The sequence below is a fragment of the Lissotriton helveticus genome, chromosome 10 (genome assembly GCF_964261635.1).
Source record: "Lissotriton helveticus chromosome 10, aLisHel1.1, whole genome shotgun sequence".
NCBI classification, from domain to species: Eukaryota; Metazoa; Chordata; class Amphibia; order Caudata; family Salamandridae; genus Lissotriton; species Lissotriton helveticus.
Window position 1 is genome coordinate 228368825 of NC_136071.1, and position 288358 is coordinate 228657182.

A 288358-nucleotide genomic window follows, 5' to 3' on the forward strand; every position below is an offset into this window, starting at 1 on the left:
TAAAGCTATGCGGTTGTTATTTTCCTTCTTTTTCTTATTTATGCTATTGTATATGCTTCTATGTACCTTATGTATAAGGTGTCCTTTTTGTTTTCTTCTCTGTATTCTGCTCGGTATATAACTGATTGCTGAAATAAAATTAATTAAAAAATATATTAAAAAAAAGAGATTAGGTATTTTGTGTTTTTTAGCTTCCTTAGCTATGCCACTCAGAACAAGCATTGGCAAAGCCAATAGGTCTCTCCTTACATATGTGACTGATGATATGATTGTAAAGCAGTGGAATGTGTGTTATGAATGCTGTAATTTTTTTTATTGGTCTGTGTAAATTTATTTGTTTACATGTTTTTTTTTAACCAAAATTGCTTTTATTCAATTTGTTTATTGCCTTATTAAAGTACCCGTGCACCTAGTATCTGTGTGAATTGAGCCACTTTACAAAAGTAAATATATGGAGTACACAGTAGTAATGCTATGAACTGGTTGGTGGTTTATAGTGGCTTCCATGGATTACATTGTAACAGATTAATATGAAAGTGCTTTAAGTGATTTTTTATTCTCCTAGTAAAGTGAGCCGTACAAGGGGGATTTGTTTTTTTAACCCCTTCCATGCTCATGACGGAACGGTTCCGTCATCAGCGTCGGTGCTCCGGTGCTGATGACGGAACATTTCCGTCATGAGTCAATGTGATTTATGACCCTTCAGCACTGCAGCGAAATTCCCGCAGCACTGAAGGGGTTAAAGTGGACAGCGCACACCTAGTAGCCACATGATCGGGCCCTCGTTAGTTAAGGAAAGATACTGTGTACGCAGTATTATTGCTATCATCTGGATGCTGCTGTAAAGGCTTTCCATGGATTACATTGTAACTGAGACAGAGCACATTTGAAAGCACTTTAGGATGAACAGCAATTGAATATTGTTTACTACAGGAGGATTGTTATGCATACGGTGCTGGACAGCGTATTTGAATACACTTTGTGTAAAGAAATAAATACAGTGCACATGATCAGCATATTGTATTATATTAATAAGTGTCAGAAGTAAAGGGAGATTAATAGGTTTTCTCTAAACTGGAAGACAATGACACCGCCCTGGACCTCAACCCGGTTGTATATCAGTAAACTCGTTAGTAGCTTTAAATAAAAAGAAAACATTGGCAACACCAATAGAGCTCGCCCATGCAAGAGCTAATGACTTTGCCAATATGTTTTAGCCTTGTTGTACATCAGCGTGGCTGCTGTTCAGCATGGCTAAAGGTTAGTGGGGTAAAGGAGAGTGCAGAGGAGTCAAAGGACATACAGTAGGGTGTTAGGAAGTGGTATGAAGCGTCATGGAGTGGCGTAGAATATTGTGGCGTGGAGTGAAAGGGAGTGGTGTGTCGCAGATTGAAAGAGCATAGAGTGCCGGAGTAGAGTCTCGTAGAGTGGGATAGCATAGTGTCATGGAGTGGTGTATAGTGGAGTGGTGTACAAGGTGTTGAATAGAGTAGATTATCATAGAGTGGAGTAGTGTAGGAGAGTGAAATGACATAGAATGGAGTATAGTGTTGTAGAGTTGTGTGGCATAGAGCAGAGGAGTGGAGTAGTGTGTTGTAGAATAGAGTGGAGTAAAGTGGCATGGAGTGCCATAGAGAAAGTTGCATAGCGCATCATAGAGTGGAGTAGTGTTGTAGAGTGGAGTAGTGTTGTAGAGTGGCGTAGAGTGTTGTAGAGTGGAAATGTCGTACAGTTTCCTAAAGTGGCATAAAGTACTGTGGTGCAGTGTAGATTGGAATAGAGTGCGTTGGTTTTGAGTAAAGTGGTGTAGAGTACATTGACGTAGAGTGCAGTGACAGAGTACAGTGCTGCAGAGTGGCGTGTAGTGGTATACTGAGCAGTGCCACAGAGTAGAATATAGGCCTAGAGTTCAGTGACAGAGTACAATGGTGCAGAAAGCAGTGGCATGTAGTATAGTGAGCAGTAGAATACAGAGGCATAGAATGCAGTGACATAGTACAATGACGTAGAGTGCAGCGACATGTAGTGTAGTGAGCAGTGGTACAGGGTAGAATAGAGAGGTGTAAAGTGCAGTGACATAGTACAATGATGCAGAGAGCAGTGGCACAGAGCAAAATAAAGAGGCGTAGAGTGCAGTGACAGAGTACAATGATGTATAGTGCAGTGGCATGTAGAGATCAGTGGCACAGAATAGAGAGGCATAAAGTGCAGTGACATAGTACAATGGCATAGAGTGCCGTGGCATAAAGTGTTATGTAGTATAGTGGCGTAAAGTGCAGTGGTGTGGAGTAGATTGTTTCAAAGTAGAGTGGTGCATGGTAGAGCACAGTGGAGTGTTACATAGAAGAGTACATTAGCATACAGTGCAGTGGTGCAAAGTAGTGTGGGGCAGAATGCATTGTCATAGAGTAGGGTGGTGTAGAGTAGAGAGACATGGAATGGCGTAGAGTTGAGTGGCGCAGAGTAGAGTGCAGTGACAGTGTGGAGTGGCATAGTGTGGAGTGGAGTGGGGTAAAGTGGAGTATGCATGGCGCGGTTGTGTACTGCCATTACAGACAACAAATCTTCAATTGAAATGACCATTACATCTGCACAGACATACAGTTTTACTGATAAAAGTATACATTCCACAAACGATAAAGTGTGGAAATTGGCATCAACTAGTGTATTGATTTGTTTTGATTGTATTGCAATTGGTTTCCCAAAAATGTGCTTCATTTGTGCTTTTCAAAATCTTATATTTTCTGAAATATCTGTACGGTTAATTTACAGACATTTACATTTTGCTGTGTGTTAGAAAGAAAATAACATTTTACAGCCTTCCTCAAGCACAACCTCTGTAGCCAGCATGATTGTCACTTTAAATCCTCTCACTTTGAAGTCAGTGAAAGAAAAGTAAACACCAAGCTCCATGGAAGACAAAGCCTGACATTTGACCTCTGTCTTTTAATGCACAGCAAATGTGACTAGATAAGAACACGATTTAAAGGCCTGTTTACAGAAATCCAGTCCTGGTGGACAAATTCAGTAAATAAGGGTTAAGCTACAGAAGAGACAAACTCAAGCTGGACAGCCTAAAACAAATAGAGCCAGCAAATAGAAAGCAAGCAAATGTGAGATACAAACCACAAGGCCAATGTTAAGCAATGGGAAGAATGCATTCTCAAGGAAGCTTTCAGAATGTTCCCAAGATGTCGTTAGCAAACCAGACAGCTGCGCTGCTTGGTAGGCATCGACCTAAAAAGGTAGCAAAAGCAGCCTACAAACAGATGCAGTTAGATGGACTGCTTTAATAGTAATGTGAGCAGCCACTACATAGCTGAAAGAAACTCAACAGATCACCTACGATGGGTAATTCCGGAGACTTTAGACACTGCGCAAGAGAATGCGGAATGCATCCTTTTCGAGAAAGAACAGATGTGGGTGTACAGCTTGGGAACTTATAACCAAGGATTAAACGACACTATCCTGTGGTTATCAGTTCAGTAATGAACGTAAGCCATGAATCACCAAGGGCACGTAAGAACGAAAATCACCTGCTGAATAAAGAACAATATGTGTGATTAAGTACATAAATTAACTTTTCTCTGAACAAATCGGGAACCTTTTTGAATGCAATATGGCATCATATCCTCCATGGTCCTGAGAAATATAGTACCTCATTACCAGTTCACATCCAAACTACATTACCCATAAGGCAGCATTATTAGACATATCCTCCCCCTAAGTGGCTCTAAAATCAGCTACCAAAAATATCTGCACTTTAACACTTCCTATATTAAGATTATGAGCTCTCTTGGCCCTTGCGCAGACAAAAAGAATGTTTGTTGCTGAGCACTATCAGCCATAGGAAATTGCGACCAATTAGACAACACGCGGGAGGGCAAACAACAAAGTCCCGCCCTCTGAATATACTTTCTTTTCCAGGGCAAATAAGACAGCGACAGCACGTTTTAGGAATCCCACACAGCAGGATTACTAGCCGAAATGCTGACCTCATGGAATTGAAACACCTGCATAGTTTCCAGGTAAAACTAATCAAATCTATTTTTCCTAAATTTCTCTCACTTTCACTTTTATCCTCATAGAGGCGCACAAATGCACCTTTGGTAATTTACCAGGAATATGCTATATGTCAGCTTTTCTGCACTTTTTCTCTTCTTTTAAAAACCTGGTAGTTCACTCTGGCTTGTGATACTTTACATCTACCGACAACAGGAAGCCAGCACTGCAAAACGTATTACATCTAAATCACATTAAGCAAGAAATAGAACTTTTTAACATTTGTTTCTATAACATGTAAGCCTATGTATATTTTTGTCTTTGCGTAATAAGTAAGCCTTTCACTCCTTCCTTATTTTCTCTTTGTCATCCACAGCAATAGACCAAATTAAGGCCTATTATCACATGTCCATAACGGGCATTGAATACACCTGTTGCTCTAATAGGGTGAGTGAGTCCCCTAACCTTACTTAGAACATACACAGCCTCTCAACTTTTGAGATGGCTGGATCCTTTGGTCCTGAAGAAAGCCATCCGACCCTTTTTGGCGACACAGGCTGAAACATGTCGACTAACCACTCACCATGTGCTTTGGACCTATAATTATCCAATTAAGCACCGCCCACTGTTTTCTTTTTAACCTTATGGCTCCCGCATGAAAATAAAAACCAACTACACAGGAAATAAGATATTTTTTATAATTTTATATTATTCCAACACTTTTCCCACTCACGACTGTTGCACACCAGACAGTTTCCCTCCTGGTGGAGGATGATGAACACCGGGGGAACGGGACACTCAGGTGCTAAGACACTATGATGATTCATCCCACTTAATCAAATAAGTGGAGAACCAAGATATACCTCTGCCATGACAGTGTGGATGAGGGTTCTCATCAGAAAATTTCAAAGAGACTCTGGAAAACGACCCAGTAAAAAAAAAGTTCTTAGACGCAGTCACACAGTCTGGTTTATTATATGTGCTATTGAAAGAAAGTGACGTACAACCAGGTGAAATGTGTAAACATTAAAAATGCCTAAAATGCCAATGCAATGCCGATCCAGAAAGTAAAAAAGGGTTTGCAAAAAAAAGTCTCAGAAGCACCATACCAGTAGCGGAAGAACACAAATCAAACAAAATTAATTAGCCCTTCGTCCATTGTCCCGCAAAAAATAAAAGGAATTTATGTCAGATGTATGTGTGGTGGCTAATGAGGAGGCAGCTATGAAGACTGACAATCAAGCCTGCAAATGGTGAGTTATGACAGGGCTCCAAGCCCTTTACTGCATACAATACCCGTCGCAGCAATAGCGAATGCGGGCTGTTAGGCGAGAACTAAAAATAGCTTTGCCCATTATGCACTCACCATTGATATTCATTGTGATGTGCAAACGTGGAAGGCGTATTACAAGCGAATGTCTCCCAATATCCTAATCTCAATTGTGATTAGTTATTGTACTGTGTGGGTATGTGGTGTAGCAACAAGAGCTGCGGGTGTTAGAACTGGGTACATAGGTCCGAATCACAGCTTCGGCACAATATTTTGTGATTCACTGCAAATCTCTTAATTATTTCATGCTTAAAACGAGTTGTGTAAGGGGAGCTGATGTCCTTGTGAAGCTCTATACTGCCCTCGGGCTAGGTCTGCGCTGTAGAAATATGCACAAAAAAAAGCACCGGCAGAAGATACGGGTTATGGGCAAAAGCAACACAGGACGTTGGAGGGCTAAAACAAATAGCACCACATTCAAAGTGTGAGCAGTGGAGGGACACTAATGAAATACATTTCTCTGTGCTCCGTCCGTAAACCACAAAAAGATAAGGACATAACCCAGGGCAAGCGGTGCCCAATTAGAAGGCAGTAAAGAGTGGCAATGATGCCAACCAATGGTATGCAATGGGCGGGTTGCAAGCCCATTAATGAATACAAAAGTCTTGCAAACGAGAGAGCATGCACAAGCGCATGGTTACATAGGCTCGACCTAAAAACAACAGCCGAGTCAGCAATTATTAAAGGGTCTTGTCAACTTGGTTTCTCCTAAAAATCTACTTTGACTAGCTGAAAATATGGTTCTACAGAATGTATCTGCATTTACTCAAAAGATGCCACTCAATTGGTTAATTGAAGGTACACAACATTGAAACACTTTTGTGGATAAGTTGATGAACTCATCCAGCGATTATGATACATAAAAAAATGTAGTCCATGAAGATTGGGATATGCATAAGGCTAATATGCTACCTAAATTGATCTACATAAAATTTTACTTTTCGCCAACTATGGGATTTTTTTGAAAGAACATGAAATACAAGCATATTGTAACAGCTGGTTATTGGCAAGACATGATAACTATAATCCAAAGGTCGATTGTAATTTCATACTATGAAGACAAACGTTTCCGGGGAGGAGCAATCCTATTTTTCTGAAAAGCTGTACAGGAGATTCTCAATACATGGATACAATTTAAAATTGCCAACATATTAATCACAATTTGAGAGCACATGCTGAAAGCTTTCTTGAATCCATTAGGTGCAGGTTTGTAATGCACAAAACATTACTTCACTATAACAGTAGTTTTCAGTTTGAAGTTACCTTCAATGAGAAAAGACACCACATAGCTGGTGTGTATTATATTTGACAAAAAACACACATAACAACTTACAGCCTCCGATGTTCCTGGTCTGGAGTCTGCTTTACAGCCCCTAGAAAATATCGACAAAATCGCCTTCAAACTTGCGGTCCATTGGTAGACATATCCAATGGACATTCTTTCATTTCCAGAGGCGGTAAGTGGGATGAAATATGAATCTGCAACAATATCAACAAACAAAATTATTGTGTAGGGAAGTCGTTTTTTTGCCGTATGAATCCATTACAGATTCAAGTACTGTCCCTAGACCTTCAAATAGTGTCCCTTGTGGAGGATCAGTCTAGGAAACCAGTTCAGAACAGGTTTATTAAAATAAAAAAATCTGTGCCTCCCCACTTGCACATTTATTCTGGCATTCAAATCAAGATCGAGATGGCACAAGAAAGTGTGCACAAAACCCAATAAGACCTCTGACATCTGTCTTGTGGGACTAAGAGACTTATATAGGCACCGGACAATCCTTACCGTGGAGGGAACGGGCCCTCACCATTCATGCCATTGTTGACCCTGAATGTTGATAGCATTTCTTTGAGCATTCTACAACCTATTCAGCTAAATTCAACTGAAATAAGACATTATCCTAAGGAGGTCTAGTGGCTACAAACTAGCGTTCTTGTAGTCCTGGGTGTCAAAGCTATAGGTAATTTCTTAGCTCCTTGTAAAATATATTTTTGTAAGTGTGCTGGGTCTTTGGAAATAAACTGATAGTTGCATGGTCTGATTAAATTGAAATTCTCATTGCCACTAACAGTAGAATACACAAAGTTTGCAATTTTAGCTCAATCTTTAGTTCGGTGGAATTTGGTATATGGCTGATCTACTAAAAGGATGTGTATTATTGTGGATTTGGCATGGCAGCGTGTTGGCACATAAAAATAAACATTTTCAGTACATCAATTTTAGGTTGCATTCGACATTGGCTTCTTGAGCATCATAATCCATATAACAAGTTTGGTTGGCAAAGTTAGATGACTGTATGATTAAATGTGTATCCCCCTTGAAGTACTTTCATATTGAAAAAGAGTATCAAATTCATGTTGGAAAAGTTTCTTTTAAGCCCTTCCCGTAAGATCATGGAGAGTGATGAAACACGTAAACAAAAGCCTATGATCAGCTTATCTTAACTTCTTAATTACACTGCAACCACCCGAGCGAAATTCCTGCAGGCTCAAGTGTTCATTTTATCGTGAAAATGAGTACATTGAATTGCTACAGGGTTGTGTTGGTAGCTTAGTAACAGTACTTTGAGTATATGGAGATTCGAAATTCCCTATCTTTTAATTTGATTTTGATGAATTCTTAATTAACAGCAAGGTCTTCTACGGGCTGGTTTTTTTGGTGCCAGAGTGGGAAAATCTCCACGTTCTTGGACAGTGTGACCAACACCACTTACTTGAGTGTTGGGAATTTTAGATTGATGCTTTTCTGGTCTGTTTGTTCTAGTTCATGCCGAACTGGGAACAGTAGCTGGTGGTGACTGCATCTCTTGCCCATGTTTTTGTCGCTGAGATCAGAAAGGGCACATGCTTCTCCTTAATTAAGATCAGTAAATAATTGGGGTATGTCGGATGTTTATTATACCCACCTCCTCATCCGCCTTGTCTGCCACAGAAGGTTCCTCATTGGGAGTTTCTACTGTAGAGTAGCCAGAGGTGGGTCTGATGACATATATTCTGAACGAGTGAGTAAACAAATACAGGTTTCCACGAAATCATATCCTGCAGAATACTACTGGTCTGTTATAAGCTGCTTCTGGTCATTATCCACTCGAGTCACAAACAGGGTGTTGGCAAGGTAAAGGGCATGTGCTTGCACCTTGGGCCTTAAACCTAAAACTGGCAACCTAGAGTGGTCTTTTAGTGTGCAATGTGCAACAATTTGTTGGGTGACATAATTTCTTGCACTCAATTTTTTTCCACTCTTTAGTATACCTTTTACTTTCTTGTTGGACATTCCACGAGCTTTTACATTTACCCCATTGCCCTTTATTAGAAAACGAGGGCATTTACAAGCACAATCATTTCTTTTAACAGCTTTACTTTTGCATTTGTTCCCACCTAAAGGAAAAAAAAAACTAGGAAAGCAACTTGGTACATTTACAATCATGCAGCAGACAAAAAAAAAAGAAGTTTAGGGTCTAAACGCATTCAGACAATCCTCTCTTTAAGTTCACTTCCCGCACGCCTTTAACAAGCAATGGAAGGCTCCAGAAACACAGAGAATTCCTCCTCGTATTTTTGTTCTCATTCCTCTTCCCAGTTCCTCCCCTGGAATACACTCTATTGTACCTTCCTGTTGGAGGAGCCAAAGAAGCTTTCCGAACAAAACCACTGTCGGGGGGAGGGGAGAACAGGATCACTCCTGGAAGGATAACATATCCATTTTCTAAGATGTCTAGGACCCAGAGGTCTGTAGTGACAGACATTTAGTGAGGCAGAAAATAGGTCACCCATCCTCCCACAGGGCAAGCATGCTCTACGATGGTGCAGCTAGAGTTGCTTTCCTGTGAAAATGACTGGGGGACGCTGGTTGATGGGCAGAACCACGCTGACAACCTCTGCTCCTTCCCCTGTAGCTCTTATGAAGGAGATCTGAGCCATGCTGTGACTGCTGCAAACTTCTTCCTCGAAACAACAGTGTAGAAAGCTGGCTCTGTATATACTATACAAAAACTAATAATAATAATAAATAAAGGTAAGGTATAGTATGCAGAGTCCACGGAGTCCCCAGAGGTATAGCAGAGGTTAAATAAGTACTATCAGCTCTCTTTGTGGTAGTGTGGGCGAGCAGTTAGGCTTATCCAGACCGTGTGTTAAGCATTTATTGTATTCACTCAATCAAGACTGAAGGCACACACTCCGAGACGGAATCCAGACCACTTGGCAAAGTATTCAAATAAAATAAATTGTATACTTATGTTTTTTTTTTTAGAAGCAAGCAGGACTCCGCACAGGTAAGTAAAATATACTCTCAAATGCAGGACTTCACAAGGAGATGCAGTTGTGGTTGAATTCGCAATAGTTACAGGTAGGTTTTGGTTCAAAAAGCAGTTTAAGTTACACAATAATTACTTGTACTTTTAGATTACTTTGAGAACTGGGGGTGGTATGCCTAGATACCCAAGGATCTCACAATACAGGGTAAGTAAGACTTTTCTCAGCTTGAGTTAAAGTTACTGTTTTCCTATACAAAACAACAGTTCAACACTTAGAACATTGTAGGCCCAAAATCTCACATGGGTTTCTATGGGGAAAAGTGGTTATCCGTTTCACAAGTAAATAAATGTCTTACAAGTGGGAGATTTGGGGGTTAGGACCAAGGTTCCCCAAGGTCTAGGTTGGCACTCGAGTCGCACCACCAGCAGCACTGGGGCGACGGATGCAGAGTGCTGGGGGCCAATGTTAACCAATGGGGCTAAGGGGGCCTTTGGTTAGGGTCTGTTTACGAGCAGGCCACTCGGGTGTGGGAGCAAAGCTCCTGGAGTTAAGGTCAGCACAGGAGCTGCACCACCAACTGCACTAGGGCGGCCAGGTGCAGGGTGCCAAGGAGACGTTGGGCCCTGTGCTTTTCAATGGAGTCCTTGGTTCGGCAAAGGTGCTGCAGGCTCAGGCAGGGAGGCTTCCTGAAGGCGACCACCGGCTGGAGAGGGAAGTTGAATTCTTGGGGGAGCCCTGGACACTGTTGGTTGAGCCACCCAAGGCCACGGGCGTCAGGTGCAGGGGTGTCTTTTGGCGTTGGGTTCTCTTACCAGCTCGTCACAGTCCGGGGAACCCATAAGGTTGAGGCTGCAGACCGTCGACTTGAGGCAGGTTGGTGATCACCAGATCCCAGGTCAGGATCTCTGGGGAGACCTCCTTGTGGTGCTGGGCCATTCGAACTCGGGGGTGGTCGTTGGGTGCAGAATCGCTAGAAACTGCATTCTGGTTTTGGTGTCTTTGTTGAGCAAGTCTGGTGCTCATGGGAGAGTCTGTAAGGTGAGTTCAGGACAGGTCCTTCGGGCTCTGGGGGGCTACTGGGCATGCCAGGCTCTTCGCTGTAGGATGGTCGCGCAGACAGGCCGGGGGGGGGGGGGCCAAAGCAGTATGTGTCCTCTTTTTCCTGGGTCAGCACCGCTCTTCAATCCTTCTTCCTCGAATCTGAGGTGGCACGATTCAGGGTGGCACCTAAATAATACATTTACGGACATTAAAAGGGGTGTGCTAGTTGGGATCAATCGTTATCTTCCTTGGGGTGGGTACACCCCCTATTATGCCACCCTCCAGTGGGAGGGGGACATGAGCCTTTTCCTGATTGGTTGGGTCCCCTCATCTTCCAGATGGAGGGGACTGAGATGTGTGCTTGACCTCACCTCCCCCCACCTGATGGGTTGGGATGGCACAGGTGGGAACACCTCTCCACCTAGTTTGGTTTTCCCACCAATTCTCCCTCGCAAAATGGGGGGGGGGCAGAACTGGTGGAGCCAATTGCTGGGGGAGCAAAAGGCAGGGACAGCTCACAAAGGCAGCAGGCCTTTGAAGCTTCCCCTTAGTGGACCCCGCCCTTCCTGTGGGAGGAGACATGACATCTCGGCCCAAGATGGGCTTTTTTTTTCTGGACCCAGAGACTGGAGGCTCTCTGCCCAGGGGTCCAGAAACCTGTCTGGTGGTGGCGGCAAATGGCAGGCAGTCATTCAGGAACCACACCAGGGCTGGTCGTTTTTCAGGGGGCATCTCTACGATGCCCTCTGAGTGCATTTTACATTAAATCTCACATTGGCATCAGTGAGGGATTAATGTGCTGAGAAGTTTGCTACTAAGGTTTTAGTAAAGCCATCATTGTATTGTATTGGCATATAGCGCTTGCTACCTTTGATGGGGTGTTGAAGCACCTTTGAGTAGCACGCTATTTTGGAGCCCATAAACGATTAGTGGTGAATCAGTGTAGTGAAAATATGAAAGTAATTTGAATGGTGGATATGTTGGTCAATTATTTGGATTGAGAAGGATAGTGGAGGGATAGAGAAGGGAAGGTTTGCATTTATATAGTGCTTGCTACCCCTGATGGTGTGTTGAAGTGCTTTTTTGGCAAGTACCACACTACTCTGGAACCCATACAGTGTTAGTGGTGAATTAGTATAGTGAAATAAGAAAGTAATTTGAGTGGTGGATATGTTAGTCAGTTATTTGGATTCAGAAGGATAGCGAAGGGGTCCATGTTATGTTATGTTATGTTAAATTAAATTTATTAAGCGCACGTACGCCCATAGGCTTCATGGCGCTGTGGAAAACTGGCACAACATAACATGTAACAGAAAAAAGAAAACGGGATTAACTAAGGGTAAGCTTGCTTGAAGAGCCAAGTTTTAAAAGCCTGTCTGAAGGCTAACAGATCTTCATGGAGCCTTAATGGCAAAGAGTTCCACAGGGAGGGGGCCAAAAAATGGAAAGATCCACCTCCTTGGCGTTGTTTCCTGATTCGCGGCACCACTAACAGGTTCTTTTGACCTGAGCGGAGAGCGCGAGAGGGAGTGTAACTAACAAGCAGGCTGCTAATAAATCCGGGACCCTTACCTTGTAGAGCCCTGAAGATAATGCATCCTGCTTTAAAAGCTGCTCTCTGCGCTACTGGCAACCAGTGGAGACTGGCCAGTCCTGATCTAATGGACTGCCACTTAGGGATCTTGCAGATCAACCTGGCCGCTTGGTTTTGGACCAGTTGAAGTCTCTTGAGCTGCCCCGCTGGAAGACCCAAGTACAGACTGTTGGAATAGTCCAGACGGGACAACACAAGAGCGATAATGACCTGAATCAGAGCAGGGTGGGTTAAAAGGTGGGCGATCTTCTTAATCTTGCGAAGTTGAAAGAAACTTGCAGATACCACAGTCCCTACCTGATTTTTGAGCGATAGATCTTCATTAAAAGAAATTCCAAGGCTCTTAACTGTTTGGGACTTAGCCGGGGGGTCACCCATTTCTGGAGGCCAGAAATGTGGTCCCCAGTACAGTGCACTCTTCCCAGGCAAAATCAATTCAGTTTTGCCTGGGTTGAGTTTTAAGTGATTTAGGCCCATCCATCTCTGAATGTGAACCATGGTCTCCCGAAATTCGGTGACCGCGCCAGGTGTGTCTAAACAGAAGATCAATTGCAGATCATCTGCGTAGTTAAAAATTAAGGCTCTGAACTTTTTTAATGAGAATAGCAAGGGTCGTAAATACAAATTAAATAAAAGTGGGGACAGAGACGAGCCCTGAGGGACTCCACATTCATTTTTGATTTTAGGGGCTGTAAAGGTTCCTAATCTCACTGCCTGGGTGCGTTCCGAGATAAATGACTTCAGCCATCTAAGTGCCGAGCCTCTCAGGCCAGCCTGTTCGACACGGTCGACCAAGATAGTATGGTCGACCGTGTCGAATGCGGCCGACAGGTCAAGAAGTACCAGTGCTTGGGGAATGTCCTTGTCTGCATTGCATCTAAGTACATTCTGGACCGCCAGTGTCACCATCTCGGTTGAGTGCCCCGGTCGAAACCCAGCTTGATTAAGCTCCAGGTATCCAGTAGATTCAATGAAGTGAGAGAGACAACTAGCAACATGTGCCTCCAGGATTTTGGAAAGGAATGGCAACAAGGATATCGGACGATAGTTAGAAGGATCAAGAGGATCAAGACCGGGTTTTTTGATCAGGGGAATCAATAGAGCATGTTTGAACCCTGCGGGGACCTTTCCCTGGTCAAGAGAGTCGTTGAGCAAAGGGAGGATCCCATGAGGAATAGAGTGCCCAATCTCTGCGAAAATGTGGGGTGGGCAAATGTCATCGGGTGAACCAGACTTGACCCGTGCCAAGAGAGTGGAAAAGATTTTAGGGTCTATGGCAGGAAGGGTATCTAATGTAATAGGGTTATTAAAAATATCATCCAAAGGGGACGATTTAGGAGAGCTAGCAATGTTGCGTTTTATAGTTACAATCTTTTCTCTGAAAAATTCATTCAGAGAGTTACACAACTTCTGGGTAGGAACTATTGAGAGAGCTGTCCTGTCATCGTCACAGAGCTCATTGACTATATTAAAAACAACTTTAGTTTTGTTTGAAGAAGTTAAAATTTTTTGGGAGAAGTAGTTGGATTTATGTTGGAGCAAGATTTTTTGGTACTCCTTTCTTGCGGTACAGTACACTATCCTGGCTTGAGAGGAGTAACCTTGTCTCCATTTCCGTTCCTTCTGTCGGACCCCCAGTTTAAGTTCTTTCAGTTCTTGGGAGAACCATTTGTGAGCTTCATTCCCTCTGATATTAGGGACCAGTACCAGGGGGGCTGAGAGGTCAGCTGCGTTGAGTAGCCAGTTAGACAGCGCTCTCTCACTGGTGCCCAGGTCATCGTACGGTGGTGGTACGGTTTTACTTAAAACGTCAATAAATCCTGGAAGGTCCATGGTTTTCCACTTGCGGAATTCTTTGCTCTTGCATGGCTTGGATCTGACATTTCCACGTGTTTCTAGTGTAAAATAGATAGTAAAATGGTCCGACCATATACAAGGGCTGATAACTGGGTCGGATAAAGATAAATTATGCGTCCAAATCTGGTCCAAGCTGTGGCCTTTCTGGTGAGTAGGTACATTAATTTGCTGATTTAGATTGAGATCTGTAAGCAGGTCTTTCAGTTCAGCAGCTTGAGTGTCTATGTCTGTGCTGTCGAACCAGTAATTTAGGTCCCCAATGAGGATGATTTTAGAGTGGCTGACTACGTATGAAGCCAGCTGCTCCGCCAGGAGAGATGGATAATTGGCCATATATTGGGGAGGCCGGTAAATAAGAACCAAAATAAGGGACCCACTTTCAGTGTCAAGGTTAATCACTAGGTTCTCGGTATCCGGAAGAGTCAAGGAAGGTAATTCCCTGACATGGAGAGATTTCAGAATTATAGCTGCTACTCCACCTCCCGCCCTCCCAGGTGTACGGTTGGCTGTCAAGATATAATATTCTGCGGGCAGTGCAACAAGTACATCGGGGAGGGAGTGAAGGGTTAGCCAGGTTTCAGCTAATAAGAAAATGTCGGGTTTTACCTCCTCCAAGAAAAGAAAAATGTCTATTTGGTTTTTAACCAGGGACCGAGTATTGAGGTAGTAACAGCGTAAACTGTGCTTTGCCATGAAAGGTATATAGATGCATATGCAGATTAAAGACACATTAAATAAACTCTGGCTTTCAAGTGTTGTACATTAATTATGGAGCTGTGGATAGTTATGGAGCTGCGGAGTTCGTAATGACCACCTCTCAGACCATATACTGTTTATGGCTTTACTATAATTACAATGTCTAAGAATGGACTTAGACACTGTAGGGGTACAGGGCACATGCCACTGTACCCTCACCGGAGGGCTAGTGCAGCCTGCTAGAGGTCTGGCTTACCTAGGCCTCAGGCAGTGGGGTTTAGGCAGGGCACACAGGGCTGTGTGCCATGCACACTCTTCAGTTTTCTCTGCACCAAAACAGGCAGCCTGCAATAGCAGGGTGGGGGTGTCCAGGTACAGCGCCTCTAAGGGTGGCTCAATAGGTGCTGCAGACCTTAGATGCCTTCCCTGGTCCGGGAGAGGGAAGGCAGAATCCAGAAGGTGATTCCTACACGTCTGGAGCTGCGGAGCGGTGTGACTTGGGGGAAGCGTTCAATAGCTGGGATGCAGTCAATTGTGGAAGGTCCAACGTCAAAGGGTAACAGTGTGCGGAAAGCTGGGCAGCACTCGGAGGAATTATTCAAATGGCAGCCCAAAGGTGCACCAGATGAGGCACAGCCCTTGCAAAAATGGTGAACAATGTATTCAAAAGGTTGGAAGGATCCAAACCTGGAGTCAGGAAAGTCCGATATCCTGGATCGAGGGCACTGCCGCCATATGAGGACCACCGAATCAAGCTGCTGTACTGGCTGCCCTATCTCTGTCTTCAGCCTTGGAGGAGTCATCATTGGCTTCTGAGCCGGGGATGAAGCTGTAGACATCCTCGGGGATGGAATTGGTGACAAATCTTCTCTATGTGCCAGAGGTTCTGGATCTGGAGATACCGACCTCGGAAAACCATCATTCAAAGAAAGACATTGATACCAATGGTGCTGCTTCTTCTTATGCTTCCTTTTAAAAGGCCTCAAAGTGTGGGGTGAACGCAACTCCTTATGAGGTCGAGACTTCCAATGACCTCTCTTCTGCTGCTTAGTCTTTGGCATGAATGGCTTTGCTTCTCTTTCTTTCAAGGCCTTCAGGTTCATTAGGCGACACGACAAGCAAGCTTTGAAGTCATGGTCCGATGAAAAACACCATAGACAGTTTACACGGGGTCAGTGATGGACATCTGACTAACGCATTCCCTACACGGTTTAAAACCAGACTTCCTCTGTGGAGACCTCTACAACAGCAACAAATTTGCAACAACAGAATAGAAGAAATAGTGTGGGAAAAGCCACTACGCGACAACTGTGCTAAAAAAAAAGGGAACCATCGTAAGCATCTGGACAAGGTCTTCTTACCCTCCTCACCTCTGAATCCAAGCAATAGTGCTTCGCAAAAGCGTGGAGAGAGGTCCAAGTTGCCGCCTTGCAGAGGGCCACCACCAGCTAAAGCTGAAGAAGACTTAGCTCTGGTAGAGTGAGCGCAGATACCTTCAGGAGGCTCCTTCTTGGCCAAGGCGTAGGAGATCTTGATACAGAGGATGATCCACTGGACAGCGTTCTTTTGTGGACAGCCTTGCCCTTCATTTTGCCCACATAACCAATGAAGAGTTGATCGTCCAAACTGAAGTCCTTGGTTCTGTCCAAGTAATAAAATATCTCCTCTCAAGAAGGGCGAGGGGGAGGCTAGTAAGTGGGTAAAGTGATGGACTGTTCTAAGTGGAAAGGTGTGACCATCTTAGGCAAAAAAGCAACTCTGGCCCTAAGAACAATTTTATTCACAGGGAATAATGTAAAAGGAGGCTTGGATATAAAAACCTGCAACTCACTCACCCTCCTAGCGTAAGTGATTGCAACCAAAAATATAGTTTAAAACAATAGGAACCTTAAGGGACAACTATGTAATGGTTTTAAGGGTGAAACCATCAAGAAAGTGAGAACTAATTTCAAATTCCACTGAGGCATGATACAAAGAATGGGAGGATACCTATTTGTGAGACCCTTAATGAATCCCATAACTATGGGATATTTAAACAACGAGGGTTGATCTGGTAAAAAGAGAAAGGCAGACAAGTAGCCCTTACAGTAGCTACTGCCCAACCCTGTTGTGCACGGGAAAGAGAGAAACACAGAACATCAGATAATGGGCCTGCAAAGGATCAATTGATCTCTCTCCACACAATTTAACAAACTTGACCAACCTACCAGAATAGGTGGAATGTCTTCTGGCCAATAATACAACGTCCACCACATCCGGTGGGAGAGAGAAAGAGCTCAGGTTGCCCCGTTAAATCTCAAGGCATGAAGGTGCAGGTTCTGGAGGTGGGAGTGTAGAACCTTCCCCTGCAAGACAAGGTCTGTCCTCATAGGGAGACAGAGCGTAGGGTGCAATTAGAGGTAAAGAAGGTCTGTGTACCACACCCTTTGCGGATAATCCAGGGCCATTAATATGACTTTGGCCCGGTCTTGACGAATCTTCCTCAGAACTTGAGGAATCAAGGGTATGGGAGGAAATGCGTAATGCAGCTGGTAGCCCCAATCTATCGGAAATGCACCCCCCAACGATCCCCGCAATGGATACTTGAGACTGCAGAATGCCGGGCAGAGCGCATTCTCATGAGTGACAAACCGGTCCAACTGAGGAAAAACCCACATCCCAAAAATGTGAAGGACCACTTCCGATGGAGACCCAACTTGTGATCGGCCAACTGCTGCTGATTGAGACTGTGCACACTTACATTCAGTTCTCCTGCCAGATGATTGGCGATCACGCAAATCTGATGGTCCCGAGCCCAGGACTAGAGCCGCAGAGTCTCTATGAAAAGACAATATGACCCTACTCCTCCCTGTTGGCTGATGTACCACATCATGGTAGTGTTGTCCATTAGGACCTAAACCGACTGACAGCGAGGGAAGGCCTTGAGAGCCAAACATATCAACCACAATTCCAGATTTGTGTGACACAATTTTTCCTCTGGAATCAAAGACCTTTGACCTCCAGATGGGCTCCCCACCCTAGAGTGGAGGCATTCGTTATCACTGTGGCCACTGGAGGAGGAGATTAAAACTGCTTCTCCTGAGACAGGTTTCCTGGAACACTCCACCATAACAACTCCGCTGCAGTGTCTCCGGAGATTCTAATCACTTCTTCGAATGTCCGTTGTGTTGAAACCACCGTCTGCGGAGGCACAACTAGCATGCATGATTAACCAACAGCATGCAGGAAGCAAACCGACTGAGCAGACACAAGAACTTCCGGACTGGAACAGCTGCTCCACTCTGAAAAAGTGGAATCATAGCCTGATGTCCTGAATCCTCTGTAGAGGTAGGAAGGCACAACTTACAGTAGTGTCCAGTACTGGCCCTATGAACAGGTTACGCTTAGAAAGCACCAGGGGAGATTTGGGTACATTTATCGAAAACCCCAAGTTGAACAGTTGTGTTGTACTTGCAAATGATGCAACACCATCTCTGGCCACTTTGCTTTGAGCAGCCAGTCGTCCAGAAAGGGGAAAACAGGAATAGACGCTCTGAGATGTGCTGCCACCGCCATCACCTTTGTGAAGACCTGAGGTAGGGAAGTAAGGCAGAACGATAGGACCGCAGACTGGTAGTGTTGAGACCCTACAGTAAAACAGAGATACTTCTGATGCAACTTCAGGATGGGAATGTGAAAATACACATCCTGTAAATCGATTGACACCATGGAGTCTTCCTTTTGCAGCGAAAACATTTTGAATTACTTCTGTTTGAGGTAAAAATTCAAAACTCTGAGGTCAAGGATTGGCCTCAAACGGATGTCCTTTTTGGGAAACAGGAAGTACTGGGAGTAGCATCCTTGACCCCTTTCCTGCTCCGGAACCACATCAATCACACCTTTTAGCAGCAATGACAGAACCACCTGCTGGAGAAGCAGAAGGGGCTGTTCCGAGCACAAGCCTTGACGGGGAGCGAAAGACGAGGGGGGGGGGGGGGGGGACTCCCGGAAGGGTAGGACATACCCATTCTCTATTATGTTCAACACCCAGAGAGATGTAGTACCAGACCTCTAATGTTGTAGAAAATGGGACACCCATCCTCCTACGGGACAAGTATGCTCAAGGATGGTAGAGCTAGAGCTGCTTCCCTGCTGCACCAGTTGGATCAGCCGGAGAGGAGGAGACCTGTTGTCGAGCAGCACCTCACAGACAACCTTTGCCCTTTCCCCTATAGGATCTGTACGAGGGATTTGCCTGCTGTTGCTGCTGCAACTTTTGCCTGGCACGAAAGGACACATTTCTCCCAAAGCCTCAAAACTTGCAGAACTGTCCAGAGCTCCTGGGCTGAGACTGAAGTCCCAAAGACCTTGCTGTGGCTTTACTGACTCCAAAGTGTTGCAGCGCCGAATCAGCTTTAGCCCCAAACAGGCGAGATCCATCGAATGGCTGATCCTGTAAAGTAGCTTGGACATCAGGAGAGAACCCTGAAGCACGCAACCTGCTAGTGGCCACAGACGATCCCTTCGCCTCAACTACCAAATCGGCTGTGTCCAGACCAGACTGTACCACCTGGAGGGCAGCAGCTTGGGCAGCTGGCCTCTGAGAAATACCCTTCCCCCTCCCTGACTGAATCCACGAGGGCGTGGACGTAGTGACCCAAAAGGCATGTGGCATTCATTGACATGAGGGCCATACTCCCCAACTAGAACACCTTCTTTGCAGATTGCTTCATGTGCTTGGACTCCCCATCTGCAGGCGTAAATGGGACGGAACCTACAGACTGTCTTGAGGAGCATGAAGCCTAGACGACCAAGTTTCTGGAAAAGGATATGGAACAGAAAATTAGATTCCTCTTTGCCACGGACCTGGAAACCGCTGGAGCAAACAGACTTCTGCCAGACATTGAGAATGAGCTCTGTCAAAACCTCTTTAAAGGGAAGTAAAGGCCCAGAAATAGAGGAAGGAGAATGGAACACCTCCGTCAGGATATTAGACTTTAACTCAACTGTAAGAAGAGGCAATTCCAAGAGACACGCAGCCTTCCTGATCACAGCGTAAGTAGTAGTTACCTCCTGCGTTGGCAGACACTCTGGAGATGAAAGCTCCCATTCTGGAGAGGTATCCAGGCCGCTAGTCTCCTGTAAACCCTCAAAATCCAGGTCAGGATCCACATTCTCTCCTTTCTCAGACTATCCATGCTCCTCTTGGTACTCTTCTTACTCCAATAGTCTTTGTGCCTCTCTCCGAGATTTCAATCTTGTAGTAGGCGTTGGCGGCACCAGACGCGGCGCCAGTGACTTCGGGATCAGCACCAGTTTGGAACCAGGCGGCGCCAGTGATGAACCATCCAGCAGTACTCATCCCTTCAAAGATTGCAACAACGTCAAAAATCTTGGCGTTGGAAGAGGTCAACTCCCTGGAAACAGGCATGAAAGGTATGACAGGTGCCTGTGGGAAGTGAGGTGGCAAACCTCCCAGGGAATATGCCAACAGACCCATGGGGCCAATAGGAGCACCAGTAGGGTTTTCTGCTCTGGCGAACAAGCCTACCATCACATTGAAAAGAATGTGACGGATCCAAACCCAGAGTTGGGAAAGCAGTATACATCAGATCCGGTACTACAGGTTCTGAAGCCACTCAGGGAGTCGCCAAATTCAGCTCCGGCTGCAGCACCGGAGACCTCTGAGCCAGAGATGGAGCAGTTGACTTCAGCAATGATGGAGGCATTACATCTCTCAGGGCTGGTGGAGTCACTGCTCTTGGGAGTCGGAGACAGAGTCCCCTCCGGTGAAAGAACAGAGAGATCTCATCCCTTCAATAACGTCTGGGACATGGAGACACCAACTTCGGAGTCGCATCCTTCGATGAGAGATGCAGAGACACATGAAGCTGATTTTCCTTATGTTTCTTCGACGACTTTGAAGTATGTGGAGCCGTTGACTTCGACCGGTTCACTGACCTCCTGCGACCCATTTCCTGCTTCTTGGTCTTGCCATGAATAAGTTGGAATCCCGCGCCTTCTAGCACTTTAGGATTCATGTGCTTGCACAAAGTGCATGTCCAGACGTCGTGGTCTGACAAACACCACCATAAACAGTCTTCATGGGTGTCAGTGATGGACATCTGGCCCCCACATTCTCTGCAAGGCTTGAAACAGGATTTTCTTGGAGTAGTCATCCTTGATAGGTACAAAGTGATGACAATCCGCAACAAAGAAACTCAAAAGAAATGGAGACACTGGGGAAAAAACGTTATGCTTCGATGGCGCAGAAAAAAGGGAACGGACGTAAGCACGTCAACGAGGTCTTATTATGGCTCCAATGACATCACGCGGAGTTGCATGCGGAGCCCTTCCATTGCAACGTCCTCGTCGACGTGGGAGACCTGAGGAGAAAAGTTTCAGTGGAATGCTGCACATTGGGATAATTCAAAAGCTGAGGAATCCACAGGCAGTTGTATCCATCAGGAATATGCATTAACAGCCTTTTGAATTAGGGGAGGGTTGAAAACAACCAAATGATTTGTAAAGATGCCAACTGCTACATAGCCTCTTCCTCATAGATATTGTCTCCTGATAGCATCTCATATTGTGCAGGAGTCATATGATTGGCCATCAATGAGCATAACATACTTGCATATCATTCTCTTAACTTGAATACACTCTGGAGTTCTCACTAATGTCCTTCACTTTAAAGGCTTGAGATTGTTTTGAGTTGTCAGCCGAGATCCCTTGCAATTCCTCACATTTAAATTTCATCCTTTGGTTGTCGCATAAAATTTAACAAACGTGAGGGTAAACCTTAGGGTTAAAATAAGTGTTCCCTAATTAAATGAAAAGTAATTATTTTTGCTGGTAAGATACGTACTGCTCAATTAAACTGAATTTACTATAATGTAATTCAATGCATATTTAGTGTAGGTTAGTGTTAGTATTAGGATTCAGGTAGAGGTTCGGTACTGAAATTAATACTTTAAAACATTGCATTTTCTTTATTTGTAAGAGACAGCGTAATTCATATAGACTAGGATGTTGTGATGTCGGTATCAAAGAAACAGTACCAAGATAATGGTAAATGTAATGTTAACTGTATGCTGACGAAGCAATAGAAGTCGAGGTAAAAGTGATGATGTAATGATAGAAGTGGTCATGGCATGCGCGCTAGTGGTTTGTACTCACGATTGTTAGAAAAAGCTATATAACCTCTGACCACATACGTTCCACATCGGGTCCATTGTCTGCAAAGTGTCCGTGCTGAAGCGCGTTAGAAAACGATGTCACCTGCTTCGGCAGCAGCAAGGAAATATTTTGCACCTGTACCCTACTTGAATATTTTAAGGCCAAAGTTTTTGCCAACAGCAGAGCTAATCTAGCTGAAAAGCAGAGACTGGTAACAGCGCATACAAGGTTTTGAGGCAGTTGGTTTCATGTCTCAGGTGGATTTATAAACTCTATGAGAGCACAGTACAATGCTGTGTCACATAATGAACAGCAATGGAACACGCTTGAAGTAGATCTCTGCCCCAGGGAGACCAGTGACATTTTGGATTCTCAAACCCTGGTACTATAAAGCTAACGTTTTTGAATAATCATATCACTGTCTGAGACTAGGTGAGATAGCACACAAAGAAATCTGAAGACAGCTCAAAAGATGGTCATGGGGGAGGTATCCAATGCCGTGGAGAGTTTGCCTCCCACTGATCCTCAAAATCAGTTCCCCCCTAGAGTATGTTTTATAGTTCTCAACAAGCTTTCGAGATCAAACTCTAGAATCCAGCATTGTGTAATAATGTCCCTCCCAATATCCAAGAAGCCATACCCTTAAAAAACGTACCATGAAAATCATAACCATGAATTGGGTGAGTGAGATGGAGTGGCAGAGAACTGACCATCATGTATGTGGTTGGTAAACAACTTTGTGCGCAGCAGGTGAACATGTTACAGATTCGAAAAGATAATGCACACTATTAATGCAATCAGTCTGCAGAGTATTACAAATAAAACTAAAAATAATATTTCTACAAAATGAAATTTAAGGATACTAGGCTGCCCGTGTAAAACAGTGGAAGTCAATGACATGCTATAGACAAATATCAGTAGCATGCATGGAAGCAGCATTTTCACAGTCCAGTTTATGAATTACATTTCATATTCTTTTCAAATGCATATTATGTTTTATTTTATATAAAATATTTTATGCTGGGACCATAGTGCTAAAAGCAAGAAATACAAGGATGGTTCATGAAAACAATCCAAAAATGTGAAGGGGTTATATCGCAAACAATGAAGGCCATTTCCCTAGCACCAAACATTGACCAGTAATTAGAAATTACCTGCAAGTTAAATGGACTTCTGGGCTGAGATAGATGACTACCTTGGGGACACTTAACAGTTCTGGACGAAAAGGAAGTTTGTCTTATGATATAAGTTTACCCTCAGGTAGTGCCAAAAGTAAATTGGTTCACACAAATCCTCCCTAGAATCTCACCTTTTTTTGTAGGGGTGTGGAATGGGCGAAGCAGGACATATTGTTTGTGCCCATGAACAAATCCAAATGTTTATTTTGTCTACAGGACAAGGAGTGTCAGCTGCTAAGGCCAGTTATACATCCAAATGTTTAAGATGTTTAAGATGGTATGTATACAAGTTTCAATCATGCAACACCTTTAATGTTAGGGTGAGAGCTGTAAGAAATACACCAAGTTGTAAGCTCAGCTTGCATTAATGACAGTGGTTCCAATATGTGTTAGCAAATTTTAATATTTATAATACTACCAGTATGACCCTTTATTAAATGTCAATGCATGCAGAAGAACGTAAGCAAAACCGCATTAAGAATGAAGAGGATTAATCGAATGTGTAAATTATTAGCTTTCATAATAAAATGTACCAAAAACATTTTACCTAAAAAAAAAAAATGGTTAGAGAAAAAGTGTTACTAAACTACAGTGTGCTTTTGTTTTTTAGAACATTGTTAAATATCACTCCTCTAAAGCAATATTTAATTAAATGGGTTTGGTGCAAGGGAATATTAAAAATAAAATAACGGCGAATCAGTGAAAAACGAATATGGGCACCAATCTTTAATAACTTCATTCTTAAATCTGCACCAAAGCAAGGTCTAGACCTCGCATTGGAGCAGAGATAGGTCTGTCGAACAAGTTACTTACCTTCGGTAACGCTTTTTCTGGTAGATACAGTATCTGCCTGTGGATTCCTCACCTTGTGAATATCCCCCTTACGTCAGCAACATTCAGAAATTCTTTTTGTAGCTTCGCGCCGACGTGGACAACGTCATAGAGGCACAGCATCGCGCGCGACTCCGCTGACGTCACCGACACCATAATAGGCCAACGCCGGCGTGATGACATCAGTTCGGCCCTTTTTTCCGTGCCTTCGAGGCACACAGACGGACCAATGACAGTAGATATATACACAGTACATAAATGTCAAGATAACACACACAGTGTGAAGCAAATGCAGGAAAGCAATTGAAACAAAACATTTCCGTGACAATAAAATATATATACATTACATTACAGTAACTCAGGTATAGATGAGTGAACAACGGGGAGGCGGGTGGGTCAGTGAGGAATCCACAGGCAGATACTGTATCTACCAGAAAAAGCGTTACCGAAGGTAAGTAACTTGTTCTTCTGATAGATACATCTGCCAGTGGATTCCTCACCTTGTGAATAGTGTCCCACAGCAGTCCCCACTCCCGGAGGAGGGTGTCCACTCGTCTATACCAGAAAATCTTGAAGGACAGAGGGTGCAAAATGGCCATCCCTCCTCACCTCACTATCCAAGCAGTAATGCTTTGCAAAAGTGTGGAGGGAGGCCCATGACGCGGCTCTATAAATGTCCCATACAGGAACCCCTCTAGACAAAGCAGATGTTAAAGACTTTGCTCTAGTAGAATGAGCACTTCTACCCACTGGAGGTTCCTTACCAGCCAGGGCGTAGCAGATCTTGATGCAAAGAATAATCCATCTTGAAAGAGTGCGCTTGTGGACCGCTCTTCCTTTCTTGCTGCCAGCAAATCCAACAAACAGCTGGTCATCAACACAATAGTCCTTAGTCCTATCAAGATAAAAGCTCACCGCCCTCTTAGGGTCCAGACGGTGTAGTCTCTCCTCCTCCTCCGAAGGGTGAGGGGGAGAATAAAAGGTAGGAAGGGTAATAGACTGTCCCAGATGGAAGGGAGTTACCACCTTAGGAAGAAAAGCAGCCCTGGTCCTAAGAACCATTCGTTCAGTATGAATGGTCAAGAATGGGGGCTTTGAACTAAGAGCTTGAAGCTCACTTACCCTCCTTGCCGAGGTAATTGCGACCAGGAATACCGTCTTAAAATACAAACGTCTCATGGGACACTTGTGCAAGGGTTCAAAGGGAGAACTCATCAAGTAGGTTAAGACAAGATTTAAGTCCCATTGAGGCACAATAAAGGGAGTAGGAGGGAATTTATTAGTGAGACCCTTAAGAAACCTTAAAACTACAGGAGATTTGAATAGAGACGGCTGATCCAGCAAACAGAGAAATGCCGACAATGCCGAAAGATAACCCTTGACTGTAGCCACAGCAAAACCTTGCTGCGCCAAAGAAAGTGCAAACTGTAGTATATCAGACAAATGAGCCTTCAAAGGGTCAACGGATTTCTCTCCACACCAAGAGACAAATTTAGACCATCTGTACGAATAGATAGATTTAGTGGAGTCACACCTGGCCGAAAGAATGACATCCACCACATCGTGTGGGAGAGAAAAGGAATTCAGGTTGCCCCGTTCAATCTCCAGGCATGAAGGTCTGGAGATGGGGGTGTAGAACCTGCCCCTCCATCTGAGAGAGGAGATCTGCCCTGATAGGGAGACGGAGTGGCGGGCACGAGGAGAGGTGGAGAAGATCTGTGTACCACACCCTTCTTGGCCAATCCGGGGCGATCAATATAACTAGGGCCTGGTCTTGGCGAATCTTCCTCAGAACCCGAGGAATCAAGGGTATGGGGGAAACGCGTAAAGGAGCCGTGAGTCCCAACTCAACTGAAACGCGTCCCCCAAGGCTCCCTGCATCGGATACTGGAGGCTGCAGAATGACAGGCAGTGAGCATTCACACGAATGGCGAACAGGTCCACCTGAGGAGTCCCCCACATCCGAAAGACGTGACGAACCACTTCTGGATGAAGCCTCCACTCGTGGTCGGACGCGAACTGCCGACAGACTGTCTGCACACACGTTCAGAACCCCGGCGAGATGATTTGCCATCAGACAAATCTGATGGTCCTGAACCCAGGACCAGAGACGCAGAGCCTCTCTGCAGAGACACTGCAACCCTACTCCTCCCTGCTTGTTGACATACCACATCGCTGTGGTGTTGTCCGTCAGGACTTGAACAGAGCGACCACGAAGGGAAGGGAGGAAGGCCTTGAGTGCCAAACGTATCGCCCGCAATTCCAGAAGGTTGATGTGAAGCAACCTTTCCTCTGGAGACCAAAGACCCTTGACCTCCAGATCCCCCAGATGAGCACCCCACCCTAGAGTGGATGCATCAGTTATCACTGTGGCCACCGATAGAGGCAGTTGAAAAGGCTTTCCTTGAGACAGGTTGCCTTCCACTCCCCACCAAGCCAGATCCGCTGCAGTTTCTCTGGAGAACCTCACAGACTCCCTGAGATCTCCGTTGTGCTGATACCACTGCCTGCGGAGGCACCACTGGAGCGTCCTCATGTGCCAGCATGCATGGTTGACCAACAGAATGCAGGAAGCCATCAGACCGAGCAGGCGAACGACCTTCAGAACTGGAACGACCGCTCCATTGTGAAATAAAGGAATCAACTCCTGTATGTCGCGAATCCTTTGAGGTGGAGGGAATGAACGACACACAGTTGTGCCCAGTACCGCACCTATGAACAGGTTGCGCTGGGAGGGCACCAGGTGAGATTTGGGTACATTTATCGAAAAACCCAACCTGTGTAACAACTGAGTTGTTTCTTGCAAATGATGGAGCACTATCTCTGGGGATTCGGCTTTGATCAGCCAATCGTCCAGATACGGGAATACCGGTATCCCCGATCTTCTGAGATGTGCCGCCACCACAGCCATCACCTTGGTGAAAACTCGAGGCGCAGTAGTAAGACCAAACGGTAGGACCACAAACTGGTAGTGCTGTGAACCCATCGTAAAACGGAGATACTTCCTGTGCGACTGCAGGATAGGGATGTGAAAATATGCATCCTGCAAGTCTATTGACACCATCCAGTCTTCTTCCATCAGCGCCTGAAGAACCTGTGCAAGGGTGAGCATCTTGAACTTCTCCTGTTTCAGGTAAAGGTTCAAGATCCTGAGATCCAGGATTGGACGAAGCCTGCCATTCTTCTTGGGTATCAGGAAATACCGGGAGTAGCATCCCTGACCCCTTTCCTGCTCTGGAACCAACTCTATCGCACCCTTTCTTAACAGTGTCTGGACTTCCTGCTGCAGGAGTAACAGGTGTTCCTCCGTGCAAAAACCTTGGCAAGGAGGGTAATTTGGAGGGAATTCCCGAAAGGGAAGAGCATACCCATTTTCTACGAGATTGAGAACCCAAAGATCTGATGTAACCGATTCCCAATCCCATAGAAAATAGGTAAGCCGACCCCCTACAGGACCCGCATGATCCTGAATGGCGGATCTAGGGCTGCTTTTCTGTGGCTGGGGGGTTGGAAGAGGAGGAGGCCTGACGTCCTCGAGGACGAGCTATTTGTTTACCCCTGTAAGACCTGTACAGGGGGTTTTGCTGCTGCTGCTGTTGACCTTGCCGGTAGGGGCGAAAGGAAGAACGTCCAAAACCTCTATACCTTTTGGTAGATGAACTCCTGGTCTGCAGCCCCAAAGATTTGGCAGTAGCCCTACTCTCCTTAAATCTCTCTAAGGCTGCATCAGCTTTTTTTCCCCAAAAAGTCCAACACCGTCAAAAGGCAGATCCAATAATGCCGCCTGAACGTCCGCCGAAAAGTCGGATGACTTCAGCCAGGCAGATCTCCTAGAGGCAACATCGGTTCCAATGATGCGAGCAACCGAATCAGCAGTGTCCAGACCAGTCTGGATCACCTGGCGTGCAGCAGCCTGTGCATCAGTCAGCACTTCCTCAAAATCCTTCCTGTTGTCATCAAGAATTTTAGGAGCCAACAGACGCAGCGAATCCATAAGGGAATGAATGTATCTCCCCACAAGGCAAGTGGCATTAGTTGACTTTAAAGCCATACTTGCTGAAGAAAAGGACATCTTAGCAGTCTGGTCCGGTTTCTTGGCATCCTTATCTCCAGGCACTTGAGGAAATGAGCCCACAGTCTTTTTAGAACAGGCTGCCTGAATAACAAGACTTTCAGGCGAAGGATGCGACGTTAAAAATTCAGGGTCCCCGGGTGCAACTCTATACCTCCTTGCAACACTTTTAGACACTGCAGGAGCTGTTAGAGGTTTGTTCCAAACCTCCAAAATAGGCTCAGTTAAAGCCTCATTAAAAGGGAGCAACGGCTCAGTTACAGAACTTGGGGAAAGGAGAACCTCAGTCAGAAGATTAGATTTAAATTCGACCGTAGGCAAAGTTAAATTCAAAAGTTCTGCAGCCTTCTCATGACCATGTGGTATGGCTTAACATCCTTTGAAGGAGCATCAGATACAGATGGCAGCTCCCATTCAGGAGAAAGCTCCAGACAGACCACTAGCCTCCGCTAGATCTTCAAAACAATCATCTTGAAGCTCACCTTCTTCCATCTCAGCCTCAGCCTCCCTATACCTTTATTCTTCCAAGAGGCGCTGAGCATCCCTCCTAGATCTCTACTTCAACAGCCGCGCCGTCGGATCCGTGAACGACTCAGACGGAGCTGGGATCGACTCCGAAGGCCCAGGGCGCTGTTCACGAGGTAGACTCTGAGCAGGCGACGTCGGTATTGGCGTCAACGACCTCGGCGGAGCCGAGTACTGCCAAGGCGGCATCGGAGCCGGCATGAAAGGCATAAAGGGAGCTGGAGCATAGGAGTGGAGAACTCCTAAATTAAAAGCCAGAGGACCCATAGGACCCGAAGGTGCACCAGAGGGGTACCATGCTCTGGAAAAGACACCATACATAGCATTTAAAAATGCCAAATGGCTGGGAGAGGAGGGTGAGAACCCTCAGACTGACCTTTTATAGGCTCTGGATTCGCCTCTTCTTCCACAGGTCCTGAACCCTCATCCAAAGGGACCTCTTCATCCTCTCGAGCCGGGGACGGCCCCGGAGACGGATTCACAACCGGAGTCGGCGATTGAACCTGCGACTCCGAAGGCGAAACCTCTGAATCCAAGACTTCCGGCGATGGAGACACAAAATCATTCCCATGCTTCTTCTTAGGCGACTTCGGTCTCGAGTCCGAATCCTTACCGGAGTGATGTCGAGACCCATGCCTTCGTTTCTTATGTTTTTTCTTCGACTTCGAAGCATGATCAGATGAAGACCTCGAAGGCGACACCGTACGGGATCTTGACCACGACTTCGACCGCGCTCTTCTCGAACGTGATCTCGAAGTCTTCTTTTCTCTACTACCTCTCAACTTCACCATCAGAAGCTTGGTCTCCCTCTCACGATGCGCCTTCGGGTTCATTCTTCTACACGAAGAGCAGCCGTCGACATCATGGTCCAAACTCAGGCACCAGATACAATCCTCGTGCGGGTCCGTGATAGACATCATCTTGCCGCACTCCCTACAAGGCTTGAACCCAGTCTTCTTAGTCGACATCGCTAGAGACCCAAAGAAGCAGGAAAATAGAGAAAACAGTAACAAAGTTACCAACAGCAACAGAGATTCCCCGAAACCATTAGCGTCGACGACGCGGAAAAAAGGGAACTGATGTCATCACGCCGGCGTGGGCCTATTATGGTGTCGGTGACGTCAGCGGAGTCGCGCGCGATGCCGTGCCTCTATGACGTCGTCCACGTCCACGTCGGCGCGAAGCTACAAAAAGAATTTCCGAATGTTGCTGACGCAAGGGGGATATTCACAAGGTGAGGAATCCACTGGCAAATGTATCTATGAGAAAGAAATGTACTTTAGTTAGCAGAAGCAGGCCAGGAAACCTGAGACAGTTGCTGATTTACAGGCATCGTACTGGCAACTTTTGTGAATTCCATTTTCACGTAACTACATATGCTGAATACCCATAAACAAGTAGGTCTGAGAGTGTGCACAAGCTCGCAGGGCATCCCAATATTGGAACAACCACTTGTCACCTACTTCCAGATACTGCGAGTCAATTTGTTCACGCAAAAACTTTAATGCCAGTAAATCTTTTTTTTTTAGTAAGAGTGAAAAAACAACTGTGCGTGTAAACCAACCTTACATGTGCACCTAGCCCATAACATTTTGAGAAGACTTTCCATTGTTTATATAGCTTTAAAATATAAATACCCATTCACTGATGCAGCATTTAGTATGTGGTCACAATTATGCAAAAAAGGGATCTGTGGCACAGTGAGGAGTATTCGGTCTAAGAATTTTGCAATTTAATGACGTGCAGAATGTCAGACTGGGGGCAAGCTCTTTTTCTTTAATGTAACATTTTGTGATTTTGTGCGAATGCTTAAACAGTAAATGTGCCAGAGAAATTCACAGGACACTTCCTCAGAAACGAACATAAACAGAACAGTGATATATTATGTCCTCTGCTATACTTAGAACTCAGCAAGTTAAGAAATTGTGATTTCTAAAACAATTATCAAAGCAACCTATTAAGCAAGCCAAATATACCACAGGTCCCTAGTGGTTTTTTTCATTCACCTGGTATGTTTAGAAGTACCATAATTAGAATTCCGGCATACTTCGTGATTAGAAAGTTAGCATACAGAGGGCCCATTTCAATATTCAACAAGCATTTACAATGCAATAAGTCTCGCATTATTCAAGTTTGAGCTATTGGCATTGTAAATGACAATGCCTTTTATATTCATTTGTTTTTAAAACCTGCAATAAGTGCATAAACACACACTTTGTATGTATAGTCCTTGCTTACGATGAGCAAGGCTGGCAGTAAAAGAGACTGCCAGCCTTGCTTCTCATAAGCATGGACTACAAGTACAAGTGCTTGTTTACGCACCGATGCAAATGAATAAAAGGCATTGTCATTTACAATGCCAATAGCTCAAACTTTAATAATGCGAGACCTATTGCATTGTAAATGCTTGTTTTATTCTTGTTTTACTCCCACCTCACCACCCCAGATGAGTGCTGGCCGTTCCTGGTGCATTTGTAGTAAGGTGTTGGAAATTCAATCCGTAGCGACTTGCTTTGAGAAATCTGTGCGCTCTGCAAAGACCCTGGGAACATCACCCTGAGTGAAGAAGGCCTGGGGCTTCTGTGTTCAGTTATAGGTGCACGAGGTCCGCGAGACACTGCATCTGTTTCAGAGAGATTTGTTGTGTCTTCGTGCATGTGGAGGGAGATGACGTGTGTTTACTGCAGGGACCTTTTAGTGTTTGCATCCATTTTCAGGGGGCGTAGTCAGCTGTAGCACAGCTCAGTGAGGGGCATTTACTGTCACAACAGCTCATTGATATCAGGGTTTATTCCTACCTCTCCCTGCAGCATCTGTACACCTGATCACTGATCTCTGGCACAACCCTGCACACAGCACGGTTCCAAACCTCGAGCACATCTTTATTGTATCACAAATCTACAGATCAACCATCCAGAAGTTAATGTAAATGCCCACGTGTGCCTAATATGGCATCAAAGATGTCCTCAAAATTAACAGCTACCTAAACCAAGGGATGAACTAACATGCATCACCTCACATCAGAGTCCTTCAAGAGACACGCACACACTCTGGCATCTCTTTCAGACCATAAGTCTATGGTGGCATCTCTTTGAGAATGCACTCTTTGACACCCCCAGGCTTTGGTGGCATCTCTTTGGGACTCCACTCTCTCCCAGGCCAATTCACCATGTAATGGATGCAACAGCTCTAAACAGCTCACCTGGAACCTGGAGTGCCTTGTCGTGGGACTACTGTAGTCTCTGCTGGGTGGCGCCAATTACGGAGGTGCCAAGGGGCTGACTGCTGCACTGTCTGCTGGATGGCACCAATTCCAGTCTCCTTAAATGCAGCAGGTTCTGTTGGCATGGGTACTGGGTGCAAGAAGTGACCAAAGCCCACATCTTGGCCCGCAGCACGCAGTAAAGGGGGCACGCAATAGGCTCTAGTCGTGATGTCACTAGTGATGTCATCAATGATTTAATGCGTGATGTCATCTGTGACAGCACGTGCAAAGTTCTGAGGACCCTATTCGATTATTTTTTATCTAAAGGTGACCCAATCGTGACTGCGGGTGCGTGAAGGACGGGCCTGCGTACTTCTAGCGCCTCGGCAGTCGTGAAGTGGCCGACAGATGCTTGAAGTAAAGCTCTAGTGTGTGCTCCTCGGGGGCCCTGGTGGCAGGCTTGCCGGCGCCAGTCGATAAATAATGCATCCACCCCCCCCCCACCCGCTGTATTTTCCGGCAGTGTGACGTCCACACTGCTAGCGCCAGGCATGCTCTGCCAGCGCTAGCGCCGGGCGCGCTTTGGCAGCAGAGGGTGTGTGTGTGTGTGTGTGTGAGAGAGAGAGTGTTTGTGTGTGCGCGTGCGCGCTTAAGCAAAATGTGTGCTTGCACGAGGGGCAGTTGTAAACCTGAAAGTCACGTATATAATCGCTGCCCGTGTCCGGAGACAATATTACACATTTCTGCGTGGCTTGGAGTATTTTAAATAGCGCATTTGCGTGTCTATCCTGTAGTTCGCCGGTGAACGCGGCGCTTTTCGGTGACTTTTTTCTGTGTTGTATTGAGATGTTTTGCCTGACATGTATGACAATTAAGTTGACGCGATTCTGGAGCCTCTGAGGACTGCTCTGCAAGCCGGTATTGAGAGCACAAACAAAACCGCGAGTGGTGCGCGCGCATTTCTGCCATATGCTTTCAATTATCGCGCCTGTGCCTGGGCACGATAATTCAAAGTATATTGCAGAAATGCACGTAATAGACACCAATAGGCCAGGGGCGGAGCTATTGGTGTCTACTTTAGAAAACAGCAAGCAGTGAAAGGCCAATAGCAGGCCGCAAATGGAAAATCACACGCACAACCGTGTGGAATTTCCAAGTCCATTTGCAAAACCCAGACAAAAGGACTCTTGCTGCGCAGTGCAATGCAGGGCGCGAGCCGTAATGATGTAGAGCCATGATATGTTCTGAGTCCAGTATAATCCAAAAGGTGTATGATGAGAGTAAAATCTGACCTCAAAAGAGAGATAAGACTCCCTCCCAGTAAGCTAGGAATTGGGCTGGCTCATACAGGAAATGAAACTACCCTCCCCTGCTCTAAAAGGAACAACAACAAAAGAGGACTACCGGCTCGATATCCCCTATTTGGTTCCCATCTTGGTCTAGTCTCTCCCTCGCTCTGGCGGCCATCATGGACTAGTCTTTCCCACCAGTTGAACATATCCTAAGAACTGGCCATTCATACCAATCCCACCCACCACAGACTGTACAGAGCGCTGCATCTAATTATCATGTGACTTAGTGTCTACCTTTATTGCAGTATTATATATTTAATGGTATTTTATACATTTTGTGTAACCTGCTCTCATAACTTTTCTTCGGTTGAGCACTAGAGTCATATATTTGTCTATTGTAGCCTACGTTTGCACCTATATTGGTTCCGGTATATCTTTGTATTTATTCTAGTATGTATGTACTATTCTATCCTTATTTGCACATTGTATATTTTTTTTGTAAACTGATCCCACCTCACTTTTATCCCTATTATGCACTGATTGTCACCTCATATACTTTATTAACCTGTAAGCTGCACCCATTCACTTTCTATTACTAGATTACACCGATGCTACCTCTAACATTTTTGTTACTTTGGGCCACTCACTAGTGTCACTGTGGTTCCATTTATCTGATTGCTACCTCATATATCCAGTTCATTTCTGTAAGTTGCCTCTACTCACTGTTTATTCCTGGACGGCACCGAGTACTACCTCCCATGGCGGATACTGGGCCACTCACTAGTGTATCATTCATGCTATGTAACCTACGGTTGACAGTTGTTGTTTGCACATGTGTATTCCTATTGTGCCTTCTCGAACTCATTAATTCATTAGTAGTTTAGCCCTATCATTATACTGTATATGCGGTAAGCTGCACCTATCTCACCTTTATCCCTATCATGCAATGTTTGCTACCTCATTTATTTGTTAGTTCTTAGATGTAAGCTACTTCACGATGCTGTATTGATTATTAATACCTCATTCACTTCGTTTAGGCATGTAAGCTGCACCCAGCCACTGTCTACATCTAGACTTCACTGCTGTTACCTAGTACACTTTGATGTGTATAGTTGATTACACCTAACCGGTTCTACCCCTCATATTTTGTACATGGTGTAAGCTGACTGCTACCTCGAATATAGGATACATTAGGAAGGCTGCACCTACGCACTATTGGTTCTTGGACTGCACTGATTTCTACCTCTTATACTTCTGGTCACTCACTAGTGTCACTCCTTTGCCCTGTAGCTAGCGGCTGACAGCTTTTATTGTCCTCCTATCTCCTACACCCAACAGCTCCACTAAAATGGAGCTCAACGGCAAGCACACTTTTAGAATTAACTACCCTCCCACTCTCACCAAAAAAGCCACTAAACGTTTTAAACATAACTTCTTGAGGTCGCACCCTGAAACACCCTTTGCCGACACCTACTTCTCACCGGGCAACGGAGCCCTGATTACCGATATCCTCTTCCACACCTCACGCAGAGCCCAATGGAGAAAAGTGTTCCTAACCCTACTCACCGTCTCCTCCACCAGGAAAACTACTCATGGCCTAACTCTCTCTATCACACCTTCCCACCTCTTCCCTGGCAGGACTACCATTACTATCTATAATAACGGGATTGTCCTAATTCAATCCACGGACAAGAACCTGGAACTACTAGACAACCTGTTCCCCAAGTTCAAAGAGCACCTCTCCAAGCTGCGGACCCCCACCCAGATCTCCACCAACACTATCACCCCTGACGTCGCAGCCCCCACCTACAACACCTCTACCCCCAGCACCCCAGTAAATGGCCCACCTGCTGTCAACGCCCCACTCTCCCCAAGGACAGACACAAATGTCGCCACCTCTTATACTAACCGCCCCTCTAACATGTTCCCTTTTACCCCCACTCATATCCCCCCTATCCCTCTCCTCCCTGACATAACACCCACCCGCAACACGCCACCTGAATACACCACCGCTCGGAGTTTATCCACCCCCCCCACGACAGACGCCTCTCCCTCCCCAGCTCCCTCCCCACTCTCACACACGACACCCTCACACCTGACAGAACAACTCTCACCCACAACACGCCACCATCTGATAACATCACCATTCGGAGTTTATCCACCCCCCCCTCCCAAACACCCCACGGCGGACACCTCTCCCCCCCCCAGCTCCCTCCCCACTCCCGCCCAAGACACTCACACCCTCCCAACAAAACACACAAAACATACTACCTCCCCTACCTTAGCATCCCCTTCTCTCCCACCCCCTATTCTCAGCCCTCACTACCCTCCGGTCTCCCCCACTGTCTTCAGCCTTCACTCACTCTTCCACTCACTGGCACCGTCTCCCACTGGCGGCACCACCTATGCCTCCCACCCACCGCCTTCACCGCCTACTTCACCCACACCCCCCGCCCACAAACACGCCCACTCTCTGAATGCCATCCCACCCACTTACACCGCAGAACATTCCAACAACGCTAGTATATCCCCCCCTTCGATACCCTGCCCGCTTTCCAGCTCACTACACAACCATTCACCAATGGCTCTCACCACCTACGCCATCCCCAATACACCTACTGACCTGACTTCACCCACCCTCCAACAAGTCAAAGAGGATATTCAACAAATCAAAAAAGATGTCCACGCAATCAAAGACCTTCTCTCAGCACAGCCCAGTCTACCTCACATCATCCCTCTACCCTACAAAGGACGCACCCGCCCTTCATACCCTCGCCTCCAACGACACCCGCGCTGGCCGACTATCCCCGTTCGCAACAATTCCCACCGCCCCCGCCGTGTCCTCAACCCATTGTCGGACCGCGACCTATGCTCTCTCCTACGCTCTTATGCCCCAGGTCCGGTAAAACAAATATCCAGCACACACATCCCCATACCCACAATTCTTACAAACCCTCTGAGGCTCCCAACACTCAACAACAGAGGTTCCGTCCCTAACAACCTCAGAAAAGTTCCCCTCACTCTAGAAAGCTCGACCACCCTTCTCTCTCCCAAACTCAAATGCATCCTCCTCAACTGTAGATCGGCCCAGAAACACTCCTCCGACATCGCTGATCTCGTCTCAGCTAGGGATCTGGACCTAGCCATTCTAACAGAAACTTTGCTCACTGAAGCCTCTACCCCGATAATGGACATTCTAGTCCCCCCCAACTATCACATCATTAAGCTAGACAGGTCTTCAGACAAGACGGGCGGGGGAATTGCATGCATTTTTAGGAGCAACCTCTCCGTTACTAAGGTCACCTCCCCCTCCCTCTCCTCCTGTGAACTCCTCTGCCTCGACATCACCAGCGAGGGCAAACAAGTTTGTGCTTTACATCTCATTTATCACCCGCCTGGTGACAATCTCATATTCACCCAACAACTCATGGACATGATCACTTCCAATGCCGGTCGGCAGACCACCCAAATCTACCTGGGTGACTTCAATCTCCACTGGAACGATCAGAAAGACACAGTGGTGAATAGTCTCAAAACCTTCCTTAATGCGCTTGACCTTACCCAAATATGCGATAGACCAACACACGACAAAGGCGCGATACTCGATCTCATCATTGCCAAAGAGAACACCACACAACTGGAGGCGATCCAACCCTGCGACTGGTCAGATCACCACATTATCACCTTCTTTATCAATGAAAAAGTTAAACCTAACCCGGCTCAACCAATCAAAACCAAAACATGGAAAAGGGACATGAAGAATCTCAACCCCTCCACTCTGCCTCCCCACATCGGCAATCTCCTCCTTCCCCCTTCAGGTGCCTCGGATGTCCAATCACTAACTGACCACTACCTTGAATCTATGAATACATTAGTCAATGAAGTCGCCCCACTGCAACTGAAGAGAGTCTCCACCAAAACTTCTAACCCCTGGTATGACGACAGACTCAATGACAGGCGTTCGATGCGAATGGCAGAGCGCACCTGGAGATCGGACCCTTCAGCACTGCACCTCAAAAGGCTTAAAAACAAGAGAAATGCCTACTGCAGGAAAATAAAGCGCACAAAGTTAGACTTCTTCAGCCGCCAGCTGGACCAAGCAAAAAACAGGCCAAGAAAACTATTCGAACTAATCAAGACCCAAACAAAGGCACAACCCTTACAATCAAATAGCACAACAAGCGACACCCCACACTGCGAGGACTTCTCTGCTTTCTTTAAGCTAAAGACTGACAACATAAGAAATGACCTCATCTTGGATGTAAGCCGATTCCCCAACCACACCAGAATGGCTAACACTCAACCTAAAAACATGGCATCTTGGCTGTACTTCGATACCTACTCGGAAGAAACAATACACAAACTGCTATGCACCTTGAAGCCCTCTAATCACCTCACACACCCACTACCTGCGAATGCTGTAAAAGACTTCATCCCCTTGCTCCTCCCTCTCTGGACCAAAATCATCAACAGCTCCCTGCAACAAGGTCTCATTCCAGACTCCCTCAAGGTGGGACAAGTCACGCCTATACTCAAGAAACCTACAGCTGATCCGTCTGACCTAAACAATTACCGGCCCATCACCAATATCCCCACCCTGGCCAAACTGCTGGAGAAATGTGTCCAACTCCAACTAACCAGACACATTGACCAATTTGACCTCCTCAACTCTCATCAATCAGGCTTCCGAGCGAAACATAGCACGGAAACAGCTATGACACACATAATTGATGACGCCCTCCAAATTCTTGATTGCAATGAGTCCTGCCTCCTCATCCTTCTTGACCTCTCGTCAGCATTTGACACGGTCAAACATGAGAATTTGCTGGAGCTGCTAAGCACTAGAATGGGTCTATCAGGAACTGTTCTCAAATGGTTTTCGTCCTTCCTTCACAACCGGTCCCAGAAGTTCAAGATCGACAATGTGCTATCTTCACCTGTGCCTGCAGATCTAGGTGTTCCACAAGGATCCTCCCTCTCCCCCACATTGTTCAACCTCGTCATGGAACCGCTCGCCACCTTGCTCCAAGCTTCCAATGTCCAATTCCATATGTACGCCGACGACACACAACTGTACCTAAAGCTTCAATCTCCGGATGATATCAAACATCTGAACTCCACGCTTATCAACACTCAATCTTGGCTAGCCGATAATCACCTCAAACTAAATGCTCTGAAAACTGAGTTCCTTCTCATCTCACCCCCGGCGAAAATCTCCACCACCCAAACATGGCTCAACAACCTAACAGCATTCAATGTCCAACCCACCATCGTGGACTCAGCGAAATCCCTAGGCATCACACTGGACGCCAAGCTCAACATGCAGCAGCACGTCAGCAAAGCCACAAAAGCAGCTAATTTCCAAATCAACACACTGAGGAAAATTAAACCCTTCCTCCCTGCTGAAGACTTCCAAACAGCTGTACAAGCGTTAGTCATCCCTCAAATAGACTACGGAATTGTGGCCCTCAGCGGCCTCCCGCTATCCACAACAGCACCCTTAAGAGCCTCTCTGAACGCTGCCGCAAGACTCATTACTGGCTCAAGAAAACACTTGCATATGTCCCCAGACTTAAAGTCCCTAAAATGGCTGCCTTTTGAAGCCAGAATACAACTAAAAATTGCAGTTATGACACACGCGGCCGTGCACCACAATGCACCCAACTACCTCGCTCAAAAGTTGTCTATATCAGGAGGTTCGAGATCCAATAGAAGCTCAAAAAATCTACTCCTGAAACCCCACAGATTCCGGAAAGAGAAAACTTACAAGCGCTCCTTCTCAGGAATGGCACCCAGGATCTGGAATGCGCTCCCTCCTGAAACCAGGCGTATCTCCTCCACTGCACTCTTCAAGAAAGAGGTGAAAACCATCCTTCTGGCCAAGATCTCCTGAACTTCATAGGTGCTGGATCAGAGACTCTGCATTGCCTTGTGTCAATGCTCACCTTGTCCTTTGGCACTATACCTCTAGTTGATGGACACTACTGCGCTACTTTCTTACTACCGACCAATATATGATACACGCTGGGTCACTGATTCACCCTCCCGATGCCCCCACTCAGTGCTCTCTCTATACTAAAACACTGGTATAAGCCTTCCATTCACCCAAGGTGTATCTGAACACCTCTGTAGTGGGATCAATGACTTGTGCCGTCTTATATTACTTGTTTACCGTACTGTATATTGATATGTTTTATGTATGTTATTATTTTCCTTTCATGTTAGTGACTTCTACATTGCTCCCATTACCTCTGTTCATTCCTACTGCCCCTACCCTGTCATTGTGAAGCGGTCTGATATCTGTAAGGATCTTGTTCGCGCTATATAAAACTTTGAATAAATAAATAAATAAATAAATAAGAGCACAGGTACAATCAGACTATTGTTATAGCTCTGATGCAATAGAATGCTGCCATGGTTCTTTACTTCATTATATAGCAAAAAATGAAACGTTTTTTTTACAGGACGAGTATATTTTGGAAGCATTTGTGGGCATGTAGATTCTATACAAATCCACACCTGCACTTGAGTTGGGTCAACAATTAGAATTCAGATTCCAGAGTTGGTACTTCAAGAGTTTGTGATGTGACGTAAGTACTGTAGTTTCCATGAAAGCAGAATATTAAGACTTGCAGTTCACCTGCCAATAAAGCTGAACAATTGGTTTACTATAAATCAAAATGAATATGCGCTATTGGCACAGAATTTTCTGCGAAAGAAGCACATTTAAGTTGAAAACAGCAATGCTTTTCGGTTTTATTCAATTAAATGCAGCATTCTATACAAGAAAAAATTCATGAACGTCAACAGCTCTGACAGTGAAGAAACCAATCTTACAATTCAGAAACTGAAAATTTAAAATATCCCACCCTCCCGCCTTACTGTACATAAAATAGAGCCCTCCATTTACATCTATTCGTACAATACATCTTTATTTTAAACTTCAGAACTGTACAACTTTGTTACAAACAAGGCTTTTTCCTATGACAAAAAAGTCTTAATCGCGGGAAAAAAATATTGCCACTTTGTTTAAAACAGGAGAGAGTCCTTAAGATGCAAAACCCACGAAAAAAATGGCAGCAAATTTGCTCAAAATGTGCAATCAAACGTAACCTTCCTTCTGCAAAACAAAGATTTCCGGACAAAACGTTTTAAGAGTTTTGGCCTGACAAAGGTGGATAACAGGACTGGACCCTATATCTCCAGCCAGGAGAAAGAATTGCTGCTGCATATGAGGAAGGTTATTACCAATCAACTTTGGCAAAGGAGCAGAGCTCACTCACCTTTTCGACATTTCCGAACTACAATTCCAAGAAATCCTTGGTGTGCATATATGATAGTCTGAAAAAGGTATAACGAGGCATCTTTTTCATTTTCCCACAATGCTAAGCAAGCTGTTTCCCTTCTAATTTTTGTTTTATACTTGATTATGAGAAGGGCATCTGGTACTTACAACCCAGCACTGAAATATGTTCACTAGGTGGCTGCAACTACCTTACAGCTCATTCAGTGTCTATAGGAATAGTAGGTTTTAAAATGCCTACTATACAGACTGGCAGATTTGCTGACTGGAAAGAACACACAAACCAATGAATTACCCATATTTTTGACATTTCAGGCTGGGAAAGGGAAGAACAGTAAATCAGGTATACACACCATATTTGTTCGGCATGCTTATGAGCGACGTTCAATTTTACGGTATATCTGTGATGAAATCATTCGAGGATACATATTAGTGGCACTGCACACAAGAGTGGAAAAGTGAGGCAGTTACCACCAACATTCCTACATATTAAACCATTGATAACACTCAAATGTTCTTGTGTTTGCTTAAAGATTGAGTCCTCACATGTGCCAATTAGACAAATGCCGAACAAGAATAGCTCAGATTCCCGCTGAAAGTTACAAAAAGGTTAGTTAATGTTAAACGATTAAACATGATGTTTTGTCACCTTGTTAGACCATAAAGTAAGATAATGCCATGGAACCAAGAAGCTGTGCAATCAACGTTCATTCACACAAAAAGACTATGTGAAAATTCTACAATGGGATTTTTAAACCACCAAGAAAGCTATATACAAACTAGTCAAAGCAGCTCAGAGCACAGATGCTTATAGGCAAAGCAAGCTGAGTAGACCCTGGAAAATAAATGACAGTAAGACCGGTTTGCTCCACACAGATTCAACAACTGAAAGTATAAAGTGCTTGGCGCCATGGAGACTACAGAACACACAATTCCTTTGCCTTCCAGATGCCATTGTCAGAAAGTATCTCTCAGTGTTCAAAAGCTTGCAAGCAACAGACTGTATGTTACCTAGATAACACAACAAAGAGACAACTTCAAGAACTTGAAATGTAGCGAGACATCAACCGAAAATGAAAAATAAGAAACATTTAAAGAGTCTGTGGGTTTACCCTACAAGCAGCAGCCTAACAAACTTCAACTGTGGATGTCTACTACCAGACAGGTTGTCACTGTGTGTAGTTATGACTTGCTATGAGTTAATACAACCATAATGCTTTGTTTTGAGGTCAACGGCTAATAGACGCTGTTCTCTGGTCAAGAAATGCAAATACCTTCAGGTGGGAGGTCAGAAAAAGCAGCTATAAACTGAATGCCACACGGTAGTGGTGGGTGACTGGTCTAATTAGCATCTTTGCTGGAAAGCGGTGTGCCCATTCTCTGTTCCACAGTATGTTTTTTCTCACAGTAGTTCGTTCCTGCTGTCGAGGAATGTTATGCAGGGTTTCTCACAGGACACAATGAAGCATTGCTCTGTTGCCCAACCTTAGAAATGAACAGCTCTAGTGTCACTCAAGGTCATTATGTACTGCTGTTACCGGCCAATGTTCTGAGGACACAGAATATTTGCATGTTACCATGATAAGGCAGTTAATATTGAACAACCACATACCACTTGTTTGGGTGTTCAAGACACCAAATGTGGTACAATGTCTGTAGCAATGGGAGCCTCAATGGCAATCCAGGAACAAATCTGAAGCTGATGATGGAAACATTTTAAGAATGAAACAAAACGGAAGGGCAGGTGAGAAGAATACAAAAAAATCCGCAGTAAAACTGTATTAAAATTGAAAGGTGAGACTTGGTAGTACTTCAATTGGAAGTAGTTAGGGTGAGATTAGCCCCGTGAACCTTAATTATTTTGTTTTGCGGTCCTTGGTACGTTGGGGTCTGATTAATTCAGAACGCATCACTGAACTGCTCGCGAGGCTAAAATGGCTTGCAATCTAACTTAACAAACAGAAGTGTTTACCCACGTATTTAAGATGATCTTCCGCTAACCAAAGAAAAATGGCAAAAAGTATTCTTGCATTCCCCAAATTTTATTATTTAAAAAATACGGAACCCATTCATACTTGAACAGTAATCGTTCAAGTTTGACGGGGACACTCCAAGTCACCACTATAACCCTCAACAGCCAAGTAATACTTTTATTTGACCGCCTTGTACTCCCTGTTGCTCGTTCCAGCCACACCCACTCAATCTTTCAGAGGTGGTAGGAAAATCACACGGATCTTCAGTAAGAAAAGAAAGCAACACCTTGGCTTTCAGCACTGGTGAAATGAAAATCATTTTCAAAAGAGCATTGGACAAGCTTCTAGCTCAAATGTGCTAATTTGAAAAAAAGACTGGCTGCATTAATCATCTCAGATCACCCCTCAACAAAAACTTCACTCCAAAGGCAAGAGTGAAGAGAAATCCGCTACGATGAACTGTAGGTGGTGAGAGTTAAATTGCTCTAACAAGACAGAAATCAAATGATGAAGATTTAACTTGCGTTTCATTTAGGGTGAGAGGTGTGTGGCTTAAAGGCAACAGTCAAACATCTTTGAATCGCAAATAAAATGGTCTACAAATAACATGACAATCTATTGCCCGGCTATCATTGTTAGCACAGGATGTCATGAAAACACAGGCACTGGACTTTGTAAGTGAATGGCTGCTGTATGGAATACTAGTCTTGCTTTACACAAAAAATATAGTAAAAATAAATAAGCAAAACATTTATTAAACCCAAAAAAATGACTTTGGGTAATATACAAGTTTGCTTGAACATGGAAAAGGTCCACAATGTTCCCTTTTCTCAGTTGCTATAGCAAGAAAGTACAAACGTACCACTCCTTCCTAGCTCTAAAACATTTATACAGAGTAATATCAGACTGTTCAAAGAAGAGCACACAAAAACAGAAATGACCACTATCTTTTGCAGACACAGAGTTGCCATTCTACACCCTGAAACAGCAATGAAGTTTATATTTTCTAGTTTTTTTAAAAATGGAAGTTACCCAACACTCAACAACAAGAAAAAAAATCTGATGCGGTTAGCACCACTAAAATGTCCCAGACAGGCCAGCAGAATAAATTAAATCAACCAGTCCTGGCTTTGTTGACCGTTAGTGATTAGCAGATTTCCGATCAAATTATTTTGGGACTGATTTTGTATGGTTGCAGCTGAGCACCTGCAATTGTGGGGCAATCCTAAATATAGAGCACTTTAGGATTATGTTCTGTGCTACAACAGCAGAGCAACAATTCCTTCCAATCTTTAGCTGACCACTCATGATTTCAGCCTATTTTCTTTCTTTCTCTGGTGCGTTTAGGCTCCCCCCCCCCCTTTCAATCCCTGAACTAGCTGTTGTGCATGAGGTTGGCGCTGGAAAGTAGGCACATATCAACTGTGGCCACATTCACCATTGAACAAGATTTCAAATTTAATTCCCCTGTTTTACAGATTCAAATCAGAAATGGATTAGGAGTTAAAGGACCTAAACATCTGTGTTGAAAGACTTGTATATCAAACATTACAGATCTGTTCTCATCAGCAACCTCTAAAAGTAGAAATCCTCTGCAAACCAAACAACAAATATTTTCTAAACAGCAGAACACGGATTTCAAGTGAGGCATCCAAGACTAGGGCTCTAGCATTAAGATCTAAGAAATCCATATGCATTGGCAGTTCACCATACAGTAGTCATAAGTGAAATTTTAAAAACCCATCATAGTATGGTCAGAGGGGGAAACAGATCTGGTACCCAAGGATTAGCGCGATGTCTGAAACCTCAAACCACTCCTAGCACACCATCAGCCAGAACATAGTAACATTCACCAAAGATCTTGATGTAGTAAAATGAGAAGAATTTTAGCATGTGTATACAAAAGTATACCTTTTTGGAACCGGAGATGTCAGTAAAGACTTGAACAAGTTTTATTTTAACTGACTTTGATGCCAACCATAGCAAAAAATCAAAGTTGACTAAGTGGCTTTAAGTTGCACATCCTGATCTTCTAGACATGGAGAGGTCACCCGGCTTTGAAAAGAGAACCAAAAAAGTCAGTAGTATGAGCTGTTCTATTCTCACAAGAGTTGCACACCTTTTAAAGCTCAAGTTCCCACTCCAAATTAGAGACAAAGAGATTAACTGATTTCCTTAAGGGGAATGATTCGGCAGTTGGTGCTACAGGTGGTCATAACCCTGCAAGCAGATGGAAATAGTGCAGACTATAGTGGCTTAGTAAAGCTAAGAGCGAAAAATAACCCCTACGTGCACTATTATCAAACATTAGTGAATCTTGCACGGTCTCAAATCTTCACGATAAGGTGTCTGGGAAGTCAGCCTGCAGTGGAGTTCACCTACCTTTGTAACCCCTTTGATGTTCATGACGGAACCCAGCCGTCATGAGCCACGGGTGGCCTGTGTGCATGACGGCTGGGTTCCGTCACGACCCCGCCCGCGATTGGAATGTTCAGCACCGGGCTGGAATTCCTGCCGCAGGCAACGTGTTAAGGACAATACTCGTATACTCACTACATGCTCCAAAGTAACAACCAGTACCAAAGAAGTGTGGGAGCACACACGAAGTTGCGGACAGAATTTTCATATACAGTAGTCCACACGGCATCGTGACATTTCAAACAAGCTGAAGCTATGAGACGGCAAATGTGCATGGATTTCAAACTTTTGAAGCTTAAAACCAGTTCACCTCATGCAGCAGTTGCAACAAACGTTATCACAAAGCAGAACATTTTAGAACTGATCAGGCCAACCACGGAACCTAAAGATTATTCTTGAATTAATCATGTGCCATCGCACAGGATTCCACATTACAGTCTATTTGAAATCAACAAGGAGGTAGCAAGCTTGTTGAAATAGAACATGTGGACATCCTGCCTACATAGAAATGGACAACCTCAATATGTACCACTGCCACAAAAGTAGGTCACCTGCGGTCAGGACCAGAAGAGACTGCAGCTGGTCACAATTATAACAACTTGATGTCTCTTGTCCACAAGCAGCATCCAGCAAGTAAGCCTTCTCCATGAAAAGAAAGCTACAACTCCAAAGAAAAGAGACAACTATTTTGTCCGAGACTTTGGTTGACTTTAACCAATATGCTATTTAATGCGAGCAACTGGAAAACAATAGACCAAGAAACTACAGAAGACAATCCAGTGTTGTTAATAACAACGAGAACACAGCCAGTCGGAGGTATTATAAATAGCAGTAACTGGTCAGTTCTGGAACAATTAAAAAAATGTGCGAACTTTTCATACGTTCTAATGGGACACAGTATTCTTGTCCAAAAATAATCAAGAAAAAATAAAGGCAGGTCCGCCCAACTGAAACAGTTACATAGGAAGTGTAGTATGTTTGAGTGAAGGAGAACAAAAAGTACACGTTGCGGGGTTTAAAAACGTGGTGCTCAACACCTGCCACCAGAGACGAAAACTGTGTACCGTTGTTGGCCGCCAAGGAATAATGTACAGGATGAAAAGCACTTCTCAAACCAGATGATCATTCACATCCCTTAGAAAATGCTAGGGGCCCATGGTATAGAAGGAAATAGTGTACAGAGGATGTGTGTTTTTTTGTGGTGGGGCTACAGGGAGGGTATGGGGTGCTGGAGGACATTGCCAGGGAAAACGGGTAAAATAGTGTCTTCTTAGAAACAGCATTAAAAAAATACATTTAAAAAAACTGAAATATTTTTTTATATTAAGTTGGGTGTAGACTCTGACCATTCGCCGATGAGGTATTTACTACAACAAAGATAATCCACCCTGAATGTCATGCTTTAAGTAGCATTCCGTATACGGATCCTTGTTGCCCTAACCTGGCCCCAAGAAAGCCATTTTCTTTTAGATCCCTGCAGGCAGTATATAACGATAACGACACTGCGGTAGACTTCAGAAAACGCACACATGCTGCAAGGCAATCTGGACCTTCCAAAGGCTAACATTTGTAAATGTACAATGTTAGGACAGCATTATGCAGTGCGCATTACAAACTGGCCCATCAACCACTGCGGGTACTAATCAAACATTATGGAGAAAGAGCGGTCGTATTTCAGGACATTACAGTTATGCTTAATTTTTTGGCACTCATTGTGTTACCAGTCAACGCTCGTTGCTCTAGCTCTCTAGTGGAAACAGCATCAGAATATGATGAACAAGGCAACTTGCTTAGGATCCCTGCTAAAATATTGATTCGCTTTTTTTTCCTGTTTGTTTGTAGAAAAATGACTCCAAGGAAAGTGCTCGCATGGGATGTAACCTGAAGTCATCAGCTCATCCTCCAGGCTTCATTTCATTGACGTCCCCTTGCACTACAGCAGGACCTACCTAGGTTTGTTTAAATCCCCCTGATTCACATTACAACAGTTAAGAATACCCACCAACACCAGAAGCAGTGCTGAGCATCTCAATGAAGAAAATTCCCCTTTCTAACAAGGGCACTTCCTGAAAATATCCCCCACACCAGTTGGATTAAGGCTACTTTCCATCCCATGGAAGTCCAAGTGGCTTACCATAGCCCAATGTCTCTTGAAGCAGCCTTTTTATCCTGGATTTGCATTCTGAAAGAAAACATCAAAACAGATATCCCATCCAGTACAAATCAAAAAACGCTGTGGGTGTCTGTTGCAACATCTGTAAACCATAAAGATGGAACATTTCTCCGCCATTTCAAATGTTGTCTTCGTGAATCTTGTGCTCTGCCCCCTTACCTACTATTAAATAAGACAGACACAAGGAGGGACACAAGTGTCAGAATAATTGTGAACTGCACCACTGGAGCACTGAAGAGGCATTTCTTTCAGGGCAAAAACCGAACAAACCATAAAGAATAACACTGCTACAAACATTTTCACTGAGTGATGACAAAATCTAGCTAATTTATCATCAACTAGCTTGCACTTAGCGGCAAAACATTCCTCTAACCCTTAAACGACGATGTGGCTTGCAAATCCTATATTTAAATGAAGAAACAGAATGATCCCAATAACATGCAAGTGATCTGCCTCGCTGGCAGTGTGACTTTAGGCTTGAAAGTGTGGCATACTTACAGTTCACGCTTCTCGGGGGCAAAATAAGTGCACAGAACGGGTTATGATGCGGCAATACTTTATCAAACTTCGCATAACTTAGGAAAAAGTGATTTACAGACAAACGTAACTAATTCTTTTTCTTGCTTAAATAAAAAAAAGGCTCTATGTTGCTGCCCCACCCAAATAATCATGTCAGGCGCTCCCAAAATATTGCGTTTACAACTGGTTGTGTTCCCGGACTGAATTGCACAGGATCTGGGCAGCAGCAGATTCCCACTTGAGTCAGTTGAAGAGTACTAAAGAAGGGCAAGTCTCAGGACTGGCAGAGGACATAGGATTTGCATAATCAACACAATCTGCACAAAATCTGCATTGTGTAGGTGCACAAAGCTCCAATTCGAGTTACATTTCACACACTTCAAGGGCATCTCATTCCTCACAGGAAAAAAGGCAACATTCAGATATTTCCCGTTTTAAATTGTCAACTGGGGGAAGTGGGAGGGGAAGAAAAAGGACAAGAGCAACGTGAAAAGTGTCATTGACAAGAGACAGACTACGGGAACTGCATGAAGTTCCAAAGCTAGTTCTCAGTGTCTCCTCATTTTGACTTTGCGCGCTGGGCTGTCATCTTCGATCACTTCTTCATGACCCTCGTCCTCGTAGTCGTCCGTGTACTCATAAGACCTTCTCCAATAGTTCTCTGAGCTAAAGTTGCTTCTTCGGCTTTGTTTTGGGAGCAGAACAGAGCGCCTGTTCTCTTCTTTATCCATTTCTAAAATTCTGGGCCTAAAGGTGGAAAACCAACATGTAAAACAAAATTAAAACACGTCGCTCCAATCACAAGCAACTCAACAATTTGAATTTGCAAAGTCAATAGGCCTGGCATACATTGGTGCGCGAACTTAACATTAAAACCCGTCTGCTACAGTGAAAAATAAATTTGAGATACATTTTATATACCTTTGTGGGGTAAAATAATGCCTCCTGCATTGTAATGCAAGCACTCAATAGGAGACAAAATAACAAACTAAACAGTCAATACCATGAGGTGAGAAAGAAATATTCTTGCGAGGAGACGAAGTCCAATCTATGTATATAATAATATAAAGTATAGATAGGTCTTGCAAACAACAGCTTGATCAAGCTAGACCTAATGACAAGTCAATGACAAAATACCAATTCACATTGCCTCTCTCAATACTCTTGCAGCCACTGAAGTTATACTCAAATTACAGTGTTCTTTTCACTTTTGTCACTCAATGAAACAAGAGTAGTCAGTGAGAAGTTCAAGATAAGATGGAGAGGACTTTAAGTCTCTACTACCAACAGTTTCAGCAATCTGTCTTTGACAGACCTGCCATATTCAATATTGTTTAAAAAAATACTTAGGAGATTTTAGATACGAAAAAAGGTATTTTAAACTTTTGTGATATGACACTGAAGTCTAAGGTCGGCATTAATTTGAATGCCTCGATTCCAAACTTGTGTGGCCGCCACAAGAGGAGTACTTAATACACTGGGACTGTTCAGATTACGTATCCGAGTTTTTGGAGAAGTTAGAAGTACTGCCGTTTTGTTGGTATTTAACTTCAAGAAATTGGTGGATATCAACAACTGAATTACCAAAAAGAAGATCAGCTGAGTGTGGTCAGTGTACATATAAAATGTAAAACTCATCTGATGTAACAAAAATGTAAATTGTCTAATATAAAGGATGAGAAGCAGTGGTGATTATACGGCCCCCTTGAGGCACACTACAATAAGCAGATCTACACTGTAAAGAAAAAGGTTGACTTTTACCCATTTGCTCTTTATTGGTTAAATAGATAGGACCACACAAACTTCAGGGGAGTCAGATATCGCTTTGAGTGGTGGTAGTGGTTTGAAGCTCTCTAAGAGATAAGAGTTCCTTAGCTAAGATGGGAGATGTGTGTAAACCTAAAGGAGTATATTTTCTTAGTACATTTTACTTTAAGGTAGTACTCCTTGACTTTGAGAACATTTATAAGCGTAAGAGTCAGGGTCTCAATTTGTGCATCATTTACGTTCCAATCGACATAACTCAAGCTTTAGCTTCACAAGCTCAGACGAAAACCAGCGACTATCTCTCCTTCCAGTTGAATAATCCTGCATTTGTAAGGTAGAAACTTCTCTAGCATATTAATCAGACATTTGTAAAAAAATAAATTTAAAAAAAAGAGTTGAAAAGAACCAATAGATCTAAAACCAAATCAGTGATCATGTTTGAAGTGACCATTTCCTCTCCTGCAGAAATTCAAGATGTTGACTGGGCTCTAGAGCTGGCAGCAATACAGGTAAACAAGTGGATGTGCTTAGTAGACCTTCAGAAAGGCTACTTTCATGCGGCCATCCTGAATATGGACCAGCGTTTCAGGTGCACAAGGGAATATCAACACTACGAGTACAAGTCCATTCAGGCTTAAGGCTGAAAATGCTGCACAAGCAAAAAAACATCCAGTAGCACACAATGACTGGAAGGCCAGAAATGTTCGAGGTAAGTAAAATTCCATAGCCTCGTCCTATTCTGCAACATCTCCACTGTAAGAGATGTTTAAGTAAGCTCAATTAACCTGCCTTTGCTGAAAATTAGGAGGAAAAAGAAAGAGTACTTACCTTTTAATGAGCGCTATTCCAGTATGAAGCAAAATTGAGGATGTTCACCCTTACTTATCCATGTCATGAGGTTCCACTCATTAGACACTCCCAAACCACTCAAAGTCGAGCTGGCCCTCATCTAAACCTGGTACTACCAAAGTTAATACTGGTTGAGAGTTTTTAGAGCTGTTGCACACACTTACACCTTTAAGAAATGTATGGAGATGATACTTTTTTTTATTGCTCTGGTCTGTTGAAGCCAACTGCCCTCAGCCTTGATCTGCTATGGAATTTTGAGGGACAATCCAGGAGCCAGAATAACCACTGGACACAACAGTATCATACCTTTCTCAAGATAACTCGGCACCTATCTGGGCATCTTGCCTCCAAGTGCTTTTTCTAAGCATCTAGCGAAATGTCTTGACCGGCTTCATCTACAGAAAATAATATATACATGTGCTGTTTTTTTTTCTCCAATAAGCCACCACAACATTTAGGATGACATTAGGAATACCACTCTCTCACCAACACTTTTTGGAGTTGGGAGGGCGGGTTTTCTTAGACACACTGTTGACTCCTCGGAACAGTGTAGGAGTCAACACAAAGTATTACTTGCAGAATAAAGAAGCAAGTAAAATATAGGACTTGTTAGAAAAGGTACGGCAAGGTTGAGACTTGCCATGAGTCAACAAGATTTGGGGGCATTCAACGGCAGAAGATAGCATGGAGAACAGAGTTAGTGAATGTGATTCCGGGATCTAGATGACTGATGCACCTGCAAAGAATCCGCATTCTCTTCAGAACCACTGTTGGATCTTTAGAATTTTATGAGGAGAGGTTCTTAGGGATGGGGCATATGCGAGAAGGGTAGAGATACTGATCCTCAATCATAATTGGGAAGATTTAATTTTAGCCCTCAAACGTGAAGAAACATTCCAGAGGTGTTGAGATATCTGGGAGAATACTCTGAAAGGAATGATTAGGAATATATTGCAAGCTTAATGTAGGCTTCTGGTAAGAAAACATTCATAGTTCACATGCTAGACCATAAAGAAAGTAAACGCATCAAACACGTTTGTTAAGAGGGCATTTATTTTGAACCAACAGTTAAGAGGAGAACATTTATATTTAGTTCTATGACCCAGTTTGAAGGAAATGATGATTATAGATGAAACACAGAAGATTTGAATGCTGAGAAATCAACAGGGTGTACATTACTGGAAATCTTTGAAAGAGCAGGAGCTTATCATGGTGTCCCTTACACACTAAGGAATACAATACACTAACAATATCTGGTGTGGGCACTGTGTGCACAGCATATAAAACTGAAGACAGATTTCCACATTCCTGTACTGGATTTTGTCATACCTGTGTGCTGCATCAGGGTCAGCTTTGCGATGGGATCGCTTTGGTTTCAAGATATGCTGCCTGTTTCCGGACAGCCGATCAGGAAAGTTGTCTGGAGAAACTGAGCTGGTCAGTGAATGCATGTCCAACCTTGGTGCTTCAGTTCTTGTTCTGGAAAATAGGACGAATTTTACCTTCATATTAAATTTATGAAAGAATAGTTATCACATTTATCAGCAGTGCAAACGGAAATGATATCCACAGAAGCCACTTCCCAAAAGGACAACTTACACCTGCTTCTGCTCACACCAGCTGCATCATAATAGCGATAGAGTGACGAGCATTTAATTTGTTCCGGAATGTGTCCCCATCTTACAGGGCTATCTGGGAGACAAGTGTATGTTAAGTGCAGCAAAATACTGTCTCAACTGGCCAGTGTTAACAGTAAGACAATCTTTGTGTCTGCCAGGAAGAAAATCACAACAGCTCTTGGGAGTCTCGATTGGGTTGATTTAGCAGACCCTGATAAGTGGTGAACCAGAGAAGCTCGACCAATGTGAACATTAATTTACATGTCAGAATTTCATGGAATGTGCAGACGTAGGGCGATACCTACTGCAGCAGACTTAGGGCGATACCTACTGCAGCAGACTTGCATAATATACAAGCAACAGAGGAACACTGGAAATAATATCAACAATGTGGATCGCCAGAAATCTATTCGCTATGGGGAGTCAGATTTTATCAGGGCGAGCTTTATTTAAAGGCCTACTGGCCCCAACCGGCGAAAGTGGATGAGCAATAATGATTCCTTTGAATCTTGTTTTATCTTGAGACATTTGCTGTGCAAAAACAGGTCAAATGACCGCTTATGTCTTATTACAAATTGAGGCTCATTTTATCTCTTTCTCATTGCTAAGTTAGAAGATTTTACAAAGTGAAATGTCTGACAATCGGGTTTGTAAATGAACTGTACACATTTTTCAAAATACATTTCAATAGTAAGGAAAGCAGTGTATAGGTAATTCTGAAGTGCGGTGGAAACACAGATTTTAAAGGGATCAAAACAAAGGAGAATGCTTTACTTGGTGATATGCGAAAGACAACCGGGTTCCCATACCATTTGTACACTATATAGTTTCTCAGTAAAACTGAATGTCAGTCTCAAAGTCTGGGCCAGTTCAATGGAAAATGTCTGGGAATGACAGTGCGCCATCCCACTATTTTGGTAATATATCTAAAGAGGAGAGGTTAATATGAACTGAGAAACATTCCTGCCTTGATGACAATGCTATTGGGGAACTAAGATGCAATTCAGGGGTCATCGGCTACCCAACATGTGGGCTAAAATGTTATTATACATGGAGCAAAAGTTACATTTATTAAATCAAACAGAATAGTTATTTGTTCAGCACACATGCTGAATTCATATTTGAAGGTGTCCTTTTAGGTGATAATGAAAACAAAAGTGACTGTGAAATAAAATATTTGCCAAGGATCACAAAATTTGAGATGCAAGAGCATTACAGATGGTCGAGTAGATTATTCAAGTCACTGGACCTGCAGCACTGGTAATATTTTTCTCATTGTTCGAGTCGTGCAAGGTCAAGTATTTACAGCGCTTACTCAATTATCTGGTCAAACAAAAAGGAAATGTTAAAAATTACAACTCGTTTTAACCAAAGTAACAACGGACAGCAACTTCCATTCATTATTTTTGCTCTAAATATTCACATCTATGTATGAAGTTAATTCCCATACAAAACACCTTTTGTTAGGCAAGTTATACCATTTTTAATAGGAATACTTTGGCATATTGCTTTGCTGCGTAATGTTGTAAGATTGAAAAGCATGTATGTGCCCCACATATACTGTATTACCTGCTTACTAGGCTACATCAGCCTACAAAATACTTTCAACAAATCAACATTTGGACTTGGTTGTGTCTGGGGAATATTAGACACCTACACACAAGCTGGCTGTGGTGTGATAGGAGCTCTGTTATATGGGACAGTCTTTTGTACGTTGATGGATGCGAGACATTTGTGCTTGCCAGTAACCCGTGTATGACTTATGTGAATAATAATAGGTATTATTAAGCCAAGTGGGAAAAGGTTGGGTGAAGTGTACCTTTCTGAGATGGAGGGTGAGATAGAAAGACAGCAAAGAGAGGAAGTTACAGCAAATGCTGCTAGGTTTAAGTTAATATTTTTCTTATCGCGTCTAAGAATTGTAGGTAGAAATGAAGATACAGCTGCGTTAACCTACATAGATCTAAATATATCCTCAAAACATTACATGAGAGATATTGAAGTGGTATTTAAAGGCATTTATAAGCTAGGTCAGGAGTGTTGCTGTATTTTAAAATGATATACCTTTATGTTTGAGGAGCTGTTCTAATTTCCAGTAACCACCGAACGTCCTGTCTACACCCCTATCGCTTCCACAGAATACCCCCCATGGTCCAGCCTGGAGTACAACGCTCCTCACCCAAAATATGTTTAACAGTAGAGTCACAAACAACATGTCTTCTTGTTAACCGTGGAAACAAAGGCTAAATAGTCAACATTAAAAAGGCATCGAGCTATATATAACATTGGTCTGCACTAGGTAGTGTTTAAGAACCAATTGAAAAGGTGAGCTAGTTTCAAAGCCCCAAATGCTTTTCTGACTGGGTTATCCAAGGGTCCACGTGGCTGCGCTCTATTTAGGAATCACACAGGAATGGATTATTTGATCCTCCTATACAGTTTTGTATAGGAAAGGATGACTATTTACAAATGTATTTCCGGTGTGAATGCAAGTTTTGATTGGTTGTCCATTCTCGATCAATTTACCAAAGGTGTGCGTGAGGAGAACAAAACACCTACACAGTATTGTAATGCCATCAAACTGTCAGAGAGGAGCACACATTGTTCAGAAAGGGACAAACGTTGAATAATCTACAAATATGACTTGGAATGCCAAAAGTTGTCACGCACTCCACCAGAGTCAGGGGGAGTGCATGAAAATCCACACTGTACCAGTAAAATAAACAGTGTAGGCAGGTTTATTTATCTATTAAGACAGTGCTTAATGCTATGTTTATCCTTCCAGTTACTTTAGAACAGAAAAGGGTGTGGAGAAATGAACAGCAGGGAGTGAAGAGGCCTTACAGTGCATGAAATTATTCGCTGATGCACCTTGTTAGTGTAGAGTTCAATTAAAAGGCAATTCTGAAGAGCTGGCTTTTCTGCCTCTTGAATAGCCTTACAGCCCGCTGCAGAGGTCTATGCTGGTTGCTAACGGCTCTGACCCCGAGTTATAGCGGCGCGGGCCTTTATTAACTGGTATATTCTGAGGCAGGAGGGATACAAGAAAATTCCACCCATTAAGGGTAGAATGTTCTAAATTAAAAAGGGAGAAACATGAAGACGAATATTGGAATGTTGGGAGCTTCTGGCTTATACCAGCCATCATAAGTCCAGAGCCACTCCATTGTCTCCAATGGAGCTCTCAAAATTCCAATATTCTAACAGCCGTATAGCCCAGATATGGTGGACTATAAGGCAATAAGAACATTCTGCCCCATCCTAGCAGAATGCACGAATTAGTAAAAACAAAGGCCTCACGGACCTGAGGTGGTTGAAATGACGATTCTTATAGGTTTATTGAATTAAAAAAAATCAAGATTTTATTAAAGACAAGGAGGCTAGCATTATGCATAATCTTTTATTAACTCCTTCTGAGCAGCAAACAAGCTCCCAGAATGGAACTTAAAAACATCACAATCCAAAAAGAATGGCCAGTCCAAATATAATCTGTGTCCTCCATCTTCTTCCTCTTTTGTTTAAACTTCTTTCTGAACATCCTGGTAATCAATCCACATATCAACTCTATCCTTTTCTAATTATCTGTAGAATGAAACAAAACCAAAAAATGAACCCAATCCTTAGGATTCCACAAAAAAAAAAAAAGCAAAAACCAATTTTTTTTTCTCCATTTACAATATTCATATTTTTCTCTTTTTTTAAAACGAAAACTTTACCACTCCTTACTCTCAACCCAAAGCGGGAAGCGTGGGTGGGATAATACTAGCCACTTGTTTTAATAAAATCTCAATTCTTTATTCAATAAACCTACAAGAATCGTCATTTTATGTCAAGACAAGAAGCTAGCATTATGCATATTCAAAGCTTTTCAAAACACATTTTGAAACATGATGTACTGCCTTAAAATACAATTTCCTAAACGTATCAGCAGAGGACCAATCCGGTGCCTTCAGAATGTCCTCAATTCAACCCCTCATCATACACACTTTACTTGCTGTCGCACCTGTGGCTGAATGAGCCATAAACTTAGACATATTCACACCAGCTTCCTTCATAACCGCTTTCAGCATCTTGCAAATTTTTGCATTACAAACCGCTTTGAAATGTGTGTCCTGTATGAAATTAATAACTGATCCACTCCATCACTACTCTTATCCAACAGTCGTGTCTCATACTCTTTTATACAACGTACCACTCAAGATTTTGGTGCATTATCAAATCTTGGGTAGAATATAGAACTAGACAATCTTTTGTCGTTTACAAACTTCAAATACCACACCATAGGAAAAACTGTCTAGACACGTCCAAAGCTTTAACACCAGAAACCCTTCGAAAAGAAATAAGGCACAAAAAAGTAGCCAGCTTCCACGATAACTCTCTCACCTCCAAATACTTATTACTTGGCCAGTTTTGAAATAACTGTAAAACCAAACCTATATCACACTAAGTTTTACACTTTGCAATAGGAGGCCTCTTTAAACGAACACCCTTCATTACTCTGTGAACTAAAGGACCATTTCCCACTGAAAGACCTTGAACCAAAGAATGCCCAGCCGCCACTGCCGATCTATAACAATTTACCGTTCTAGAAGACATTCCTCTCTCAAACAAGTGTGCCCAAAAAATTAACACCTCTACATCAGCCTCCACAGGATCCAAATCTTTTTCCAGGCACCAACGCAGCCATATCTTCCATGCATCTCTGTACCTTCTCCTAGGGCCCATGATTTATCGAGTAAGCTAGAAGATGATTCCGAAAGTCTTGATTCCTGCTGAACTAATAGGTTGAGATTCCACTAGAGGATGTTCCACTCCTACACCCAACAAAAGACCTTTGACAGCCCATATCTAATATGGCTCCTCAACTGCTAACTCCATTGTCGCTGGTAATCAAGGTTGAGACCTCCAAAAAGGACTCACCAAGACCAGTAGATATCTCTGCATCCTTATTTGGACCAGCACTGTCTGGATCATCGATAAAGGAGGAAAAGCATAACCTCTTATTCCCTTCCAATCCTGTAAGAAAGCATCGGTCGCTATTGCTCCCAGATCTGGCCTCCAACTCACATATTCTGCCAATTGAAAAGTCAGTCTGGAGGCAAATAAATCCACATCCAAAGGGCCAAAAGCTTTTTATCATCTTCTCGAAAAAATTCTCCTTCAACTTCCAATTGCTGTTATCTATCACATTCCTGGAATACCAATCTGCTACTAGATTCATTTTCCCAAGAAAATATTGGGCTTTTAAATCTATCTTATGTTCCACACAAAAGGCCCACATCTCCTTTACTAAATCCGATAACCTTTTTGATTAGCTTCCTCCCAACTTGTTTATATAAGTTACTGCTGTTACATTGTTCATTCCCCCTCGGGTCTTTTTTGAAACTCTGTAGAGCTAATAAACCTGCCTGCATCTCTAAACAATTTATATGTTCCTCCCTCTCTGTTATAGACCAAACATCACCGGTCTTTCTCCTTAGCCATGTAGCTCCCCAACCAAAATTGCTTGCATCGCTCTCCAAAATAAAATCTGGTCTAGTCCCAAAAATAGCTTTCTCCTTCCAAGCCTTTATACTTTCCTTCTAGCAAATCAACTCTTCTTTTGCTTCCTTGATCAAGCAAATCATATCCCCGTACCAAAAACCTTCTGTTAATCTCGGAGCCTTCAACCGTTGAAGGGATCTGTAATGAAGCGGGCCTGCAAAAACCACCTGAATCGAAGAAGATAGAAGGCCTATCACTCAATCCAACTCCCTTAACTTTACGGATTCTTTTTTTGACATAGAATACATTTCTTGCTTGATCTTAAGGCAAACGTAAACAGCTCTTTCGTGTCAATCACAAACACTAGAAATTCCAAGTTCTAAGGCGGCAACATTACAGACTTGTCCACATTCATCACAAAACCAAGGCTTTGCAACAAATCTATCATCACTTTAAACTCTTTCAGCAACTAAGCCATATCTTGATTCATTAATAATCTATTGTTCAAATATATCACGAATCTCATCCTTCTTGCATCACCTTCCTGAAACACCAAGGTTCTGCTGATAGCCTGAACGCAAGGCACTGACATTGATACAACGGATTCTTCCATCAGAACTGTAAATATTTCTGACTCTCCTCGGCCATATAAATCGTGATATAAGCATCCTTTAGATCTATTTTCATCATCCAATCGAGATCTTAAAGTGAGTCTCTCAACAAATGAACCCCTTTCATTTTAAAATGACGATACTGTACATACTGATAAAAATTCCGGAGGTTTATTACTGGTCTCCACCCTTTGTCCTTCATCTCTACCGGAAATAAAGCACTTGCAAACCCTTTCTCTTCTTCCTTCACCTGTAGAATTGCAATCTTCTCCAACATCTGCCTCACCTCCTCCTGAACTAGCTCCTCTAATTCCGTATGGAACACCAATTCGTTTGCCTCTACCAACTGAACTGGATTTGTGTCAAACTCTACCAGATAACCACTTATGGTCTGTAAAACTGATGCATCGGATGTTCTAGTCTCCCACTGCTTTCTCAAAAACTTTAACTTTCCTACCACATTTGATGGGATAGAACCAAAAACAACCCTCGTACTCACCTTGCCCTTGCCCCCAACTAGAGCTATATACTCTTTCTTAGACTCCATGTTTTCCCTGGTTTCTTACCCTAGGAGAATAGAATTGGTGACTGCCAGGGTTTCCTCTGTATGCACCGTATCCTTGATACTTTGAGTTCTGGTACTGGGCTCTGAAACCTGCCAGGCCAGTAGGTTGCTCTCTCCTACCAACCCTTCCATAAAAACATATTTTCGCAAAAACTCTGCACATAGAAAATTGCGCCTTATCAAGAATTGTAAATGTTTTCATGTACTTAGTTAAGGATTTGGCCAATCCATCACCAAACAATAAACCTTTTGCATCATCAGAAGATTTTCTCATCACCATCTCATTTCATTGTCTATCTTCATCAGTAAGGACCTACCCTTGTCTGCCAACAGTTGGCATTGCCCATAAAACAAATTGCCCACACGCACCAAACTCTCAGGAGTAGCAAATCCACCTTCGTGCCTCTCAAAAAAGCATCTTCAACAGAATCAAAAATTCTTGCCTAAGGGCCCAATGATATCTGGCAGCTTAACCTGGCAATTCTTAAGAGACGTCTCCAATCCCTTCCTTGGATCTTTCCCTCATCTTAAACACGTAATAAGATCGGGATCTAAATTAGGTGTTTGAGTTACCTTCTCCTCAATTACAGGTCTGGAACATTTATTCCACATTATATTTTGTTCATTCTTTTCGAAAGCTTTTCGCAACCTAGTTTTAATGTACTGAGAGACATGCTCCATAGGCCACCAATATTTTCCCCTTGCAAGTCTTATCTCTCTTGGGTCAAATAACTTTTCACCAAAAGGAACCACAACTGCAGATATATCCTTTCGTCTAGTCCAGACACCCACATCGCTTTCCTCATCGTCATAATAATCCTTCTATTCTAAATCCAGAACATAAAATACAGAATATATTCATCCAGATTCTCACTGAATCTATCTCTCTGCACTTAAACCTCATCAACGTGAGTATTCACCTGTTCCAGGTGAGGCGCAAGAGCCTCCTTTATTCTTTTCCTCCAAATTTCTCTTCTTTTTCAGGCACTGACTTTTCTTTAACTTAACCTACTGCCTAAGGATTGATTTTTGGAAGACTTCCAAATTATGGATGATTACACATTTGGAGACTGTTTGGCGCTCCTCTGATTTGCATTCATTGTTTCAGTTGTTTGTGGCCTTGAGGTGGTGGACCACGGGGAGTGAGCTCCAGTTTGTATCATAATAATATCCTATACCCATATGGTTGTATAATCAACTAGTGCGCCGAGGGGCTTGGCCCTAACCGCTCAAATTTCAAATTGACAGAGATAAACTCATCGATAATGGCAGCTTAGCAGAGTTGCAGGTTGGGCTGAACCGTAGATAGCACCATAGTAAATCTCTGTTAGGAAGCTGTCCAGAACAAGTTATTCAGTCACACCTAGCCCTTTTAACTGAATGCAGAAAATGCTTATGCTGTGTCATACAAACGTGTGGGGTGTCTTGGCATCACAACAAAGAAAGACTGTACAGAGATGTGAAGCTGAGGCAGGACGTGTGCCGGAGCAACTTCGACACTTACGGTCTGCCATATCATTGATATTGCAAGAGAAATTTGCCCGGAGTAACAGAGATCCTGCACATTTCATATGGCTTCTTTCCTAAAAATTAAAAAAAATTGAAAAGAAACTATTGAATGCTGCTTTAAGTATTTTTAGAACCAGTTCGATTTTTTCGCTGCAGTTTTTACTATAGTTCTGTAGAAATGTAAAGATTTCCCCACACATTTGGACTGCCTCTAATCAATACCTCTTCCATGGATGCTCTTTTATTTAAAAGGCTGGCTATCTTCTGATAGAGTTTTATCCACTTAATGGCCTCTACATTTAGAATTCTTTTCCACTTCTTCCTTCAGAGTGATATTTTGCCTCATCAACAAGCAAGTTAATCTTGCCAATTATTGGATCTTGAAGCATAGGAACACCCACTTGTGTCACTCGTCCATTCACCAACCAAAATATATATTGTAGTCATTAAACAAGAGTCGTGATTCTCCATTCCAATCTGTGCCTTTCCCCATGCTCCAGTAAGCCAGTCGATTCATTTTTATTTTCCCACATGCTGGACAGATTTATTAAAGTCTGTGCACCCTGTTTTCCATTCATTTCCCCAAATCATCATAACACTTGCTACTCTGCGGTGAGGCCAACACTTCGGTTTTCAAACTTTCTTCAGTCGGAATGCTTTGGGGATTAATTCGGTTTTCTGCACTCCCAGGAGCGCCAAGGGACACTCCACAGTGCGGGAAGGCCCAGTCTTAAATGCATTCAAGGACTCCCCCCTCTTCAATACAGCAACACTCATTAATAAACATTCAGACAAAGGCCAAATATCAGTGGTGAGAAAGAAATCATCAGTGGCGGTTGGCCATGTCCAGAGGGTGGAGAGGCAGGTGGCGCACCCCCCCCAAAAAAAGAAGCAATTAAATAAAACTCACTAACCTTCCTTCTACGACCGCGACATCATCAATCGCCTTCTCTCCTCGAGGTAAGCTCCCAAGCCAAGAAAATTATACCTGCCCTACTTAATAGAACAAGGCCCTAGGATAGGATCCTTACATTAATTCACTACCACCGGAGCAAATCAAGCGCAGAGATACACAGTCACCACATAATACTGTTTAACAGTTTCATTTATTTTTAAATAGACATTTCGTTATTTGGGGAATATAGAAAATTTTGTGGTATGGATAACATTCAAAATTTTTAATAAAACAACAGATCAAGTCCCACACTCAAACCACAATCACTCTTTCAGGCAATATACAGCATTCCTCATGATGACTCACACGTGCTCACATACTTTAATCAGTTAAAAAAGAATTTATTTTTGCACATACCAGCCACATAATCCTACCCTAGGGCCTTGTTCTATTAAATATAATTAATTAATTAATTAATAAAAATAATTCGAATATAATTTTCTCTGCTTTATGTGCCTTTGACTTCCCCTGTATACCTTGCCCCCATCCACTCAGGGGTCCCCCTTCTTATATGAAGCTCCCAAGCCAATCCTGGCCTGCTCTCCCGTTAGTATAATTTTAATGAAAAGGTAGCTCTAGCCTAGATAAAAACAAGAGTGGGCCCCTGTGAGGATGTTAATGTTCCTAAGGGGCAGTCTAAGTGTGTACGGTCATCCTTGTTTTTATCTAGACTAGAGCTACCTTTTCATTAAAATGTGACTGTAGAGGACTGCTCTATACCTATTATAATTACATTTCTCACTGTGCACTACCCCGCCCCCACACCCGCACGCACCCAACAGCTTCCTCTTCAAAAGATCCCCGACAAAGAGCCCCGGTTTTGGGAACCAGCCAGGCATTGCAGCGCCGGCCTGACGAGGGGCAACCGCCCTATGATTAAGCATGACACCTTTCGCGTGTGTTAGGGCAGCACGAAGACCTGTCTTTTCCCCTCCACTCCCTTTCCTCCCAACCCCCACCCTATCACATAGGAACTGCATACCTTCTTTAAATACTGCTCTCATGTTAACCAGCATGAGAGAAGTGCCCTGATCGGAGGGAGCGCCCTGTCTAGGTGCTCCACAGTACACTGGAGGCCTGCACTTACTCTCAAGCGAGCTGAAGTTTAAAGTGCGCAAGTCTGGCTGGCCGTCGCTAGATGGCCGGCCAAAGAGACACTATAAACAAGTGCAAAGACATCCCAAACTCGTCTCTGCTGCTGCCGCCGCCATTCAGCAGACCCCGCCCTGTCCTGACACTCCATTCGGGACAGGGTGACGAAAAATAAAACCGTAATGAATCAACTTCAATGCCATTTTATTTTTCCTCTCTGGGGGCCTTTCAGTGGGGTGACGCTCCCCCGCTGTAACGGAGGATCTGACCCTGGGCAAGCTGTCCTAAACCCCTGTCAACTAGGAATGCCCAGAACTGATGCAGTTTGCTCCAAAAGTCTATTTTCTTCCTGCTCGGACAGCCGAATAAGTGCCTCTTGGGGATCCTGGTGGTTGCGTGCCTGCTCTCCCTTCCCTACCTGTTGCTATTGTATTGTCACGGATCGTTAATGGTGTGTTCCACTTAATGCTTTTTTCAGCATCATTCCTCTCCTACGGTGGACGTTAGAATGGCTCCCTTTGATTTGACTGAGACCGCAGCTGCAGCCCTCCAGCAACCTGGGGGTGCAAAAGAGTGGGTTTTCTGTTGAAGAATGTACGCATGAGGCATATCGTTGCCTCAGCAGGCTTGAAGACTGGCCCAGGCTCTCCCTTCGGTCTGAAAATGACTTGTTGGTGGTTTATCATTCCTCCGTTTCCACTAGATTGCAGGTATGTTCCTGTTAAAAAGTCTACAGTGTAGGCTGGTTAAGGTCTAAAGGGAATGTGGGTTGCTTTCTCTGAAACTTGCTCCGAGCATCATGGTAGAAAAGCTCTTTGGTGAGGACCTATATGAGGAAGTCAATTAGGACTCCTACTCCATGATAACTCCCTCCAGGACGCCACCCACATATTGGTTAAGAAGGCAGTGTCAGATGCCCTTCTGTCGCTGGGCACACAATGGCAGGTTCTGGCACCTGCCCATACTGACCCTCTGCACCCTCTCCACTCAGAGGTGGGAAGAACTTCTCCAGGGTCCTAGGAACTGACAATTCCAGAGTGCTACCTTCTGAACTCTAGGAAGATGAAGGCTAAGTCTAAACCTTTCTGGAGGGTGTAGGGGGGTACTTAGTTCCTGGCTCTCGGTTTTTCTACAGAATTAATTGTATTTGAAGGAGCTCAGAAGATGGCATGCAGCAATAACAGGCTAGCAGGAGTTGTTACAGATAAGTGAGTACATGTTAAATCTTTAGAAAGTAATTAAAAGTGAGCGAGCATGACAGACAAGGCAGGTCATCCTTAAATACCTTTATTGTTTAATAGAGAGACTTGTGATCCATTTTCTTTGAGAATAATTGGAAGACCAAAACACTAATTAACTTCTTGGCCGGAGGTAAACCATTGAACTAATAGTCATTGTAAATTCAATCCCACACATGCATTTATGAGATATTAAAGACACCATGTTTTTCTTTTAGAGTATCCATGTGTTCGGAGTCCTGAGGAGAACCCTCAAGCCTTTCAGGGTTTGAAATGCATTGATAAGGGCACAACCCAGAGAGCATTGTAAAAAAGTGAAGCTGGGCTAATAGTGCTTTACTGTTGTGTTTTGCTGGTTCTGGTAGTGACAAACATCCTATTTCGTTTTTCACTACTGTGAGGCTTACCCCTCTTATAAGTTAGCATTTGGAATTGCCTTATACCTTTTTACGTGGTAATTCCTGATCAGAGAGGAGTTGCTTTTTGATGTTTCATATGTTTGAATGGTATGGCTAAATCCTACTTACTGGTGAGGTTGAATTTTATTTTACTATTTTTGAAATGCCGCTTTTAGAAAGTGTTTAATAAACAAAGCAGGAGTTGGGCCAGTGTCTGTCAGCAAGGCTAGGCCTCACAAATTGTATTTAAGAAGAAGTGCCTGTACTGACGATCATTTAACACTTTCAAAAACTTTAAATTTCATAGGCGTGCAAATCAATTGATGCGACCACCATTTACTACTTCTTATATTCTGAAAGAATTAACAGTTCTGTAGTAGGGGATCTCTGTGTATAGTCATAATCTAGTGAATAGTCCCGCCCAAGTGCGCGGACCCCGGAGCAATCGAAAATAATCTCTTAAGTTGTCCAAACATGCAGAACTGCACAGACACTTAAGAGAGAATTTAAAGACAGATAATGCAGCCTATATCCACAGGCTACACCGTCCAGTACTTCGACTAGAAATTCCACCAAAAGTCCACAAACAGCACAGCCTGTCCAGGGTTTTCTTACAGAGAAAACCTTGCCTGTAACAGCAAAACCCTCTGGAATGATAGAGAGGAAGACGTGGACAGACAAGCCCCATAGGCTGCCATTATGTGGCTCAAAACAGGATACTGTGCCTTTAAGAGAACTTTCCAGAAGCCTCACAGTATCCCAGAATGCACTGCAGGTCCCTTACACCTTCAGTTCTTTTTGAAGGCGTAACACGCCAGGCCTGTAGTATTTCTTACATGAATATCTCTCTCCACCGGGGAGGAGGGCGGGCGCTTATGACTATAACAGAGATACCCCTACTACAGAACTGGAGTTACAGGACAGAAACTACTCCTTCTGTAGTAGGGGATCTCTGTGTATAGTCATAATCTAGTGAATAGAATGGCAAGCCCATCCCCACACCAAAGCGGCGGTGGAGAAAAGAGAAATAACACCACTACTGTGCGAACAGATGTCGCAGCGAAGCCTGCCCAACCCAAGCATCTGCCCTGGCCTCAGCGTCCAGACAGTAATGCTTAACAAGGTATGGACCGACTTCCAAGTGGCCGCCTTGCAGATTTCTGCAATTGGAACACTATGGAGCAAAGCAGTCGTGGCAGCTTTGCCCCCGGTGGAATAAGCCTTAGGATTACCCCCTAAGGTCTTATCAGCCTTTTGGTAACACAATTGTATACAGGACACAATCCACCTCGAGATGGACTGTTTAGAGGTAGCAAGACCGGTCCTGACTGATCCATAATTGATAAACAATTGGTCTGACCTACGAATATCCTTGGTTTTATCCAGATAAAAATTTCAACACCCTCCTAACATCCAGGGAATGCAAAGACCTTTCCCGCTGGGGATGAAGGATTCTGAAAAATCGTAGGCAAAGTTATAGTCTGGTTAACATGGAAGCCAGATATAACCTTTGGAAGAACTTTAGGGCGAGTACGCATAACAACCTTAGCAGCATGAAATACTGTATAAGGTTCGTGGCAACACAATGCCTGAATTTTCCTCACCCTGCGACCGATGTAATGGCCACGAGGAACGCCGCCTTCCTGTACAGGTGCTGCAATGAAGCTTTATGAATAGGTTCAAAAAGCTCCTTCATCAAACTGGACAGCACCACGTTCAATTCCCATGAAGGCGAAGGAAACCGGACAGGAGGGAACACTTTCTTCGAGCCTTCCAAAAACCCTTAAATCACAGGGATCCGAAAGGAGGAAGTCTGTGAAGGCCATTTCCTGTAGGCAGTCAGCGCAACAAGAGGAACCTTAATGGAATGGACATTAAGGCCAGACTGCGCCAGGTGTAGAAGATACGGAAGGATGACCTCTTCCTTACACGTCGTTAGGTCATAGTCCCTGAACTTGCACCAGATGCAAAACCTCATCCACTTGTAAGCATAAGAAGGCCTAGTGGAAGGTCGCCCAACCTCCTTCAGCATGTCCATACAAACTTCTGGTACATTCAAATGGCCAAAATGCACTAACGCAGGAGCCATGCCGCCAAACTCAAAGACGAGAGGTTGGGGTGCAACATCTGCCCCCCCCCCCCCCCCCCCCCCGAACTTCGTGAGAAGGCCCGGCCTGCACGGAAGCCGTATGCGAGGAAGGAGAGACCGGTGAAGCAGGTCCGTGAACCACCACTCCCTGGGCCATTCCAGGGCAATCAGGATCATCCGTGCCCTGCACTGGGACAGCTTGATGAGTACCGCCGGAAGCAGGGGAACGGGTGGAAAAGCGTACAGAAAGCTGTTCGACCAGTTAATCCATAACGCATACCCCAGCGTCCCCTGCTGGTAGTACCTGGAGACAAAGCCTCAGCATTTGCTGTGTTCGGTGGTGGAGAACAGATCTACGTCTGGAGTCCCCCACCTTGCGAAGACTTCTCCTAGTACTTCGTCGTTTATGACCCATTCGTGGTTTTCCTGAATCAGGCTGCTCAGTGCGTCCGCCTGAACATTCTGCACACCTAGCAGATGGATAGGCGTGATCGTCAGTCCTCTGGCTAGAAGCCAGCGCCAGATCGCCTGCGCCTCCTGCGACAGAGTGCGCGATCTCGAACCCCCCTACTTGTTGAGGCAAGACATCGTGGTCGCATTGTCCGTCTGTACAAGCAGAGAGTTGGACTGGAAGGACGTAACAAACGCCTACAGTGCCAAGTGAACAGCTCTGAGTTCCAGAAAATAAAAGTGATACGTGGACTCCAACGGGGACCACGTTCCTTGTATCTGTCAGTCTCCGGAATGCGCTCCCCCTAACAGCCGTGGAGAGACACATCCGTCACGATAGTCCGTGAGGGAATGTCCTCGTGAAAGGGAACCCCTCCGAAGAGATTCCCCGCCGAACACCACTACTCCAGAGACTGAAGAGCATGCAGAGACAGTCGTATCTTGTTGTCCCAAGAACCATTCCTCTGATCCTCCACGCACTCCTGCAACGGTCTCCTGGGCAGCCGTGCGCGTGGCGTGAGGAAGATACAAGAGGCCATCGACCCCAATAGAGCAGACACCGTCCCACCGTTGTAGATGGAGGGATCATAAGAGCCTGAGCCTTCCGAAGGAGCGAAAATCGTCTCTCCTCCGAAGGAGACACGCTTGCTGACAGCGTATTGACGGAGGCTTCTCAAGTACTGTATGCACTGGACCGGAATCGGGACAGCCTCGGACATACTGATGCGCAACCCCAGCTCGTTCAAAAGAACGCACGTCTTCTGGAAGTGTGCTTGAGCTTCCGAGAAAGAGGAGGCCTTGATCAACCACACGTCCAGGTACGGGTAGACAAACACCTCATTTATCCTCAGGCGTGCAGCTACCACTGCCATGCACTTCGAGAATGTTTTGGGCGCAGACGTCAGTCCGACTGGCAGTACTGCGTACTGATAATGATCGGCGCCGACTTGGAATCGCAGGAACTTCCTGTGTATGTGTGCAAAGGGCACATGGAAGTACTCATCCTGTAGATCTATGGCACAGAGCCAAACTCCCTGTTGCAGCCGAGGAAAAAAACCTGATGCAACGATAGCATGCGAAATTTCCCTCTCTGCGAATCCACTAGTCTGCTTGTCGCAAATCCAGAATGGGCCTGAACTCGTTCTTGTCCTTCTTGCGAACCAGAAAGAACCGGGAGTACAGACCTCTTCCCCAATGAGACCGAGGTACGTCTCCTATCGCCCTTTTCCTTAACAGGGTATCAGCCTCCGCCTGGAGCTCGCGCAGCTGAAACCGCGCGCTGACCGGAGGAATTGCTGGAGAAGGACTGATAAACCGAAGACTGACTTAGACCCGGCCGTCATTTGTTCGCTGAGGAGCATCAAGCACTCCCGCGTACGCGCACAATATACTTGTGACTTATTTAAAGGCGGCCCGGGACCACAGAAAAAACCTGGGAGGAAAAACGCCGCCAGAAAGGGAAGGAGGCCTCAAGCCTTTCTCCACGCCGCAAACCTACAGCCTCCCAAAAGTCTCAGAGGTAGACTTATGCGGACCACACACTACCCTCATGGTAACCCAAAGGTTGCCCAAAGAACGGGAGAGCAGATGCACACTGCTGAGCCGTAGGCTGCAGAGACGCCCGACGAATACAAGTATGGCAACGTAGGACAAACCCACAATACCTGGGGGTCGGCAGGAGAGAAAAAACTCCGCTCCGACACCGATGCTTAGACCTGAAACTACCAGGTCCATAGACTATCTCTTGTAAGGCTTCCCTCCGGTCTCTCGGCAGAGGAACCAGTAATTCGTGAAGAAAACACCCCCACACAGGGATCTCACCACAACGGCCCAGCAACAGCGGGCCACCGCATGACGCCTACATGCCACCACCCCTGCGACCAAGTCAGGAGCACGTTCGAAGCCAGACCCCCTGGCAGGTGGTAGCGGACCAAAACTAAGTACCGCCAACCCGTAAAGAGTCGGAGAGAGACTCCCCGTACTCATGGAAGACGCATCCCTGGCAACAAGGCACGGGGAATAGCAGACTGAGGGGCCAAGGACCCCTGGGGTGGTGGAAGGGAGAGGGAACCGAGAAAAATCCGAAACATCCCCGGCGGTCTCACCAGTGGTGGCAGAGCAGGAGGCGACCTAGCCGATGAGTAGGTATGCGCAAACTCAAAACTAAGCAAGAGGACCAACGTCCCTCGCTTACACGTGGTGAGTAGCCACAGACTCCCCATCAGAAGGGTTCCTCGACGCTGTTCAACTGCCCGGCGTCGTGGGCGGACGGTGCCGGGAACACAAAGTCCCCTCCCACGCAGAGGGGGCTCACCACGGAGCGAGGCCTGGAACAAGACCCAGGCCGCAAGCGCCGGCAAGTATACTGCGGCTGTAACCCATGACTTTGACCGCACCACGACGTCACCGTCACTAAGACAGTGACTGTCTCTACGCCAACAATCCGACGTCAAAATGTCACTACGGTGTAAAACACCGAGACACCGAGCCATCCAAAAAGGTGACGTCTGCACCCAAAGGCAGACAGCGGAGCCCAAGCGACCATTGCCCCAAAAGGAGCATCACTGCTCCCTGACGTCGAGCATCACTGCTCCCTCGACGTCGAGCATCACTGCCCCATCGACGTCGAGCATCACTGCCCCATCGACGTCGAGGCACTCCACTATCGACGTCGAGGCACTCCACTATCGACGTCGAGGCACTCCACTATCGACGTCGAGGCACTCCACTATCGACGTCGAGGCACTCCACTATCGACGTCGAGGCACTCCACTATCGACGTCGAGGCACTCCACTATCGACGTCGAGGCACTCCACTATCGACGTCGAGGCACTCCACTATCGACGTCGAGGCACTCCACTATCGACGTCGAGGCACTCCACTATCGACGTCGAGGCACTCCACTATCGACGTCGAGGCACTCCACTATCGACGTCGAGGCACTCCACTATCGACGTCGAGGCACTCCACTATCGACGTCGAGGCACTCCACTATCGACGTCGAGGCACTCCACTATCGACGTCGAGGCACTCCACTATCGACGTCGAGGCACTCCACTATCGACGTCGAGGCACTCCACTATCGACGTCGAGGCACTCCACTATCGACGTCGAGGCACTCCACTATCGACGTCGAGGCACTCCACTATCGACGTCGAGGCACTCCACTATCGACGTCGAGGCACTCCACTATCGACGTCGAGGCACTCCACTATCGACGTCGAGGCACTCCACTATCGACGTCGAGGCACTCCACTATCGACGTCGAGGCACTCCACTATCGACGTCGAGGCACTCCACTATCGACGTCGAGGCACTCCACTATCGACGTCGAGGCACTCCACTATCGACGTCGAGGCACTCCACTATCGACGTCGAGGCACTCCACTATCGACGTCGAGGCACTCCACTATCGACGTCGAGGCACTCCACTATCGACGTCGAGGCACTCCACTATCGACGTCGAGGCACTCCACTATCGACGTCGAGGCACTCCACTATCGACGTCGAGGCACTCCACTATCGACGTCGAGGCACTCCACTATCGACGTCGAGGCACTCCACTATCGACGTCGAGGCACTCCACCGACGTCGAGGCACTCCACCGACGTCGAGGCACTCCACCGACGTCGAGGCACTCCACCGACGTCGAGGCACTCCACCGACGTCGAGGCACTCCACCGACGTCGAGGCACTCCACCGACGTCGAGGCACTCCACCGACGTCGAGGCACTCCACCGACGTCGAGGCACTCCACCGACGTCGAGGCACTCCACCGACGTCGAGGCACTCCACCGACGTCGAGGCACTCCACCGACGTCGAGGCACTCCACCGACGTCGAGGCACTCCACCGACGTCGAGGCACTCCACCGACGTCGAGGCACTCCACCGACGTCGAGGCACTCCACCGACGTCGAGGCACTCCACCGACGTCGAGGCACTCCACCGACGTCGAGGCACTCCACCGACGTCGAGGCACTCCACCGACGTCGAGGCACTCCACCGACGTCGAGGCACTCCACCGACGTCGAGGCACTCCACTGCCCCATCGACGTCGAGCATCACTGCCCCACCGACGTCGAGGCACTCCACCGACGTCGAGGCACTCCACCGACGTCGAGGCACTCCACCGACGTCGAGGCACTCCACCGACGTCGAGGCACTCCACCGACGTCGAGGCACTCCACCGACGTCGAGGCACTCCACCGACGTCGAGGCACTCCACCGACGTCGAGGCACTCCACCGACGTCGAGGCATCTCCACGATGCCGAGGCATCTCCATGACGCTCCACGTCCTCGAGCCGACCAGAACCGCGTCATAGCTCAGACGTGCCCTTACCGGGGAGAACCCCAGAGGTTACAGCATGGGACTCGGTAGAGGACCCACCCTCTCCTTACCCAGAGGCTGAAGATGCCTTCAAACTCCTCTGTTCTGAACCTGGGAGCCGAAGCTTCCCAGGAAAGAAGTCACAGAGAAGACAGGTGTCAAAAGACACAGGCAAACACAGAATACAAACCTGTGAGCTCCAGCTTTGGTCTTTAGTACAGCTGCAGACAAAGCACTTGTCAGACTAGAAGTAGTATAAGACAAGAATACTGCAGAAATTCTGCCAAAAAAACACAGCAGAATGTAGATAAAGGCGAAAGACGTCGAGTGAAGCTGTAAAACTTCCAAATTTATCACAAATAATATAGAAAAAGTTCAAAAAAGAAGAGCTAATGCTCCAGGGTCCTGCTAGCAGGAGCCGAAAAAAAAGAACTGAAGGTGGAAGGGACCTGCAGTGCATTCTGGGATACTGTGAGGCTTCTGGAAAGTTCTCTTAAAGGCACAGTATCCTGTTTTGAGCCACATAATGGCAGCCTATGGGGCTTGTCTGTCCACTTCTTCCTCTCTATCATTCCAGAGGGTTTTGCTGTTACAGGCAAGGTTTTCTCTGTAAGAAAACCCTGGACAGGCTGTGCTGTTTGTGGACTTTTGGTGGAATTTCTAGTCGAAGTACTGGACAGTGTAGCCTGTGGATATAGGCTGCATTATCTGTCTTTAAATTCTCTCTTAAGTGTCTGTGCAGTTCTGCATGTTTGGACAACTTAAGAGATTATTTTTGATTGCTCCGGGGTCCGCGCACATGGGCGGGACTATTCACTAGATTATGACTATACACAGAGTTCCCCTACTACAGAACTGTTAATTCTTTCAGAATATAAGAAGTAGTAAATGGTGGTCGCATCAATTGATTTGCACGCCTATGAAATTTAAAGTTTTTGAAAGTGTTAAATGACTGTCAGTACAGGCACTTCTTCTTGAATACAATTTGTGAGGCCTAGCCTTGCTGACAGACACTGGCCCAACTCCTGCTTTGTTTATTAAACACTTTCTAAAAGCGGCATTTCAAAAATAGTAAAATAAAATTCAACCTCACCAGTAAGTAGGATTAGCCATACCATTCAAACATATGAAACATCAAAAAGCTACTCCTCTCTGATCAGGAATTACCACGTAAAAAGGTATAAGGCAATTCCAAATGCTAACTTATAAGAGGGGTAAGCCTCACAGTAGTGAAAAACGAAATAGGATGTTTGTCACTACCAGAACCAGCAAAACACAACAGTAAATATCCTACCTTTTACTTACATAGCACCCTGCCCTTAGGACTACATAGGGGCCTACCATAGGGGTGAAGTGTAATAAAACATGAATTTAAGGCTTGGCAAGTAGTTTTAAATGCCAAGTCAAAATGACATTAAACAGCACACACATGCACTGTAGTGGCAGGCCTGAGACAGGTTTGAAAGGCTAATTCTGTGGGTGGCACAATCGTTGCCACAGCCCACTAGTAACATTTAACTTACAGACCCCGGGTATATGGTATACCACTTTACAAGGGACTTGCAAGTAAATTAAATATGCGAATCAGGTATACCCCAATTGCACAAGTCTAGGGAAGATGCACATTCACTTTAGCACGGATTAGCAGCGGTAAAGTATTTAGAGTTCTATGGTCAACAAAAAGTTACAGCAAAATGAGGAGGTTAAAAGCAAAAAGTTTGGGTGAAGACAACCCTAAGGATGCCAGGTCTAACAGGTGCCTCCCCGCCTCCCTCAGCTGAAAGTGGTGAGATCTACCCAGTCTCTAAGGAGTTCTCTTCACTAAGGTGGAAAAACCTAGACAGACCATCAGCATTGGAGTGGTCTACCCCTGGTCTGTGTTCCACCCTAAAATCTGTAGGGAAATGGAGCATCTCAACAGTTTAGTATTTTCACCCTTCATTTGCATGACTCACCTGAGGAGCCTGTGGTCATTCTGAGCTAGGAAGTGAGTGCAGAACAGGAATGGTCTCCGCTTCTTCAGTGCCCAAACCACAGCAAAAGCTTCTCTTTCAATAGCACTCCTCCTTTGTTCCCTGGGGGGTAACCTTCTGAAGATGAAGGCTACAGGTTGGTATATGCCCTCATCATTAAGTTCGGATAATACAGCACCAATGCCATGCTCAGAAGCATCTGTATGAACGATAAACTCCTTGGAGAAGTCAGGAGTCCTGAGCACAGGAGCTATGCACATGGCTTGCTTCAGGGAGTTAAATGCAGTTTGGCATTACTCTGTCCAAATCACATTCCTGCTTCTTGGAAATTAGCTCAGTCAATGGGGCAACAATGGTGCCATATCCCTTGAGGCCTAAGAATGCTCTGAACTCAGTCTGGATTTTGGGGAGCAGCCAAGGCATGATGGTTTCTATCTTGGCCTGAAGGCGTTGCACCTACCCTCTGCCCACCAGGTGCACTATGTACACCACAGCCCCCTGCCCTATCTGGCACTTACTTGCCTTGCCAGTCAGGCTTGCCTGTTGCAGAGCCTAAAGCACTTGCTGGAGGTGAAAAAGGTGGTCCTTTCAGCTGCTACTGAGGACAGCTATATCATCCAGATAAGCAGCAGAGAAGGCCTCCTTACCAACACAGACCTTGTTCATCAGCCTCAGGAAGGTGGCAGGGGCATTCTTTAATCCAAAGGGCATCACTCTGAACTGGTAGTGGCCCTTTGGAGAGGAGAAGGCTGACCTCTCCTCTGCTCCCTCTATTAGGGGGATCTGTCAATTCCCTGATGCAAGATCAAAGTTACTGAGATACTAGGCACCCCCTAAACGATCAATCAACTCATCAACCCTGGGAATGGGGTGAGCATCTTTGTCAAAGAATTCAGCTCTCTATAATCCACACAGAACCTCAGTTCAGGTGTGGTGCCCACTGGGGCAGCTTTGGGTATCAGAACCACGGACTGGACCAAGGGCTAAAGGAGGGTCTGATCACCCCCAATTACAGAATTTGAGACCCCTCAGCCTTAATGTTGGACTTCACCTTATCTGACAACCTGTAAGATTTATTCTTGACAGGGAGGTTGTTCACTGTATCCACATCATCGGTACACAGGTGGGTAGTCCCAGGGATAAGTGAGAACAGAGAGGAATACTGTTCCAATACTTGATGGCAGTCTCTGTTGTTCAGGAGTTGCAGTGAGGGGGAAAGTATTACTCCTTCCACAGACCAATCTTTCTCCTCGCAGGCTAAGAGATCATGGAGAGGTTCGCTCTACTCTTCCTCCCCACCATCTGTCACGCCTTCTTCTCAATCACATCACAGGGGCCAGTCCAGTGATCCTGGAGAGCGCTGGGCTCCACTGGCTCCATTACCCACACTTTCTGACCAGGCTGCCAATCCACAGTGGTACAATATTTGCCATACCACTCCTTCATGACATCCTGGCTGACTTCTTGGTTTCTGGCAGCATGCTTCCATGACCTAGCCATTCGGCTCCTGAAGACCAGCATGTAGGTCACTACATCCTGGGGAGATTAATCCCAGCCTTCCTAGATCAAACTCAGGGGTCTTCGAACAGGGTGCCCAAACAGATGCTTAAATGGACTAAAGCCACTGCCTTCTGTGGTACCTCCATATAGGCAAACAGGCATGGTAAGAGGGTACCACACCTTTTCCCTAGGGCCAGTGATCAAGCCCTTCGGGGTCTTGATGAACCTTTCAACAAGCACATTGGTTTGTGGATGGTAAGGGTTGAAGAACTTAAGTTACCCCACGCTCCTTTACAGAACTGTCTTTTTAGCTCCCCCTCCTTTTTAGGTCTCGCCTGTCGATGCGCATGCGCATCGAGCTTGCGAGCCTATTGCGGCTTAAACAAGCTTTAACTAAGAAGCAAGGAATCGTGGCGATTCCTTGCAGTGCCCGTGACTTTTAAGCTCAATGCGCATGTGCATTGAGCTTAAAAGCGCGTGCACATGCCCCCAGCCGCCTGGATGTCTTTTCCCTCAGCCGCACTCCTCCCACACCCCCGCTCCGCCCCCTCCCCTGTCTGCCGTGTCGCATTTCTTCAGGGCACTTTCTCCACGGCCGCCAGGCCACATCAAAGGCTTCCCCAGCACTGCCCCACCCATCAATCACCATCCCACTGCCACCCCCCTCCCTCTCCATATGGTGCGCTCTGCCTCAGGCCTCTCTAACTCGGCCCCCTCCTCTGCCCGTCGTGTCGCATTTCTCCTCCCCCCTCCCCTTCTCTTCCTTACCTCCGTCTTGTTTATTTTAAACATTTGCACGACTTCAGTGTTTGCCTTCCTCTCGTCGCAATTTGTTTTGAACAGTAATTGCCGATGAAGTGCCTCAAATCAAGTTTGCTTTTCTCTTGTTTTTTTTTTATCACGTCTTTCCGCATCTCAGCTTGCTGCCCCCTCCCCACTCTCTCTCCCAGCACACCCCCCCTCAAGCCCCCTCCCCTGCCCGCCGTGTCGCATTTCTTTTCTCCTCTTTGCCGCTCTCCCTGCTCCGCCCCCTGTACCCGCCCCCTCCCCACTCTCTCTCCCAGCACACCTCCCCCTCCAGCCCCCTCCCCTGCCCGCCGTGTCGCATTTCTTTTCTCCTCTCCTCATGTTTACAACATGGTATGTTTCCCCTATCAGTGCTGGGGGGGCTAGGGTGGCACCCCTGTGTCCCAAGTGTTCTCTGTCGAGAGCCTGCATGTTTCTCCCCACTCGGTGGCATGCACGGACTGCACGGATGCACCCAGCTCGCCTGCCTGCAGTGTGAGTGGAGGCCATTAATAATCCCGGGGCGTGCACCCATTGCACTCAGCGATGACTTCATTCCCAGGGCCACCCGGTCGATGGCAGATGCACGCACTGCATTTCAATGCGCACCACTGGAAGGCAGCCCTTGAGCATGAGCACACCCCGACCTGACCGCATGCAGACGCCAAACCCAACTACCCCCAAAGCAGAGAATGCACTCCCAATATCCACCGGCCACTTTTCCTTCTTACGTTATTATGCATACAACGGCGCATGTTCTGAATGTAGGTTTGCAGGATTGTTTCTGAGGCATGGTTAGCAGTGCATTATTTGTTGGAAATGTTGTGGCGGTTTCTGTCTGGTAACTTTGCATCCAACAACTTACTAATGCAATAGGTCTTGCATTTGCGAGAGTTAAACCTATTGGTATTGTAATTGACAATGCCTTTTATTTACGTTTTAAAAACCAACACAAATAAAAGGCAGTGCCATTTACAATGCCAATGGCTCAAACTCTAACAACTGCGAGACCTATTGGCTATGCCAATGCTTGTTCTGGTTGGAACCCTGCCAACCCCCCCATCCCCTTGCTTTCTTGGACACAGATGTCTGCCTCCTCAGCAAGCTTCTTTGGGTCTGAAAGCTTACTATCCACTAGGTACTGGTGCAGCTCTGTAAAACAAATATCAAGCATGTGCTCCTTCAGAAATAAATTATACAGCCCTTCATATTCATTTACTTTGCTGCCCCTCACCCAGCCCTTCAGTGCCTTACTAGCATAGTCTAAGCAATCAGTCCAGCTCTGTGTGGATAGTTTGTGACTGGCCCTGAAACACTGTCTGTACTTCTCAGGTGTCTGCCTAAACTTACAGTTCAAAATGGTATTCATTTTAATGCAGCATGTTTGGTCCCCTACCTCTAGTGGAAGAAGAGTGTTCCTCCCCACTGTGGGCATGTATCTCCATAAACGACCACCCCAGAACTCCTCTGGGACCGTGTGCACTTTTAAAGCCACCTCATAAGCTGCAAACCACTTGTCCATGTAACCCCTTAACACATAACTAGGCACTACATTTTTGGGTAGTCTATACTTTGACTCATGTGAAGAAGTCGGACAGATCAAGACGCCTCGGGCTGGGTTCGGAGTGGATTAGCTGTATTACCTTCGAACATGTTGCCTGGGCAATGCCGAGTGCAGCAACGAATACCCGCACGGATTGACAGCAGACCTCGGAGGTGCCAGCAGCTTCTGTGCTGCCACTGTCACAGCCTGCCTCAGTAGCGGGGTCATTTTGTTAAAACTTGTTGTTTGCACATGGTAGTGTAAACTGGTCAGCGATACAGTGACAGCTCGATCCAATGAAGAGTGTTCTTTCAGCACTCCAGTGCTTGATAATCTTGCACACACACACACACACACACACAGAGCCACAAACACACACACACACAGAGCCCCCCCACACACACAGAGCCCCCCCACACACCCAGCCCCCCACACACACAGAGCCCCCCCCACACACACAGAGCCCCCCCCACACACAGAGTCCCCCCCACACACACAGAGCCCCCCCACACACAGAGCCCCCCACACACACACAGAGCCCCCCCACACACAGAGCCCCCCCACACACACAGAGCCCCCCCCACCACACACAGAGCCCCCCCCACCACACACACAGAGCCCCCCCCACACACACACACAGAGCCCCCCCACACACACACACACAGAGCGCCCCCACACACACAGAGCGCCCCCACACACACAGAGCGCCCCCACACACAGAGCCCCCCACACACAGAGCCCCCCACACACACAGAGCCCCCCCCCCACACACAGAGCCCCCCCCCCCACACACAGAGCCCCCCCCACACACACAGAGCCCCCCCCCCACACACAGAGCCCCCCCACACACACAGAGCCCCCCCACACACACACAGAGCCCCCCCACACACAGAGTCCCCCACACACACAGAGCCCCCCCACCACACACAGAGCCCCCCACCACACACAGAGCCCCCCCACACACACAGAGCCCCCCCACACACAGAGCCCGCCCCACACACACAGAGCCCCCCACACACACAGAGCCCCCCCACACACAGAGCCCCCCACACACACAGAGCCCCCACACACACACAGAGCCCCCCCACCACACAGAGCCCCCCCACCACACAGAGCCCCCCCACACACACAGAGCCCCCCCACACACACAGAGCCCCCCCACACACACAGAGCCCCCCACACACACAGAGCCCCCCCACACACAGAGCCCCCCACACACACAGAGCCCCCACACACACACAGAGCCCCCCACACACACAGAGCCCCCCCACACACACAGAGCCCCCCCACACACACAGAGCCCCCCCACACACACACACAGAGTCCCCCCCCACACACAGAGTCCCCCCCCACACACAGAGTCCCCCACACACACAGAGCCCCCCACACACACACAGAGCCCCCACCACACACAGAGCCCCCACCACACGCAGAGCCCCCCCACCACACACAGAGCCCCCCCACACACACAGAGCCCCCCCCCCACACACACAGAGCCCCCCACACACACAGAGCCCCCCCACACACAGAGCCCCCCACACACACAGAGCCCCCACACACACACAGAGCCCCCCCACCACACAGAGCCCCCCCACCACACAGAGCCCCCCCACCACACAGAGCCCCCCCACACACACAGAGCCCCCCCACACACACAGAGCCCCCCCACACACACAGAGCCCCCCACACACACAGAGCCCCCCCACACACAGAGCCCCCCACACACACAGAGCCCCCACACACACACAGAGCCCCCCACACACACAGAGCCCCCCCACACACACAGAGCCCCCCCACACACACAGAGCCCCCCCACACACACACAGAGTCCCCCCCCACACACAGAGTCCCCCCCCACACACAGAGTCCCCCACACACACAGAGCCCCCCCACACACAGAGCCCCCCACACACACAGAGCCCCCACACACACACAGAGCCCCCCCACCACACAGAGCCCCCCCACCACACAGAGCCCCCCCACACACACAGAGCCCCCCCACACACACAGAGCCCCCCCACACACACAGAGCCCCCCACACACACAGAGCCCCCCCACACACAGAGCCCCCCACACACACAGAGCCCCCACACACACACAGAGCCCCCCACACACACAGAGCCCCCCCACACACACAGAGCCCCCCCACACACACAGAGCCCCCCCACACACACACAGAGTCCCCCCCCACACACAGAGTCCCCCCCCACACACAGAGTCCCCCACACACACAGAGCCCCCCACACACACACAGAGCCCCCACCACACACAGAGCCCCCACCACACGCAGAGCCCCCCCACCACACACAGAGCCCCCCCACACACACAGAGCCCCCCCCCCACACACACAGAGCCCCCCCCCCACACACACAGAGCCCCCCCCACCACACACAGAGCCCCCCCCCCACACACACAGAGCCCCCCCACACACAGAGCCCCCCCACCACACACAGAGCCCCCACCACACACAGAGCCCCCCCACACAGAGCCCCCCACACACACAGAGCCCCCCACACACACAGAGCCCCCCACACACACAGAGCCCCCCCACCACACACAGAGCCCCCCCACCACACACACAGAGCCCCCCCCACCACACACACAGAGCCCCCCACCACACACAGATCCCCCCCCACCACACACAGAGCCCCCCCACACACACAGAGCCCCCCCCACACACACACAGAGCCCCCCCCACACACACACAGAGCCCCCCCCACACACACAGAGCCCCCCCCCCACACACACACACACAGAGCCCCCCACACACACAGAGCCCCCCCACACACACAGAGCCCCCCACACACAGAGCCCCCCACACACAGAGCCCCCCACACACAGAGCCCCCCACACACACACAGAGCCCCCCACACACACACAGAGCCCCCCACACACACACAGAGCCCCCCACACACACACAGAACCCCCCACACACACACAGAGCCCCCCACACACACACAGAGCCCCCCACACACACAGAGCCCCCCACACACACACAGCCCCCCACACACACACAGCCCCCCACACACACACAGCCCCCCACACACACACAGCCCCCCACACACACACAGCCCCCCACACACACACAGCCCCCCACACACACACAGCCCCCCACACACACACAGCCCCCCACACACACACAGCCCCCCACACACACACAGCCCCCCACACACACACAGCCCCCCACACACACACAGCCCCCCCACACACACACAGCCCCCACACATACACAGAGCCCCCCCACATACACAGAGCCCCCCCACACATACACAGAGCCCCCCCACACATACACAGAGCCCCCCCACACACACACAGAGCCCCCCCACACACACACAGAGCCCCCCACACACACACAGAGCCCCCCCCACACACACAGAGCCCCCCACACACACACAGAGCCCCCCACACACACACAGAGCCCCCCACACACACACAGAGCCCCCCACACACACACAGAGCCCCCCACACACACACAGAGCCCCCCCACACACACAGCCCCCCCCACACACACAGCCCCCCCCACACACACAGCCCCCCCCACACAGCCCCACACACACACAGAGCCCCCCACACACACAGAGCCCCACACACACAGAGCCCCACACACACAGAGCCCCACACACACAGAGCCCCCCACACACACACACATAGCCCCCCACACACACACAGAGCCCCACACACACACAGAGCCCCACACACACACAGAGCCCCACACACACACACAGAGCCCCACACACACACAGAGCCCCACACACACACACACACAGAGCTTCACACACACACAGAGCCCCACACACACAGAGCCCCACACACACAGAGCCCCACACACACAGAGCCCCACACACACAGAGCCCCACACACACAGAGCCCCACACACACAGAGCCCCACACACACAGAGCCCCACACACACAGAGCCCCACACACACAGAGCCCCACACACACAGAGCCCCACACACACAGAGCCCCACACACACAGAGCCCCACACACACAGAGCCCCACACACACAGAGCCCCACACACACAGAGCCCCACACACACACAGAGCCCCACACACACACAGAGCCCCACACACACACAGAGCCCCACACACACACAGAGCCCCACACACACACAGAGCCCCACACACACACAGAGCCCCACACACACACACAGAGCCCCACACACACACAGAGCCACAAAGTTTATTACCATTATTAGGGAAGGGCACACACATTATGGGTCAAGGCTTGCCCCAGTGTGAGTCACGGTCCTTCCACACACTTAACAAGCATTTACAATGCAACGGTCTCACCTTTGCAAAAGTTAGAGCTATTGGCATTGTAAATGACAACATTTTTATTTAAGTGTTGGTTTTGAAAATAGATAACTAAATGGCATTGTCATTTAGAATGCCAATAGCTTAATATCTTGCAAATGCGACACCTATTGCATTTGCACCAACACATACAGAGAGCCACACACAGAGCCACACACACACAAAGGCGCACACACACAACTATATAGCGTAGCTCACAGTCAAAAACAAAAACGATGTCAAATGGATTCTGTCCGAGGTATAGGCTCAAGCCAAAGGCCAAGTCCTGAAATGAGTGAGAAGGCTTAAAGGACACGTATAGCCAGTGTCAGCAAGGTTACAAGAACACGCCACGCACTGTGAGCACAAGGTTTTACATTGAAAAGAGCAAGATTACTACAGCCCATGGCTTCTGCCTACAGTCAGTCATCCTCTCTCAAACCAAGGTTTCAAATAAGCTCCCAGCTTTTCAATGTGCTAATACAAATACATTTTTAGAGGGGTGAGAGGGGGGGGGGAGCAATAAAAAAAAAAAAAAACATTTACCGGGACATTGTTTTGGCTCTGGGAGGCTGACACTATTGGGTAATGTCTACAGTTAGCCAAGTCACACTTGGGGCTTCACGTTCATGCCTGTATAAGTAACATCAGCTGCCAATCAACCCCCCAAACATTCTGAGCAACTGTGAGGCCGGGCCAGTATCACTTCATGCTGCAGGGGTGGGGGTATATTTCCTGGGCCATGGCTTTGAGGTATGGAGTAAACCCCAAAAATGCCTGCATCAGATGATAACTCTTCCTGGTAGCTCAGTGGGCAATCAGCTGTGTCGTTTCGTGTATCTCATGTAAAATGTTAAGGCATCTCTCAGAGGTGTTTGGTTATGCATACAGCAGTGCGTGTTTCACACTAGACAGACGGTAGTCAAGCACACCGTTTTGCCAGAGTGATGCCTCGTCCTGTCATGGCATCCCTCTGCTGCAGATATGAGCACCGAGCGCCTCTACAGGACTGCATCAGATAATCTCAGATCCGCTTCCGGTATCCAACAGCATTTCGACCCGGCCCTGCGTATGGAGGTTCAGTCGTTATTCGATGGGTAATGTGGGTGCAGGGCGCTCCCTGCTGCTGGAGAGCAGAGAGACGAGCTGTTTACCAGCTGCCCCAGGCTCTGCTGTGCTGTGGGGCAAGAGTGGGCTATCCCCGCCGCACCCCCCCCCTCCATCCTCTCTGCACCATAAGCTTCCGACCCGAGCGGCCATACAAATGAAATAAACCACTCCCAGCCAGGTGCTCACGCGAGAGCCCATCACACAGAAGAGCGATTAGAGATGGGCTGAGGGAGGGGGGGCTACAGATTGGAAAGCGCTTAGTAGCAAAAGTGCCGGACTGCCTAGCTATTTGGAGAAATTTAAATTATTCACAATAGTAATCACAACCTAAAGATGGATGTGGAAACTAATAATGCAACCTGCACTATAAAAGAGAAGGAAGAAGGATAAGAACGGACAAGAGAGGAAAACGAAGGACACGGAAGTGAAAGGACAGGGGACAAGGAAAAGAACCAGCGATGGGGTGGTGTGACCGACGCTGGGAGCACCTCGTCTCCGAGCCTCTGGTGGTGAAGGAGTCGCTTCCGAAGCGAAGAGGTAGGAGTGTCCGGTCGCCTGTGGACGGCTCGGGGGGCCCGGTCCTGGCGCGGAGCGGCGAGGCCAGCACGGGGAAGGAGTGTTGGGTCGTCAGGGGTAGTCTCCAACGGTAAAAAACCTCAATAGTAGTCTGATGTTGGTGGAGTTAGGTTGTTTGTAAAATTAGGGGTGGATGGTCGGGTATGCAGCGAGATTATTACTGATTTTAGTAATCCCTGACCCGGGCCTACACAGACACCGGTCGGACCACGCCATAAACACCACCGTGTTTCTACGAGGTCAAGCACAAAAGAGACTGAGAAACGTCCCGTCATTTTCAGACTGGGGGGCATGTTTTTGTTTCTCCCCTCTTCTCCATTGGCTGAAATGTAAAACAACGGGCTTGTTTTTGATGTTGTTTACATTCCAGCCAATGGAAAGAGGAGAGAAAGAAACTAAAAAACACACCCCTCAATCCGAAAAAGACGGGACTTAAATGAAAAGAATGATGTCACTGAGACCTCTTCTCCAATGGCTGGCTACCGGTTAGGAGGCCAGCCAATGGAGAAGAGGGGCGGAGTTTACCCTCGCTACTCCTTAAATCTCGCCAGCGAGACTCCGCATGTGCGCAGCCTACGCTAGCCGAGACCTAAAAATGGTGATAAATAGATACACTCTGTGCATGTACACACGCATGTACTTGTGTATATGCATATATGAGAATGTGCACATGCCCGTGAAAATAAGGGCTGCTTGATAAAAAAAATGTAATTGAAAACTAGTGTGCTAGTGTGCATACGTATATTATTACTACGCAAATGTCAAATTCGCTCTGTAGGCAAACTAATGTACACGAATAATCACTGCTCGCTAGCTTACAATTTTATAGTACAACTATTTTAGAGAGGAAAGCTAGGGCAGCACAGCCGCAGCACAGGCTCTATGGGGGCCGTAGTGGAGCTGTGCAGCAGTCAGTCAGCCCTGGTTGTTCTCGGGGGGCCTGTGCACGTGCTGTTGTAGCGGCTCAGGCACTGGTGATGCTCACGCTGCGGTGATGCCTTAGCTACATGCTCTGCTGCTGTTTCGTGGGCTCTCCTGGGGGGTGGGGGCTCTGCTGACATGCACGGAGGAATGTGGCAGCTGCGGCTGCATACCAGTGTAGTGTTGTTAGAGTTTGGAAACAGCAGGCGCACACACACACACACACACACACACCATTAAACAATCAGACACATACGTAAGGGCGCACACAAAACCAACACAGGCACACGCAAACATAAAAAAAAACCACAATACAACTCTACCCAAATCATACATAATTTATTCAGATTTTACCCATTAAGATTTTTTTTTTTTCACAACAGATTTTATTGAATAATCAAGCAAGGCAATGAATGTGGTACCCCACAGTCAGGAGAAACCACCACGCAGATGAAGACATCACATAAAACAGGATTGGAATCCGAGTCAAACATATTGCAATCGCTTTTAAGCAACCCACTCCCACCCATTCCCATCCCCAACACCCAACCGCCCTCAACCAATCCCACCCCGCAATCCCTCCCTAACCCCATGCACATGCGAAGAAGAAACAGCTGTAAAGACGTATGGAGTGGTCGGTCCGGCACCAGACACAGGCCTACACTAAGGGGGAAGCTCAGAGTTCTTCCTCAGGGTCAACGGGGGGGTCAAGCGGCAAGTCTCTATACTCAGCCCATCTTTTCCAAATCCGAAAGTGTTTGCGGGGGCACCCACGCGCTTCAAAGATAGGGCGCTCCAGGCCCATGCAAAAGTCCAGACCCGCCCTCCAAACACACAGGGGGGGAGCCCGTTCATCCTTCCACGCCCGCGCTAGGTCTCTCTTGGCCAGTACCAACCCCAACAGCAGTAGGTGGCGCTTATAGCGATTCCCTCCCACCCCCTCGAGAATATGAAGCAAACCTAAGCGATGTGTTCGGGGCAAGTCCCATCCTAACACTTCAGACAAACAGCTCCACACACCTCTCCAAAAGCCAGCAAGCCTAGGACACAGCCACAGGGTATGGAGCAGCGAGCCAACCTCCGCACCACAACGCAAGCATTCCGGCGATGCAATCAGTCCAGCCTTCCAGAGGCGTTCACGCGTAAAGTAGGCCCTGTGGAGGACCTTAAATTGGATGAACCTGAGCCTCATCGCGATCGCCGTCCCACGCGGGGATTCCAGGGCCTCTCGCCAGTCATCTTCGTCCAGTGACCCGACATCAGCTTCCCATGCCGTCCGCAGGGGAAGAAGGTCGGAGGCGCAGTGGGTGACCATAGTCTGGTAAATGCGGGACACCTTTTTTTCCCCAAGCTCCCCCATGAACAGCTTCGCCTCAATGGGGCTAAAGTCGGGGAGCGACTCCAGGTCGGCAATGTACGGTGTGAGTGCATGCCGCAGCTGTAGGTAACGGAAGAACTGAGTCCGCGGCAAGTGGAACTCCTCACTTAGGACCTGGAACGACTTAAGAGCAGCACCAGACAGCACATCACCCAGCGACGATATCCCGATTGCATCCCAGCCACCAAAACCCGGCAAGGAGGCCAGGGCTGGCAACCTGCCATTACGCCACAGCGGCGTTTCCGCCGTCAGCCTACCCCACCAGCCCATGCGTCGCAATGCCTGACGCCAAACAAGGAAGACTGTCTTCGTAACACTAGGCAAGCCCCGACGCAGCCGGGCGGAGTAGAGAAGCATATGGAGGGTATTATCGCCCATAAGTGCACGCTCTAATGCATATGCCGGGTCGCCTCTATCACCATACCACCAGTCATTAAGGACGAGGAGATGAGCTGCCTGGTAGTAGGACAGAAGGTCCGAGGTGGCGAGTCCCCCACAGTATGTAGAGAGGAAGCACGTGCGTAACGCCACCCTGGCCGAACCCCCGGCCCACAGGAATTGCCCCAGGACCGAGTTCACTCGCCGAAACCAGGAAGCCGGCACCGAGTGGGGATAATTTTGCAATTGGTATAAAAGGCGTGGAAGCGCCACCATCTTAAAGATGGCAGACCGGCCAAAGATGTTAAGAGGCATCCGGGACCATGTTTTAACGTCGGTCTGCACCCGCTCCCATACCGGCAGCACCGAGCGTTCCCACGCGAGGGTCGCGGATTCAGACAGGAACACCCCTAGGTACTGCAGGCCTCCAGTGGCCACTTGCAGGTCCAGCGTCCAGGGGTCCGATACTGCACCACCACCCAGGACCCACAAGGTGGATTTGCTGAGGTTGAGGTATAAGCCGGATACGTCACCAAAAACCCGCATTATTTCCAAAACCCGCGGCCCAGAGCGACGCAGGTCGGTCAGGAAGAAAAGGACGTCATCCGCGTACAACGCGATCCTATCGGAGAGGCCCTGGGGCCACATAAATCCTCGGAGTTGCGCATCTATACGCACCCAGGCGGCCAACGGCTCCATAGCCAGGGCGAAAAGATAGGGGGAGAGAGGGCATCCCTGTCGGGTACCCCGGCCAATACGGAATGTCTCCGAGACAGCCCCTGCAACACGCACAGTGGCCGTGATGTCTGTGTACAGTAGTTTAATATAGGATAGAAAAACAGGGCCGAGGTTGAGACGGGGTAGGAGCGCAAACAGGTAAGTCCAGCTCACCGAGTCGAACGCCTTATTAACGTCTGCAAGCAACAGAGCAGCCTGCTCACCCATGGCTCCCATGGCCCCGATCGCAGCCCACGCTCGCCGAATATTATGGCGTGTAGCCCTGCCGGGCATGAAGCCCGCTTGGTCGGGGTGTACCAGGTCCACTATGTAAGGAAGCAACCGATTCGCCAGGGCTTTAGCCAGTATCTTGGCTTCTATATTGAGCAGCGAGATGGGGCGATACGAGTCGTGACTATCAGGGGGCTTACCTGGCTTCGGAAAAACCACGATTTCAGAATGGCGCCAATCAGGCGGTAGCCTGCCCCGAGTACGTGCCGCTTCCAGGGCACACCGAAAATGGGGTCCCAATTGCGTGTAGAATTTCTTATAAAATTCACAGGGATAACCGCTCGGCCCGGGGGCTTTACCCGCATTGAGCTGTCCCAGGGCCTCCCCAAGTTCCTCCGCCGTGAGAGGAGCATCCAGAGATTCCCTGACATCATCCGACACCATTTTAGGAGGTAGGTCATCGATGAACTTGGCAACATCCTCACCCGTCAACTTATCACATGGGGCATACTGTGCTCCGAAGTAGGCGGCAAAACTCGCCGCTAGGCGGACAGGGTCAGTAATGGCTGTGCCATCTTCCGCCAGAAGACCGGGCAGGGTGACAGGGTTGATGTTATATTGGCAGAGTCTATAAAGCATAGAACTCGACTTGTCACCCCACTGGCAAATCCTGCTCCGTGTGGCCAGCCACGCCTGTCTGGCCTCGTCCAGCAGGACTGACGCGTAGGATTGTTGCGCTTGGAGTAGCAGTCGCACCCCGGTATCGTCACCCCCCCCACGACTCCGCCGTTCCAAAGACTCCACTTGTGCCGCAGCTGCCACGATCGCCTCGCGACGATCCAGACGAGCCGCCGAGGCCCAAGCGATATCCACCCCTCTCATCGTGGGCTTCAAGGCCTCCCACACTACGACCGCGTCGATATCATCAACCAGGTTCTCCCGCCAGTAGTGATCAATAGCTTCCCGGAGGTGCTTAACATAGCCAGGTTGCTGTAGATGCCAAGAGGACATCCTCCATCGAAAGGGCTGTCGTGGCTTGAAAAGTTCTACGTCGAGCGAAACCGGGGAATGATCAGACAGCCCCCTAGGCAAAATCTCCACCGCACGCACTCTGCTCATGCACACTCGGGGAACAAACAAGTAATCTAGGCGAGAAAAGGAACCATGCACCGCTGACACAAACGTATATTCACGTGCAGTAGGGTGCATATGTCGCCAAGCATCCATCCAGCCCAGGGCATCACACATCGCTCGCAGCTTCGTAGAGGGAGGGGAGACGGGAAGAGGGGGGTCTAGCCCTCCCGGTCCTCGGCGCCCCCTGCGGTCAAATGCAAGCATCCATCACCTCGTTCCAGTCACCCCCAACCACCGCCAGGGACTCTTGGACATCCCCCCATACTTGGAAAATCCTCTCAGCCAGGGCCCATTGCAGGGGGGGGGGGCATACACACTCCCAAGAATTACGGGCTCTGTACCCACCGTGCCCCTTACAAACAAATAGCGACCCTGCGGGTCCGCCCACGTCTTCACATGTACGAAGTGCACCCTGCGGTGGATCAGCACAGCCACCCCTCTGGACCCCCGGGTAAAGCCGGCATGGTACACCTGGTGATAGCCCAATCGCTGCAAACTGAGTGCTTTCGACCCCATCATATGAGTCTCCTGAAGCAGAAGCACATCGGCAGAGGCCCTCTTCCCCCAGCGCAAGACCGCCCCCCGTTTCACCTTGTCTAACAACCCCCTGACATTCCACGTGACAACTCTTAGGGACTCCACAGGGAGTCTGTGCATAGTATCAACCATAGTCTGATGGAGTCCGCCAGGAGGGCCCCTCGTGTCCACACCACCCACCACTCAACAGCAGTCGCATATTCATAAAAAGCATGTGCATCCCCCCCTTGCCACCCAAACACCCAAAAACTGTAGGGGCTGCTAAAGCCAGTCCCCTTCCAACTCCCCACACCCCCAACCCCCCTCCCCTACACCTCACAGAACCATGAAGCATCTGTCGCGGCATGGGCGATCCCGAGCCCAAAACAGAGGGCACAGGACCTACCATGCCAATGGATCCCAACTCCCTCAGGCCCATCGTCACTACCCCCCCCCCCAAAAACAAACTCCTACAAGGTAGGAGTGGGACAGCCCCCAATCGGCTGTACCCGAGCCAGTACCCACCACCCCACTCAATCTCACGAACTTAGTAACAAGAAGACATCGAGGCATCAGGAAAGCGTCCAAGGCGCCGGGCCACTGCCCCCATTCCACTCAGTCACAGTAGCCACGCTACCCAGCCAGGAGCACAGAGTACCTGAAGGCAGCAGTGTCACTTCCCGGATACGTCAGAGTCCTCGGGTCTGTGGCCTCCCGGCGCACCAGCGGCAGAGGCCGAACGCTTCCGCGATCTAGATCTCCGGTTTCTCTTGCCCTTGGAAGGGTGATCTCTGCGTTCCGGTGAGGAACCCCTCGAGGACCCAGGATTCAATCCCGGCTGGTCATGCGGCCGCAGCGCCACAGTTTCATCCGTCCAACGAAACAACTCCTCCGGAGTATCAAAAAACAATGTCTTGGACTGGAAAATCACTCTCAGACGGGCCGGGTACAGCAGGGAGTATTGGAGACCCAGACCGCGGAGCTTCGCCTTGGCATTCATGAAGGATTGACGTTTCTGCTGTACGATTCTGGTATAGTCGGGGAACACCATGATCTTGTGATTTTCATAGAGGATGGCATCTTTGGACCTCGCCTCCCTCAGGATAGCGTCGCGATCGTGGTAGTTCAGTATCCGAGCGATCACCGCCCTGGGCCGCTCACCCTCCGGCGGCCGTTGGGTCAAGGCGCGATGGGCGCGCTCAATGATGAAGCACGAGGACAGGCCCTCCGGAGGCATCCAGCTCAGCAGCCACTGGGTAAGGAATTGCGCCATGTCCCTCTTCTCGCACCGTTCCGGAAAACCAACAAATCGGAGGTCGTTGCGGCGGGCGCGACCTTCAGCATCCTCAGCTCGCAGCGCCAGATTCTTCTGCACCGATTCCACCACCGCCAGCCGTTTCTTCAGGGACCCAACATCGTCCTCCACGACAGATATTCTGGACTCCGCCTCAGTAATCCGCAGGTCTTGGCGGATCAGGGTAACATCTGCGCCCACCGCGCCAATTTTAGCGTCCAGCGTGTCCCGGGATTGGGTGATGGCGGCCATGAGCGCGGTATTATCCGGGGGGGCGGCGGATGCTGACCCCCCCCCCCCGACAGGCCCGGTCCCCCAGTTGGCCCCGTGTATTTGTCGATGGTCGGTTGCTTAGATTGGCTGCCGCCCCCACCTCGGGTCATGATCGCCGCCTGTCCACGGGCCTCCAACAATCGACACAGCCGTGGCAATGGGGATCCCCACGCTCTTCTTCCACTCCAGTGGGGACTCCGTCCACCAGGCACGACCCTCCACCAGAAGCGGGCAGTCGGCGTCCCCCTTCACGTCTCAGTCCAGGCAAGGTATAGCAGGCACCGGGAAACACCCCCTCACCACTCGTGGCCCCAGGGCGATCGATGGGGCCCGTCCACTTGCTGCCCACCCGGGGCCAGTTGTCACTGCCAGCGTTGTCTGGGGGTCCAGGAGGGGGCGTCCACAACTCTCCGCCCGCCACAGGGTCCGCCGACCGACACCCCGCCGTGAAGTGAGCCTCCAACGCAGAGAGGCAGCAGCCAGGTGTCCTCCACGGTCAGGAGCTGCACCCAGCCAACCCCGGGCGGGAGCCGCGAAAATTGAGGCCCCGGCTCCGCCGGGTCCGCTAGGCCCCTCGTAGGCCGTGGGCGACCCTCGCCCCCTCAAGGCAGTGGCACCGCAGTCGGGTCACGGGGGGGGGAACGAACCCGCTCCCGCTCGTCCTGCAGGGGCGTTAGCAGCCCAGGACTGCGGCAAGGCCGCCGCGCCACTCAGGTGTCTCCCGGGCGGGGGGCGCCAAAATTGAGGACCCGGCTTCAGCGCCGCACCAGGCCGCTCTCCGTCTTCAAGCGCCCCGCAGCAGTCAAGGCGCCGACGTCTCCAGTGACCGCACCGGAGGATGACCAGAGCTCCCCGCAGCAATCGCCTCGCTTAGGGAGTGTGGCAGAGGCTCGGGGACAGGATAAATGGGCGGATAAGGCTCGGGCAAGCGGGAGCTCTAGGAAGCTGCGACCGCCATTGCCGCGCTCGTAGCCACGCCCCCCACCCATTAAGATTTTAACCTTTAAGAGCACATCTGAAAAGGAAGTCAACAGACTAAACTATTTAGAAACAAGAGTGGGAAATGCTAACTCTTTTTTCTCCTGCCCGGTCTAAAATGCAAAGTGTTTTAATGCCATTCTTACATCAAAATTACCTGCTATCAAAGACAAGTCTGTATTTTATCACTGCAGACTTGCCGCAATTCACTGAAAAACAACACTTAGTTAGGGTGACCAGAATCTCAAAACAACAAATACCGGCAGGATAAAATACCTGCTGGAAACTTTTCACTCTGTGTCTAATGTGTTCCAAGGACTGCTACGTAATGGTGCAGTTTCACAAACGAGTATGGTAAAAAGGCTTCATCAACCTCACTTGCAAAAGTTAGGTACTACAAAAGAGCTTATTGAAACAGTAACATTACACAATATTGTGAAGCCCTGTTTTAGTAATTACCTGTGCTGATTCAACAAAAACCGCCGCAAGATATACGCCGCCATGTCAGCATCAGTGAAGAAACCATGATAAGTTGTGGATGTGTATTTACGCATCGCCCATTTGATTTGTTTGTGACTAACATAGACAACAAACTCTAGCCTCAGAAGAACAAAAAGCAGATTAGAAGTGAAAGTGAAATGTTAAACTCGCTCATAAATCTGTAGATGCAAATCGAACAAAATTAAACACAGCCCAAGTATTTAAAAATGCCCAGTGTCTTGGCAGGAAGTGTGGCGTAACATCCTGAGCGGCCGACTTTGTAACTAGGAAACCGGGTTCCAGTATCAGTGTCGGCTCTCTCGTGGTGAAACATGAAAGCCGGCACGCCCATTCCAAAAGCACACATGCTACTTCCTCAGAAGAGGGGCGGGGCTTAACCTCGCTACTCCAAGTCATTAAATCTCACCAGCGAGACTGCGCATGTGCGCAGCCTACTCTAGCCGAGACCTAAAAACTGAAAAAGGGAGAAAACTTACCACAAAAATGTAAAAAAATTAAGAGACTGGCCCTGGCACTCAAGTGGACCATTTTCTTTACGAGTATGTGCACAAGCAAAATGCCTCTCATAGTAAAAAGAGCCAATAGGTGAAATGGGTGCTGAGGTGGACATAAAATGTGATGGGCACTTGAAAAGACTGATGGATGAAGAAGGGTGATCAAAAGCGACTGAATGTAGGTTATATATGTATGTTATGTTGTCAATTGTTTTGTAACGCGCTCTATTACTCACGAGTATCCTGGCGCGGAGCATGGAGTGAAGTGCAGTGAGCAGAAAGGGGGACTAATGGAAAAATTTAATCAGTAATAGTAAACAGATGAGTTTTTAAACCTTTCTTAAAACATGAGATGGTCTGGGCTGCCCGCAAGTGGAGAGGGAGTACATTCCAAGCTCTGGCAGCTATCACCGAGATGGAATGGCCTCCCAGCCTGGAGAGATAAATCTGGGCAAAGCCATCCTACACTGATTAGCTGATCGCAGACAGCGATTGGGGGCATAGAGAGAAAAGCGTTTTCTCAAGTAAAGTGGCCCAAGCTGGTGGACCGCTCGAAAGGAAAGGACCAAAGCTTTATAGGTAATACGCTGTGCAACCGGAAGCCAATGTAGGCTACGCAGGTGGAAGCGAGCGCTGGATCTCCTAGGCAGATTAAACAGGAGTCTTACAACCGCTTTCTGAATTACCTGGAGCCGTTTGATCAAATAGGCGGGCAGGCTACAGAACAGGGCATTGGCATAATCCAGCCTGGAGAGAAGAAGGGCACGCGCCACAGTCTCTTTGGCCTCTCTTGGCAGAAGAGGAAAAAATCTGCATAGAGCTTTAAGAGTTCCAAAGCAGGCCCCAGTAAGTCTTTTAATATGATCTTCAAATTTCAGATCATTTCCAAACCAAACCCCCAAATTCTTAGCTGGACCTCCCATAGATTTGGGGCAGGGAATGTCAAGAGGCCACAAAAGACTTTTAAAGTTGTCGGGGAAGGAACCATAGAAAAGGACCTCAGAATTAGCTTCATTGCACTTTAGTTGAGCAAGTGCTAACCACCGAAAGACAGATGAAAGGCAATGCTGAATAACCGATGTGTCCAAATTGTCCCTCGGCCAGGTGAACAATTTTTTGCCCCCAAATGTTCGGCCAAATAGATCAATGGAGTCAAATAAACATTAAAAAGAAGGGGACTAAGAGTAGACCCCTGCGGGACTCCAGTTGTGAGTTTTCTAGGGCAAGAGGCGTACGGCGGCAGCCACACTTGTTGCGTCCTGTCATCAAGAAGAGACGTCAGCCAATCCAAAGCAGTTCCGGTGATTCCAATAGCAGACAGCCTGGCAAAGAGAAGCCCGTGGGGCACCGTATCGAAGGCGGCAGAGCGGTCCAATAAAATCAGGACCGCTCTGCCGCCTCCATCAAGGCACACCCGGATCGCTTCTGAGATCTCCACCAGGGCAGTCTCAGTGCTATAGGCTGCCCGAAACCCTGATTGAGCAGGGTGCAGGGCGTGAGATGACTCAACAAAGTAATCCAGTTGGCGGAAAAACGTTTTTTCGCAGACTTTAGCCAGAGCCGGCAGCAGGGATATTGGCCGGTAACTTGAAGGGGCAGCAGGATCCATCCCGGCCTTTTTTAGGAGCTGCAATAGCTTAGCCTGCTTCCAGTCGGTCGGGACCGTCGCAGTGGAAAGGGAGAGGTTCACAATCTGGGTAACCTCAATGCACACAGTATCAGCCACCCCACCGAGCACCCTGGCTGGGCAGGGGTCGGTAGGTGACCCTGACTTCAGGGACTTAAGGATCGTCAGAATGTCTGATTCGACAGAGGGAGAAAAAGCCGTAAGCTGATTGGCAAGCCGAGGCTCAGGAAGAGAGGGAAACAATGGTGTGGCCCTGTGCGAATCACAAACAACTGCCAAGTCCTCCTGGATTTTGGCAATTTTCTCTATAAAAAAAAAAAGAGGATAGCTCTTCGCACCACTGTTTAGAAGCAGGCAGCAGAGGTTGCGCAGCGCCGGGGGATAGAAAACTCTGAACGATAGAGAAAATTTCTTTATTATTGTTATTTGCTTTTTCAATCCTTCCAGCGTAGTAGGCCGTCTTTGCTGTCCTAATCGCAGCATAGTAATCCTTCTGAGCAACTCGCAGGGCGGTTTTCGCCTCCTGCTGATACGCTTGCCTCCACCCCCGCTCAAGTTTCTTACAGCCTAATTTCAATTCCCTGAGAGCGTGTGTAAACCATGGTTTAGAGGGAGAAAAACTCTACGGATGCGTCCCTGGTTAACAGAGGCGGCTGCCCCCTGTTCCACCCATGTGTTGAAATTGCAGACAGCCTCACCCACCTTCGAAGCCATCTGAGGACGGTCACGAGATAGGGAGTCAGCCAGAGTGACTAGGTTGATCCTCTGAGGGTAAGCAGTTGAGAGGGAATCTCCTGCCCCCAGGGATTTTTCCAGACACCAGGAGAATCTTATCAACTCGTGGTCTGACCACGTCACTCTCTCAGGGTGCGATATCAGAATATCAAAATTGGAGCATACGAAGTCTAGTGCATGCCCTCCTACCCATTGTGTCAGTTGAGCCAAGTTCAGTGCTTCGTCCAGGCGTCTGGTCCCTAGGGCATCTAAAACATCTACATGGATGTTAAAATCCCCAAGGAGGAGGAACCTAGAAAATTTCAAAGCACGGGGCACAATAGGCTCCTCCAAAGAATCGATAAAGTGACCAGTATAACCTGGAGGCCGGTACACCAACGTGCCTCCTAAAGTGAAATGCGGGCTAAACCGTATAGAAAAAGGAAGCAGCTCCGTGTCCCCTGAATCTCCCCTGGGTTCATAGGAAAAGATCTATTTATCTCTGTAAATCACAGCGACCCCGCCCCCTCTACCGAGCGGGCGGTCTGCCCTCATTATCTTGAAGCCCCAAGGGACAGCCAGCTCTATAACTGGGGCACAAGTGTCATTGAGCCATGTCTCAGTGATGAGAGTATGTACTTATATTACGAATCTTTTGGATAACATGAGGCTGGCAAGACAGCTAAAGCAGACATGCGACATATGGGGTTATATAATTCATTCATTTCCAGCTCCTCCAAACCATATAACATTGAATTTGTCCATTGAAGTGCCAGATAACGTATTATCTTAACAACAACAAAACATCAAAAGACCACGTCGACATACTCTCTAAGGAGATTATCTCCTATTCCATCTGGGGAAGAACTGTAGGAATTTGTCTCTCCTGGCACATCAGGGATCTTGATCACTTCTTTCTTTTGTTTTAGTCTAACAAAGTAACTCATGTCGGAACTTAAGGCAAAACTGGTATGCTTTGACTTCAACCCTTTAGTAATGGACTTTCAAACAACGCCCCAGATTGGTTCACCCTAACACTAATCTCCACCTATTCTTATTCTCATTCCCATTAGAGTCCTGCCTTACGAGGATCACTTCAGACTGCATTTTGCATGAACTGCATCAGCCGATGCCTACAAGTTTGGAGTGAATTGTTACATATGAACTGGTCCCCAAAAAGCAGAAGGGTCTCATTACCATTCTTATTTGATCCTCAAATGTGTGATAATTAACGGTATCATTAGTGAATGCTGAGTCCAGTTTCAACATTTGAATTGATTTCCTTTTCTCAACTATCCTGGTTTATGGCACAAAATGCGACAATGGATTAGATTTACTAGGGCGTGTTATGCGGTAGTGGAGAATGTATGACTTTCACGATTAATACTCTGCAAAATTGGGGTCCTATAATATGTGGCTATGGGTACTATTCTGGAAAAAATGTTTTCAGTAATTGAGAAATAAAGAGCGATATTTCAGAAATAAGTCTGGACGCCAGCATTATTCAAAACCCTTATTTGATCCATGGCTAACTGAGGTGTCTATACTCATCTAACGTTTAGGTGGCGGCATTTTTTTCCTTTCTATTTTTGTGGCACTTCTAAGAATTTTGTAACCCCTAGGAATCTACTCTGTACAGCACAAAGTCTACTAAGACCCCAAGCGGACGTACTGGAACAGCAAACCCGGGGACATAGTCAAGTGAGCCCTATACTACAATACACCCTAGAGAAACAATCTAAAAAACACTTTCCACTCACCTAAGGTTGTCCAGCACATAGCACTCACCCCTTCTGGAGCACATTTGCAGGCGAGGCCCAATATCAAACACAAAACAACTCTCACTAAACTAAGCAAAGTATGCTCATGGACTGTTCCAAGGGTGACAAATGCAAAACTACAAATGCAGAATCACATGTCTGGCTGTAAAAGAGCCATGGGGACAAGTGATGCGCCCCACAAATAGCAGCATATACAACAAGCATTGGCAAAGCAAACAGTCTCACCTATGCAAGAGCTATTGGCTTTGCCCATGTGTTTTAGCCAAGCCATGTTGTACAACAGCATGGCTGATGTTCAGTTGGCATGCTGGGGAGGGGCATATAACACTGTTAAGTGGTGTGGGGTAGCACAGAATGCAGTAGAGTGGCATAGAGTGGAGTAGAGTGGCCTAAGGTTAAGGGGCATAGAGTGGCCTACGGTTAAGGGGCATAGAGTGGCCTACGGTTAAGGGGCATAGAGTGGCCTACGGTTAAGGGGCATAGAGTGGCCTACGGTTAAGGGGCATAGAGTGGCCTACGGTTAACAGGCATAGAGTGGCCTAAGGTTAACAGGCATAGAGTGGCCTAAGGTTAACAGGCATAGAGTGGTCTGGCCTAAGGTTAACAGGCATAGAGTGGCCTAAGGTTAACGGCCATACAGTGACCTAAGGTGAAGGAGCATAGAGTGGAGTAGAGCAGCCTAAGGTTAAGTGGCATAGAGAGGAGTGTCAAAGTGTCAGTCTGGAATGGAGAAGCGTAGAGAAGAGTATCATTTAGAGAGGAGTATCATTTAGAGCGAAGGGCGTAGAGAGGAGTAAGGGCCAGAACGGAGGGGCGTAGAGAGGAGTAAGGGCCAGAGCGGAGGGGCGTAGAGAGGAGTAAGGGCCAGAGCGAAGGGTCGTAGAGAGGAGTAAGGGCCAGAGCGGAGGGGCGTAGAGAGGAGTAAGAACCAGAGCGGAGGGGCGTAGAGAGGAGTAAGGACCAGAGCGGAGGGGCGTAGAGAGGAGTAAGGGCCAGAGCGGAGGGGCGTAGAGAGGAGTAAGGGCCAGAGCGGAGGAGCGTAGAGAGGAGTAAGAGCCAGAGCGGAGGGGTCACATTGGAGGAAGGGACTGACACATGGTATGGGACCAATGGCAGCACAGTAACCCTACCATGGAGCAGCAAGTCAGAGCCCAAGGAACCTGTCCTGCAGCAAAAGGAGAGCTGTAGTCTGCAGTTGCCACCTACACAAGCCGAGACTTCTCCCTACACATTGTTTTCAAAGGACCCTTGAGATGGTCGAGAACACCATTTTGTATGGGTGATGAGAAAGAGGTAGCCTGCCAGTGGAAAGTGATGTAAAGAATAAGAGCCTCAGGGGGATGCTCGACGTCAATCCTCAAAGAAAAGGAGGAGAGATTCCCCATAGAAGCTTTTTTACCAGACTACTTCTGAAAAAGTAATAGGCTTTTACGGATGATGGTTTAAGCACAACCTTGGCGTGGGAGAGTCACAGAGGCGGAATGGCAGGATATTTCTGGCCATAAGCTCAAGCATCCATTGCTACTTAATGCAATCTTTTTCAACCTCAATACAGGCTCTCATATGAAAAAGCAGGGACTGGAAAGACAGGGGCTAGGAGCTGCAATTGACAGAAAATGGCGAGGGTCAAGTCTAAAAAACATCTCAAAGTGTGGCTGCTGACACTTTGGGCAATACAGGACGGCACGGACCAGACAGTGTGACGCAGGAACAAATGGTAAATCAATTTACATAAGGCACAAATTGGAGTGCTACGTCAGAGGGCTTAAAATCCAAAACATTTTCAATTAATCTGCTGCAGGAAAGGGGGGGGGGTTGATTTGAGGAACACTTCTGGGAGGAGCGGATGTGGTAGAAAATGGAGAGGGGTGGGCTAATAAGTGACAAAAGAAGTTAAGCGGGATCAGTAGGAGAGTGGGGAACAGCTCACAGGGAAGAGAGCAAGAAAACACAAACTTTCATGGAGTGGAATGCAGAAGAATATGAGTCATTCAATCAGAAAGATGGTAAATAAGCTATGCTACAGGGGTGGGACAAAGAAGACGGGGAAAGAAAGCCATTGAATAAGAACCAAGCAAATGAGACTGTCAAGAAAGACAAAAAAAATGGGAAGCAACAGTCTGACCCAAAGCCCACTCCAAGCATTGGCATTGTACACAATAGCCGTTTACTGGCAGACAGTTCAATAGTTACCTTCTGACCATTTTTTGCCACAAATCGAACAGAAACTGTTTAGTAGCGATAAACTTACTTTCGTAGTATAATGACAGCTCTTCTTTCTTTGATATCCTGCGGTCGAATGCAGTGGGTGATTTCATCAGCTGCATATCCACTGGGAAACATAAAAAAGAAACGGCATTAATGAAAAGGGTCTTAAAAGCTACTAGCTCCCAAAATAACATACTTCGAAGATTCTAAATCTCTAATCTATGTTACAGTGATTTTTAACTCAATGTTGCTTACTCACTGCAAATCAAAAAAAAAAACATTTCACCTACAATGCTACAACTTTGCATCTTAAATCCAGCATAAGAATACATTCCTTGTGTTTTTATATAGAGCTCATGCCACTGAGGAGCCACATCAAAAAGCCACGGGTTGGTTTTAAACTTGGGGATACTTCTAGAAATGAGCCAGCAGTTCTTTTGCAGTGATATTTTGGGATAATACTGTTTTTATATACAGTTTGAACAAATGACAGTAGTTTTTATTCTGCAAAGGCAATTTAGTTGAATCACAATGGGATAGACGCGTGTTTTAATGACCAGACACCTTAAAAAAAAACCTCAAACTGCACAAATTAATTTCAAAACAATTTAAAATAAAGTTTTTAGAATGGAAGGAATCGGACAATAAACAGTATTTAATGAAGTATCAATGGATATTCAATTTAATTATGGATAGTGTTAGTTGTTAAAAGACAAATACCATGCTGGATTTTACTCAACCATACCACAGTAAAGAACTTATGGGAGCAGGGTAGGCCCATTTTACCTTATAGCTTTCACAGACTGGTAGAATAGAATATTTTAAACAGAACATGCCCAATGGGAATGCGCCTTTATAGTCACAATCAATCCTATTTATGTCAACAGTTCAAATGGTCAGTTTTCTTAGTAACATCTCAAGTTTATTTACTTGGGGTTTCAGCCAAGAGAAGCACACACTTCTAATTTCCCAATCTTTACCTTTCGGTTTTAAATTTGGTTCTGCCTATGTGACTAACGTGTCCAAGACGTAGATTAACCCCAAAAAGGGAATCATATCTAAAATAACAGTTTAAACTTTATGAGCTGTGTAGTTACTTCATAGAAGTCATGAACAGGATGTTCTCGTTTAATAGATTGCCTTAAATACTATTTCTGTACTGATGCATCCGTGGTCAGCTCTGAAAGAGAAGTTAGTCTAGAATAGCACTAGACAAGTCTAAACATCAGGCTAACAGATGGCACTAGTTCACTAGAAACGCTTACTCATGCTCCTCTCCAACTGAAATAAACTGCGGAGAATGCGAATTTGCCTTTACCATGTCAGGAATTACTTTTTTGGTCCGACGGGTTACATTTAAATGTGTACCCAGTTTTACACCTGTGACATATGTAAATACTTTACAGTTTTTTTTTAATGTTTCAAGATCTATGTTTTTCTCAATATGAAAGTCTGGCACTGAAATCAGAAGGTTCGTTTATACGAAGAATGGCAACATGATCAGATTACTCCAAGATCCTAGGTGACTTTACAACTTCCCAGTTCAACTATTAAAATATGAACTTATTTTTTGTCAGTAGTTGAATGGCTAAATTAGTGAAACTGTTGAATAAAAATTTGCTGCAATACAAGTGATGTAGCATCTATTCTCTCTGATATATTACAATTTGGAAGCTAGAACCTAGGTCATGCTAGCGAACAGCATTACAGAATTAGGCACAATTCACAACAGCATTATCATCCAAACAAAACATTTTGTATAATGAACAACTTAAGGATTTGCAACTGGAAAGTAACAAAAACATTCTACTTAATTCCCTCCAATTCACCAACAGCAAAGCTGAGGGTGCAAAAAAACCTAGTCCAAACTTCATGCCTGCTTAAAAAGTCACAAAACGATCACTTTCTCTGCTCTTATAAATCAAATTAGGATGCTGACCTTCAGTTTGTCTGTTCTGTAAGTTGTACCATTGGGCAACACACATTCTATTATTCCATTGCGCCTAACAGCCAATAGGCTAGCAACATTTTCTTTTATTGACTAACAGTGAATGGTGATCCAAATATAGCAATAGTAAAGTCATTAATTTAAGCATTTCCATCCACCATTTGTAGATAGTCTGCACCATTACAGGAGGGGACTTACCATATGAAAACCAGTACCTCCTCAATTCATCAGAAATTTCAAAATAGATCGTAAAGTATAAAGAAAGCCAAGGTGGGCCAAATAGGGCAGGAAGCTCCAGTACTGCCATAGAATAACATTTTTTTAAAATGATTTGTACCAGACAATTTTGAATGGGATGACAGACAGGGAAGTAAGTATTACAATACCCCAACCACTGAAATCAATTATATTTTATAATCGAGAGGAAGTGAAGGCGAGGACTCTGATATTACAAATGAAGCAATCTTTTAGGCATGTTGCCTTCCTTGAGCTGATCTTATGTGTGTGTGTGTGTGGGGGGGGGGGTGCTTGGAATATTGTATTTAAGTGTTTCATAGAACTTCTAGTATATTGGTTATGTGAATCTATACTTATTAATATGTTGGCAAAGGAAATTATCAGTGATATAGGATCCTGAATTGAAAACTGCAACTGAATCCTCTCAAATAGGACATAATTGTACTTATGCGAAAAGTTAACATCAATTTATAAAGGACAGCCAGATGATGACGATCATGAGGAATACGGCATCCTGGAATTAAAAAGGCAAGAGAATGGAAGGAGCCAGGACACAAACACCTCTGGAAATATCTTTTATCCACTAAATTAAGTGCCCCAAAATCACAATTTGACAAGCAATAGACAGTTGTCCAGAAGGGCCTCAATCTGACACCGTGGCAATTCATATGCAACTTCCATCTGAAGATGTTGCCATCTTACCTCACAGAAAGTTTTACTGGCTTACCATCCACAAAAAAAGGAGGACAAACCACACCTAAATACTTCCCAAGGCATCAGTATTTGCTAGAGACTGCCGAAAAAAATTGCCACTTGTGGGGCGTGGCCACGGAGGCGAGCGTGATGGCCGCTTCGGAGTGAAACTCCTCCGTGCGGGCGGCCTAAGGCGACCTTACCAATGTGATCCGCGGTCTCCTGACCCCACGCTGCTGTCGCTCCGAATGCGGATGCTGCCCTGACCAGCTGGGCAGACCCGGTGGCTGCGGGGAAGGATCGCCGCGGTGCTGCAGGCGGAGGGGAATCCGGGCCGTTCGGGCCTTGCCGCCATCTTCCCTAACTGCGCCGGAGAGACAGGTGGGAGCGGTCGGGACGCACACGCTTGCCGCTTATCCCTCGCAGGCTCGGGGGGGGGGGGGGGGGGGGGGGGGGGGGGGCGGTCTCTGGGGTGCGGTTGCGGCGGTTTGGCCTGGCCGCGCTCCGGAGCCTTGGCCTGGCCGCGCTCCGGAGCCTCGATTTCCGGGCCTGCCGTGGGACTGGGTGGGGAGCTGGGCGGTCTGCCCGGCTGGGGGTGGTGGCGGCTGGATCGCCGCGCTGCGCCTCCTCTCCTCAAAGGCAGCCCCGCCGAGCACACGTGCGTGGTAGCCCGCAGCACCCACCTGCCCTCCTACTCTGCCATCAGGAGGGGTGCACTTTCCTACAGTGCTGACCACAGTCACCATCCCAGCGCGGCGGAGCTTGAGGAAGAAGGATCCTGCTCTTTGCTGCGTCCGACGACCGGGGGGGGGGGGGGGACACTGATTCACCACGCTACCGCTTGAGTGCTGCACCCCCCCGGTTTAACGCCGCGCGCTGTGGTCTGGCTCTGCCCTGGCGCATCCTTCTGAGCCGTCTAAATCTCCCTGCACTCGTTTGGGCGCCAAAGCCGCACTTGCTGCCCTGAACATGGGGAAGAGGGACCCGAACCAGCATAAATTGAGCTTTGACAAGACATCTCTTCTCGCCACGGACCCTCCGCCCGGCTCAGCCACTGGGGCCTCTGGGTCTGCGGGCATGGTGACACCGCCGCCATGGTTGCTACCATGATGAACGAGATGCGCGCGGGCTTCAAGGCGCTAGACACCCGCTTTGACGGCCTTGAAAAGAAAATTGCGGACATGGGCACCACAGTGCAGGCCCATGACAGGAGACTTGACTTGGCGGAATCCAGGATTTCTGACGGGGAGGACAGTGCCGCTAAAATGCTTAAACGTCTGGAAAGGGTAGAAAAAATTCTCAAGGATGTGGCCATGAAGAACGAGGACTTGGAGGCACGTGGTCGACGAAATAACCTGCGAATTCTTGGTGTGGCGGAGACGACAGCGACGGGTCGTTTTGATACTTTTGTTGAGCACCTCCTCATAGAACTGTTCGGCAGGGACACCTTCACGACTGGCTTTGTGGTCGAGCGTGCTCATCGGTCTTTAGGCCCTAAACCTCGCTCTGGTCAGCCTCCGTGACCCATAATCGCCAGAATCATGAATTTCCGGGACCGGGACGCCGCACTTCGCGCTGCCCGTGAGGCTGGCGAGGTACGCTGGCAGGGTAGCGTCCTATCCTTCTTCCCGGATTTTACGCTTCTGGTCCAGGAGGCCCGCCGCCAGTATACCGGGGTCAAAGCAACTCTACACAATCCTGGCTTAAAATACGGCATGTTGTACCCGGCTCGCTTGAAGGTTGAGGTGAACGGGAGATTCCGCATCTTTGACACCCCCGCGGAGGCCCAGGAGTTCTGCCAAGGCTACAAGAGGCAGGGCTCACCATCGGCTTCTGGCTCCGCGACGCACTCCCCGGCCCGGACTGATTCGCAATCCAGTGCAGACCTCTATGCTGAGACTGGCAAGGGATGAACGATCTCTGCTGTTCGATCTTCACTGACCCATTGCTACACCCTGCCTGGTGTCCTATTGGACGGTCATGGTCTACTATCCTTTTGACTATTGTTCAATTGTGCTTCTGATTCTGGTCGCCTCGATTAGTGCGCCCGCATGGAGTGGTGTTGCCGCCCCCTATGGCGTATGCCTTAATGTTTTCCTTCTTTGGGGTTTTGGTCTATGTTCTACCTTATCGTTTGAGGTCATTGCTAATGACTGTTCAGTTTTGTATTTCGTATCAGAGCTTGTTTGGGATTTGCCTCTCTGGGGACAGTGGGAGGCTGGGTGGCGGGTGGGGATTGTGTTTTCTGCTCTTTTTTTTTTTTTTTTAAACGTGAGTATTGCTGGAACTACTGGAAGTAGACTGTTTACGACAAGATGGGCTGCCTTTTCTTCTGATGCAGCGTTATGGCTGGGGTAGGTTTGCAGTCTGGCCCGACTAGACTCACGCTTATGTCATGGAATGTCCGTGGCCTGAACAACACGCGCAAGAGCAAACAGGTATTGAACTACGCGGCACGCTACAAGGTGGATGTGCTTTTTTTGCAGGAAACACATTTAGCGAAGACAGACTCCTCCTCGATGGCTCAGGGTTGGGGCAACCATAGAATATTCTCGAATTACAGCAGTTATTCCAGAGGGGTTGCTATCTTTGTGCACAAGCGCGTTCCCTTTGTGTTTACTGGCAGTGCGACAGATGCAGAGGGTCGCTATGTGCTAGTTTCTGGTGTGCGGTTTGGGTACAAGCTTACACTGGTTGGGGTATATGGCCCCAACGTGTACTCCCCCGCCTTTTTCCATGACCTACAGCTGCTGCTGCTTCACTCGGACATAGACCTGTTAGTGATGGGGGGGCGATTTTAACTTGCTCATGACCCCGGACAGGGACAGCACCTCCCCTTCCCCAGACTGCAAGCCGCAGGCCAGATCAGTCCTCGCAGAGATTTGTACACACTTTTCCCTAATAGACATTGAAGCTAGACTGCACCCTGACATCCCTGAGTATACTCATCATTCTGGTTTCCACAACACTAGCACTAGGATTGACTACTGGCTCCTCTCCCCTGGTGTCGCTGGATGGGTGGAGGGCCTCTCCACTCTGCCGCGAACGCTGTCCGACCATTCTCCTGTTACTTTGGCTCTGCTGATTCCTCGACTGGGTGGCTATGAACGTCAGTGGCGGTTTCCGGGCAAGGCACTGCAGGACCCAGTCTTTATAGAGGAGATCCGCGGAGCCATTGACGAGTACTTTGACATCAACACGGGCACTGTGAGCTCCTGGGCTACACTCTGGGAGGGTTTCAAGGCCACCATTCGCGGGACATGCATTGCTAAACATGTAGGGGCTCTGCGGGAGATACGCTCTACACTGTCCCGCATTGAGGGTGAGCTTTCTACAATAGATAAGGACCTTATTGCTTCTCCATTGCACGCACAAGAGGCCAGACGACTGACTTTGCTGGAGTTTAGGGACGCTGCTGACAGGGAGCTGCACTTTTTGGGTAAACACTACACGGCGCGTCAGTATGGTGAGGGAGAGAGACCGGGCAGACTACTCGCGCAGATGCTTCGTCCGCCCCACCAGGCGGCCTACATCTCTGAGATAGTGGACGCGCATGGCACACAACACTACTCCACCCCTGCTATCTGCGACACTTTCTTGCACTACTACAAAACTCTCTACACTTCCTCATTAGCGGGCGATCAGCGCGACCCCGGCCCCTATATAAACGAGATCGCCATGGTGTATCTCGAAAAATACATGCAGGACTTTTTGGCCATGCCCATAACCCCTGACAGCATAGTTGAGGCCATTGATTCACTGCGGAGCTCGTCGGCCCCGGGTCTCGGCAGCTACTCGGCGGATTTTTATAAGGAATATAAGGAGGAGTTGGTGCCGAGACTAGTGGAGGTCTATGCTGAGGCCCTTGAATCTGGCGTTCTCCCTCCCACACTCAGGGAAGAGGTGATTGTTCTTCTTCCCAAGCCCGACCGCGATCCCTCCTTCTGCAGCGCCTATAGACCCTTATCCTTATTGAACTTAAGACTACAAGATTTTGGCTAAAGTCCTGGCGATCCGTCTGTCCCTATTGATGGGATCCATTATTTCCCCTGCCCAATCCGGTTTTGTTCCATACAGGTCCACCTCCCTAACATTACGCACACTGTTCTCGGTTCTGCACAGAATTGACCCGGCCACTCCAGCTGCAGCGGTGTTCTTAGACGCCGAAAAAGCGTTCGGCACATTAGAATGGCCCTTCTTCCTATCCGTCATGCGTCGCATGGGCATGCCAGAACTGTTTGTGGCGACGGTCGAGCTGCTATACACAGCGCCGACCGCCCGGATCCGTTTAAACAGCACCATCACCGCAACCTTCTCTCTTTCCCGGGGCACCCGTCAGGGATGCCCACTATCCCCCTTGCTGTTCATTCTGGCTATGGACCCTCTGGTGCGCCATTTTCAGGAGAAACACCTCCACCGAGGACTCCAGTTTCGCACTGGCCCTCTTCTTGTCTCCCTGTATGCGGATGACACGATATTATATGTCCGTAATCCTCACATGAATCTGGAGCCTTTACTGCTGGAAATTACCCGCTTTGGTGGATTTTCGGGTCTTCGTGTCAACTGGCACAAGTCTGCGATTTTTCCGCTTACCCCAGCCACCTCAAAGTGGTCGTGTACCTATCCTCTTGAGTGGAACACGGATTCTGTGAAATACCTGGGAATCCATGTCCATTTAGACACAGTGTCCATTGTTCGCTTGAACTACGGCCGTGCACTTGACTTCCTGGAGGACAATACGGAGCGTTGGCTCCGTCTTCCATTGTCAATGGCTGGTCGGATTGCCATTCTTAAAATGATTGTACTCCCCCGGTTTTTGTATTTATTCAACAATATCCCTATCACACTCACGAAGGTCTTTTTTACCCAACTTCGCTCTGCCTTACTGCGCTTGGTGTGGGGTGGTAGGAACCCCCGAGTAGCTTGGCGTACGCTGACGCTTCCTTATGAGCGCGGCGGATTCGGAGTACCTGATTTTTTTTCTTTATTATCTAGTTGCGCAATGCTCGTATGCCCATTCCTGGTTTCACCCGGACGCCAGAATTCTCCATCTGCGGCCAGAGGCCGATATGGCACTTCCAGTGGCCCTTCAGTCCCTGCTTCCCCGAGGGATTCCCAGGGATCCTCAGGATATACAAACTCTCTCCACCACATGCTGGGCCTGGGAGAAGCTGAGACGACTGATGCGCATTGATCAGCTGTATTCTCCTGCTCTTCCGTTACCTAACCCTCACTGGCTCCCCGTCACTGGCGACCCGGTGGTGCGCCGCACCCTATCCAAGTTCCAACTGTCCACGGTTGGGGATCTTTTCCCAGATGGCCACGCTTTCTCCATAACTGAGGATCAGAGGTTTCAAGACCGAACTTTCATGGACTCTTTTACTTTGACTAGGGTTAGGTCCATGCTGCGCGCTGAGTTTCACACATTCCCGCTTCCCCCTGAGGACGTTGCCGTGCTCACATACATAATCCAATCTCAGACGGGATCGCATGTGGTCTCGAAGCTCTACAGACTCTGCCTGGCCTTGCTTCCCATATCGGATGATGCGGTGAGAGCCGCGTGGGAGGGCGACCTCGGCACCCAGATTACTGATGACCAATGGGTGGCGTGTTGCACTGCCACCAGGGAAGTGTCCATAAATAGCAGGCACACGCTTATACACTTCAAGTTCCTGAGGCGGATGTACGACACTCCGGCTCTAGCTCACAAAATTGATGCGAATAGGCCAGACTCCTGCCCCAAATGCAATGCCCCACAGGCTGACTTTGCCCACCTTTCCTGGACTTGCCCCCTTTTACAAAACTATTGGCTTCAGGTCCATAAGATCCTGGGGGACATTCTGGGCCTCCCATTGGTGCCTACTCCGGAAATAGCGCTCCTTGGCTACGTGGTTAACTTTCGTAGCCCACTCCGTAGGTTGGCAGCCATTTGTTTCTTACTAGCCAAGCGGGAGATAGCGCTACACTGGTGTGCTAGGCGTCCCCCCACTGTACATGCTTGGCTCCGCAGCCTGGCTTATTGCAATGTTAACAGTGTTGAATACTCTGGACAACTTCCCTCTACATCCCGGCCACTGGACATTTGGGGACCATACCGTTCATATGTTGCGAAACTTACACAGGAGACACAGGCTCGTTCGACTACCTCCATTGTACCGGAGGGTGTGGGCTAGGATGCTTAGTTTCGGGCCGCTGTGCCCGCCTCCCTTGCTGCTCCCTGGTGCCCGAGACTTGGCGCAGCTTCGACTAGGCTTTGGGGCGCCTCTCGGACCCAGCCTAAGTTATGTATGTATGGATTTGATTAATGATCACTGTGCGTTTGAAGATGACTTCCACTTGCACCGTGGCTTGCTACGGCTTATGCTGCTGCCGTTAGCCTTGCGGATTGCCACCGCTTGCTCAATGTCCACATATTTATGTACATTTTGTGCTTTGGTCTACCCCTTGGTTCTTATGTACTCACAGGTATGATTTATTGTTTGATTCTAAGTTCTTTCAGAGACTTTTTTTTTTCCTTCGTATGCCACACTTAAGATTTCCTTGCCAGCATATTGAAAATGTGTACTATGTCATACTTATTCGCCATTGCCTTGTGTACGACTTCTGGTTTACTGATAACTGTTACTGGAGGGACCTACTTGGGTCCTGTTTCATTGATCATTGTACACATGTGGATTGCTTCTTTTGTTCAATAAAGAGATTTTTTTTAAAAAATGCCACTTGTGAAATTTAAATCAAGGGACAGCTTACTCATTCCACCTTCAAATTGGACCTTTCCACAAACATTTTTTCATCTCAAGGTTAATTTTGACAATTCTCAAGCTTGACATCAGATTTTCAAAGAGGTGTTCCACTTACCTCGTATACTCGGCGTTTGTCGCATACAATGTCAGATTAATTGGGTAACAGCAGCAATCTTAATCTACACGACGGGAAGTATGTAAGGCACAACAAAATTCTAACAAGTAAAGGCACCTATCCTAAGCAGACTCAACTAAGGTCCTACAAATTCCTGGTTCAAAATATTCTACATATTTCCTTTAATTGACTGTACTTGAAAGAGACCAATCTTTGTATGCGCCTCTCAACCTGCCAGCCAAAAATCTAAAATCACACCTTTAGTTAACGATGGGCGAAATCCGAAGGATTTTAAGGCGTATGTTCATCTGCCACTAATTTAGTTTCATTGTGCTTTTAAAGCTATACGTTATTCAGATGTACACATGGCCTGAAGTTAATATAGGTGTAATTGTGGGAGCAGAGGTGTTCATAATGTGCGCTATAGCCACCAGAATATTGTCAATTCCAGAGAATAAATGGTGGGGGCTTTCCTGGTTGAGTTGTGAAGTCTCATATCCTTCAGATCAAATGAGATACAGAGATTAGTCACTTATTTGTGGGATATGTTGGGTGTAAAATTACAAGGCAAGATTCCATTCATGGTCCCACCCACAGTAAAATAAAGTCCTTTCTCGTGATAATTCTTATATCCCTGGGAAGTACAGAATGTGTTTTGTTTAATTATACCAAAAATCCGGTTTATCTGCGATGGGGCCTAAAGCTTGAAACCATCCTTTCGGAGTCTCATAAGGATCCATCTGCCTTCAGAATCACTTTCTGACATAAGTATTCCTCTATCGGAGATCAGTGTCATTAGTTCATTTTTCTTTTTAATTTCAAATGTGTTTTATTGATTTTTAAGAGCAGAAACAGGCATCACAGTACAAAAGAAAGGCGGCAGGCATAGAAGGCAAACGAGACCGACAGGCACGTCTTCTCTGTAATTCGAACAGTGGGTTAGGTACATATGCCAAATCGGAGGTCTAGTGCCAAGGCTGCAAATGGTAGGTGTAGTGAGAGAACAAAACTGTAGTAACAGAAACCAGGAACCCACCCCTACCCCTAACTCCCCCCCACCCCTACCACCCCAACCAGTGTGGCGTACTAGTGAAACAATCACGGAAGCATTCACATATTGAGTACTGCAATTACCTATGGGATCACGGAGGGTCATGTGTAGCCTCTGTAAGTCGCAGTAAGCGGAGGTATCTGGGGCATGTGATCTCATTAAACTCCTTGGACAGGAGGGAGAGCAGCGGTGACCAGACCTTCTGAAACGCAGCCGTGGTATGTGTAAGTGTGGCCTGAATACGTTCCATCCCTACGGTAAACCAGAGTTTATGCAGCCATCCTGTGTGAGTAGGCCTGGTGGTCGAACCCCAGAGTGACAGAACATGTTATGTTGCAGCCTGCATGGCAATCCCCATTTGACGACCCCGGGGAGATTTCAGGGGAAAAGTGAGTGCGTTAGGTAGGCCCAGGATGGTGTAAGCTGGAAATCTCGGGATTTCAGTATCAAAGGTAGAGTCCATGTCATCCAGGATCGCCTTCCAATAGTCTTGGACTTCACAGCAGTCCCAGAGGAGATAAGTCAAGGTACCCCGTTCCCCGCATCCCCTCCAGCACAACGCGCTACGGGTTGGGTTTCCCCTATTGAGCCGGACCGGAGTGAGATGCCAGTACATGGCCAGTTTCACTGCTGCTTCCCTACCTGCGGTGTTGCGTGTGGTGTGAGAGGCTCTGTAGTATATGTAACTCCATTCTCTGGACGCCAGGGCCCTCCCCAGCTCCGCCTCCCAGCGCTTCTGACCCGCTGTTTTGCCCGGCATGGCGGGGGGTGTGAGCATTTTGTAGAGGTCCGAAATAAGATGCCTATCTGAGTCTTTTGTCACCAGCCACTTCTCGAAGTCCATCATACGTCTACCAACTAGGGGGGGGGGGGCGTAGTCCGGGTGCATGAGCCAATACCGAATTTGAAAATATTGGAAAAGGTGGGGGGAGACTACGTCGTAGCCCTGTGCTATATCCGAGAGGGGGAGAAAAAGGCCTGCAAATCAAAAAGGTGGCCGGCGGAGCGGCAACTGGTGCCGCGCCATTGCGAGAAGGCGCGAGGGTCAGTGCCCGGCGGGAACTCTGGGTTGTCCAAAATGTGGGTGAGTGGGGAGGGGAAGGTCGTCAACCCTCTTTTGACGGCGACCGCATCCCAAACCTGCATGATGGTGCGAGTGATGGGTGACCTCAAGAGGTATCGCGGCCTGTGCTGCCGGAGGAGGAACGGAACTTTCCAAAGGGGTGTCTGGGCCATCACCCTGTCTTGAAATAGCCACAGCTTCTCGGATTCCGGCCTATACCATTCCACCAGATAGCGGAGTTGGGAGGCCTGGAAGTATTGCAGAAGGTTGGGGACCCCAAGACCCCTCTCATCCGCGCTCCGGTATGCTAGCCGTTTGTGTAAGCGTGACCGCTTTCCCTCTCAGATGAAATGGTGGAGAGCGGCTTGTAGGTTCGCAATGACGCCAGTCGGAGGTAGTACCGGGAGGGTCTGAAAAATGTACAGAATTTTTGGTAGAGCCGACATCTTCACTGCCGCGACGCGCCCCAGCAGGGAAAGGGGTTGCTTGGACCAGCGCATAAGGTCGGTCCGGATCCGGGAGGTGAGGGTCGCGTAGTTGAGAGCCACAGTCGACTCTGTAGAGGAGGTGAGAGTAACACCCAGGTATGGGAGTTGTGTGGTCGACTGCAAGCCTCCCCCGTATGCGGGGGCGTTCATTCGTGGGTGGGCATTTTTGCCCAGTGGCAGTATCAGGGATTTCCCCCTGTTGATTTTGAAGCCGGAGACAGCTCCAAAGGACTCCAGTTCCCCCAGAAAGGCGGGGATAGAGCAGTCCGGGCGGTCGAGAGCGGCTATGATGTCGTCGGCGTAAAGGCCGATCGCATGAGGTTCTCGGCCGAAGGTGATGCCGTGGATATCAGGGTTATCACAGATCTTTTGCGCAAGGGGCTCCACGTATAAAGCAAACAGGAGAGGCGAGAGGGGGCACTCCTGTCTCGTACCGCTCTGGATCTCAAAAGGGCTCGATCGGAGGCCACCCAGGCGGACCAGAGCCTGAGGACAGTGGTAACAGCTCGCGATCCAGGACTGAAATCGGTCCCCCAGCCGAAAGCGCGCCAAGACTCGTCGTAAATAGGTCCAGTCGACTCGGTCAACCGCTTATTCAGCGTCAATGGCCAGCAGCGCAGAATCCATGTTTTGGAAGTGGGCCTTGTCGTCCAAATGGAGTATCAGTTTGGTGTTATCGCTGCATTGGCGATTTGGAACAAAGCCCGACTGGTCGGGCTCTAAGATCCCAGGCAGACACGGACCAAGACGCGCAGCCAATACCCCCGTAAAGAGTTTCAGGTCCAGGTTGAGCAAGGAGACAGGACGGCACGCAGAGCAGTGCGTGGGTTTCTTACCCGGTTTAGGCAGCACCACTATTTCGGCCGCCAGCATATCCGAGGGGGATGGAGCTTGGGCCTTCAAAGGAGTTGGAGAGCCGGGTGAGAACAGTAGCCAATAACTGGCTGAAGGTCTTGTAAAAACCGTCCGAGAAGCCGTCCGGGCCCGGGGATTTGAGAGGGCGAAGGCGGGATATAGCAGCCAGCACCTCATCCAGGCGGATGGGGGCGTCCAGGGCATCCGCGTTCGCCTGAGACAGCGCGGTGATCTCTGCCGACTGCAAATAGGCATCAACGTCTTCGGGTGATAGTGTCGGCCCTATATAAAGGGGCATAGAAAGTCTGAAACGCCTCTGCAACCTGGGTCTCCCCAGTGATGTCTACTCCCGAGTCATCTGTGAGGCTGGAGACTTTTGAGCGTTGGGCTTTAGCCTTCAGGGCGCTAGCAAGTAAGCGGCCAGTTTTGTTACCCCCGACGTATTAGGTATGACGGAGGCGAAGAGAGGCAAATTCCGCCCTGTCTGTATCTAGGCTGGCTAACTGGGCCCTGGCTGCTTTCAGTTGTCTCCAGACCCGCGGGGCGCCGGTGCGGCCATGAACCCTCTCCAATTCAGAGACCTGAGCGGTGAGGTCGTCCCTCTTTGCCTTGCGTACCTTGGCCTCCGCCGCTGCTATTGTGATAAGTTCACCTCGGGCCACCGATTTCAGGGCTCCCCACAGGGCCGAAACCGATGTCTACGAAGTATCATTAATGGCCAAATACTCAGTAATGCACTTGTGAAGTTGCTTAGCAACGTCCGGCCGCTGTAGGAGGGTTTCGTGCAACCGCCACGACCCAGGGGGGCGGATGGATTTGGGGACCTTGAGGGTCAGCTCAACCGCGTCGTGATCGGAGAGGGCCGCTGGCACAATGCAAACGTCACTAAGGGTCGCGAGCAGCTCGGAGGAACCCAGGTAGTGATCCAACCTGGCGTAGGTGCTGTGTACGTGGGAATAAAAAGTGAATTGTGTTGTGCTGGGATGCTTGGCCCTCCAGAGATCTACCAGACCTCTCTCTTGCAGCCATTCCTTACCGGCTGCTGCAATAGCGCCTGTTTCCCCATAACGATGTCCTGACCTGTCCATGTTTGTGTCCATTACTAGATTGAGGTCCCCCCTATGAGCAAGAGGGAATTAGAGGATTAAAGCGATTCTGAAACGGCACCCTTTAAAAAGGCCTCCTGTCCTGTGTTTGGGGTGTAGAGGGAACCGATCGTCAAGTGCTGGTCCCCTATTAGAAAGATGTAAGCTAAAAGCCTACCTTTGACCTCCCCTGCCTTGTCCCCCACCTTTCCCTGGAAGCGCCTGGACACCAGAATAGCCAACCCTGCCCTCTTCACTGGGAGAGAAGAAAAGAACTGCTTGGGGAAGGCACGGGAGCGCATTCTGTGCCAATCTTTAGGTAGAAGGCGAGTCTCTTGCAGTAAACAAATCTCGGCCCCGGAGTTTTCCAGGTATGAAATCACAGCCCTCCGCTTAACAGGATTGTTCAAACCCTTCACATTAAGGGTCAATACCTTCAAACTGGAATCTATCATAGCAAGTCAGGCGGAAGGAGTGCACGCGGGTGCAATCACGCCTCCGTGTTAGATGGAAATGTAGTGAGCAGCCCAGCTCTGCAAAACCCCCCGGCACACTGGTTCCCACCCGCAGTCCCTCCCCGGACCCCAACCCCATCCCAGTCCCAGTCCCAACAGACCTTCCCTTCCCTCCCCCCGAGCCCCCCATTCCCTCCCGAGCCCCCAAGCCCCCAGTCTCCAATTGAAGCCACCCCATACCCCCCCAACTGAGAAGTTCCAATCGTTCAAAATAGTCCAGGACCAGTCACAGCCTTTGTCAGGCCCATGGAGTGAGTCAATAGAGGGAAACGTGGCTCTGGCAACACAGATGGCTCCCTCCCAGCCCTAAGCAGACCCGCAAGGCAGTAAGGCTTAAGAGAGGAGAATTCCCCCCCCCCTACATTTGAGTAAGGAAGTGTGTTAGTCAGTTGTAGCCGTATCTTTGGACACCTCTTGTATGGCCGCCGCTTGTTCCTGCGCCATCGTGGCCGGGTCCGGTTTGAGTGGCACCCTGGAAGACTTTCGTCGTCACACACGCTGCCAGCCATGCTCGGAGGCCCGTGGGGACCTCCCCTGCGAGGGGCCTCCAGTGTCGTCGCTCTCGGCTGCGTCCTCAGGCCCGTCAATCCCTAGCAAGGTACATGTGTCTCTTAAGGACCGAAGCTGCTGCAAGAACCCATTCCACTTAAAAACCAATCTAAATGGGTGGCCCCATGAGTATGGGATACCTTTGTCGCGGAGAAACGTGGTGGCGACTCCGAAGGTCATCCTCTTCTGCAGGGTGATGGCGGAGAGATCTTGATAGAGCGCCACTGGGTGTCCCTGATATCGGAAGGGTTGCTTTTGACGGGCCTCTCTCATTATGCGCTCCTTCAATGGAAAGTCAGGTAGGAATGCCAGGATGTCCGGTGGGGGAGCGGGCGCCCTGCGCGCCAATCCCACTCTGTGCGCCCTGTCGATGCAAATTATGAAGTCCTCGCCTTCCCCGAGAATGTCTCTGAACAGGCCTTGGAGGTAGGAGGTGATGTCGTTCCCTTCCTCTTTAGATGGTACACCACAGACTCTTATGTTGTTCCTCCGGGAACGGTTTTCAAGGTCCTCCGCGTGGGCTTGTAGATCCACCTGTTGGTCCTGTAAGCGTAGGACTTCCTGCTGCAGGTGTACCACCTCTTCGCTCCGTGCTAGGCCGGCTTCTTCGACAGCAGCCACCCGCTCTCCCAGCCCGTCCACCTTCCGGCGGATCTCACGGTGTTCGCCCGCCATGTCCTGTTTCAGGGTTTGGAAGTCCTCACGTAAGGAATTAAATAAGGACTCCAGCAATGCTTTAGTTATGGGGGCCCTCTCGTCATCCGGCCCCGTGGCGTCCTTGACCGCTGCATTGCTGGACGGGCTCTTCTCCCCTTCAGAGGCCCCCTTGGTTAGCATGTCCGTGATTGTGCGGCCACCCCTACGCGGCATGGACGACATGGCCAGCCGGGGTCCGCGCCTCAAAGCGTTCTGTCAAGGGACGGCTACCGAAGGGACACTGCACTCCGCTAACCTTTACATGCACCGAGCGCCGCTTCGGCTTGAGCCAGCCGTCTCCTCGGGAATCCCCAGGTGCCCTCCAATGCACAGCTCCCGGGCAGCTATCCCCTGGCCACCTCGCGGCTGTTGCAGTCATGGGCCCACGCCGGTACCGCAGGGAGGCACCCTCGTGGAATCAGCACCGGGGCTGTGTCCGATCGTCGGCTGTAGAGGCAGGCCTAGCTTGTGAGGGTCGCAGCGCTCCCCGAGGTCCACCACGTGGCGAGCACTCACCAGTAGTTTCCGAGAGGAGGCCTGTGAGCCTGGGCCTCGAGTTCTTCGGGGATCCCTGGTCCCGGCCGGCCGCTGTCATTGGCTGCTGCCGCCCTCTCTCTCTCTCTCTCCCCAGGATCCCACCGTTGAAGGGGTGGCTACTGTGTGCTGGGCCGCAAGCGCAGGCCTGGAAAGTCTGGTGGGGGGCCCTGATCGCGCCACTCCCGGGCCCGCTGGGCGCTGGCCGCGAAGACCGCCGCCTCCAGTGGGAGACCCCGAAGCCTGGGCCTCGATTTTGCGCGCCGGCGGACCACACCGGCCCCGACCGGAAGCGCTCACCCCTCCGCTCACCTCTGGTCTCGGGATAGTCGCTCCAGCGGCACCGCCGAGTCAGCGCTCTCGGATCTTGCTCTCCCGGCCGAGTCCAGTCTCGGCCCGCAGCCCGAAATGGTTTCGCGCCCTCCGGGACAGTTTATCCCAGAGGCACGGGGTGCGTCTGGCGCTCGCATTGCTGGGCAGCCGCAGCAGACCAGACGGTGCAGGTGGTCAAGGCACAGCGGCCGCTGAGTCGGGACCCCGTTGGGTGCGCGGGGGGGGGGGGGGGGGGTCTCCTAGTGCAGAATGTGGGTCAAAACTGGGGCCGGGGCCTTCACGAACAAGCGTCCGTCGCGGTCGCGATCTTGGCCACACCCCCGTTCATTTTTCTTTTTGAATGAAGGCGTGCAAGCAAAGTCATTTATCTATCAGTTTCTCACCTGGATTGCTTAGCCTACAACAAATCTAGTCCCTTGTAGGAAAATTAGGTCTTCTTAAATTAGAATAGTGGTCCAGGATCTTTCAGCGCTTTACAGGATGTCAGTTTTGTAGCTTAGGGAAGACAACCGTAAATATTGTTCATGCCTGGTGGGTTAAGCCACATACATGTGCTTTTGTTGGGTAATTAATGATATTTGAAGGAGAGAAAGTCATCCGTGTCTCTGTGAATCGAAAGTAAAAATGTAGGCAGCCTAACTGTTCCAGTGTAAAATACATGGTATAAGAAACCAGGTAATTGTATGTTCCATGGAGCCCAGAAGCGTTCAACAGCCGAAGATCCGCATTGACCAGTATATAGAATTAGAAGTAGGCTAGAGCAAGGAGATAGAGTAGCATACAAACAAAAATCCCAACAAATGAATCCTTCCCCCTACAACCCAAACCTAACCCCATACAACCCTAAACCCTACCAAGAGTAAATCGGGACAGTGGAGGCCTTGACTGACCAACAAGCAACGTGCACGAGGATCACTTTGAGAACTTCAAAGGTTATATTGCAGCTTTCTCGCTGGCCTTGGTGGTAGCAAACCCTCATGCAGTCAACTGTCAGCACCTTGTCTTCGAAAAATGTCAAAGTATCATAAACTAGACTAGGTTCTTAACAGATGTACACATCTTCTCCAAACCTTTCTTAATAAAGCTTGTGCTAGTACTAGGAGTGAGAGGATAGCTAACACTGTGAAATAACATTGACACACAATATTCAGTCACACCTATATCAAATCTAAACATACCTTGGAAAAGAAATATATCTAAAAATAGTAGCAGGACTGCCTACCATTGAGCTATGAAGGCGGTACTCTAGGAGATAAATAACATGTAACACTAGGGTTTATTTCTCAAAAAATAAACACCTCAAGTGTCTTGCAATGTGATGCCAGTTTAATCCTGTGAGAAAGAATTTTGGTGAACACTGCCCTCAAAGAGACACTTACTTATGTCTACTACCCCTTCTGGGATAAAGGCCAACAACCAAGACTCTCAAGCCATCTCTGTCCTGGGCTTTTTTTTTTGTAATATGCCTCCAGGTGTAGCCCATCTCCTTGCAGTCAGTGTTGAGGCCTTGGCATCCGGTATTTCTTTGCCTGCCTCTTTTCCTTCATCCTCTAGGGTTCCAGGTCAGGACTTCCTTGGTGGGGTTTGATGCGGGCTTGCTGAGGGTGCAACATACCCAGTGCAAGCATCTTTCCACAATTTCTTCATGAGCAGGGAGTTGGAAAGTCTGCTGCCATAGGTCAATGCTGCTGATGGTGTTTGGCTAGTGGATTTGGAGGATTTTCCTCAGGCAGGTGTTGATGAAGGTCTGGACTTTGTTGGTGGTGGTCCCTATTGTCCTCCAAGTTTCTGCCCAATATAGTAGGACCGATTTTATGTTGGTGTTAAAAAGCCTGATCTTAGTTTGCAGTATTATGTCCTTGGAGCTTCAGATCTTCTTTATCTGAAGGAAGGCAGCCCTTGCTTTGCCGATTCTTGATTTGACGTTGGCATACGTGCCACCCTGCTTGTCTATGACACTGCCCAACTAGGTGAAGGCCTCCACCTCTTCCAGTGCATCACCTGCAAGAGTGACTGTAGTTGTGCTGGCCAGGTTAGCCTTCAGGATCTTGGTTTTTGCCCTGTAAATGTGGAGGCCATGTTGTCCTGACGTGGCTGCCACATTGTTGATCTCCTCTTGCATCTGCAGATGGGTAGAAGAGAGTAGCACCAGGTCATCTGCAAAGTCCAGGTTGCCAAGCTGCGCCCAATGTGTCAACTGGATCCCATTTCTTCTCCTTGTTGTGGATGGCTTCATGATCCAGTCTATGGCCAGCAGGAAGAGAAAAGGTGAGAGAAAACAACACTGGCCCACTCCGGTCCTCACTTGGAAGGCTTTGGTATGGACTCTCTTGCAGGTCATTCCTTTGTAAGAGTTCCTGATGATTCTTAAAAGTTTCTGGCACACTATAGTGGCGGAGGAGTTCCCCAAGGGTCTCTCTGCCCACATAGTCGAATGCCTCCTCATAGTTGATCAATTGGAGTGAGGGGGGAGTTCCAATCCATCATGCTCAATGATGATGGACAGTGTTGCAATCGGGTCTGTGCAGGATCTACATTTGTGGATGCCAGTTTGCTGGTCTTGCAACTGAACGTCAACTTGTTCCTTCATTCTGTTAAGGATGGCTCTGTTTAACCTGGGGTCCATAGAGGAGTTATCCTTCTGTACTTTGGTTAGTTAGGTCTCCTTTCTTAAGGACCTTGAAGAGATATCCTTCCTTCCAGTCTGATGGCACCTGCTTTTCCTCTTCCCAGATCCGAAGTTCCTCAAAGAAAGAGCATTATATCAATCATTAAATATGGTATACAAATCTTAATTCAATCTTGAACCCATCTTTGAAAACTGAAAGTCACAGTCAATTAGAAGTACAAAACAGACATCATAGGAGAAGGCTTTCAGGAGTATATCGGTTCAAGAAAGAGAAAACTAGCAGCGTAAATAATGTAATACATTCATGGTTTCCTTTTTTAAAGAAGCTGCATCGACATAGCTGCAACAGTCAGTGACCTGAATTAACAACTGAAATAGTCTATTACTCAAGAAAAACAACCTGTGTAAAAATAGCAGAACATCTTGACAGTATTTTTATGCTTCAAAATACTTTCTGGATAACATCTAGGTACTCTGCCTTTAGCAGCTTGATCAGGGATTAGGACTATGGAAATTGAAATGGTCGCTGCAGATAGGTAGCTTTGCTGACTAGGACAGTCACAATGGATTATTCTTACAAAAAGATAACCACACATAACTCGTTTTTTTCTAGAGAAAATGTCAAAAGAGCAAGGTTTAATAGTGCACAGAAACAATGCATGTCCTGAAAATAGACTGAAAAGAAGGTAACAAGACGTGGTGTTGGTGAATTGATCAAAAGGGACAGACTGCTCTTTTTTTTTTTTAAAGTTCTTACATACTAAAAAAAAGGTTTATATGTTTACACCTTGGCCTTGCAAGGACATAGAAATGCAGTGCACCCCGAAGCTTGAAATGCCGCAATCAACAACACACGTCCAGGTCCGCTAGCTACCTTCCTGAAAATTACGTATTGGCTAAAGTAAGCCATTTCAATTCCATCAGGGCAGTCAGTTCTTAAGATTGTATTCTACATGGACAATTTCAGCAAAATGAAAGACATCCTGGGGGGATTAGATTCAAGGCACTGGAATTATGCGGAGTTGTTAATTCAGGCCACTGGCTGCTCCAGCTACGTCGATGTAGCTCACTGAAAAGGGAACCCATGAAATGATTTAATAAATGACACTGCTAGTTTTCTGTCTTCCATTGGCCTACTACTAAAAGCGTTCTCCTATGATGTGTCCATTTTGTACTTATACTCGACTCTGAATTTACGGTTTTCAAAGATGGGTTCAAGATCGAGTTAAGATATTTATATCATATTTAATGATTGATAATATGTTTCCTGTTTGATGGCAATTCTTCTCACAGGATTAAAGTGGAATCAGAAAGCAAGGCCCTAAATTATGTGGCAAAAAAGGTGAAATGTGTGGCATAATTCAGCTTCTTTTTTGAGGAGGTTGTCATTATTTCGACATTTTCATACAATTTGGGGAAAAGTTTCACCTAATTAGTACAAGTTTAACATTCACATACAGCATTAAGAAATAGAAAGGTGGCCATTGAACTGTTTCGAAGGGCCTTTCACTGCAAAGTAACTTTAAATCCATTTGAGTTAAAAACAATTTTTTTGTTAAAATCTGCAAATGAGGCAGATGGTGTGGAGACTACATAATTAACTGAAAGATGCCACGTCATCGCAGAATTCCAGTTGCCCTGACTATTGTGTAGTAAGAATTAAATAGAAAGGCTAGTCATCTTAAACATTACATTCTCCACACTCCTAATCTGTAGCATCACCATTACATGCTTTTGTAACAAAATGAAACCTATTTCACACAGAATTATAGCACTTCTAGTCCGATATAAATAACCGGACTGTATTAACCAATAAACACTTTTTAGATTTTATTTTGTTTTCAATTCCACAAACAATTTCTCACCATGACTTCCAACACCATACAAAGTCAGAATTATTGCAGTTCTGCCCACACATTAAGCATCATGGAAAATCAAGACTACTAACTACCTCTACGCCGCCGATTTAAAATAAACGGATAGACAGGTGTTAACGGATGCACATCCGCCTGGTTTTTTCTTCTGCAGTGATCTGATGGTATGCCCAGATTAATGACCTCAGAGGCATTGCGCCATAAAGAAGGTGCTGGTCTACTGTTGCTGCCCGATCTCTATAGTGGCGTAAGGAAAAGCCTTTTGTTTACTTTTTTCTGGAAAGATACGTCCCGGGTTTACTCCTCAGGAAATATTTTTACACTTTTAAGTCTAAAAGTAAGACATAAAATTACTTTTACTTCAAAACTTTGGAGCTCCGGATTCTTCTGCATTTCAGTGAAGGGGAAGGCGGGGTGGACCGGGCCTAAAGACTAAATTTCCCATTAAGTAATCATATTTATATTGGAACTTCATTGAGCTAACAGCGACTTCGCTAGCATTAAGTATCAGCAAAAAGCTACTGTTTGACAAATGCCTAAAAGAATGCCTCAAGATAGGGTAAAGTATTTTAGATCTGACTTTTGGAAGATTGAATTAAACAATTTTCTGAGAGAAATTTTGCCCAACAACTTTTATTATATCTATTGAATTAAGCTCTCCTCCTCAGATTTGCGGCCCTCAAATTCTACAGCCTTTCTGGTCTGGCTTTCAAAGTGAAGGTTTACCACATACCACTGAAACTCTGCTGCACTGTCCAAAGTCTTGAACCTAGACTAGTAGTAACTGAATTGGTTTGTCTTTGATTTCTCCGTTTTCTAAAGCCTGAGCTCCACATCACCGTCACTCAGGAGCCACCTCGTTTTGAACGCTATATAGTTCCTTTCCCTGTTCTTAACTATACAGCACGCTTCCAGATATCTGGGTTGGCGTCTACATTATTACTAGATCTCTATTTCAGTAGGAAAAATACTTTCCCACTTACCCTGTAGTTTGTACGGTAGAGGAAATCTTGGGTGTTCCAGTACCATGTTTTCAGCAGCAGGATTTCTGATCCCAACTAGCTCATTCCTTTAACTGCTGCCCCCACATTCAGCATTCAACCAGTCACACGAGAATACAGCACTGTGAATCTCCTGCTAACTACTGCCCGGTCTCATTCCTCAAAGACAGCATTCTAGTCCAGAGCTTCAGCATCTTCCAGCTCTGCAAGATGGGCTTATCAAAAGATATTTTCCAGCAACATGAAGCCAATTTGGATCAACTCTAGCCTAATGTCAATGCAAATCGTGCTCTATTAACTTTGTGTCCCAACCAACAGAGACTGTCACATTTCAAGTCACCCCCAACTACAGTCACATTCAGCATTTCCCAAAAAGCACTCTGGAATCCACTTTCCGATGAAAGTTTCTACTCCAGTGGCTGTTATAAAGACCTATCTATTACACCTTATGAACTCTAAAGGTGGTATTGTTTTGCCTCAGACATCTGGCAGCCAACACCCTCAATCATTCAATTTAGACTACTGTACTTTCAACATATTCCAAACATTGGATCCGCTCTCATCTCCACAATATGTGCATCAGTAGTAGCCATGGTTTCTTTCCTGCAAACCCTGTTAGGAATTATGTGGAATGCCACGCGGTCCTACCTGCTCATGGGAGAACAAGGAAATAAAAAAGAAATAAATAACACTGCATGGCTGAAAGGGGCCAAAGGAAACACATAACATGTTCCCTGCCTAACAGGTAGGAAAGACACAAACTAAGTGAGATGGTTGATGACACACTGATAAGGGGCAAGACCTCACTAAGAAAAGTCTGAACGTGGGAGTATTCTATTATAGAACGTTCTAGTTCTACTGGCAGTTTGTATGTAATTTCCACTTCAGTGGGGAAAAAGAAAGCAGGAGCAACTCCGCATACTGACTTTTGAATATCAAACACATGCCTAATCAACGTGCCCTTCAGAGGCTTCTGTTACAACAAGGGTGAATTTTCAGACAGAAATACATATAGAACGGGGGGCGTGGTTTGGACGCCGAGCGAAATGGCGGCTGTGATTTCCTCCGCCCGTGGTGCAAGTCTAACCACGACTTAGGAACTTAACCCACCGCTCCAACGCCTATGAAACCACAAAATCTGGGAATCGGAATGTGAGGTGAATCTGCCGAGCGTTGGATTGAGTCTGAGAGAGGCTGAAAAGCGAAGTTACGGCTGTGTTCCCTCCGAAGATACTGAGCCGGGAAGGACGAGTGAAAATGGCTGCCCTGGCCGCACACTGACGGCGCTGCAAGCTATCTAGCCACAAGCCGCGCGCTGAGCCCCAGTGGCGTCGCCGGAACGGATCTGGTCCTCTATGCCTACCCGTGAGTAATATCTACCCCATATCGCCGGCAGGATTATGGGCGCTTAGCACACGTACAATTCTGCTTTCCCCGTTGTGATCGGCGGAATCATTCCCTGGGTATTGTGCCCCGTGCGCCGCCCGCGGACCCAACGCGGCAAAACATTGTATTCGCAGCTATGTTTCCGCATATTTGTTAATCGGCAACTGAGGCAAGGCAAGGCATTTGCCTACACACGTGGTGCCCATACTTAACACTGCCCTTCCTAACATGGCGGACTCTTCTAATCTCTGAACCGGGAATCGCTATCGCACGGGTTACGCAGATCTGACATAGCGCACCGTCTCCGCATAGCAAGGATGCACGGAAACCAAGCTGAGTGGTCTGATGCTATGTGAGTCAGCTTTCTCCAACGAACTCGGGCGTGTGTGGTCTCACACAAAAAGGATCCAAAAACACCTTGATCCACACGTGACCAGCTTCAGAATGGCCGCACTGCTTCTCTGAGTCCGGAGCTCACAAGGTTGCACATCTGCAGGAGTGACAGTAAGACAGCCATATTAAATGTCTTCGAGAGCCAAAGAATGCCTGCGAATACTGCTAGAATGGAATGCGCCTGTTTAATATGATAAGGACTTGTCGCAACAGATATCACAGCGCCAGGCGGCCCACTACTTTACTGCTTTATCTGCCATTTACATGTGCTGGTGGTGGTTGGATGAGACGAAGCTATCACAACTGCTCAAATCGGAACTGTACACCAAAGGGGGTCTGTGGTCACGCTCCACGATCAGTCTGCGGTGCAACACACAATCAATCTTCCCCAAAGAGAGGCAATAGCGAGCACGACAAACTATCAAACTCTACCCACTGATCTGGCGGCGGCGGCGCCCCTGGGGTTAACGCGATTCGGAACAATGGCGACGGACAACAAGGAACTAGCTAAGAACCTGAAAAGGCTCAAATCTGACCACTCGAATCCAAACTCTCCGATCAAAGGTAAAAAAGAAAACGCTGATGCAATGGAAATGATACTAAGCAGGCTCGACGAAGTTAGAGACCTAGCTAAATCAACTAAAGAAGAAGTGGTGGCAATTAGACAAGACATACGTGATACCAACACAAGGTTGGATGAGACGGAGTCAAGAATCAGCAGACCTGGAAGACACCGAAACCAAGACCTGCAGCGCTCTCAAACGCCTGACTATCGCCTCAGATCAGGTCACAAGAAAACTGGCCGAATTGGAGGACCGAAACCGGAGGGGGAACCTCCGCATTTTCGGTATTCCGGAGGGATCCGAGGAGTCGCTGGGCTCCTGTGTCCCATTTCTGGAGTCATGGTTCGCCCAAGCCACCAGCATGACCTTCCATCAGCCCTTGGAGTTTGACAGGGCGCATAGAGTGCCTGGAAGGATCACCAAAAACCAAAAAGGCCCCAGGCCCATTGTCTGTAAACCACTACGCTATCAGCACGTGGAGCAAATCCTTACCTTTGTACGGAAGCATAATCACATCCTATGGAAGAATGCCAAAATATATATATCACAGGATTACAGCAAGGAAACTGTAGACGTACGGAAGGCTTTCCTGGCACTTCGCCCACAACTGAAATCCATGGCTTTGTTGGTCCGGCGAGATACAGAGTGGTCATCCAAGGCCATCCACACATCTTCTCGGACCCCATGAGACTCAAAAGAATGTTAGACGGGCCCGAGGATCTGGTCATGGACACTCACAACTCCGACGGCGCGACAGCCTCCTCATCCGGCGTCAAATGAGTATCCTTTTCTCTCATACTAACTATATATATATATATATATATATATATATATATATATATATATATATATATATATATATATATATATATATATATATATATATATATATATATATATATATATATATATATATATATATATATATATATATATATATATATATATATATATATATATATATATATATATATATATATATATATATATATATATATATATATATATATATATATATATATATATATATATATATATATATATATATATATATATATATATATATATATATATATATATATATATATATATATATATATATATATATATATATATATATATATATATATATATATATATATATATATATATATATATATATATATATATATATATATATATATATATATATATATATATATATATATATATATATATATATATATATATATATATAGGCTTTACAATGTTCATCCTTACCGGCAATTTGAGACAACCGTACTTGGATATGCATGTGTCCGATTTTCTCATCTCAGTATTCATCTACTGTTATGCTCGGCAATAGCCTGTTAGACTGCTGAAATAGTTCCTAATTTCTCATCAAAGTTGTGATCCACGGGGAGGATTGGTTGCTGTCTCTCTCCAGTCACCATGTCTACTATTTACTGGTGGGGTGGGTGGGGGGTTGAGGGGTTCGGGAGGGTTATGTGTGTTATCTGTATTGTGTTCCTTTTCATTTCATTTTGCATCTCATGTGCTTGTATGGTCACTATCGAACAGTTACAAGTCGACTCGACAAGTTAATGCCGTTGCCTTCCATCTTGATTGGTCTGACACGGTAGTTGGCAAGATAATTAGGCATGTCTAATGGCACAAAACAAATATAACACACCACTGGGAGTGGCCTCCATAGACAAACTGAAAATATTGTCCCTGTAAAAAGCCTGAATCAACCAGTAAAGAGACAAAAAATACTAGACTATGTGCGCAGACAACGGGGGGATATGGTCTTGTTACAGGAGACTAAAATAGATGCCAAACAGTTTTATCACTTGAGGAATACATTTTACACCGAGGTAGTGGGGGCGGAAGCGACGGGGAAAAAGAATGGTGTCTTATTGTTAATAGCGAAAAAATCAAAGGTTGAAATTCTCTCTTTGGCGGCAGATGTGAATGGTAGGTGGGTCACAGCCAAACTAAGCAGAGACAACACGGAATTCTATATCACAAATATATACGCTCCTAACACCTCTGACCTTAAATTCTGGGAAGGTCTAAGCAAACAAATGGAGTCCATCCCTGACTCGGCCGTACACATACTGGCCGGGGACTTTAATCTCCCCATGGATACGACCCTAGACAGGGACTCATGTTGCCCCTTTCGACCGAATAAATCACACAAAACTATGCTCAATCTATGTAAACGCTTTAATTTGGTAGATGCATGGAGGCTACAAAATCCTACGGATAGGGATTATACATTTTATTCCGCACCACATAACTCTTACTCTCGAATCGATTACATTCTTATATCACAGAATGGGGTAACACGGATAGACGATACATCTATAGAGCCGAGGGTCATGTCCGATCACTCATGCATATCCTTATCCATCACCAATACAAAGCCCTCGTCTCGTCAAACATCGTGGCGTTTGAATGACGAGATACTGGACAAGGAGCAGCATAGGTCTGCTATTGAATCCGCTATCTGCTCATATTTGCAGGACAATAAGAGGGGCGACACTACTGATCTGGTGAGGTGGGAGGCCCTAAAGAGTACCATTAGGGGGGTTTGTATTAAAATTCGATCAGCAATGAATAAAGACCACAACCGTAGACTAGACGACCTGGAAAGTGAAATACTGGCCCTAGAGAGTAAGCACCAGAGAGACAGGAACAGTATGGTCATGAATACACTAGCCAATAAAAAGTATGAATACAACAAAATAGTGAGTGAGAGGGCAGGGGTATGGCTAGACAAAAGAAAAAGGTTCAAACTCTGTGACTCGAATAAAGCAGGTAAGAGTCTGGCCTCTTATTTAAAATTCAAGGTACAGAGGAACACTATTAATGTCATCAGAGATGCTTCAGGGACCGCTCATTCAGAGCCAGACAAGATAGCGGAGGTATTTAAGGACTTCTACGAGACCTTATATGCCAAGAATAAATCAGTAGAAGAAGATAAGATACAGGATTACCTGAATGAATGCGACCTACCAAGACTATCCAATGATGAGCAGCTAAGTCTTAACACACAAATCACGGCCATAAAAATTGAACAAGCAATTAAATCGCTAAAAAGCGGGAAAGCCCCAGGCCCTGATGGGTTTACAGCTCGATTTTTTAAATCCTTCCCCTCTTTATTGGTGGAACCTCTTCTGAACCTGTTCCGGGAAATAAATGAGTCAGGCGAAGATAAGGGCACCCTGTCTGAGGCTATAATTGCAGTACTTCCAAAAGATGGGAAAGACCCCTCTCTTCCCAAAAATTATAGGCCCATTTCCCTCATTAATCTTGACTGCAAGATCTTGGCAATGATCCTCTTGACCCGCCTCCAGAGAGTTCTTCCCCGATTGATCCCTCCCTCTCAAGCTGGATTCCTGAAAAATAGAATGTCTAGTGATAACACCAGGATACTAGCGCACGTTTTGGAAAAGGCAAAACTCCTAGACACACCCACTGCGACAATTACATTAGATGCCGAAAAAGCCTTCGACGAAGTCGATTGGACCTTGCTGAAAGCGGTACTACACAAATTCAACTTGGGTGAAACATTTACGAAACTAGTGATGTCCCTATATTTCTGTCCCTCTGCAAAGGTGAGGGCGGGTGGCTCCTTCTCCTCCTCTTTAAATCTACAGCAAGGTACAAGACAAGGGTGCCCCCTATCACCTTCCTTATTTTTATTGGCCATAGAGCCTTTCCTGTACCATATAAGGCACAATGATGCGATTGCTGGTGTTCCTTTTGAGGGCTGTACTGTAAAACTCACTGCGCACACAGATGATGTACTAGTTGTTTCAGAAAGGGCTGAGGAAGCCAAACCTGCACTCATGACTACCATTGATGACTTTTCCCGTGTCTCAGGGTACAAGTTGAACAAAGATAAGACGGAGGTAAAACTCCTGAATAATATGGGCACTAAAGCTTATTCTTGGGGAGTCTGGCCTAACTTGGCAACCACACTGCTTTAAATACTTGGGCCTCAACTTTGATAAGGATCTGATTCCCACTCTGCGAATAAATGAAGACATAACCTTGAAAAAGATCTCCACTTTGTTGGAGGGGTGGTCACCCAAGTTCCTCTCCTGGTGGGGCAGGGCAGAAACCCTTAAAATGAGGTCTACTCCGTTAGTGAATTATCTAGCCAGTATGCTCCCCATGACGTTCTCGGATGACTTTATCAATAAAGTGGATAAGCTGTTTGGTGGGTTCCTGTGGCGGGGTAAGAAAACCAGGGTATCACTGAAAAAGCTGCAACTAGCAAAAGACAAAGGCGGCCTGGGTCTTCCCTCGTTCAGGGACTACCAGACAGCATTCCTCTGCAAACAGGGAGCGCAGTGGCTGACAGCCTCTCCAACCTATGTCCCTCTGTGGTTACAAATTGAGAAATCGCTCATTGGACACGCACCCCTTCCAGCCCTGCTTACTATGGACCTGTCCCATTTACCTCACTCTAAGTATATTATGCTAAATACTAGGCGGGCCCTGTTAAGACTCGCCCAGACACATAAAACTAAAATGGTAGTTAAAAATTCCACTCTTATGGCCTTATGGAGAAACCCCTACTTTAAATGTGCTGGTAAAACCCTCTACTGGGACTCGTGGTCTAGAAAAGGCATTAATTTAGTGGGAGATCTTTATGACGGCGCGTTGCCGCTTCCGTACTCGAGCTTGCAGACAACATATGACCTCACACCGATGGACTTCTACGAGTTCCTGAAGTTGAAGGCCATTATAGCAGCTCGTGGTTTCACTCCTCACGTACCTTGGTTGGCGACCCATTTGCCTCGCCTATTGTCCGCAGGCCACTTCGTCTCAAAAGTGTATAAAATGCTACTCCCATTGCCCAAGAAGATACATAGGCGAGTTGAGTCTAAGTGGGAAAATGAACCCAATTCCACTGGGATATGCTATTGAATAGGGCTTTCTGGACGCCGGATAGGCTTTTCAAATGTCACCTGAGAGACACACCCATGTGTTGGAAATGCCAATCAGGAGTGGGCGACCTCGCACATATGCTCTTCCACTGCCCCTCTTTGCTAACCTACTGGGGAAAAATCTTTGACTGCATCCAACATACGTTCAATCTAAAGCCCGCCAGGGACTTTGTATATATAGTATTGGGAGTCCTTGACCCTAATTTGGCTACTACACATGATCGCCAGCTCCTAGACTTGATGTTAACACTCGCCTGTAAGGTGGACTTATGCAAATGGAAAAACGTATCAGAAGTGAATTTAAAAATTTGGCAGGAATGGCTTTCATTCCTGAGAGGGGCCGACAATCCGGCTTTGCAATCAGCTACATGGCGCCCTTCCAACAAGAAATTATGGAATCGCTTGACATGTCCTCCTTTCATTTTGATCCACCATGATGTATTTATTGATGCTGTTTATTTCTATAACTGCATAGTCCGATGCCGGACCTTATGGATGGTAGTCTGACTTGTTGTGCAACTGTATATTCCCTTGACTAAATGTATATGCTTTCTTATTGTGTAATACTCATTATGTAATTTTGTCTGCAGACGACACCTGCGAGCACTAAGTGATTTGATTTTCTTTTAACTTTTATGTATTGTACTCAAATATAGCAATTCCTCTCATTTTTGTACTGGAAGACTTTCTGTTGGTCATGTCTTTTTCCTTTATTATTAATAAAAAGGATTTGAAGAAAAAAAAAAAAAAGAAATACATATAGAACTACCTATTGCTCCAATCTAGATACGCCAAACATCAACGGGGAACTTTTTTGTTCCTCTTTTAACTTAATTTCCCCACTTCAAGACTTACAACGTGAAAACATGTAAAGCCCAGGCAGTTCAAGTGTGTGGGGAAAAAAATCAACAAGGGAAGGTTTTTCCAAGTTAAAGAAAGCTCTATGCCAAGCTCCAGTTCTAGCAACACCGAACTACAGTAAGCCTTTTACACTTTTTGTCACTGAACGGGAAGGTACAGCATTATCTGTTCTCACACAAGATCAAGCAGGACAATACAAGCCCTGTGCTTATTTTTCGAGCACATTAGATCCTGTAGCCCAGGCTCTGCCTGCGTGCCTCAAGTCAGTTGCAGCCATAGCACTAGCTATCAGACAAAGTGATTCCATAGTATTAGGACATTCCTTGACAGTACAAGTTCCACACTCCGTGGAAGTTCTTTTAAACCGAACACAGACTCAGCACTTGACAATTGCACGTTTAACAGGTTATGAATTGACACTGTTCCAGCCACACATAGAAATCAGACGCTGCAACGTTCTAAATCCTGCAACACTGTTACCGTCAGTTAATTCAAATTCTGCCACACATGACTGTGTGGAAGTAGTTAACATTATGACTAAGCCAAGACAAGACTTGACAGATATTCCATTACCAGATCCCGACCTGACACTTTATGTGGATGGTTCATGTATGAGAACAAGTACAGGAGAACTAGTAGCCGCGTATGCAGTGACTACTGACACTGAAGTTATAGAAACACACCGTATTGACACCCTGTCTGCTCAAGCAGCAGAGCTAGTTGCTCTGACACAAGCCTGCATACACGCCAAGAACCTGAAAGTTAATGTTTACACAGATTCACGCTACGCATTTGGAGTCGTACACGACTTTGGAGTGCTCTGGCAGGAGAGAGGTTTCATGACTTCTCATGGAACCAAGATTCAGCATGGTCTCCTTATTCAAGCTCTGTTAGATGCCATACACTTACCGACATCTATTGCTATCATGAAATGCAAAGCACATACGAAAGTTACTGACACTATTTCCCAAGGTAATGATCTAGCAGATCGCACAGCCAAGCTTACAGCACAGACACCAGACATTCCAGTTAATAAGACACCGACATACACTCCAGATCTGACTACCTGTATGACAGTTAAGGACCCTACTCAAGATGTCATAGATATCCAGTTACATGCTACTCCCGAGGAAATCAAGAAATGGTCCGAACAAGGAGGGGTCCAGACAGATCAGGGATGGGTAACGAAGGGTAAAGCCACATGGTTTCTCCCCGACTCTATGGTTCAAGTCATTATCAATACCGCACATAGCCCAGCACATTTAGGAGAAAAAGCTATGTTAGATAGTATCCAGAACATTTGGTTCAACAAGCATTTACGAGCTGCAGCCAAGCAGAAAGTCCGTACCTGTATGATATGTTGTCAGTTTAATCCAGGTAAAAGTGTTCCGGTGGAACAAGGTGGATTCCAGCCTCCTGACCACCCTTTTGAAGTCCTCCAGATGGATTATATTCAGATGGAGCGATGTCGAGGTTTCAAGTATGTCCTTGTAGTTGTATGCGCTTTGTCCAGGTGGACAGAAGCATATCCAGTCCCAGATTACACAGCCGCGACCACTGCCAAGCAGTTGGTTCGTGAATTCTTCCCCCGTTATGGACTCCCTAGGGTCGTGTATTCAGACAACGGCCAGCCATTCTCATCTGAGCACTACTGTAATTCATTGTAATGCAACTGTTTTAATATATATATTGGTGCACTGTTATTAAATGTTACCCATTCCCTTACGCCGATTCTGATCCTGCCCCCGGCAGCGCTGTCCATCCTGTTCCCGTGCAGGTTGTCCTGTTCCTGTCCTTTATGCTGTATTAAACCTGCAAACTCCTACTACCTCGAATCTTGACTCTTTATTGAGCTATCTGTTATTGCTATGTCCAGTAAAACCTAGATCCGGTATTATTTATTTATATACCACATACGGATAAAAGAATTATTTCGCATAGCGAGACGATATGAGAGTTCATGAGGAGGCAGATCACTAAACATGTGCTCTACTGTAACATTAGCAGACTTATTTACATGAGAAACTGAAAAATACAAATAAAAAGCATAACTGGTGCAGGAAATCATAATGCTAAAATATAGCAGAAAACATAAAATAATAGTGCAACTTCTAGAGTTCTCACTAACTCTCTCTCTGTGGGGGTCTATTATATACATGTCAGAAACCGGTCTAACCGTTTCACCTAGGGGAGGACTTAGACAATCAAACTGGCTGACTTATTTTACTAGACCTTAGTTTAAGCTTATACTCCTGTTGCTGAGTTTTCTCTAACAGGGAAGGGTTCGTAGCAATGTCTTTTGCGGGACAGTCCTTAAGAATAGTACTTTGGCAGTCTTTAAGATCCTCGGAAATGTTCTTTGAAACGTCCGAAATAATGGTTCCGTACATGTAGGCCATAGTGATTGTACTACTATTGTCAAGTATAGTGACAGTAGGAAATCTATTTTCAAAGCTTCACGTCATTCTTATTTTGTTTGTGGTCAGACCGCATATGTTCGTCTGCCCCTTGATTGGGATGGTACATGTTACATTGCCTTCCTACTGCCACCAGTTTTCCTAGCCCCACCTGACTATCATAGGAATTCCCATCTTGTACATACTAGACACAAGAGAAATCTCCCGATTGTCGATTATACTGAAACTGCTCTAGAACAATACATAGATATCAATAAAGGTGTCTTCCCCTACTTAGGTACTGTCGTGAATAGTAAACTGATACGTAGATTAACCAGAACACTTTAAGCAGTAGTGATTGAGACTACTTCTGCTCTAGGTAACTTAACCGAAGAACAATCCTTTATGAGAATTGTCGTGCTCCAGAATCGTCTCGTCCTTGACGTCATACTGGCCGATAGGGGCGGGGCATGTAGAGTCATCGGATCTAGTTGCTGCATTTCCATTCCTAATAACGCGCCGTCTGTTTATTCAGCTATTACCAGACTCCATAAAATTGCCCATATGTTACACCAAGATCCAGGCACCTGGACATGGTCCGGTTGGTTCTGGAATATAATTTCCGCCTGGGGATGGAAAGTATTGTCATTTCTGGGTATTGCAGTAGCGATCATATTCAGTTGCTGCCTCTGTTTACAATGTGGCCCTGCGATTTGCGGCATTTGTGCTACCTCTTGTATTCCTAGTCCTAAGTCCCGTTCTAAATCCCGTTCCAAGAAAATTCGAGACGAGCAAATGATACTGTATGAAATGATAGATGGTATCATGAATATTGATGTTTCCTGATGGAAACGTAGTGACAAGGAGGGAATGTGGAAAAGTAAATTTTGCCATGTTCTGTGTCCCTACGTGTCCTCCATCTTATGTTATGTGTGCATGATTAAATATGCATATGTATTCCCCATGTTCGATTAAAGACGCAATTATAGTTGTGTCCATCTCTAGTATGCCAGTTTCCAGTTCTCGTGAATACTATGAATATCAGGCCTATGTAAAGTTACGTTGCCACGTTTCTCAGTGTGCATCGGTAATACTTCGGGGTCTAGGTGTACCCCACATGTTAGGGGGGCGGCCAAATACGACCTCGTACGGGGACAGACCTGATCTGGAATGTGCGACCATGCGCATATAAAATAAGGCAACTGGCAGAGCTACTAGCCAGTCCACACCCTTCTCTTTACATACTTTTGCAATTCGGATTTTCAGGGTCTGATTATGTCTCTCTACGAGACCGGCTGCTTCTGGATGGCGTACACAATGGAACTTCCACTGGTACCCTAACAAAAGGGAAATATGTTTCATGAGCTCAGATGAGAATGGCTGGCCGTTGTCTGAATACACGACCCTAGGGAGTCCATAACGGGGGAAGAATTCACGAACCAACTGCTTGGCAGTGGTCGCGGCTGTGTAATCTGGGACTGGATATGCTTCTGTCCACCTGGACAAAGCGCATACAACTACAAGGACATACTTGAAACCTCGACATCGCTCCATCTGAATATAATCCATCTGGAGGACTTCAAAAGGGTGGTCAGGAGGCTGGAATCCACCTTGTTCCACCGGAACACTTTTACCTGGATTAAACTGACAACATATCATACAGGTACGGACTTTCTGCTTGGCTGCAGCTCGTAAATGCTTGTTGAACCAAATGTTCTGGATACTATCTAACATAGCTTTTTCTCCTAAATGTGCTGGGCTATGTGCGGTATTGATAATGACTTGAACCATAGAGTCGGGGAGAAACCATGTGGCTTTACCCTTCGTTACCCATCCCTGATCTGTCTGGACCCCTCCTTGTTCGGACCATTTCTTGATTTCCTCGGGAGTAGCATGTAACTGGATATCTATGACATCTTGAGTAGGGTCCTTAACTGTCATACAGGTAGTCAGATCTGGAGTGTATGTCGGTGTCTTATTAACTGGAATGTCTGGTGTCTGTGCTGTAAGCTTGGCTGTGCGATCTGCTAGATCATTACCTTGGGAAATAGTGTCAGTAACTTTCGTATGTGCTTTGCATTTCATGATAGCAATAGATGTCGGTAAGTGTATGGCATCTAACAGAGCTTGAATAAGGAGACCATGCTGAATCTTGGTTCCATGAGAAGTCATGAAACCTCTCTCCTGCCAGAGCACTCCAAAGTCGTGTACGACTCCAAATGCGTAGCGTGAATCTGTGTAAACATTAACTTTCAGGTTCTTGGCGTGTATGCAGGCTTGTGTCAGAGCAACTAGCTCTGCTGCTTGAGCAGACAGGGTGTCAATACGGTGTGTTTCTATAACTTCAGTGTCAGTAGTCACTGCATACGCGGCTACTAGTTCTCCTGTACTTGTTCTCATACATGAACCATCCACATAAAGTGTCAGGTCGGGATCTGGTAATGGAATATCTGTCAAGTCTTGTCTTGGCTTAGTCATAATGTTAACTACTTCCACACAGTCATGTGTGGCAGAATTTGAATTAACTGACGGTAACAGTGTTGCAGGATTTAGAACGTTGCAGCGTCTGATTTCTATGTGTGGCTGGAACAGTGTCAATTCATAACCTGTTAAACGTGCAATTGTCAAGTGCTGAGTCTGTGTTCGGTTTAAAAGAACTTCCACGGAGTGTGGAACTTGTACTGTCAAGGAATGTCCTAATACTATGGAATCACTTTGTCTGATAGCTAGTGCTGTGGCTGCAACTGACTTGAGGCACGCAGGCAGAGCCTGGGCTACAGGATCTAATGTGCTCGAAAAATAAGCACAGGGCTTGTATTGTCCTGCTTGATCTTGTGTGAGAACAGATAATGCTGTACCTTCCCGTTCAGTGACAAAAAGTGTAAAAGGCTTACTGTAGTTCGGTGTTGCTAGAACTGGAGCTTGGCATAGAGCTTTCTTTAACTCATTAAAACTAAGTGTATGTTCAGATGTCCAAGGGAGGACAGTCGATACGGCTGCCTCCTGTGTCGTTAACTGTATCAGTGGTTTAGCTAGAAATGCATACTGAGGAATCCATTGTCTGCAGTAAGAAGTAAGGCCGATAAAAGCACGTACCTCCTTCTGGGTCTTGGGCTGAGGAAGACTCGCTATTAACTGGATACGGTCAGGTGTCAACTGCCTACCCCTCTTGGACAGTAAGTGGCCTAAGTAGATCACTTGCTGGACACAGAATTGAAGCTTAGAAGGGGACACCTTGTGCCCCATCTCGGCAAGGAAATACAAGACTGTAAGGGATGCTCGCTCGCAAGCACGTTCAGAACGGGCTGTGATCAGTAGATCATCGACATACTGGAGCAGGGCAGTGTCAGTTGGCATGTGAATGTTGTCTAGTTGTCTCTTGAGTGCTTGACTGTAAATACTAGGACTTTCTGTGAAACCTTGAGGAGCTCGTGTGAACATATAGCTCCTTCCATTTAAACAAAATCCGAAAAGGAACTGGCTGTCTGGATGAATGGGGACACTAAAAAATGCGTTCTTGAGGTCTATGACTGAAAAAAATGAGGCTTCAGAATCAATGGCTGTCAATAGGGAAGAGATATCTGGGACAACTGGGTACTGGGGAATAATACATTTGTTAAGCTCTCGGAGGTCAATCACTAATCGATATACTGGGGGTGCATTTGGATCAGTACGTTTCATGACTGGAATGATCGGAGAATTACATACATTGGAGTCAGTTTCTACAACTACTCCTTGAGCGATGAGCTCGTCAAAAATTTTGGATAAGGCTGCTACAGCCTCAGGTGGCAATCTGTACTGTCTGTCGTGGTAACACTACACCTGGCTTGAGAGTCACACGATGGGGTGTGATTTGCATATAACCAACATCAGTTGGACCTTGCGCCCATAAATGCTGCGGAACATTGGACAATCTCGGATCAAAATCTCGTAATACATAGTGACCCTTGAAGTCACGTAGGAACAATCGTATTCCCTCTGGGGAACAGCAAATAACTGCACCTAATTCTTTCAGTGTTTTAATGCCTAGTAAATTTTCTGGACATGACTTTGTAAGTAACAGATCAGTAGTGCGGGACAATGGACCTACTTCTAGAGTAACTGGCTTAGATATCTCATTTATAATAGGCTTTCCTGAAAATCCAAGGGAAACATTTCTAGAGCCTGAGAGCGGAGCCCCTGGAACTTCGGCGTGACTAATGGTGGTCCTACTTGCCCCTGTATCAATCAAAAACTTTCTGTCTTTCCCTAGTACTTGACTATGAACATAGGGACCCTCTTGATCTACAGGTATCTCGATGAGAGGCAAGCCTACCTCCCTCTCTAGGCTGTTTCATGAATATGGCTGATACTCTGGATACTCGGACTGTGCATACTGGTACATCTGCTGTGTAACATGCTGTGTTGCAGCAATAGGCTGCGGTGCTGGAACTGTCTGTTGTGCATTCTGTGGCTGAGAAGTCTGTGAAACTTGTTCTTGTCTAGGCGGACGTGGTCTTTCTTTAGTCTTACCAGTAGCTATATTGTGTTTTAGAACTGCACACTCGTTTATAAAATGACCTGGCTGTTTACAATAATTGCAGGTCCCTTTAACGGGAACTGCAGGATGACTGGCTTGATTCGTACCCCTCTTCTGACTGTCTTGAGGAACAGATTGTGCAACTAGTACTTTCATTTTCGTGTCTTTCATACGTTTTCTCTCATGATCTTGCTCTTCTCTGATTCTATTCTGGTGATATTGAAGCATCTGTAACATCTGGGACGGGGTATTAGCTTGCCAGGTACTTTCGACTTTCAAAACTCGATTCTTAACTTGTGGACTTGAATTCTCGACTAATTTAGTAACAAAAAGATTAGGGTATGACTCGCTACTCGTCTTGAGGCCACTGTTTATACTAAAACATTTCTCGAATCTAGAATAAAAATCACTAGTGTCTTCGTCTTGTTTCTGTTTACAGGCTGAGATTGCATCCCAGTCTTCCTTTTTAGTTGCTAATAATCTGGGCAAAACTTGTATTAACAATTCTGGTAATTCTTTACATTTCTCTCCAAGACCGGTACCTGGTACTCGTATCTTATCTTCAGCTTCTAGAACTGCCCAATCGATCTTTTTCTCTCCCACCTCCCAATCTTTTTCCTTGAGTTTTTCATATACCCCTGCGGGCAACAGGACTTTTAACATTTTAATTATATCTGGATACGTGTATTCTCCCATACGGAGCATGTCTTTTAATTCCCGGTGGAACCCTGCTGGATCTTTATCATGACAGGGAATTAACTTTTTCATCTCTAAGAGTTCCATCTTTGTAATCGGAGTGTAAACAAACACTCGTTGCATTTCACCATCTGTTGTCCTAACTGGGTGTACTTCTCGTAGCGGATTCTGTCTGTCTATGTAAAACGGTTTACTTTCTGGAGGTGAGACATGAACAAAATGCGGGTTCAAAAACGTTCTATATTTGTGGCGCTGTTCTAGAATGACACTAATTAAATCGGTACCTAAACCTTTCCATCTATACTGGAGTAACTCGTTCAGGACATCGTGTAACGGACCTGGATCAGAATGTTGACCCTCATACAGAGTAATGAGGTGCTGGATCATATACATACCCACCAGTCGTTGCTCGGCTGGGGGCAATTTCAGAAACATTTGTGCCACTATTTCGTCTGGAAAAGTGGTAGAATCAGTAATCCATCGGACTGCTGATCGGGCTAGTTCTTGTTCATGCATAGTACTTAACTCACTGTAACCGATTCGTGATTTCAGAATGTGATCGGTAGCTTGAAATACTTGTTCCAGAGAACCTTGTTCTGGTGCTGGATGATGTAAAACTGACTTGTGTTCTAGGCTCAAATGGCGATCTGGAAATCTAGATTTTCCTACATACGCTATTCTAGTGGGATTCTCGTCCTCTACCTCTTCAGTAGAGTCATTTTCTTTCTCGTTTACTTGTGCTGCTTTACGTTGTTCGTGTAACTTTATTATTTCTTTACGGATTTTCTTGTACATACTCTCTATACTACTGATAGTCTTGTGTTTACCCTCGGCTATATTATCACTCCACCTTGTCAGGATTTTCATTTCGGCCTGATCTTTAGTTGGGGAATCTTGTTCTCTTATTAGACAAATTAATCAGGAACTTTAATAACATGAGCTGGATCTCAGCTTTCCTTTGAGACATGGCTTCGCCAATACTTTCTGGATCATCCCCTGTACGGATGAAACGATATATTCTGTCTAGATCTCCTTTCATATCTGGTAGGGTGTCTAAATACCCGGTCACCCGTCTTACACGGATGGAATATATTACTGTACTATCATCACCTGCAACTGGATCATAGCGGCATTCAGTAAGAGCTCGTCGGATTTCTGCAACGGACTTGAATTTGGGCGTACGCTGTAACGCACATTCATGTAACTCGGCCAACGTTCTACGTTGGTGCGGTGGCGGGGTACCAGGAGGACCTCCTCCTGCGGCCCCTAAACTGGAATCGTCGACTGATACTCTTCGTACCAGCGCGGCGGGAAATTGTAATGTAGGCTGGACCGGGGGTACCGTAGCAGGTACTGCAAGAGGTGCCCCGGTGTCTGGGGGAGCAGGAATTGCCTGATTTACAGGGACTGGCGGAACAGGATTTGCATATTCCGGGACTGTGTCGTCCAAATAGGACGAGATGAAAATATCAGCTGCGGTCGGTTTGTGACGTAGCTTGGTCGGAACTAATGGTGGCGGAAAATTACTGGATGCCTCCGGGGTCGCTTTTGGCAAGCCCTCGGCAAGAAGAGGATACATACCCTTAATAAGGGCATGCCTCTGTCTGTCTGACTGTTCGGTTTTGACTCGTTCACCTATCTCGATTAGTTCCCTTTCTTGGGCTCGTTCTAAGGATTCTCTACTTAATTCTGACTTTCTGATTTCTTTTTCGGTTCTTTTGAGATTCTTTGCGCCATAACTCGATGGCATCTTTCTGTGACTGTCTGGCTTTCTTTTTCCATAATGCTTCTTCTACTCGCATGATGCACTCGGCATCCCATGTGCCTGATACGGGCCATCTATACTTTTCCTCTAACTCTTTGGTATACTCTACCCATAAATCTAGATATAATATGGCACTTATGCCATGCTTCTGATACATAAAATGACCTGGACTGTCCCTAGGCGGGACAGGAACTGCTGCTTCTAGCAGACCTTTTCTGGTTTTTAACTGACGTAATTTAGAAAATAAAGGCATGACTGAACTGTAATCTAGACACAATACAATACACAACGAACACGATAATTACTCCACATTCATACCACGACATTAAAATACATGAAGAACATTTAAAATAACAGTTCGAACAGAATACTACCTGGAATACTGAAAACAGAATACATGAATTTTCTCGAGAACAGAACTGACTAGAACAGAAACTAGATGCACTGCTGAAACAGTACGAAACTTACCGGTCTCATAAAGAGACACGTCAGTACCCGCATCCACCGAAGTGGACACTTCGTTTGGGGGTCTGTGTACCACCAACCCACGGACCAGAGTCAATTAGATTGACCCTGTCTAGATACTACCCCAGCAATGGTACTCACCGGGCAGCAAGAACGGAAGGCCTCGGACTGGACTGGACTGCTTCGACGCCGGACGGACGAACTTCGGACTTCTGTTACGGGTGGGCCTCCGGATACCTCGGACCTTGGACTCTCGGCTTGGGCTCTGGTCGGGACTCGCCGCGTTCCTCCATCGCCTCGTCTGGATGCTGGACCGCCACCTCCGTCTCCTCCGTGGGCCCGAGGGATACTTGAAGCAGAAATATCTGCACGTGCACGGTATGGTTCCGTCACGGCTGCAGAGGGTCAGGGGGCCGGCGTGGCTTCACCGGCGCGTGGGGAAAGGGCAAGTCCCTGTTCGGGTGCCATTATGTGGTATATAAATAAATAATACCGGATCTAGGTTTTACTGGACATAGCAATAACAGATAGCTCAATAAATAAGAGTCAAGATTCGAGGTAGTAGGAGTTTGCAGGTTTAATACAGCATAAAGGACAGGAACAGGACAACCTGCACGGGAACAGGATGGACAGCGCTGCCGGGGGCAGGATCAGAATCGGCGTAAGGGAATGGGTAACATTTAATAACAGTGCACCAATATATATATTAAAACAGTTGCATTACAATGAATTACAGTAGGCGGAGCAGTGGGTGTGGTCAATAGCAGTCGCGAAAGATAAGGGTGAAAATGGGTGTAACAGGGGCGTATACATAGACATGTGATGCAAACGTAACAGAATATGTCATAAATGGGGCGGAAACATGGAGGGGGCTACCTAAGGAGCCGGGACCTCTAACCTAATGGTGCGCGCAAACTGACAATGACGTGTTACTAGGAGAAGCTGGGGGCTATGAACTCTGTGCTAGGAGCAGAGACTGAAGTCTGGAGAGTCAGGGCGACATGTACCTAAACAGTATCTAGTATCTAATGTTTAGAGAACATGTTGATATAAACTAAGAGTCAGGAGGGGAGAGGCTAACGGACTCTAAGACTGGAGCATGCATTATTCTACATGTAGTGCGTGATGAAGAATATTAAATGACCATTAAATGCAGTATTTCTCTTACATGGAGACGTAAAGGCTAGACAATGACGGAAACTATTGATGCGATTCAGTAGCTTAGGAATGCAGAGAAGGAGGGCTGGACTGATAACTAGAATCATAACATACTCTTGGCAGACTCAGAGGCAGAGCCAGGCTGAGCCGGGCACTGTGAGGCAGGAAGTAAGTGAAGGGTCGAGGATACAGGTGGGGGCTGTATCGCTCCTCAGCGAGGACTCAGGAGACAGAAGCTGAATCTGGTGTCCGGGCCCTTTTGAGGCCTAGAAACGGGGACTTTACAATGAAATAACGTGCACACTGAGAAACGTGGCAACGTAACTTTACATAGGCCTGATATTCATAGTATTCACGAGAACTGGAAACTGGCATACTAGAGATGGACACAACTATAATTGCGTCTTTAATCGAACATGGGGAATACATATGCATATTTAATCATGCACACATAACATAAGATGGAGGACACATAGGGACACAGAACATGGCAAAATTTACTTTTCCACAATGGCTTTCATTCCTGAGAGGGGCCGACAATCCGGCTTTGCAATCAGCTACATGGCGCCCTTCCAACAAGAAATTATGGAATCGCTTGACATGTCCTCCTTTCATTTTGATCCACCATGATGTATTTATTGATGCTGTTTATTTCTATAACTGCATAGTCCGATGCCGGACCTTATGGATGGTAGTCTGACTTGTTGTGTAACTGTATATTCCCTTGACTAAATGTATATGCTTTCTTATTGTGTAATACTCATTATGTAATTTTGTCTGCAGACGACACCTGCGAGCACTAAGTGATTTGATTTTCTTTTAACTTTTATGTATTGTACTCAAATATAGCAATTCCTCTCATTTTTGTACTGGAAGACTTTCTGTTGGTCATGTCTTTTTCCTTTATTATTAATAAAAAGGATTTGAAGAAAAAAAAAAAAAAAGAAATACATATAGAACTACCTATTGCTCCAATCTAGATACGCCAAACATCAACGGGGAACTTTTTTGTTCCTCTTTTAACTTAATTTCCCCACTTCAAGACTTACAACGTGAAAACATGTAAAGCCCAGGCAGTTCAAGTGTGTGGGGAAAAAAATCAACAAGGGAAGGTTGATCCAAGTTCGGTTTATTAAGTGATCATGGTCTTTCTCCGTACACCTTCGGCTCTTCTGCCTTATGCATCAGGCCTCTTGAATGGAACCTTGACATGAAAGCGAAATGTTGCAATGTACAAATTGTAGAGTATAAAATAAAAACATGAAAGTAGCATGCGATAGAACCATACGCAATGTCATTCCAGTATTTGGACACTAGTCTACCAACTATATGGATTTTAAAATGACCACTGGTAGCTGTACAATTACTGCCTGCCAGTGTGACAAGATTTTGACCAATCTTTAACAGCTCTATAAAGGTAGTTTGACAGAAAACACGAGTAGGATTCATGGGTGAGGACTACTCCCAAAGCAAAGGAAAGGCTAATAATTCATCTGTGCCCAGGTGATGCAAGTGAGTGCAACTGCCCACAATATACCAACATGTTCTTTACGAATGTCCAATGGCCGAATATTATTGTCAGGCAGTTTACTGCTGGGTGGTACTATACTGCCCTTTGAAGACTGGGGCCCAAAAAAAATCCTAAAACTAGCCAAGAAAATGTTGACAAGCATTTTGAAAATAAATACACAGGGTAGGTGGGTGAATAGATCAGGGCTTACCAGATTTCCAAATAAAAGTTTCTGTAAGGATTTGGTGCAGTTCCTTCTACAGGACTGGTGGTGGAGGGCAAAAAGCTGGCCAGGGATGGAGCACTTGCAGGCTGAACCAACAGCAGCTCTGAAGATTATCACAGACTGGTCACACCGAATCTGCTGGAATCCCTGCCCCATGACCCGAGACCACAACCACCACAATAGACACCAAAGCCTTGCTTATAGAGGGTACCTTACACAAGATTAAATTGAAGGTGGGCCACGGAGAGAAACTTTTCATGGGGACTGACTATACGTTTTTACTTTTGGAATCAAACGTGTTGTCACCGAGGGACCCTTTCAATTGTCTGAAAATCTCAGAGACTACAACATCACTTTAGAGCTTTGAGTAGAGAACAAAGTGGGCCTCTAGGACAATCTCCAAAGAGATGCCAAGTTCAGTTTTGTTTTTTAACACCACTCTTATAATAGGCTAAAATCTGGAAATAGAACAAATGTATCCAAAAGGCAAGAGATCACTGTACAGGGCCACAATGCTCATGACAATCCACCTACAGATATTTCTTCACCAATTCTGCACGAGGTGGCTCAATTGCTTTAAAATGGCCAACCAACTATCCCCTCCAATTCCAACAGCCCTGCCTATGATAAGAACCTTGAGTCATGCAGCCGAGATACTTTGAGAAATAAATCTATTATACATTCTCACGCTACAGCTCAATTCAAGTGACGGTGCTTCAGCTTCACCTCAAAGACTGATAATGACACAACTTCATTTTAGACCCACTTGAGAAAGTACAGGGACATCACTTAATCACATATCAAATCAACAAGATCATCAGGGGTCAACAATACAATTAACAAGCAGAAGACCTATAGAACTAGGGGAAAGATATACAGCCCTTTTCTTGACCCAGTAAGAGACACTGAATGGTCAAGCATTTCTTGACGTCACAGGCACAATTTTCTTAATAGAGCAAAATCACTGAAAAGAAATAAAATAACTGAGACTTAAAATAACATGTTCAGTCAAAGGGAAAATGGAATCATGCGAGACTTGTGTACTGGTCTACTCATTCTCGATCGTCTCCTTCAGTAAGTGATATTCAATAATGATGCTATTGGACTGCTATCGGATCGTTTTTGTAAACGGGATGTTACACAGCAAACTGGACCCTGGATTACAGAAACCCAAATCCCCAATTTCCCAAATGGACGGAACAGGACAGAGCAGTCTGCTGAAGGGTAAGCTTCTAGGCATCGTCAATCTATCTCAACATATTTTGGCCCTGGCGAGAGACTTCAAATTGCATGCACAAAATAACTACATAATTTTACTGTAAAGGCTAAAAAAGCAAAGCAATTTATAAAAAAGTAACCGTGCAAAGCAAAGACAAGGCATCAGGGAAAGTGGTAAATATATTGTACAGGATATTAACTGGAGCCCCATTATGATTTGGATTCGTATTCAAAGTAGAACAGGTGAATGCTTTGCAGGCATAGGTGAATCAGATAAAACGGTTAGTCCTGCCAAGCGCTGTCTGCCTTCAAGAAAAGAATTAAAAAACTATTTACGGGAGAAGCCAAGAGCTGGAGAACTTACTCCCATGCCGCCAAAATAGTAATTGAGGACAGTGAATAACACACAACAAGCAGAAGGATAGGGCAACTCCCACAGCTAAGTGATAAAATAAGCTTGATAATGCAACAAGTCTTGGCTGGTTGTTTGCAAATAAGCAGGATTTCTTACTGAATGTCCTTGGCCCACATTCCATACTCCATGATTAGGTACTCCAAAGTGCAATAAATTAAGGTTATCAGCTGACATGAGCATTCTAGAAAACTAAAAAGATGAAAATGCTATTTAGTTTTAATAACAGCTGGTTAAATACATTGTATTAAATAAATAGTCTTACCTAAAATTAATATTACAGAGGGTGGAGTCAACCAGTGTACTGAATTGCCATACTTTTGGGAGCGTATAAAGCAGCCCCAATTTCCCAAAGCCAGACAATTTATGGGAGTCAGAGATCCAGGGGCTGCTGTGGGACTGTGCAGGAGCCCATGATGAGGTCCTGTAGCTCACCTTATAAAACAAAGGTCCCCGTGGAAATAAGTACTGTGCAGAGGGAGGCGCCGACACTCCTTGGGATTGAGGCACAAGACAGTGGGTGTAGCATAGCAGGAACTCTCAGTACCAAAGGACGGTTGTGAAGAAGTAGGTGCTCAGACCTGCAGAGGCTCAAAAAGCTGTTGCTGGGTGCAGTGTTGATGTGGATCCTCTTGTAGGCTGCCAGTGCGAGCTGGTTTAACCAGGAATGCTGAAGAGCAGCCGGTCGAATAGAAGGCAGAACGTTTATTGGGTTGGGGCAGCCACGTCACAGCCTGTAGGCCAAGGAGTTGAGGCAATAGTCTGCTAGTGGTGAATTTTGCGAGGTCAGGTAAACAAGCACAAAAACACCATAGGACTTACTCTATGAGGAGGTGGAAGGGGGAAGAGAGAAAAATGCGTTTGTGGTGATTACCAATCTACTTAGGGATCAGAAGGATATCATAGGGTGGCCCGGGTCATTCATGTAAAGAAAATACAGTGGTATGGAGAAGTCTATGATGGTAGAGGATTACCACAGTGGAGATCAGATGGGTTATACCAATGCTTTCAACAGACGCTGAGCAGTACTAGCAAGAGGAAAAAAAAGTGCAAAGACGTAGCGGCGCTGCCTGCCATGTTAATTCTGAAAGCTGTGCATGCTTTAAGATATATGCACGTGCATGAGTCACCGCAGATGCTCACACCTGCAGAATGAGACAGCTGGCTATGTATTTTTTTCTTTTAATATTTACAGGTCTAAGTTGGCGTATGCCTTTTAAAAAGATCAGTAAATAACAACTGTGTGGTAGAGCCCTTTTTGGGTAGCGGAGCATCGGGCAGCCAACGCAGCAGCAAGACCCTCCACCCAAAAAAAAGTTCTGGGGAAAAAAATTGCTGAGGGGGTAGGTAGCAAAGGAGGTGTGCAAAAGCGCTTGCTGGGACCCAGCAGAGAGTGGCAGATACATGGCCCACGAAAGAAAAACACAACAATTAAATTAATGTATTTCAAGGGAACAAAGAAAGAGGTGTAGAGAAGAAACAAGGTGAGGAGTGGGTGAAGTAGCAACCAGGGTGGGTGAAGAAGCAACCAGGAGTGGGTGAAGAGGAAGCACCTAGAGGCAGGAGCAGATATTTCCAGCAGGTGAAAGCAGCACATGAGAATGGGTAAGAAAAAACAAGCACTCTCATGGAGCCCTTCAAGAAGAAAGAAGAAAGTAGATTTCTAAATGTGAGCAATGGAAGGGCACAAGTCAGGCAATCTAAACGATGGCAAAAAGGGTATGCTTAAGCGAAGGGACAAACACAAGACCAGAAAGTCATGAATAAAAGGTAAGCTAATAAGAGACAACAAAGCCAAATAGAGGTAAGCAATGGAATGGCTCAAAGCCCACTCTAAGTTTTTAGTAACGTCAACATTAGGCATTTGCCAACAGATAGATGAATGCTGTCTGGTAGACGAGACACAAACACATTGAGAACTAAATGGTTAAGTGTAGTATACAAATGTTTTTTTGACTAAATCAGCTTTCATTGTAAATTATATTCTTTTTTAGTATCTTCTAGAAGTCTCGCTTAAACTCAATTTTAGAATGCAAAATAAGCAACACACCAGTGTCGGTTTCTAAATAAAAACAAGCATTTGCAATGCAATAGGTCTCGCTTTAGGAAAGTTTGAGCTATTGGTATTGTAAATGACCAATTTTTTATTTATGTGTTGGTTTTGAAAATAGCGAAATTAATAGCTTTGTCATTTACAATGCCAATACTTTTATCTTTTGCAAATGTGACACCTATACTATTTGTAATGCAACATGTTTTGTATTTACGTGACTTAGATGTATTGGTATTACAAATAACAATGGCTTTTAATTTTTTTTAATAATGAATACTTAAATAAGTTATTGTAATTTATAATGGCAATAGCTTAAACTTTTGTACATTACTTTTGTGAAGATTATGTTCATTGTATTTTATTGTGACCAAAATCCAAGAACAGAAGTGAAATATTAACATCTTTTTGTGACATCTGTAATAAAGCTTGAAACATTGAGAGAACATACTTGAAGAAGTTGTTGAATGGTTGCACAGATTGATGCTGTGGTGGCGCTGAGTGATGTTGTGGTGGTGCTGAGTGATGCTGTGGCATTCAATGATCCTGTGGTAGCGCATAGTGATGTTGTGGTGCCCCTGAGTGATGCTGTGGTGGTGCTGAGTGATGCTGTGGTGGTGCGATAGATAGATAGAGTGAGTGTGATGGATAGATAGAGTGAGTGCGATAGATAGATAGACAAAGTGAGTGTGATAGATAGAGTGAGTGCGATAGATAGAGGGAGGGCAATAGATAGAGGGAGGGCAATAGATGGAGGGTGATACATAAATAGAGGGAGGGCGATAGAGGGCGGGCGATAGATAGAATGAGGCGAAGGGATAAAGAAAAAAATGCAATGACACGGCGAACGAAGGAGAGAGGGGAGCATGTAAATGGGTGTAAAGGGACGTTAGTAAGAGAGACCGAGAACAACAGAAGTGAGTGGAAGGCAGAATGTTGAGAGGAGGAGAGAAAATAGAGAAATATGAGGTGTTAGTGGGAGAAGAAGGGAGGGGACAGCAAGGCAGAAAGAAGGAAAGAGGAATACAAATGGAGCATGAGGGGGCTGAAGAGAAATCGTAAAAGGGAATGAAAAAAAAATTGGGGACAGAGCATGAAAGAGGAGAGAGATAGGAGGAGGGGAAGAAAGGGGCGGGAGAAGAAAGGCAGGAGGGAGACGGTGTAAACATGGCACTGAGTATAACATCTGTGGATGACGTGCAGGTCAGTAGTCTGAATAACACTATGGCCAGAGCAGGCTTTTGTCAAGATCAACACCCTAAAAGAATAGCCGTCAACAGTGAGAAAAAAACGTAACACAGATTAATGACTAAGTGGTAGGCCAGAAAGTACTGGTTGGAGATTGTAATGGGTAGACAGAGAAGCATAGAAAGCACAGCAAAAGTGGGCTTTGCATAGTGTAAATTAGACCGTGAGCAGTAAAGCGGCGACAATAAAGCATTATTAAATTGAACCGAAAGTGTGGGAGAGAAGGGACGTGAGAAGCAGGGGCACAGAACAAAGATCTAGGGCGAGAAGAGGAGGAGGAACAGAAGAGCAGAGAAGTGACAGTAGGTACAGCCTGCAGGCTGACACCAGATGTTATTGTTAGCATTTAAAAAAAAACTTTTAAAAAAAAGAGTTTTATAGAGCGCTTACTTTACCTGGAGGCATCAGAGCACTTTACATGAGCACCAGTTACGTTAAAGACGGGCACATTCTTTTTTTTTTTTTTTAGGCACGGAGAGAGTAAGTTATTTGCCCACAATCACAGAATGTTGAGCGCCCCTGCCGAGACTCGAACCCGCTTCCTCAGCTCTATCCGTTAGGTCACATTCTTAGCATTAGGTTTATTAATAGTTGAACATACGATGTTTACCAAAGTGAAGGCGAAGGCTCACAGGCACAAACCCCATCTGTAATGACGATAAATAAAAGATCACCGAGATGCCAATTTTAGCTTCCAAACATGTTATTTATTACCCGTCCCAGGTGGATATTCAAGGGAGAGATCAAGCCATTTTTAATATAACGCTGAGGCAGGCAGAACGAGTTTTGATATGCCAGTCTGACAGTGGGGATGTCAGCATAGGGAAAGGGTTGCAGGGCAGGAACACACCAAGTGCTTCAAATAATATCAATTAACCCCGAACCACAATCTCAGTCACCCCCATGCTTCCAACTTCCCAGATCAACCTCATTAGATTACACTCTCACCTCTCCGGGCATCCACAGCCAATCCCAAACAAATGGTTACCTCAGTTTGGATGTGCCACAGTGTCCGCAGTCACACGGGGGGGGGGGCAGCAGCAGTGGGTTTGAGACTGCAGTCCCATGTGATCATGATGGGAGCTGCCATAGTCAAATGCATCAGGGGGGATCTGTGTCTAGTGGGCAGCCTCTGGTGCTCCGTCGACTGCAGCGACGCAAACAACCCGTCTCCCTCACCCACTCTCAACTGCGGCGATCTCAGCAATATTCTCGAGCACCAAGCCTCACCTTTGGTTGTCTGGGTGGGGCAGGGTTGGCATTTCTGCTGATGGGGTCAGCTGCTCCAGTTTTTGTTGCATGTGGCGTGGCCCCGGTACTTCCTAAGTAGAAAGGCTAATCTTGCAAAGCTAAACGCAGTTAAACTTTTTACTGCCTGTGTTTGTATGCCTGAGTTTTGAACATTATCTGTATTCATGCATCTTACTTAATGTGGAACCACAGGCCATAGACATTGCAATTGCTCGACAACTTGAAACTCCATCCTGCTCTGGGAGTTAAAGGCTCACTTCTCGCGGGACATGCCAACAACTTTGAGCAGCTGTGAGGAGAATGTAGACGACACAGGTATGCGTGTCCCTCGGAGCCTGGGAGGTGGCTGCTTGTCAGTGCCCTTGGAATCGGGTTGGACAGCAATGTAAGGCGTGCGCAAGCTAGAGAAAAAAAAACAGCACAAAATCACCGTTACGGGTGGGGGCGAAACCAGGAAGTCGGGCATCCTTGCCCATGACATGGGTGGGGCCTGTGACGCGGCCGGAAGAGACCGGTGCTCCTTGTTGATGCAGGGCTCCCATTGAGGGAGGGAAAGCCTCGCGGTAGCGGTGGGAATCAAGAGAAGTCCCGGGTCCCAGGAGAGGGCCCGGGTGAAAGTAGAGAGGCGGAGTGTTTTTCGGCGGCGTCGCATTGCCCAGCAGCCCGGTGAGTGGGGCGCGCCAGTGCAAGGAAAGTAAAAGTGCTTTCAAGGGGTTAAGGGAGACAGGCATTGTAAGCGAATTCCGGCCTGCTCAATGGAGCGCGTGTTCACGGTCCGATTCTATCTCTTGTCTCCTGGGAAGCTAAGCCGGTGACTATAGGTCTCGCAGCGAGACAGCGCTTTTCGCGCTGTAATCGCAGGCGAGACCTGAAAATAAAAAGTTTGGGGGACTAAACAGCCACACTGGATATCGGTCTGTTTTCACTCATTTCACATTTCCTTCTCAGATCAGTAGCGCCACAATCATGCTACAAAGTGCTTTTTAGGTCGAGCCTGACCCAGCACGCATGCACTGCTCTGCGAGGCTTCTTGTAAGTACTCTAAACTACTCCGTATGGGTTTGACTCCTCCCGCATATAGGATTGGCTTTTGCGTGTGTCTTTTACTAATAAAAGCACGCAAATAGCTAAAGGTGGGTGCATGTCCCACCTTCTTTTTTAATGTTCGCTCTCATTGCGTTTAGCTCTCGGGAGCGAACAGCAGCGTGCAGGGTGGCAGCTGCATTCCTTGTGGGTCAGGTTACACACAACGTGCCATGCTTTCGCTTTTGCTAGTTGTATCTGCTCGAGCCACTGATGGGATTGTACTATGATTTATGTGGGTTAACTCTCTCAACAGAGCCGTATAAACCGCTTCATGGCCGCGATATGGCGTGCCATTCTATTATCTGCCATGGCCACTGTCGGGATGTTACTATGAATTATGTGGGTAAACTCTCTCCACTGCGCTGCATAAACCGCTTCACAGCTGCAATATTGAGTGCCTTTCTGTTATCTGCCCAACTTCTGTCCAGATTGTACTATGATTTGTGCTGCGAGTGAGTAACCCCTACCCACAAAGCACTTTAAACCGCTTCAAGCGTGATATGACGTCCATGTTGTATCGTCCCCATATGGTCATTTAACTTATTCTGCTGTGGAAAGTTCTTTCAACTCTCAACAACATAAAACTCTTAAGGGGTTGTCCATTCTAGTTCACCACCCACACACAGCGTTATTTTTACAATGTGATTGACACTGCCCTCTAAGGGAGCAACATAAAAAGCTTTAGCACCCAGATATAAAGTGCTCCATTCATCACTGAGATATAAAGCGACACTTTGCAACATTTATTTTGAGAGTGGATAACTTCCTCCAGATAGTATAAACCGCTCTTTAGCAGCGCCATGAAGTGTTCTGCCGATATTTTACCTACATGTATCCCTCAGATGGATTCCCTTCTTCCACCGACAAGCATAAACTGCTTATTGTAGCGGTGTGACGTTTTTTTCTGTGCTCTTTCTCCTGAACATAGCATTGCTCTCTCATTTATTCTGCGGATGGATAACCCCACTCCACTTAGCTCCATAAACCGCTCCATCACCGCGAGGAAGAGTGGTTTATAGTCTCTACGGTCTGGGGCATCCTTTGCGGGTTTGTATTTGATCATTTATTGCGCTGGAGGCTGACACTCTCCGCTCAGAGAAGCATAGACTGCTTCATCGCCGCAAGATGGAGTGATTAAAGAGCTTTAACAAAGCCACTAGCTGTGGCTAAACACTTATTTTTTTTGTAAAAACAATTTTTATTGGCAGGTAAATGCAAAAAGCAGAATATAATTGGAAATAGCATAGCTATGTCATAGCTGTGGCTAAACACTTATAAGGTCCTGTTGTATATGCCAGTGCTTGTTTACTTTTGTTGATGCCCCAAGAGGAGGTCTTTCAGATAAAAATAGATCTCTAATTCTGATGTGTAAGTTATACTTTCTCACAAGTGTGGAAAGAACAAGTTTGCGATCAATGACTGATTGGTGACTGACATCAAAGTGCATTCAGTTGGACCTTCATGCTGCAGATGTAACTCGCGGAGGGTTTTCATAACGCTGCAATTGTGTTACTGGCATAAAATATGCCACCAACAGATAAAAAAACAACAACATCTAGCTCATCTAAGTCACAAGTTACACAAACTTAACATACTGCCTCCAACTAGTTTGTGGCCCCAACAAACTAAATACAGAACAATATTTTAACCATATAACCCAGGCGTTTGGAGAAGTTCCCTACAAATCAAAAGAAAAGAGAAGAAAATGCACAGGACAGATGGAATAACATTATGCTAAAAGTGCTGTAATCAGCAGAATGATAGAATAAGGAAAGAACAAAATGATGGTAGACTTAACACACGGAACAGAGATGATTGTATTTGGTACATTTAAATTTCAAAACCTGAACAAACAGGCCATTTCTGATCTAGGAGCAGCATTTCAGTCGACACTCAGAAACAGTGAGAACCTGAAAGTGGCAGTTATATCTGCCTGTATTCCACTGCTTAAACATATAAACAAAAATAATGAGCATTTATAGGGATAATATAAACTACGAAAATGTTGTTGCCAGCTCACGTTACTGCTTGCCTGTCCATTAAGTAATGCATGGTTCTAGCACTTAAGGAAGGCAATAACACATGTTCGTCAACAAAAGTATGACAATGCCACGGTGGCTTATAGTGAGATGCATAGCTCGTCATGAGCCGTGGAACGCTCATACGCGGGGATAATTCCCCTGCTGTGCTGGGCGTTCCACGGGAACGGGTGCAGCTGCGACGAGCTCGGGGCGCTGTGCGCGCCCCCCCTGCCGCACAGCGGGGGAATTACCCCCCGCAGCGAAGGGGTTAAACATTTAGGGGGAAACAGCATTCAGGAAATCATTTCTGGCTGGTAAATGTATAAGCCCTGCATTACTTTCAAGGTAATAAATATGGGTTGGATTCACAATGAAATTGTGAAATGTACTCCTGCAGAAGTACTCCTCCTCTTTAAGCAAACTTTCAGAAGATTGCTTATGAACTTCAGAAGTAGTCTTAGCCATGTCTCACTTTTGAGACCTATTTTCTTTGTCAGTGTTTTTTTAATTATGCTGTGCAGCATTGCTAAATAAGAGGAAAACAAAAAGACCTAGGCTGCGTACGCCAGGTCATTTTGAAGGCAGGCCCATGTGAGTCTATGAAATGATGCAGCAGTTATTTTAAAGAGTTGTATCGGCAAATAAAAAGAAAAATGCGCAAAAGCGTTTTTTTAAAGCTAGAGCAAGGAGGCAAAATGGAAGGTGCGGATGGGGCAACACAGACTTCTGCTGGTGATGGGAAGCAATGCTGCGAGTGGGAGGAGAACCATCACAGGGTGGAGTGAAGAACAGCAATTGGTGACCGAGGAGAGTGGGGTTGCGAGAAAGCAACACAGAGATGAGGGGGACGAAAGAAACAGAGGGTGGAGGCAGGGTGAAGAAGCAATGGGTGACAGAAGGAGGGGGGTGGGAGGCAATAGGGAGGGTGTGGAGAATCAACAGGTGAGAGCAACATTAATCGGGCGAGGAGAGAAGCACATGGGCGAAGACATGAGCACAACATTAAGGATTGTGGAGAGAAGCACAAAGGCGGCAGTGGGCAACAAGGAGTGCAGGTGGTAAGAAGTACAGGAGGGTGGCAGCTGGGAAACATATGCACTCTTGTGAAGTGCTTAAACAAAAAGAACAAGCATTTCCAATGCAATGGGTCTCGCATTTGCAAGTGTTTGAGCTATTGCCATTGTAAATAAGAATGCCTTTTATTTATGTGTTTTAACCACTTCCATGCTAATGACAAGGTCAGCTCGTTATGAAGTGCCCATTCATTTCAATGGAAATTACATTAAAGATCTAAAATAAAAGCAACACCTAAATAAAAGACATTTACAATGCCATTAGCTCAAACTATCGCAAATGCCCCCCAACTCCAATGCTTTCCAGCTGATGTGACGACTCGTGCACAAGACGTGCAGCTGCTATTTTTTAATGAAATACAATTTTAAAAAAAGGAGTTGGGCGGCCCGATGTCAAAGATAAATAATAAATATAAGATAATGGAGAAAAGAAAAACTAGAATATCATGAGATGTAATAGAGATTAGTTATTCAACACGAGCCCAAATGCAAATAAGAAACATGCTATATAAGACGCGTTTTCAATCACCGTGAACATACGACTCAAACATCGAAAAGTAAAAAAAGATAAGCAGTAGTGAAAGGTTTGGATAAACAGATGTGTAAACCTTTTTAGTCTGGAGCGTTGGCATATATGCGGAAATGGGAAGATTACGGGCTTGTGGTAGATGCATGGAGCGACGCCGCACGCTTGCACATCTGCTGTGCGGGCAGGCACGGCAAACAGGAGACAGAAAGGGAACAAACATGCCTCCCTTCCTAACAAAAGTGAGTGTTTTTGACGGGCACCAATAAAAAGCATGGGTAGAGCTTCCACCCATGCTTCCAAAGCAAAAGCGACGACAATAGTCTGGCAAGCGAGCAGAGCATGCGCTGCATCGCTAGGCGATACCTAAAAAAAGCAGTGCTTGAAAGGCAAGCGATGGAAGCTTAGAAGCCAGCCAATAAAAAGAGATGGTAAAGAGGCTGTGCTTCATGGGAGGGACAAACATAAGACGGTCGAGCTGGGTCACGAATAAGCAGGCAAATGAGTGGCAGGAAACTGAACCAAGGGTAAGAAATGGGTGGGGTCATAGCCCCTGTAAATTCTTGGTAATCTCACAATGTCTTTTGCAACCAGACTTCTGGTAGGCTTGACGTAAAAACAAGGCACCTCCACACATAGATCAGTAATATCCAAATCCTATTCCAATTTAGGAAAGAAGACTTGCCTCTTTAAAAAATTCCATAAATCCTCCTTATTGGGGGTCTGGAAGCGAGGTCTGGACTTCTGCATGGGACTAGAGAAACCGGTATTTATGGCCCGGGGGTGCCCCCATAAGCATACACGTATATACCACCGATAGGCAAATTATAGGGTTATTGTCTTGGCGCGGCCGACTGCACCGACCGCGCTCTTGGATCAGGAGGTGCTGCCTCGTGTACAGCCTACGTTGAGTACCAGTGGACATGGAGTTGATGAAACAGAAGAGGGCTGGGAGGGTATCCAGGGACATGAACATACTACCTAGATTTTATCCTCTTTGCTTCACAATGGAAGCATGTTCTTTTTCTTAAGTTGGTTCCTTTAAGTTTCCTTCTTTTCGGTGGTTCACTTGATGGATAGATGAGAATGTGACCCTTATTTTTTTATTTTTTTTTTAAAATATCTTTATTGGGGTTTTTCTTAAATTCCTTTCTTTTGCTTCTACCTACACTTTGCATGTCAATACAGAATAATCAGAAACACAAATCTGCGTTATACAACCTCATTAGATCACTATGCAGTTCAACACTGTACATTACAGGAGCGTAATCAGGATATGTCATAGTGCTCACAAGTAGCATCACCAAGCAGTAAACCATGCCACGTTATGATTTCCTGCCCACATTTCCGCACCATTGTTGCCAGTTCACAAGTGAAATCACTGGTTCTATACATTAGCATGAGGTATTCTAAACAGTGCAATGATATACAGTATATATGTTGTTTGTAACGTACTGGAGGTCAATGTACAATTGCTTCAATACCCTAACAGAGGGGTTTCGCAAAAGAAAAAGGAAATGTACCAATAAAACATATACTAACAATTGAACGTCTACTAACAACCTACTGAAAAAAAAGAAGGGGGCTGCCATTGATAAATAAATGTCATAATCTTTGCTGGACTGTGTGATGATCAGTGTATCTCTACCCTCGCAGTGAAGTGGTTCGCCATGGTGGAGCTTGGATTCGTTAGAATTCGGAGCAGCAGTGGTGAGTCAGTGAATAGTCCAGTAGGAAGGGGTGAGGGGCCCTCCATTTCGGGTTACAACTATGTAGCGGCTTCGAACAGTCGGTGATTCCAACCCCTGATACCGCATCCCCCATGACCTCTGTTGTACATATTGGGTGTCAACCGATCGAGTATCGTCTTCGTCCCCATTTCCCTCGTTGTTGAAGGCTGAGGGTATAGTGTCCCAATTTTGCGCAATGGGAAATTTGCGCAGCCCTGCCATTTCCTCCCTATGCAGTGCTGTACTTTCCGCCTGAGCCCAGACCGCAAGTGATCTTTTCCAGCTAATCATTTCAGGGGGTCTGCATGTTTTCATCTCTTCGTAATTAAGCGATGTGCAACTATCAATCCTAGGTCTCTAAACAGTGATGTTATTTTGTTTTTCGTGGTCCTCACAAATCCCCAATATACAAATCTCCCATTTTGCTGGCAGGGATGTGTCAGTGCAGAGCGCTAGGGATGTGGTGACTTTGCACCAGTAGCTTTGGAGGGAAACAAAGGACCTTCGCATATGCAGAAGGTCCGCATCAGGACGCCTACAGCGCGGGCACTCAGAAGTACTAATTTTGAAATATCTGTTAATTTTATCGGGAGAGAGATATGCTCTGTGTAAGATGTAAGTTTGTATTAATTTGAATTTGGAGCTTCTCGGTATATAAATGGGACTGGCCAGGACATTGTCCCACTCCTTGTCAGTCCAGGGTTGAGCAAGATCTGCTTCCCATCGGGCACGGAGGGATATCATCGGTTTCAGTGTGTGAGTAAGCAAGGCAGTCACCAGCCAATGTACTATATGAGATCCCGCCCCCATAACATGGAGATACTGTATTAATAAATGCATTGGAGGTTAAGTCGTTAGATCTCCCCAAAGAGTTGATAGGGCTCTCGTTAAAGAGGCGTGCAGTAAGAACTGCCCTACTGGTGAGTCAGTGTGGTCTGCCAGAGCCTCGAATGTTAATAGCACACCACCTCTGTAAAGATCGCCCAGAGTGTCTATGCCTGCCGTGCACCAATGTGTGAGGGCCTCCTCAGAAGTGTGCGCCTTCCCTCTTGGTGTCCCCAAAAGTGGTAGTGTCAGGGCATATGGAATAGTCGCACGGGTGAGCTCCTCCTATAACATCTGTACGCTAATCCTAAATGTAGCTGGGACGGACGTGGTGACTTGGCCGTAGGATGAAACAAGTAACAGATTTGGGTAGGACTCCACAACTGCTGCAAGGTCGCGGTGTCATCTAGATTGCTGACGCTTAGCCATTTTGTTACCCATTGCAGCTGCGCAGCTAAATAATATAGTTCCATGTTAGGAACTGCTAACCCCCCCTGACTGTCAGGTGCATGTAGTTTACATAACGCGATACGGGGCCTGCCCTTATTCCATATAAAGTCTCGGGACATGCTCTCCAAGTCGCAGAAGATTTTGGTTGGGACATGAATCGGGAGATTTGAGAAGTAATATAGCAACTCGGGAAGGACTATTATCTTCAGCAGGGTGATACGACTCATAACATTCAATGGGAGCATTTTCCAAAACTGCACCTGGGCCCGCACCGCTGATATCGCCCTCATTAAGTTGCCTTCTAGCAAATCTTCAGGTGTCCGATAAATAAATAACACTAGATAGCGGAAGGAGTACCACAGGAGTTGTGAGCCTTTGATGAGCATGTCAGTTTTCTCCATGTGTGCATCAAAGGGGTATACTCCGGACTTGGCCCAGTTAACCCGGAGAGCCCGACATCACCTCAAAGTTCTTTAACACGTCCTCAATGGATGCGGGGATGGCAGCGATATCACGGACGTACAATAAATCATCGGCATGCAGGGACCCAGTATGAGTCCCGTCCCACAGAGGTATGCCCCATTCCTCATGACTGCCATGGAGTAGCATCGCCAATGGTTCCATGGCCAGGGAGAAGAGCAGCGGGGTCAGCGGGCAACCCTGACGTGTCCCCCGCCTCACTCTGATAGAATCTGATAGGAGCATGCCAATACGAACCCGGACAGTAGGGCGTTGATATAGTTACTGGACCATACTGAGGTAATGATCTCCGAGCTCATATTTGTTGAGCACTACTGCCAGGTAGGGCCATTCCAAAGAATCAAATGCCTTTTTCAAATCTAGTACCAGACAACCAGAATGAGGCAATCTATGTAGCGCGTATTTCTGTATCCGAAAAAACTGGTGGAGATTTAGGGAGGTATTCCTGGTGGGAAATAAACCGTTCTGATCTGGATGCACCAGTGTTTTCACTAGGGGTGATCGCCTCCTTACAAGTAGTGATGCAAAGATTTTTTAATCAGTATTGAGGTGCGCCAGTGGATGAGAATGTGACCCTTATGTACGCCATATTGTATCCTGTGCATATATTTACTATGGCTCCTCGTGCTTAATGTTGACTGTTGTGAACCAAAATAAGAAAACTAATAAAGTTTGTTTATAATTTAAAAAAAACATTCCGTAATGATGCAGTATCAGTGCCCATTCTCTCTAAGAAATCAGCTATCCCTCCTTACACATCTAGATTGCATCCCAGCTTTGGACTCTGTAAAGCGCTTTGCTGCCTTAGGTTTACGCTATATAAACGGTATATATGAACATGCGTTTTTCTGAATGTGGAAATGCTATGTAGTGACTGATAAAATGTTTGTTTCTGGTCAAAGCATTTATGTTGGACTGTGGTGAAGCCTCCATAATTCCAACATTCCCACTAGCTGGGAGTCAATCTCCTTACCCTGCCAGCGAGAAATGCACATCTCAGTGTACTCAGGGTGGGACACTATCTGAAAAACAACATCTGTAAAGCTTGCACATTTATAGGTGTTCACCACCTTTTTGTTGGCGTCGTCAAAAAAAAAATAAACAGCGCCATAGGATTGCTCTCACTTACAATGGTGACTTATTGGTTGAATTTTCCATATGAGCAAATCCTTGTACGAGTGCAAATTCAGATTTCGTGAATAACCAATATGGATCTCCGCAAGTAAATCATGCTCTTTGTGCATCGAACCATTGAAGAGATTCAGAGGCCAGTGTAGGAGGTTACTAAAGTTACTTGGGCTTACACCTGTGATCCTTGATAATCACCAGCTTTGTTATCAAAGAGCTCAACAAAAACTCAGACAGCAGCACTGCTGTAATGTGAAATAAATACCTCAGAATCGTAAGCTGTTAAAAAGGTCACGCGAGGACAGGCTGCTCCATTACGGATCAGAATCTAAATCTTCAAATCTTTTAAATATTATAGGAAGTTGTCCTTTAACACCTCTGCTCACACAGGGTTATTCATGAGTTAGACTTTCTCTTGCATTACGAAATCTTCATCAAGTTAGAAACAAGTGAACTATCTTATGCAATAGATTCTAAAGAGATTAACAAAAAGTCACTGATTTAGTTCCATTAAAACGAGAATGTGTTGGTGGGACTACCGATTCTGAAGTAACTATTTAAGATTTTCCACAGCAACTTGATTCAGCACTTCCACGCTTATATGAGTTTCTAAAAAACAGAAACATGCTAACACATACAATGCAATCGAAAGAGGTCTAAAAAAGGCGCCCAGTACAGAGTATATTTTTACAGTATGTAGGACTATTTATTTTTGGAAAGTTAAAAATACTCTTGAATATTATTACCAGCAACCCAGGCAACACCAAAGTTGTGCACGTGAACGAAAATCATTGGGGTCTTTAGTAACTGGATGGCAGATCAGACTGCACAACCATAAAGGGGGTGGGGGGGGGGGGGTGAAGGAGGGTCGTAAATGCTAGGTTCTAAAATTAGAAAAGTGACAACTTGCAACATCACCATAAAAGCTCTGTGGATAATTACAGGTGGCAGGGAAGTCATGTTACGAACTGGAAATGGACCTGCCAAAGGCAATAGGTCTCACATTTGATGCATTCCCGGACAGGCAGTTCAGAAACATCAAGAAATAATGCACAACAAAACTTCTAAAATGTCTCTGGCTACCCCGTTCACTTCCCCTAACCTGGGATAAGAGCGGTGAAGGATGCTGTGAGAACACAGAACTCGGCAGTGGTGTGGGAGCAGCGTGGTGAGCTCCACTGCTCTTATGTGGAGCAGTCTTGGGAACAGACGCAACCTCTCAAGATAAAGGTCTCTGACAGAGATGCTGGGCCAGGTGGTTTATGCTGTTCCGAGCTTGGATCTGGGCTCAATGCCGAACTCCAGGAGCTGTGCTCTGCCTCAGCTATAGTGCATTTGGGGGCTCAAGAAGACTGTCCTTCGAGCACAACCTGTGCATGCATTTTGACTATGGCCCCAAGCCTGGTGTGTGCTGCAATAATGGCTCCTGGAACGGGACCTGCACCTCTCTGGGTAGAAGTAGAAGCTCCTGGTGGTCGGCCCAGGGAGATTTTATGTTAAACCTCAGACAAGAGTGGATTGACGTCTTTTCCAAAATGTTGTCCAAGGAAGATTCTCGAGAGTCCAGAGGAAATGGTGGCGTGATGCCACCAAGTGTAGAGGTACTCCAGATGTTAGCCAATGGTTCTACAGACCTGCTGGTGCACACAGAAGCATTTGATGCAATAAGTAGTTTTTCAACACAGATCAGAGAAAGGAGCTGCTGGAACAGAAGCGAACCTGAAAAACAGAGCTGGAGTATCTAAGCATGCCTACTTTGGAGCAGAATTCCCAAGTGTCCAAGCCTGATGGCAGAAACAAATGTATACTCTGGGGTGGCGAAGTGTGCTGTTGCATGTGGACAAAGGGTGGAGTCACACCAGGTCTTGTGACAAGAATATCTTCGAAGAAAAATAAGTGGCAAATGTCTGGGCACAACACTAGATGGCAAGAGTGAGCACCAATGCACTTCCCTATTTCTCAGCCTATACTTCGCTCAATATATCTTCTAGCCCAACTTTCGGACCTATCTCAAACTTCTTTCTAGCACTCATTCCAGTGCACTACCCTATCTCTCATCCTATACATCTATCAATATATTCTCTACACGCACTCTCTCATTTATCCCAAACCCCATACCACTACTATGATCCCCAAAATAACCCTTGATAGACTCTCCCCTACACTACCCCTCATTGCATCATCAGACACCTCTTTTACTATACCGATCCCCCAAAACAAACCTTTCTAAACTCTTCCCTCTTTTCTACCCCTCCCGAACCCTTCTCAATCCAAATAATGGACTAACATATCCACCACTAAAATTACTTTCATATTTCATCATACTAATTCAACACTAATCCTGATGGGTTCCAGAGTAGCGTGCTACTTGCGCTTCAAACCCCCATCAGGGGTAGCAAGCGCTATATAAATACAAGCCTCTTTCCCTTCACTATCCCGCCACCTACCCTTCTCTACCCAAATAACTGAATAACATATCCACTACTCATATTGCTTCATATTTTACTATACTAATTTTCAACACAGATCCTTTGTGGGTTCCGGAGTGGCGTGCTGCTCGCCAGGGGGGCGCTTCGACGTCCGTCGGGGGTAGCTGGTGCTATATGAATGCAAACCTTTCTTCCCTTTTATCCCTCCGCTATCCTTCTCACTCCAAATAACTGACTAATATCCACCACTGAAATTACTTTCATATTTCACCATACTAATTCACCACTAATCCTTTATGGGCTTCCGGAGTAGCATGCTTCAACACCCCATCAGGGGTAACAAGCGCTATATAAATACAAACCTTTTTTCCTCCTCTATCCCTCTGCTATCATTCCAAATCCAAATAACTGACTAACCTATACACCACTTAAAATGTACTTGCATATTTCACTATACTAATTCAACACTAATCCTCTATGGGTCCGGGAGTAGCGTGTTACTCGCCAAAAAAGCGCTTTGACGCCTCGTCAGGGGTAGTAAGCGCTATATAAATGCAATTACAATACAATACAAGCCTTATAGGCACGATCGAGAAATACTACTTTGTTTCACAGAGCCTTTGCTCCCAAGATCAAGAGTTAAGACGATAAGTTACTTCAGTCTGCATGATTTGAGACGGACCTTCAGCGCAAAAATTTCACCAACAGGCGCATTGCCCACAGGGCTGCACTTGAATCGCTCATGCTACAACACCATAAAGATAAGCATGATCTTGTTTTTTCCAAGAAGGTGGATACAAATGTGTTTTGTGTTTCTGAAGCACCCTTCGGCTAGATAACTCATGTGATAAAGATAATGCTGCATTCCACGCTTGGTTCCAGTGGCACAATAAATGAAGAACTGAAGTTATTAATAATTTATGTTACTTAATAACAATTAAAGGGTTAAGGAGGGTGTCCGACAGAGAAACAACTCTACACAGAAGTTTTATCATCATTCAATTTTATATCTCTTTGTTTGATTTTTCATATTTTTTAACACACAATAAAATCTCTTAGTGTTACAAAGTAAAGTGCAAAGTGACCCAAAGTGTATGGAAACAACCAAGGAAGTACGACAATTATACAAAACCAATACAACCAAAAGTGAAACATACGGTTTCCAAAGGGAATAATAGTACAAGAAAACGACCACAGTAAATAATAAACACAATATTTTGTGACAGCGGCTATAGAATTTCATAGGCACTGTGCATGGGGTTCATTTTCTGAGGGCGTCGACAGCGTTTCGACCCAGGAAGAATAATGGGTCTCGTCAGGACAAAACAATGTGGGACTTCAGTTGATTAGGTAACACGCGAACAGAATGATGACTTGGGGAGCGACCACCACGCGTGAGTAAGGATAAATGCACTTACAGTGAACTCAGCCGGGTACACTGTCGTGGTTCAATGATTGGGGTCGCGTTAAATTTAGATGACTGCACCAGGGTGTAGCAGGAGACGGATTATAGGGAGTTAACAATTTTACAACATGACGATAAGGCGAAGTGACTTGCCGGAAGGGCTCAATCGCACTACCAGTTCAGGAGTCCCACATTGTTTTGTCCTGACGAGAACCATTATTCTTCCTGGGTCGAAACGCCGTCGACGCCCTCAGAAAATTAACCCCATGCACAGTGCCTATGAAATTCTATAGCCGCTGTCACAAAATATTGTGTTTATTATTTACTGTGGTCGTTTTCTTGTACTATTATTCCCTTTGGAAACCGTATGTTTCACTTTTGGTTGTATTGGTTTTGTATAATTGTCGTACTTCCTTGGTTCTTTCCATACACTTTGGGTCACTTTGCACTTTACTTTGTAACACTAAGAGATTTTATTGTGTGTTAAAAAATATGAAAAAAATCAAACAAAGAGATATAAAATTGAATGATGATAAAACTTCTGTGTAGAGTTGTTTCTCTGTCGGACACCCTCCTTAACCCTTTAATTGTTATTAAGTAACATAAATTATTAATAACTTCAGTTCTTCATTTATTGTGCCACTGGAACCGTTGTTTCTGATATAAAGCACTGACCCTGGTTCCCTTGTGGGTAGGGTTCCCTTGTCCCCTTTGTGGCATTCCACGCTTGGGCCTGCTTTTCCCAGTGTTTAACAGAATGTTGATTGTATCTGCAGACCTAAAACGCAAAATGGCATTCTTGGACTTAACGTATTAGCTTTGCACTAAAATACTGATGATAGCTTTACCTTGTACAAAATATCCTCTAGAAAGGTCAAGTTGGCACATTCTAGGTATGGAGAAGAGAACTATGTCCTTGGCTGGGAGGGGAGCTGAATTTGGAGACTTATGGGGCCCATATGCGTCATTGCTCTCACAGGAATTAACATGTCCAAGATATCTACGCCTGTTACGTTCATCAGAGGCAACTTCGTCCCCAGCAACCTTAGATCATTGAACACAACCAAGAATGTGCAATTTAAATGTTCCTATGTGTGTGTGTGAGGGGAGGGGGGGGGGGGGCACTGTTGGGAAGGCAGGTAGGGTTCTGCCAGCACGTAATCAGCACTTTATGCATGTCTACACCAGAAAATGTTCTCTCTTGGGGAAAGTGAATCTGCTGCTGGCATTGTTCTTTTCATCTTTAAAAATGCTAATAAAAGATTTGAACCACAGAAAGGTCTAGTTCTAGAGAATTGACTAGGAATGCGTCACAAGAAGAGACATTAATGTCGGGGCAAACTGGCACACGTCAATAGCCACGAATTTTAAAGGACAGCTGTCACGAGACTCCGGCCTGAAGCATTAAAAAATTGAAATATGATTTCAATTTACAGATTCTGTCTAGACGAAACAGTATCGTGGCCAACACAGATGGTTAAAGCTAAACTCTGGTAAAAAAAATTCTTGTTTTACGTTTATATTCTTAAAAAAAGAGAAACTTCCCTGTGAAGTCTCATTCCCTGGAACATCAGTCACTGCACCCTAATGGCAAAATTAAAGAGAGGTTCTTACCCACCCTTCTCTATTCCATTCCTAATTTCTGACCTTACAAATGTGTATAGAGCCAACTCAGAGCTAGAAGTTCTCAGAGAAAGCTCTGCTTCGAATCTGTGCGAGGCTACGCACATGACGAACTCCAAGACACCAACGGCCACATGCATCAAGTGAATTTGGAGTCGCAAACAGTGCGAATCGGAAAAATCGGCCGTTTGCGATTCCAAATTCACTTTTTGGTATGCATGAAACAATTTTTAAAGAACCGCAATTTTTTGCATTTCCAAAAAATGCGATTCCTTAAATGCAATGCATGAATTTTTAAAAAAATGCGAATTTGGAAATAGGAGGTTCAAATTAACACGAGGTTGACCCTCGTGTTAATTTGCAAAATCTTTCAAAAATGCTCAAAAAAGCATTTTTGAAAGTGTCATGTTACACACACACGTCCTTTGGACATGTGTGTGAGAAACTTGCACTTGCATTTCAAGGGTGCAGGGGGGGGTCCTTTGGACCCCCCTCAGCACCCTTGAAATGCATCAACAAATTGCGATTCGCACATTAAAAAAATGCAAAAAGGCATGGATTCGTATGGGCCTCTAGGCCCATAGGAATCGATGTAATGCCATTCCTTAATTGCGATTCGCAATTAAGGAATCGCAAATACCGAAAATTAAGAAATCCTAAAAAGTTTAAAGATTTCTTGATGCATAGGATTTTGCAATTCCTAAATTGCGATTACTTAATTTTCGCAATTTAGGAATTGCAAAATCCTACAATGATGCATGTGGCCGCAAATGTGCAATGCTGCAGCCTTTCACTTTTCTTCCACAAACTATGGTTTCAGGCGAGTTAATTCAATCGTGCACTTGCGCACAGCGTCCTTGGTGACTGTCATCCGGTAAACTCACATCTTTAACAGTTTAAATTCTGAACCACTCTCTAACATTCCAGGCTTTTCACTTAACGTGAACAGTTTTTATTTTATAGTACACCCAAGCGAAGTAAAGAAGAACAAAAAAAAATCTAAAAGCTTATTAGAGCGAAGTTAGGTTAATATTGAAAAGGCCGCTGAATAAACACATGTTTACTTACACTGGTTTAACTCATTATTATGAGAGGTTTCATATTTTGTATTCTCCACTGTCGACTTCAAGAAAATATTAAAGCTTGGGAGGGTGGAGGCAGCAAGATTATAGCACGCACGCGCACACTAAAAATACATTATATAAAACGTGAGGCAAGAAAATTGTGACGAGTGAAAAGGAATGGGTGAGAACTGATAATATCCAGGAAAAGGGGCACGGAGTGAGCAGGTCTACAGACAGACATGGGGAACACAAAACGTGATCGTAAAGATTTCTGGATGGGAATCAGGGAAATCAATGAACATTTTAAAATATGGATTTGTGGGCGGTTAATATGAAAAGCTAAAAAGAAGGCAAACCACTAAAATTAGGACTAAGATGGAGGCAGATATAAAGGTGCAGACAAGTGTTTAATTTGTAAAAAAAATGAGTGCCGGAACCCAAAGTGCTGCTCAGGAATGTGAACGGGTTGAGTACCAAGGCTCGTAGTCCTGAATCCACTACCAGTCACTCCCTTCCACCACCTTTCTTCACTCTTCCAGGTGCCTGCTTTCTCCTTTGTGAGTTATCTGTTTATAGGTCGAGCATTCGAGACCTCTTGTATATACCTTAGTATATACTTATATGTGTATGTACTTTGTGGGCTCTGGAGTTTAGCGCTTGGACTTGTCTGCATCCGCTTATGGACTTTAGTTTCTGTTCAACTGCCTCTATTTAACTGTCTTGATAGAAAACGACCATCAGAGGTCAGTAAAATACCAGAATCACTTTAGCATTCTCTAGATTCCAGTCCATAGAAATTGCCTTCCAAGCACCCGTAGACCATGATATTTTTTCCAAATCTTGTATTTTCAGTGATTGGACCACCGAAGGACCTGGTTTAACATTAAAAATAGAGCTTTGGACTATACCATTTCCCGATGAAAGGCAAGATTTCTCTCCAGGCGTTCCCATACCGGGCATGTCACGCAGTTTGGTGCTTACTTTCTCTCAATGTTAAAGAACAGTAGATTTTTCAGCACCCAGGCTAATGTGCAGAATAGCAAAATACATACAAGGTCCCAAAGGTGAGACTGATTGCATTGCAAATGCTTGTTCTACTTATTTCCCATTTGTGTCTTTTCTCGCTCTGAGGAAATGTGTGATGAGGAAAAATAAGTGCTGGTCCCCAAATATGAGTGCTGCTGACTGCCACCTGCCCAAATTCAGCACTGGCACAGTCGTCCTACTGGAGAGCTGCATTCTCGAAGACACAATATACAATCATGTGTCTCAAACAACAGCTGCAGTGTCAGTAAAACAAAGTAGAAAAAAAAAACAGACCCAAATAAATCCGAGGCATCTCACGACCGGTTATATGACAACTGCACCTTTTAACTTCAGTTTTGATAAATTGGGGCTCCTCCTTCACTTCCCCTAAGTTGCTTATTCATTCACGTTTTTCCTCAATAACTGCTCTTCCCGTCACATCTAACTAACACCTGTAACCACTCTTTTAATTGTGCAACAGCAGAAACCGCCACATGTTGATCCCAATCACCATTTTATCAGAGACTATCAGCCCGCCCCGGCCTTGCCCGGGGCAGAAAGGGGCTGGGGGCAGCATCGCAGCAGGAGAGGCGCGCTTTGTTTCCGCCGACGTCCCGACTTTCACTCTCTGTTCATGGCCCCCGCCCGTCCCTCGCTGCGCACCCACGGCTGCTTGACTTACCTCATCCGCCGCTCCTCATCCGCCGCTCCTCCCCGCGCTGCTGTGTTTACCGCTCCACTGCTCCCCTGCTTCTCGCCGCTCCTGACTGCTTGTCCACTACCTCATCCGCCGCTCCTCCCCGCGCTGCCACTGCTCCTCCTCGCGCTGCCACTGCTCCTCCGCTTCTCGCCGCTCCTTTCCGCTTGTCCTCCGCAGCTCCTCCCCGCGCTCATGTCCTCCGCTCCTACTGTTGCTCCTCCCCGCCCTCCCGATGTCATCACACAGACGTCGCGGCCGGCGCTACTTTCTAGGGACTACTTTATTTTTATTCGTAAATGTTTTAAATAACGTATATTTTTTATTTTTATATCGCCTATGTCCTTCTGCTTGCCCTGAGGTTTTCATAGATGTCTTGGGTGTTTAGATTGGTGGTGTACTTTTCGAGTTTACCTGGCTCACAGGACAGACTTCTCTCTTTATAATAGTAGTATAGATGAGGGAGCTGAGAAGGCATACGGCAGGAAAGTATGGCTAGTAACTTCAGCTAAACTACTTGCACCCAACAGGAAATAAACTTTGTTCACTTATGCTTAAAGAAGGAAAATAAAACAATTGGGGGGGGAAATGATGGAAACATGTACAAAAACTTAAATAGCTTACTTGCTCTTTAAAAATCAATGCAACATGACATCCACCACAATCCACCTACTACTATGACTCTTTGTGAATGTGTGTTAATACAAAAAGAGCAATACTTTGATGGAATGAAGAAAATTATTATAGAAAAAAAGAAGGTAGATGAGCAGCATTTTAATGCAATCATTTCTGGGGGAAAACTTCAAATCTTTGTTTCAAATTTCTACAGTGGTTGGAGCTTTTAAAGAACACCCACCCACAATCCAGGCCATACTTTCATTTAAGAAACATTTACAACAATTAAAATTTCTTAGGTGTCTCAAAAATGAAATTACCATTGTGCAGCCTGAGTTCTGAGGATGTGCTGCAATTATGAATGTCTCTGGATGTAAATCCACATTCTTAAGCTAGTCAATGTTTCAATTTGCACATACAAGGAAGAGGCGCTCTTCACCCACTGACGTCACACTTTGCAATGGTCAAGTTACAGGAGCAGGTCAACAGCTGGTGTTTATTTTTAAATGCTCCAATAGATCTTACATACTGTTTCAAACTCTCACGTGAAACACAGACACATTTAAACATGGAACTCAGAAGACGCCAACAAACACTTCTCTAATGTAACCTACATCTTTTGTGAAACTTTGCAACTGCTGTCAATCTCCCACGCTGTTTTATGGAGGGCTGCACTTAGGCAAAGTACAGCTGCATTACATTTGGAGCAGACTTAAAAGTTTGCATCCAGACAAGTTATAGCTGAGCACTTGTTTTTCAGAATTAATAGCGCTTTGTACACTGATTTTAATGCAACCCCCTTTTCAAACAAGCTACCTATTAAATAGAAGTCACTATAAGTTTATATGGGTTTTCCTTGTACAAAAGGTAAACTGTGTCTTTGTCCAGTTACAAGCATATGGATACACGGTTTTACATCATTCATGATTCCACTGTGCACTCAGACAGTCTAGTTTAACATACTTTTAAGTATTGGATTAGTGTACAGGAATGTCCACCCAACCACACTAGGAACCTCGATGTTGACAGCAAGCTCTTCAATAAATGGTCCACCGACTGCGCTAACCGCACAGCTCCCACCAGAAGCAAGACCAACAAAATCACAAACGACACAGCTCATACACAAACAATCTCAGGGAGTCCAAGCGCCACTGCAAATAACTTGAGAGAAAATGGAGACTCAACAAAAACACCACTGCAAGATCCACATACAAAGCCATCCTCAACGTCTACCACCAAAACTACAAGATGCAAAGAAAAAGGCCCAAACTCTAACACTCGAAGCCAGCTCCAGCAACACCGAAGAACTTTTCACCATCGTCAAGTAGTTCTCCAATCCTGCAGCTGCCACCATCATCCCAGCCCAAGCACTCGGCAAAGACCTCCAAACTTCTTCAAACAGAAGATTGCCAAGACCTACAACACAACTGACTTGCTTAGACAGCTCACAAAGAGGCTTTCGCACCAACCGCTACTCAGAGACAGCCCTAATTGCGGCCACCAGTGGCATCAGAAGCAATCTCGTCCAAGAAGAAACAGCCACACTCATCCTCCTCGACCTGTCTGCAGCTTTCAATACAGTCGCCCACAAGTCACTCACTGGAAAGCTTCAGCACTTAGATATTTGCAGACCAGCTCTCAAGTGGATATCCTCCTTCCTCAAGGAGTTAGACTTGCACCCTACACTTCAGAACCCAAGAAACTCATCTGCAGAGCCCCTGAAGGATCCTCTCAGCCCAGCACTCTTCCAAGTCTACATGACTCCCCTTGCTGACGGTCAGTGCCTGCAGCATCAACACAGTGTCCTACACCGACAACACACAGCTCATCCTCTCCCTTATTGACTCAACCAGCACAGTCAAAGCAAACTTCACCAACTGCCTCAGCAACATTGCTGCTGGGATGAAAAACAACTGCCTCCAGCTACACAGAGACAAAACCGAAGTCCTAATGTTCGACAACAACCACTTGCCCCTGGTTCGCCTCTTGGTGGCCCTCTGAGCTCGCCCCCCCACCACCCCTACATACCATGCCAAGAACCTTGGGATCATCCTGGACACTAACCTCTTCATGAGCAGAAACATAAACACCACCTCATCATGCTTTTTAACATCCTGTGAATGCTATGCAAGATTTTCAAATGGATCCCACTGAACATCAGACCAACGGTCACCCAGGCTCTTTTCACAAATAGGCTCAACTACGGAAACACCCTCTACATCAGAATCTCAACTCATGTCCTATGCAGACTCCAAACCACCCAGAACGCCGCCGCACTCAGATTCATCCTGTACATCCCGCGAAATAACCACATCTCTCCACAATCTCCACTGGCTCCTAGTACAGAAAAGATGCAAGTTCAACAACTCACCCACGCCTACAAAGCTCTCGACAACAACGGTCCAGCTTACGTCAACCACTGCCTCAACTTCTACCAATCCACCAGACACCTGCAATCTGTTTCCCAGGCAAGAGCACACCTCCCTCGCACTCAATTGAGAGCTTGCAGGGGAGCCTGCAGGAAACGTGGTCAACAGCTTAGACCTCATTGTTCAAAGAAGCGGAAAACTGCACCTAGCTTAGCCTGAAGAAAGGCCATTTTTCCACTAGCTTAGATGAACTCTATTTCCCTTCTGGGGAAGTGAGGATTTACAGAGCAAGCACGGTCGCCAAGGGGGCGTAAACTGTATGCAAACAAATTAAATATGCTCTATCCTAACTGTGGAAAGACAAGGAAGAGTTGACCAAAGCTCTTCAGTTTTATACACGGGCCGTAAAAAAATGGCATCTGAAGCTCTAAGTGCTAATCTTTTTGCAGAATTCCCCAAGCTGAGGTTTGGTTCTAAATGTAGACATGTACCTCTGAGCAAACCAAAGTTAACTGTTTTTTGACCGCCCCCCCCCCCCACCACCACCACTGGATGGTGCAATGCCGGACACAGCGCTTTCTAGTGGATTATGTGACATTCCAAACTATGTTAAAATGTCCATGTAGGACCCATGAACAGAGCCAAATTATTCTGTTTATAGATCCAGAACTGCCAATACCTACCTATTCATCATTTGTGAGCCTGTACACAATCACCTCAGCTACATGTGTCATGATAAGTGTTTCAACGTGCGTCCTGCCTTCTGAGCTGTTTTTATTCATTGATATCTTGACTGGAATGGGGAGGGGCGGAGAACAACGAGGTGCTTCATGCTACTATATGTTCCTGTGGCATGCTTTCTGGGTTGGAATACGTAACACCTTCTTTGGAACTTTTCATCTGTTCAGGCCTCTTCTGCTAGTAAGAGTGTCCAATTCAGTGTGAGCTGTGCCATGTGACTGCAATCTGTGTTGCATCATGATGGCGGCGCTCTGTAGATCCGGAGTCCCTTCTTGACATCCTATGGCCATGGCTTGATGCTCGGGGGCTGCTTGCTTTTCAGGCCATGGCTATGTTTCTCTTAGCCAACACCATTCCTACATTTAGGAACCTACAAGTATGTTTTGCTCTTATCGGTCAGTGCGTTTGCCCCAGCAGCATTAACGTGGCAGTATGCTCCTATCTTGTACCTGTTGTTTCGGATAGGACAATCAGAACATCTTTCCAGAACCGCGCGAGCTCCACACCATATGAAAAAATGTCTACCATTGGTCTGGGTTTCCACGTGCAGAGGCATTCCAATGTATAAGAATAAAACGTACAATACTTCTCTCTAACCTTGCACTTAAAGCTTTTCCAGGTCTCTGGGAAAACTGAACCAAAACTCAACTCTGCCTCACGTTGTGTTTCGCATCTGTACTAAAGATATCTACTAGCAGCTTTCTCACTCTCAGTAATTTCAAGTGGATAATCCGATATTAAATCAAGCATTGATAAAGTCATTTGGTCTGGTACTGGCTGATGGCCTGTCTGATTTGCCAGTGCTTGTTTTCTTTGTGAATGTTTTTGGTAGTCCCTGGCACTGAGGGAGATTACTTATTGTGTGGATCTGCTCATTGTGCAAGAATAGCAGGCTTACACTCAAGTCAGATATACCAATGACTGAAGTTGGCAGACCCTGTGCCCCATGCCTTACGCAGTGGAGGGTGGAAGCCAAAAGTAAAAGGCAATGCAGCAGACCAATGGATGAAGAGGGCCGATCTAAAGGCCAAGTGAGCATGTATAATATATGTTATTAAAAACAAAAAGGTATTGGCTAACACCAGACCTAAACATTTTTAAAAGGCCTGAGGCTTTTCAGATGTTACGAAACCTCCCATAAAGGCAGCTACTCTGAAACGACAGGCAGTGTCACATGCACCATTTTCAACAATATCCTTGCCGTCTGCATCATAACAGTGTTAGCATGATCATGTTAGGCCACAGAACACAGTGTTATGGTGAAGCAGGTAGGACACTGCCAACATCAAACTTACAATCTCAACAAACAGTGGCACCTAGAACTCCTAGCGAGATGTTCTTGCCACGCCCTCTATAAGCAGCTCCGTCTCCTCAAATGCTCTTCAGTAGTCATACCCAGCAGCCACTTATGCAGCCTGTGCTGCGTGGTCCACTGCATCAGAAAACAACTAGACACTTAACCTCAGCAGCTTGGACCCTCATAAGGCGAGTTAACCTTCATGAGGTAAGTGTTTGGTTATGGGTACCCAAGCTAACACAAGATCAAGCGCAGAAGAAAAAGGAATGTAAGATGTGCATTAACTGCCCTACAACTTCATAGTATAACGGGCGTGCATAAGCCACACGCCATAATAAAGTATTCAATGCCTTAAAATACGACAAATAGAAACAAGACAAACAGGAATTGGCCTTGGAAATTCCACAAATCGCATACAAAGTCAACCTAGGGTGCTCAGTAAAGTATTGCACATCAGGTAACTGGAGAATACAGAAATAAGGATACATAGTGAGCACGTGACCAGTACAGGAAACTGTGGCTCGTCATTAACCCCTTCCATGCTGCCGCGATTCTGCTCCTGTGCTGAAGATTTCAGCGCGGGTGCGGTCATGACGGCCCCCAGCATTCATCAGCACACGAGCACTGTAGTGCATGACGGCTGGGGGCCGTCATCAGTATGCAAGGGGTTAAAGACAGAGGATGCTTCCAGGTGAAAAAAAGAGTATACAAGAGGGAGTAATGAGCTCTTCTTCATTGCCACAAACTAGGGCCAGGCATAGTTGCAGTACACATCTATAGAGCGCCCCCTATTAGTTTATTGTTACCTCCCTCCTCCTTTCTGGTGTATGTGGTCCCTCATGACTAATGTTCAATCGGGTACAGGGTGTGGTTGGCCTGTCTTGTGAGTTAACCTGATGGCCGGCTGCTTCTGGGGCATAAACAAACATGTCAAATAAGGTTTTGCTTGCCCATTCACCACAGAAGAGACAAATGCAGATGAATGTTGAGATTACCGGTCATTTCAAACCCAGGGCTAAAATGCGATATAAATGCCATTTTACTCACCCTTATAAAATCATCACTGGAGCACGTCGTTTCCAGCAAGCTGCAGCACTTAGTTTGAAAGGGCACATTCAGAGGCTGTTGCACGACAGCCAACTGCACTGCCAGTCCACAGTGCTTATGGAAACTAATCACTATCTAGGGCAGAAAGCTGTCCTTTCTCCACTCCGTCACTGCAACAAACATAATTATTCCTGCATTTTCACTAATCACTCCCCAGTATAGAACAGTTTCTATGGCCTGCACAAAGGTCTATATCGGGATTGTGTAAAGTAGGTTTAGGAGGGTTGGATCCGTACGAAAACAGAAATAATAAAATATACATACAGGTAATCTAGCTGGAACTCTTATGCTGCAAGTGATTATCCTGCAAATCTGCCCTGGATCAAACCACCCAGCCTGCAGTTTAGGCAGTCCACCAGTCTCCTCACTTATGGGGACCATGCTCTTAGCTATTGGGTGGCTGTTGCAGCTCTTTCTGCGATGACACATACAAAGCGGTCTTTCAGAATACCTACCGTCACTGTATTGAGCTAATCTTCATTATTTGTCTTTCAAAGTTTTAGGACTGAAGTGCAAGGCCATCCCTTCCTTTACGCATGGTAGTCTGTTCAGGGAAGCTAACAAGCATTGGGAAAAACAACAGGTCTGGTGGTGGGCAGTTATTTTGGTTGCCCATTTTTGTTTGGTCATGATTTTTATAACACAACAACAACAAGTGAGGAGGGTCTAAGGGCAAATTTATCGACCAACCAGATATACGCCCCTAACACAATCTATCACAACAATTGATATCTGGGGGTCAGAAAAAGAAAGGAAAGTTTTGACAGTAGGATCCACTATATCAGACAGTAACAGTGAGAAATAATAAAAGAGTGGTCGAGTCAAGACTCAAGGGTACCAGGAGGGAAATATTGTTCCCATCAGAAGCCACACTGTACCGCCCTTATTATCATCATATGGGATCTCCTTACCCAGGAGGCAAGACGGCCGGTAAATATTACCGTGACCGAGATGTAATATGAGGTATGAGAGCAGAACAGAGAAGGGTGGTGGTGGCTGCTGAAAAAAGCAGTGTATAGTGATGAAAAAAGTGAAAGGTACTAAAATTAGGTGAATGGGTGGTAAAAAATTTTTTAATAATAACCCCCACACCCTAAGGTTAAAAGGCAGGTGTAGGTGCAGGCTTTAAATAATAACCGCACTTAGTGGTCGACATGTTTCAGCATATTGTAAGGTGTTCTTAATGCATTCCTCAGGACCTGTATATAATACACTACTGCTTTCAAAAAATAAATAAATTAAAAGTGTCACCTGAAAGTCCAGGCGTGCTCAACCGTAAACTGTCAATGAAATGGTTAGGGATCCAACATGTAAAACAAAACGACAAACAAACAAACAAATAATACAATACACGTTATTATTTGTATTCATAGTGACATTACAATATGTTCAATCATGCCTGATCGTTATTTCAGGTATGCACTCACCCTTATGTGTAGGCTGAGGAGCTTCACCCCACCTGGCTGCAGCGCAGGTAAAAGGAGCACCGCTCTGTGAGAAATCACATAACGTTTAATCGAGCGGTCAGTGATAAAGCACTAACCTATTTGAGTAGCATAATAAACTTTGAGATGGCAGGTTAACTGGGCTAGTGCTTTATCACTGACCGCTCGATTAAACGTTATGTGATTTCTCACAGAGCGGTGCTCCTTTTACCTGCGCTGCAGCCAGGTGGGGTGAAGCTCCTCAGCCTACACATAAGGGTGAGTGCATACCTGAAATAACGATCAGGCATGATTGAACATATTGTAATGTCACTATGAATACAAATAATAACGTGTATTGTATTATTTGTTTGTTTGTTTGTCGTTTTGTTTTACATGTTGGATCCCTAACCATTTCATTGACAGTTTACGGTTGAGCACGCCTGGACTTTCAGGTGACACTTTTAATTTATTTATTTTTTGAAAGCAGTAGTGTATTATATACAGGTCCTGAGGAATGCATTAAGAACACCTTACAATATGCTGAAACATGTCGACCACTAAGTGCGGTTATTATTTAAAGCCTGCACCTACACCTGCCTTTTAACCTTAGGGTGTGGGGGTTATTATTAAAATTTTTTTACCACCCATTCACCTAATTTTAGTACCTTTCACTTTTTTCATCACTATACACTGCTTTTTTCAGCAGCCACCACCACCCTTCTCTGTTCTGCTCTCATACCTCATATTACATCTCGGTCACGGTAATATTTACCGGCCGTCTTGCCTCCTGGGTAAGGAGATCCCATATGATGATAATAAGGGCGGTACAGTGTGGCTTCTGATGGGAACAATATTTCCCTCCTGGTACCCTTGAGTCTTGACTCGACCACTCTTTTATTATTTCTCACTGTTACTGTCTGATATAGTGGATCCTACTGTCAAAACTTTCCTTTCTTTTTCTGACCCCCAGATATCAATTGTTGTGATACATGATTTTTATAAAACATTATTTTTTGGGAAAGTTGCTGAGTCCCAAATCAAGCAAATTGCCATAGTAATCACTGGCAGTGAAGAAACCAAGTGGTCTGTGGATGCGTCCCTTTAGAACAGGAAAAATGCACACACTCGCATGAAGTTATCCAATGGCTAAAGCAGGATTTTTCTTCAAAAGGTATATGTCTATCTGTGCCCGCTCTGATATGTAACCTCTTGTCACCGTTGTTTAAATGTAAGGATCCCTTAGTGGGACCTTTAAATTGACCCTGGCAGGGTTCCCTGTTCTATTCAGCTGCTATTTTCCCTTTTTCCTGCCAGTATCCCTAAGCCCGTTTGGGAAACCCCCTTCTATTTTATAAAGCAGGATAACTCACTGCCCCATGCTGTAGGGGACGAAAGAAAAATGTGAATGACACAATAACAGACTAAAGGATAAAGAGGACTACCAGGAAGGCCCAATGATTATACATATAATCCTTGTAAATTGAAAAAGTCTTGGCTAACACCAAAACTAAAATTGTGAATGCATGAAACGGTAAAGTATCTAAACTTCAGTTCGTACCTATCCTCTGGAGCTCAGGGTATAGTGACCTCGCACTGTCATGACGGACAGCCAAAATGCAGGGAGTGATGTGCAGATACTGATCCCATGAGCCAAACTGGAACCAGTAGAGATAGCGACTGCTCCTCCTTGCAAAATTAAAGATATTACCCAAGAGTTAGTGCTGATAAAGGCAAGGAGTGAATGGCATCCTTGTAAACTCAGAGACAGACAACATTTAAGGAAGAGGAGCCTGACAAACAAACAGATGTCAAAAGCACTGGGTAAACCAAACTCTTCCACACAAATGGAAAAGCAAAGCATGGTAAACGGCCTTCTACTTCTTGGTCAACAGATAGCTTATCACAAGGTATGCTGGAGAAACAAAGCAAGGGGGTGAATCCTGCTCTCATAAAGAGTGCACGGCGGGCTCCTGGCCATCAAGACACCCATTGATGCCACTGCATTGTGTTTTTGTGTGCGTCTCTTTATAACAGAGTACGGCACGGTAACGACAAGACCAGTCAACAAACCAAATCAGCATGGAGTAAGATTTTGTTCTTTTAATAGCAAGTTAGCTAATAAGAAACAAGCGCCAACGAGCACGTTCACTCACCTGCCTGCTACACAATTGTTAATACAAATAACCTATTTACTACACAGTGCTTTATCCCAAAATTTCTGTAGTCTCCAAGTTTAGAAATAACAGCAGTTACTATAACCCAACTGAACTCAGAAAGACAGAAGCACAGCTCGCCTTGCTGGATTCCAACACGTTCCATCAGATGGACACACACATGTGTTTATCTCACTGAGCCATCCTACTGGTATTCTAAATGCAGAAACGCTCTAGTCTGTTGCTGCATTACTATACGTGCTTTGTAAATATGTCAAAAGGCATACAAAGAAGTCAACTACTAGTCTAGAAGACTGCATAATTTACTATTCGAACTTGAGGCCTTGACTATTGGGGGAAAATAAATATTCTGGTGCCTTGATCTCAGCAAGAAGAGTGTGAAAACACAGGCCTGTGGGTGGTCAAGAACCACTAGCATGCTCAGAAGGTGGTACTGCAAGGACAGGTAGCTTCAACATGCAGAGCTCTAGCTGTGCACCCAACTTGGTAGCCGCATGGCTCCTATTATAACTTCCTAACTTTTTTGGAACTCAGCAAACAATGCTGCCTTTACTTTAAGGAGCCTTAAGATTTCATCAGACTCGGGAGTAAAATAAAAAATGTTTTAAAAACAAATAACTCACATTCATTATCAGTTCTGTGAAGATTACATAGTCCTATTAAAAAAACTGTAAATACCGAAAGAACTGTACGCATCATTAAAATTGCGTACCTGACTCCTATAAAGGCAATTTCACAAAATTATGCTTTCACAATATATTTTTGTGAAGAAAAACGGTGCAAGAACGCCAAATATGAAGCTTGTGAAAATAAAAAGTTGCAGCAAAACACTGAAACAAGACCTTTCCAATTAGGTGGTGCTAGCAGCAAGCAGACAAAAACATCCATTATGATCTTATGTGCACGAAAAGTGGAAGCAGCCAGGGTTAGCCAGCATCCTGGCCATTCAAACACTGCGAAAATGGAACTTCCATCTCCACCTTACCATTCCCTAACGCAAAATAAATAATATATAAAAACGTTGCTGAATTCGCAAATACCTAGCAGTGTTAACTATGGATTCATATCGGATCAACATGCGAATATCCTGTCGTCTCCACATCAGTCCCTGACCAACATTTAGAAGTGCTATTTTAAGTTGTGTGGCCCTTTGAAACAAGATTCCGTAGGACTTCCCTACTGTAGAGACCAATTCAAACATCACTACCTCCGAAAGCAGCCATTTGGTACTGGGTGACATTTACAGCACTGGATTATGTAACTTCACTGCAGATTGGTTGGACTTCGCAAAATGAAATTATGAACAAGGGAATATACCCATCAACTAACTATATGTTCTGGACTGTTTGTTATGTAACAATATATATTTTATTTTTCTTAAGATTATTTTCTGTTTGTTACGTAGTCAAGCTTTTTATTACACACTGAAAAAGGCGATTTGTGATGGGACACACAAGTGTACCAACAGGCTTACGCAACAAAAAACAAGGTTTGGAGTCTCCATTGTGACAATAGAATGCTGAAGCCCTCTTGAAAAACGCGCGCAATTTTCAGATAACAGAAACAGAAATGCCGCCGAAAGTCCTGAGAAGAACTGTTGTGGGAGGGATTCTAGCAACCAAGTGAAGAATTACAAAATCACAGAGGGACCAATGAATAATTGATGCCTTGTTAAGAGCGACACATTCAGGAAATGTGACAGGTTGGAGTCTGACCTGAATTGTTTAGGATGTTCAACGATAGCTAAATGTTTAAGCATCCTGCTGTACCAACGAACAGCAAACCTCTAGTAAAAACACAAGACACTACATGGAGATGTTAACCATGTCAGGCATAAAACACACTGCTTTTCATGAACGTTCAGTGTCCCGGAGAGGTGTAAGAGGGGACTGTCAGGGCTGGTGCTCCTGTGGGTCCTTGTTTTACTCCTGGAATCTTTGATGTGATGACATGGACGAAAAAGAGCAAGGGGCCACCACTGATGCCCGGGGCTAAAGGTTCCTTACTGCCCAGCAACCCTTGTGTTTAACAAACATCCTTCTTTATGGAATGTTTGTATCATACCCTACTCAATGGAGTAAATCTGCAGGGACTGAAATGGAAAGGAGTGTACCAGGAAGTGACGACCACTCCTGGGTACCAGGAACAGTTTGGACTGAACAGGAGCCACCATACCTCTAAACTGCAGGCCCGCGAGAAACACAAGTTCAAGGCTCAACATGGCCGTTCGCTCGTAATGATGGGAAGATTTACTGGAGGTTAATTTGGTTTGATCACTTTACTCCGCCAGTTGGGCGAGAAAGTTAATTTCCCAGTGAGGGTCCCGTAGAACTGGAGATATTCTTACGGCTTGCAACCTTCATGCCTGACACCTGCCTGATGCCAGCATCCTGGTTCTAAGCTCTTCTTTGTGAGTTTATATTGCATGTCCTGGGAAGGACTCAAATCACGGCACATACCCAAGTGTGGAAAAGCAATGGTGTCATTTGTGTATACTTTTAGCAATTTGTGCTTTTAGGCAATACTTGTCCAACTTATAATGCTCATAACGAATTTTATTTTAATTCATGTGTTACTGCCTTTTCCCAACCTACCGCTAAAAGGAACCATCTAGTCAAAACAAAAACAAAAAAACAGTCCTCTTACCAGTTGTGAATCTTTAAAAACCACAATAGACATTCCAGGATGTTCATGCCCTGTCTGCTTGGGTTTTCACACTTATTTATTTGAGTTTTATATAGCACTTGCTAGACCCGGAGGGATCAGAGCGCTTTACAGAAGGTTCCAAAAAGTCAGAAAATTACATAAGTTACATCAATTACTAGAAAAACATTTCACGAGGCAAGTGGAGCTTAGGAGGGAAAGAGTGTAGGGTAAAGGGGGTAGGAGGGAAATAGGATAAAGAGACGAAGGAGAGTCTGCCCAAATCCAGCTGGGTAGGTGACAGCCGAGGGGGAAGTCAACAGCCCATCTCCTCTATAGCTATCAGGTAGCTCCACCGGTCATCGGTCAAATAGCTAGGTCAAACTTAGTTTGACAGCTGTCACTGAACGCCCCCTCGGTCGTTTGGTAGGGATATTATTATGGGTTTTGTTTTTTGGGGGAGGGGTCGAGAGGGGAAGGGGTCCCCATTAATGTATCTCCATACAGATCCAATTTCTGGCAACATCTGCAGTCAGCTTTGGCTTAACAGCAGAGAACACTTTCCAAGCAGATATTTGGGAGCGCACAATTATCATGGAAAAAAATCAAAAGCACAAATTCCAGATGGTAGTGTGGGTGTCGAAAATACTAGATTGGCTGCAAGTCTCACAAATGACCGGGGGCAACTTTGCAGCACTGTGGACACATGTCAAAATCATCTCCGAAAGATGGACAGTCTTGTCACATTACCAAAGGCAGGGTGGCAGGAGTGATGATCACCTGTACTAGTAGGGCTGGGTGAGAGTCTATTGTATGACATATTTCTGTCTGAAACGATGGGCACATACTACTAACATCACTGTTGTGCTGACAATAGTCAGACGTCAGGATCACATCTTAAAAGCTAGCTGGCCAGAATCAGCGATGTGTCAGTATTGCACCAAAAAGGGTGATAAAAGTCAGAGGATTCACTCCAAATATAAACACAAATTGCTTCACAACACTTTTGAATCATATGTATTAAAATAAAGGTCAACCGAAAGAATAGGGGTATGTGAAGAGTGGAAGTTCACCGTGAAGGGGCTCCTGGCGCAAAGTAATGAATGTTTAATGTTGTCATGCTAATGGGATCGATTTTATCAACCTCCGAAAGCCGAGAGGCTTTAACAGCTGGCTGGAATATGTGTGTGTAACCAAGGAATCAAACGCAGGGTGGACAGGTTAAAAATATTTTTTATTTTCTAATAACTTTGGCCCAATTCGAAACTGTGGACAAAATCTGGTAGAGACTTAGAACAATTACCCTTTGCTTGGTATTTAAAGTTTGCACAGATTCACCTGAACAACAAAGTATTCATTTGATAACAATAATAATATTGTCATTGAATACCACATATGAACATAATTAGGCATAAGCGTTGACAAATTGGTTTATGTCCAGTTGTGTGCCAATCCATCAAGTGGCAAGCAATAAAATGCTCAACAGCTTATAACTTTAGCGCAATTTGAGGAACCTGCATCAAAGGTCTAAGGCAGTTATCAATTTACACTCAGAGCAGATAGTTCAAGTTTCATGCAGATCGAATGGAGGTGGAGGCAAGTTAAGGGGTGAGTAGGGTCAAACAGTTTTGATTTACTAATAACTTTGTAATTGTTAGGCTAAAACTTAGTAGGTTAAGCCTACTCGTGGTCCAATGCACACATCTCTCCATGTCCCAGCAATGCTCAGTATCCGTCCATCATCTCCTTGTTGGCAGGGTATGCCCAGACGTGGGTCCCTTGCTCGTTTTGCCACTGGATTCAAGCTAGCCTGGCTGATGAGGGGTGTTACCTCGAAACCTGTCCCAGGATGCTTGTTTCTGGTTCAGGGAAGACCTGGCTTTGCAGTTCGGGCTGGACTGTTGCCATGAGGCACAGGGTCAAGACTGATTTGCCTATGGCTGGGTCTGAACTGAGGTGGCGAAGTGAGCTTGATGAATTCAACCCAGATCTGTGACTGGAGGTGGCTTAAAAGTTTCAGTGCTCCGTCCATCATCTCCTTGTGTTTGCTCAGTATCCCTTTTTGCCCATGGAATGAAAAGGAAAAAATCTGTCTTATATACATCGGAAAGAATGCAACCATACCACTAAAGAATCTTATCATGACTTCAATTATTAAATACGGGGGGGGGTATCTAAACTGATATAAAACAGGGTGGAATATATTTAATGCAATAACATTTGTTTGCTGGCTTAACCCATTACAAAACATACCACTGCAGCTGCAAAGAACAATGTTGCTTTCACTTTACAACACAGTAACTAATGCTTTCAACATTAGTTTCGCTTCAGTAAAGGGAAACTAACTAGAGTAATTTGAGCCACTCTCAGCAAACACGCACCATTACTACAATTAACAATGATTTGGCAACCACAAATGGTAAAGTTATGCCGGTACACAGTATGAATGAATATATATATATATATATACACACACACATATATATATATATATATATATATATATATATATATATACAAATAATTAATTAGACCATAATTAGCACTCGGTATCCCTCGATTTCGATCGCTAACCGTTGCCCCTCACCAAGGATGCGGTCAATCCTTCAGATCCAAGCTTGATGACCCACTGATATCTCAAAGGTAGCAACTTACCCACACACATCTTGCAAAAAGAAAGAGGATTCCGTCACCCTCGACCAAGCAAGGGGATCACTTCTCTTATACCAAGTCAAAATTGGGGGTTATCCGCCAAAACCACTTGCCAATGAATTTTAACTCTGCACCAGTGTAAACGTAGAACGGTGATGAAATTCCTTTATTATGTTGATCCTGCTATCACGTTTTCACTAGAAAAACCAGTCTTAAGAACCATATGGGAGAATTAGGACAGTGCTTACCGGAGGAAGGTGCCCATCCATACCCTATATATCAGGAACCTGCGTTCCTTATCCGAGAACGGGGCTCATGATGCAACTTCAACAGAAAAAAGTGTGATGGAAAGGTTTCTCTTTCAGATCGTAAGGTGACCCAACAGATTGGCAAAGGGCCACCAACTGATGGAGTAAGGTGAATTATCTCAAGTAACAGCAGGTCTCCGATGCCCAATCCTGCTCTATAAAATGCTCAGCACTATATCACCAGTACGAGCAAAACATCACTGCAGCGTTACTTCAAACAAATCTAGATAGTCAGCTGTGACTGAACAATGACATGCCGGATTTATGTAAATAGCAAAGGTATTCTTATTGCAAGGAAATGACAACCAAGCAACTGGGAGCAACTCTATAGTGGATGTAAACCCCACAGTACATTCGCCAGGGATTCGGGCATACTTTTCCCACCTTGCAATAACTATGACCATGTCATCCCAAGAAAAGTAAGCCAGGCCCCCCTCAGCCAAAGCCCCACCTAACTTGGGGGAAGTATCCGTGACGCTCATCCGTGCATAAGCATGGAGATCCGACGCTCAGAGGGTAACTCCCGTCACACTCTCCTATCAATCAAGGTGGTGAATTATGCTTCCTCCCCCTGTGGATAGTGAGCATATATGTCTTTGCTAGAGGGCAGTGGGCCTTTATACCACCTTACCTCAAGGACTGTGATCCTCCTATCTAGCCATCTGCCAAGAAGACTTATAATTACATTTTGCGCTCTGCTTAAGAAGTGATACAGGTCCAGGGTTTAAAGTGGCTCGATATTAATGAAAGACTACATTAGGCCATACACTACTGTATAGCGATGATCGCAAATGTTTTAGCCTTTTGACACTTAAAATGAAATTACCCATCACTTTCGCCATACACAGAGGTATCTTCACTCCACCAGTATGGCAGAAACCCCATCTTTCCTTACCTGAGGATTGTGACGCTACCCCTCCGCACAGGCAAAAACACCACGGGCTCGGACACCCGGATCGGCTTGAACTGGAACTTGCAGCCGAAGCACAGCGCCGAGTCGCTGAAGAAGGACACGGACACGATGGGCCGTTCGAAGATGTGGATGGGGTCCACGTGCGAGACGATGCAGCCTCCGGGCTGGTAATCGTTGATGACGGCGCTGTTGACAAAGCCCTCGGGGATGACCCGGTGCTGCTCCAATTTGCGGATGACCAACTGGTGCACCCAGGCGGGAATCTCATCCACTTCGCCCTTGGGGTACAGCCGCTCCTGGCCGGGCCCGCGCTTCTGCAGCTGCGCTCCGTAAGTGTAGCCCTCCCCGAAAAAGTACTTGTTGCGGAGCGGAGCCCGGTCCACGGTGTGCTCCTTGTAGAGCCCCTTCTCGGCGGCGTGCACCACTTCGTCGATGCGGCTCTCGATGCGGGCGCACTCTTCTGGGCTGAAGAGGCGCATCTGCCGGATGCCGTGCTTCACCAGGCGCGCCTCCTCGTCCCGGTGGTGGAGTGGCGGCAGAGGGGCAAGCAGTGGCGGCTCCTCATGGTCGCTGTACTCGCCGTCTGACAGCTTTCTCTTGGAGCCCGGCTCCGGGCCTTTATGGTAAGGCATCATGGACTGCAGCTTTTCCCGTAGGTCCGTGTATCCACTAGCGGCCATGCTGCGGGGCTCACATCACCCAAAGGCGGCTGCAGCAGGGGGAGCCGCTGCCGCGCATGGCTCAGCTCCGCAGATCGGCGCGAGGGCAAGATCAAGATCGAGCTAAAGAGTCCATGATGAAGGACACCCTTCGCCTGCCCGGGAGAGCAGGGGCTTCGGGGGCAGAGTGAGGTAGGTAGTCCCCTATCCACCAAAACAACGAAAACCGGATTATTTTAGGGTGGCTGGCTGTAGCGCAGCCCGCAAATCCCGGTCTCCACCTCAACCTAACTTCAGACAGCGAGACCCAGCCTCTCCCCTTCGCAGTCCCATTGGCCGCGACAACTAGCTGTGGCGAAGAAAGGAGCGCTTACTCTACCCATTGGTTCATTCGACCTTCCATCAAACCACCAGAGTATATTATGTATCTACACAAGTTAGAATGACGAGTGGCGATATGAGGACCCCTGTGACGTTAAGGCTGCTTAACTGGATGCCTGACAAACAGGATTTTAATTTACAGGTCATTAACTGTCGTTCTAAGGGCGACACAATTTTTCATACAAATATTTTTCTTAATTAAAGGGCATACCCTCATAGCGTTTACGGCCGCTGCCTTGTAACATTTTATTCAAGGAAGGTATAAAACAGGCGCGCCTAGACTCCCATTGTTTGGATACTTTGGTTTACTCCATAGAAATACGTGACAGAAGAAACGTCGCTTGTGCCGTGGCGGGTAATCGACTTAGACGATGGACTGGGACAGGCCAAAGCCGATAGATTTCTCTTAGAAAAAGCTAGAGTGCTAACTTCATTTCCGATATCACTAACAGATTTAGGCACTGGCACGGTAACGACAAGACCAGTCGACGAACCAATACAGCATGATCAAAGAGAAGGATTGTGTTATTGTAATAGGAAGTTAGTTGATTAGAAACAACAAGCGCCAGTGAGTACGTCCACTCACCTGCTTGCTACACAATTCAGGTCAGACTCCAACCAGTCACATTTCCTGAATGTGTCACTCTTAACAAAGCATCAATTGTTCAGTGGTCCCTCTGTGATTTTGTAATTCAGCAATGTTTTTAAATATTAATTAGTTATTTAGTGTCAGGGAATGGTTATTTCTTTCCCCCAGTAGTCAAAGCCTCAAGTTAGAATAGTAAATTATGCAGTCTTATGACTTCTTTGTATGCATTTCGTCCGATATGCAGGGCACGCATAGCAATGCAGCAACAGACTAGGGAGCTACTGCAGTTAGAATACCAGTAGGATGGCTCAGTGAGATAAACGTTCGCGGCCATTTAACCATGTGTTGTATTTCTACAGGAATAATAACATATCAAGGCAGGAGTTTGAGTAGAAGATTTATTAAGAATAAATCTGTAATTATATAAACCCACAAGAACAGGCTAAGGAAGAGCAATGCTGTCGTGTCCAAGTCACGGAATCGAATGACCCGACAGCAGAGCTCAAACATAGAACATGGAATGCGGTATGTGTCATTATAGAATACAGTACACGTCATAGAATTGGAAATAAAAGGTACAGATACAACATCTCCTTTCCATAAAAGGAAAAGAAAACAAAAGTAAGTAAAACAAATATCATTAGGTTCAACAAGTTTCAATACAAATAATAATCTTTAAATTTGGAAGGCATAACAATGTTTCTCTTAACAGAAGTCAGATTCAAATCAGAATCAGATAAAGAACTTTGACTTGTATCAACCTCCTTAGTTGCAGAATTAGCATCAGCATTAACAACTGTTTCTGCTACCTTATCTACAGAATTTGCATCAGTTTCTACATCTAACAGATTACTCTCACCCACTCCCTCACCAAAGCAAGAATGAGAATTAGTTTCACTAACACGTGAAGAACTTTGAGTATTATCAAAAACTTCGTGATCTCTAGATGTTAACCCTTGATCAAAATCAAAAGGAAAAAATGGTTGCACAAAATCCAAAAAATCTTTGTAACTTAAAAAGGAGGAATTTCTTGAAATATTCTTATTTTTAAGTTTTTTTAAGATAATGTCTTTTTGATAAGGTTCAAGCTTGATAACAGCACTCTTATTCCACCAACCCTTATTCTTAATCATAACAGATGAATTAGATGATCTAACAACCTGTTGGGGTAAAGAAAACTTAGATTCACCTTTGACAACTTTTTTTGGTTTTTTAATGATTACCCAATCACCAGTTTTAAATTCAAAATTTGTCGGAGAAATATTATTAGCAAATTTATATCTTTTCTCAAAATTCTGCCTGACACACTCATCAACTGAATCAGCTTTTGAAAGATGCAACTTATTTAAAGAAGATGATTTTTTATCAAAAAGAGGTTTGATGATATCATTTGCATCCCTGCCCTTCAACAAGAAAAAAGGGGTAAAACCAGTGATAGAATGTGGAGTATTAAGATAACTCCAAACCTTGTCTTTTACATGTTTCCTGACCTCCATTCCTGATGACAAAGCTTTGTATGCCTTCTTTGAAAAATTTGTTTGCTCTTTCAACTAGTCCATTTGCAGCTGGAAAATACAAAGGACTTTTAATATGCTTTATGTCATATTTATTAAGGAAATCCACCATTTTTTTAGATACAAAATGTGTGCCATTATCGGATACTAATTTCTTTGGGAAACCTTCTACATTAAAAATCTTCTCTAGAAATTCAATTACAATATCCGTAGAGGGAAATTTAACAAAATCATATGAGATCCATTTAGAATAATAGTCAGTTAAGACAATTAAATATCTCATATCTTCCGGCAAAATATTATAAGGTCCCGAAAAATCAATTGCTAATTTTTCCCATGCTTGTTCAGGCAATAAATTAGTAGATGTAACATTTTTTTTACTCTTCCAATGCTTGTCGGACAGAAGACATTCAGGACACCGGTTAACAAAATCGTCAACTAAATTATCCATACTAGGCCACCAATAAAATTTTCTCAAAATTTTCTTGGTGCCAGACATTCCTGGATGCCCAGAATGAGCTCTCTCTACAAGACCCTTTCTCAAATCACAGGGCGGAATAAAAAGTCCACATCTGGTGATGAACTGATTTTCCAAACTTAATTCAGAGGATATTTGCTGATAAGGTACAAGATCTTTACTAAGACTTCTAACAGGTGGCCATCCCTTTCTAATGTATTCTTTGATTTTTTTCAAAATTTGATCTTTCTCATAACCATCCAACCAATCATTTTCAGAAAAACATCCCAAAGAATTGTCACACGCATCTATTGCTGAAACTACAACACACTCATCATCAAGAACGTCAGAGGATCCAATCTGATTGTCAAGAGGAATTCTTGACAAACAGTCTGCCCTAAAATTTGCTCCTCCTGAGATGTGTTTAACATCAAAATTATACTCTTGTAGCCTAGAGATAATCCTAACTAGTCTTGAAGTTGCATGGCCTGTACCATTCCCATTCATCAAATAAATGAGGGGTTTATGATCTGTAACAAGATCAAAACGAGTTCCCCATAAATAACACCTGAACTTTTCGACCGCCCATGAGCAAGCCAAAGCCTCACGCTCTATGGTACTATAATTGGTCTCAGCTGTAGTTAAGGTTCTCGAAATAAAGGCAATGGTATTTTCTTTTCCATCCACAAACTGTGTAAGAACTCCACCAAGACCTACGCAACTAGCATCTACAGTAACAACACACTTAACACCACAAGAAAATGGTTTCAAAGCTGGTGCATTCTTAATCATATCCTTGACTTTGTTAAATGCTTCATCATGGACAAAAGACCATTCAAACTTTTCATTCTTCCTCGTTAAACACCTGAGAGGTTCCACCACAAATGCATAACCATGCACAAAACGTGCATAGTATTCGCTTAATCCTAAAAAAGATCTAAGAGAGTCTTTATCAATTGGAGCAGGTGCAAGCATGATGGAATCAATCAGGTTCTTTTTTGGTTTAATGCCCTCTTTAGTTATAGAGTGCCCTAAATATTCTAATTCCTGAACTAAGAAACTACATTTCTCTTTTGACACAGTCATTCCCCTTTTTACTCAATATGTTTAAGACCTTGTCAAGAGTTTTATTATGGTCTTCGACTCCATTTCCAAAAATGAGTATGTCATCCTGAAATGCTTGCACCCCTTTGATGTCTCCAAATAACGAATCCATTAGCTTCTGGAATACACTTGCTGCAGAAGCTAATCCAAAAGGGAGTCTCGTATATTTGAAGGCACCAAAGGGAGTAACAAAAGTAGTAAGATCTTGTGATCTCTTTGACAAAACAACCTGATGGTAGGCTGATTTTAAGTCTATTAATGAAAAATGAGTAGAATCTCCTATTGCCATAAGCATCTCTTGAATCAATGGCAATGGGTGACAATCCACCAAAATGTTTTTGTTCAGAGAGCGCAAATCTGCACACATGCGCAACTTACCATTTTTTCGTTTGGCCAATACAACTGCAGAAACCCACTCAGAGGAATCTGTAGGTATAATTACTCCATCTTTACATAGACCATCCAAATGCTCTTTTAACTCTGCTCGCACACTCAATGGTACATTTCTGACCTTGTGTATAATAGGTACAGCATTGTCCTTTAACTTAATGTCATGCTCAACACCCTTCACACAACCGATTCTATCTTCAAATACTTCTTTGTATTTACTAAGAATAGAATCTAGGTTATTATAAAATACTTTCTCTCTGCAGATATCTATAGAAGCTATAGGAATGTCACCAAGAATAATAGGAGTGTCACTGCCAGGTTTCAACATAATGCCCATCTTACCTAAATCACGCCAACCAATAATATCTTTGCCTTTTTCAACCACATAAACTTTTGTTGTAATTTCTCTACCTAACAGTTCAACTAAACCAGTGAAGTATTCCAGTATTCTGAGGAATTGTCCACCAATTGCTTTAGGATTAACATCAGCAACAGAAAGTTTACTAGGAAAAGGATAATTGGCATAAGTCATTTCATCCAAAATGGTTATTGGTGACCCTGAGTCTGCCATTACTTCTAATTTAACACCATGAATAAAGGCTTCGCCTAAAGGTGCTTTGAAGGTAATCTCAGAGTCTTCTAAATTAACATTAATAACAAGGTTACCAATATCTTCTTCCATGTCATCTAAGGCATTTACACTAGTATGTGAAACATTTCTATTTTTAAAAATAGTTTTGCATGCACTTTCAAGATGTCCAATTTTCCTACATTTCGCACATTTCTTTCCATGTGCCGGACAAATAGGATTATTAGCGATGTGAGTTTTGGAACCACAACGATAACAAACTATATTCTTTTTTGTAGAAATGGATCCTTTTTCTTTTTTAAAGTCTTGTAACTTACTCTTATTTGTTATAGAGCATACAGGTTCCGCATTGCTTGTTCCAGATATAACTTTAGCAGAAACTGAAGACCTTTCAATACCAATAGCGATGTCGATGACCTCATTTAAAGTGGGATTCCTGCATGCTAGAAGACGTTCTTGAACTTTGTTTGAATAACAGTGAAAGACTAATTGATCTCTTAAATAAGTATCAAGCATGTCACCAAATTCACACTTAGAAGCTAAAATACGCAAACTAGAAAGATAGTCTTCAATGCTCTCATCTTGTAATTGTTTTCTCTTATTAAATCCATGCCTTTCTACCATTATATTTGGTTGTTCTTTAAATCTTTTTTCCAATCTTTTTACAGCCTCAGTGTACTCATCCCAAGGAATGAACTGTCCAGGTGGTGGTTCACTTTCAGGCATATTATCAAAGATTTCTCTTCCAGCATCACCTAAGAGTCCATACAAAAAAGCTTGTTTCCTCTCCTTTGTATAATCTTTACCATCTATTGCAATAAGATAGCTTTCAAAAGATTTATGCCACTGTTCCCATTTAACTGGTGGTTTACCAGCATTCTGTAGGAAAGGATTTATTTGATAAGGTTGAATTTGGTAAGCCATAGTCAATATTTTACCTTATAGCTGTTCTATTATCTTTTTTCAAAAAAAATATTTTTTTTTTTATTTTTTTTTTTTTAAAGAGTTAAGTTCAGATATCGAAAACAAAAATGATCCGATTTATAAATAATTAATATTACCATTGACGATCTTCTTTTAATATGTGAAAAGAACTTGCTCGTTTTTTAACCGGTGATGTTTTCCTTTGTTTACGAGTGAATCAAAATGGCCGCTGCGTGGTGTCACGTTGCTTGACCTTGCGTGATGACAGAGTGTAACTGAGCTGTTTTAATCTCGCGCACAGAGTTTTCTCGCTCTTCCCTTCTCGCGCTCAGTTCCTGATGACGCTCTGCTCTCAGCTCGCCCCTCTTCACACGCGCTCGTTTCCCAACGATTTTCAAATGGAATTAAGGTAACTTTTAAACGAACTTAGCCTAGCGACGTAAACAAATTGGTAAATTGATCTTACCATATGAAAATAGTCGCTGTAATTAAAGTCTTCTTTTCTTGAAAAATTGAGTCTTTTCTCGGTGGGTAATTCAAATTAAACTCGAACTGCCAAAAAATTAATTTTCAATAGAAATATCTCTAAGATCCCAATCCATCGTCGCCATATTTATGTTGTATTTCTACAGGAATAATAACATATCAAGGCAGGAGTTTGAGTAGAAGATTTATTAAGAATAAATCTGTAATTATATAAACCCACAAGAACAGGCTAAGGAAGAGCAATGCTGTCGTGTCCAAGTCACGGAATCGAATGACCCGACAGCAGAGCTCAAACATAGAACATGGAATGCGGTATGTGTCATTATAGAATACAGTACACGTCATAGAATTGGAAATAAAAGGTACAGATACAACACCATGTCAGGCATACAACACACTGCTATTCATGAACGTTCAGTGTCCCAGAGAAAGTTTAAGAGGGGGCTGTCAGGGCTGGTGCTCCAGTGGGTCCTTGTTTTACTCCTGGAAACTTTTTCATGACATGGACAACAAGCATTGGCATAACCAATAGGTGTTGCCTTTGGGACCTTATACGTGGTTAGTCATGCAGCACATTATCCTGGGTGCTGTGCCAACATGGATTAAAGCATTGTCAGGCTTATCTGCACCACTTTTGCATCTGGCTGCTTCGGCCCGAGTCCCCTTGAACTCTGGGGGGTCAATTGCTTTAAAGCTGGCTTTAATTGGAGCAAATATTCAGAGAAAGAGTATTAGTTTAACAAAAATACATACATTCCCGCCTTTGGAAGGCAAAGCACTGCAGTTGGAAAAGAGAAGGGGAGGCGGGGGGTAGTATTTCACTAGAGGCGATAGAAGAAATTAAAGTTGATAAATAATAAAATAGCTTGGACAAAAGGAGATGGCACTAGTGAACTCCTAATTGGTGCTGTGCAAGTTCCAGCTCTTCACTGAGCCACAGGTTATATTTTTGGCGTCCAAAACATGATTTTACTGTACTCTCAGTGCAGGATATCACAGCAACAGAACACAAAGGCAGGGACAATGGAGTCTGGCCTGAAATCGCATACATACGTGATTTAAATAAAAAATAACAACATTGCAGAGTGGGTTCCGATGCATGGCTCTCCCTCACCCTTAAGTCCTAAAGTGGGCATGAGGAAGTAATATAGGAGTAGGTAGGGCAGGGTTCGGGGTTGTAGCAGCCCCCTTTATAGTGGAAACTAAGGGAGCTCAGTGCATGGCTGGGAGCAAAGGCATCTGCCCTCATACACGCTTCCCCAGGGTGGCTGAGATGCTCTCACAGGACTTTAAGCACAGCTATAAGTAAATGTAGTGGAGCGGAGGGTAGGGGTCCGTCGCACCGGTCCCCCAACACTGACTGAGTGCGCTGTTCACGCACTGCAGACTGACAAACACATAGCACACATACACACACAGCAGACACCAACGGACTCACCCACACAACAGAACACCCCCACAGCAAACACACCACACACACACAGTAGACAGTCACGCTCTGCCCAATAGGATTCCACACATCCCAGCCAATCTGTTCTGTGGCCTGGAAGGGCCGCCCTCCCCTCTGCCGGAGCTGGGTCGGAGGTGCCTAGGAAGAGCCCACGCCCTGTTGGCATGGCAGGGCCCGAGGTTTCCGCCCAGCTGGGCACCTACATATAAAGCTTATGGCTATAAAACACACAGACAGACGCCGTACAAGTGACGAATAGCACCGGATCAGCCTTGCCGTGTAAACACTCAGGCACAGCACTTCAATAAACAGGCAATGTAATTGTGGCGCCGACCCCTCGGTTCAAATGTAAACAAGTGGGTCTAATTAAATAGTGAAGGGGCGCTGGGCTCGAGTTGCACCTGGCAACTTAGGAGGACGCTTTGGTGAGGATTGATGACGGCGCACAGGTCTGCGTAAATGTGTGTCTGGTGATACAGGGGCCACGCAGCCATCCCAAAAACAAGCCTAAATCTGCTTTTGACTGTGTTGACAGAGAACTTCTGTGGGAAAAACTTAACAGTCAAGGAATGCCGGATAACCTGTTAAAGATGATCAGGCTTCTGCATTCGGAAACTTGGGTCAGGGTGAGTATTGGTGAGGGAAAAACACTAACCAAAACAATTCCTACATCTAGTGGTCTGAAACAAGGGTGCGTTTTGCCCCCCCTACTTTTTAATTTATTTTTAGCTGATCTTTCTACTGAGTTAAATGAAATCAATGCACACCCTCCAAGGTTAGCTCATAAACAGATATCCAACCTATTATATGCAGATTACGTCATACTCCTAAGTCAGACCAAAGTTGGAATGCAACGACTAATTGATGGCGTTTTTAAGTATTCAAAGGAAAACGGTATGCAAATAAACGAAGCTAAGACCAAGGCAATGGTTATCGCAAAAAATGTGCAACTTAAATCCAAACGTAAATGGTTTTTGCATGACAAAAAATTGGAGCAAGTAGCTGACTACAAATATTTGGGTGTTACTTTTAACGATAACGGCAACTTCCAGGCACAAAAAAATGGATATTACAAGGAAAGCGAACTTCCTTGTAGGGGCATTTAGAACCATTCAGAAAACCATAGGAGATTTGTCTTATCACCCTTTATTTAAAATAATTGCCGCAAAACTATTGCCTACCTTAACATACGGTAGTGAGGCACTCAATGAGAAAGATGCTGAGATTATTAACACCGCCGTTGCTAAAACGTATAGAACCGTATTCTCTCTCCCAAAGAATGCCTCACAAGCCCAGGTGAGGTTGGAGTTCGGGCTAAACAACCAATGGTATGTAAGGAAAGGGCATATACTGAAAGTGTGGAATAGAATAAAAATTATCACGACAACAAAATGTCCCGTTTCCTGTGGCCAGTAGTTAAAAATAACAGAAATTCAAATGCCTGCTCCTACTTAAATAGAGCAATTGTAGAATTTGGTATAACAACTTTCTGGAACACTACTATTGCACAGGAGAACTTCAAAAAAACAATAAACAAACTTACCAACCATCTTTCCCTGATAAAGGATAAAGATATTTTGGTTAAACGAAAACACGCATGGCCAATTGTCAACGGATTCAAGAAAAAAAAGGTCCAAAACTACCTGGAAACATCATGGTCCAAGAAAAATAAAAAATCTTTATTAATGCTAGATTTGGCTGTTTTCCAGGCTTATGTCAGTTAGCACCATGGAAAAGATTAAAAGACAACAAATTATGCAGGCTTTGTAAACGAGGACAAGAAAACATTCTACACCTACTGTGTCTTTGCCCGGATTTGGAAATCGAAAGAAAAACTATACTTAAGAGACTGTTTAACATACGTGGTGTAAGGACATGTAGACAAACCCTGATTGCAAGTTTAAATCCAGAAGATCTGCCAATGAATTCAGCATTTGTCAAATTCCTTTGTGCTGTACAAAAAAAAATTGGAGGCTCTCGCTTGATTAAATAACAGATTGTGTGAATATGTATTTTATATAATCAAGTCTTTGAAATAATCACAAATGATTGTATAACCTAATGTGTATGATACATACTTGAGTTTTAGGAAATGAATTGAAGTACTGATTGTTTTATAATTTTAAAATTGTTGATGTTTTAGCTGCTTTTTGTAAGATTTTAATTAATCAAACAAATAAATAAACTTGAAACTAAACATTCCAGCCAATCTGTTCTGCGGCCTGAAAGGGCAGCCCTCCCCTCTGCCGGAGCTGGGCCGGAGGTGCCTAGGAAGAGCCCACGCCCTGTTGCCATGGCAGGGCCTGAGGTTTCCGCCCAGCTGGGCACCTACATATAAAGCGTATGGCTATAAAACACACAGACAGACGCCGTACAAGTGACGAATAGCACCGGATCAGCTTTGCCTTGTAAACACCCAGGCACAGCACTTCAATAAACAGGCAATATAATTGCGGCGCCGACCCCTCGGTTCAAATGTAAACAAGTGGGTCTAATTAAATGGTGAAGGGGCGCTGGGCTCGAGTTGCACCTGGCAGCTTAGGTGGACGCTTTGGTGAGGATTGATGACGTCGCACAGGTCTGCGTAAATGTGTGTCTGGTGATACAGGGGTCACGCAGCCATCACAAAAACAAGCCTACACGGCAGGCAGAACAAGCGCGGTGCAAGAACAAGTCTACAAGGCAGGGAGAACAAGCGCCGTGAAAGCAAATTGCGCAGCGAATCGCTCGAATAAATAAGCCACGGCAGGCAGACATGCGCAATGAAAGCAAATCACGCAGCATATCATAATTAAATAAACAAGTGCGGTCCTCATTGAGACCTAAAAAGCTATCACCATGCCACGCCATTGTGGGAATGAAAAGAGAAAGTGCTCACCGAGTAATTAGAAGACACTATGTCACACCGTGGAGTAACAGATCCAGTCCCGGTGGACGGAGCCAAAGGTGGACAGGGCGGTAACCAGGAGGGACTAAGAAGCCTCCTTTTCAATAGTGAGCCAGCGTTTAGCACGGAGGATAACGCCAGCGAATAAAAAAGATGGGCTGGGCTTCTGAAAGCTTCTGAATCCGTATTGATTCCAAGAAGCCCTTGCGGAGTGAGCAGCGCATAAACGCTGCAACGCTTGCCGGGACCTAAAAATCAGCAAGGGGCAACCATAGATGCCCAGGCGTAAAGGTTCCTTACTGCCCAGCAACGCTTGTGTTGAACAAACAACCTTTTTTATGGAAACTTTGCATCATACCTTTCTCAATGGAGTGAATGTGCAGTGATTGAAATGGAAAGGAGTGTAACAGGAAGTGACGACCACTCCTGGGTACCAGGAACAGTTTGGACTGAACAGGAGCCACCATACCTCTAAACTGCAGGCCCGCGAGAAACACAAGTTAAAGGCTCAACATAGCCGTTCGCTCGTAATGATGGGAAGATTTACTGGAGGTTAATTTGGTTTGATCACTTTACTCCGCCACGGGGGCGAGCAAGTTAATTTCCCAGTGAGGGTTCCGTAGAACTGGAGATATTCTTAAGGCTTGGAACCTTCATGCCTGGAACCTGACTGATGCCAGCATCCTGGTTTCCAAGCTCTTCTTTGTGAGTTTATATTTCATGTTTATTTATTATTTATTTAGTCAGCTTATAAAGTGCACTGTCACCTTACAGGCATCCTGGCGCTAGTGGCTACACGAGAGGCAAAAGAAAAGCTAAAGCAGGCACAGGAGACTATGGCTTAGGAAACAGCTAGGTCTTCACAGATTTCATAAAAGGGAGAAGTTCCCTAATTTGCCTAACCTCCCAAGGGAGGCTGTTCCACAGCTTAGCGGCAGCCACCCCAAAAGATCTGCCCCTTATCTACCGTTCCTGAATCTAGGTACTCTCACCAATCTAGCCGAAGAGGAGCAAAGCAGTCTAGAGAAAGAATACCAAGCAAATTTAGATTGCATTATTGGGGGTCCAAGCCCATGAAAGGCTTTAAAAACCAGGCAGAGAGACTTGAATTGTACTCTCTGCCTGAGAGGAAGCCAATGAAGTTCAGCCAGTGCTGCTGACGCGGATTATCTTCTGGGCAACCCTAAGACTAGCCTAGCTGCAGCAGATTGAATGCGTTGAAGCCTATCCAACAAAAAGCCAGGAGAGTCAAGTAAAAGGGCATTACAATAATCGAGCCTACTCAATATTGTACATCTGGCTACCAGAGCCCGTGCATGAGAGGGAAGTAGAGGCATAATCTTCCGCAAAGACCTGATTATTGCAAAACAGCAGGTTGTAGTCTTTGTGACTTGAGCTTCCATAGAAAGTCTACTGTCCAACATAATACCCAAATTGCGGACAGTTTCAACTGGTTGAACTTTGACCGATGTTTCAGGGGGCCAAAAGTCATCAGGAAAAGGACGGGGAATCCTCCCCCCTGCACAGAAAAGCACCTCAGTTTTAGCCGCATTAAATTGAAGGGAGTTGTTCTGCAGCCAACGGGCCGTATCACGTAAACACTCATGAAACAACCCCATCGGTGTCGAATACTCACCCTCAAAGGAGAGGATTAACTGAGTGTCGTCCGCATAGTTTATGGTATTAATCCCGTAGGATTTAATAACAGTGATCAAGGGTTTAAGATAAATGTTAAATAGCATAGGGCTAATTGCCGAACCCTGCGGAACCCCGTGCGACACCGGAAAAAACGCAGACTGAAAAGGCGGTAGAGACACCGCCTGCTGTCTATCCTGCAAGAAAGATCGAAGCCAGCGCAGGGCACAGCCTCTCACCCCAGCCTCATACAGTCTTCTCAGAAGAATCACGTGGTTAACCGTATCAAAGGCGGCGGACAGGTCAAGCAGAATCAATGCAACTGCCTGTCCCCTGTCCACGCGCCTTTGCAGGTCATCCATAGCGGTCACCAAGGCCGTCTCAGTTCAGTGGGCAGGTCGGAATCCAAATGGCACCTCCTCCAGCAGCTGATGCTGCTCCAGATGTTTAGAGAGAGAGGCGCTAACCGGGCGTTCCACAATTTTAGCCGGAAAAGGTAGTAGAGAGATCGGCCTGCAGTTTTTGGAGCACTCGGGATCCAAAGATGATTTTTTCAATAATGGGGATACCAAGGCCTGCTTCCAATGAGAAGGGACTGTACCACTGGCCAGTGATTGGTTGCAGATCAGGCGAAGAGTAGGAAAGAGTTCCTTCTCATACTCTTTCCAGATTTTATGTGGGACCGGGTCCAAGGGCGAGCCAGAGGAGATACCCTGTGCCAGCGAGCTGAAGTCCTCCTCCCTTAGAGGCGGGAACTCCACTAACTGCTCATCAAGCTGCCAGATAGGGCCCTTATCTATACCCTCCGAGGCCTGATCCCCCAAGGCCATGGAGCTACTTAAGTTAGGGGGACCCTCAAGATCTTTAATAATCAATTCAGTTTTTTCTCTGAAGAACTTAGCCAAGTTCTCACAGAGTTCCTGCGATGGAGGTATCGAGTTCTTAGCACAGTCAGGGCTAGTGAGACCATTCAGTATATTAAAGATGCTCCTAGAACTATTCGCAGCATTGCAAATCGTGAAGCAAAAATAGTCAGCTTTGGTTTTCCGAGTCAAGGTCTTATATTCCAGGATTTTATGCTTCCACAGCAGCCTGTCTCAGTCATTATAGCCCCGCCTCCATCGTCTCTCCGCCTGTTTACAGGCTAGTTTCAGATTTTTCAGGGAGTCGTTAAACCACGGGGCAGAAGCTCTACCTTTACAACTGTGTTTTTTAAGAGGGGCATACAAATCCACCACCGAGGTGATCTTAAGGCACAGCGAAGCGTAATTCTCATCCACCTGCTTTTCCGAGGAGAAGCAATCTTCAACCTTAAACACTAAGTCGGAGGTCCTCTGCCGAGCCAGAGCCTTTTAATCTCTGCACAGAAATTCCTTAGTAGCGTGCGGCAACCGAGACTGGACCACCGTAGTATTTATATAGAATTTAATTAAAAAGTGATCTGTCCAATCCATGGGCAGAATATCACTCATCTGAAGCAAATGGGGAACAGAAAAAATTAAATCCAGGCAATGGCCATCCTTATGAGTGGCTTCGGTGACCTGCTGGAAAAGACCAAGGCCTTCACATGAGTGAAGTAAGTTAAAAAACCCAGTGTCAAGGGAGCCATTTGGCCACAAGTTAAAATCACCCAAAATTATTAGTTTATTATGAGTGGCTGCCAAGTTGGTAAGAGTGGATAGGAGGAGTTGTTGCTGCAAAACACTGAAGGCTCCAGGGGGTCTATAACAGACAACCCCAGTAAAAATGATCCCTGACGCATTTTTTACCGACAGACCCAGTAGCTCCAGTCCATTAACCGGATCCACATCCAAGGTCCCGATCTGCCAGGAGGCCCTATGTATGACCCCCCCCCCCCTCTTCCATTTGGTCTAGGGAGGTGGAGAATTTTAAAACCAGGCGGGCACGCACAGCCCGAATAAACCTGGCAGTCAGGGCGAGTCCAAGTCTCTGTCAGAAACAGAACATCGAGCTTGTGTAATTCCACCAGCAGTTGAATTTCGACGCTGTGTTTTGGCAGGGATCTAACATTGAGAAGACCACATGAAAGGAGGCCCTCAACCAGGAAGTCACTCACTGGGTAAGCTGACTCAACAAGGCCAAGAGTCCCTTTATTGGAATAGCATTCACCTATATGAACCAGTGCCTCTCTTGAATAAAGACGTGAGGAGCCCATGATCTGACCGAAGTCCCCATGCCGAACAAAATGGGCAGCATAGCTGGCGCTGGGCGCTTCCTTTGCGCAGACGTGCGCGGTCGCCCCATCGAGCCCTTTATGCAGTCAACCAGACAACAAGCACGCCAACCCCGGTGCAATGCGGTCCCGATCAACTTCCGGGTACCGCCAAGGTCGGAACGGCTAGCGGCGAGAGCAGCAAAAAAAAAGCGGTAAGTGAGCAAGTTACTGAAAAATCAGATATGCGCGATTGTAGGTTAAAAAGCAAAGTGTCCCCAAAACCTAAATATTTAAAAATTATTTTGTCCGTCTAAAATGCAATACAAGCCCTCATTAGTGCCACTAGTACCTTTCCTAGTGAGTAGCCCGCACTTTTGTGATAAAATGCGCGGGCGCCACCATCGAGCCCTTTATGCAGTCAACCAGACAACTAGCACGCCAACCCGGGTGCAATGCGGTCCCGATCAACTTCCGGGTACCGCCAAGGTCGGAACGGCTAGTGCGGCGAGAGCAGCAAGAAAAAGCGGTAGGTGAGCAAGTTACCGAAAAATCAGATATGCGCGATTGTAGGTTAAAAAGCAAAGTGTCCCCAAAACCTAAAAATTTAAAAATTATTTTGTCCGTCTAAAATGCAATACAAGCCCTCATTAGTGCCACTAGTACCGGGGAAAGACTCAAATCACTCCATATATCTAAGTGTGGAAAAGAAATGGTGTCATTTGTCTATACTTCTGGTAATTTGTGCTTTAGGCAATACTTGTCCAACTTATACTGCTCATAACAGAATTTTATCTTCAAGCATGTGTTACTACCTTTTCCTAACCTGCCGTTAAAAGGAGCCATCTAGTTAAAAAAACAGTTCTCTTACCCAGTTGTGCATCTTTAAAAATCACAGAAGACTGTGTTTCACTTGTTACATTACCAGTGGCAGGGGTGAGCAAAAGTCAGTCACATGCGATGATCACCTGTACAAAGTTAGTAGGGCTGGGTGAGAGCCTGTTGTGTGACATATTTGTCTCTGAAACGATGGGCACAGACTACTGACATCACTGTTGTGCTGATAATAGTCAGACGTCAGGATCACATCTAAAAAGCTAGCTGGCTAGAATCAGTGATGTGTCAGTATTGCACCTAATAAGGTGATAAAGTCAGAGGAATCGCTCATGCCTCAAATATAACCACAAATTGCCTCACAACACTTTTGAATCATATGTAGAAAAAAAAGAAACCAAAAGAATAGGGGTATCTGGAGAGTGCAAGTTCATTGTGAATGAGCTCTGGACGCAAACTAATGAATGTTTAATGTTGTCATGCTAATGGTATCAATGTTATCAACCTCAGAAGCGGAGAGTCTTAAAGAGCTGGCTGGAATAGGTGTGTGTAACCAAGGATTCAACCGCAGGATGGAGGGATTAAAAATATATTTGATTTTCTAATAACTGTCCCAATTCGAAACTATGGACAAAATCTGGTAGAGACTTAGAACATTTAACATTTGCTTGGTATTTTAAAGTTTGCACAGATTCATCTGATCAAAAAAGTATTCATTTGATAATATTGCCATTGAATACCACATATGAACAAAATTAGGCAGAAGCGTTGAAGGATTGCTTTATGTCAAGTTTTGTGCCAATCCATCAATTGGCAGGTAATAAAATGTTCACCTGCTTATAACTTTAGCGCAGTTTGAGGAACCTGCATCAAAGGTCTAAGGCAGTTATCAATTTACACTCAGAGCAGGCAGTTCAGGTTTCATGCAGATCGAATGAAGGTGGAGGCAAGTTAAGGGGTGGGTTGGGTCAAACAGTTTTGATGTACTAATAACTTTGTAATTGTTAGCCTAAAACTTAGGAGGTTAAGCCTTTTCGTGCTCCAATGCATAAATCTCTCCATTTTTTTTAAAACAAAGTTTATTGAAGTTTCCAGACCTACGCAATCATTTTATACGGAAAGTACATATTGAAGAGGCATACAATGGGAGGAGCAATGACGCCAAATGCATACATCTCTCCACGTCCCAGCCATGCTCAGTATACCTTTTTGCCCATGGAATGAAAAGGAAAAAAACTGTCTTATATACATCTGCAAGAATGCAACTATACCACTAAGGAATCTTATCATGAGTAAATGATTAAATAAGGGGGCATTGTTGGAATGAAAATGTTTCCGTTACCTTTGCTTGCGCATTATTCTATATAAGTTAGCATTCGCAGCACCATTTTATGTTTGGCCACCATTTTGAACCATGATCGAAACTAATGCCTGTCTCTCTGAAAAACAGTTTCTGGTGAGTTCCATTTCTCCAAGGCCTTGCTTTGCTAATGAATACACTGTTCTTATTAGCACATACCTTTTCCACTAGATAGAGGTCTTCTCCCACTAGTCTAGTGGCAGGCACGGACAGATGGCCTTGGGTAGGAGATAGTTTGTGCCCGGCCTCAGAGTAGAAACCTATTTTACTGTACTTCTTTGTTTAGCTGCATCTGCCTGGAAAATTCCATTATGGGTGTGCCTTAATTGGTTCTGAATTGTACATAATGTATCTCCATGTTTGCTGATGTCAGTCCCTCAGCATCACTCCTAAGAGACTGGGCAGACCGGGCTCTGCTCGAGTGTATCTGAATAAACATATATTGGTTTGTATTTTCTACTGCCTGACCGACTCTTCATTTGGCATGGAAGGCTGAGAGGTGGCCGTGAGTGAACCGGGTGACCCTAAGCGGGTCCCTTCCTTCAGTTAGCGCCCGAACAGGTAGTCCTTCGGGTGAGTGCCCATCAGTGAGGAGGTCGGGGCCATCGTCGGATGAGGGATCCCTGCATGAGAGAGTTCCTGTACGCGCAACTGCCCCTTCTGTCCCGCCGGATGGTGCCTCGCCCAGTGGTCATCCTGACTGGAGTCCTGAAAGGCGAAACCCTTGAATCTGACTGTTTGGTCTGAAGAGTCGGCAGTGGAAAATACATTTGTTTGACCTGCAAATATCAGGTGAGTTAATTTCGTTTTTTTGTGGATATGGTACCATTTTTGTTTGCATTTGATACGGTCTGAGGACCGTCTTTGGGATCAAAGAACTTGCAATTGCTTTGCCAGGCAAAATAACACATTTGGATCCCTTTTGAAAATGCCTGAAATTAGTTGATTCTTGGTTTCTTGTTGTCGTCATTGTTCTGCAGATCCTCGATTGGAAGAAGCTCAGCCGGCGCCTCCAGAAGGCATTCCTAATTTCGATATGTATGTGAAACATGGTATTGGCCCTATTATGTTTAGTACATTATGGCACAAATATATGAGGGACAATGCCGAGTTGCAGTGGCCGTTGACGGGCACTTTTGATGAACAAAAAATTGTTTTTTTACAGGAAAAATTGCTTGCGAAAAGAAGTAGGCAGTCTATGTTTGATTCTCATCAAATGTGGCAGAAGGAGGCTAAACAGAGAATATTAAAGATAGAAAAGGAGGCACGAAAGGGGAGAATACAAACATTGAGTCCGAAAGCTGTAGAGAGAGAAACAAGAGGTAGAGATTGAACGTGAAGATAGGAGGTTTCGATTACATATTGATAAATCTTATGTGGCCCAAGAAGAAAATGATCCTTTCGTAGAGGAGTTATTAGAAAATAGACCGCCACCCCTGTATGCCCCACGAAAGATATATCCCCCTGTTCCATCGCCCTCACAGTTGCCAGTTACTGTTGCTTCCACTGTCTCTGTTCCTGTATCTACTGCTGCTTTTTCGATGGCCGTTGCATCAGCTCCTTCTCTTCTTTCTCTTCCTTCTGCTTCCTTGCCGTCTGCCTCAACTGTGACTGTTAGCACCCCCCTCACGGCCACTGCTTCAGCATCTTTCTCGACAGCTTTTTCTCCTGTGAAGCAGCCCACAGCATCGTTGGTACCTGTCACTACGGTTGCCTCTCCTTCCCTGGTTTTTCATCCTCTGGTTTCCTTGAGTGATGGGACGCCTGTGCACAGGTTTGAGGATGGAGATTGGTCAAAGTTTAAAGAGCGCATGGGTCCGTATGTGCGATCTGAAATGGGAGATGCAGAGAAAATTGTAGTGGCTAACCAGGCTGCGCAGTGGGCCCGAAACCCCATTTATAGTGTGGAAGATATGTGGAACGTGATGAGAGATTATGAGCCCTTTGTACAACAACATGGCCTTAAGCATATGTCTGCTACCCTGATTAGCCTTTGGGAGCAGTGTTTCAAAGATGCAGCACCACAGATTTTATATGATATTAAAGACCATGTATATGTTAGTAATATGGAGCCTGGTCAAGTCTTTGGCAGCGTTACAGCATTGTTTGCTTATAGGGGAAGGCTGCTTGGGAAAAGCCCCACTACTGTGTCTCAGTTTCCAATGAGAGAGGTTCATTCTATATATCACCCAGAGATACCCGAAGTAACAGATGGTCACGGTAATGTTACTCGAGCAGCAGTGGCGGCCAGGTTTCAGGAGCAATTGGTTTATACTGCGTGGAAAAGAAGTGAAGTATTGTCTCTTAAGACCCAATTTCCCAACCCTAGGAAAAATCCTACTGCATGTTATAAAGAATTAATTGAAGCTCCCTCTTCAACTGTAATGACACTTGCAGATATTGAAATGTTCTTTGGTTTATTGGTTCCAGTTGCTATTTGGTGGCAAGTGCACACACAATATCATGTTGCAGAAATGGGTGGTACATGGGATCAAATCAAAGTATGGGATCAGGAAAGGAAGCACGGTGATAAGCTTAGGGCAGAGATATTTGCTTTGCCAGGTCGCATTATCATGTATATGCATTCTCTCATTCCACCAAGGATGGTTGATGGGGACAAGTTAACTGCTTGTCGCCAGAAGAAAAATGAGAGTGTGTCTGATTTTTTTCACACAGTTTGAAGATGTGTTTCTGGATTATAGTGGGCAGGATTTGTCGATTGAGGGAGGTGTCCGGGTGTTTGGTAATAGATTTGTTTCCAATTTCCTTCCGGAGGTTGCGGCTCGATTGCAGGCTTCCGAAAGCACTTGGTCCACCTCTTCCCCTTCTGTTATTTTGAATATGATGCAGTATTATGAGCACAGGGAAAATGAGGACAAGGAGAGGAAGGAAAAGAAGCACAAGGATTTGAAGACAAAGCTGTTGTTGCAGCAAGTTTCTAGAGGGAATGGTAGAGGGCGTGGTGGTTTGGCCTGACAGCCTCCATGCACTAGCAGGCAGCTGAATACTACGCCTTTATGGCAGAATCAGTGTGGGTATTATAAGGAGATGGGACACTGGTGTAGCGAGTGTCCCATGTTACTGCAGAAGGTGGCAGTCCCTAGAAGACGAGGTTCTTGTGGACGGGGTCGTGGAACTGGTGGGATGGACAGTGCTCAGCATGCTGCTGCCTCACAGGGTTGTTCTTATAATAATTACTTTGATGACTCTCGGGGCGGACTGTACTATCATGATGATTATGACACAGATGAGGTGACAGGAATGTCTTATAGCTAGGACAGCCAGGGACAGAGTGCCGGACCAGTTCCGATACCTGTAGATCAGCGTAGTCCTTACGTTACTGCGGATTTGCATGGCTCGGCTAAGGAATTTTTGGTGGATACAGGTGCAACAAACAGTTCTATTGCTCGTTCTTTGTTTCCCGGGCGGCTCTGTCTGGCCATAATAATGTTTCTGTAGATTTCTCTGTTGTACCGGTTGTAAGCCCCATTTCAAGAACTCTTGCATTGACTATTGGTCCTTTCACTGTGGATTCGCCATTCTTATTGACATCTAATTGTGGAGAAAATTTGGTGTGTTTGGATTTACTGAAGAGATTGCATGCTACAATTTATTGCTCCCCGGCAGGTGTTTACATGACAATAGGTCCGGATGTGTTATGCGCTAAATCATGTCTGTCCAAAGATGTGCCCCTTCCTGTTGAATTTAAAGATGTGCCATCTACTTTGTGGGCAACAGGCGACACAGATGTGAGACTGTTACAGATACCGCTGGTTTCAATCCAGGTTAAAGACAATGCTATTTTGCCTCGTAGCCCTCAGTATAAAATACCACAGGCCGGAGAGCGAGCCTTATTGCAAATTGTACAGGATTTGATTGAGAAGGTGTGGTTGAGGAGACGACTGCGATTGTTTGTAATAGTCCTGTTTTTCCCATTCTTAAAAACACACCTTCGGGTTCCTCAGATGATCATGAAGAAATTTATAGTTTTGTGATTGATTTGAGTGAAGTTAATAACATAGGAGTTCCCCAGTTTCCTGTAGTTCCTGACATTACTACTCAATGATTCCTTCCACTGCCAAAATCTTTTCTGTCATTGACAATTCATTCTTCAGTGTTCCTATCCATCCAGACAGCCGGTATTTGTTCGGTTTTACACTAACTGGCAGAAGCTTTAGATTCTTGTGAGCTCCTCAGGGCTATACTGAGAGTCCAAGTATCTATAGTCAAGCTTTAAAGACCCAATTGGATTCCCTTATGCTTCCTACAGGTAATATATTGCTTCAGTATGTTGACAACCTCGTTATGGGTTCTGACACAGAACAAGGTTGCAGGGATAGTACAGTTAAATTGTGGTTGCATTTGGCACAGCACGGACATAAAGTTTCCCTTTCCAAATTTCAGTATTGACGACAGGAGGTCACCTATTTAGGTCACCTGCTGTCAAAGGAGGGTAGGAGATTGACTCCTGAGTGCATCAGTACCATCGTTTAAATGCCCATTCCACAGACTCAGAAAGATGTGCGCTCTTTCATAGGTATCACTTCCAACTGTAGGCAGTGGATACCTAACTACTCCTTACTAACCATACCCTTGCTTGCACAAATCACTAAAGATGTGCATGAGCCCCTGCCGTGGACGCCTGAATGTCAGCAGCCTTTTGAGCAATTAAAGGCTGCGCTTTGTTCAGCTCCTGTGCTTGGCACTCCCAACTATGGCAAGCCGTTTGTGTTGTACGTCCACAAGATGACTGGTTGTGTGCTATCTGTTTTAACACAAACATTTGGAGATAAGCAATTGCAGTGTGCTTATTTCTCTGCTGATCTTGACCCTGTTGCAAGAGCCCTCCCGAGCTGTCTAAGAGCGGTCGTGGCTGTGGCTGTCTCAATACGACAATTGGCTGGATTCGTGCTTGATACTGATCTCACAGTCATGGTATCCCATGCTGCGGATACACGTTTGAATAAGACTAAGACACAGCACCTCACCAGTGCACGTCTGACGGGTTGTGAACTAACATTGTTCGCCAAACACATCACAATCAAAAGATGTACCACTCTGAATCCAGCCACATTACTGCCCCTCCCTTCTGAAAACGATGAAATTGATAAACATGATTGTATCTTCCGGACGGAAGAAGAGACGAAAGGACTGGTAGACTTGACTGATGTTCCCTTATCTGAACCACAAGGAGAACTATATGTTGATGGCTCTTGTTTCAAATTACCAGATGGCACTACAACTGCTGCTTATGCTATCACCACATTGCGTACAGTTGTAGAGGCATCACAAGTCCCTTATCAGTCAGCCCAAGCAGCTGAGTTAGCCGTCCTAATTGGAGCTTGTGAATTGAGCGAGGGACTGGTTGTCAATATTAATACTGAAAGCCAGTATGCCTTCGTGGTCGCGCACAATTTTGGATGACTCTGGGCTAAGAGAGGGTTCCTTACTTGCCATGGCGCAAAGATCCAACATGGTATACTTAAATTGAGGCTTTTGTCTGCTTTGACACTCCCTAAGAAGTTGGCAATAGTGAAGAGAAGCGCCCATAGGAAGGTTACTGACAATATGGGTAGAGGGAATGCTTTAGCTGATCACACAGACTAAAATGAAGAGAATGTTTGTAGCAGGCCCCGCTAGGTGGGTGCCTGAAGTTACCATGTTTGAGGATACGCCTGAGCATGTGAAGGAGATACAAAGTGAGGCCACAATAGAAGAATTAGCAATATGGCAAGAAAGTACAGCACAATTGAACAATGAGCTATGTTGGATTGATAAGTTAGGTAAACAGAGATGGATGTTGCCAGATGCATATGTTCTTCCTGTGGGTACGATGGCCCATGGCCCAGCCCATATCAGCGCTAAAGGTATTTGCAGGTTGTTAGAACTGGTATGGCAAAATGACAATATTCCTAAGACAGCTGCACATTTAGTGAAGTACTGTATGATATACATAGGCTTTCCTGTTTTCAGTTTCCATTTTTGGTAAATTCTGGTGTTTTTTTTTCTAGTTTTTTCAATACCTAAAAAAAATGTGGTTATCAGTGGTTACACATTTTCGCGCCATTAAAAACAACGGGAAAAGGGTTTTTCCGGTGTTTATGGAATTTTAATGTAATTTTAATTATTGCTTGCTATCTGCACTTATAGGGCAAGTGTATAAGTAGCGTGTGCATAGGGTATATGAGGACCAATTACATTTTTACTGCACCAGAATGGACTACATAGTCAATAGCTTTCTTCATTAACTCTGAAGATAGAAAAGATGCTTTCAGCATACCATCTAGCAAGTGACAAGGATCTCTTACAGGGAAGCACTTAGCTCAGGTATCGATTTTGACAGGTCATCATACAACTTTTTCATATACGTAGCTGCTTTATTGCAAATACAAACAATATCACTCCAATCTTTATTGAACTTGGTAGGAACTTTTTTCAGCAGGATTCCAAGTGACACTGTGTTCCATGTTTACCAAACGCCTGGTGTCATGTTTTCACCACTATCTCAGATGCTTGGTGACAACATTCTTTTCACATATACCTGTCACTACATCTTGCATTGAATGTTTAAAGACTGGGGTATTTGGCAATTCACTTACAATCAATACTGACTGGCTAGAAAAGGGGGCTGATGTATCAAAGGATTTCACCCATTCTCTGTCTGTGAGTAAATGTGATGCCACTTATTAGGGAAGATCCTTATGAAACCAGCCATTTTACCTATTAGTGAAATCAAATGTAGCTAAAATTTCAAATATGATTTTGATATTTCCTGATTCTCTTCAGTTTATAAAATAACGAAATAATACCTAAAACATGCTTCTAAACACAGCATCTTTAGACCAAAGACCATAAAACTGAAAAAAAGCAGAAGGAAGAAGAGACAATGTTTTAGTGACATACCTAAACAACAAACCTTAAGCAGAATAATGTTAGCCCAGTCTTTCTTGATACTACCTTGTCTAACAAAGTTACATTGTATTGGCCCCTTCAGGAAGAAATAAAAAAGACTTTCACTCATCTTTTCCTTTCTTTGAATGGCACTTAGTTTGTTGTTGCAAATGTGTTTTTTCAGTGTTTATATATTCACACCGGTGATGGTTATTTTTCTTTCAGTGGAGTTTTATCAGTTATTATAAGTTAAAACCTAAAACCAGATAGCCTAGATATGCATGATGCACAATCCTGGAAAAGCTACCCCTACACCACCCGATAATTTTGCACCACCTACTTTCCCCTTTGAGGTCCTCCAGATGGACTACATAGAAGAAGACCGTTGTAATAATTTGAAGTACGTGTTGGTGGCTGTCTGTGTTTTCAGTAAATGGGTTGAGGCCTACCCCACTAAGGATAATACAGCTGTTACAACTGCAAAGGTACTCTGGAAGGAGTTCTTTTCTCGTTTCGTTTTGCCTCGTTTGATCTGGAGTGATAACAGAAGTAATTTTAATGCTAAGGTAATACAGCTAATTTGTGATGGCTTGGGTATCGAACACAAATTTCATGCTGCTAATCACCCACAGTCAGCAGGTTTGGTTGAGAAGTACAATGGTACTCTCAAACTAAAGTTGGCAAAAATTCAGGAGACCACAGGGTTACAGTGGCCAGATGCTTTACCATTAGCACTTTTGTCAATAAGAACATTAGCACATTCTAGGACAGGATTGTCACCGTACGAGGTCGTGTTTGGGTGCCTGGCAAATTTCTGGGGCGTCCCATGCCCTTGTAGGTTCTCCGATATTGAGTATCCATTGTTGATAGACTATCTGTGTCCGTTAACTGAAAGTTTGCATTCTATTCACCAACAGGTCCGGGAAGCCATGCTAGTTACACCAGAGGGGCCCGGACACGATGCCCAGCGTGGTGATTACGTGCTTATTAGAAACTTTCAGCGAAGAAGAGTTTGGAGCCGCGGTGGAATGGACCGGAACAGGTCCTCCTATCTACATGCACGGCTGTGAAGGTCGCTGGCTGAAAGAACTGGGTGCACGCCACCCATTGCCGCAGGATACCTCTGCCCAATTATCAGTGGGTGAGGAATGGTGTAGGGGACTCTGAGTGGGAGAAGGTGCCTCAGTTTGTCCCCTTCAGTGATGCCTGGCTGACTTGGACCCAAACGGATTTGGAAAATGATGAAGTGCTGAATGCTGCCGTCCCTCCAGAAATACGAGCAATTAAGGAGCTGCTGTTTATTGATCCAACAGTGCCTGGGGCTGCCAGATACAATTTGCGTCCTCAGTTGAGGAACGGTGCACAAAAGGAGAAGTCAGATTAGATAGGGATTGACTGTGGAAGTCATTTGTACTTTGCTATAGTACTAACTACATTAGCTTCGGGTGATGTGAGACTTGTGCACCGTTTTTGAACATTGGACAGGATAGCTCAAAAGGTATCCCTTTGGGGTACTGTATCTTGATCAACGTGGGACAGCACAAGCTTAGGACAGAGCAAGCTCCACCGCCGGTGCCTAAGAGCGCCAACGTATTGATGAACAGTAGGAGCCTGTACCAGTGAGGCTCTGATGGACACGGGGAACACTTACCTTTATTATCCTTTTTGTTGCATTTCTCTCCTTGCTTAATCATGCATCCCTTTGGTCAGCCTATTACTGAGAAGGAACAGCCATTTGCACCACCGCGTTCAATGAGGGGTTGGTCGACAAAGAGTAAAATAGTTTGCATACTAATTGTTGTGCATGTACTGGCGACAATATTTGGAATAACTTGGTTTCTAGAGGAGAAATTCTTGTACATTCCTTGGTAGGTACTACTACCACTACCCCTGAATACATTTTTGTTACTATAGCCCCACACAAAGAAGTGCATTGGCAGTTCTACACCGACAATGAATTCATACAAATGTTGCATCATGCTCATAATGTGTCCAACACTACTAATTGTTGCATTTGTGGGTTGTTCCTTTCGGTCACTCATAAGAGCAATAATGTGTTGTCAATGCTACTGTCGTATACTGGCAGCTGTGACGGTTGGTATGAATTGTTTCAACTGGTGTATTTCCAATATCAACTTTCTACTTTGGGTATGACATCAATTGATTCTCACACTGCGAATGAATATTTACGCTTCTATCAAGGGTTTACCCCTCCTAAGACCAGCAGGACAAGGGACTCTAGTGACACTGTCCTCAAAGTCATGTTTTAAAACGTACCAAAGAGTAAAGGATAATGCCTGGTTTTGCATTGAAATGGAATGGCTGATTTCCATTGGTTTAACACTTCTGAGTATTTTCAATCCTTTCGAGTGAGAAATATCACCAAAGATAAAACGATATCTGTGCCAATGGTCAATATGACAGCTAGTCTTTGTTTCCAGGGGACTGGTGAGATAAAGGTGGGGGAGAGTAAATGTAACTTCACCTACAAGCTGAATACGACTGATAGTCCGCCTTTGATCCTGCCCCATAATGTCTATTTTGTCTGTGGGTCACAAACCCACGTCTGGCTCCTGAGGGGATGGTCAGGCACATGTTATCTCTCCATCCTTCTTACCCCTGTATATGTTGCCCCGTCAAATTATCATAAGACTCATCAGCTGCAACGTAGAAGTATATTCCTGACCTGAGTCAAAAGGGTTGTTGACACAAAGGATATAGATCAGACAGACACCACCATGCAACAATTTGGAGACGCTGTGAAGGGCCTCCTACCTTTTTGGGGCACCATGGCTAATAGCCTTTAAGTTAATCAGTTAACAAGAGTTGTTGAGGGGGTTATCAATACAACTTCAGGGATAATGACAAAATAACACTGCTGAGCTCCAGGCTGCGAGATTAGTCACTTTGCAGAACCGGATGGTGCTAGACGTTATACTTACAGATAGGAGAGGGGCCTGTCGCGTCATTGGCAGCAGCTGTTGTGTTCATATACCTGATCACGCTCCCAATGTTTATTCAGCTATACAAAAGTTACATAGAATATCGGCTGAAATACACCGAGAAGTAGGTACCTGGACGCTGTTGGGGTTGTTTTGGAACACGCTAACATCCTGGGGTTGGTAGATCATCACTTTATTGGCTGTAGTTGCTGGTATCTTTTTCACATGTTGATTCTGCTTACAATGTTTCCCAACTTGCTGCTCCTATTGTGTCAATATCCTCACTCGCAAACAGAAAATATCAACTCATGATACTAATGCTGCAATTATGTTGCAAAAGGATATGGACGATTTGATGCAGATTGATGAAGGTATTATTGAAACTACATCTTTCCTCACAGCCTCCATCCTTGATACTGAATATATGAACTGCTCCTAATACCGATGCTCATTTTTCCTTGAAAAATTTATATTTTCTTTGATCATTTCCTAAAATAGTTATCTCATGCTAAAAGGTAGGTCTGTTGGAATGAAAATGTTTCCGTTACCTTTGCTTGCGCATTATTCTATGTAAGATAGCATTTGCTGCACCATTTTATGTTTGGCCGCCATTTTGAACCATGATTGAAACTAATGTCTGTCTCTCTGAAAAACGGTTTCTGGTGAGTTTCATTTCTCCAAGGCCTTGCTTTGCTAATGAATACACTGTTCTTATTAGCACATACCTTTTCCACTAGATAGAGGTCTTCTCCCACTAGTCTAGTGGCGGGCACGGACAGAGTGACTTTGGGTAGGAGAAAGTGTGTGCCTGGCCTTAGAGTCAAAACCTATCCTACTGTACATCTTTGTTTAGCTGCATCTGCCTGGAAAATTCCATTATCGGCATGCCTTCATTGGTTCTGAATTGTACATAATGTATCTCAATGTTTGCTGATGTCAGTCCCTCTGCAGCACTCCTAAGAGAGTGGACAGACTGCGCTCCGCAACATATATTGGTTTGTATTTTCTACTGTCTTCCGACTCTTCATTTGGCACGGAAGGCTGAGAGGTGGTCGTGAGTGAGGCGGGTGACCCTAAGCGGGCCACTTCCTTCAGCATCTAAACTTCTATAATCAAAGGGTAATATATTTAATGCAATAACTTTTGTTTGCTGGCTAAACCCGTAACCAAACATACCACTGCAGCTGCAAAGAACAATGTTGCTTTTACGTTACATCACAGTTACTAATGCTTTCAACATTAGTTTCGCTTTAGTGAAGGAAAACTAACTAGAGTATCTTGAGCTACTCTCTCAGCATACACACAGCATTACTACAATTAACAATGATTTGGCAACCACAAATGGTAAAGTTGTGCCGGTACAGAATATACATAATCAGGCAGTAATTACCACTCAGCGGCCCTCGATTTCGATCGCTAACCGTTGCCCCTCACCAAGGATGCAGTCAATCCTTCAGATCCAAGCTTGATGACCCACTGATATCTCAAAGGTAGCAACTTACCCACGCACGTGTGGCAAAAAGAAAGAGGATTCCATCACCCTCGACCAAGCAATGGGATCACTTCTCTTCTACCAAGTCAAAATTGAGGGGTTATCTGATAAAAACCACTTGCCAATGAATTTTAACTATGCCCCAGTGTAAACATAGAATGGTGATGAAATTCCTTTATTATGTTGACCCTGCTATCACATTTTCAAACAGAAAAATCAGTCTGATGAACCATATGGGAGAATTAGGAGAGTGCTTACCGGAGGAAGGTATCCATCTATACCCTAGTATATCAGGAATCTGTGTTCCTTATCCGAGAACGGCGATCATGATGCAACATCAACAGCAAAAAGAGCTAAGGAAAGGTTTCTTTTTCAGATCGCAAGTGACCCAACAGATTGGCATAGGGCCACCAAATGATTGGTGTACGGTGAATGATCTCAAGTAATTTCAGGTCACTCTATCGCCACTACGAGCAAAATATAATAATAATAATAATAATATTAATAAGGGTAGCTTGTAAAGCGCTTGGTTACGCCAAAGCGTGTCCCCGCGCTGCAACTGAAGAACTCTGAGCGAGGTGGAGACCAGTGATCCGTTATCTTGAGAACAGGTATGTTTTTAGGTTCTTGCGGAAGCTGGATTCGGAAGGATCCAAACGAAGATGGAGAGGAAGGGAATTCCATTTTTTCGCTGCCAGATAGTGGAAGGAACGTCCGCCCATACGGGCTCTTTTGACCCTAGGAACCTTAAGTAGGCCCTCATATGAGGAGCGCAGCTCGCGTGCAGGTGTATACCTTGTCACTAGGTTCTGGAGTGGAATAGGAGATTTCTTAGCCAGGATGCGGTGGCATGTGCAGAGGGCTTTGAATTCCACTCTGCTTTTTACTGGCAACCAGTGGAGGGTTTTGAGAGCGGCTTTGGTGTTTGATCGTTTAGGGATTTTTAGGATGAGACGGGCTGCCGCGTTCTGTATTACCTGAAGGCGATTCATGGCTTTGCAGGTGGTACCCAGATAGAGTAGGTTGCCGTAGTCTAGGCGTGATGTCACAAGGGCGTGTACCAATGTTTTCCGTGCTGACATAGGAAGGAGGTCAAGAACCTTCCTTATGGTTTTTAGGACACCAAAGCAGACGCCTGCAACTCGGTCTATTTGGGGTCCAAAAGATAGGTCAGCATCGAGCCATACGCCTAGGTTTTTTACTCCCTGGCGGGGTATGGGAGCTTCATCCAGACATGGAGGCCACCACGCCGACGACCAAACAGATGGGTTCCCCCCCACAACGAGCACCTCGGTCTTGTTGCCGTTTAACTTAAGGCAGTTGGTGGACATCCAGGCTGCAAGTTCTTGCATGCAGTTCCTGAAACTGTCCATCGCAAGACCGGGTGCACGCGATAGGGAGATAGCCAGCTGCGTGTCGTCGGCGTATGACACGATGCTCAATCCATGACTCACGGCAATTGAAGCCACTGGAGAGACATAGAGATTAAACAAGGTTGGGCTCAGTGACGAACCCTGGGGGACGCCCTGACCCAAACCTATGTCTCTCGAGTAGTGGTCGCCCTGGCGAACCTGGAAGCTTCTCCCTGTCAGGAAGGATTGTAGCCATTGGAGTGCAGCTTCGGATATACCTCCGTTGTTCAGACACTGTAGCAAGTTGTCGTGCGCCACAGTGTCGAACGCTGCACTCAGGTCCAATAGGATGAGGGCCATGGTGTGTCCCTCATCTATCCCCTGACGTAGGGTCTCAACTGCAGTAAGCAGTGCGGACTCTGTAGAGTGGCGGGGGCGGAATCCGAATTGGGTGTCGTGCAATAAGGCAGCCTTTTCCACAAAGTCCATCAGTTGTTTATTGACCGTTTTTTCGGCCACCTTGGCTAGGTAGGGTAGGAGTGAAATTGGGCGGAGATTGTCAAGTTTCTCAAAACTGATGGTAGGTTTCTTCCTGAGGGGCAGAACCACCGCCTTTTTCCACTCCCTAGGTACTGTCTTGGTGGTAAAAGATACATCGAGTACATGTCTAATGTATGGTTCTAGTACCCTTAAACTATCCGTCAGGCGTTTGGGTGTGGTAGGGTCTCTCGGAGAGCCCGACTTCACCGACCTGCAGATTTTTAGAAGATCTTCCGTGGGAGGGGTAGTAAAGTTGGTAAGTCTAGGTTTATCTCCCCACTCCCTTGGGCTTTCAACGAAGTCTGCCCCGGATTTGGACTGCGTAGGGAATGCTGAGTAGATTTTTGTTATTTTATCTGAGAAAAAATCTGCGATTTTGTCACACAATTCTGGCGAGCAGTCAGCGGGGGCAATAGCTGGGTTTCTGCTTGAAAGAGTTTTGTAGAGTGAAAACAGCTCTTTCGTCGAGTTACCAGCCTCACTAATCCTATTCGTAAAATATGCTGTTTTTGTCTTTCTGATTAGTCCATGGTAGGTTCGTCTCTCGGTTAGATAATTCTTTCTGGTTTCTTCAGAGAGAGTCTTGCGCCATTCTCTTTCGGTTCTTTTCAGTGCAGTTTTCTGAACTCTTAGTTCAACGTTGAACCACGGGGCAGTTTTGTTTGTGCGTCCCCCAGATTTGGTTTTTAGCAAAGGGGCTGTGCAGTCTAGTGCCTGATTAATGCGTGTGAAGAGGTTAGCATTGGCTGTGTCAGCATCCTTCCCTCCTGGGCTTCCTCACTGCAGCATTACTTCAAACAAATCTAGATAGTTAGCTGTGAGTGAAAAATGACATGCCGATTCTATGTAAATAGTAATGGTATTCTTATTAACAGGAAATGACAACCAAGCAACTGGGAGCGGCTCTATAGTGGAGGTAAACCCCACAGTACATTCGCCATGGATATGGTCATACTTTTCCCACCTCGCAATAACTATGACCATGTCATCCCAAAAAAAGTAAGCCAGGCACCCCTCAGCCAAAGCCCCACTTTACTTGAGGGGAGTATCCGTGACGCTCATCCGTGCGTAAGCATGGAGATCCGACCCTCAGAGGGTGACTCCCGCCACACTCTCCTATCAATCAAGGTGGTGAATTATGCTTCCTCCCCTGTGGATCGTGAGTTTATATTTCTTTACTAGAGTGCAGTGGTCCTTTATACCATCTTACCTCCAGGGCCGGACTGGGAACCACAACAGGCCCTGGCAGAGTGCTCCGCGGGCCCTCTCCCCACTCTGCCGGCCGGTTTGCGGGCGATTTTGGTACAGGGCCGATTTTGCAAACCTGCCCTGTAACAAAAACGGCCCCCAGGGGCCTAAAACCGGCCCCCAACCATACGGCGCACCGGGGGATTGCCTGGTGCCCGCTATAGCCAGTCCGGCCTTGCTTACCTCAAGGACTGTGATCCTCCTATCTGTCCATCTGCCAAGAAGACTGATAATTCAATTTTGAGCTTTGCTTAAGAAGTGTTACAGGTCCCAGGTTTAAAGGGGCTAGATATTAACGAAAGACTACATTATGCCATGCATTGCTGTATTGCGATGATTGAAACTGTTTTAGCCTTTTTGCACTTAAAATGACATTACCTATCACTTTCACCATACATGGAGGAGGTATCGTCACTCCCCCAGCATGACATTAACCCCATCTTTCCTTACTTTAGGATGGTGATGCTACCCATCCACACAGGCAAAAACACCATGGGCCCGGACATCCGGATCGGCTTGAACTGGAACTTGCAGCTGAACCACATTGCTGAAACGCTGAAGAAGGACACAGAAATGATGGGTCGTTTGAAGATGTGGATGGGGTCCATGTGCGAGACGATGCAGCCCCTGGGCTGGTAATTGTCGATGACGGCGCTTTTAACGAAACCCTTGAGGATGACCTGGTGCTGCTTCAGTTTGTGGATGACCAGCTGGTGCACCCATGTGATTATCTCTTCCACGTCGCCCTTGGGGTATATCCGCTCCTGGCCGGGCCCGCACTTCTGCAGCTGCGCTCCGTAAGTGTAGCCCTCCCTGTACTTGTTGCGAAGCAGAGCATGGTCCTCGGATGCCGTGCTTCACCCTGGCATGCCTCCTCGTCCTGGTAGTGGAGTGGCGGCAGAGGGGGCAGTAGCACCTCCTCATCGTAGCTGTTCTTGCCGTCTGACAGCTTTCTCTTGGAGCCCGGCCATGGACCCTTATGGTAAGGCATCATGGACTGCAGCTTCTCCTGTAGGTCCGTATATGTACTGGCGGCCATGCTGCGGGGCTCACATCACCCAAAGGCGGCTGCAGCAGGGAGCTCCCGCTACGCATGGCTCAGCTCTGCCAATCGGCGCAAGGGCAAGATCAACACCGAGCTGAAGAGTCCATGATGAAGGACCGCCTTCGCCTGCCGGGGAGAGCAGCGGCTTCGGGGGCAGAGTGAGGTAGGTAGTCCCCTATCCACCAAAACAACGAAAAACAGGTTATTTTAGGGTGCCTGGCTGTAGCGCAGCCTGCAAATCCCTGTCTCCACCTCAACCTAACTTTCAGACAGCAAAGCCCAGCCTCTCCCCATCGCAGTCCCATTGGCCGCAACAACGAGCTGTCACGAAGAAAGGAGCGTTTACTCAACCCATTGGTTCATTTGACCTTGCATCAAACGACCATTGTATATTATGTATCTACACAAGTTAGAATGATGAGTGGCGATTATGAGGACTCCTGTGACGTTAAGGCTGCTTAACTGGATGCCTGACAAATGTGATTTTAATTTACAGGTCATTAACTGTCGTTTTAAGGGCGACACATTTTTTCCTACAAATATTTTTCATCATTAAAGGGCACACCTCCATAGCCTTTACGGCCATTGCCTTGTAACATTTTTTTCAAGGAAGGTTTAAAAACAGGCACACCTATACTCCCATTGTTTGGATACTTTGGCTTACTCCATAATAATGTTAATGTTAAGGGGTATTTATAGAGCGCGCGGCTGCTCCAGGGAGTGTCCCGGTGCTGTCGCAAAAACCCTTGACAAAGCAATGCAGACGGAAAACAAGAAGGCGTCTCCTCTACTGTAGGAAGAGCCAGGTCTTCAGGAGTCACCTAAAACCAAGGAGGTCCGGCATCTGTCTTAGAGAGGGTGGCTGCCACTTGGAAGGAGCGCCCCTCCACCCCTCTCAGGACCGAAAGAACTTTGGCACGATCGTCAGATGCTGTGTCGACAAACGTAGAATTCTGGATGGAGTATAGGGCTGAATTTTATTCCTAATGTAGGGTGCTCCAATATTGTGAAGAGCCTTAAAGGCTAGCACCAGGGCTTTAAATTTGACCCTGTTTTTCACTGAGAGCCAGTGCAGGGACCTTAAGCAAGGGGCCATGTGTGTCCTGGAGCCAGCCCTAAGTACGGTCCAAGCCGCCGCATTTTGTACCACCTGTGGACGGCCAAGTAGGTATTCAGGGAGGCCCAGGTATAGCACATTAACATAGTCCAGCCGTGACGTGATCATGGCTTGGACCACGGTCTTCCTGTGCACAATAGGGAGCAGGGGGATGAGGTTCCGTGGTTTTCGGGACCGGGCTCCATTTTGTTTGCGTTGCTCGAGACGCCATTTTATGTTGCCCTCACGTAGGCCGTGGAAGTAAACGAACGAACAAAGTTGCATGGGCTTCGTTGTTCATGTACATATTAACTTGCCCTTTTCGACTTGCGAGTGAACTGTAAGATGCTGACCCCGTCACCTTAAACTGACCCTTCCACGAAGCCAATTTCTTTAACTGATCGTTGTCCGAAATTCTAATCAATGTTCAGGATATCATTAACTTTTAGTGTTCTTGCACATATCTTATCCTACTCAATATCTGAATTGCTCTTTTCCTTACGACTTTTCATTACATGGGTAGTGCTTTCAATTATGGGTTTGTCCGATTTGTGGAAATTGAATTTGGGACATTCCTAATAATTAACTTGTGGGTTGGTACGATGTAAAGTGAGCTTTTTGGAATGTAATAATGTATGTAAAATGTATTTCATTGGTCAGAATTTGCCGCAGTAGGTGTGCATTTGTAATGAATTGAAATTGTGAATATAAGGTGATGTCTTGCTCTACGAAAGTTGAGCAGTTTCCTGAGTCGTACACCGTGTTGTATTGCTTGGTTTACTGTTACTAGCTGCAGCTAATAAATTTGATCTCTGACGCCAACCAGAAGTATTCTGTGTCTCTGTATTCTAAGACAGGAGAACTCCAAGACTTCGGGTGTGTCCCTGGCACCGCTGGGTTCTAAGAAAACCCGGTTCTTCAGTTGGCGCCTAACGTGGGGCGACATCAAGTGGTACCGGTCCAAGCTTGAGGATCGTGAGGAGCCACGTGAGAAAATTCTGGAGGAAGGCCGCCACTTCATCGACCCCTGTATGTCAACGTGGACCGAAGGTTTTTGCTGGGAGGCTTCCCGCTTTCCGACGGCTACGAAGGTCTGCTGCCCTGACTGTCGCCCTGTCTTGGACCCTTGATTGATCCTTTGTAAAGCGAGACGATAGACAGTCTTCTGGTGGCGTGACAGATACTTTGGTTAAGTATAAGTGGGTCGCTCCCACGACTTTGTTTTGGTTCTTGGTTTTGATTCGGATGTTGCAATAGCCGAAGCCGAGGGGCTCGTATATTTGCGAGTGTATCGATAGTTGATAACCCCTTGAAGTTTGAAGCTAGATTAGTGAGCTATAAGATGCCTGGTCTTAGCAAAATTAGGAAATGGTTTAGTTGTGGTTGCAACAGGGATTCCCGATTGGAGGATTCGTGTCCGATACCTCCGGTTGGAACTCCAACTTATGCGCTCTATTCAAAACACGGAGTGGGTCCTATTACTTAAAATGAAGTGTGGGTCCGCTATACTAAAAAATATGGTGTCTTACGATGGCCCCAACATGGTAGTTTTGAAGTAAATATTTTAGATAATCTGGAAGTTGCGTTATTTAAGAAGAAAGCCCGGCCGGCAATGTTTGACTCTTTCCGCCTCTGTCGAAAGGAAGCCAAACAGCGAGAAATTAAGTAAGCTAAAAAAGATAAGAAAGATAGAAATACGTCAGTACTACAAGGTGCTAGGCAGTTTAGGGAAGATGGAGAAGAGCGTGCGAGTGAAGTTTCAGATAGACAGCGTTGCATGGCCATAGATAAATGTTATCCGGCCTTGCCGTCTTCTCCTCCGAAAGTAATTGAAGACCTTGAAAAAGATCCTTTGATCTCTCATTTACTGAGATTGCCACCCCCTTATGTGCAGGGTGCTACTGCACCTCCATTACCCCCGGTTCTTCCACCCTTTGTTGTTCAACCTCCTGCTGTTGTTCAGCCACCCGGTGCTCCACAGATGGTTTTACCTCCTATTGTGCAACCCACTCTAGGGTTGCAAGCTTTGCTACCAGCTTTGCCTCACACTCCTTTGCCTTCTGCTTCTGCATCTCAGACTCTTACTGCTTTTGTTCCTACTTTGCCTCAAGATATTCATTTTCCTGTTTTTACGCCTACTTCTTCTCCTTCTGCTCGAAAACGAATGACTGAGACTGTTGCTAATTTGTTGTCTCCACTTTTTGGGGCCCTGAATATGACCCCTGTTTCGGAACGTAAGCAGAGTCGTAGTCAGCTTCCCAGTTCCGAGGAATGGGCAGTGTTGGATTTATTGGCTCGTAGATGGATTTTAAATGCTTCCAGGTATACTTTGCCTGCGGTTATGGATGTTTTCTTTCAGTGGGAACCGCCTAAGCAAAGGTATGTTTTTGGGATCACTGACATAACCTCGACAGACCGAATATCGACTGGACAAAATATCGATGACTAATTATCGACAACAAAATTATCGATTTACTATACTTACACAACAAACATCAAAAATATCGACTACACAATATCGACTACTAAAAACAACGACTACAACAATATCGACTCACAACATTATCGATTTCTAAAACACCGATTATCAAATATTTATATAACAACAGTCAAAATATCGATTACACAAACATAGATAGCAAATTTATCGATTGTAAAAATATCGCCATTAATAGATCCTAAAATAAATGACTTTATTATTTAATAATTAAGTCATACTGATCATAAAAAACCAGATTTAGTTAATATAAATAGATGACATATATTATTTATTTTCATAACATTTACAACACACAATAAATACTAACATACATTTTATAATACATAAACAATGTTTCGACCTTCTACACATTTTTTACAACTAATTATATATATTCCTCCACTTTACAAATATCAAAATAACATTACCTAGAACATTACCTATACAAAATAAATCCTTACACATTCAATAAACGTTAATTTGCGTCACCCATATAAGGAAAGCAATTAGCATAACAGAAAAAAAAATTCAAATCAACAAATAAAAACAGACTATCCATTTAAACAACCAATCCTATTTCTGAAACAATTAACCTAATACTATATAAATGAAATAATAAGTAACTAAAAACGCAGTATACATCTCCTAAGTAAAGGAAGACGAAACTCTGCTGGATTTCTGGAAGAAAACTGATGGACTTCAACAGAAAGAGACCTACACATATCTAAAGTAAGTACTACTACATTATTAGTCAGCGAAAATGTAACTCTCAAAGCTCACACCTATATTTTAAAGCAAAATACATCAAATATATCTTTTTTTTTTAGCACTCATCCTACAGATGAAAAAAAAAAACAGAAGACCTACACAACACCTGGACATCAAAAGTTACATATAAAAAAGTAAGTATATATTAGAAATGTAAAATCGAGAATTAATAGATAGGTAACTAAATCTAAACTAGCAAAAAACGTCGAACAAATTATCATAAATAGTAATAAAATATTTCTACACATTTTCTCAACTTCCACAGGTACAAAAAGATATACACAGAAAATAACAGTTTGAAGAACATCAACAGCTGAAAATAACGACTTGAAAGCATCAAAACATTTACAGGTAAAATACAAATGTGTGAAACTGTATAATGTGATTAGAACATTTTTTTTCCTTAAAAAATATTTACATTCTCTTTTAATTACCTCCTAGCACTACAATACTATCATGACTGAAGGAGCTAAATTCATTTATTCACAAAAAGGGAAAATGCTTCTTTGTTACATGGGATATGTCTACACTCAAGAGAAACAAAAAGATTTGAAAGTGTTTTGGAAGTGTACGAAATATTATGCCAACAAATGTTATGGTAGAGCTATAACTCAGGAAACTACTGTTACTTATACTAAAGAACATAATCACCCACCCAATGTAACAGAAATAGAGATTAGACAAATGCTAGATTCCCTTAAAGAAGCTAGTACTAGCACTGATCAACCAACAACTGCTATTCTGAAACACCATTTAAGTGTACTTCCCCAACATGCTTCTAGCCAATTACCATCTATAGAATCCCTTAAAAGAACAGTAGCTAGACAAAAAAGAGCAACATGCACTACTCCTCCCACACCAAAAACTTTAGAAGAAGTCCAAATTCCACCTGAACTCTCTGTAACTCACAATAAAGAAAATTTTATACTCTATGACAACAAATCTAAAGATAAAAGAATTATACTGTTTGCCACAGCAAACAACATGACAAAACTTACCCAATGCCAAACTTGGATGATGGACGGTACTTTTTCTGTATGCCCCAAACCTTTTTATCAATTATACACCATCCATGGTCATTTCCAAAATGCAAATATTCCATTCCTTTATGCCCTTCTACCAAACAAACAGCAAACTACCTATCAAGAAATACTAACTGAAGTCAAGCAACATACTAACAACTATTTTCCACAAAAAATTATCATTGACTTTGAAAAAGCTATGATAAACAGCATCCTTAAAACATACCCACACACAGCAATACAAGGTTGCTATTACCACTTTAATCAATGTATCTGGCGACATCTACAAAAATCAACCTTGAGTATCCAATACGCCACTGATAGCACATTTGCTTATCAAATCAAAAAACTCATCGCCCTAGCCTATGTTCCACTAACAGATGTAACTGAGCACTATAACTTATTAATAGACAGCCCCTACTATAAAAGAAACGAAGATAAACTAAGCCCTATGCTTGACTACTTCGAAGACACATGGGTAGGAAGGCTACACAGATCAGGCCATAGAAGACAACCCAAATACCAAATAGCTTGGTGGAATGTCTACCTTAGCACACTAAATAAGGAAGCAAAAACAAACAATGCAGTTGAAGGATGGCACAATGCCTTCCAAGCAACTACAGGCCGAGGAACGCCTACCCTTCACAAATTAATACAATCCTTACAAAAAGAACAAAGTTACCAGGAGCTCCGAATGGAGCAATCAGTAACTTTGATTGGACCTAAACTCACCAAAGAAACTAAAAAAATGTATAACACACTCCAAAGTCAAGTTACCCTCTATCCAACTAGCAAAGGACTAGAATATCTATCAATGATTGCCAAAACTATTCTTTAAAACATTACATAACTATACACGTAAAACTAAACATATTTTTCCTAAAATTCTTCATTATAATATGTAACAAATTGCAATTAAATTATCAAATACATAATATTAACATATATAAAATGTATTTAGATAATGTATTTACAAAATGTTACATACAACGTAAGTAAAGCAAAATTAAAAACAGTTTTCCCACCCATTAAAAATCCAGAAAATACTTATATTTCTGATGCAGCTTCAAACGTAATCCAATTCCAAGCAATCCATAGGACACCATTCCAAAAACCCATACAATCCATGAAAGCCCAAAATAAATGCAAAAATACAAGCAAATGCATAGCGACTCCTTTCCACTTCAGTAGACACCAGATACCATAGAAAACCCCAAAATCCGTAATGGCGAAAAATAAACGCTCCAAGAAAATGTAAAAACCCAAAAAATAGTGTGCAAAAATAAGAGTATATAATACTCGTTACACAGCTGTGATCAAAAAAGAAGGGAGTCCTCCAAAACAGCGAAACGCGACGATAACCTAGAAAAAATAAATAACATACCCACCCACATAAAAACACCCATACATATATAAAAACACATATTTATACATCAAACATATTATCTTAGTAACATTTAAACATATTACCTCACCTCACACACCTACAACAAAAACGCGGTAAAAATCCAATATCGTACACTCTACCTAACACCGAACACACAATCTTCTCTAATTAACTCTACCTACATAAACATAAACACAGCACACATACACTAGCAATAAGTTCAGAAACTTATAAAACACAATTAAAACAAACTTACCCTCTCTAACGCGAAGCAGCACCCAACCGCGATCTGTTGAAGCACCAAATACGCCTAAGTAACATTACGCGGTTAAAAAGTAGTCCCTGTATACAGCTAAATGCTATTTAATTTCTATATTCCAACACTTTAAAAAATACACAGAGTATTATATTAAGTGTAAATATTTATTTAAAGTGTATAAAATTATTTCATAAATATTCATAAGTTTGAAATAATTATTCAACTGTTATGTTATAGTTAAAAAATTAATTTTTGATTTATAAATACATTTAGTAAATAATGTTAATGTAAAAATAAATTGCATATATAAGTTTGTTACAAGAAATGTTTTTTTTTAATTTGCAAATATTATGTAAAACATTATGTATGTATATAATAAATGTTTTTGGTGTTTATGTATTTAAAAATGAATATTATAAATATGTTCAATATTCATAATAATTATTTCCAAAAATATAACATGACTTGGTAATAAACAAAAATGTTACAATTACAAAAAAATGTACATAATTTGCAATCACAATAAATTCAATGTGTATCTGAATAAATATTTTGTTATTAAATAAAAAGTACATATTACAAATTTGTTTCAGAAACTATTTAAATGTTAATATATGTAAAAGATAAAAAAATTATGTTAATATAATTTATGTGTTAAAAACATATACATGTACTTCATATTTTTGTTATGTTAATAAAAACATTGAATGAACATTTTTGATTATAAATAAAAAATGATTCTCTACTTACAAATAAATTTTTATATGTGAATAAACAATTTTTCATTTATGGCATTTAACCCTGTCTATGTTTCCTTCTTTATTATTGTATATAAATATTATTTGCATATTAAATAATCTATTTAAAAATACCTTATACATTTAAATATATTTAAAAATTGTATTAATATTTAAAGTCCTACAATACCAATAATTGTTTTAATGTATATTAATTGAAATATTTTATATAAAATATATGAAAAAGTAACTAATTAAATAGACATTTAAATTGACCATATTTTTACCCTGTATCCCTCTAACCTAAAACCCTAAACTGACCCAAAGCCCTAAAAACACCCCTTTACCCACAAACTAAAAACTGACCCAGAACCCACAAAATACCCCTTTACCCACTAACTGAAAACTGACCCTGACCCCTAACAATAACCCTTTACCCACTAACTGAAAACTGACCCTGACCCCTAAAAATACCCCTTTACCCACTAACTGAAAACTGACCCTGACCCCTAAAAATACCCCTTTACCCAAAAACTGAAAACTGACCCTGACCTCTAAAAATACCCCTTTTCCCACAAACTGAAAACTAACCCTGCAACCAAAAAAATACCCTTTACCCAAATACTGAAAACTGACCCTTAACCCTAAAAATAGCCCTTTACCCACTAACTGAAAACTGACCCTGACCCCTAAAAATACCCCTTTACCCACTAACTGAAAACTGACCCTGACCCCTACAAATACCCCTTTACCCACTAACTAAAAACTGACCCTGACCCCTAAAAATACCCCTTTACCCAAAAACTGAAAACTGACCCTGACCTCTAAAAATACCCCTTTACCCACAAACTGAAAACTAACCCTGCAACCAAAGAAAGACCCTTTACCCAAATACTGAAAACTGACCCTTAACCCTAAAAATAACCCTTTACCCACTAACTGAAAACTGACCCTAACCCCTAAAAATACCCCTTTACCCACTAACTGAAAACTGACACTGACCCCTACTAATACCCCTTTACCCACTAACTGAAAACTGACCCTAACCCCTAAAAATACCCCTTTACCCAAAAACTGAAAACTGACCCTGACCTCTAAAAATACCCCTTTACCCACAAACTGAAAACTAACCCTGCAACCAAAGAAAGACCCTTTACCCAAATACTGAAAACTGACCCTTAACCCTAAAAATAACCCTTTACCCACTAACTGAAAACTGACCCTAACCCCTAAAAATACCCCTTTACCCACTAACTGAAAACTGACACTGACCCCTACTAATACCCCTTTACCCACTAACTGAAAACTGACCCTAACCCCTAAAAATACCCCTTTACCCAAAAACTGAAAACTGACCCTGACCTCTAAAAATACCCCTTTACCCACAAACTGAAAACTGACCTTGCAACCAAAAAAATACCCTTTACCCAAATACTGAAAACTGACCCTTAACCCTAAAAATACCCCTTTACCCACTAACTGAAAACTGACCCTGACCCCTAAAAATACCCCTTTACCCACTAACTGAAAACTGACCCTGACCCCTACAAATACCCCTTTACCCACTAACTGAAAACTGACCCTCACCCCTACAAATACCCCTTTACCCAAAAACTGAAAACTGACCCTGACCCCTAAAAACACCTTTATCCACAAACTGAAAACTGACTCTGAAAGAAAAAAATTACCCTTTACCCAAATACTGAAAACTGACCCTGAACCCTACAAATACCCCTTTACCCACTAACTAAAAACTGACCCTGATCCCTAAAAATACCCCTTTACACACTAAATGAAAACTGACCCTGACCCCTACAAATACACCTTTACCAAAAAACTGACAACTGACTCTGCACACAACATATACCCCTTAATAACCAAACAGAAAAGTAACCCAGAAGACTAAACCAACCTCTTTCCCCAAATACAAAATAATATATATATGAGAATATCTATAATTATATATATATATGTTATATATATCTTTATATATCTAATTATAAATATATTATATATGTAATTAAATGTAATTAGACAATTATATTTCATATATATATATTTTATATTTAATTATTATAATATTAGTTATATCTATTTATATCTATATAATTAACATATTTTAAGTCTTTAACAATTATTTCATTATGAATACCAATTAATTAATTAACATATGTCATTACTTATAATTAATTAACTTCCCACCCTATACCCCTATTAACACACAACCCACTACATAACATAAAAATGTGAGATGTAACATAATTTACTATAATAGCATTAATGTTAATAAATTTACAATTACATAAAATATAATTAACATATTTAATTTATTTTACAAATATTTAATTATTCATAACAATTAACTAATTAACATAATTAATTACTTACAATTAAATTACTTCCCACCCTATTCCCCTATAATCCCACAACCCACTACATATCCTAAAAAAGTTTGATTTTACATATTCAACAATAATTCCATTTATTTAAATAAATTAACAATTAAATTATATATAATTAACATATTTTAGATAAATAACAAGTATTTACTTATTCTTACAAATTAATTAATTAACAGATTTAATTACTTACTATTAAATTACTTCCCACCCTAATCCCCTATAATCCCACAACCGGCTACATGAAAAAAATGATTTAAATAAGCATAATTCTCAAATAAGCTATTAAAATAACATATTTACCAATTACATATTATATATTTAATTAAATAGTAATTTAACAATTAATTACATATTAATACCAATAATTATATTTACATATTTAATTAATTAATACCAATTAATATATTTACATATTTAATTAATTAATACCAATTAATATATTTACATAATTAATTAATTAATACCAATTAATATATTTACATAATTAATTAATTATATTTAAAATACTTCCCACCCTATTCCCCTAAAAACCCACTACCCGCTCCTAGAAATTATTATAGTAATATAATTTTTTTTTAATTTATTAATTATTTTTAACATTAATTCTATATAAATAAATAAATAAAATTAATACATTTTAACACAAAATGCTATTATAAAACATTAAAACAATGTACATTGAACTATTACATATTATATATATACATATTAAAATTCGATATCATGAGAGTCGATATTGTGACAGTCGATAACACAACTTTCGATATTTTTAAACTAATAAACATATCGATATTTTTTACTGACGATATTACTTACTCGATATTTTTTATGTCGATATTTTTTACATACATAACAATCGATAAAAAAAAAATCGATATTACTTACCTCGATATTAATGCCATCTCGATATTCTCTAGTCGATATTATGTCCAGTCGAAATAAATGACTCGATATTAAGACTGTACACCATGTTTTTGATGTAATGTGTATGTTCCTTCGTCAGGAATGGGAAGATAATGAGTTGGGTCCGATTCCGCAGGAAGTGCTCGATGTTCAGTCAGAGTTTGCTAAAGAGACAATAGTGGCATCTGATGTTACTGATGCCGAAGAGATGATACTTGCTTTCAGGTCTAGGTTACCGCCTCAGCCATTGTACGAACCTGATTCTTCCATTAGGAGGAAAGTGAAGCAGTATCCTATGAGAGAGGTTCCTCCTGTATGGAGAGACGCAGTTCAGGCTGATGCCGCTCATAACATTGATGCTGTACTGGCTCATTTTCAGCGAGTATGGGTACATGTTCCTTGGGAGAGAGCAGAGGTCTTGGCTCTTAAGCAGACCTTACCTGACCCTCGTAAGAATCCTGCTGGTTATTACAAGGAGTTGTCTCAGGCAGTTGATGCGTGTATTATGAATTTAGCTGACATAGATATGTTAATGGGTAATGTAGTTCCACAACCTTTGTGGGCGAAGATTCGTCATGAGAATCATGGGGCAGAATTAGGCGATACATGGGCTAATATTGTTGCTGCAGATGGTCGACAGGTGGGAGGTACTAAACCTGAACCTTTAGTTGCAGAATTACCAGGTAGAATTATTAGTTTGATGAAAACGATGATGCCTCCTTTACGAGTCAATTGGGATAAGTTAGCAGCATGTAAGCAAAAGAAAGACGAGAGTGTGTCTGATTTCTTCACGAGGTTTGAATAAACGTTTATCGATCATAGTGGTCAGGACATGAGTACAGAAGGTGGTCAAAGGTTGTTCGTGGACACATTTGTCTTTAATTTGCTTCCCGAGCTTTCTAATAAATTAAAGGACTCTGAGAGTTCATGGGCAGTTTCTTCGTCGGCCCAGATATTGGCTACTGCACAATATTACAAGAATAGGGATAAAGATAAGAAGGATAAAGTAGAGAAGAAGACTAAAGATTTGAAGACGAAAGTTCTTTTGCAGAAAGCTTATCCGCCTCGTCAGAATCAGCCTCAGTTTCAACAACCTCCACAGTTTCAGAGATTGTTACAGAAACCTGAGCCTTATGCTCAGCGATTCTTTCCTGGTCCTAATCAGTGAGCTTATTGTAGAGAGGAAGGTCATTTCAAGAATAATTGCCCGGCTCTGTTACAGCGTGCGAATGGTGTATCTGGTCAGAGAGGTCGTGGTGGTTTCCAGCAAGCTCCTAGAGGTAGGGGACGTGGTGTGTTACCCCAGAATGAGCGTTCCTCTTCCTTTCAGAACTCTGCGAATTATTTTGATAGACAGAATGTTCCGAGTGGTCAGTCTGCCCAGTACTATGTTGAGGATTACTGTGTCGAAGGTGAGAGTGTTGGTTATAATGATAGTTAGGACAGCCATGGGCAAAGAGAGGGAGTAGTGTCAGTTCCAGTAGACCAGAGTGGACCTTATGTTAAAGTGATTACATCAGGTGTGGTAGAACCTTTTCTTTTGGATACTGGTGCCACGAAGAGTTCTATTATGCACTCTAAACTTCCTGGCGCACCTTTGTCTGGCTTGACCAATGTCTCCGTAGGATTTTCAGGCGCCCCAGTTCGTAACCCGGTTTCTAGTCATTTGCCCCTTTCTATTGCTCCTTGTGAATTGGAAGCTCCTCTTATTCTAACGACTGGTTGTGGTGAGAATCTGTTGGGTTTGGACTTGTTGAAAAGATTGTATGCGACATTACATTGTTCTCCTTCGGGAGTACATCTTACCCTAGGTAAGAGAGTGATCTCTCCGATGTATTTGTCTCAAGATTGTCTTCCACTGGAATTGCGTTCTCTTCCTGATACGCTTTGGGCTACGGGTCCAAATAATGTTGGCCTTTTGCAGATTCCACCCTATGTTGTCACCCTCAAGTCGAATGCTAGGCTACCTCGTATTCCCCAATATAAGATATCGAGTGATGGCGAGAGAGCTCTTTTAGCGATTATCTATGATTTGGTTGAGAAGGGTGTAGTTGAAGAAACGAGAGGTAATGTGTGTAACAGTACTGTTTTGCCTGTCATTAAGCCTACTGATGCTTCTCAGCCACCTGTGTATCGGTTTGTGATCGATCTTCGAGAAGTGAATAAGATTGTGGTGCCACAGTTTCCTGTTGTCCCGGATATCACTGCTTTGTTGACTCTGATTCCTGCTTCGGCAGCCTGGTTTTCTGTTATCGACTTGAAGAATGCTTTCTTTAGTATTCCGATTGCTGAGGAGAGTAAAATATATTTAAGAGATATTTTTGGCTTCTCTTTAGGAGGACGAAGCTTCCGGTTTAAGAGAGCTCCCCAAGGTTATTGTGAAAGTCCTTCAATCTATAGTCAGGCATTGAAAACTCAGCTTGATAGTTTTGTGTTGCCTTCTGGTGCTACTCTTATTCAGTACGTTGATGATCTGTTGGTTGCTGCTGATGACGAAAAGATTTGTAAAGAAGCCACTCTTTCTTTGTTACGACATTTGTCTGACCTTCATCATAAAGTGTCACCTTCAAAGTTACAGTATTGCCGCCAAGAAGTAACCTACTTAGGTCATCTCTTGTCGAAGGAGGGAAGAAGGTTGACCCCAGAACAAATTCAAGCGATTGCGCAAATGACTGTACCATCCACACAGGGAGAAGTGCGTGATTTCCTAGGTATCACCTCGTATTGTAGGCAATGGATACCTAATTTTTCCTTGTTAGCGAAACCTCTGTTGGCACTGACTCTTAAAGATACTCCGTATCCTCTCCCTTGGTCTGATGAGTGTCAGAAAAGTTTTTCTGAATTGCGTGATGCATTGTGTTCTGCCCCGGTGTTGGGTACTCCGGACTACAGTAAGCCTTTTACGTTGTATGTGCACGAGAGAGAAGGTTGTGCATTGTCAGTATTGACACAGAGATTCGGAGACAAGCAACGTCCATGTGCGTATTTGTCAGCGACGTTAGATCCAGTAGCTAAAGCGTTGCCGAGTTGTTTGAGAGCTACAGCGGCAGCGGCTGTTTCTATTCGACAGTCTGCTGGTTTGGTATTGGATAATACGTTGATTGTGATGGTCCCACATGCAGTGGATACCTTATTGAACAGAACTAAGACACAGCACCTTACTAGTGCACGTCTGTCAGGTTATGAGTTGACACTTTTGGCTACCCATGTGCACATCAAAAGATGTAATGTGTTGAATCCAGCTACGTTGTTGCCGATTTCTGTAGAGACAGATGCTCAAGAGCAGCATGATTGCTTCCTTCGGACAGAGGAAGAAACGAAGGCTAGAGTTGATCTAAAAGATACTCCTCTTGAGAATGTTGATGGTACCTTATGGGTAGATGGTTTGTGTTTCAAGCTTCCAAATGGTGAGACGACTGCAGCATATGCTGTCACAACTTTGCATACAGTTGTTGAAACAGCACGCATAGCACAGAATTCTGCGCAAGCAGCAGAGCTAATAGCATTGACTAGAGCGTGTGTGTTGTCGGAGGGAAAGCGAGTGAATATCTATACCGATAGCCAGTATGCGTTTGGTGTTGCCCAGAGTTTTGGACGGTTGTGGAAAGAAAGAGGATTCCTTACTTCTCATGGGACGAAAATTCAGCATGGGCAGTTGGTGAATGAACTTCTGGAATCACTTACTCTCCCAAAGCAGATTGCAATTGTGAAGTGTAGTGCGCATAAGAAAGTTGTGGACGATGTAGGTCGAGGGAATGCGTTTGCGGCTGAAGTTGCGAAGGAAACGGCGAAAGACATGATGGGTCGAATGTATGTTGCTGGTCCTGCAAGATGGGTTGTGGAAAGTGGAATGTGTGAAGACACAATAGAAAGTGTGAAGTTGATTCAGGCTGAAGCTACTGAGAAAGAAGTGAGTACGTGGAGAGAAACTACGGGTATGTTGGATCCGACAGGTTGTTGGGTTGAGTTGTCAGAACACCAGCGATGGTTGTTGCCAGATGCGTATGTGCTCCCAGTGGTTACTATGGCTCATGGAATGGCTCACATTAGCTCGAAAGGAATATGCAAGTTGTTGGCCCCAGTATGGCAGAATGCTGGAATTCCGAAATGTGCTGAGAACGTGGTGAAGCATTGTATGATTTGTTTGAAGTACAATCCTGGAAAGGGAACTCCAACTCCAGCTGGTCATTTTGCTCCTCCGACTTATCCGTTTGAAGTGATACAGTTAGATTACATTCACATGGAGAGATGCAACAATTTGAAGTATGTCCTTGTGGTTGTTTGCGCCTTTTCCAGATGGATAGAGGCTTACCCCCTAAAGGATAATACTGCCTTGTCTACAGCCAAGGTTTTGCTCAAAGAATATTTCCCTAGATTTGGTTTGCTGAGAATTGTATGGTTGGACAATGGGAGTGAATTTGTAGGTCAGATTATGAAGAAAGTGTGTGCTGGTTTGGGTGTTAGGCAGAAATTTCACGCTGCGAATCACCCCCAGTCAGCTGGACTTGTTGAGTGCTATAATGGCACGCTAAAGCTGAAACTAGCTAAGATTCAAGCGAGCACTGGTCTCACATGGCCAGATGCCTTGCCGTTGGCTCTTTTGTCAACAAGGATGACAGTGCATTCTCGTGTGGGACTTAGCCCATACGAAATAGTTTTTGGTCGTCCAGCGAATGTTTGGGGTGTGCCTCGACCTAAAAAGTACAGCGACGTTGAGCACCTTATGGTGGTGGATTACTTACATGACTTGACTGCTAAATTACGTGTTCTCCACCAACAGGTCTATGACAGTTTGCCGACAGCTACTGCAGATCCAGGCCATACGATTCAACCTGGAGAGTACGTGCTGACTAAGAACTTTCAGCGAGCCAAAAATTTGGAACCGAGATGGACTGGTCCCTATTTAGTTCTACTGGTAACTCGGACTGCCGTTAGAGTAGCTGGTAAAAAGAATTGGGTGCATGCCACCCACTGCAAACGAGTTCCTTTGCCATTACCGTATGATAAGTGGGTGAGGGATGGTATAGCCGACTCTGAATGTGAAAGGATTCCTAGATTCGTACCTTTTAGTGATGCACATTTGACATGGACTCAGTCAGAACTTGAGGATGATGACATTCTGCAAGCTGCTGTGCCTCCGCATCTGAGAATCGACACAACGAATCCAGAGGTCCTTTTCGAGGAACAGACTGTGCCTGGTAAAGAACGCTACGATCTAAGACCGAGAAAGACTGAATCTATGGACAAATATTTTTTTTCATGTAGTGAAATACACCTTGTCAGATCAAGAGTTTTTTTTTCCTTTTTCCTTTTTCCAGTCACCATCCGGACTCAGCTGCAGGGTCGCGGTACAGCCTTAAGAGGTGAGCCGCGTATTGACATACGGTCTGTGGTTCAGGGTCGTTCTTGGCGCACACTTAAGTGAAGAAGGTAATAGCCGTGAGCAGCACGTTAGAGGATGGAGTCTCTTGAGGGTGTTAAGAGAGTTAATTTTAGAGCGAAAATGTGTACATTGATTTGTAACAAATGTTTTTTAATAATGTGTTTTCTAATGCTTTTGAATATTACGTTAGCTTGTGTGGGTTGGATTTTCTATGTCACACAACAGACGCTTGCATCTACCTCCCAACCTACTCTTTCTTTTTCTACTGTTTCCCCACATGAGTTTCATACGTTGCCTGAACATGAACAGACACGAAGATCAGAATTTGTGAACAATTCGTTTATACAGATGTTGCACCAGCATCAGCTAGTTGTAAATACCACGAATTGTTGGGTGTGTGGTCTTATGCCGCATACAACAGTTAAGGGAATGCCATATTTGGTTTTGCCTTTTTCGCCAAATGGGTCAGTATGGGCACTCCAATCCATGTTTATCTATGCGAATAAAGCATCCCCTGTACGTTCTGTCAAAGATAATGTGAGTAATAATGCTTTAATACGGGTAATAGTCGATATGATTAGAGATATCGATGCATATAATGCTATCCGTAAAGATGAGGTACGAGCATATGTTGGTTGGAACAAGACGAGATATAGTATTAGTTTGACAGAAAAAGAGAGACAGAAAAGGTCTCCTCCTATTTGGATTATACCCCACGAGGTCATTTTTGTCTGCAAGGTAATGGTCAGAATCCGAGACCTCAGCTTGGTAAGAGTGTGTGTGTTCACACCTATGTCTATAGGTCCCAGAAATCTCCACCGTTCGTGCCAGCTAAAGGCACGTATTTTGTTTGTTACAACAGAGCATATACATGGTTGCCTTCTGATTTCTCAGGCACATGTTATGTGGCATTTTTGCTTCCCCCTACGTATACAGCTGCTTTCGATTACTATAAGACAAGATATGGTAGAGGTGTTATCGATGCGGAAGATACTGTCGCACAAGAAGTTGGAGACTTCTTTAAGGGTTTCCTGCCCTTTTGGGGTCCTATGGCCAATAGTAGGAATATTCGTCAGCTTACGAGAGTGGTCGAGGCCACTATCAATGAGACTGCAGGTGCTCTAAGCAATATTACAGCTGAGCTTCAAGCGGATCGCCTTATGACATTACAGAACCGCTTTGTTTTAGATATTATACTTGCAGATAGAGGTGGAGTATGTAAATTGATCGGGTCTAGTTGCTGCGTTTTCATACCAGATAATGCCCCGACAGTGCACCAAGCCATCTTGAGGTTACGTAAGTCCGCTGAGTCTATACATGTAGATGAAGGGAACTGGTCGTTGATGGGATGGTTTTGGGAATTGCTGTCCAAATGGGGATGGAAGATCCTGATGTTTCTTGGTATGGCTTTAGCAATCCTTTTCTCGTGTTGCTTATGCATCCAGTGTGGTCCCGCCATTTGTGGCCTTTGTGCTAAGATCTGTGTGAGAAGACCTGCCCCGAGAGAAGTGAAGGATAATAGGATGATGTTATAGCAACACCTTGATGATCTAATGAGAATAGATATAGACCTGGATTCAGATTGACGTGAGTTTAGGTCATTGCCAACGTAATGGCAAAAGGAGGGTCTGAGGTTCCGTGGTTTTCGGGACCGGGCTCCATTTTGTTTGCGTTGCTCGAGACGCCATTTTATGTTGCCCTCACGTAGGCCGTGGAAGTAAACGAACGAACAAAGTTGCATGGGCTTCGTTGTTCATGTACATATTAACTTGCCCTTTTCGACTTGCGAGTGAACTGTAAGATGCTGATTCCGTCACCTGAAACTGACCCTTCCATGAAGCCAATTTGTTTAACTGATCGTTGTCCGAAATTCTAATCAATGTTCAGGATATCGTTAACTTTTAGTGTTCTTGCACATATCTTATCCTACTCAATATCTGAATTGCTCTTTTCCTTACGACTTTTCATTACATGGGTAGTGCTTTCAATTATGGGTTTGTCCGATTTGTGGAAATTGAATTTGGGACATTCCTAATAATTAACTTGTGGGTTGGTACGATGTAAAGTGAGCTTTTTGGAATGTAATAATGTATGTAAAATGTATTTCATTGGTCAGAATTCGCCGCAGTAGGTGTGCATTTGTAATGAATTGAAATTGTGAATATAAGGCGATGTCTTGCTCTACGAAAGTTGAGCAGTTTCCTGAGTCGTACACCGTGTTGTATTGCTTGGTTTACTGTTACTAGCTGCAGCTAATAAATTTGATCTCTGACGCCAACCAGAAGTATTCTGTGTCTCTGTATTCTAAGACAGGAGAACTCCAAGACTTCCGGTGTGTCCCTGGCACTGCTGGGTTCTAAGAAAACCTGGTTCTTCAGGGAGGACATTTCTCATCATTTTTAGCAGCCCAAAACAGGTGCCGACCACAGATTGGACCTGTGACTTCATAGACATGTCTGCGTCCAGTTTCACCCCAAGGTTTTTTACCTGTGCTGTGGCGGGTAATTGACTTAGACGATGGACGGGGACTGGCCAAAGCTGAAGACTTTCTCTCAGGAAAAAACTAGATTGCTAACTTCAGTTCACATGTTACACAAACCTGGGGAGAGCGGGGGGGTCAGAACATCTGAGACGGAGTTTAGTACCACTAATTAATCATAAACATTTAAAGTTTTTTTATCTGCACAAAATGTAGAACATTTTAATTATAATATAAAATAAGTATATTTTTTTCATAACATTTTAAGTTCATCTAGAAATAAGCAAATTTAATGACAACTAGTATACATTTATTAACAGGGCACAAATCCTAAAAAAAGAAATGGGAGAACTAACCAAGTTAGGTATTATGCAAGTGAATTCATGACAGTGTGTGACATCACGGTGCATATAATCGCACATGGCATCACAGGAAGTGGCAGCACAACCCATGACCTACCGGGAAGTGACATCAGATCTTAAGACTTCAAGTATGTGTAGCAGGTCTATCATGAGTCGATTTGAGCGCATTACAATATTTAACAAATTACATTTTGTGTTGATGTTGTGCCAACAAATGGACCCACCCGACGCAAAATGTGGCCCTCAACTTATACATTTATTCTTTAAAACCTGCAACAAAGAAATTTGCAACAATGAGAAATGGGGCAGTAAATCCATTATGCTTAATTGGTTGCAAAGTCTGTATTTTAAAATATCTTATGGGGTGAATGTACCTGGTGCAGAGATCTTTGTGTGCCAACGTTCTCAGGGAATAATAATAATGGTAAGATAACTCTGGAGAATAGTGTATTTGCTGGAGAGATCTGTGTTTTGTCTAATCCCAGCTTTGATTCAATGTAGCCAAGGGGTTAATATGTCTCCTGCAAAGCACATTATGTAACACGCAGATGACAGATTTTTATTTTATGTAAATAGGTTACTGCTTTTAGCACAGAGATCCTTTTGTTACTTGCAGATCATAAATTGTAATCCTTCTACTATACTACAGTGAGCTATGACGGACAGGCGGCTCCTACACCTTATAACCCTCGCTGTCTTATGTAACATATTCTGTACATTGATTTACACACATATGATTTATTGTCAATTTTTAGAACTGGGGGTCTCTAGTTGGCCGAGGTAGGTACCTTAGTCCAAATAGGGACCCTTGCTTCTAGGGAAAGGAGGGACACACTCTTAGATAACCCCTGCTCACCCCCTGGTAGCTTGGCACGGGCAGCCAGGCTTATCTCCAAGGCAATGTGTAAAGTATTTTCAACCACACTCCCAGTAACACAGTGATAATACCACAAATGGACACCACACTGGTTTTTACAAAAATAGTGGTATCCTTATCAAAAGGAATACGATGAGACTAAATGATAGAAACTCAACATATGCGTATTCGTAATATTTCACTTTGCCGGTTATTATGTCAGCAACCACTTATAGGTTCTTGCGGTATAAATGAGCAGTTCACACTGATCTAGTGCAGTCCTAATGCAATACTATGCAGTTCGTAATGTAGTAATAACACAGTCCTTAATGCACATACTAATGCAGTTCGTAACACAGGAATAATGCACTTCGTAATGCAAGAATAATGTGATTCGTAATGGAAGAATAATGCAGCTCGTAATGCATGAATAAGGTAGTTCGTAATGCAAGAATAATGCGATTCATAATGCAAGAATCAGGTAGTTCGTAATGCAAGAATAATGTGATTTGTAATGCAAAAATAATGCGATTCGTACTGCAAGAATCAGGCAGTTCGTAATGCAAGAATAATGTGATTCGTAATGCAAGAATCATGCATTTCGTAATGCAAGAATAATGTGATTCGTAATGCAAAAATAATCCGATTCATAATGCACGAATCAGGCAGTTCGTAATGCAAGAATAATGCGTACGCCCATTGGTGCGGTCAACTCAGGTCCCTACTAGGCCCCAACACCAGAGACAATGGTCATGAGCTTACAAGGGCGGCACCGGTACTGCTGGGTCGGTACGGGCCGCTCAGGGACTCAGCGTTTCTAACGCAGTGCAGCAGGAGAAAGCTCGGAGCACTACTGTACTCCTCCTGCATGCCTCCCCAGGCCACACACGTTTGCGGCTCCTGACCGGAGTGCAAGCCTTACCTGGGGGGTGCGCTGCCTTGCTCTCTCTCTCTCCCCGCTCGTCGGACGTCCTGCTGAATGGCCCGATGACATTTCCGTTGTTAGGCGACACTGTAACAGGACGGGTTACGGCGCTGCCTTCTCTGTCGTTGATGATCTTGGGCAGATTCCTCTCGGTGAACCATGATCATGATCCCGTTCCCCTTGCAGCTTTCTTAGCTTCAATAAATCCTTTGGCACGGTGCGGCTCGGGCCAGCGACGGTGATCCCCACTCACAGCCTCAGTTACGATGACAGCTCGGGCCACAAACAGCAGTGTGGACGATGTTTCATCCTGGGGGGGCAGTGCGATCACGGGGCACCTCATAAACAGTATCACAGACCACACTGCAGTCTTCCACAAATCCTGGAGCACGTTGCGGCTCGTGCCGGTGGCGGTGATCCACACTCACAGCCTCAGTTACGATGACGGCTTAGGCCGCAAATGGCAATACAGCAGCGTGGACGATGTTTCACAATGTGGGGGCAATGCAATCACGGGGCACCTCGTAAACAGTACCACCGACTCATTCACCTGGGGGCACTGGCTGTAACTCACCCTACCAAGCAGCCTTGCTGATCATCGGACACCGCGCCAGCACCCTACCGCTCTCCCCCGCCGCCGCAGTTGTCATCGCGGCCGCCGAGAGGGGGGAGCAAGCAAAGGACTACATTTCCCAGCGTCCCTTGCTGGGACGACGGGACGCCCACAGCAGCGCCACTTTCCCGCGCCCGGAGGCGCATTTAGATGAGGTGCTCCAGCAGAGGAGCGGGGGACTCATTCACATGGGGCACTGGCTGTAACTGACCCTACCAGGCAGCCTTGCTGATCATTACCTGGGGGCACTGGCTGTAACTCACCCTACCAGGCAGCCTTGCTGATCATCGGACACCGCGCCAGCACCCTACCGCTCTCCCCCGCCGCCGCAGTTGTCATCGCGGCCGCCGAGAAGGGGGAGCGAGCAAAGGACTACATTTCCCAGCGTCCCTTGCTGGGACGACGGGACGCCCACAGCAGCGCCACTTTCCCGCGCCCGGAGGCGCATTTAGACGAGGCGCTCCAGCAGAGGAGCGGGGGACTCATTCACCTGGGGGCACTGGCTGTAACTCACCCTACCAGGCAGCCTTGCTGATCATTACCTGGGGGCACTGGCTGTAACTCCCCCCACCAGGCAGCCTTGCTGATCATTGGACACCGCACCAGCACCCTACCGCTCTCCCCCGCTGCCGCAGTTGTCATCGCAGCCGCCGAGAGGGGGGAGCGAGCAAAGGACTACATTTCCCAGCGTCCCTTGCTGGGACGACGGGACGCCCACAGCAGCGCCACTTTCCCGCGCCCGGAGGCGCATTTAGACGAGGCGCTCCTCCCGCGTCGCGGGACGCGCGCGGGCGACGCCGGGCTGAGCCCGGGCAGAGGGCGGGCCGTCTGTGGCAGTACTATTCATAAAACATCATACATCTTAATGCAAATGTGTTTTGCCTTCCACTCTGGGTCCGTGACGATCTTAAGCGCCGGGACACTCTTCGGAGTAGCTGTGCGCTATAAAAGTACCCTATTAACATAACATAACATAACCAGGGACGGGACGGTCTACCCCCCCTTAAAATCATCTCTAAGGCGCCCCAAGGTATGTCGCCCTCCATTAATTAAGTATCTGACTGCTTGATCCATTTGGATGGACTCTGGGACCTCTATATGTTTTACGTGATGGACAAAGCGCTGGTTTGAACTTAACCAATTAGACTTTACTTTATTGTACGGCGCAGAGTCGACTGCATTCTATATTTAAGACTGATTGACTGGAGTATCATTTATATTGTGATTCTGTAAACACACTGTCACCCCCAGTATGTCTACCAGGGGTTCTCGAAGTAAAACTGCAGCTGGGGGACCTCCAGTGATAGGCCCCATAGATAACTTCATTATAAGGGCCAATGATGTCATAGATCAGGGCATCTTACTCCTGGAGCGCAGGATTTCGCTAGATCTAGCCCAAGCCAAACGATTATCCCTCGGATCTATTGTATCAGCAACAACACCTATCCAGGCTAGAACTAGTAACACCAGAGTTTTAACCGATGTGTGTGCCGATGTTCACAGTATACCAAATGAGGTAAACTTATCTGCATCAATCCCCCTGTTAGACTCTGACTCAGAACCTAGTACAGATTTGGAAAAAACTCCTAACCTATCCATCAATCCCATACCAGAAGAAATAAATACAGACAGTATGAGGCAACTAAGAGGCAGGCGGGAGGGTGCCATACAAAAACAAAAACAAACTAAACATACTTCCAAGCATTGTATGCCTAGGGTCAGGAAATATAGCGCGCCCAAACGGAAACCCAGGAAAGGCACTAATGCACACTTAAACACGGGCGGAACAAACGCACCTATTGAGATTGTAAGTGAGGAACCACAGGGGAAGTTGCTAGGCACGGAGGACAAACCTGATGCAAATACTGTAAATGACCTCCTGTTGGAAAAATGGGTGAACTGCTTAGTTAGAATGCAGATTAACACGCATTGAAAAGCAATTAGTTGAACTAAGCCCCCCTATTAAGACTATACCTAGAGATGGGGTGTCTACTAGGGTGGGGGCTAAATCAAGTAACTTAAAACCCACAGGCCCTAAATTTAAGAACCCCGTAGCTCCAAATACAATTACATCGTCCAAAATTGTACAGGCTTCTGGCAAAGGGACTACTGCCAACCATTCTGTAGCAAAGCCTAGTACTAACCACATGGCTACCCATCATGCCACTAAGATAGTGTCAGAGCCAGGGAAGGACCAAAATATTGACCAGAGCAAGGGGATTTTAACGAGTCAAACCCATAACCCTGTGCAAAATCTCCCCATGGTCCACATCGCCCAAAACACGGTAATTAATACGAGGCAGACCCCACCACGTATTAATTTACCGCCTGAATGTGGGGCGTATGTGCTGGTCCTGGTTAATGTCTCTAAACTTAGGAGGGATCAAGAAGAAACTTCCACATCCCTTAAAAATAAAACCCTTCATTGGCTAATTGCAAATTGCAATTTCCCTATGGAAGGGGCAAGGGAGATTATCCATACCCAGAGAGTAGGCTGGATAGGCCCACTGCGCAAAAAGTTCGAGGGGGATTGTATAACCATAAATTTTAAGAACCCCCAATGGGCCCAACAAACACTGGCTAGCGCTCCATTACCCTCACCATGGGAATTTAATACCACCTTGCTCCCACTGGGTTACTTTTACAGACATCTGATCCCCCCTAAGCCAAACATGGCGATCAACCTCGCCACTTTTAACCAGGATTTGAATTTTAGTGCTAGGATTAAGTCTCCACTTTTTTCTGTGAACCAAGATCCTAATCACCTGAATGGACCCACCTGGCGTCACCAGGCCTCAACGTCAGCATACCCTCTGCACTACCCTCAGCTCCCAATAATGCCCCAATATGACCATAGGGAAAGGTCATATCCAGCATTTACCTCAAATCAATATATTCAGCCAAATGAAGTCAGGCCTCTATTTAATATCCCAACTCACAATCGGTTTGATTATTTTTCAAATCTAGATGAGCAGGACTGACTGGATAAGACGGATGGTAATAGTACCAGAAGTTTAGCTACAGACAATGGTAACAAGGGACACACACCATCAGTTGCAGAGAGAGCAATTCAGAATAGTTCAGCTGACGATTTGCATGCCAACAGCAGTCCTCTAGTAATTAATAACATCATTGAGGAACTATTACCTGTAATGTCAGCCAATGATGATACTCGGGACTTACCGGTTCATGATGATACTGCCATCTCTCTGCCCAAACACGGACACAAAACGCCCATGTCACTTGAACACGGTGCAAACATAGTGAGGAGTGCTGGGAATAAACCCACTATACATCAGAGCAATTGTGGGTTATCAATCCTTAGCTGGAATGTGGCGGGATTAGAATCTAGACTCGCAGACCGCTTATGGGCTAAGACAATTGATGGTATAGATATTGTCATGTTTCAGGAAACGTGGGCTGTCGGGAATTTGTACATAGAGGGCTACCACTGTTTTAGTATAACATCACCCAAACCTAGTTTTGGTCGAGCAGTGGGTGGTCTGTTCATTGGGATTAGGATTTTGGCTGGTGGCTCAATCAGAGATTTGTCCACTGGGAATCCGAATATTCAAATTCTCGAATATAAGCTAAAGTCAAAGACCAGGATTTATTTAATCAACTTTTATAATAATGATTTTTACTGTGTACCGAATAAGAATTTTGAGGCTTTATCAAAGGTTCTCCATAATCTGGAATTTAGCCCTCTAATTGATATAGGATCAGGGATTCTAATCGGGGGCGATTTTAACGCAAAGTTATCAAAGAATTACGGAACTGAGGATAAGACTTACTTAGATCAGGCTGAACGGAGGGGCACTGAATTATTTAGCATACTGACTGAATTTGCTCTTGGTGATGCTATGACAACAAATTATAGTCTCAGTGCACCCCACGCCCCCACGCTCATAGGAAGGGACAGTAGCTCTATCATTGACTATATCTTTATGTCGCCTCACTTAATAGATTGTATAGTAAAGTCAACTGTGATGGTGACATCATTCAGCGACCATAATCCACTTATGGTAACTCTGAATTTTGCCCCCAGCCCGGTCTATACGAATCTAAATGGTGCAAGGGATATTACACCTTCGATTGATGGACTGAGATTAAAATGGAGGGGGGTTGATAGCGGGGCAATCCTGGACAGTGTACAAACTAAACACCCGCACCTAATTAAGTCCTGCCTATTCATGGACGGCAACCACCGTAGGATAATTGCTGATTTTGAAAAACTGTGTTCAATTATAAAAACTCTTCTGTCAGTCCCACTACCTAAGGAAGATAAAGAACCTAGGTGGTTTGACTCAGCCTGCTCACTTGCGAATAAGGAATTAGGAAGGGCACTCAGTACTAAACCTAGATGTAAAATGAGCATCCAGATAGCTAGGAAACAGTATAAAACCAAAATAGCGGACAGAAAGGCTACTCTACTATCTGAACAATGGGAATCACTAGTGACCAGCGCAAATTTGGGGGGCAGCGGACCCTTTTGGTCCGCGGTCAGGAAAACAAGGGAAATGGGCAAGAAGCTTACAATGACTAGCTGCAATATAACTAGTAGTGCCTGGGAGACCCATTTCTCAAATATTTATGCTGTACCGCCTGAGGAATTGTTGACCCCAACTGCTGGACAACTGCAATTGCAATTGCGCGGTCTACAGATTGAGGCCCATGAAGTAAAAATAGCTATAAACGAGAGCCTTGGAAACAAGGCGCCTGGCCCTGATGGTTTGCCCATTGACATTATTAAATATAATTTGGATTTATGGGCACCAATTCTCCTAAATGTCTTCAATAGTTTACCAACAGCAGCCATGCCCGTCACGTGGGCAACCAGTACTATCGTCCCAATCTTTAAAAAGGGAGACAGGTCGGAACCGGCTAATTATCGCCCGATCTCCCTTCTGGACAACACTTTAAAAATGTTGGGACAAGTAATTTATAACAGAGTACTTGAATGGACAGAAGACATAGATTTATTGGACCCGTGTCAGATGGGATTCCGGAGTGGGGTAGGGACAGTGGAGCAATGCTTAAACCTTAAATTAATAATCGATAAGTATAGTATTGCCCGATCGTCCCCCCCCTACCTTGCTTTTATGGATCTCTCATCCGCATTCGATTTAGTGAATAGATCCAAACTCTGGACAATCCTACTGAACTACGGGCTAGATGAGGCTCTTGTTGGCTTCCTGGCCTATCTCCATACTGATCTGAAAGCACGAGTCAGAATTGGGATGGGCGGTGAAGTCTCTGGAGCCATTGACATTGGCAGGGGGGTGAGACAGGGGTGCGTTTTAGCGCCCCTGCTGTTTATCATTTATATTAATGGTCTATCTAGTAGTCTAAGGAAAGTCACCAGTGATGTCCCGACAATCTTAGGGAAACCTTTACCAGCACTTTTATACGCAGACGATGCGGTGCTTATGGCCCGCACACCTAATGCCCTCCGCCTTCTTGTGCATAGTTTTGTTCATTTTATGGAGGAATTAGATCTGCGGGTAAATTAAAAAAAATCTTTTATAATGTCATGTGGCCCAGGGAAAAGGAAGCTCAACACTCTACAGATAGGCACTGATAAACTTGAATCTGTGCCCACATTTCCCTATTTAGGAGTGGTTTTCGCTGCGAACGGCTCGTGGAGTGGGCATTTGGCCCACGCCACAAGCAAGTTCTCGAAAGCCACCAATTCTATATTGAGCTTGCCCCGCCCGAAGAAAATAGGTGCCACCAGAGCTATTTTAAATTTTTTTAAATTACAGTGTTTACCTGTTGCCTCTTATAGAGCGGAGGTCTGGGGACTTGGAGGTAGCTCATGCATTCAACGGGAAGAAAGCCGTTTTTGCAGGAAAATATTGGGCGCTCCAATCTCATCCTCTGATTATATTTGCCACAATGAATTAAATCTCCCGTATGTTAGTGATTTTATTAGAGCAAGACCAGCATTGTTTTGGATCAGAGTCTGGAGGAATGATTCAGCCATCCTCACACAAAATATTATAAAAGACTGCTTAAATTGCGATCATGGCATGGCGATTCCTTGGCTCTCGGGAGTTTTTAAAACATTGTGCGCCGTGGAAAGAGGCAATTTATTCTCAGACCCAACTAGGATCGAGCCCAAGGATAAAGTTGAGGTTAAAAATGCACTGTATGCACTTTACAACTCTGAAAGGATGGAAAGAGAATCATCAAAATCAACTGTCGCAAAATACTTGGAAAATGAATTGTGTAGGCAACCACTCCCGCCTTATCTCTCCCTACCTATGACTAGCTGGTAGAGATCACTATTGTTTCGTTTAAGGGCGGGCTCAGTAAAATTTTTGTTGTCTTTTCCATTGGGCTATTGTCATAGTATTGACTATAAACCTTGCCCGTGCGATGGTGTCAGTTTACAGGATGATTTGCACTTCCTATTCTTCTGCAAATTTTATGTGAGATATATTAAATGGTTTTTAACTCCGTATTTTAAGAAACATAGACCACTGTCACTTAAGGAGTCCTATAGAATGTTGGTTTCCCTGGATTCTGATGAACTAATTTTCCGCAGTAGCACTTTTCTTTTTTTTTTTTTTTTAAATATTTTTATTGAGACATTTTTTAAAGCAATTTTTACCCCCCCATATTACAGACATCAAATTTTTCAACACAAAATACACATATTATATATCCTATATAATATAAAGTAAATTAAATACCGAGCAGATACCTTCTTGCAACAGTGCTCCCCAAAATTTGTACTTAAGAAGAGAATAGCAAAGACAAAAAAAAAAACAAAAAAACAGATGAATACATAAATAAATACATAAATAAATAAAATACCAATAGATAGGCCAATCCTGCCTACCGCTGTTTAGCCGACTCCTACTCTATTTTGCTTATGCTTCCACCTCGTAATGGGTTGCCATATCTCCGCTCCCAATTTTTTTGCTCTTTTCCCCTTTCTCTCATATATAGCCTTCTCCAAGTTATATGACGCTAGTAATCTAGCTATCCAAATTTGGAATGTAGGAGGTGTCTTATCAAGCCAAGCCTGTGCAATACAAATTCTATATACAGCTGCCACCATAAACAAAAACTTTGTAGAGTGATTTTCTTCTTCGTCAGTCTTCACCCCCAACAATAGCCTTTCGTTACTTAGTTTTATCTTGATCTCGAGAGCTTTCCCCAGGAATTCCTCTATGGCCGTTTTCAGGGTGTACAGCTGTGGGCATTGGGCGAACATATGTACTATATCAGCTTCCGTAGAATTACATCTAGAGCATGTAGTACCTTCTGTCCCACCCCACTGCGCTATTTTTGCCGGCGTGTAATAGAGGCAATATAATGTTTTGTAGTGCTGTGACTGCAGCGTGGCCGAACATAAAACCGATCTTCCTAAATCTAGAGACTTCTGAAATCCATCCGGGGAGGTCCCAACTTTTTCTGCCCATTTTTTTGAGAATTTCTCTCTGTCATCTACTTTATATGCGTATAATTCTGCATGTATCTGTCGTATCTTACAATTTTTACTTTGTTCTATACAATCTAATAGCCTACAGTGTTTAAACCCTATTCGACCACCCTTTTTATCCTTCAAGTAGCTCCTCACCTGTAAATACTTGAAAAAAGTGTTAGTGGGAAGATCGTATCTGTTTTGTAAATCTACAAATTCTACTATATCTCCTTCTGTATCTAGAAGATCCCCTATTTTCCTAATACCCCTCCCATTCCATATCCTCATCGTTCCATCCCTAAAGATGTCCCCCGGAAGGGTTTCATTATCAATTAACCTGGTGTATCTATTAAATCTGCCTATACCCACTTTTTTCACCACAGCCTTCCAGATCATATAAACAGCTTTTAGTGTTTTAAACCTAGTGTTCTTAAAGAGTCTATAATCAATTGTGTTCAGTAGACCGTCAACCGCGGTCTCCCCCATTATGGTTCTATACACGTTTGTGTATTCCCGTCTCCCTCCAATTAAACCTTGAAAGTATTGCAGAGCTGCCGCCCAATAGTACAATTTGCAATCCGGTGCTCCCCAACCCCCTTTCTCCCGTGTAAGTGTCATATGTCTATATGCCCTTCTAGTTTTCCCTTGTGCCCATACTAGTCTATTAAGTATTTTTTCCAGCTTAGTAAACCAAAGTTGTTCAAAAAATAGAGGTATAGCCCTAAACAGATAAAGAAGTTTAGGTAACGTAACCATTTTGATTACATTTATGCGTCCCAATAGTGTCAAGTGCAGGTTGTGAATTCTTTCTGTGTTGCTTTTTACCTTAGATAATAACGGTTCCATATTTATTTTCACTAACTCCACCAAGTCTGCCGACACTCTTACTCCTAGGTATACTGCCTCCTTTACCACTCTGGGATCCACAAAGGGTGTAAATTCATTCAAAATAATCTGGGTTTTCCCTTTATTAATTGAGTATCCTGATAGGCCCCCAAAAACTGCTGCTTCCTGTTCTATTTCCCTCATGGCCCTTCCTGGTTCCGGAGTTATCAGTGCCACATCATCTGCGTATGCAAATACTTTGTACTCTGTCTCCTGTATCACTATTGGCGAGATGTTAATGTTACCTATTAATCTCCTGAGAAATGGGTCTAGATATAAGGCAAAGAGTAGGGGTGATGCCGGGCAGCCCTGTCGTGTTCCACGTGTGATCTTTACCGTTTTAGTGTATGTCTTATTTATTTTCACCCTCACCTTTGGCTGCAAATACAACACCTGAATAGCACTTATAAACCCTTTGCCTATATCAAACCAGTCCATTATATTCCATAAAAACTGCCAGGAGACCCTGTCAAATGCTTTTTCAGCATCAAGAAATATGGCTGCGACAGGATCTCCTGCTACCTCAGCAGCGTCTAATATAGTAATTAACTGCCTGGTGTGCTGAGTAGTTCCTTTCCCGGGAATAAAACCGTGTTGTGTCTTGCTTACTAGTTTCTCGATAACTCGACTCAATCTTTGTGCTAGAGCTTTGGCGTATATTTTTGCATCTGCATTCAAGAGAGTGATAGGTCTATATGACCCTGGGTCTAGTGGGGGTTTATCCTTTTTCAGTATCACAATAATATTTGCATCATCCCAAGACTGAGGTGCAGATTTTTGCAGCTGTGCCTGTCTAAAAGTCTCCAACATATTTTCCCCAAGTCTTTCCCAAAATGTTTTGTAAAATTCAGCTGGTATTTGATCTGGCCCTGTAGCCTTGCCTCCTGGTAAGTTATTCACTGCCATTTTAATCTCCTGCAATGTTAGCGGTAGATCTAATTTGTCCCTTTCTCCCTTGTCCAATTTATCATGCGTTATCCCTGTCAAATAGTCCCTGCACCCTTCCCCTATATCCTCTGGTTTCTGATCATATAGCTTCTCGTAAAATTCTCTAAATGCCTCCTGAACCTCTTCTATCTTATTTACCACTATCCCAGCACTATTCCTAATTTCTTTGATTTCCCCTGCAGCCAGGTTCTGTTTGATTCTAATAGCTAAGAGGTGTCCTACTCTCTCACTGTACTCATAGCACTTTTCTTTCTTAGCGAGGTAATTCCCCGCCGCTTTTGCCAAGAGGGCTTCTCCCGTTTCTGCTTTCTTGACTTCAATTTCCAGTATAAGTTCCTCTATTTCAGTTATGTGTTGTCCCTGCACTGCACAGCTTAATTGTTCTTCTAAACTATTCATCTCCTTTACCCATCTGTCCATCCTTGTTCTCTCCATCTTACTCTTTTTTAAGGTATAACTCAGGGTTTCCCCCCTTATTCCGGCCTTAAATGTATCCCAGACGATTTTAGCTGAAGCCGATCCCCTGTTAATTTCCCAGAACTGTGTAATCCAATTATTCATCCTGCTGATATATTCTTCCTCTTTCAGTAATCTTCTCTCGAGTGTCCAAGTACAGGGTTTAATACTCCCTCTATCTACCCTGGGGATGGTTATTACCAGTAAATTATGATCCGAAATCATTCTCGGTATTCGCTCTATCTGGGCCCCGTTTGTTATAACATTAGACACTATGATATAATCTAGTCTAGTGATCATTCTGTGGGGTGCCGAGTAAAAGGTAGCTCCTGACCCGAATGGGTTGCGTTTGGACCACAAATCTGAGAGAGCATTATTCTGCAGCATATTAATTACAGCATTACATATTTTTTTTTTCCTACCTACGTATCTCCCCCCTCCTGCTCCCCCCAAACCATGCAAACCATTTATATTGAAATCGCCGCACATAATTACCGGCTCTATCCAGAGTGCGAGTTCCTGATCTAGCCATTCAAACATTTCCGGGTTGTCATCATTCGGGCCATATACAGATACTATTGTTAAATTCCCAGCAGTAGTTTCCCCCTCAATGATAACCCATCTCCCGTCAGAATCTTCTTTTTTCCTTCTAAGTTTAATAACCCCTCTCCTTGCTAATATAGCCACCCCTTTTGTTCTGGTGTCTTGATTTGTACTAGCCAACACCTCATATCCCAACTGTTCAAGTTTAAACTTTTCTTTCTCCAAAATGTGCGTCTCCTGCAAACAAATCACATCCAGTTTTAGCTGTCTGAACAGTGACGCCGCCTTTTGCCTTTTCCCCCCATCGTTTAATCCACATATATTAACTGTTGCAATCCTTAACGCCATTTCATCTTATAAGTCTTTCCTAAAGAAAATTTTACCCACTTGCTCTGTTTTGTTGCAAATCTTATCACATTCCAATCTATTCTTTTGTGTTGTTTCACCGACTTTCCCTGATCCTTTCCCGCCCCACACCCCCCCACCCCTTCCCTCCCACAACAGCCCCACCCCCCCCTTCTACAGGCAAATAGGTCAATCCTGACCTATGTGTTGGCTGCTTGCATTGTAGCGTCGCCCTCCCTCTCCCTCCTAGCTGTCCCGAATTTACAGTCCATAGACCTTGATAAGTATTCCATAGTCTTGATCCTTGTTGCTCTTTACTATTTCCCCTTGCGTTGCTCCTTTAGCTCTTCGAGGTACTCCCCTGCTTTTATCTCAGAAAAAAACCACCTTGTGCGCCCACCACTGATAACCTTAAGTTTCGCCGGGAACATCAAATATGCTTCAGCTCCTTGTTGTTGAAGAGGGGTTATTAACTGTCTTAAGCGCCATCGCCTCTCGACGGTGACATGACAGAAGTCAGGTCTCGCAAAAAATGTGACCCCTTCGGCAGATCTTTTAGAGTCTGGTCTAGCTTTTTCCATCACCTCCTGCCTTGCCAGGAAGTTGCCAAAAAATACCAGCATTGCTCTAGGCATATTTTCTTGGGACCCTCCTTGCCTTTTTTTAATTGCCAGTGGAAATCTATGGGCTCTTTGAACCTCGTCTTCCCATCTCCACCTAGCCTCAGGGAAGGCACCCTTTAGAAGCCTGATCACGTACCCCCTTGCGTCCTGCCCTTCCACTCCTTCCTCCAGGCCCAAAAGTCTTACATTGTTCCGTCTCTGACGATTTTCAGAGTCCTCCACTTTCCATTGCAGGTCTTCCATTATTTTTGTCTGATCCCTCTTAAATTTAAGCCACTCAGTTGCCTCGTCCTCCAATCTTCCTGTCCTTTCCTCTACCAATTCCACTCTCCCCTCCACTTCCTCATACTTTTTGTTCATCTTCCTGATGGAGGCCTGTATTTTTTTTGTATCATGTCTAGCTCTGCGGCTCTCCGCCCTGGCTTCCCCCTGGATTTGTTTTAGCATATTGACTAGTAGGTTCAGGGTGGCTTGCTCTCTTAGATTATCCTCCTCACTCGCCATGTCTCTTTCTTGTACCCCCCGCGACCCTTGAGGCCCTTGCATCCCCTCTTGAAAAAGGCCTGTAGTGGCAGAATAGTCCCACAGTAGCTTTTTATTCGATTTAGCATTTAAATTGCGTTTTGAGGCAGATTTTTTCTTTTTTTGTGTACTTAATGTGTCAGATTCAGTACTTTCCTCTTCCTCTGATGATATCTCAGAGGTCCCTAATTCCTCAGCACTTGATGAGGTTGAGCCTTCATTTACTGAAAAGAATTTGTCCCCTTCTCGTTCTTTATGTGAGTCTATGCTCATCTTACTTCCCCAGTTCGTATTTGCTTTTGGCCTCAGATTGCTGCTTATCTCAGCCTCTACTTGCAGCAGTGCGTCCAACATTGAGGCATTATTATTCATGCCTTCAATCTCCTTTAATGTTAATTCCCCATAACCATTGCCATTACCTTTTGAGCCTGGGATTTTTGTCCCCTCCATGTACCGAGCTGCACCAGGAGCCGCTACAGCAGCCCCCACCTCCTCGGCTTGGTCTGTCTCTCCCAGCGTTCTTTCCTCCTCTGGCCTGGGCGTGCACGCTCCTGCGTATTCCACTGGTTGCTCAGCAACCCCAGTACAGCCTTCCGCGTAGGGTGTCTGCCCCGCTGAGCCCGCGCTGTTGCAGCCCGGCGGGACCCCGCCTCGCTCTGCTGCCTTCTCCTCGGTCCTTGTGTGTCCTGTATCTCCGGCTGCCTTCTCCTCTGTTTGCCTCTCCAGGGTGGGCACGAGTCCCGGCCTAACATCTCCGTCAGGACCGCTGGTCTGAGCCGCCTGGGGTTTCCGTGTGAAAGTCTCTGACAAGGTAGGCTGTCTCAGCGATGTCTCCTTCTCCTTGATCAGCAGGCTAGGGGTTTTGGCGTTCTGTTTAGTATCTGCGCGCTCTTTTTCCGCTGCTGCCCTTCCTTTTTCCCCGTGTAACAAAATGCTTTTTTCCGCACCACTCTGCGCTTTTAACCCAGCTTTTCTCTCTCGCTCGATCTTCCGCTGCTGTGCTTTCTGTGTGGCACTTAATGCGGGGGTGCTTTTTCTGCCTGACTGTGAAGTCTTCGGGATGGCCCCCAGTCCATTACCTTCCTTAGAGCGTGCTGACATTGTTGGTAACTTCGAGCTTGGGGGTCCTGCCCAGCGTTTCCTCTGTGCCTTTTCCCAGAACCTCAGGAGCAACCAATACGCTATCCACATATTCACAATTTACTGCATTCTTGGTCTAGTACTAACGTTAGCAGTCAGTCCCGGAGAGGGAGTGTAGTGCGACTATTCCCTACAATGCTCCAGCGGCCATCTTGCCCCTGGTTTGAAATTTTTCTTGTCGTCCGCAGTAGCACTTTTCTGAGACTGATAACAAGAGTGCGCAAAACGATGGAAAACCCCTGAAATTAGCCTCAAAAGAGTATAACTGTATTGTATTTTTATCATGGAATGTTTTGAATGAATGTATAATGTAAATGAATTGTTGTTTTATTTTTTTTAATCACGGTACTTTCATGAATTTTATGAAATTCGAATAAAGGTCTTTTGAACTTTGAACTTTGAACAGTACCACCGACCACACTGCAGTCTTCCAGAAGTCATGTAGCACATTGCGGCTTGGGCCGGCGGCGGTGATCCTCACTCACAGCCTCAGTTACGATGACGGCTTGGGCCACAAATGGCAATACAGCAGCGTGGAAGATGTTTCACGCTTCGGGGGCAATGCAATCATGGGACACCTCATAAATAGTACCACGGACCACACGGCAGTCTCAGGCGTGCAAAAGCACCACACACCAAGCTTGGCTGAGACACAGTTGGAAACAAGCTTGGCTGAGACACAGTTGGAAAATGTTATGTTCCTGAGTTTCCACAACAGGGGACCAGCTCTTCTCAGTCCCTTGGAGACATGCTACTTCAAGACACAGCACACAGCAAAGTCCTCACAAGCAGGTCTCTTGTCCTCTCCTTAGTCAAATAAGCAAACTGCAGGCCAGCCCCAGAACACACAGCAAGGACAGTCCTTCTCTTCAGTCTCTTCAGCTGTTCTTCTTTGGCAGAGGTTCCTCTTGAGCCAATTAGGTTCAATACTTTTTCAATCGGGATTTCAGTCTTGAGTTGAGGGGTTTCAGCTCTCACACTTATACCCCTAAATGCCTTTGAAGTCTTTGTGTTCAGAGAGGGTCTGACCCTGGTCCAAACCAGACCAGGGTGTCTTCCTGCCAGTGCACACCCTCTTCCTTTGATAGTGCAGGTCTGGCCTCCAGACGCTCAGCAGGAGGTGGAGCCATCCTTTTGTGGCAGCAACACAGCCCACTTCACATCCAGGGGGGCTACTCCTCCCTCCCACACGAAATGCAGGCCAGCCTGTTACTGTCTCACCTACCCCTCTCTGAGGTCAGGACAATCCCCAGACCCTGTCACATCCAAACCCAGATGGTCAATACAAGAACAGGCAGAGGCACACTGGATGGTTTAAGACAAGAAACCAGCCACTTCTAAAAACATGGTTTCTAAGCACACAATTAAAAAACCATCTTGACAAAAAGATGTGTTATTGAATTCTGAGTTCAGGCACACTAAACTCCACCCCCCATCTTATGCCTATGGGAAGATATGCTGGAAACATGTGACAGTGAAAAACGAATTTGGCATTATTTCACTGTCAGGACATGGTACACACCTGAGTACATGTCCTACATTTCACATACACTGCGCCCTGCCCAGGGGGGTACCGTGGGCCTACTATAGGGGTGTCTGATGTGCATAAAAAAGGGAAGGTAGAGCCTGGCAAGTGCGTGCACTTGTCAGGACAACAAGGCAGTTAACAAACTGCTCACAGGCACTGCAGTGGCAGGCCTGAGATCTCTTTTTAGGGCTACTTGTGTGGGTGACACAATTAGTGCTGCAGGCCCACTGGTATTGGAACAAAGAAGCAGGTCGCACCAGGTACCCACCAAATTCATCCTTGAGTTAGCCAAAATCTGTTTAAAGAACAGTTTCTTTTCTTTTAAAGGGGACCTTTTCTGTCAACTTAAGGGGGTAGCTATGGGGTGCTGTTTTGCCCCCGAGATAGCTAACCTATTATGGACCAATTTGAGGGCAGATATGTCTTTGGTGAGGCGAACCCATTTCGGCAGTGTCTGTCGAGGTGGGTTCGCTTCATTGACGACATATTCCTCATATGGATGGGAAGTAGGGAAGAACTTGATCAGTTCCATAAGTGGCTCAATGCTTGTACCCCTGATCTTAAATTCACTATCAATTGTAGCAATGTGAAAATCAACTTTTTAGATCTGTGGATTTTTGATAATAATGGTCGTTTAGAAATGAATTTATTCATTAAGCCAACCGATCGTAATACTCTGTTGGAGTTTACCAGCGGCCACCAGAGGAGTTTGAAAGAAAACTTGCCCTATGGGCAGTTTTTGCGCATTCAACGCAATTGTTCAAATAAACAGGACTATTTTGAAAATGCAGACAACTTGATGGACAAATTGTGTGCCCGAGGTTACCCGAGAAAATTGGTGAAAGCTGCGCTCAAAAGAGCATGGTTCACACCTCGGGAGACTCTACTGACCCCCAAAGAACAGAAAGAAGAAAAAAATCTGATGACCTGTGTTTTAACTTTTAACCCAAAAGCCAACAAGGTTAAACAAATCATTCTAAAAAACTGGAGATTGATTGAATACCTCAACATACCGAAACCACTCTTTGCATTTCGCAAAGGGAAAAATATCAGACAGCACCTTGTTAGAGCCAGTCGAGAACCTCCCATCAGAAAAGATACCAGGAGTCTGTTAGGTCTCCCAGCTCTGATTGGCCACTATCGGTGTATGAATTGCACATTGTGCGCCAATTGGAAAGATCTGAAAAGCATAGTAATTAATGGTCAGACACATACTATGCGCTCCTTGTCGAATTGTAACACAAAAAATGTTGTTTATGTGGTAGTATGTCCCTGCAATTTAGCCTATATAGGCCAGACGACACAAGCTGTCAAAATGCGTATTGGACAACACAAGTCGCGCATTCGGTGCAAAACCAGTGGGGCTCCACTGGTACAACATTACACTGAGGCGGGGCACAATGAAGACGAGATGATGTGGGCAGTTTTAGTGGTTATTACCGCTAAAAGCAGAGGAGAACTTGAAATAAAACTGAACAGAGTTGAGGCCAGACTCATTGATAGATACCACACCACTTCAAATGGATTGAACGATCACGATGAGTTGTGGGCATTGATTTAATAAAGCTTGAGGTGTGTGGCCTTTACCCTTTTGATAAGACCAGTTACAGGACTAGAATAGATCTCTTGACACTGTACCCCTTTCTGATTACATTTGCATTGTAATTTGTCCTTTTGATATTGTGTATCAATTCCTTAGTCTTGATTTGTAATATATTTGTTCTGTTTTGTATATGGCTGCTCTTAACTTTGTTGGATTACGTTACTCTTCTGTGGGTTTAGAGTGTGAATCCTCATGTGATTATGCAGTGCCTCTATTGATGCAGTAGGGGTCGGGGGATTGGTACCTCCTGTTTGTTTTCTTTTCATTTTGTGTTAAGGTGGTGGTTGTACACTTTTTCTTCCCCTGCACTAGGATTAAAATGGGTTCGTTGAATTCCTTTTATATTATTATATTTTTTATTTTGTTCGTGTGTATCGGTGTATGAACGAAAAGTGTATGTGGATATTTGGACCACCTCCTCGATACCTGGGATGACTGGTTAGATGTATGTGGCGGTTTATTTTGTGTTAAGGCTCTTACCAGAGGGCTATGGGTTTGTAATTGATGCCAATACCTCCATGTGAGGTAGTCGCTTCTCCATTTCTATTCCAGAGGAGAGTAGTGATGACTGTGTGGAAATGGCGTTCGGGTGTCCGTTGTCTATGTTCCTGGCGAGGGACGCCCGACGTTTGACGTATGACGTATGACGTCAACGCGCTCTTTATGAGCCGTGGATGTACGTGAGAGAGCTAGACGAACTTGTGAGTTGGTTGCCTGTGGATTGTTGATGCCGTTCTTTGAGCCAGTGCGACTCCATTGTAAGGTATGTACACCCCGGACTTTTTGCCCTTTGGTTAGCATGGACTTGATGAGATACTGTTAGTTTATTATTGTATCTTTTGTCCAGCGACTTAGTTGTGTTGTTGTTGTATTTCACCAGGAGCTATAGGAGCATAATTTTGCCACCCTGCTTTCTGGTGCCATTTAACGCATTCCACGCGTTTTATCTCCCCATTTATTTGGACAAGTGGACCCTGCACGCTTGTGATTGCCCTAGAGCAGTGGTTCCCAAAGTGTGCGCCGCGGCACCCTGGTGCGCCGTGATTAGAAGCCAGGGGCGCCGCGCAGGATGTGGGACCTGGAAATTTGAGCCACAAATCCTCCCCCTCCTTTGTGCTGCCAGGTCACGCGATCCTCACACTCTGCATCTCAATGAGTGATTAATGGAACAACAGCAACTTGAGGGGAACATTTATTCATAAACTGAAACAATTACTGTGAAAGACGAGTTAAGACAATTCTGAAAGGCACTCTTATCACAGGTGCCATTTCCCTCAGTCTGCATGGTCGTTTGGACACATTGACACCAAAAACCCTTCTTCGCAAAACTAACACCTATTGCATCTAAGCACATAGTTCAATATGCATTCATTCAACCTTCACTCAAGATCATTCATTTAACCTTCACTATTTTTAAGCTTCTGTACTGGGTTCAGGGGTCCTGCCTGGGAAGGGTTGTGAGTGTTCCACAGGGAGCAACTATACCGCTTCGAAGCATTCTGTGCACCATAAACCTTTACTGAAGAAAACAGTGCCTTTTGATTTAACTGCACATTGCCTCATTTGGGGGCACAGACCGCTACTTCATTCAGGGAACACAATAGACAGCACTAATGTGAGCCCACGGTTCTTCTAAAGTGTGCTGCCATACATTCAGATGCCTACACACCACAGGAGACGGCACTACCCCTCTTGGAATATCAAGTTGAAGAGAGAGTCACCATTGCTTTGAGTCTGACGTGCATAAGTTTACCTGAGCTGTCACGGTTCATTGTACTTGACTACTATGAACAGCAATCAGCGCCTTGAACCTCTGCTCAGTACCTACTGTATATATGTAGGTTTGCCTTAAAATACCATAAACTCGTAAAAGAAAAATAAACTGAAGCTCCCAGCATCTCTGTACACATCGACCACAAAAGATTCGTTTTAGTGACACTTATAATTAACTTTAGAACACATGTATTGGTGTGGTACAGCAAATTGACATATTGAACTACCCAACATGTTTGTGAATTTTCATGCATTAGGAAGACCACAATCCACAAAGAGATATGACTTTTTGCGCCATACAGTGACCAGTCATTTGTATTTCTTTTTTTTCTCTCTATAACTCTACTACAAAACAATTCAGACATTATCAGGAAGGCTTCAACCGAAGAAAATACTTTACCTCTCTGTAGTTCCTAAAAAAGGGCACTAGATTTGACCACAAAGTTTCTCCGTGGATGCAGGAAAGTGGACTCACTGAGACCCGTCCGTGATGCGGGGTCTCCACCTCTGCCCTTCACTATCACTCCAGCTTCTTAGAGCTGAGCCTGGCAGCTGAGAAGGGTGCAAGGCAGAGAAGGGTGAAAGGCAAAGGGGGATGTGGGTTCAAGGTGGAGAAGGGTGCAAGGTGGAGAAGGGTGCAAGACATAGGTGGAGAAGGGTGCAAGGCGGAGAAGGGTGCAAGGTAGAAGGGGAGAAGGGTGCAAGGCGTAGGGGAAGAAGGGTGCAAGGCAGAGGGGAGAAGGGTACAAGGCAGAGGGGAGAATGGTGCAAGGCGGAGGGGGAGAATGGTGCAAGGCGGAGGGGGAGAAGGGTGCAAGGCAGAGGGGAGAATGGTGTAAGGCAGAGGGGAGAATGGTGCAAAGCAGAGAGAAGAATGGTACAAGGCAGAGGGGAGAATGGTGCAAGGCAGAGGGGAGAAGGGTGCAAGGCGGGGAAGGATGCAAGGTAAAAGGGGAGAAGGGTGCAAGGTGGAGGGGGAGAAGGGTGCAAGGCAGAGGGGAGAAGGGTGCAAGGCAGAGGGGAGAAGGGTGCAAGGCAGAGGGGAGAATGGTGCAAGGCAGAGGGGAGAAGGGTGCAAGGATGAGGGGAGAAGGGTGCAAGGCGGAGGGGGAGTAGGGTACAAGGCAGAGAAGGGTGCAAGGCAAAGGGGGATATGGGTTCAAGGTGGAGGGGAGAAGGGTGCAAGGTGGAGGGGAGAAGTGTGCAAGGCAGAGGGGGAGAAGGGTGCAAGGCAGAGAAGGGTGCAAGGCAGAGGGGAGAAGGGTGCAAGGCAGGGGGAGAAGGGTGCAAGGCAGAGGGGAGAAGGGTGCAAGGCAGAGGGGAAATGGTGCAAGGCAGAGGGGAAAATGGTGCAAGGCAGAGGGGAGAAGGGTGCAAGGCGGAGGGGGAGAAGGGTGCAAGTCAGAGAGGAGAAGGGTGCAAGGCAGAGGGGAGAAAGGTGGAAGGCAGATGGGAGAAGGGTGCAAGGCAGAGGGGAGAAGGGTGCTAGGCAGAGGGGGTAGAAGGGTGCAAAGCAGAGGGAGTAGAAGGGTGCAAGGCAGAGGGGAGAAGGGTGCAAGGCAGAGGGGAGAAGGGTGCAGGGGGGATGGTGATAAAGTTAAAAATGTGCCCCCCCCTGGAAACATTTCTGCAGATGCCCATGATCAGAGCCCACCCCACGTAAACTTCTTGTAGCGCCACAGAGCTCCTTGAGCCTTTCTCCAGCCTGGTTACTTTTAGTCGGAGTGCTTTATACTACTCTATGATGGTGTTGTATGCATTGAGATGTACTTTATAAGATCTTTGTGATTCCAAATAAAGTTTTATGATAGTGATGACTACTCTCTGAATCCTTCATCACATCTACGCTTGATTCTTCATGTAGACAGTGGTTCCCATAGGGTGCGCCGTGGCACCCCGGTGCGAGGGTAAAAAAATGGTGGGGAGCCATGGCCAACTGCCAATTAGGTCAAGGGAGCCACGGGTCAAAAAAGTTTGGGAACCACTGCCCTAGAGGTACGTTTATATGTATGAATGAGAGCGTGATATGTAAATTGTGGGTAGTTGATCCTTGTTCCGGTTTGCCCCCCCCTTCTTTGTGAATACAGATGTGGTTATTTTTCTTGCAGGGTACCGGGCATTATTTTGAGAGGATTTCTTCCTTTCTGCCCTCCCCTGGTGGGAGTGGCGTGTCTATTGATAGTTTTTCTGCAAGGTACGTCCTTTCTTGCCGGATGGTAATATTGAGAGTATGCTTTGATCTATGCTTGCTGGCATGCGTTAACACACATTGTAGTTGTTTTATGTTTTTCGGTGGACCCCTTTATTTTTACTTTTACCTACCCTTATTATTTCATCATTTTTTGATTAACTTCACTCACTGCTGGTATATGTCCTTTATACACTGTGGTTTAGTCTGGGCTTGTGGAGTTCCACTCTTGTTGGTGCCTCTATATGAGTTTTATATGGATTTAAGCTCTTTGAGCACGGCGGACGCTGCATTAACACAGAAGGGTGAGATGGTGTTTGCACATGTACATTGTTTGTGATATAATTAGTGTTTTTATAATATTGTTGTAGTACCCCTGTCCTGATGAAGCCATAAAGAGTCTACTGGCGGAAACGCGACTGCGACTGCGTCGACACTTCTGTGTTGAAGGAGTCCCCCTATTATTATTTGTTTTTGTTTCAACTCCTTGCGCCTTGTATTTAGCTAGTTTTGTGAGAGAATTCTTTTCTCAGGCACCATTAGGATTTCCTTTCAGATCTATATCACTCATAAGTGGGAATGTATATATTTTGAGAAAGGTTTCAATTACCTCTCTTAGGGTACGCCGTTGTTTATATATTGTATATGTTGTATATAATTGCTGTATATATGTATATTTTGTGATCTGTTCTTCCTTGGATTAATTCTGTGTGCCACTTGTTCTTGTGATCCGTTTATATGTCTATATAACTTTTGTTTAATTAGATTTGTTTACATTAAGTTGTAAAGAACAAGATAAAATAATTTTTCTTGGATCCAAACATTAAATGTTAAATGTATCCCTTTATACCGTTTTTTCTACTTTCTCATCTTTTTGATGACCCCTGCTCCGGTATGGGAGGGTGATGTGGGCAGAACACATTCATTATAACCTAGTATTTCTTTGCACTTTGTTAAGTGTGAGGGTTGTTGTTATTGTAGATATCATTAGTTGAAAGAGTAAGTTAGTTATTGGTGAGTGTGGGTGTATTTACGTGGTTACTCGATTGGGTGGCCAATGTGTATATGCTGGTAGATATACTTGACTTTTGTATGATATATTTTTTTCATGTGCATTTTCCCCTTCTCACCCGCCGTGCCCCCCCTTTTCCTTTTTCACTGTTGTTGTGACATTTAATTTGTTTTTTAGCAAATGTATAGGTCAGAATAGTGTGTGTTCAGTGTAGTTTGAGAAAAAAGTACATATGAATGTAATATGTCGGAACCTCATATGGTAAGTTATACTGACGAGGAAATCAATAGATTTAAGAAAATTCCGTCCCTGTTAGGAGCTGATTTGGTTGGTGATAGACCTTTAAGCTCAGACAAAGGAGAAAGGTTAATCCAGTTGAGGAAGAAAAATACCAGGACCCAATTACATGCTGAGGTGTTATTGGGTTATTTAAAGACTAATACTATACCGGTGGGACTACAAGTAAAAAATACCCCGGTGATTTTTTTGCAGGACAAACCTTATCTAATTGATTTCAGTGGTGTAGGAACTAAAAGTTCACAGGACTGGATAGTTCTTTCTATCAACACCGCCTTACGAATTAGTGAGGAAGAATTAAAAGAAATCAAAAAGTTGGAGGAAGAAATAGAGGGAGGCCCTGCTATCACTGATGCTAAAACCCTTTTGGAAAGTATTAATAAGACTTTGGAAGATTTTAAAACACATACGGTGAATTTAAAGACTATGAAACTGAGTAGGGATATAAAAAACTTTTAATCAGGAGCAAGTCTATCCATATTTAAAAGAAGATTTTTTCAAAAATACCAACCCAGGGACACTAAACGCCCAGTATAAAGGCAGATCCAGGACTAGATTCCTAACATTTTCTGATTCATCTTCTGATTCGGACCAAAGTGGAGGAGCTTATTATCAGCCATACCATCAGTATCCCCCCTTTTATCAGTACCCACAGGCCCCGCCACCTTTTTTAGGCAGAGGGGGACGTCGGGGCAGAGGGTTCAGAAGACCATGGAGACAACCGCAGTTTCAACCCTTCCAACCATTCACTCAACCACCCCCGCCTCAGGATCCAAATTTGTTTCGGACCAGAGAACGGGTGTACATGCGTTGAGCCCAGAAGATATTGTAAATGCCACTGGGCTTAGACCTATTTCTGAAATAAACAACATGGAAGTAATATCGGTCTATAATTTGTCTAAACAGTCTCTGTCACCTGTGGAATTGAAGGTTTTACAAAAAGGGTTGTCCTTCGTTCCGCTGGTTGTACAAGACCCTGTTGACACTAAGACTGAAGTTCTTCAGTTTCTTAGAAAAATCCGACTTAAAACTTTTTTCTCTGGTCAAGATGAAAACGTGGATTGGAATGTTAGTGGCCTCAAAGTCAAATCTTCCTTTTGTCCGGACAGTGCCTGCATGCCGGATGAAATTGTCTTATTTGAGAATCAAATCCTTTGGGAAATAGACACACTTGGTGAGAAAAGGATCTCTTTCAAATCCAACTTCAACAAAGATGAATATTCTGCTTTAGTCAGCTTGGCTAACAACCCCCTGACAGTTATAAAACCAGCAGATAAAGGCGGGGGGATTGTTGTATGGGACAGTGATGCCTATGACTCCGAAGTACTGAGACAATTGAGTAACCCCACTCATTACCGTAAAATCCAAGACAGTCCTGCCACCACATTGAGAGCCAAGATATTGCACCTCACGACGGAGGCTCTTAATGGTGGATTTTTGGGTAAAAAAGAGTATGAATTTTTGAACACCTCTCAACAAAAAACCTGTCTTTATATGTACTACCCAAAGTACATAAAGATGCTAGTAATCCCCCTGGACGCCCGATCATTGCGGCATGTGGATCTATGCTTGAGCCTTTGGCTAAATACATAGATACCTTTCTCAAGCCATTAGTTAGCACTACAAAGGCCTACATTCGGGATACGATGGATTTTATCCATAAAATAGAGAACTCGGTGTTTGATGGGGACCAGCAGCTGCTGGTCTCCTTCGACATCGAGAGTCTCTACACCAACATTCCCCAAGATGAAGCTTTAATGGTGATGGAACTGGTATTGGAACAAAGAAGCAGGCCGCACCAGGTACCCACCAAATTCATCCTTGAGTTAGCCAAAATCTGTTTAAAGAACAGTTTCTTTTCTTTTAAAGGGGACCTTTTTTTGCAACTTAAGGGGGTAGCTATGGGGTGCTGTTTTGCCCCCGAGATAGCTAACCTCGTTATGGACCAATTTGAGGGGAGATATGTCTTTGGTGAGGCGAACCCATTTCGGCAGTGTCTGTCGAGGTGGGTTTGCTTCATTGACGACATATTCCTCATATGGATGGGAAGTAGGGAAGAACTTCATCAGTTCCATAAGTGGCTCAATGCTTGTACCCCTGATCTTAAATTCACTATCAATTGTAGCAATGTGAAAATCAACTTTTTAGATCAGTGGAGTTTTGATAATAATGGTAATTTAGAAATGAATTTATTCATTAAGCCAACCAATCGTAATACTCTGTTGGAGTTTACCAGCGGCCACCAGAGGAGTTTGAAAGAAAACTTGCCCTATGGGCAGTTTTTGCGCATTCGACGCAATTGTTCAAACAAACAGGACTATTTTGAAAATGCAGACAACTTGATGGACAAATTGTGTGCCCGAGGTTACCCTAGAAAATTGGTGAAAGCTGCGCTCAAAAGAGCATGGTTCACACCTCGGGAGACTCTACTGACCCCCAAAGAAAAGAAAGAAGAAAAAAATCTGAGGACCTGTGTTTTAACTTTTAACCCAAAAGCCAACAAGGTTAAACAAATCATTCTAAAAAACTGGAGATTGATTGAACACCTCAACATACCGAAACCACTCTTTGCATTTCGCAAAGGGAAAAATATCAGACAACACCTTGTTAGAGCCAGTCGAGAACCTCCCATCAGAAAAGATACCAGGAGTCTGTTAGATCTCCCAGCTCTGATTGGCCACTATCGGTGTATGAATTGCACAGTGTGCCCCAATTCGAAAGATCTGAAAGCATAGTAAGTAATGGTCAGACACATACTATGCGCTCCTTGTCGAATTGTAACACAAAAAATGTTGTTTATGTGGTAGTATGTCCCTGCAATTTAGCCTATATAGGCCAGACGACACAAGCTGTCAAAATGCGTATTGGACAACACAAGTCGCGCAATCGGTGCAAAACCAGTGGGGCTCCACTGGTACAACATTACACTGAGGCGGGGCACAATGAAGACGAGATGATGTGGGCAGTTTTAGTGGTTATTACCGCTAAAAGCAGAGGAGAACTTGAAATAAAACTGAACAGAGTTGAGGCCAGACTCATTGTTAGATACCACACCACTTCAAATGGATTGAACGATCACGATGAGTTGTGGGCATTGATTTAATAAAGCTTGAGGTGTGTGGCCTTTACCCTTTTGATAAGACCAGTTACAGGACTAGAATAGATCTCTCGACACTGTACCCCTTTCTGATTACATTTGCATTGTAATTTGTCCTTGATATTGTGTATAAATTCCTTAGTCTTGATTTGTAATATATTTGTTCTGTTTTGTATATGGCTGCTCTTAACTTTGTTGGATTACGTTACCCTTCTGTGGGTTTAGAGTGTGAATCCTCATGTGATTATGCAGTGCCTCTATTGATGCAGTAGGGGTCGGGGGATTGGTACCTTGTGATTGTGATTGTGTTCTTATATAGCGCACTACCACTCCAAGGAGTATCTTGGCGCTGCGATTCCAAGATGGTTAATGGAGATGAGAGGTAATGATGATTTAGTGAGCGTGCAGGGTGATGATTATACCAATGCTTTGTAGTCTGATTCTGAAAGGGAATAGATCCAGGTTTTTAGGTTTTTCCTGAAACTAAGTTCTGTTGAGTTATGGCGTAGAGACAAGGGGAGGTTGTTCCAGGCCTTTGCTCCGATGACAGCAAGAGATTTTCCTCCTTTGGTCGTTAACCTGAATCTGGGGATTTGAAGCTGGTTAGTGGTAGATGACCTGAGGGTTCGTTTCGGCTGATATGCTTTAAAGTACTTCCTCAAGTACAGCGGGCCTTGGTTGTGGTAGGCTCTGTAGGTGATGGTGAGTACCTTAAAGAGGATGCGTTTATGCACCGGGAGCCAGTGCAGTGCATCTAGTGCTGCCGATGCTGAGGACCTTCTGGGTAGTTTCAGTACAAGCCTGGCTGCTGCGTGCTGGACCATTTGCAGTCTGTGCAGGGCCGATTTATTCAGCCCTGCTTACAGACTGTTGCAATAGTCCAGTCTGGACGTTATAAGCGCTACAGCCACTGTCCGCCTAGCACTTAGAGGAAGGAAATCAAAGAATTTCCTGAGGCTTTTGATGGTTCTGAAACAAGTCCCCGCTACTTCTTTGGCTTGTAAACTGAAAGAGAGGGTATTGTCGAACTTAATGCCCAGGTTTCGAACAGAATTAGTTGTCTTGGGGGGGGCTTCCACCATTTCCGGCCACCAGTCCTTTGGGGAGAAACAGTTATTGAGGCCAAAAGGAACAATCTCAGTTTTGGCTGAGTTACATTTTAGATGATTTTGGGTCATCCACTTAAAGGTTGCTGTTAAGCACTCTTTCAGAGTTTGTTCAGCGTCAGTTTGATTTTTGTCAAGGGTCAACACGAGTTGGGTGTCATCGGCGTAGGCAATAGTACTGATGTTAAAGGTGGAGATAAGTTCCAGTAAGGGTACCATATAAAGGTTAAAAAGGGTAGGGCTCAGGCTTGAGCCCTGCGGCACCCCAGATGTCAGGAGCTTCTCCTCAGAACGGAAATTGCCTAGCATGACAACCTGTCGTCTCTGCTCCAGATAGTTCTTGAGCCATTCGAACACGGTTCCTGCTATGCCAGCTTTGGTCAGGCGGTGTAACAGGATAGCATGTGACACCGTGTCGAAAGCCGCAGAGAGGTCCAATAGGATCAGGACAGCCATTTTTCCCTGATCTAAGGCAGCACGAATGGTTTCTGCTGATGATAGTAGCGCTGACTCAGTGGAGTGGTGAGCCCTGAAACCAGCTTGGCACGGATGTAATAAGTTGTTGTTTTCTATTCATTTTGTGTTAAGGTGGCGGTTGTACACTTTTTCTTCCCTTGCACTGGGATTAAAATGGGTTCATTGAATTCCTTTTATATTATTATATTTTTTATTTTGTTCGTGTGTATCGGTGTACGAACGAAAAGTGTATGTGGTTATTTGGTCCACCTCCTCGATACCTGGCATGACTGGTTAGATGTATGTGGCGGTTTATTTTGTGTTAAGACTCTTACCAGAGGGCTATGGGGTTGTAATTGATGCCAATACCTCCATGTGAGGTAGTCGCTTCTCCATTTCTATTCCAGAGGAGAGTAGTGATGACTGTGTGGAAACGGCGTTCGGGTGTCCGTTGTCTATGTTCCTGGCGAGGGACGCCCGACGTTTGACGTATGAAGTCAACGCGCTCTTTATGAGGTTGGTCCTCCTCGACCTATCCGCCGCTTTTGATACGGTTTCACATAAAATCCTACTAAACCGTCTAAGGCAGGTTGGAATTGGTGGCTCTGCATTAGCCTGGGTTGAGTCATTCCTCACTGGCAGAACGCAGAGGGTGGCGCTCAGACCTTTTAAATCAGAGGGTAAACCCCTGCTGTGTGGTGTTCCGCAGGGCTCTGCCCTGAGCCCTCTGTTTTTTAATGTCTATCTCGCACCCTTGGCTACAGTGGTGGAGTCTTGTGGGGTCAGGGTGGTCTCTTATGCTGACGATACTCAGCTGATATTCTCTTTTAGAGACCACTCTGACTCCACCTTTGCCAACTTCCGCCATTGTTTGAATAACATCTGTGCCTGGATGACCATCAACCACCTTAGGCTTAATACTGATAAGACAGAGGTCTTATTCTTTAACCAGAAAGCTCCAATATCCCCCAGCCTGTGGTGGCCCATAGCGCTTAACCCCCCGCCCTCCCCGGTCCAATCAGCACGTAACCTTGGCTTTCAGTTCGATGATTCACTCTCCTGTAAAGCGCAAATTAACAAGGTCACCTCAGCCTGCTTCGCGAAACTTCGCATGATTAAAAAAATCTTTCCTTACCTCCCTTTAGATGCCCGTAGAACTATCACTCAGGCCCTCATCACATCTCATTTAGATTACGCCAACAGCTTATACGCTGGTGCCCCTCAATACTTGATTGATCGTCTTCAGATCGTGCAGAATGCGGCAGCTAGACTGATTGGAAATATCCCTTACCGTCAGTCGGTTGCTTTTTATGGCAAAGAGCTACACTGGCTCCCCATTGCAAGCCGCATTCAATTCAAGATTCTCACCCTCGCCTTTCGTGCCATCAACGGTCTAGGGCCAGGATACCTGAAAAAGCGAGTGGTAATATCTCAATCAGTTAGAACACTGAGATCTAATAATCTACGTCTCTTGACTGTACCTCGCTTTCGACGATCCAGAATGGGCGGCAGAGGGTTCAGCGTGACGACTGCTAAACTATGGAACTGCCTCCCACTTGACCTCAGGTTCTGCCCTTCTGAATCCCTTTTCCGTAGTAAATTAAAAACGTGGCTCTTCTCCAGAACACGATTCTAGTCCTACATCCCTCCTGCTTCCCCTCTTTAGTCGTGAGTTTCTGCTTAGCGCCGGGACACCCCTTTTGGGGTAGCTGCGCGCTGTATAAGCTACTTAAATAAATAAATAAATATGAGCCGTGGATGTATGCGAGAGAGCTAGACAAACTTGTGAGTTGGTTGCCTGTGGATTGTTGATGCCGTTCTTTGAGCCAGTGCGACTCCATTGTAAGGTATGTACACCCCGGACTTTTTGCCCTTTGGTTAGCATGGACTTGATGAGATACTGTTAGTTTATTATTGTATTTTTTGTCCAGCGACTTGGTAGTGTTGTTGTTGTATTTCACCAGGAGCTGTAGGAGCGTAATTTTGCCGCCCTGCTTTCTGGTGCCATTTAACGCATTCCACGCGTTTTATCTCCCCATTTATTTGGACAAGTGGACCCTGCACGCTTGTGATTGCCCTAGAGGTATGTTTATATGTATGAATGAGAGCGTGATATGTAAATTGTGGGTAGTTGATCCTTGTTCCGGTTTGGCCCCCCTTCTTTGTGAATACAGATGTGGTTATTTTTCTTGCAGGGTACCGGGCATTATTTTGAGAGGATTTCTTCCTTTCTGCCCTCCCCTGGTGGGAGTGGCGTGTCTATTTATAGTTTTTCTGCAAGGTACGTCCTTTCTTGCCGGATGGTAATATTGAGAGTATGCTTTGATCTATGCTTGCTGGCATGCGTGAACACACATTTTAGTTGTTTTATGTTTTTCGGTGGACCCCTTTATTTTTACTTTTACCTACCCTTATTATTTCATCATTTTTTGATTAACTTCACTCACTGCTGGTATATGTCCTTTATACACTATGGTTTAGTCTGGGCTTGTGGAGTTCCACTCTTGTTGGTGCCTCTATATGAGTTTTATATGGATTTAAGCTCTTTGAGCACGGCGGACGCTGCATTAACACAGAAGCGTGATATGGTGTTTGCACATGTACATTGTTTGTGATATAATTAGTGTTTTTATAATATTGTTGTAGTACCCCTGTCCTGATGAAGCCATAAAGAGTCTACTGGCGGAAACGCGACCGCGACTGCGTCGACACTTCTGTGTTGAAGGAGTCCCCCTATTATTATTTGTTTTTGTTTCAACTCCTTGCGCCTTGTATTTAGCTCGTTTTGTGAGAGAATTCTTTTCTCAGGCGCCTTGAGGATTTCCTTTCAGATCTATATCACTCATAAGTGGGAGTGCATATATTTTGAGAAAGGTTTCAATTACCTCTCTTAGGGTACGCCGTTGTTTATATATTGTATATGTTGTACATAATTGCTGTATATTTATGTATATTTTGTGATCTGTTCTTCCTTGGATTAATTCTGTGTGCCACTTGTTCTTGTGATACGTTTATATGTCCATATAAATTTTGTTTAATTAGATTTGTTTACATTAAGTTGTAAAGAACAATATAATTTTCATGTTATATTGCAATTGTTCACTTATTGTTTATTTGGTATTTCTTTTTGGAAAATGTACCTATCCGATAAACATGTTTCCTCCAACCGTTCCTGACAAAAAAAGGTTCAACTGTCCAGATGGGTTATTTCTGCCTTACAAAATGTGCACTATCTGCTATGTACGCAAATACTGAACGCCACCGGGCCCCCGGGCTGTCGGTATCATGGCTGTGTCCTCCCATCACTCGTCTAATCGTTGCCATTCCTTGACTGCTACCGGCCCCCGGGTTGTAGGTGCAATAGCTGTGTACAATGTGAAACTGGCAATAAACGGTTGAACAGCAAAAAAAAAAAAAAAAAAAAAGAACAAGATAATTTAATTTTTCTTGGATCCAAACATTAAATGTGAAATTTATCCCTTTATACCGTTTTTTCTACTTTCTCATCTTTTTGATGACCCCTGCTCCGGTATGGGAGGGTGATGTGGGCAGAACCCCTTCATTATAACCTAGCAGGCCCACTAGTAGCATTTGCATTACCAGCCCTGTCACACCTAGTGCACTTTACTAGGGACTTTACTATAAGACAAACATACCAATTATGGACAACCAATTACCATAACACTTTATACAGGGAACACTTGCACTTTGACACTGATCAGCAGTGGCAAAGTGCCCAAAGAATATAAGCCAGCAAAACAAAATCCATCACAGCATCAAAAATGGAGGAGGTAGAGGCAAAAAGTCAGGGGTAACCACGTCAAGAAATGCCAGGTCTAACATCAATGTATAATGTATACGCGTGATATAAAGCTCTCAGCCACCTTGCATTGGGATGAGTAGTGCTAAAGTGTTAAAAAAAATAACACTAAATAGTGGTATTTAGATTGTTATTTGTGTAAATGCTGGGACAGACCAAAACATCTGACATTCTTACACTGCAAGCATATCTCTTATGCACAGGGACTGAACAAAGTTAAAAGCATGCCTCTCTTAAGTACCTGTGAAGTGATAACAAGCTGTGAGCCTGTGTTTCCCCTCATTGCATCTAGGTGTGAGGCTTTCAATAGCTCCCAGCCATATTACCGGTAGCCCCTTAACTTTGGCTTTTGTTATGGACAAGCTTGAATCTTATAAGCCAATTTCCAGCCTGCACATTGCTGTAAATGTAAATCCGTATTTGTAAAGCGCTAACTACTCACCCTTCCGGATCTCAAGGCGGTGGGGGCCGTCGTGGAAATTAAGTGAGCTATTGCCCACAGTCACATGGGGCTGCGCTGAGCTGCCACCGGAGCCAGGGATCAAACTGTGAACCCTGTGCCCCAAAGTCAGCTGCTCTGGCCGCTGCACCACACGTCTCCACACCATTGCTGCTCAGAACATAAGCAGACAACGTGTAAGTGCTGAAGAAATTATCCTGGTTTCGAAAATGACACCAGGAAAACTTCTGCATATATCTGTGGGGCCCAACTCTTGACAGGGTAGACGGCATCCACCCTGTGAAAATAGTGGGTAGACGCCCTCTAAACGCGTGTTCCCGGGACTTGTGCCATGTTTATTAAGTTCTAAGCACATCCCTGAACGCTGGGCTCTAGGGTGGCCAACTTTCAGTATTTCCTTTGCAGGATGCTTCACATATGTTGAGACACTTTGCACAGTCACGTTAGTTTATTGGGATGGGGTCTTGAGTTCATGATTCACTGAGTGAATTTTTAGGTTTTGTTCCACCATGACGTGTTCTACTAAATCAGATACCTGATCTTTTTTTAAAGATGTAGTGATCAATAATTTTTTTTTTCTACCTGACACATCAAGAATTTCAGTTTTATAATGTCACAGGGGCAAGGATGATGCTTCTCAAGTTGTTGCACTGACTTTTCCCCAGCCAGATTTCTGTTCCATGTCAGCATGTATCCTCTCCAATTTGCGGAGGTGTAGCTTTCAACTCTTGCGCTGAAGCATGCCAAGGTTAATGATTGCTCAGATGAGGATTTGACGAAGCCTGCAGAAGCACCAAGCGGTGCGATTTGCCTTAATGTGAACTGCTTTAGGGTTTTTCTCTGGAAAGAACCCTAGACTGCCCGGCAAGCAGTTCATTTAGCCATAATTCCTTTTATTTAATTGTATTCTTCTCTCAATCAAGCCCATCCTTTCTGCCTTCATTACAGCATTTACATGTGTGCTTTACAAATGTTATATTATACACAATTATATTAGACATCATTTAAAATATATTCCACAATGTCATGAGGGTTCTTCTTCTTTTTATATCCAAGAAGAAGGTGCCAAAGGTTTCAGGGAAAATGTCATTACAGTCCTCAAGGACATAATATATAAGAATTTGGCTGCATCTGTCAAAACGTTATGCAACAATATATGTTAGTTCCAGGAACTAGAACAGAAAGTGTCACCAGTATCTGATGCTCCAGGATAATAAACCTATGAGACATACTATTATTGATCTAACAAATGGTTTTGCCGGTTCTTCTGACTTTCCTCAGAGTAATCAGAGGCCATTTTCAGCCTCTTCTAATTCTCATCTGGCCTCCCATGCTGTAACACACAATCCAATCATGTTTTAAAAATAATTCAATACACCATGTCCTACTAGCAGAGAAATTTCAAATTTGACAAACAATGTTCAATATTTGACGGATGTGCTGTACCTTAATGAAGCGGATGATGACAATAATGCCTTTAATACAAATGGTGATGAGGATGCCACTAGCGCCTAGATGATTCAGTATGGATTGGGCCCTTGAAAAGAGTTGTAAATCTCCCCATTCCAATCTTCAACATGATTCCTTGGATAATTCCAAAGCCTTAGTTTAGACCCTCCTGGTGAGCTTATTTTTGTCCCTACCTCTATACCTCACCCAAAGTCTACCAAGTGGTTGCCATCTAATCATGTAGTCTATTATTGCAGTTGTAGACTGAGATATTTAGGCAAAGTCACATGTTTTCTGTGTGTCCCCTGTCCCTCTTTACCCGATAGCATAACATCAATGGCAACCCTAGCCACCAACATGCAATCCCTATTCTCGAAGTTCAGGAAGGATCCAAAGAAAAGGTAGATCATGCTTGGCCAATTTGGCATGATAGATTATTTAATATGATTGTTGTAAGAAAACAGGGCTTTTTGATGATGCCCCCCTCACACTTTTTGCCCACATTTGGACTGCTAGATGCTGGTTTTCAACTTTGACTGTACACTGGCACCTGCTACTCAGCCGCCAGTGCTGTCTTCCTAAAAGTGACATGTGTAATTGGCATCCCTAATTGACAGAGACTATACGCCCTTTGTAAATCCATGTAAGTGGTACTGTGGTACCTAGGGAATAGGTGGTAAAGGGGTACTCATGGCTTATCAGCACAGCCACCCTGAGTGACCCAGGTAAACAGATGACAGCAGGCCTGCCATTCCAGACCGCAGGAACAGTGTTCTCTGCTCCATTTCACCGTTGTCCTCACCATGTGGGACATAAACCCAGCACTGCTCTTAAGTATATGTCAGTCAACCCTAGAGAAGGTATCTTGTGCCTAGGAGGCAGGGTGCAGTATATTAAGAGTGTAGACATGTAAGTGCAAGCTTATATTTCTCTATAGTGGCTTTACCTTTAAAGTATACTATAAGTGATAGGCGGTTGATAGGATAACATGGGATGTGCACCCAGGCACACCTGGGTTGCTAGCTTCATTATGGTACCACCTAAATATGTCAAGTTTGGTGTTAAACAACATGCCTTCTCTCCCCTGACACAAATCTGGTGCCAAGAGAAGGCTGGCATGCACCCAGGTGGCTACTTAGTGGTTGCCCACCTGGTTACCCTAGCTGACATGTGCTTTGACTGGCAGGCCAGGGTTTTCCCACCCCAGCTGCTACCAAGATAGGCTTCTGACCTCCTGCCAGGCAGTGTGAGCACTCCCAGGAGTTAAAGCAAATGCTTGGACAGGAAGGAGGTCACACCTCCCTCCTCCCAAGTGGGCTAGTGAAGTGCGACATCAGAGCAGTGATCTTCAGAGGCTGCACTACCTCTGATATGCACCTGGGCTGTCCCCCTGAGGAGGATACAGCCCTCCTCTTGCCCCAGGCATGCTTGGACTCTGGTATGGTAAGGCAGGAAAGTAGGTATGCAGGAGGTGTATACCTCCAGGAAGGCTGGCCACAGCTCTACGGTGAGCAGCCTGATCTGTATACCCAAAGTACATTTCTGCCTTCTTTAGGAGGGCAGAAATAGTGGGGTCTGGGTAGAAAAGGTGAGCTACACCACTGGATGTGGTCACCTCAGGGGCAGACTAGCCGCCCATTGGCTACTAGCAGACTTGGAACTGAGTGATAGACGCACGTCCTATGCTAAAACTCAACACTCCCTATGGGAGGGACCCTTGTGGAAGCTAAAGCACCCTCAGAATCCCCTGGATAGGTGGGACCAGTTGCCTGCAAACTGCAGGTAAAACAACGGTTTTTGGAGCCAAAAAAGTGCTGCCCCGGGGGGCGCTAGAGGGCGCACTGCGATATGGCTGGCTGAAGTGTCAGCTCCGCCGGATGGACGCAACTGCGGGCCTCCTTTCGCCTCAAAACCCGCCGTTGCAGCAATCAAACGGCATTTTCGGTCGTCGGAACATAAGCCCGACGATCCTATGGCAAAATTGTAAGTGACCGCAGCCCGGTTGCCGAGCCCGCACTAGAAAGTCGGGACACTGCTGGAGAGCCGCAAAATGGCCGCGCACTGCGCTGATAGGTGTCGGTGCTTGCTGGAGACTGGCGACAAGCATGAACGGCCCCATGTCAGCAACTGAGCGGACGAAGGATGCCAGGTAGACTGGGTGATAGCGACGTCTCGGATTCCCCCGCATCTGGCATATAAAGATATCTTTTGCTGTGCGTTCCAGCGGGGACAAGATGGCGGCGGCGCTGGAACGCAACTGACCAACAGCGACGGCCGACTACAATGCAGGCGGGTCGGACTCGCTGATGACAACAGGCAACATTTTCGGTGCCTACCCGGTGAGTGAGCCTTGCGGAACGCGCTGAGAGGGCAACTATTATCCCGCTGACCCACGCATTGCGTGCTACGAGCCCAGGGTAGGTGGAGACTGGTGCTCGGGCCACAGAAGCACATAGAACCTTCCAGGGTACCACAGGGTTCAGGATTGCGCGCTGGTGCAGACCAGCGCCACGTGGCCTCACCCAGCAGCGACCAGGCACTGAGGGACAAGACCTGCGCCTAACACCGCGCCTGTGGGGTTCCCGGAGTCCGAGGGCAATTGGCTTAACTGCGCCATTGATGACGCTCCTTGCGACCACTGGGACAAATGAATAGACGTACCCCGAGGTGGGGCACCAAGACGCCAACACCCCAGGATACCCTTACCGCTAACAGGGCACCGACTAGCAGCCCGAAGGCGACCACATCTACAACGCCTCCGCCACAGTGGAGCATGGGAAAGCCGGAGAAACAGCAAACCAAGCTCCCTTTTGAAACAAAAAAGCAACAGAAAACCACGGTGTCCCCCCCGGACTTGGAAGTCGAGGGAGAAATGGCGGAAGGGTCGGGCATGGAGACGGTGCTGCGAGCGATCCAGCAGAGCCTGCAGGAGATGAATGGAAAACTGGATAGCGTGGTGCAAAGAGTGGACAACATGGCGGCTAAAATAGAGAAGCACGACGAGTGGATAGTTGAAGCAGAACAGAGAATTTCCAAAGTGGAAGACGAGCACAACGCCACCTCGAAGATCTGCGGGGGTTTGGAGAAGACGGTAGAGACCCTGCGCGCTAAGGTGGAGGACCAGGAAGCCAGGTCCAGGCGGAACAACCTTCGAATATCGGGCCTGCCGGAATCCACCAACACCGGGAGAATGGAAACCTATATCGAACTACTTCTGAAAGACGTTTTCGGCGCCGACAAGCTGTCCCCGATGTTCCTGATCGAACGAGCTCACCGCTCGCTAGCACCGGTACCGAAGTCAGGGGCAGCTCCACGAATGATAATTGCCCGTGTGCTCAATTACAGAGACAGAGACACTGTGCTACGGCTTGCTAGAGAAATGGGCAAAGTTACGCATCAGGGGAATACTCTGGAGTTCTATCCTGATCACACCATGGCGGTACAGCTGGCACGAAAAGAGTTTGCTCCAGTGAAGAAGAAGTTGAGGGACCTGGGTCTTGAGTATGCGATGCTGTACCCTGCGAAACTCAAAATTACGAACGTGGGTAAACCCATCATTCTGCAGACGGTGCAGGCGGCACATGATTTCATCAAGCACCATGTGAAACGTCGAAAAGCGCAGGAAAGGACAGAACCGACGAGTGATGTGGACTGACGAGCAGCGTTGCGTTATCCGCATATTGTCCCTGGAAAACTATGAGGCTGCACTGGTTCTTCAACTATGGAAAGGTGACGAGAAGTTGCGCCAGGTCGACTTCAATTGGCGCCAGAATCACTTTAGATAAAATGGACGCCTGCGAGAACACGTCAATCGAACTGTAGATTACAGCGATCAGACCTGCGATGACCGTCTAAGCAGTGAGTACTCGCTGGGCCAGACATTTCGGGAGGGTATGTGGCTAACCACTGGGATCCGAGATATACTATGCGCCACCAGCTGTTATACAGATCTCAGGAGGACATACGATGGTGGGCCAACGGGTCGACCCGACTAAACGGGCGCAAGTTCGTACTGTTGCCGGACTAAGGGCATGGGCAATGATAAAGTTTGATGCTTTGGTTGTGATTTACTACTATTCAAGTTTCTTGTTGGCGGGAGGAGAGGGAAAGGTGAATTACTATGCAATGTACATTACTGACGTTATAAGCGTCCATCCACGTCCACTTTGTGGATGGAGTTGTGTGACCCTGGTGACACCCCCAGGCGGGTGCGCCCCAAACTAAGTTTTCGTATGAGGTTACTGTTTACTAAGGGATGGCTTTGGCAAAGTTTGGGTGCTAAAGTGGGAGGTGGGAGGGGGGGGAAATCAGAGACCACTGAGCTACGTATTCTGTATCTGAGAAGCATGGCGATCACTCTGGCCATACACGACCGAGCAGGTTTTAAATTCCGTCACTCTGCACTGTTATGGATATGGCACAGTACAATTAATTGCACAGTGGCTGGGATGCACCTAACACGAATACAACTCCTCGAGCGGAAATTGTTTTTGGAATCCACTATCTCTATCGAGAGTAATGGCGAAATATAGTGCGTTGAAATTCCTCACTTGGAATGTGCGGGGTCTGGGCGACCCTAAAAAGATTAGGAAATTGTTTGCTTATTTTGATCGGTTGAATGTTAACATTGTTTTCTTACAGGAAACGCATTTAGCTCGAGATAGCACATCCACGTTGGGCGCTAAATGGGCAGAATCCGTCACCCACTCGAGCTACTCATCTTACTCTAGGGGGGTGAGCATATTGATAAAGAAAGGGACGAATTTTTAGATCACTCACATACACAGGGATGCTGATGGGAGAAGCGTTGTCGTGGCAGGCACAATTAGACGACAAAAGATTCTATTAGTTAATATATATGGTCCCAATGTGGATGACCCGGGCTTCTTCCGTAGGGTGTGGCACACGGTGGCTGATCTCCAGGTGGATCACATGTTGTGGGGGGGTGATTTCAATGTCACACTTCAAGACATGATAGACAGAGCAACACACACAGCGGAACAACACGGGAAGGCCAGGATGATGCTGCATGACGTAATGGAGGACCTTCATATAGTAGATATGTGGAGGATACGTAACCCAGGGGCGACAACGGCGACACACATTAACGCGGCAAACAACAGCTGGGCCAGGCTGGACTACTGGCTAGGCACACGTGAAGTACTATCATGGGTTACAGATATCAAACACTTACCGCGCACACTGTCCGACCACAACCCGGTGCTGCTGGACATGACCATTCCACATTATGACCCGCCACCATTTACATGGCGCTTCAATGCCGCTGCACTGCGAGACCCAATGTATAGTGACACCATACATAAAGCGATAGTGGAATACTTCGACATAAATGCCCCATCGACGGAAGACCCGGGCTTACTATGGGAGGCCTTTAAGGCTACCATTAGGGGAGTCTGTATTAGTACGTCCTCAGGTATCCTCAAAGATATTCGACAACAATTGCACACACGTGAACGCACCATTCAAGAACTGGAACAGACATACACCCGGACAGGCGATACGAAGGTCCTGGGGGACATTCAAACACTGCTAACGGAACACAATAAATACGCACTGGACGAGCTTCAATATGTGTCTAGACGGGCGACTGCTAGGAGATATGGGGAGGGAGGCAGACCGGGCAGGGAATTGGCCGCTAAAATATGCTCAGGTAAACCCCCACAAAATATTAAATCTATCTGTACTGATTCAGGGGAGGTGATCACTGATATGAAGGGGATACTGACAGAATTCATGCACACATACGGCAATCTATACGAGGCGCGCCCGTCACCCTCTCAGGCTGACTTACTGGCATACATGGAAGATATTGAACTAGCATGGCTAGCAGATGGACATAGACAATATTTAGAACGTCCAGTTACGGTAGAAGAAGTAACGGACACCATCCAGCGCTTACCAAATAACAAGGCACCAGGGCCGGATGGCTTCGTAACAGAATTTTATAAAAAATATGCTGACTTACTTGCCCCACATTTGGTGCGTCTATACGGGACGGCTCATGAAGCCCAAACACTGCCAGCTTCCCTGAGAGAGGCATTGCTTGTCACACTGCTGAAACCGGGCAAACAAGAAGACAGATGTGATTCATACCGCCCTCTTTCGTTATTAAACGTAGACACGAAAATAATAGCTAGTCTGCTGGCTGATAGACTAAAACCTCTTATGCCCCTGTTAATAAGACCCGACCAGTCCGGATTCATCCCTGATAGAGCCACCACACATAACACCCGCACATTGTTTGCACTGGCGCATTACCTGGCTCCTGAAACGAAAGCTGTGGCTGTGTTGCTTGACGCCGCAAAGGCATTTGACACCATTGGTTGGCCTTTTATTCAGGCAGTATTGGTGCGTATGGGATTCCCATTGATTTTTCTAGGTTGGATATCAATGCTGTACACTGACTTAACTGCACGCATCAGAGTGAACAAGTACATTTCGGAACCGATTCACATAGGCCGGGGCACTCGACAGGGTTGCCCACTCTCCCCGATGTTATTTGCATTGATTTTGGAGCCGCTGGCTTGTAATATTCGACAACACCATCACTACTCTGCACTTCAAATGCCCTCCCGTCCAATACACATTTCGCTTTATGCGGACGACATGGTGCTCTATGTAAAAAACCCTGAACAGCATTTGAACCCGCTCTTGCGGGAATACATAAAATTTGGTCAGAAGTCCGGTCTGCAGATAAATTGGGATAAATCCCTTATACTGTCGCTGACGGACAGCACGCGCCCGACACAATTAGACTACCCACTGGAATGGCAGGAGGAACCGACAAAATATTTGGGTGTGTGGTTCCACAGAGACCCGGAACTGGTCATACGGACGAATTACGGGCGTACCATAGCGGCCCTTGAAGATAAAATTAAAAAATGGAACAGACTTCCCTTATCCTTGGCAGATAGAGCCGCGATCATAAAAATGGTACTTCTACCGAAGTTCCTATACTTATTCAATAATATTCCGATCAAACCCCCAGCTGCAGTGTTCCGTAGTATTAATACGTTGGTACTTAATTTGCTTTGGGCAGGCGAACAGGCGAGGATGGAAATGCGCACCATGACACTGCCATATGCTAAGGGGGGATTTAAGGTCCCTGACTTCTACCTATACTACTTATGCGCTCAAGCACAATTCGCACATTTCTGGCACCACAATATACCCTTTTTGACACATGTGGCTGTGGAGGCGGGGGATGCAGATCCGATTCCTCTGTCTAGCGTATTGACACATCAACGTCCTCGACTACATGAGCGCGACATCAATCCGGTGAATACGACCACGGAGGCTTGGAGGTTGATGGGGAAGGCAGCACACAGCTTACCACTATATGCACCAAGGCTTCCACTGGCACATCACCCGGCACTTTCGGTCACTCAGGAACAGATGGGTATGGACCTGCTTAAAAGGGCTGGCTTAGACACGCTGGGGGATCTGTATAAGGATGGTAAATTCCAGACCCTGGACGAATTACAATACATCAGCAACCCATCCCCGCTCTTTAGCTTTAATTACTACCGACTACAGAGAGCACTTCGGGAACATTACCCCACACATCCTGAAGAACCAAAGACACTGGAACCCCTGCAACTGCTCCTCACCACACCCACAGCATCACACATAGTGTCTAAACTATACACGAGCATTCAGGGAGCTGTGGGGGGCAACACAGACAAGGCAAGGGATAAGTGGAACTCTGGGCTAGCGGAACATCTAACGGAAGGTGAATGGGAGTCCGCTTGTATGCTCACTGGCATGTTGACACCTAATGGTAATCTAAAAATCTTACATTACAAATATCTACATCAAGTGTATCATACGCCCCAGCGACTATATAAATATGGTTTGAGAGACGACTCAAAATGTTGCAGATGTAGTCAAGAGGATGCGGACTTTATGCATCTAGCTTGGCACTGTCGCAAAGTAGCAGGTTACTGGGAACAGGTCGTGCAGGTTCTAACTGAGATGCTCGGGGTTGCTGTGGATTGTGATGTTAAGGTCTGTTTGCTGGGTATTGTTCCACAGCTCAAAGCTTTGAAGCGCAAATTCTGTGTGGTTGCGCTACTGTTAGCCAAAAGAAGGGTTTCCCTCCATTGGAACAGCAGGAGAATACCGGAGGTGAAGCACTGGATTGAGGATATGGTGTATTGTCGAGACACACTCAATACATACGAAGAGGAGTTGCCACTTGGATCTAGACCAAGAGACTATTGGGGGTTTCTACGCACATATTTACTAACGCACGGCACATCAGACTCGGAAGCAGACACTGAGTGATATAATCATCAGAAGGTGCAATTAGAGCGTACTACTGTTTAGTATGGTACTAGGGAGAGAGGATGCTGTGATGCAGAATATTAGTGGCGATAGGGAATCGAAGGTTGGGTAATATGTTGTTCTTTTTTGTTTGGTTGAGTTTACAAAAAAAACACTGGGAAAATGTAAGAATACTATCGAACATATCGGCAAGAATGGCACTGTTGACAGCTAATGGATTTTCTGATGATACGCCGCCGGTCCGTTGGATGTCGGCTGATGGGCTGTGTTCATCCTCCACCATCTATCACTGTTGTGAATACATGTAGCCGGCCCGTTGGGGTTGTAGGCGACTCATATGTATATCTATATATGCGATGTACGGTGCACTCAACTTTCTTACGCCAATAAATAAATTAAAAAAAAAAAAAAAAAGTGCTGCCCATCAGGCAATCCGAGAGACCACCCAAAAGTAAGTGGTGTAGTGCATTGTGGGAAGTGTAGTCCGGCCTTCACCAAAGTGTTAAACCACTACCACACCCCTGGACCTCCAGATGTTGAAGTTCCTTTTAGTTACTTTTACTGCTACCAGGTCTTGTTGGTCGCCAGTACGATAACTGACCCCTTAAGTCGACCTTGCATTAGGAGAGCACTATGCAACACCTGCGACCCACGTCAGCAATGACCTCGCTGTAGTGTATTTCCATCTTTCTGGTGGCGTCATCTCTGTGGTACAAGCATCTTTGGCGCAACTCACATTTAAAGACAACTGACAGCCTGGACAACCACTACACCCGGACTCCACAGGCCAGGTAAAATTGAGCTGCCTGTTGAGCACTGGTCCTGGGACACCAAAGACCTCTACTCTGTGAGAACACAACGCAACTCGACCCCTAAGTGAGCGATTGTCACTAGCAGATTTTCCTATTGACTGCAATATTAAATGTCTGCACTATTTAATGCATTTATTTTCTAATGCTTTGAAAATCCACAACTAAAGTTATATGTATGATATTTAGTTTGGTTTGGTGTCTACATTTATATAAAAATATACTCTATTTTTATAAATTGATGTTGGATTTTTCTCGAGTCTTGTCAATTACTTATGAACCCTTATGGTACTGTAAAATACTTTACACATGTTCCTCCAGTAATGCCTGACTGCTCTATGTAACACTACCAGGACAAAACTAAGGATTATTGTTGTGAATCCAAGGATCATCTGTGAGGCATTGGGATAATATTGCATGGTAGGGGTACTCACCCGTACCACATAATATTCAACTTTCCTACAATTGTCTCCTGCACAAGATTTCTGAATATGACAGAGGAAGGAAGGCTGGAAGGCTCAGATATCAATCTAATTTCCTTGTAAACTTGGTACTAAAGGGCACTCTGGCTACTTGGCAATATGAATACAGCAATGGTCCATAAGAGAAGAAGGAGTCTCCTACTAAAGATTGATTCAAAACTGGGAAATATAAAAAGAAAAGACTCTTGTTTTCAAACCTATGGATTGCTGTTCGTTGATGCCTTTATAAAGGACCTATGCAAATATGCATTAACAACAGCTTCTCTCGATAAGGCGCAGTTCTCCATCAGAAGACTTTTTGGCTTGTGTGTTTTTGACACGGCTGGCCATAGATGGAATTGTTTTGCCAATTAATATTTGTTAGGGGACAACTCCCAATTCAGAGGTTTATACCATTGCAATCAATGTTTCAACCCCCAGTTCTTGCTCGGAGAGGCAGAGGACTCAGCAACTGTGCATCCCATCTAAGAGGAAGCCAATCTACAGGTGAGTCATTCCTCTTCTAGCCATCTTCGTTTATGAGGCTTTTTTGGATCTTTTTTTGCCTGCATGGCAAAACATCACAACCTTGGGTTCCATAAGATGTCCAGAGTTATTCCATAGATCTTTAAAGTTCACATTTTCAGGATGCTCTTCTGATTCCTCTTCATTTTTCCAAGGAACGGAACTTCCTAGTATCTCAAATTTCATATTCTCCTTTAAAAAAGGGATAGGAGTTGAACCATTTTGATCCCTCAGGGTTTCTAAGAAAAATCTTTTTGGCCTACAAAAAGAGAAGAAAGTTACAGCCAGTATTAAATTACAAATGTTTTATTCACTTTGTGGTCTATCACTATTTCAAAATAGAGACAATAATCCATGTTAGAGACTCCCTGCTAAGAGGGCATTGAATGCCTGGCTAGGTCTTCAAGACGCTTAACTCACAATTCTCATTCATGAGTCTTACAGGAAATTCCTTCAGTTCCAATTGGACAAGGATCACAGCTTCAGTAATTTCCCTTTCAGACTTTCCTTAGCACCGTGGTGCTTTACAAAAGCCATTATATTATTTTTGTATACTTACAGACATGGATTTTGGTTTCAAGTTAATAGTCTAGATGACTTACTCAGTATCAGAAGTTGTTCGAACAACAGTTATATGCCTAAATTCATGTGATCCAGATGGTAGGATTTAGTCTTAATCAATTGAAATCCGATCTCGTCCCTTCCAGGCACATTGAATTCCTCGGGATCCTCATCAATTTGGAAAATCTGCTCTTCAGTTTCCTGATTCTAAACTGGAATTGATAAAATGAGAGATTCTTCAGGTTTTTAACACCGCAACAGTTTCTCTGAGCTTCCTCAGTACTGTGGTGGGTTCTATCAGCATCTTCCAGTCAAGATTCTGTAAGGGAAACAAGGCAGACTACAACAAACGCCCAAACTTATCGGTAAAACAAGGAGGGGGTATAACAGATCAATCAGAAATAGGAAAGGAAGGATACTAAACCAGGTAAAAAATAGGGAACAAGTAGACCAGGAATTGAGATGGATGACCAAAATGTGGTTGTTGATGTGTTGAATAATGAGAAAAGCACTGAAATTCCAATTGTAAATTTATCTAAGCGTGTTCTGAGTCTGGAGTAAATAAACTTTTTGTCCAAGGGTTTCAATTTCTGTCCAGCTTCTAGACCAGATTTTAATCAAATGCAGGTAGACGTTTTCAAATTTGTACGTAAATTTAAATTGAAAACGTTTTTTTCGCTTAACCCCAAATCAACAACTGCTAATCCAATTGCACAAATGACACGCAGTGATAAAACCATTCACGACATTTTTAACATAGATACTCTGCTTTCTATTAGTGAGGAAGAACAGAATACACCTACTAAACCCCAAATATTGCCAGGTCTGGATATCCCTTCTGACCTGAGCACTGATAGTGGCTTTAAGCCTAAATCTATCTTTCAACCAACATTAGGGAGTGACAATGTTTTGGAAACTTTTTTACGACTTGTGACTACAGATTCTCACATGTGGGAAGACACACATAAATTCAATGTTCCCCATAGAAATGAAAACCTAACTAGGGTAGAGAGACAAGCCCTACGGGAGCCAAACAAATACCAGAGTTGGTTCTGAAAGAGGCTTACAAAGGCAGAAATCTGGTTCTCATGAATACCAGGGACTATCTTGCTGAAATAGATAGGCAACTAGCAGATACTAACGCCTATGTTGCTCCTACCTCTAATCCTATGAAGACGATAACTACTTTGTTGGAGTGCAATCTTAAGAGATGGAGGGAACTTGGCCTTTTTAATGATCAAGAGTATAAATATCTATTTATTCCCCATCCAGTGGCACCTTGTATGTACATCTTACCGAAGATTCATAAACCGGGAGGTTTTCCTCCCGGTAGGCCAATAATTTCAGGAATTGGGTCATCCACTGAACGCATCTTCGAATATATTGATCAATTCCCCCAACCCTTTGTTAGAAATTTACCATCTTTTATCTTAGACACCAAGGACTTACTGAACCAACTAAGTGATTTTATATAGACTGACGATTGTTGCTCTGTAACGCTTGATATTTGTTCTCTCTATACCTTTATTCCTACTATCATGAGGTTAGAAGCGGTCAAATATTTTTTGGCAACAAGAGATGCCTCCTTGTGGGAACACACAATGATGTTATTAGAGACGATCACCCTAGTTTTGGAGAACAATGTCTTCCTACACAACAGTACTTGGTTTAAACATTACCATGGGGTAGCCAAGTGATCCAAATTTTCCCCTTCTTTTGCAAATTTGTTTGTAGGTTGGATGGAAAAATTCTATATTTGGTCCAAATGTCCTGACTCACTGATTAATCATGTAATTTATTGGGGCCGCTATATAGACGACATCTTGTTATTATGGACTGGTGGCCCCAATCTATTACATGATTTTTGTTTTTTTCTCAATTCCAACACCCATAACATTGTGTTTACCTACCGTTCCAGTAAAACAGAGATTGCTTTCCTGGATTTGAGATTATATGTAAAAGATGGCTTGATTCTATCAGCATTACACAGAAAACCAACTGTGTGTAATGCTGTTCTTCATTCAGATGGATCACTGACAGAATATCGACAGTCAAAATATCGACTTGCCAGAATATCGACTTCCTATCTACAAACAGGTAAGTACAAAAATATCGACTCCAAAATATTGATAGGAAAGAATATAGACAGTCAAAATATCGATTTTTTAAAATATCTTAAAAGTAATTTTAAAGTACTATAATAATAAATATAATTAATTTAAACATACTTAAAATACTTAAATAAACTTAAAATTAATAAATAATTATTGTAACTTAAAAAAACATTTTTTTTATTTAAAAAAAAAAATATATATATATATATTATTAACAAAACATATGCAATATTTTTTCCGTAGGATAGCGAAAGGTTTCAATTTACTATACCCAGTCCAGTGAGTGCAACAGTAGGGAAAGCGTTGGATAGCGTAGGGGTTGAAAATAACTATTCCTACTCCAGAGAGTGCAACAGTAGGGAAAGCATTGGATAGCGTAGGGGTAAAAATTACTATTCCCACTCCAGAGAGTGCAACAGTAGGGAAAGCTTTGGATAGCGTAGGGGTAAACATTTCTATTCCCACTCCAGAGAGTGCAAGAGTAGGGAAAGCGTTGAATAGCGTAGGGGTACAAATTACTATTCCCACTCCAGCAAGTGCAACAGTAGGGAAAGCGTTGGATAGCGTAGGGGTAAAAATTACTATTCCCACTCCAAAGAGTGCAATAGTAGGGAAAGCGTTGGATAGCGTGGGGTAAAAATTACTATTCTAACTCCAGCGAGTGCAACAGTAGGGAAAGCGTTGGATAGCGTAGGGGTAAAAATTACTATTCCCACTCCAGTGAGTGCAACAGTAGGGAAAGCGTTGGATAGCGTAGGGGTAAAAATTAATATTCCCACTCCAAAGAGTGCAACAGTAGGGAAAGCGTTGGATAGCGTAGGGGTAAAAATTACTATTCCAACTCCAGCGAGTGCAACAGTAGGGAAAGCTTTGGATAGCGTAGGGGTAAAAATTACTATTCCCACTCCAGCGAGTGCAACAGTAGGGAAAGCGTTGGATAGTGTATGGGTAAAAATGACTATTCCCACTCCAAAGAGTGCAACAGTAGGGAAAGCGTTGGATAGCATAAGGGTAAAAATTACTATTCCCACTCCAAAGAGTGCAACAGTAGGGAAAGCGTTGGATAGCGTAGGGGTAAAAACTACTATTCCAACTCTAAAGAGTGCAACAGTAGGGAAAGCGTTGGATAGCGTAGGGGTTAAAATTACTATTCCCACTCCAGCGAGTGCAACTGTAGGGAAAGCGTTGGATAGCGTATGGGTAAAAATTACTATTCCCACTCCAGCGAGTGCAACAGTAGGGAAAGCGTTGGATCCCGCAGGGGTAAAAATTACTATTCCAACTCCAGCAAGTGCAACAGTAGGGAAAGTGTTGGATAGCGTAGGGGTAAAAATTACTATTCCCACTCCAGCAAGTGCAACAGTAGGGAAAGCGGTGGATAGCCTAGGGGTAAAAATTACTATTCCCACTCCAGAGAGTGCAACAGTAGGGAAAGCGTTGGATAGCGTAGGGGTAAAAATTACTATTCCCACTCCAGCAAATGCAACAGTAGGGAAAGCGTTGGATAGCGTAAGGGTAAAACTTACTATTCCCACTCCAGTGAGTGCAACAGTAGGGAAAGCGTTGGATAGCGTAGGGGTAAAAATTACTATTCCCATTTCAGAGAGTGCAACAGTAGGGAAAGCGTTGGATAGCATAGGTGTGAAAATTACTATTCCCACTCCAGAGAGTGCAACAGTAGGGAACGCGTTGGATAGCGTAGGGGTAAAAATTACTATTCCCACTCCAGAGAGTGCAACAGTAGGGAAAGCGTTGGATAGCATAGGGGTACTAATATACCCACTCTAGTGAAAATAAATTAATATAAATCACATAATTATAAATTAATCAATTAATAAATTTTAATTTCCAATTAAAAATTAATTAATTACCAATTAATAATTAATTAACAATTTATTTAAAATAAATACCAATTAATTAATTATCATGTTTAATTAATTATATTAAATGACTTCCCACCCTATTCCCCGATAAACCCACAACCCGCTACTAAAAATAAAATAATATTATTCACATAGTTATCAATTAATCAATTAATAAAAATTAATTATCAACTAACAATTATTTAATTACCAATAAAAAATTAATTGACAATGTATTCAAAATAAATACCAATCAATTAATTCATTAACATATTTAATTAATTATAATTAAATTACTTCCCACCCTATTCCCCTATAAACCCACAACCCGCTACAGAAAATAAAATATTATTCACATAATTGTCAATTCAACAATTAATTAAAATTAATTATCAATTAACAACTAATTAATTACCAATTAAAAAATAATTACCAATGAATTCAAAATAAATACCAATTAATTAATTAACATATTTAATTAATTATAATTAAATTACTTCCCACCCTATTCCCCTACAAACCCACAACCCGCTACAGAAAATAAATTACTAAAATTAAAATATTTATCAATTATTAAATTAAAATTAATTACCAATTATATTTTAATGAATTACCAATTAATAATTAATTAACAATTAATTCTAAATAAATAACAATAAATAAAATAACATATTTAATTAATTATAATTAAATTACTTCCCACCCTATTCCCCTATAAACCCACAACCCACAACAGAATTATATTACACAAAAAAATAAAATAATATTAACTTACCTAAAATTCGATATTTTTGTTGTCTATATTATTTCTAGTCGATATTATGTCCATTCTATATTTTTGATTCGATATTATGTCCATTCTATTTGATATTAAAATGTTCTAGTCGATATTTTGGTAGTCTATATTATGTCTAGTCGATATTATGTCCATTCTATACTTTTTACTCGATATCATGTCTAGTCGATATTAAAAACTCGATATTTTGACTCTACACCCATTCAGATACCTCACATCCTAGATCCCAAATTAACTCAATACCATTTGGGGAACTAACAAGGTTAAGACGCAATTGAGTGAGGATGTGATATACAAGAAGGAAATGAAGTATACTTTTAATAGATTCAAGACAAGGGGCTATGACACAAAATTACTTGATGTAGCTGAGAGAAAGGCGCTTCGCCTCAAACGTGATAATTGTAAAAATATAAACCCAAGTTAGATAAGGGCAACAAATACAAAGAAAGATTGGCCTTGGTTACTCCCTATAATTCTTCTAGCAAAGAGCTATACAAAATCTTACGCAAGTATTGGCACGTCCTACGGCTGGACCCAGATATCAACAAGGTCACAACCCAGAAACCAAGTATTATTTTCAAACGAGGGCAAACAGTGATTGACACAATTGCTCTAGACCAAGGATCGCAACAATTTCTGTTTTTCCTTATGTGGCAATCATTATCATGAGTCTTTCACATGTAGACTCACGTGAGATTATGTACTAGTGCAGGGCTTTCTCGAGCTCACATAAACCCCCAAAATGGTGGTTTGAAGGGTAATGATGCCGTGCGTGAACGGGCTCCGTCACGTCTTTCACGCATAGATGACGCAATTTGACGTTTTTATGGGAGAAATCCCAAAACGCTGACGCATACGATTTGAGTATAGGCAGGGAGCCGTGCTGTACGGGGTAAGTCCGTCTTTAACCTGAAACCTTATAGCTTTTTGAAATACACAGATGAGTGAGACTATATTGGAGTCCTCTGCTGTGTTAATAAGTCATATCTATTACTTTTTATCGTAGATTGTTAAGGAAGCTTATTATACTTCCCGAGGGCCTGAGACTTTGGTCCCTACTCAGCGTAATGGTCTGAGTTTTTCCTGCTTATGCACGAAATTAGGGTAAATCGATAAGCGCATCTTGTTCGTTTTTGTCAAAGTACGATTTGCTTTGTCTTTAGAGTGGTTGATGGCAACTGGTAATGTTCGCTGTTGTATTTACTTGGACTAATTGGACTTTTATGAAAGTATGATCTAGCTAAATCCACAAAAATACACGTTAACTAGACTGTTCCCTTTTGATACTGAGCTGTCATACCTTGTAGCTCTAGGCTTTAATTTACTTTATCGTCTATTCCAGCATGTCTGCCATTATCTGCGTTGCCAGCACGCCCATTTGACTGTGGGCTGGAGCCTGACACCTAATGTAAGACAGGACTTTTAGACATTAAGGGGCTCATTAGGATGACGGGCGGACTTTGTCTGCCCGCCATCCTGTCGGAATTCGGGCCCGCCCGCCATTAGGGCGGGGGTCCCGTAGGGGGTATTAGGATGTGCCCGCCACAGTGGCGGGCACATCCTGCATTTATAGCATTGTGGCAGACGGTGCTCTCTGCAACGCCCGCCACAATGCTATAAATGCACTTTTACATTAGCATAAACAAAGCGGCAGGCATCGCGCGGTGCCTGCTGCTTTGTTTATGCTAATGAAGGGGGGGTACCACAGGTACCCTCCGTGTGCACCCCCACCTCTCCTTCACTCTGGGGGCCCGCAGGGGGCCCCCAGAGTGAAGACCGCATGCCACGGAAAGGCATCTCCCTAAGCCCATTGTAATATGGCTGGCGGTGTCTAATAGACACCGCCACCATATTAATCCTTTTCCGCCCCAGCCCAAGGCGACCGGGGAGTAAAAGCGGCAGACGGTCTTTCCGTCCTCCGAGGTCCCCCCCGCCATACTAATATGGTGGGGGGGAAATTCGAATGCGGATGTCGGACGGATTGCCCCCGCCAGGCTGGTGGTAGCCACCGCCAGCCTGGCGGGGGCAATCCGCCCGACATCCCAATGGGCCCCTAAGGGCTAGAATTATAAATCTGCATGTGCATCGTAATACAGTCGATTGTTATCGGATTCTTTTATCTGACATATTTCCATATTAAATTATGTCCTGTTTCCTAGTGACCATCTGGGCACTTTCTACTCCTACGACCTAAGCAAAAATAGGAGTCGTTCTATGTTACTGACAAGTACACTACAACGACGTCGACTTAGCTGAGATTACACGCTATTGACTTCTGCGTTCGAGGTGAATACAATCTGTAGAGATTTACCAGCTCCCCGATCATTTTGATCACACTATCTTCTATTTAATATTTTATACAAATAAAGCTAATCGTTCGTATTTTGTGCACGGGTATTCTGTATACACTCTGTTGCTTCACAACCTTTCATTCTCTTGGGTATACACGTTTTCACAACTATCCTCGAATTTGGATCATAATTGGTCAGCACAAGAATACTTTCTTTTCTGTTAATATATATTTATCACGGTTGTATTCTGGGCTTGCTAGAATCTTGCCACTACCTAACTTGAATATTCTTCTCCTCCCATTTTCTATCTTACTCGATGTTTGTACTAACTTCACATTCAGTAGCTGTAGGAGAATAGGGTCTGGTATCCTATGGTCACCCCAATTTTTGCTTTTTGCTTCACTAGTTTTCGACTTAATGTGGCTGTAGGCCTGCTAATCAGACCCACAGCCTGCTGTTCTCTCTCTAAATTCACATACATGTACTATAGGTACATCACCAATTTGGTACTGGACACCTTATCAACCCCTGTACAGTGCACTATAGGTGCCCAGGGCATAGATGCATCCAAGGCCTACCAGGGGCTGCAGCATATCTTTTACCACCCCTGGCAGGCACTTAAATCAACACAACTGGCTGATCACTCAGCTGGGGCAAGGTGGTGTAATCACCCCTTGCTTAGATATAGTATACCTGTATCTAAACCTATATCTGGACACATATATACCTATCAGTCACTCCTATGGCAGGCCTTAACAATCCTGGAGGCAGAGTGCTTGGTTTTATGTGAGATGGTGCTCTAGCATGAGCTGAGCCTGTCTGCTGAGGTCGGAACCATTTCCTTACTGCTGTTCCAGGATATTGCCATACCATATACTCTTAAGTGCATTATAATCCTCGCGGTTATTGCTAACTTTGGTTTGGCTTTATCAAAACATGTCGTGTTTGGTGTCATACACTTTGGAATACTACTCCCTCGCCAGTTCTGGTGACGGGGGTAGCATTCCACCCTTCTAGAGGAAGAAGACATGTTACTTTACTTAAAACGCGGTTAATCCTAACGAGAGCCTCAGCATCACAAAATGGATGCTGCTGCCCGGACACAAGTCTGACCTCCTGCTGCTGACCGAAACTTGGCAGGGGAGGCCTGGACAAAGGGTTTCCTGTCACAGGGAGGTGCTACACCACCCCAGACAGGAGATAGTGGATTTGAGCAGGGAGGGTTGAAAGAAACAAGACACTGCCTGGGGCACACAAAGGGCCCGATTCACAGAACTAACTTAAGACAAAATCCTAAACTTACTACTTTTGGTATTCACAGAAGTTAGGATTTTGTCTTAAGTTTGTCTTAAGACAGACTTAAGACAGACATAAGTTAGGATTTTGTCTTAAGTCTGTCTTAAGTCTGTCTTAAGACAAACTTAAGACAAAATCCTAGCTTCTGTGAATACCAAAAGTAGTAAGTTTAGGATTTTGTCTTAAGTTAGTTCTGTGAATCGGGCCCAAAGTGTCCCATGCAAAATCCAGTCAGACCGGTTCTGGGGCACTCCAGCCCCAGCTCTGGGGCGAAACTGGACAAAGGGAAAGGGGTGTAACCACCCCCTTCCTGGGGTCCCACCCATAGGAGGGACCTAGCAGGTAATCCAGCCCCCAGATTTGGAATAAAGGTGGGAGCAGTGCCAATGCACATCAGATTATCCTGACTGAAACTTATGAAACGAAACTCTGGACCCTTCGACATCCTACTCGACGTAGAAGACTGAAGAATCTCCCTTATGGTCATGGTGTGACCACCCTGTGCAAACAGGTACCATCCAGCGCCTCACCATTTGCTTTGTTGCAGTTCCCGCCGGAACTCGAGCAACAGAGATCAACAAGACCCAGCTTTCCTGCCTTACAACAGCCCGATCCACAGTCCCAGCGAATCTGAGACCCGTGGAGGCAACCTGAAGCGTGGGGCCGGCCATCTTGGAAAAACTACAAAGTGCTGACCGTGCAGCTCCCAAGGCTCCCTCGACGCTGTGCATTGGGGTTTGAGAAGCCCCAGCCCTGAACAGCTTTTGCACCGAAGCTCACCCCTCTGCACTTATCGAGTGCTGCGTGGGGCCCTTTTGCATTTTCCTGCTTGACACATTGGTCTGGTCGCTTGCCCGTTGGCTAGTGGCTCCAGTACCGAAGAACCTGTGAATTTGCTCTGCTAGTCTGGTTGCTCCAGACTGGCTCTCGCTCCCCTGAAAAGGAGCACCCACTCTGACCTTGTTGGTCCGAGTAAGAAGCAATCTTTGAATCCTGCATGGGTTGCCCTTGCCAATGCTTGCTAACTCCGATCCGGAAGCCGACACCGCCGACAGCGAGAGCCTTTGTGGGACAGCTCGTGATCCACTCCTGGACATCCTCGGTGCCCCAGAGTCCACGTGGCAGCGGAGACAAGCTTCATGACAACCACCTGATTGCGCCCGACATCGCCTGGTTCCTTCCTGGTTCCTTCCTGGTCACTGGCTAGTGACCCAGACTCTGTCCCCTCTGCTTTCAGGTACTCTACATCTTCGATCCACCCTTGGATCACACCGGACTCTTCTCTTCTGGCCGCCTGCAGCATCTTCATCTCCAGGCTCCATAGATCTACACGACGAAACCCGACACGCTTTTGCACCTGTGCACCCGCTTCCTGTGGGTGAGGTAACTCTTGAACGCCGGTGCTCCTGTAGTGGATTACACCTCTAGTGTCTAAGTCTAAAGTTTTGTCCTTCTAGTCCAGTCGGAAGACTCCTAAAACTGTAACTCGATAACTTTTACGCACCATTGACTTTGCATTGGTGCATGCGTGTGCTTTTAGCGCTGAACCCGAATGCCGCGGGCTACTCCCGTCCTAACTGCTGTTAGTCCAGTGTAGTCCCAGCGATTCCCAAGGCCCTAGGCCTTACCACTGATCGAATAGTAATACTTATACCACTTTTTTGATATATGGTTTGAGTGGCCACCGGCCTCATCCATAAACGTGCAATATGTTATATTGTGCTTTTGTTTAAACGCTTGTGCTTCTATACTCATAAAGAGTACAGGGGATTATTCTGAGAATAAATACATATATTTTTATAATATATAACTTGTGTGGTGTCCTTTCATTTGATATTACAGGATTGCATATGGTAAAACAGCTGGCTTCACATGCCCTCTTGAGTTTAGCCTGAAGGCTGCTTAGTCCATGCTACCACTAGGATAGCTTGTCTTTTTAAGGTTGACTTACAACCACCACCATAAGGGATTGTTTGGACTGATACAAGGTGCCCACAGAGTTGTGGACATCATACATCAGGCCAACTTCTCGCATTGGTGTGCAGCGGTTGGGATTTGAGCTTGCTGTTGTTTTACCATTGCAATCTTTTTATCAAATTGAAAGATCACATTAAGTACCTTAGGTACATATAAACAAAGCTTACATATTTAAGTTCTACTGAACTTTGTAGTTGTAGATCAAAGGGCTTAGCACACCCTGCCTACAACTCACTAGCAAGGTACAGTCGGAAAACACTTAGTGTAGGTAAGTGCACCACTTACACCTCACTAGAAGTCATGTCTGGCACAGGGGAGCGACCCATTGCTCTACCTTTGACAGGTGACCCTACCAAGGCACCTTCCAGCTGTGACAAACTCAGCCATAGGGACTTGAGTGCCTTGTGCACTGGAAGGAGGCTGAAAAAGGGTCACAACCCTACCATTCCCATCCTGATAGCCATCCTACAGAAG

The 288358-nt window shown here is 45.0% G+C and overlaps 1 protein-coding gene and 1 pseudogene across 1 annotated transcript; both read right to left on the minus strand.

The window, feature by feature from the left end:
- Positions 1-39763: 39763 nt before the first annotated feature.
- On the minus strand, positions 39764-181576 carry LOC144786188 (RNA demethylase ALKBH5-like). Its single transcript, XM_078665187.1, has 4 exons — positions 180569-181576; positions 97352-97432; positions 51370-51519; positions 39764-48171 (listed from the first exon to the last, which is right to left on the minus strand). The coding sequence occupies exons 1-4, from the start codon at positions 181264-181266 to the stop codon at positions 47973-47975; spliced, it is 1128 nt and encodes a 375-aa protein (XP_078521313.1). The 5' UTR covers positions 181267-181576; the 3' UTR covers positions 39764-47972.
- A 31353-nt stretch (positions 181577-212929) lies between these two features.
- On the minus strand, positions 212930-213522 carry LOC144783984 (RNA demethylase ALKBH5 pseudogene; annotated as a pseudogene).
- Positions 213523-288358: the final 74836 nt, after the last annotated feature.

What these genes read in the sequence shown, in the direction of transcription:
- LOC144786188 (XM_078665187.1), bottom strand. Translation starts at nt 181,266, where the DNA reads ATGGCCGCTAGTGGATACACGGACCTACGGGAAAAGCTGCAGTCCATG. An exon ending in GGTAGCGTCACAATCCTCAG is followed by an intron (nt 97,433 to 180,568) that starts GTAAGGAAAGAT and finishes TATGTTTCCCAG; the next exon opens with TGGATATGCAGCTGATGAAA. An exon ending in GCTGTCATTATACTACGAAA is followed by an intron (nt 51,520 to 97,351) that starts GTAAGTTTATCG and finishes CCTATTTTCCAG; the next exon opens with AACAAGAACTGAAGCACCAA.